The sequence below is a fragment of the Schistocerca nitens genome, chromosome 3, assembly GCF_023898315.1.
Source record: "Schistocerca nitens isolate TAMUIC-IGC-003100 chromosome 3, iqSchNite1.1, whole genome shotgun sequence".
Classification (NCBI taxonomy): Eukaryota; Metazoa; Arthropoda; class Insecta; order Orthoptera; family Acrididae; genus Schistocerca; species Schistocerca nitens.
The window spans coordinates 803,059,845-803,348,202 of record NC_064616.1 but is presented as its reverse complement, the minus strand read 5'-3'; the positions used below and the strand labels follow the sequence as shown (position 1 = coordinate 803,348,202).

Genomic DNA, 288,358 nt, shown 5'->3' with positions numbered 1-288,358 from the left:
ATGCAGTTGTCTCACAACAGAGACACAGAAACCGAGATGGTGGAACAGACAGAGAAAAAATGCTAAGGAAGACATTGGTTCCCATAAGGGAACCAACATTTCGTAAAAAACAAAAAAGTGGACCTACGAGCCGACATACGAAATTAAAAGAACACGGCTGAAGTTTCTCGAGCATCGTGGGTGATCAAAAACAAATTGACCAGAACGGTCACTGAGAAGTGTAATAATTCCACGATATGAATAACGGAAGGGGCAAGTCCTAAAAGACAAGTAGAGGGAGGCCATAAGTCAGAACATGCTGAGGAGGACAAAGAAGGGAGAAAACTGAGAAAAATTAGGATCAAACTCGTACAACGTCTAAGAACGAAAATCACAATTCTGTTTATTTTATTAATTTTCCATCTGCCATCTAGTGTCTGGTGATTGATTATTTTTGTTACTATTAGCTCCATAGAGACTTTAATAGAGAAAAATTTCTATGTTTTTAGATTGCCACAGAGTTTGTTAGCTCCTGCGCAATTCGTCCCTTATTCAGAACTGAATAACAGAACTAGATGGGGTGTAAAACCGCCCATATTTCTGCAGGAATCTGTATCACACCGAGCATTTTACCGGCAACGTCCTTATCAGATGGGTGTTTCTTCTTTCTACGTGTTGAGCGGACCTTAGGGAACGCTATAACAACGCTAACTGGACTGCTCACATGCTGTGTAATTTGTTTTCACTCTGAAAAAAAGATTACCTCTGCGCTAATAAACATATGTTTCATTTATTTTGCAACATCTTCAGTGTTTTAGATGCTATTAAGAAAAAATGAAACTCAAATCTTAGTTCGACCCCAAGGATTTCGATGTAATTTAATTTTCCAAGCCGCCGGAGTGGCCGAACGGTTCTAGGCGCTACAGTCCGGAACCACGTGATCCCTACGGTGGCAGATTCGAATCCTGCCTCTGTTATGAATGTGTGTGATGTCAATAGGTTAGTTAGGTTTAAGTAGTTCTAAGTTCTATGGGACTGATGACCTCAGAAGTTAAGTCCCATAGTGCTCAGAGCTATTTGAACCATTTTTTTAATTTTCCAAATTTAATGAAGCAGAAGCCTAGACCTCCGCCGATCTCTTTGTTCTGATTTATGTGTCTTAAATTATTCTCTGTTACTAATACTATCACTGTAGACAATGTAAAAAGTAAATCGCTATGACTTTGGTCTCATGTGTCTTTTAGGGTAATGTTTTGGAGAAGACCAGTGTGCAAAATATTCCAACTTTGCATACGTAAATGAAAAGAAATCATTCTTGGTTCATAGTAATTCGGTTAAGTTACATTTCCCGTATTTTAATTACTATTGTCTACTTGGGGAATAGTTTTTGGGAGAACGTTCATATTTTCATGTCTCATTGACTATATTTGTTAGTAGTAATCCACTGAAGGTCAACACATAATTACGCTTCTTTGGTTTTAACGTTACACAATAAAATCAGACCTTCCGGCAAACTGTTACGCGAATTAGACTCTTTAGCACCAAAGCCAGGATTTTGTCAAATACTGGCAAACTGGGCAAATAATGAAGTTTTTTTTTATAAATTCTATCGCTCACATTTCCGTTTAAATATTTCATCATAGACTTTTTTAACGCCGATGCTCATCCATACCTGCACCGTGTTGTTCATATGAATGTGATATTCTAAGAAAGACAGCATTCTTTTGTGATGTTATTTTTTCCATTCAATCCTTTGAAAATGAGAATTTCCAGTGATTGATGAAATCGTTCAGCTGTGAACAGATGAAAGTGATGGTCTCCGACAATACAGTTGTTACAGTCATATCACTTCGCCTCTATTAAGGCAAGCTGCCCGTCCCGTCGCTGCGTGTTATACTGAACCAATAACAATTGCCGTTCTTCTGCTAAAGATTGGCATATTGTTCCCAGAGTGAGATTCCGCAGAATATCTGCGGATTAGGGATGGACAGAGAAGAGAAAGCCCACCTTCGTCCCGCACAGTTCCCTGGGGGTAGCTCGCAGCTGACGGCCGAAGGAAGAGGCACATGTCGCGAGAAGACAAAAACCAAACCACCAACCCTCACCCGAACGAGATAAAATACCAGCAGCAATGGCTGGCAATGGATATGATGATAAATCAAACATAAACGGCGTCCAGCTCTTACAAAAAGCTTACAACTTCCTGCTGTCCTCTTAGGCAGTTAACTAACAGGAGTGAGAGTAACATACAGTGAGAGCTTCGAACACGAGAGCAAAATTACCATTGCTGTTCGCAAGGAATGACAAACTAATAGATACCAAATGGAGCGCTAAATACGTTTCCATTAGTCAAGTAAACATCGAGAACGACGCGCCTGTAAATCAAAATGATTGTATACATCACGATGATGAATTTGGGATCGAGTAACGCGCTTGATTACATTTGGAAATTTTACTTAAAATATCTTCAAACAGTTACCGTTATATCATTTATTTAAAACATAATTAGTGTTGAGAGTTCACCTCTCATCCTCAAATGCCATGAATATTACAGTAAGTTACCTTTTTGGCATTTGAGAATATGAGATGAACTCTCGAAACTAGGTACGACTTAAATAAATCGTATAATTGTGGCTGTCACTCTTTATGATCCCAGAAAATCGTCAACCCGAGTGAGACCACCGAAATATTGAGTAACATCTATTCGTCAGAATGACCATTGTATTAATTTGAATACTCACATGAAAGAAGCCATTAAATCACATCGGCAGGTTATCTTGCCATCCGATATCACTTCGAATCCTTCGGAAAAAAACGTGATTTATTTTTTGAAGTATACGGTATATTCACATCCACAATCACGTTAAGAGGTATTGCTCGATAGGAATCACCGTAGAAATTACAGAAGACCTATTCTTCCAAATTTCATGAGAACTATTTTACGTTTCCACAACTGAAGACCTTTCAGTTCACAAACAATGATAGCGCACCGAGAACTCTCCTTCCACTAACACTCTGTTTTATTACTCGGCTACCAGCTCGTGAAAACGTTAGAAAGTAAGATTTTCAGTATGTCCTATATTCACGGATATGAATACAAACGTACAGCATTGCGGTGTGAAATGTATGAACGGTACGATAGCGAAGAGAATTAATCCACACGGCCGGTCTACTGGGTGTTACACATCACGAACTTGCACATCACAAAGAGAGGACGCTGCCAAATGTTCAAGAGGCAACACGAGTCGTCCATCCTCTCGGAAAGCTTGAGCGACGTATCAGAAATACCACAGCCATAAAAAGCGACAGGACGGCTCCTTCAGAAAACAGGACTCAGCCGACCACTAGACACACAACAATACTGGCAAACGACGAAAAAGTGAGCACATAGGCAAAAACTAAAGAGCAAGTCAAACAAGAAAAGGGAAGCTCATAACACGCCACAAAACAACTTAACGACGACGACAACGAGAACAACTCGACCCCGATTGCATTATCGAACATAGAAATCAAGTCAGGGCAGGGCACAGTCGGAGCAACATGTATGCCGCCGCCGAAAACGTAAAACTATGTAACGCATTACTAAAACTGCTAGCCTCAGTCCGTATCTGATTAAAGGGAGTGCGAATTATTACGCAGCGACGGGACGGGTAACTTGGCTTAATAGAGGCGAAGCGATATGACTGTAACAATTGTATTGTCAGAGACTGTCACGTGAAACAGAATGATACTGGACTACGAACGGCACACCAAACAAAACACTTAAAACTATGTACTTTAGAAGTTAAAAAGAAGCCGATATAGTCTTTGTTACGAACACACACATCCCGAAGACGCCAGTATTAAAGAGGTATAAAGTAAAAGGGTGTCACTCATATAGTCGCGCACGGCGCAGACGCAGATAGCAATTTAATTTACGTGACACATTACGTACGATACTATCAGAGATCAGGTCCACAACTTTGGAAGTTACAATTAACATCTTTATGGGTAATATTACAGTCGCAGTAGTAATTTACAACTGTACAAAGAGATCCAAATACGAGCCAGTTGTTAGTAATAGCCGATGAAACGCAGATTATATTCTCAACCTGACATCTTCAGTCACCTGAGCAACACTCACATGCCTTTGTGGAGTATTCTTTCTATTTTTAGTTGCGACCATCGAAGATGATCTGCTCAGTCAGCCTAGAATACATGATATGTTACAAATTAAAAGGCATATCCAACAACACATATACACCCAAACTCGCATAGAATTGTTACGACTCGGAAGTGCTGAAACAAATATGTCTGAAAAGGCCGCGCGGTCTAGGGTGTGTTGGTGCTCGGTTAATATTTGAGCTCGGAACATGGGGTGAAAATCTTTTGGTTTACCCAATACCAGAGGCTATTTGTATAGCCATTCAAACATCTATCATACTTGAGCTATGTTACAGTACATTAAGCAAGTTTTCAGCGACGAACTGGAGCTGGTACCCAGGCAAATTGTGCCGCGCGATTAATTTCTTTTGCAAAAGATTTTAATTGGCTTGGAATTAATACTCAGCTAATGGCACCATTTGTATGGGAACCGTTCGGATTTTACGTGCAAAAACAGCCACCCTCGTTCGGATTTTAGGTGCAAAAGAGTCACCCTTAAATGGCTCCGGACTGGCGGCGGACTGATGATTCAAATTTGATCCACCGGTGATCGGACGTCGGTATAAGTTTTAACCGTATGAAATAAATCTCGTTTCTATAGGGTTTTACGCGAAAAAAAAAAACACTTTCTGTAAGGATTTCGAAGCGCGCCGCTTCTACACCTTAAACTTGTACGAATCGGTTCAACCTTTGCTCGAAAATAGATAAATGGCTAAAGTCAAAACAAACTTTGTTATCCAGTACTCTTTATCCGTTGTCGAGGCACGATGGTTTAAAGTTTTTCTGGAAGATTTATGAAACGCGCCAGTTCTATACTCTAAACTTGTACGAATCAGTTAAAACATTGTACGAAGGTAAATAAATGTATAAAGTGAAAAGTAACTTTTTTTATAGAATAATCATTATCCTTAATGGAGATACGATGGTTTAAAGTTGATCTAAATGCAGGGCGTAAATTTCGTTATTACGGGAACTGAATGCGCGGAAATGGTTTAAAGTGAATCAGATAATTAAAAAAAAGCATACTTACAATAAAACTGAAAACTCGCTTTCGAAAACTTAGATTTATTCGAGTTTTACGCACAAAAAACTCGTTTCTGTGAGGTTTTTTACGCACTCCACTTCTATGTTTGGCACCAGTGCCAATTGATTCAAATTTCGTAAATGTAATTAACAGTCATCCTTTTGTTTTGTGAAAGCCTTATCCGCTGCCACGATGTAAGCAACATGGCTCGAAAGAGAATAAAAAAACCTATACCGAATCAGTTTTAGTCCGAGTCAACAAAAAACTACATCGGTTGCCAGGCTATGGCGGTCTAATGTCAACATTTTGGTACAGTAGAAGTTTAGAACCAGAATGAAAAATGCTCCTTTCGAAGTACAAAAAAGACGGTTATGTCCTGGGCAGCGTGAGAGATCTAAAAGGACGGAACTAGCTTTACGACAAATCTGGCAGCTCAAAGAGATTTAAATTAAATCATCTTGACATATTCGCACTTTTATAGGAGTTAACCCTACTTCCCCAGCGCAGTGAGATCTCTTACACCCACCCCCTGTTACATGTATGGTGATGGGTGTAAGAACAAATAGAGACAAAATGTATGTACGCCTACAGACTGGTGTGCGTCTACAGTAGGAAGTATCCGCGAGTGGGGGTGCATCTATAATAGGAAGTATCGTCAAGTCGGATCGAATGCATCCTAAACCTAAATGACACGTTGTGTCATATTGCACGATATGACAAATGCCACGTTGGATGACATGATGGTATGTGTCATGTTACTTTACTTCACACGGTCCATTACATTATGTGACATGGGTACTATACCAACAAGTGAAAAAGCGCGCATATGTCAAGATCTTTTGATTTAAATGTCTTTGAAGATGTCAGATAAGTCGGTAATCTAGTTCCCTTCTTTTACATCGCTAACTCTGCCCAGAGCACATTCACCTTTTTCTGTGCTACGATATGAGCATTTTTCATTCTGGTATTACATTGACTGTATACATAGCACTTGAACTGTGATGCATTCAGTCGCCAAAAAGTTATATACATATGCCTGTACAGCGACGCATGCATCAATAACGTTGCTAACGATCTACATGTAAGAGTTATCTACTTCTGACGTTATGTTAACGAAAATGATAAGTGTGGCACATACAAAACCACGATTTGGGAATGAACGAAAAATCGAAATTAGTTTATCTAATACACAGAAAAGTAAAGCGAACACGATGGGAAACATTTAATATCCACAGAACATTGCCATTTCGTCTAGGGAATCGTACGTGAACTATAAAAGTCCTAAAATTAGCGTTTACAGCAATTAATTGGCACTTCAACTAATCAAGAATGAAAAGTACTCTCACATACACCTGAGAAAGTGAAAACAGGGTGGAACAAAACATGCTTGCTTCCCATAAGTTCAACTGACAGAAAGAAAGCTTCGCAGATTAAGTCGAGTGATACACATAAAATCCTGCGATTAGAAGACGAGAGACTAAGCTCACCACAAGAACATACTAAATTATCTAAGTTTTTCGCTCTTCGTGTACAGTCAAATTTTGGAACCCTGACTTCGTTTGTAGTTCTTTCCTGTTCCAAACACTCATGAAATTGTCAATTAAATACTTTATTTACTACTATTAAACTAGAATTGATTCTATATTTCTCTTCGTTTCGGTTGCAATCATAGTGTGAATCTTGTATGATATAAAAGACTTATTCATTTCTCCAGAAGTAATTGATACAGCTTTACTGTCATTGTTGAGGTTTATAATTATCTCTCGTTTCATCCTGCGAGCCAGTATGCTTATCTTAGTTCTCTTCAGATAGCAGTCCGATAATGTATCACTTCCCAAAACAGAGATGGATCCTTCTAGATCTACATCCGTATTCCGGAAGTCAACACACGGTGAATGAAGTATGGAACATTGTATCACAACTAGTCATTTCCTCTCCTATTCAACTCGCAAATGGAGCATGCGAAAAACTACTGCCTATAAGCTTCCGTACGAGACCTAATTTCTCTTATCTTGTCTACGCGGTCCTTACGCGAAATGTACTATCATGCTCAAAGTATGCGAACGATCCGAACTGCGTTCCACCTGATTTACATACACCACACGTAACGTAATTTTCTTGCAGGTCCTCTAATCTCTTTTTGGTACAGTCGTTAGGCTATACAAAATGGATAACACGAGAGACCACTAGAGAACACTGTTATTTATGGCAATCAGTCCAGATGTAAATTAACATCACAATATTTCAAATACTAGAAAACATGTTTTAGAAATAAGATGGAGCTTAACGATTATAAACTCAATTTTATTAGAATAAGTGACATTTCAAATTCATTAGCGCACTCATTATAATCTCAGAAAACTAACTCTGTCACATATACCATTCAGTAATCCTTAGGTAAAACTGAATACTTTTTATGAACAAAAGATTTTGAGGAAATATCTAGACTTCTAAATTTCTATGGACTTAGAAGTATTTGTTACCTCTAAACGGTTTTCCTATACTTGCAAACGCAACTGGTAGTTGAAGTAACCTGTAAAAACAACGCTGTTAACAGCCGGAAGCGCTCTATGGGAACCTCGACATTAACAGCGTATCAATAGGATTTCGCTGTGCTCATGATTCATGAACAGTTATTTGTGCACAAGTTTGAACTTTGAATGGCATGACGGACTTTTTTGTTCCGGATGTGAATTCAAACGCAGCACCTACAGCAGTTGCTAACCAAGCAAATTTTTCGTGTCTGACCACGGCAACGATCATCACTGCCGAATAAAAGTTTTCACCGGTATTAGTTAGCAAATCAGAACCTGAAAATTAAGCAACTTTTTCTACTAAACTGGGAATCCTATCAAGATAATTATTTCACTGTTGTCTACAATCAAAAGACCTTTATTATAGTTTCATTCACGAGTAACAAGGCGCGCAAGCATTTAAAATTGAAATGCTATGATCTAAAATTTTGTGACGGGGGTTCGAACCCAGCACGTAGGGCTGTTAACAGAGTAAAATCAGATGTTAGTTATCGAATTTTTCGCCAGTAGCGAGATGTTTTAATCTTTATGACGGTACACTTTTTCTTTTATTCCATACGTTTTTCACCTCCAGATTTACCATAGACAAATGCAGCCTAGTGTGATAATTACTTTCATAATTTTTTTGTGGGGCGATGATATCGTAAATGGCGAACAAAACATAAATGACTGTCATTAAAGATTCATTCTAGTCCTTCCAGTGCATGCCTTGTGAACTAACTCATTGTTTCCAAAACAGACACTTCTAGTCACTCCTGCAAAGTAAGATACAGAGCTCTCCTTAAGATTTTGTTACTGAATTTCGTTCAGATCGTATGCGGATCAAATGAAGAAAACGAGAAAAGCGCAGCGTTTTTCCAGTGAGATCCGAACCGACATCAAATGGCACCAGCGCACCAGAATTCGAGCGCGTTACAGTTACGCCAAGAAGCCACTGCTACGAAACCCTTCTCTATTCTTTTATATTGCCTATGGTATATTGCTCGGAACGTGATAAAAGAGAACAGTCGTAGTTTACGCGCCGAACGTTCATCTTGGATTAAAACAAAAATTATACTTAGTGTATAAATGGGAACAATTTAGAATATTTAATCGAAGTAACGACAAAGGATTAAGTGAATGTAGACGGATAGTTCACCGCACACCAGAAAGTAAGTGGAAAATCACGGCGTTGCCATACTTTTCCTGCGATATCGTCAATCCCCCCTCTACAGTAGATTCCGCATCGAAACTGCTCGAGTGGCTTCGATAGCCGCTGCGAAATGGAGAGTGAGCTCGGACCAGTCCCAAGTCAATTCGACGGATGTCCACACGTCGAGAGAGTGCAAAGAATCTGCGCAAGTTTCCCACTGAGGTTTATGCCCATTTCAATACCTAGGCTAAGAGGCTGACCTTTAGAGATGACTATCGTTCTCGATTGCTATAGCAACCTGCAACGCAAATCAGGAACAGAAGAGTATTTTAGGAAGGCCTCATTTACAGCAGTGTTTACTTCATACCAGCATACTCATTCACATCCGCCTTTATACTTTTTGACTAATTTCCTAGCCGGCCGACGTGGCCGTGCGGTTAAAGGCACTGCAGTCTGGAACCGCAAGACCGCTACGGTCGCAGGTTCGAATCCTGCCTCGGGCATGGATGTTTGTGATGTCCTTAGGTTAGTTAGGTTTAACTAGTTCTAAGTTCTAGGGGACTAATGACCTCAGAAGTTGAGTCCCATAGTGCTCAGAGCCATTTGAACCATTTGAACTAATTTCCTAAGTCATTATGTCTAAAAGTCGTCGTTAGCGTGGCACTGTCAGACTAGTCTTATCGAAATAATCGAGCTCTAATTACTACGCTGGTATATGAAGAATTGTTTAGTGGAAGACGCTAATGTTAGTTCATCTATGTGCGGACGAAACAGTGAATTGCAATCTATTCTGACTGCGGTCTGCAACATTTAAATTCGATAAACGTTGCGTCGGTCATCAGTTCTTTCAAAAAGATACGGCTATTTTCCTAATCATTCAAATGAAACTTGTGCGCCATCACTAATCACCTCATTGCTGACAAGATGGGTGACCGCAATCTTCTGTCATAAGTATCGTAAGCTGCAAATTCTGAAAAGTGTGCATTTTCTCACACGTCGTCATACAAGTTTTATTTCAAAGAGGTGGAAGCCAATTACCCTTTTGTCAAATAAACTTTTCTTCTTTAGAGACCTTCAAAGTTCGTAAGAGCATCTACTTTCCTTTTCCGTGTAATTCATTTTATTGACATCTCGCGTTATTCTCTAGGAAAATTCTTGTATCTGGTGGCGGAAATTTTAGTAGATTACCTGTGAGACCCGCTATACTCTGACGGAATCGTATATAATATGGGTTTCACTTGTTTCATTGGATTTGCAAGGACAGACAAGGTCTCTGGACAATCAAACAATTTTATGAGAGTAACTGTAAACACACAGAGTTCAGATTCAGCTATCTGTTATGCCTGTTGGTCATTATTATTGTCATTATATCGTAATGGCTGTTTGTGCGATCTTTGCTCAGTGAACATAAATACACCATGTGGTCTCTGCAAGGGCTCATATCGAGACCTGTCGATAATAAGTGTAAAGACAGAGCTGTTTTTATTTAATATATTACTCAGTATTATTTTAAAATACAAAGCGGTTATAATTATACTTCCGCTAATCGAGCCAATGTAGTTGGCAAACTATTTACCGTGTGGGTACTCAACTTTATAGGAATGATGTTTTGACAGTGCGTTGCAGGATTATTTTTAGTGCCATGCCTTGCCGTCAGGCTGTGGTGCTCGTACGGCGACGTCGGGTTGAAACACTAGCATCAGCGTGCATTACGGTTGCCGACTGTGAACATGGGATCGGGCAAGATGAGTGGGGCTTTACTCGTTATTGCCGCTGCTCTCAGTGAATATCGACTATTAAAGAAATATGGAGAGTTACTCCTGCCGCAACAGAATTGAGGAATATGATTCGGAAGTTTGAATTAACTAGCGATTTTGGGCTTGCTCCTGGGAGAGGCTGACGGCCGATTGCGCCACAAATTGTTGAAGATGTTGGACGCAGTGTGCGATCTTTAACCAGAGCACGAGCTGCATCACGACCAGCATAACATTCCGTGGTCCACCTTTCGAAAAGTGCTACTAACAGTTGCAAAATAGTATCCGTACTATAAACTTCCACGCTGTCCTGACTGCAGATGGTAGTGAAATTGAGCAACGTTTGTAACCTGGAACGTAAACATGGCAAGCAATAAACAAATGTTACTTGCTCATGTGTAAATTAAAAAGTGTTTCCTTCAACTGTTTGTTCGTTATTTCTTTTCTGCATATCCTTACAAATTATTCCACGAAGTTTCATTGTCCTACGATCACTCGTATTTCATGCAGGCTCGCACAGATAGCGAAATTTCAATTATAACCTGTCTGTACTTCACAGGACTCAAATTTAATTGAAAGACAATACATTCATATCTTCATATCCTCCTTACAGTCAGTAGGAATTAACAGAAAAAAAGATCTGTCTCTTACTCCCCTTATTCGAAAAAGGACAAATGAGCACACATGTAAAAGAAGGGTATTACTTCCATTATGAAAGTGATAGGTTCGGACAATGAGAAATAGGGGCTGAATTGCTGGAAAGCGCTTCCCCTGTATCAAAAGCATGTAGCCGTCAATTGCAGTTAGCACTGTAAAAGGTAGCAGCTAGCTACTCTACAATTAGCTGACCTACCACTTACACAATAGCAGTTCACGAATAAAAATTTCCATAGTTTTTTGGCAGCGTGAAAACACTCTGAAGAAGACCGAAAGTTCTTCAATATCAGAGACCTAACATAATGCATAACCGAAGCACTTAGCAGAAACTACACGCCATATACTCTTAAGTAAGTCATAAATTCTTTGAATAGAGCAGTTCTTACGTTGTTGCTAATAGTCAGTCCACCTACATTCATGCAATAAGATAGCTTGAATAAAGCTAAATACCTTGACACCAAAGACTTATCGTCCATATACCACCATGGCTTTTCAGTGGTCGTCTAGATATCCGCAGCGTTATTGGATCTAGACTGTGGAGGTGTCGTAATCTCTGGTCGAGTATTTTGTGTTGGGTTAACGTCTTGAGACCTTTTTATGAAACCACAAGTTTAATTCTTTGTTGGTATTCGAGCATTGCTGCACAACTTAGTGCAGTGTCCTTCGACAGTGTAATAGTACAGTAACCCAATGAATATGTGTAATGTAAATACACTGTCATAAAAATAATGTTGATTGTTTGTATCTTCTGCATATATTTGAAAGAAATTTAAATATACAACAAACAGCGATGGTAGTTGACTGAACAACTTACAGGTAACTATGCATCTAATACCATGCACCCAATATACTTCTCAATGTAGCAAAAATAAAAGAAGGAAACATATACCTGTGAATTCGTTGCAGATTGTATTGCTTTTAGGATAGTTACTGGACCAGGAGATGCAGTTATGACCGGAGGTGTGCCGCTGGAACGAATTACATATAACTAATTTGGTAAAGGGTTCCAGTAGTATGAACATAGCAACTACTTTGTACCATTACGAAGGAAATTGACAGGATTTCATGGGTAGATGGATAATTTATGAACTATACAAAAATCAGATAATGAAAAATATTACAATTATAACAGAAAATGAGTGTAAAATAGGTAAAGCATGGATGTTCTTTGTCCGCGTAATTGTTGAATATAAACATTGCAAAAACCATGCAAAACATGAGAGACACACACAAAAAGGAATTAAATTAGTTGGTGAAGACATAAATGCATGATATTTGCTGATGACAGTTCAACAGTCACAGTTTCAGGAAAAGGAAATAAATAAATTGCAGATAATTTTCTGATGTCTTAAAGGATGATTTTCGTATTATAAAAGAAGGAAATTAAGTATTTACAATCTATATACTGACAGTACTAAATTTAAAAAATAAGCAGACTGTCTCAGCACACGGTTACGGAAGGTAATAGCTGTTGGATAGAAATTTAGCGTTGAAATAGATATGAAAGCTCGACTGTAGGGAACCAAAAGAAGATCGTCAGAAATAAACGAAAATTTGGATGTCTGGTACTAACTAGTTGCAAAGAAAAATAAATCTCGAAATTCCGCGAGATGTGAAAGCGATCAGAAGAAATGAAAAGAAGGAAACTGAAATTTATCCGGCAAATCCTTGGACACGTCACTTTTCGCAGATATACATATTTGAAAGCCAGGTATTAGGCAAGACACTAAAGAGACGCCAGAGAAAATTGTTCCGTTAGAGCATTAAGGCATTGAGACGAAACTGTTCCACCTTGTATGCAAGAAATATTACACAGGCTAAATAAACTCAGACTCTAAGAAGAGTGTAATAATTCCTATTCTAACGAAGGAAGGCGCTGACGTGTGAATATCGCAAAACTGACACAGTTTCAAATATGCACATCTGCGAAAAGTGACGTGTCCAAGGACTTGCAGGGTAAATTTCAATTTCCTCCTTTTCATTTCTTCTTTATTTACAAAAGAATGGAAATGCATCAGGAAGTCGAGCTCTAGGAAGATCAGTTTGGGTTCTGCAGAAATGAAGCAACACACAAGGCTGTACATGTTGGTCAGAAAGAGTTTGAAAAGCTTGTAAGGGTGTTGCGCATTAGGTTTTGTACAGATATAACTGTTGAGAAAGAAATCCGTTATTTGGAGCCGTTTCCGAGTTAATTAATATTGAAGTTAACCAATCAGGCAGCTGCGCGTACAAATTCAAGTTGCTCGCCAGAGACGGTGTCGGCAAACGTGTTCTTCGTTTGGTTTCCTAAAACCAAACAAGAAAGTGATACAAAAACTGGTCGTGGGATGGACGTAGGATAGAACCCGAGCGAAAGGCTGAACAATTTTTTGCGCTATCCTCTACGTTATGAGAACAACGATACTAATTGTATTTGGCGCGTCACTTGAATTTGTGTGCACAACAGCCTGATTTGATAACTCAATTTGAATTAACTCGGAAACGGTGTAACGTATTGAATTTTTCTCTTGACAGTTATTTCTCAGCACACCCTACCCTAGAACACCCTTACAACTTTTCACACTGTTTCTGACCATCCCGTTTAACGCCTGATTTATCTTATAAAATAGACTAAAGACCCAAACCAACGTTTGTAGCTTAATTTTATCCATTGTTTGCAGTGTTTCTTCCGTGTCAGTATTACTTTCGTAATAATGAAGAACACCGCCTTCAGCCATAAATCGTGATTTTATTAAAATGCACGGTGCATTTCGAGCCCTGGGGGCTCATCTTCAGGTGCTTTGACAGTCTCCATCAATTTTACATCTCGTTTAATTCTGGGGCCGGCAAGATTGCATTGTTATGTCACAAAATATTATATTATGAAATACATAATAATTTTATAAAATCATGGTAAATCTGAAAGTAACTTACTGTTTCTTGTAGTGGGTGTATGGTTCTGTAGAATGTTTATGTACAAATGCACACTTTCTATTAAGCAGCACATTTGTAAAAACATTTTGACGCAGCACATTTTCGAATATAGTGAAAAACAAGTCAAAGAATCTACACCGTGAAGATGCTTCATTTTTACTAATGCACAGATATTATTTATAAGGTGTTCTTCATTATTACGAACGTTTATATCATGTTTAAACTTAGAGACAGCGTTTTACCTTTTTACAATTCCAATTTGAAGCCACTCTTTGAAATTCTGAAGTTACCGGGATAAACTACAGGGAACGTAAGGTTGTACACAGCATGGGCAGTAACCAGACTGTGCTCGTAAGAATCGAAGTGTATGAAATAGAAGCACTGACTGAAAAGGGAGTGAGATAGGGTTATAACCTTTCCCTGATGGTATTCAATCTGTGCAATGAACTAGCGATAAAGGAAACCAATAAGACATTTGGAATGGGAATTAAAGTTCACTGAGGAGAAATAGAAACTTTGCTGTTTGGCGTTGACTTTGTAATTCTAGCAGAGATGGCAAGGGAATTGGAACAACAGCTGAATGGATTGGATACTGTGTTGAAAAGAGGGTATAAGATGATTATCAACAAAAGGAAAATATTGGTAATGAAATGTTGTAGAATTAAATCAAGTGATACTGAAGGAATTAGAGTAGGAAGTGAGGCACTAAAACCAGTAGATGAATTTTGTTATTTGCTGGGCAAAGTAATTGACGATGGCAGAAGTAGACGGGATATAAAATGCAAACTGGTAATACTAAGAAAACGGTTTCTGAGAAATGAATAGTTAACAGTAAACATAAATTTAAGTGTTCGCAAGTCTTTTATAAATGTATTTTCCTGGATTGTAGCCTTGAATAAAAGTGAAACGCGGACGATAAGCAGATCAGATAAGAAGAGAATATGTGAAATTGGGTGGGTACATCAAATAACTAATGACGAGCTACTGATTCGATGTGGGGAAAAAATTGGGGTTCAGCTTGACTAAAACAAGGGGTCAGCTGATAGAAGATCCTGAGACATCAAGGAATCAACAGTTTGGTTGGAAGGAGAGGTCAAATTGTAAACACAGGCTAAGGTTTGATTACAGTAAGCGGGCTCAAGTGGATGTAGGTTGTCGTAGTTACGAAGAGATAAAGAGACTTGCAAAATGGACTAGCGTGGAGAGGTACATCAGCCCATTCTTCGGACTGCAGACCGTCACTCCGACAACAAGAACAGATCAAGATGAAGCAGTTACGTGGAGATCAATTTGGTGGGAGGGGGAAGAGGGGGCCCACGCAGGGATCACAGAGAAGAATAGTTTTTCGAGAGGGCGCAGCCTTTAGGACGTGAATGAATGAGTATTTGGAAACACTGCAACAAACAATTTAACGCCTTTTGCTGTTGATACCTATAGGAAAGGTATCGCCCTGCGGAGTAAAGCATCTCAACACTCGTTTTCATTATCGACTCCAAGTTATGATAAACGTCTCCACTGACTGTGCCATTCCTTCTGTCAGAGTTCCTGCACAGCAGCAGAGCGTCTTGCCCCAGATGACAGCAGAAAGGTGAATCAGGAATAGCTATGCACTATATGTATACATTTCTGCGAAGTACGTGCCGTCGATCTTCCGATAGACAGTTAAGCAAACGCTGCTTAAATCTGTTCTCCGAGAGAAAAATTAATACTCTTTCGGTACAGTTCCCACATTTCTTGTACAGCTCCTGCAGGATACGGTGGCCGACGCTCCGTGACCAGTTTTCGTCCAAAAACCTGGGCGAGTTCATTAGTTTGTTCGGAAGGGGAGGCCGATGAGTGTTTTTTCCACCTTTCGGCCCGTGAGCGATTACAGAATCGAGACGCGCACTCTCCATTCTTTCTCAAACGATTTTACGGAAACTATTAGGTAAAACATTTCATTTTTCTTTACTTATAGCTTTATATGTCTGGTTCATGATGACGTGCCCATCATTTCGTTAATGGTCATAGTTATTGTGATATTTACGCGAAGGAAAGGTACTACGCGAAATTCGCAAAAGTGTGCAATGTAGAATAGAGGTCGCTATGATTTTGCGTTTGGTGCATATTATATAATATGCTGTTTTTTATGAAATTTAAGTAACATATTGAATTTTTCTTTAGAGTTTGGTGAAGTTATTACGCTGTCACCAGTCTCGAGAAAATTGATCTAATGTAGCACACTCATTTGCGATCGCGTGGTGCCAGCGATAAAGCCAGAGTGAAATATCCACAACATTTCTCATATTTCACAAACGGTTTCAGATATCGAAACGGGATTTTGGCAAATGACAGTACACAAAGAGTAGAGTGTTGTACCATATCGTTAGTACGTAAAACTCCATTATCTATCTCGTTATTCCAATGACTACAGACTTTTTTGGTGAAAGAATGTAATTTTTAAGGGCCATCGATAGCTGGTGAAACAAAAAATGCTATGGGTTTTGGAACAATATATGTGAAGATATCAACGTTGTTTTTTTTTTTTTTTGTAATGAGGATGTGGTTTCTCATAAGCTACTGACTTTACTTTTCCTCATTTCCTCACTTAAAAATCTTGATAAACCACTGTTTCAGAATTCCCTCGCAGTTGTGCTGCACAAAATGTTAGTGGGGTGAGACAGTGCAAACTACGTCGTGTTTCAGCAAGAGAAGCAAATTTTGACATGGAAACCAGAGAAATGTGTAGGTTTAACTCAAAATTCGCCACTCATAACGCTTGTCTGAAAGTTACAAATGGTTAACAAGCCAAGCGAAAATAAATGGCTGCATTTTCGGCGGAATTCTGTTTGGATACTAACAAAAGCAGAGGTGACAGTAGATCTTTTTGAATCGTCACCTTGCAAGTGTGGACATGGAGGGTACCCACTAAAATTTACAAAATATGTGAGTGTAGGCTTCAATTAAAATGGCACTTGCCCTCCACCGCTCGGCCTTTCCCCTATAACGGTCTGAGGGATCCCCCACCACTGCCACTCTCCCCACACTTCCCTAGCCGACTGCGCATTTAGCGGTCATGGCATTTTGAGTGCACTAAACTAACAAGAAATTTTCCCTAACGCCACTAAAAGAAGAACAGAGGGCGGCACATATCTTGTCCAAGAGATGTCTGTCATGTCTTCACTGGAATCATGTAGTCAATCGCACACAGAATGAGCCATAATTTATTTAATTTTTTTGTGGTAAGGTCTTATGGGATCAAACTGCTAAGGTCATCGGTCCCTAAACTTACACACTACATAATATAACTTGAACTAACTTACGCCAAGCACGACACACACACCCATGCCCGAGGGAGGACACGAACCTCCGATGGGGGAAGCCGCTCGGACCGTGACAAGAGGCCTCAGACCGCTCGGCTACCCTGCGTGGCATAGTTTATCTAAATAATAATTACTATAGCAATTAGCAGACAACAGAAAAGAGTTAATCCGCATGGGTGAAGAGCCTTGCGCATGTCTGAATATAGTTCAACTCAAGAGAACTTTTCTGGTGCAGAAAGGAGTCACAGCAATTAGCAATTCATTCAATATGTCGTCAACAGAGAAGCAGATTAACCATAGCGTCTACAACTAAGCACTTCTTCATATACAACCTAGTATTTACACCTCCATTATTCCAATATTAATATACTGGTAGATTCACTATAACGAGTGAGGATAATTAGTGAAAAAATCGAAAGGTGATTACTGAATGAGCGCGTCAATTTGTAGTATGGTTAAGCCAGAAGAAAACCGTGGTAACTTCTGCTGTGTAGGATGCCTACATAAAATACTCTCCTGTTCCTAACTTGTGGTGTAGTTTGACATAGTGGTTGAGAACGATATTCGTGTCTATGCCTCTTGGCACAGTTACAGGAATAGGAAACTCGTGCAACTACTTACATCAAATTAATTTAGAGCTGGCCTGCACTTACTTTCCTGGATGTGGGGCTCTCGGAGTCACTCGAGTTCTTTAAATACGGAATCTACTGTAAAGGGAAGTTGACAACACAGGAAAAGTATAGCAACACTGTGATCTTCCACTTACTTCCGGGTGTGTGCTGAACTATCGGTCTACATCCACTTTATACACTCCTGGAAATGGAAAAAAGAACACATTGACACCGGTGTGTCAGACCCACCATACTTGCTCCGGACACTGCGAGAGGGCTGTACAAGCAATGATCACACGCACGGCACAGCGGACACACCAGGAAACGCGGTGTTGGCCGTCGAATGGCGCTAGCTGCGCAGCATTTGTGCACCGCCGCCGTCAGTGTCAGCCAGTTTGCCGTGGCATACGGAGCTCCATCGCAGTCTTTAACACTGGTAGCATGCCGCGACAGCGTGGACGTGAACCGTATGTGCAGTTGACGGACTTTGAGCGAGGGCGTATAGTGGGCATGCGGGAGGCCGGATGGACGTACCGCCGAATTGCTCAACACGTGGGGCGTGAGGTCTCCACAGTACATCGATGTAGTCGCCAGTGGTCGGCGGAAGGTGCACGTGCCCGTCGACCTGGGACCGGACCGCAGCGACGCACGGATGCACGCCAAGACCGTAGGATCCTACGCAGTGCCGTAGGGGACCGCACCGCCACTTCCCAGCAAATTAGGGACACTGTTGCTCCTGGGGTATCGGCGAGGACCATTCGCAACCGTCTCCATGAAGCTGGGCTACGGTCCCGCACACCGTTAGGCCGTCTTCCGCTCACGCCCCAACATCGTGCAGCCCGCCTCCAGTGGTGTCGCGACAGGCGTGAATGGAGGGACGAATGGAGACGTGTCGTCTTCAGCGATGAGAGTCGCTTCTGCCTTGGTGCCAATGATGGTCGTATGCGTGTTTGGCGCCGTGCAGGTGAGCGCCACAATCAGGACTGCATACGACCGAGGCACACAGGGCCAACACCCGGCATCATGGTGTGGGGAGCGATCTCCTACACTGGCCGTACACCACTGGTGATCGTCGAGGGGACACTGAATAGTGCACGGTACATCCAAACCGTCATCGAACCCATCGTTCTACCATTCCTAGACCAGCAAGGGAACTTGCTGTTCCAACAGGACAATGCACTTCCGCATGTATCCCGTGCCACCCAACGTGCTCTAGAAGGTGTAAGTCAACTACCCTGGCCAGCAAGATCTCCGGATCTGTCCCCCATTGAGCATGTTTGGGACTGGATGAAGCGTCGTCTCACGCGGTCTGCACGTCCAGCACGAACGCTGGTCCAACTGAGGCGCCAGGTGGAAATGGCTTGGCAAACCGTTCCACAGGACTACATCCAGCATCTCTACGATCGTCTCCATGGGAGAATAGCAGCCTGCATTGCTGCGAAAGGTGGATATACACTGTACTAGTGCCGACATTGTGCATGCTCTGTTGCCTGTGTCTATGTGCCTGTGGTTCTGTCAGTGTGATCATGTGATGTATCTGACCCCAGGAATGTGTCAATAAAGTTTCCCCTTCCTGGGACAATGAATTCACGGTGTTCTTATTTCAATTTCCAGGAGTGTACATTGTTGTCAATGCGATTAAGTGTTCTAGATGGTTCCCATCTAAGAAGTGACGCAAAGGAAGTAAAATATATTGTTTAAATCCAGGATCCCAACCATGTTATAGTTCTGGGTGGAGATTTTAATTTGCCGGATATAGACTGGGAGACTCAAACGTTCATAACGGGTGGCAGGGACAAAGAATCCAGTGAAATTTTTTTAAGTGCTTTATCTGAAAACTACCTTGAACAGTTAAATAGAGAACCGACTCTTGTCAATAACATATTAGACCTTCTGGTGACAAACAGACCCGAACTATTTGAAACAGTTAACGCAGAACAGGGAATTAGCGATCATAAAGCGGTTACTGCATCGATGATTTCAGCCGTAAATAGAAATATTAAAAAAGGTAGGAAGATTTTTCTGTTAAGCAAAAGTGACAAAAAGCAGATTTCAGAGTACCTGACGGCTCAACACAAAAGTCTTGTCTCAAGTACAGATAGTGCTGAGGATCAGTGGACAAAGTTCAAAACCATCGTACAATATGCGTTATATGTGTATGTGCCAAGAAAGATCGTAAGAGATGGAAAAGAGCCACCGTGGTACTACAACCGAGTTAGAAAACTGCTGCGGAAGCAAAGGGAACTTCACAGCAAACATAAACATAGCCAAAGCCTTGCAGACAAACAAAAATTACGCGAAGCGAAATGTAGTGTGAGGAGGGCTATGCGAGAGGCGTTCAATGAATTCAAAAGTAAAGTTCTATGTTCTGACTTGGCAGAAAATCCAAAGAAATTTTGGTCTTATGTCAAAGTGGTAGGTGGAGTAAAACAGAATGTCCAGACACTCTGTGACCAATATGGTACTGAAACAGAAGATGACAGACTAAAGGCCGAAATACTAAATGTCTTTTTCCAAAGCTGTTTCACAGAGGAAGACTGCACTGTAGTTCCTTCTATAGATTGTCGCACAGATGGCAAAATGGTAGATATCGAAATAGACGACAGAGGGATAGAGAAACAATTAAAATCGCTCAAAAGAGGAAAGGCCGCTGGACCTGATGGGATACCAGTTCGACTTTACACGGAGTACGCGATGGACCTTGCCCCCCTTCTTGCAGCGGTGTACCGTAGGTCTCTAGAAGAGCGTAGCGTTCCAAAGGTTTGGAAAAGGGCACAGGTCATCCCCGTTTTCAAGAAGGGGCGTCGAACAGATGTGCAGAACTATAGACCTATATCTCTAACGTCGATCAGTTGTAGAATTTTGGAACACGTATTATGTTCGAGTGTAATGACTTTTCTGGAGACTAGAAATCTACTCTGTAGGAATCAGCATGGGTTTCGAAAAAGACGATCGTGTGAAACCCAGCTCGCGCTATTCCTCCGCGAGACTCAGAGGGCCATAGACACGGGTTCCCAGGTAGATGCCGTGTTTCTTGACTTCCGCAAGGCGTTCGATACAGTTCCCCACAGTCGTTTAACGAACAATGTAAGATCATATGGACTATCAGACCAATTGTGTGATTGGATTGAGGAGTTCCTAGATAACAGAATGCAGCATGTCATTCTCAATGGAGAGAAGTCTTCCGAAGTAAGAGCGATTTCAGGTGTGCCGCAGGGGAGTGTCGTAGGACCGTTGCATTTCACAATATTCATAAATGACCTTGTGGATGACATCGGTAGTTCACTGAGGCTTTTTGCGGATGATGCTGTGGTATATCGAGAGGTTGTAACAATGGAAAATTGTACTGAAATGCAGGAGGGTCTGCAGCGATTTGACGCATGGTGCAGGGAATGGCAATTGAATCTCAGTGTAGACAAGTGTAGTGTGCTGCGAATACATAGAAAGAAAGATCCCTTATCATTTAGCTACAAAATAGCAGGTCAGCAACTGGAGGCAGTTATTTCCATAAATTATCTGGGAGTACGCATTAGGAGTGATCTAAAATGGAATGATCATATAAAGTTGATCGTCGGTAAAGCAGATGCCAGACTGAGATTCATTGGAAGTGTCCTAAGGAAATGCAATCCGAAAACAAAGGAAGTAGGTTACAGTACGCTTGTTCGCTCACTGCTCGAATACTGCTCAGCAGTGTGGGATCCGTACCAGATAGGGTTCATAGAAGAGATAGAGAAGATCCAACGGAGAGCAGCGCGCTTCGTTACAGGATCATTTAGTAATCGCGAAAGCGTTACGGAGATGATAGATAAACTCCAGTGGAAGACCCTGCAAGAGAGACGCTCAGTAGCTCGGTACGGGCTTTTGTTGAAGTTTCGAGAACATACCTTCACCGAGGAGGCAAGCAGTATATTGCTCCCTCCTATGCATACCTCGCGAAGAGACCATGAGGATAAAATCAGAGAGAGTAGAGCCCACACAGAGGCATACCGACAATCCTTCTTTCCACGAACAATACGAGACTGGAATAGAAGGGAGAACCGATAGAGGTACTCAAGGTACCCTCCGCCACACACCGTCAGGTGGCTTGCGGAGTATGGATGTAGATGTAGATGTAGATGTAGATGGATATCCGGTGCCTAAGCTACGAATGCTCTCTTCTTTCTTGTTCGGAGCAATATACCTTAGGCTATACGGAAATACTGAGAGTACTGATCGCTTAGCCGTGTTTGTTGACTTACCGGTAACGCGCATGGCTTCTGATGCGCTGACTCCTTTACATATGGGTTCGGATTTCGCTGAAGGAATGCTGCCATTCAAAGGTTTTCTTCTCGTTTTCTTCATACGATCTGCAAATGACCAGTACGACATTCAGTAACGAAATCTTAAGAGAAGCTCTGAATGTTACACAACCTCAGAGCCTCGATTCGATACTTTGTAAGAGTAACTTGCAGTGTCTGTCTTGTAAACACTGAGTTAGTTCACAAGGCCGGCTCCGAAAAGACTTTAAGGGATCATTATCGACGGTCGTTTGTGTTTAGTTTGTCACTTAGGGAATTAATAGCCCACACAAAATTTATGGATGCAATGAACACCCTGAAAGCATTTGTCTGTGGTAAATCTTGAGGTGGAAAACGTTTGGAATAACAGAATTGCACTGCTGTTGATGCCCTTATATTTCTATCTGCATCGGAAGAGACATCTTTTCCTTGTGAACAGATATTTTGATTTCCGTGTGAGATCGAATTATATGTCTATCGACTTTTCTTATACCTCTACTTCCAACATAATGTTTTCACTTGATGGCGGAGTCTTTAAGTGCTACCTGTATATGGCACCTGATCACACTTACGAAAAGTCTGCAGCATATTATTGCGCCCTGACATTTGGATAAGTTGTATTTGAAGATGCATTCTTCTTGAAAAGGCAGATGTATTGCAGATGAAAACGGTCGTGACTACTTGTTTCCTTTCGAAAATGTGCCTAAGACAAAGAGTTTACCTTTTTCTTTCGTTGCAACTAAATTTCGTCGTAAGATAGAGATGATAATCGTATAATTTAATCGCGTATTTCGAAAAATTTTAATAATGGTGGTAGAGCACATATTTCAAAGATACTCACGCCATCTGCTGCAGGAGTAATTGCCACTAGACTAATTTTACCATTCCTGTGTCAGTATTGTATCATACTTGCGTTAGGAGATATTACGTTTTCACACCCTCCCATTCCCGACATCTCCAAAACCGGCAGTTCTGATAAAATCTAGTGGAATACCTATTGTACCAACCTCAGTCGTCCTGCGATCTTCAGAATTTCGTTCATAGCATCCAAAATCAGGCAGCATGTCTGCGTTTTCACTGTGGTGCTATCACTCGCTGTATCAGTGTTTTTCCATGGAAACTCACACGGGAACTATGAATAGTATTATTGTAATGAAAACGAGAGCCGCTGGGCACATCTGGGCGTCGAGAGCGTGGGTGGCCGTTGACAGCGCTCGCTGTGTTCGGAGTGGACTTTGGAGCACGAAAGTGTTCACAAGTGAACGCCCAGCCTAGAATTCTGTCGCGAACATATTTCTACATTAGACTGCTATTCGTGACCTGCCAAAATGTGAAGGAATGATTCAGCTTCCGTTACACATGTAATTTTAGAATGCAGGCGAAATGCAGCGTAACGAGTACACTTCACCTCGCTTTTTAGCGCCGTTTACCACCGGACCACTGGCAGACGCGTCGTGGGATGACCCTAGAACTTGATAACATTTCCTCTACCAACTTCCGTATTGTGCGGTGTGGCACGTTTTATCAGAAAAAAATGTTCAAATGTGTGTGAAATCGTATGGGACTTAACTGCTAAGGTCATCAGTCCCTACGCTTACACACTACTTAACCTAAATTATCCTAAGGACAAACACACACACACTCATGCCCGAGGGAGGACTCGAACCTCCGCCAGGACCAGCAGCACAGTCCATGACTGCAGCGCCTGAGACCGCTCGGCTAATGTCGCGCCGCGTTTTATCAGACTGACAGACATTGCCGCGTAACGATTCGGTTCTGTCTTAGCCGCTGCAGAGGCTGGTGATGACCCGGTGGTTTTGTCAAAGAGTGTTCTTCATGGAATGCTTTCGAAGTGGCTTACTTGAGAAATTTAGATTCACGTAGTGACTGAGCCCATGTGTCATGCGCCATGTGAAAAAAAATTATTGTCATGTCGAGCTCGGTAGTCTTGATCCGTGTTAGTGAAATAAATTAAAATCCATATTACAGTGAACGACTGAAAAAAGCGAAACAGAAAGTATCTGATTTATACATACATTCTCCACGCCTTCTTTAAAACAAAAATCTTAGCCTTTGTTGCACAAATATTTGTGATTACGTTAAACTACACCTTTATCTGAAAAAAAAAGATGAAGACAAACAAATTTTCATATTTTTTGTGGCAACGTAAATGCTCGAGAAATGTCATTGAAGGGAAACTTAAACATCAATTTGTGTAAAACAGTTTTATCCCTAATAATACAACAGATTGAGCACCATGTCCACTCTCCATCGTCCTCTACAATTGTATTAAGCCACTGAGGAACAGATACAGCAACTTACGGTGCGAATCTGTCATTCCTCGACATCTCTTCCCACGCCTCACGAACCGTTTCGGACAACGCTGCCTTGATTATTGGGGAAGATCTTCTACTTCAAATAATTTTTCCACCTATGCCCATATGTGCTCTATGGGACTGAGGTCAGCACCTTTCGGACGCCAGTCAAACAGAGCAACGTCTCCGTTAATTTGAAACAAATGTTGTACACTAATCGGTGTGTGCACTGGGGAACGGTCATGCTGGAAAACTGACATACAGAAGGAAGCATTATCGTCTCCAGTATTTGGCAGTAGTAATCACTAGAAACTGGATGGTCCAGTTCCCACAAACGGCAGCAACCATTTACTGCGGAGGAGGTTCGAGTCCTCCCTCGGGCATGGGTGTGTTTGTTTGTCCTTAGGATAATTTAGGTTAAGTAGTGTGTAAGCTTAGGGACTGATGACCTTAGCAGTTAAGTCCCATAAGATTTCACACACACACACACACACACACACACACACACACACACACCATTTACTGCCGTGAGAGAAGTTCGGCCACACCTTTTCCTCTGCTGTACATATCTATTGTCGAATCCTTCAACTTGGACCATATATGTTGACCGAACTATTCGGTGCACTAGAAAATATCTTATCATCAGTAAATATAACTTGGTCCCAGTGTGAAACTGGCTTCCTTCTGTACGCCAGTGCGAAGTTCAATCTGACAGCCTTGTGTTGCTCTTTCAAGATTTCCTTAATCGCCGATTTTCGTCCGTACTTTCTTTCTCGTTGAGACGACGATGTGTGGTCGACCTGCTCACGCTTAGCTGCAGGATGTTCGTAATTTCTTTATTGGTGCTGAATGGTTCTTCACGACTTCAGTGCAGTATACTACTGGCTCGATTATTATTGGTAGTCCGTGGGCGTCCAGAGCGAAGACGACCGTTGACGTGGCCTTCATCCGCCATCCTCTTCAGCCAGAGATGAGTCGTACATTTGCTGTATCGCAGGGCAAGAGGAACCGCGCTACTAAAAAGTTCTTATCTCCGTAAAGTGCAAGAATGCGACCCTTATCTTATTTCTTTAGCTATGACATATCGCCTTGACACAAGTGAGAACCTACCGACAAAACGAAATGTTGAAACTGAACAAGAAGAAATGAAGTGGCATTCCAGGCGGACAGAATTTACTTCGCTGCAGATGTCAAATTCATTGCCAACTACATGCTTTGAAAAAAAATTCGTAAATAAGTTCCTCGTAAGTGTTGTACTGGATGTCGCGGAAACTTATTCTATCTCCAAAACTCACACCTTGTAATAATGACAACTTTTTCATAGATTAAAATTTAAATTTAAATTCAAGTAGTGATTCAGGTCATGCTTCTCCGGCTCTCCTAGGTTCTTAGTCAAATGTTTTTCATTACATATCACACAACACAAGTCGATAACAGAACCACACAAAAGTGGGAGGATAGCGTAGTAGTTAAAGCTGTAAACTATATTCGGATTAGGGTCCTGTCACTTCCACGAATTCTAATTCGTTGTAAACAAAGAATTGTTTGTTATGGAGAAGAATGTAACTGTTGCGTTCGATGCACTTTCACAGTATTGTATACATTTGTCTATATGGCTTCTTATGTTCGCTGTACGGAGGGAAGGACAAATAGTCCCCATTACTTTCCGTATTACAAATATGCCGCAGTCTGAGGATAAACATAATCTTCGGTTCATAAACGTTTTTTTTTGTTTTAGCAGTACTATACCCCTAGGTGGTACTCTCGCTTTCAGCTAATGATTTCCTTTTGCTACAGAAACACGTGATACCACTCAGGCAAAATACTTACGCAGTGATACCAGACGAAAGGATCAACCTGCTCAGGCTGTGTTGACTTCGTTTTTTTAAACCTCATCCTATCTGACAGTGAAAACTTGAAATGAAAGTCCTAAATGTGGGAAGAATTTAATACGAGTAACTACCGGTTTTTGAGCAACATCTTTTTAAAATAATCAAAAAACATTAAATGCTTCCTTCAGGCACACTTTCAGCAGCAGCTGAATGAAGAAAATGATAGCAATAATGAGAGTAATATTGGAGTTATCTGGTAACTTCATACTCTGCAGGGGTATGTAGAATCAGAGCTATGATGGCAAGATGCGTCTTTATAGGTCACTGGCATGAGATTAGCATAATTTCCATGTCCTAAAATTTACTGTAATTAACCTGTTAATGGAAAGCCAGTTTTTCTTCACCACGTCTTATTTGTAAACTCTTTTATTGTTAGTCTTAGAAAGTAATTGTAACCGATTAGCTGTCAAATCCGCATATAAACTAGTTTTGGTCATATTTCAGTCATTGAATTGTGGTATTTTTTTGAGATTTTGAGGATATTGAAAGAACGCACTGAGTAGCTGAGGCAGCTGGTGATGTCGATGCATCCCAACAAAATTACATCAGAGCCAGGAATTGATAGGTTTGAAAGGATTGAATCCATTTCCAGGGAGTCAAGATATCAGACCTCTAACTTTTTCGCACATAATTCGTTACCAAACAGTCATGAGCCTGCCAATGTGAGCTACTGTGGTCTCGCGGATTGATCCTAGTTTGATAACTGCAGGGAATGGGTTTGACTCCCTGTCAAACCGTCATTTTTAACAGGCACGAACTGATCTCCATTACCTGTGGGAACGCCAAGTGAAGAATACCAGGTGTGTCATAATTCAGAATCCGCAGTATACCTGATATCCCTTCGCTTAATCTGGGGCAAAGCCGGTTTAGGTAGTGCCAGGACAGAAAAATTCTGTGACCGGTAAGCTTTCTTACACGCGAAACTTTATTTAATTTCGTGAATCAGTGGTCATTGAAGGCCAGAGAGCTCTTTTTTTATTCCAGTTTGAGACGATGAAAATTGTGGTGTTGGTCTGGAATTAGAATTCAGACCATCTCTTTCGCAGGATTTGACCCTCTCGGAACGATACAGTTCGATCATTTCGTTGCTGTCTCCAAGACTGCAAACTCCTCCAGGTCTTCACAAAAGGCACGTGTCTGGATTCGAATCCCGGACCGCACTAGTGAACAGTAATTTTCATTTTTAATGTCGTCTTCGTGTGTTATCAACAATAACAATAGGTTATGTTATTTCTAGTTAAATATGCGTACATCGCACTACTGGTGAACAGACAGTTGGTCCCTAAAGTTTATTCCTAGATAGAAAACAAAGGCGGTGAGGGTTCGATCACGATTATTCAAAAAAATGAAGTACCGTCATTACAGATTCAAATATCTCGCTACTGGTGAAAAAATTCGATAGTTAACATCTGATTTTACTTTATTAACAGTTCGATTACGTACTGCGTTCGAATCCCCATCAGCAAACTTTATGTAATAGCATTTCAATTTTACCCACGTGCACACTTTTCTTACTTGTGAATGAAACTATATTAAACGTCTTTCGTAGGTAGTTAACAGGGGGCTAATGATCTTGATAGGATTCCCGGTTCAGTACAAAAATTGTCGTAATTTAATTTCATTTTCAGATTTTCTAACTTATACTGAGGAAAAATTAAGTATTTCACGCCTATTTATGCTCAGTCAGCAATGAAGATCGTTGCCATTATCAAGTCTCAGTCAGGCACGAAAGCTTTTCTTATCTAGCAACTGCTAAGGGTGCTGCACTTGAATCCAGATACAGAACAAAAAGTTCGTCATGCCATTCAGAGTTGAAACTTGACACAAAAAACTTTTCATGAATCGTAAATACAGTGAAATTTCTGGTGATACGCTGCTAATATTGAAGTTTTGGTAGAGCGCTTGCCGCTGATGATAGTGTTCTTTTTTTTTAGCTGGTTACTTCAAATACCAGTTTATGCAGTATACAATCCATAATAACGGCGTTTGCAAGAGCGGGAAAACTATTTATACAGCAAAAGTACTTCTAATTCCATAGAAATTTAGAAGTCCAGATGTTGTCTCAAAATATCTTGTTCATAAACAACATTCAGTTGTACCTAAGGATCAGTGAATAATTTTTGTGACAGTATTAGTTGTCTGAGATTCTAATGAGTGAAGTAGTGTTTTAGAGATGTCACTTCATCTACATCTACATCTACATGGATACTCTGCAAATCACATTTAAGTGCCTGGCAGAGGGTTCATCGAAGCACCTTCACAATTTTCTATTATTCCAATCTCGTATAGCGCTCGGAAAGAATGAACACCTATATCTTTTCGTACGAGCTATGATTTCCCTTATTTTATCGTGGTGATCGTTCCGCCCTATGTAGGTCGGTGGCAACAAAGTATTTTCGCATTCGGAGGCGAAAATTGGTGATTGGAATTTCGTGAGAAGATTCCGTCGCAACGAAAAACGCCTTTATTTTAATGATTTCCATCCCAAATCCTGTATCATTTCTCTGACACTCTCTCCCATATTTCGCGATAATACAAAACGTGCTGCCTTTCTTTGAACTTTTTCGATGTACTCCGTCTGTCCTACCCGGTAAGGATCCCACACGCGCAGCAGTATTCTAAAATAGGACGGACAAGCGTAGTGTAGGCAGTCTCCTTAGTAGGTCTGTTACATTTTCTAAGTGTCCTGTCAATAAAACGCAGCCTTTGGTTAGCCTTCCCCACAACATTTTCTATGTGTTCTTTCCAAAAAAATGGCTCTGAGCACTATGGGACTCAACTGCTGAGGTCATAAGTCCCCTAGAACTTAGAACTACTTAAACCTAACTAACCTAAGGACATCACACACATCCATGCCCGAGGCAGGATTCGAACCTGCGACCGTACCGGTCGCGCGGTTCCAGACTGTAGCGCCTAGAACCGCTCGGCCACTCCGGCCGGCTGTTCTTTCCAGTTTAAGTTGTTCGTAAGTGTAATACCTAGGTATTTAGTTGAATTTACGGCTTTTAGATTAGACTGATTTATCGTGTAACCGAAGTTTAACGACTTCCTTTTAGTACACAAGTGGATGACCTCACACTTTTCGTTATTCAGGGTCAACTGCCACTTTTCGCACCATTCAGATACTTTTTATAAATCGTTTTGCAGTTTTTTTATCTTCTGATGACTTTCTTAGTCGATAAACGACGGCGTCATCTGCAAACATCCGAAGACGGCTGCTCAGATTGTCTCCCAAATCGTTTATATAGATAAGGAACAGCAAATGGCCTATAACGCTACCTTGGGGAACGCCTGAAATCACTTCTGTTTTACTCGATGAATTTCCGCCAATTGCTATGAACTGTGACCTCTCTGACAGTAAATCGCTGTACTGTAATGAAGTTGAGTTTACAAGCGTTAAGTACTGTCTTATTTCTAACAATATGTTTCCTAGTATTTGAAATATCGCCGTGTTAATTTATATCTAGATTGATTTCAATAAAGAACAGTGTTCTTTAGTGTTCTCTTTTGGTATCCATTTCCTATAGCCAAACAACTGTACCACAAAGAGATTAGAGGACCTGCAAGATAGTGGTGCATGCAAATATGGTGGAACGCAATACAGGTCTTTCGGATACTTTTGAGGATTTACTATGTTGGCGACAGCAGAGTTCTGCAGTCAGCTGCAATTTTCGATTCAGTAAATTAGCCCAAGAGTGTTTCACAAAAAGAGATTGCCATCTGAGTTCACGAAGCATCTCCGTAACACTCGTATGGTGATGGAACCTTCAAGTAACAAATCTAGCAGGACACCTTTGAATTGCTTTGGTATCTTCCTTTAATCCAACCTGGTGAAGATCCCAAACAATGAAGCAGTATTCAAGAATGGGTCACACAAGTCGTCTATAAGCAGCTGTAGATGAGCTGCAGTTTCCTGAAACTCTACCAATACACCGACGTCGACCATTCACCTTCCTTACTACCGTCCTCACATGCTCGTTCCGTTTCATATCACTTTGCATCGTTACGTCTAGATATTTAATCACTGTGGCTGTTGCAAGGACGACACTACTAATACTGCATTCAAACATTACAGGATTGTTTTTCCTCAACATCTACATTAACTAACATTTTTCTACATTTAGAACACCTGTCATTCAGCACACCAAATACAAATTTTGTCTAAGTCGTCCTGTATCCTTCTGCAGTCACTCAGTGAAGATACTTTCTCGTAAGCTACAGCGTCATCAGAAAATAGTCGCAGATTGCTGCTCACCCTATCTTTCCTTGTGTATATGTTAACGTCTCTCTTATGAAAGAACGCACGAGATGATTTCGTTTGCTTGAAGCACAGAGTTCTCTTGTGTTTTCACCCATTTGAATTTACCTGAAATCCTTCAAACATAGTTTTTTATGTAATTGCTAATATTTACAATATGTGTTTGGGTATCTCTTGACATCAGAATATAATTTTTTAAATCTTCCAAGGGAATTGCAATGTATTCTGGAATATTTCACTAGAAACTGTCCTTAAATTGTTAGTAGCAAATTCAGAAATCATTGCAAGATATTGTGTACCCACATTAAACTTTACAGTTAAGATCGTTTCACCGACGTATGAAATGACATCATCCAGTCCCTCTATTTCCTATCGACCTACTTCGATATTCTGCCTGTTGCAACATTACTATTCCAGCATGATGCTCGTAGTGTGTTAGATCCTTTGTTACTTGAAACGTCTCATTTGTTTCGGTAATAATGACCGTATTCATCTACCTGTTCTTTAACTTAAGCACTAGTTCTTATTTATAACTATTTAGTCCACTGACTTTCCGAGTTCCGAAAGAAAGAGGGGGACTTTCTTGTCGCCTCAGAGTGGACAGTTGCTGAATGAATCAAAAAACCCTTAATCTGCAGCACGCAGCAAGCTGCGTACGAGGTCGATTCAAAAGGTATGGTAACCACAGCTCTCACTGCTCTTAAATTTCTGCGTTTTAACGAACTCCCAGCTAGAGGTCACATCTATTAGACCAAGCTTGTTCTGATTCACATCCCTAGACTAAATGTAAAATGGAAGGTCATATAATAACGTTGACTGCGAAACCACAATCGATGGATTCCAAACACGAATTTGATAATTTTTTCTCCTTGTAAATTGTCAACCTTCTTTGAAATGTGTAAGTACTGTCTTTTACGTGTAGCTGTTTGAGTGGAGATGGCTGTGGAAGGTATAGTGCTTTGCACATGTCAGTAATCATGAATAATGAAGGGGAAAGGTAAACTGTGGTAGCGGTAAACAGTCTACAGTTCTGAACAAACCCGAGGGGAGAGCTAGGTTTGAAGTCCTCATACGATGCGCCGATCAGAATCTACAGGTTTCGGTGTTCTTGCTCTATGAGATACCATGTACACATTTTGGTTTTAGTTCAGAAGATTGGAAGTATGATCTGGTGGTCAGGATCTGGCGCCAATACTCTTCGCCAAAATTCCGGTGATGCAAAGCAAAGTTTCTTCGACGACCTGTCTGTGAGTAGTATGTAGCCATACCACCATACGTTAGTGACGTAGATTTTGGAATCTGTTACCCTCGAAGCATCACCTGCGCAATGGTTGTATTCTTATAAATACAAACGATGACATAAGCATGTAGTGTCATCAGGTCTTGTGTATGAAGGGAATCTCACTTTCTTGCGATGTATAGTCAAGACACTTCATTTCACGGAAACAAGTGTAAGGCCAACATTCTGTATCGTGGTATCCCACTAAATATTGCACAGCTGCTTCTAACTGAAATGAGAAGTAAAAGTATGAAAACAATCCCACATACACTGACGCTGCATCTGCTAACGAAAGGTTACGATTAATGTGTATTACCAGTTTTGCCTCATGGTAGTAAAGCAATGACATTAGCGCAAAAATCATTCAGAAACATAGTTTGTCCATGAGCTATCACGAGGTGGAAGTTCGGATTTACTAGTACTGACATGAAAATAAACAAATGGATTACGCAAAAGATTGGAGTGGACGAAGTAATTATAGGAGTCATTAAAATGAAATAGAGCTGAACAGTCATGTAACCAGGCGAATGGATTTCAAGATATAATAAAAGACCAAGACGACGACCTAACAGAAGCTGGATAGATGACATCAGAAAATATGCAGAACCGACATCGGTGCAGATGGGTGAATATCAAAATTATTGGAAAGGTCGGAGGAAGCGTTCACTCAGCAATGGGTGACACACAGCTGATGGTGGTGTTGGTGCTGATGTGGTGATGCTGTTGGTGGTGACGGTGGTGGTGGTGTTGTTGGTGGTGGTGACGATGATAACGATGACGACGACATAAAAATAAATAACACATAGCAGTGAAAGTCTCTGAAGTATAGTACACGGAGGAACTTCTGAACAGACTAAAACGACTGTGCCACAGCGAAGCGTTTAAGCTTAACATTTAAAGATCTGAGGTTTCTCATACACATTTTAGTACCGTTTCGTGCTTACTAAAAATGAAACCTGCAGAATAATTCACATCTTCAGACATGTATTGAATAGAGCTAGGTAACGGCAAAACAGTCGTGCAAAGTTAACAACAAAGTGAATGACCTAGCATGTGCTCTAGCTATGTCGATGTTTACCCTCTCTAAGGTCCGATCCAGAATGACTCACATTCAATTTAGCTACATCATTATATGCACTCCATTACTGACGAAAATTTCCCATACTGTAAGACGGGCCAATTTTGGCTGCCATAGTAACTCGCTGAAGTTCATAAACAGCTAAAATGGGATAGCGTGACGTGTACACAATACACTTACATGAGGAATAATTACTGATTTCGCTTCGCATTGTTCATGTGGTTGAAACAGGAAGGGTCCTCGGGATGCTAGAGACAATGACGAACCGAAATAAGCTTTCAGCAGCCTGTTAACATGCCAACATCGCATCACTATGTACTTCATATATGACACATAATTCACATAAGGCAGCAAGAAGCGGAAGAGTACAATTTTACATAACTGTTACTTTTACTCCACAATACACAAAATAACTAGTTCAAATGCAGAAACCTACACCATGAGCTCGTCGCCAGTTCACAACTTCTTCTTAAGGTTATAATGTTACTCCGACCGGAAGTTCACTTTGATTAAACTGGATCACGTATGCCTGAATGTGTATTATTACTTCGATTAATGACACTGTTTGTGTATACATAGACACGGCTACATGTTTTGCTGCTGATTTTCGTTTGGCCGGGTCGGTATCAGCCTACATGCCCATCTTCAGCCGTTGTAAGTTACTAATGTGCCCTCACAGAACTCCTGTGGAGCTTTTGGAAATTTTACTTTCGGTTATAATTGGATTTTAGCATATCCTGATCGTAATAGAGATGAGGCAGCGTGCTTTATATCACCAGACGCTGTCTCATGTGCAACATGATGAGGACATGCTTAAAACCAATTAAGACTCAAACTAAAATTTCCAAAACAACCTACGGAATTTCTATGAGGGCACGATAGTAAATTTATGATCTTTGAAGATGACGCGTAGCCTGATTGCGGTCCGACCAAACTAAAATAAACAATGCAATAAGCATCCGTGTAGATGTATACTGTGTATATACAAGTTCATACAGGCTGCCGAACACAACGAATACAATACGTCTGTTACTAGGGATGAACACGAAGGCTGATGCAACAGGACGTACTCGAAACTAAAAACATCATAGAGCGTCATTTATCCTAATCTAGATAGGTTAGAAATGTTCCTTTGCGCCGGCCGCTGTGGTCGAGCGGTTCTAGGCGCTTCAGTCCGGCACCGCGATGCTACTACGGTCGCAGGTTCGAATCCTGCCTCGGGCAGGGATGTGTGTGATGTCCTTGGGTTAGTTAGGTTTAAGTAGTTCTAAGTCTAGGGGACTGATGACCTCAGATGTTAAGTCCCATAGTGCTTGGAGCCATTTGAACCATTTTTTTGTTCCTTTTCTAACTGCTGCTGTCTACCTACCTACAACGAACGCCAGTGAAACGTTCTCTCGATACCGATTTTCGCATTGTCGTTCTTTAAATATGAAACAAACTCCCAACAGTCTCTCAGAACTTCGTAAATATTGTACAACGAGAAAGGTTTTGGCAATGAACGCAGTACATTGTGTAGTGGCTCTTTCGAGCACATTCTAAGGATAATGGACAGGATAACAAACGTTAGCAAAATAGTTACTTTCACAGTTTGGATAGAAACAGCATAAAAGATTAGGAACTTTTGTTCCTAAAACAGCTAGGCTTGCAATCTACAGCAAGAGCATGACTTGGTATTCCTCTGGAATTGTCTCTTGGAGCAGACGGTTCAAATCCGAGTTTTCCCTAAAGCACAAGAATCAAATGATTTCTTGACAATGCCCCTACAGCCGAGGCCACTACTCCGCAACTGATGACCTCGCTGTCGGTAACAATTCAATGTCTGGGATTACAGCATGTACTGCATTGCATTAAAATACACCGTTATACAAGACGGCGGAAAAACTGTAGTTGATGGTGCTGTATAAATCACCATATTAGTATTTATACAGATTTTACTGTACATCGGCAGCAATTTTATAGCAGGCAGAGGAATTTTGATGATCTAACGCGTCAGTTGGATAGAATTTTGTGCGATATACCTCAAGAGGACATCCAACAGCTCTATCAATCAATGCAAAGACGAATAACTGCTTGTATCAGAGCCAAAGATAGACCAACACGTTGTTGACTTGTTCAAATTGTGAAGCTCTTTCTCTTGAATAAATCATTCAATTTTTCTGAAAGTATAATCATTCTTTGTCTTTATATGTACACCACATCTGCCGATTTACGTCCCATCCGTATAATTCCTTCAGTGTGCGTATTTTTTTTGTCTTAAAGTGTTTGTATTTTGAGAATTTCCTCAATAATATATTGCTGGTCCGAATGCTGGATCGCTTTGCGCTTATAAGTAGGTCACATGATCACGGCATCACTTTCTGTTATGACGCCTAAAATAAGAGCTCATATTGACACTAATGATAAAATCGCATTACATCGTTGGTTGGTTCAAGATTTTTCGATGTGTCTTAGGTGCTGATGCCTTCACCTGTATATCAGGGTCCTTAGCACTCTAACAGTACAAACATGTAACAGAATGTGTTGTAGTCCTCACTATGCTACTGGAGCTATGAGTCTACCACTACTTCCTAAGATACATGAGCATTAGGTTTTTTCATGGTTGTTAGCGGTTCTGTGGTGTCTTGAGGAAGTTAGAGGAACCTACCAATTTCGGAAAATAACTGTGGATTATTCCACTGATCGAAGTTTACCTATTTCTATGTGATGACTTTAATAATAACTCATTTCTGTAGATACTCACCGGCTTCAGAGAGACATATAACAATAAAATCAATCGTTTCTTAAGACTGACTGCATTCTGGAAGTTGCTGGCTGCTTCTGCTAGCATGCTTGTTGGCAAGCATCCTTTAGAAGTTAAGTGGCAGTGAAGCGTTGCGTAACTGTTACTGTTATCTAGAAGAGGTACATATACATTCTACGACCTATGGCCATCCTATCTCCAGTGTGTGGAATGCCTGGCCATTGATCATCTCAGCTGCTACAAAGAGAGCGACTATTGTTCATCTCTTTCCCCCTCTCATGTATCTGTTGTGTAGGCGCTCCTTCTGATGGTTTGCGAGCGGCCAAGGCATGCTGAATAGTGTCGCCTGCATGTACCGGCGAGAGCCGAGGTTGATCTCAGCTGCAGTACTTTCCCAGCCCCCAACCCATGGCAATGTGGTCGCATGTACCTGGCGGCGGCAACAGATGGCACTGAGCCAGTTATGTGGAGACTCATGCCGCACTACTACTCGCATATTCTTTTTCAGTTTGTTTTAAATACAATGTACATCTCTACACTTCCTACCCTATGTCTGTGTTGTGTTGGGGTACTTTCCGAAAGTGCAAATTTAGTGATGGATATATATACTTGGGTTATTTCTGTCGTTATTTACAAGTCTAGTATAATGCTATAGTAATAAACTCCTCTAAGGCCACCCTATAGCAATGTCATTGTTTTTTAACATAATGATAACACAGGGGACACTTCCTCATAGACTTTGCATGTGTTTGTGGCAGTGTGTTTTATATTTAACGTGGGATATGGCTGTATTTGTTAAAATGTCACACTGTACTAGTTTTTAACGTGGTGTATGGTGTATTTGTTTAAATATCAAACTGTGCTAACTGTTTAGCCTTGTTTTTCTGTGTGTGCCTTTGGAATAGTGAGAGAAATTCGACAAAATTGTAACTAATTGTAAATAGCAAAGGAATGGTGTGTTTACACGTTGGAGTGCATGCAGGAGGTACATAGATGGATTGTACTTGTTAAATAACGCTTTACATGAATTCTTTAGTGGGGATAGTGATGCAATTTGATTATGTAATTTTAGCTAGATGTTTAATGCAGGATATCGATGTATCTGATTAAATATCACACTGTACTAATTGTTAAAAATTTAAAATCACTAATTTACATATGTCTTACAATGCAGATGTGGGTAGTTTGAGGAAATCGGTCGAAAACTGTAAATAACGTTGGAGGTGCCCATTGAGACACTTGAGGAAATGCATATGACATACTCGTATAGTAGCAAACTTAAGCAGAACCTGATTAATAAATCAAGCAGGGAAAGGAAACCTGCTACAATTAAGAATGAAATAACCGCTAATAAAATCGCTTTTCAACTTTTTCTTAACGGGAAGACAAAAGAAAAGTTGTCGACGGATAAGATACCAAGAATACCTCAGACTGGAATAGATATCAACCATGCCCTACATTTTCTTAAAGAGCTTGAGGACCACCTAAGAAACATGAAAAATGGGAAAGCAACAGGGACAGATGACGTAAATACGAAACAAATTAATCAGTACTGTCCTACAATAAAACAATGGATATTCGATCGATGTAATAAATGTCTCCGTATGTGAATTGTCCCAAAAATGTTGAGGAAATCTAAAGTCGTTGCTCTTTTGAAACCAGGAAAAGATCTCGACGCGGTTAGTACCAACATTTTCATATGCCATCAGGTTTTCCACTTCCCACTAGGTGAATACCGGGCTTGTGCCCATGTCCCGCCTCAGTAACACGACTCGCAGGTATTTGAAAACGTTCGCACTATTTCATGGCTGACACTAGACGCAGACAGTTGCGATACACTGATTCCGTCCCGGGCGATACGGGACGGGGACAGGAAGGGCATCCGGCCACCCTCCGGTACTAAAATCGCCAAATCCATAGTAACATGGCCGACGTGGGATAAGGGCCGAAGGAAATGATGATTGTCGTATGTCATCTATTCAGATTATATGAGAGACCAGAATCATAACTTCTACGAGTAAGTTCCGCAGTGGGAAGAGGGACACAAGCCAAGTTCCAAACTTTACAGAAAATATTGCGGAGGAATACCAAAATAAATTAAACATAGTAGTTACTCTGGTAGTTCCGTCTGCAGCTTACTACACTTTAAATCACAGAATCTTACTGGAAAGCTGTAGACCACAGTCAGAATTACTGTTTGATTCTAATTATTCTGTCAGTTCTTAAGATGGAGAGATTCTGTGTATGTTTAGATAAAGAAAAAAGCAGGTGGAAAAGTCGACTTAACAGTCTGCCTCAGGGGTGTGTGTGTATTGGCGCTAACTTCATTTAATTTGTATACAAATGAGCAACTAATTCTCAGTAACGTGAAGCTCTTCCTCTACTCAGATGACCTTCGTCTTGTTGCAGAGGGCCGTGTCTACCATGGCAACGTATTACAAACAAAATAAGTTGAAACCAAACCCTTTTAATTTTAAAAACATAAGATCTCCGCTGGTAATAAAAAGATTCAAAAATATATTTGGAGGGCAAGCGGCTGCATACGCTGACACTTCCAAATATCTAACCACATTCCTTGATTGCTCTTTGGCCAATAAAAATTGCTGCTATGACATCACCAAGCGAGATGGCGCACTGGTTAGCACTATTGTCTCACATTCTGGAGGACGACGTTTCGAATTTCCGGCCGGCCATCCAGGTTTAGGTTTCACGTTATTTTCCTACATCGAGCCAAGCAAATGCCGAGATGGTTGCTTTCAAAAGGACAGGGCATAGTTCCTTCCCCATCCTTTCATAATCCGAGCTTGTGCTCCGTCTCTAATGACCTCGCTGTCGACGGTACGTTAAATACTAATCTTCTTTCCACCCTTGCTAAGAAAGTAGTAACGAGGAACATCATTTTTGAAAAACTTACTTTTAGTAAGTAGGAAGCAAATCCTACTGTCATCACAAGACCCAGTGCTTCTACACTGCTTTGTAGGTCTTCTCATCCTGGACTACATCTTCCTATACAAGAAAAGTAGATGTCATCCTAAATGAAACATGACGTTTAACAACTGGCCGTATGAAAGCTACTCCGCTGGTTAAACTGTATACAGCAGTTGGTTTCTCTGCGGAAGGTCTCGGACGTTCGGCCATAGGATACACGGAAAAGTTCAAACAAACCTTCGATGAGCAGAGAGTAAGATTCCAGAAAGATTAAAATCCACAAAAAACTTCATGAACACTGTGGACATAGGATGTACTAAATGATACCCATTGCAAGAAACTGAGCTAACAAGTAAACAACGGTAGTGAGAAACTTGGAAGACCTTCATCAGACTACTAAAGGTGTTGCATCAGAACAACAAATGTACCAAGGTGGGGGCTAAAAAGTGTCAAAATTTTCTGTGGTTGTGTCCTATCAGTTCTTAAAAGTGCACACTCTAAGATTAATGGCTGGGAAACAATGCAGCTACTGAAATTTCCAATTATTGGCCAAAAAGTCTTAGAAGAGAGGACAAGGATCGGAGACCATGGTTGAAAACGTGCGCGGACACGAAAAAGTAAAGTGAGAAATTATTGCCTCGCGTGTTTCTACAGACCCAAAATGATCGTCACCAAGGTCTGGTTCTACCAGTTTGTCCATTCTTCTATAAATAACTCCTGTCGGTATTTCGCAAGTACGATTTATTAAACTCATATTTTGGCAATATTCACATCCGTCAGCACTTACCTCCTTTAGAGCCGCTATTGCCACATTCTTCTAGAAGTCTGATAGTGTTTCGCTGTCTCATATATCTTGCATACCAGGTGTAACAGTCTGTCGTGCCTAGCTTTCCCAATAATCTCAATAATTCTAAAGAAATGTTGTATGCCCCAGGAGCCTTTCATTAATTAAGTCTTTCAGTACTCTGTCAAACTCATTTTCTCCTCTTTTCTATAATATAGCCTTGAAGTTCATTTCGCTTGTATAGCCCTTCTGTATATTCCTGCAATCTTTCACCTTTCACTTCTTCGCTCAGTACTGGTATGGCGTTTGATCCCTTGATATTAATACATGATGATGATGATGATGTTTGATTTGTGGGGCGCTCAACTGCGCGGGTATCAGCACCCGTACAAATTCCCAGCCTTTACTCAGTCCAGTCTCACCACTTTCATTAATGATGATGAAATGATGACGACAACACAAACACCCAGTCATCTCGAGGCGGGTGAAAATCTCTGACCCCGCCGGAATCGAATCCGGGACCCCGTGCTCGGGAAGCGAGAACGCGACCGCGAGACCGCGAGCTGCGGATGATATTAATACAGGTCTTTTCTCAAAGATCTCTTTAATTTTCCAATAGGCGTAATGTATCATCCCCTCGTCATGCAAGTTCCTATAGCTCAGCATTTGTACCCTAGACGTTCCTGCTGATCTGTTTTGTATTTTCTAAAATGGCTCTGAGCACTATGGGACTCAACTGCTGAGGTCATTAGTCCCCCAGAACTTAGAACTAGTTGTTGTTGTTGTTGTGGTCTTCAGTCCTGAGACTGGTTTGATGCAGCTCTCCATGCTACTCTATCCTGTGCAAGCTTCTTCATCTCCCAGTACCTACTGCAACCTACATCCTTCTGAATCTGCTTAGTGTATTCATCTCTTGGTCTCCCTCTACGATTTTTACCCTCCACGCTGCCCTCCAATGCTAAATTTGTGATCCCTTGATGCCTCAAAACATGTCCTACCAACCGATCCCTTCTTCTAGTCAAGTTGTGCCACAAACTTCTCTTCTCCCCAATCCTATTCAATACCTCCTCATTAGTTACGTGATCTATCCATCTTATCTTCAGCATTCTTCTGTAGCACCACATTTCGAAAGCTTCTATTCTCTTCTTGTCCAAACTAGTTATCGTCCATGTCTCACTTCCATACATGGCTACACTCCATACAAATACTTTCAGAAACGACTTCCTGACACCTAAATCTATACTCGATGTTAACAAATTTCTCTTCTTCAGAAACGATTTCCTTGCCATTGCCAGTCTACATTTTATATCCTCTCTACTTCGACCATCATCGGTTATTTTACTCCCTAGATAGCAAAACTCCTTTACTACTTTAAGTGTCTCATTTCCTAATCTAATTCCCTCAGCATCACCCGACTTAATTCGACCACATTCCATTATCCTTGTTTTGCTTTTGTTGATGTTCATCTTATATCCTCCTTTCAAGACACTGTCCATTCCATTCAACTGCTCTTCCAAGTCCTTTGCTGTCTCTGACAGAATTACAATGTCATCGGCGAACCTCAAAGTTTTTACTTCTTCTCCATGAATTTTAATACCTACTCCGAATTTTTCTTTTGTTTCCTTTACTGCTTGCTCAATATACAGATTGAATAACATCGGGGAGAGGCTACAACCCTGTCTCACTCCTTTCCCAACCACTGCTTCCCTTTCATGCCCCTCGACTCTTATAACTGCCATCTGGTTTCTGTACAAATTGTAAATAGCCTTTCGCTCCCTGTATTTTACCCCTGCCACCTTCAGAATTTGAAAGAGGGTATTCCAGTCAACATTGTCAAAAGCTTTCTCTAAGTCTACAAATGCTAGAAACGTAGGTTTGCCTTTTCTTAATCTTTCTTCCAAGATAAGTCGTAAGGTCAGTATTGCCTCACGTGTTCCAACATTTCTACGGAATCCAAACTGATCTTCCCCGAGGTCCGCTTCTACCAGTTCTTCCATTCGTCTGTAAAGAATTCGCGTTAGTATTTTGCAGCTGTGACTTATTAAACTGATAGTTCGGTAATTTTCACATCTGTCAACACCTGCTTTCTTTGGGATTGGAATTATTATATTCTTCTTGAAGTCTGAGGGTATTTCGCCTGTCTCATACATCTTGCTCACCAGATGGTAGAGTTTTGTCATGACTGGCTCTCCCGTGGCTATCAGTAGTTCTAATGGAATGTTGTCTACTCCCGGGGCCTTGTTTCGACTCAGGTCTTTCAGTGCTCTGTCAAACTCTTCACGCAGTATCTTATCTCCCATTTCGTCTTCATCTACATCCTCTTCCATTTCCATAATATTGTCCTCAAGTACATCGCCCTTGTATAAACCCTCTATATACTCCTTCCACATTTCTGCCTTCCCTTCGTTGCTTAGAACTGGGTTGCCATCTGAGCTCTTGATATTCATACAAGTGGTTCTCTTCTCTCCAAAGGTCTCTTTAATTTTCCTGTAGGCAGTATCTATCTTACCCCTAGTGAGACAAGCCTCTACATCCTTACATTTGTCCTCTAGCCATCCCTGCTTAGCCATTTTGCACTTCCTGTCGATTTCATTTTTGAGACGTTTGTATTCCTTTTTGCCTGCTTCATTTACTGCATTTTTATATTTTCTCCTTTCATCAATTAAATTCAATATTTCTTCTGTTACCCAAGGATTTCTATTAGCCCTCGTCTTTTTACCTACTTGATCATCTGCTGCCTTCACCACTTCATCCCTCAGAGCTACCCATTCTTCTTCTACTGTATTTCTTTCCCCCATTCCTATCAATTGTTCCCTTATGCTCTCCCTGAAACTCTCTACAACCTCTGGTTCTTTCAGTTTATCCAGGTCCCATCTCCTTAAATTCCCACCTTTTTGCAGTTTCTTCAGTTTCAATCTGCAGTTCATAACCAATAGATTGTGGTCAGAATCCACATCTGCCCCAGGAAATGTCTTACAATTTAAAACCTGGTTCCTAAATCTCTGTCTTACCATTATATAATCTATCTGAAACCTGTCAGTATCTCCAGGCTTCTTCCATGTATACAGCCTCCTTTCATGATTCCTAAGGACATCACACACATCCATGCCCGAGGCAGGATTCGAACCTGCGACCGTAGCGGTCTCGCGGTTCCAGACTGCAGCGCCAGAACCGCGCGGCCACTTCGGCCGGCTTGTATTTTCTGTCGATCTTACTTTTAGACGTATGTATTCCCTTTTGTAGCTTCATCTGATACATTATTATTTTTCTTGCTTTCGTAAGTTAAAATGCATTTACTTATATCACAATTTTTGCCAAAAGTCTAGTTCAGAAGTTGTCGAGACAGCATTAATGCCTCTGCTTGAGCCTTCGTTTGGGTAATAGACGTGCTGAAATAAGATTATTATCACTATGAGACGTGTAAACGCTGATGAAAGACATGCTGTGTGCAAGCCTCCACAATCAGTGGGCACTTCCACAGCAAAGTCGGGACAGATGTCACAATATGAGGAGACATTTTGCCTCGTGAATTAGAGTTTATCTTTAATATATATGAATTATTAATACGACGGAGTAAATGAAGAATATCGTGTCTTTTTGTTCGTCTTACAATTTTGAGAGCACAGAGCTGTAGCGGAGCCGACTGCATTAACAAAACGCTTCCGTGATCCACTAAAATATGGGCGTAGCCACAGCGCGTCCGATGCAAAATAACCATTTTCATATGTAAGAGACTGTTCAGAACGCATACCCAAAACCCATGAAAATTAGTGTTTCGGAATGAGGATATTGATTTCGGTATGCGGTTTCTTAAGCACATTTTGGTGTGCAAAATCTACAAACGTGGTTATGCTTAGCAATGAAATTAGTTACGTCAGCGAAGGTCAACTAATTAGTTGAATTGTTTAGTACTACTTCAGTAGCAAGCCAACATTTTGTGTCGAATTCCTTGACGGATAAGTTTACATGGGACGGTTTTGCCCGATGGACCTCTTTGGTCTGCACACTTAAGCAAGTAGATCAATGAAAACTAAACGTAGGTAATACTATTTGAACGACGCTATGCTGCTACCCTCGCACTATTACGTAAGATAACGAAAAGTGTACATCGTAGTGAATGCATCTTCAATAGCTTCACTGTTACTTATTAATTATTACTGATATTCCTTTCGAAACATGGGTTTACCATCAGCTTTATCTAATTTTATCATCCCGAAGGAGTGTATAAGAATTCTTTAAATGAGCAGCAACTAAAAAGCATTCTGTTCATCGACACGGACATTTTCATTGTCCTGTCTGACTGGTTGCTCGAGACAACATGCCTACACATTTTATGTTTCTGAAAAAAAAGCTCTCATGTTTTCACTTTTTGCGTTCAATAAAAGGCTACGAAGTTCTTCGAACGTAGACGTTAGAGAATGACGGTAGACGTCGAATTGAGCTTTTATGCATGTACGCAAAACTTGGTTAATAAGTACTGGCTACGACGTAGCTCTGCAGCTTCCACTCTTTGCAAACACTCAATTATAAGCCAACAGTGAAGCAAAGCTATACATAATGTATCTGCCGCATCAGAGAAGCTAGTAGCAAAAAAATTCCGCTGCATGGATGGAAGATATTACTGTCTGTTGGCTTCTCACGAAAGGGGCCTCCAGACGCCCACAAAAATAAGTATCGTAAATGATCTTATTTCTCTAAGAAAGTGACAATTATAGCATTTTCTCTTTTTTGGCAAAGCTTATTACCTTTTCTTTTAAACACACGTTTTACACCTTAGCTACTTGTTTTCGATAAACTTATACTCTAGTGGTCCGAAGAACTCTTCCCACGGCACATCTTGCCGCCTCTCTTGTACGACTTAAAAGTATTTATGTCAATGTTAAGATGTGATAAATTGCAGTGTGTGGTACAAATATCGAGGGGTGATGACGAAACATTGCAAAACGTGTAGGGTTCATACAGAGCATCGTAGACAGGATTAAGTACACTTAGAATCTCTGTCTATATTTTCGGGTTCGTTCTTGGCGCATTATACTCATGTCTTGCTTAAATATTTGCGTCCATATTTCCTTATGGTTTTGCTGAAGGCCGCACCACATGGCCATTTATTTCCAGGTTTTTCTGGACTGCCAATCGTCATTGTACGTAAGTTCTTCTACAAACTTTTGGAATTTACAGTGATGTACTGAAAAGTAATGCCTCCTAATTTTTATGTGAAAAATCTTACAGATTTTTGAATAAAATAAACTTTATTAAAATTTTAAATCCATATTCTTCTATCTACACATTAATTTCTCATCGTAGTTACCCTGGCGATGAACAAATGTCTCCCGGTTGTTGTTGATGGCGTCACTGTAATATGTTTGACTTTATTGACGAAGCACAACCTCACCTCCGCTTGCACCACCTCATCATTATCAAAGTGACGTGCTGCAAGGAGCTTTTTAAGTTTTGGGAACGGGAATCGGATGGGGCCAAGTTTGCACTGTATGGAGGATGATTGATGACAGTGGACCCAAGGCGTCGCAGTGTTGCAGATGTCGCAGTGCTCGTGTGAGGTCTGGTATTGACATGTTAAAGGAGGGGGTGCTCCATGTGAGAACGAATTCTTCTAACTTGTGCTTCCGGTTTTTTGTGGGATTACAGCACGCTGTATCTCACGCACCGACATAGTTACGTTACACACCACCATGTTACACGCTACAATTTGAAGCCATCTAGCGGCAGAAGCTTGCAACTTGTGTCAGCGAAGCAGGAAAGTCGACCGACTAATACGATGATGTCTGGTTTGTGGGTCGCTCAACTGCGAGGTCATTAGTGCCCGTACAAAGTCCCAATTTGTGACACAGTTCAATTTTACGCAATCCAATCTAGCCACTGTCTCGAATGATGATGATGATGATGATGATGAAATGATGAGGACAACACAAACATCCAGTCCCTGGGCATAGAAAATCTCCAACCCTGACGGAAATCGAATCCGGGACCCCGTGATCCAGAGGCAGCAACGCTAGCCACTGGACTACGAGCTGCGGTTTACTGTGTAATATGCGTGACATTAATACGGCTTGATAATTGCTAAGAAACAGGCACATTGTTGGACAGAAATTATCACAGGCAATGATGTACGATATGAAAGACAGTTCACAAGTAACAGTATATTTATAATGAAAAATAACAGATTTCAGCGCATGAGAAAGAAAGATAACAGACATAAGTAACATTCATGTTTGACGCAGGTCAGACTCCCAACATATAGACCGATATTGGACTGTAAGTAAGGATTATGCCCTCCTTGGCCACTAATGTACATTTTGCACCTGTTATTCATGCCGGCCACCAAACTGTTAAGGAGTCCCTGGGATGTACTGTTCCACTCCTCTCTCAGGGATCATTCCACACGTTCAATATCTTTACTTTCCAGTGTTTGCGACTACTCAGCGGTCCTGTATGCGCGGTCATTGTCGTCCATAAACAGAAAGGCTTGACACACCGTACCCCTAAACGGACGGACGTAATCCAGAATAACCTCCATGCAGAACCGCTGTGCTGTAACGGTACCTCCGCTAAAATATGCAGCGGTGTTCGGCCATTAGGCATAATGCCTTCCTACACCATAGCGCCTAGGCCATATCAATGAGTTCATGAACATTCTGTGCTGTGTAACGTGTTCCCCTCTCTCGCTCCTTTCTCTGCTGGCTTTAATTATTTGCCCCAATGAAGCGGGATTCCCCGGAGAACATCACTCTGGACCAGTAATGCTGATCCACAACCAACATGCTGCCTACACCAGCGAACTCCTTCTCGACGACGGTATGGTTGAGGTGGGATGCATATAATAGGCTTCCGAACATACAGAACAGCCTACTTAATGGCCGCGAAATGGTTGTGGCAGAGACACTAGTATCGGTAGCGGTTGCTAAGTCCGCAACGATCTGCCTAGGAGTGAGATGTATGCTCCTTTTCGCCACTGCGGCTACGTATTGACCATTTTGCAGTGTGTTGGTCCGTCTACGACCACTGCCATGCTTTAGCATAGCATTTCCACCTCGGGCGGTCTTTTTTGATGGCGAGATGATACCTCCACGATCATGACATTGTTGTTTCAAGGATCAGTGTTTGGACAAAATGGAGAAACGCAAAGTAATCTAAGGAGAAGAATGCAATATACAGAACTCATTTATGGCAAAAGGGCAGTGGCAGGAAACTTAATCAAAACATAGTGTCATAATACGAGGTATGTCCACAAAGTAAGTTCCGTTTGGTTATATAAAACAAACGTGTACAGACACAGAAAAAAGATTTATTCTACAAAAATCTACAACTGTTAAACTACTTTTGTACATAGCTTCCGAAATTTTGTAGGCATTTGTCATAGCGTGCCACAAGTTTTTGTATGCCTTCTTCATAGAAGGTTGCCGCCTGTGTATTAAACTATGTGGTAACACTTTCTTTCAGCTCGTCATCATCTTTGAAGTGTTGACCACCAAGGACAGATTGTAGGTGTAAGAAGAGAAGAAAGTCGCTAGGAGCGAGGTCCGGGCTGTACGGAGGATGATCAAACGCGTCCCAGTGAAATTCCCGAAAGAGTTGTTTGGTCACATTCGCCGTGTGAGGTCGGGCATTATCGCGCAAAAAAACAACACCTTTTGACAGTAATCCTTGGCGCTTGTTCTGTATTGCGCTGGCGCAATTTCTTAATGGTCTCGCAGTAACCATGTACATTGATTTTTTGGCCTCGTGGTAGGAAATCAATCAGCAAAATGCCTTTTCTGTCCCAAAAAAAAAAAAAAAAAAAAAAAAAAACCGGTGCATATGACTTTTCGAGGTGTCAAGATTTGCCTAGTTTTAACCTTCGTTGGGGATGAAGCGTGTCTCTAGCACATTGATTGTCGTTTTGTTTCAGGGGTGTCGTACGATACCCAAGTTTCATCCCCCGTGACTATCCGAGGAAGAAAACCATCGACTTCTTCATTGTAGCGTGTCAAAAACTGAAGTGCACTGCCCATCCTTTGTTTTTTGTGTTGTTCAGTAAGAAATTGGGGTACCCAACGTGAGCAAAGATTTCGAAATTTCAGTTTTTCAGTAACAATTTCATGCAATCTTGAGATTTGTCGAATTTCCATAGCAAGGGCACTAACAAGTGTAAACTTACGGTTGTGCTTAATCTTCTCTTTAATTGTGTGAGCCAGTTCATCAGTAACCACAGATAGGCGTCCACTTCGTTCTTCATAGTACACTTGATCACGTCCTTCATTGAACCGTCTGATCCATCTTGTAACCACTGAATCACTCGTAGCATTTTATCCGTAAACCTCGCAGGTTTGCCGATGAATTTCCTTTGGTTTAACTTCCTTTGCATTTAGAAAACGAATCACAGATCTGATTTCACACACATGGTGGCATGTTTAATTACGGCAGCAGCGATCTGAAAATGGCGTACATGTTTTCTCTTTGAGTCAGAGCAATTGCAGAACATGCTCGGATCTGCGATCGAAGCGCTGCCGCGGATGGAAATAGAAACGGAACTTTCTTTGTGGACGACCCTCATATGTATCACAAGTAAATGAAGTGGGGGACGCATGGAACATAATACGGAACTCCATCCACCAAGCACTAAGAGTAGCACTAGAGGTAACTATTAAAAATCCAAAAATGATTAGTTTACCAAGATGGATGGGACAAATGAAGCAAGAGGTAAAATAAAAGCTCCAACCTTATAACAAAAGTCTAGAAAATCCAAGTGATGCAAATACAGTATAAATATCTATGGAGAAACACGAAGAATAATCAAGGGAAATGACTAGAGAATTTCATTGAAATATGTGTTAAACGTTTATCAGCTATATAGACAATGATTTACACGGAAATTAGCAGTTTGCATAGAAAATGATTAAAAACCTAAACAAAACGGAAAGAGATATTGCAACACTGAATTTCACAAAAGAAGAAGATTGTGTTAAGAACTATAAAGAGTTATGTTATGATGAAACAGAACGAGACAGAGATTTTGTGCACGAAGATTTAAATGTCGACGTAACAACAAGGGAAGAATTAAAAGAAGCTCTGAAAACAAGCAGAAACAGGAGAGCTGCAGGGATAGATAGGATTAATGTTGAACTCCTGAAGTGTACTGGAGCGTCCCTTGAATTAAGGCTGCTTCACTTGTGCAATATGTGTTGGGTACTACAAGTACAATAACTGGACGGTAAGAAAGTGATATCCGTTTCCCAGAAGGCAGACAGAAACGTCTATAACAATTACAGGGGAATCAGTATTATGCACGTTGGTTGTAATAACTATGCAAAATTAGTAAATCAAAGAATGAAAGCAGTTACGTAGACCAGTCCTGCTTGAGAACCAATGTGGGTTTAGCCCAGGCTGCTTATTCATCGCTAATGCATTTATAGTGAACAAAATTACTGAGAAACATAGAAAAGCATCCAACGTTAATAGAGAATTAAAAGACTTCGACCGTGTGAGACGAATGTATTTGTGTGAGATTGTGGATAAGGAGGCAACCGTAGGCAATTAATGTTCTTAAAAGTCTGTATAATAGTACAAAGATAGTCAAATAAACCAATGAAGAACCGGGTACACTAAAAAATGTCCTCAGGAGCCTCGGTCAAGGCTGAAGTCTGTCATCTCCACCGTTTGACAGCATCCTACGAAAACGGATGGATGAGCACTATGGTTTTTAAATAGCAAGTGAGGAAAGTCTAAGCCGTCTTTTATTTGCGGATGACCAAATAACCTTCTGGGAACCATAAAATGAACTACAGATCCTGGTATACAAACTTGCCCAAATTGCCAATGAACATAATTTACAGATCCCCACAGGCAAGACCAAAGTAATGGCTTTCAAGGGAAAACATCCCATAAAAACTAAAATCGACAGGGATGGAAAAATGACCAAACAAGCGATTTTAACTATATAGTCTGTGATATATCATAGGATTATAGAAACGTTGAAGTTAAGGCAAAGCTGAGTAAGTATTGACAAATGAGTGAAAAATTAAAGAATAAAATTGGTAAAGAAACTTCAATGAACTTTCACAGAACAGTGACAGTCCTGAGTTTAATATATGGTAGCAAAGCGAGGGTAAAAGGAGAAAAAAGAACAACAACAAATACAAGCAGCGGAAATGAGATTTTTAAGATCAACAAAGGGATGTGCAAAACAGGACCGAATAAGAAATGAATGTATAGCTTCTACATCTACATCTACATCTATATAGATACTCCGCAAGCCACAGTACGGTGCGCGGTGGAGGGTACCTGTACCACTACTTGTCATTTCCTTTCCTGTTCCACCCCCAAACACAGCTATGAAAAAACGACTATCTATACGTCTCCTTACGAGCCCTAATTTCTCGAATCTTATCTTCGTTGTCCTCACGCGCAGTGTATGTTGGAGGCAGCTGAATCGTGCTTCATATGCCGGTTCTCTAAATTTTCTCAGTAGTGTTTCTCGAAAAGAATGTCGCCTTCCCTCCAAGGATTCCCATTTGAATTCCCGAAGCACCTCCGTAACACTTACGTGTTGTTCGAACCTACCAGCGATAGATGTAGTAGCCCGTCTCTGGATTGCTTTGGTGTCTTCTTTCAATGCGACCTGGTACGGATCCCAAACACTCGAGCAGTACTCAACAATAGGTCACACCTGCGTCCTTTATGCAATCTCCTTTACAGGTGAACCACTCTTTCCTAAAATTCTCCAATAGATCGAAGTCGACCATTCGCCTCGTTCCATTTCTTATCGCTTTCCAACTTTATGCCCAGATATTTAAACGACTTGACTGTGTCAAGCGGGACACTAGTAATACTGTAATCGAACATTACAGGTTTATTTTTCCTACTCATGCGCATTACCTTACATTGTTCCACGTTTTGAGTTAGCTGTCTTTCATCACGTCAACTAGAAAACTTTATTATATTCGGACTGAGAATATGTCTAAGAATTCTGCAGAAAACAGAAGTTAAGGATATTTGTCTCTAATTTTGCGAGTCCGTTCGTTTATCCTTCGTATATACTGGAGTCATCTGAACTTTCTTCCAATCGCTTGGGACTTTGTGCTGGGCCAGAGATTCACGATTAATGCAAGCTAGATAAGGGACCAATGCCGTAGAGTAATCTTTGTAAAATCGAATTGGGATTCCATAGGTCAGGAAATACACCTCTTCGCCCTGAATGACAAAATAACTTCCTACAGGAGAAAACGGGAAATCGTATGGACAGGATGGAGGAAAATCGACTGCCCAGACTGGCGACATCATACTTGCCATGGGGTAGAAGAGACGTCGGAAAGAAGGCAAACAGGCCGGACGTACAAAAGGCTCAATGCTGCGAGGAAAGAAAAAGAAAACCATTTAAAAGCTGGTGTAGACGTTAGCTGTCTATTAACATTTGTCGCTTCGGATACACGGTGAATAACCACAACTCTTACGAAAAATGTGCCAAAACATAGAGAGGAAAACAGGACAGGGATCTCTCCATGAATATCCGTGTCCTACTCAACATACCAACATACTGGAACTCAGACAGGAATCAATGATGCATCGTCGCCGAGAAAAAGAAATTTTTGGAAATTTGTGGTAAGACCTTATGGGACCAAACTGCTGAGGTCATCGGTCGCTAAGCTTACACACAACTTCATCTAACTTCAACTAAATTACGCTAAGGACAACACACACACACACCAATGCCGGAGGGAGGACTCGAACCTCCGACGGGGAGAGCCGCGCGAACCGTGACAGGACGCCAGAGACCACGCGGCTACCCCGCGCGGCCCAGAAAAAGAAAATGATTTCATTTCTCTCGGTTCATTACCGATACTGACAAAGACAAATTATGCAGTTCTTTTCAATAACATACTCTCTGAAGAAAGTTGCCCAAATACCGAGTCTAATTTATCAGATTTCAGTATGGTGTAAATATTGACAACAAGTATTAATTGTTTGGTAATGTATAATTGTTCACTTAAAAAAAAAAGAAAAAAGTTGTATCTTCTGATTTCTACGCCAATGGGTCCCAAATGGAACTAGTCACCTCATACAAATACTGTAACAATTTGAGTGAAATGAAATGGGAAGATCACATCGACCCTGTCATAGGTAAAGCACGTGGCAGACTTCGGTTTCTTGGTAAGATACAAGGAACATGCCGTCGATGTACAAAGAGAAGTGCTTACAAAACACTCTTTCGGCCCATTCTTATATATCGCCCAAGTGAGTGCGGAATACGTCAAATAGGAAAAACGTAGATAGTTGGAGTAACAGGCCGAATAAATCGTAACGAAATTATTATTGAGTAACAACCCACTGAAGACCACGAGTGCTTTGTACCAAAATACTAAGAAAATATGCCTGAACAATTTCCGAAATTTTGTCGACAGAGCTCTGGTTCATCCTATATAACTGTGACATGAAACTTTTAGAGAGCTGTTCAGTTAATGAAATGTGTCCAGCAGAGACGTTATGGGCAACAGAAATACTCGTGAGTACAAAAAGTAATAGGAAATTTCTTAAGAAACAACAGCTCTTCCACAATAGGCGCTGAGCAGATATTACAACTGCCGGTAGCCGATGTTGATCTAAATTCAGTTAACTACTAGATTCGAAAGGCATGAAATTCTATCGTAGGAATTCTCCCAAAACCCCAAGGACGTAAAGTCATATCTTATAGCCGTCAGTGGCAGCAGAGTTTTAGTCCAAACGTATGTTGATGACATGCTTTAGAAACTGACAGTAACTAGATAAACACATGTAATCCGTCCACCGCTTTCAAATATTCCTATGCAGTAGGTAGTCAAGAAATGCTGCTCTTATTCTGAGGTACCATGCAGAGATGGCGGTCTCACACCGAAGTCGACAACACGTATCCATTCCGCAGACGTTAGCTATGTCTCCTTGAAATCCGCAACGACGAATCGAAGGCGCTCCTGAAGACAACGCCTCCCGTCTCACCACTGCAGCGCCCTCGTACTGAGGCCAGTATAGAGCCGGGCTAGGGAGAGCCCAGCCCAGTTCGAGACCTCAGCTGCAGCAGTCAACATCATAGTGTAGGCCGATGAGTTGTTAAAGTTTCAGATGAACTTGCTCTGTTGTTAAAGTCGAATATTGTACCTCAAGAGAACAGTTTGTTAATTAGGGCATGCTAACCCATGGCAGCTGTAAAAGTTAAAAAAAATGTTTTATTCATTTATATAAAAAATGAATTCATTTCATTTATTGTAGTTAAAAATAAACCATCTCCCCGAACACTCAAAGAACCTACAATTGTGACGAGACGAATGCAGTTTCCTTTGGTCATTACATATTCAGTAATTCTTCCACTCAAAAGACGAATGAGATAGATATCGTAACGTATGGTATGGAAAAACATCTGAAATACCTAAAACTCGACGAGTCCCTAATGCCCAAAGAATACTGTTACCTTATGCACTGAATAATTACTGTAAATACCTTAAGGGGCTCCGGAAAGGCTCAAAATCATGAAAAGTTCAATTTTTACTTTTTTGCGTTTTCTGAATCTGCAGACTATTACCTTTTAATAGATATATAATTTATTCAATTCCGAAGACTACAACTATTTTTAAATTTTTTTTGAAATGTGTTCTACATGGGCGTGACGCACTGTGGCGCTGTTAAACTGCTGTCAAATGGTGTTATTATTAACGTCCGTGTTCATCAGGTACATTTTAGTGATGTGAGATAAAGTATGTGTTGTGGCTAACCTGTGATGGTTCAATATATATCGCTGGTGTGATTGTCGATTGTTTCATGTTTATTTACTCTGTCGTTATCTCGAAAATATTCGTAATTAATTCTGTTTCTTGAGTCTCTGTTTTGTTGAAGTATAATAATGAGTAGAAGTAAAGTTATTAGAAATCCTCTGAAGGCTTTTAAGAAAAGGAGAAATGTTGGAAAGCCAAAGGTATGTGTTATTACTGTAAACAATAAAGACGATAACCAAGTGAGTGAACCTAACCTCTCAGTCAAAGTGGGAAAGAAAATACTTCACAGAAGAAGCTTGGTTCAATGAGTGAAAACTATGAATGTTTTATGGGCGAATCGGATGTGAATGAAATATTTGATATGTCGGTTCTCAAAGAATTTTTTTCAAACTGTGTAAGATGTATTCATTGTAGTGAAGTTGGTCTGGAACTCTCCATAATAAAGCACGTAGGACTTGTTAATGAAATACAACTGAAATGTGATAAGTGTTCATACATGACCACCTTTTGGAACAGTGTTGCAGTAACTGCAACTGAAGAAAATAGTAGCAAAATCTACGAACACAACATTAGATTTGTTTATTCCTTGCGTTCAGTTGGTAAGCGTGCTACTGCAGGTGCAATTTTCTGTGGCATCATGAATCTTCCAAATCCCCCAACCAAGTTTACGACCTATAATAAATTAATAGGGTCTAAAGTAGAAGATGTCTGTATAGAATCTATGAAGAACGCTGTGGAAGAGGCAGTAATGGAAAATAATGGTAACAGAGATTTGACTGCAGCATTCGATGGTACCTGGCATAAACGGGGACACACATCTCCTCATGGTGTAGTATCTGCCACCAGTATGTATACAGGGAAAGTTTTAGATGTAGCAGTAATATCAAAGTATTGTAGATGTCCACAAAAATATAAAGGTACACATGAAAATAATTGCAAAGCTAACTATAGTGGCAGTAGTGGAGGAATGGAAGTGGCTGGTGTTGCCAGTATATTCCAGTGTTCTGAGGCGTGTGATAAAGTGCGATATGTTAATTACCTTGGTGACGGTGATTCTAAAAGTTTCAAACATGTTCAAGGACTGAAGCCCTATGGTGATGATGTTGTAGTGCAGAAATTTGAGTGTATTGGACACGTACAGAAGCGAATGGGACCAAGACTTCGGCGACTGAAAGCTTCGTACAAAAAACAAAAACTCAGTGATGGTAAAGGGTTGGATGGGAAGGGAAGGTTAACTGACAGTGTAATTGACAAAATACAGAACTATTATGGAATGGCTATTAGGCAAAATACACAAAGTGTCGACGAAATGAAGAAGGCTGTTTGGGCTCTTTTTTTTCATACTTCTTCAACCGATGAAAATCCCCAACATAGCTTGTGTCCCAAAGAAGAAGACAGTTGGTGTAAATATAACAAAGGATTGCTAACTGGTGAAGTGTACACTCATAAGCATAGTCTGCCTCATGCAGTAATGGAGGTGATAAAACCTATTTTCAGAGACTTAGCAGCACCTGAACTGTTGAAAAAGTGTATTCACGGAAAAACTCAAAACCCCAATGAAAGTGTAAATAGTGTTATATGGTCGAGAATCCCCAAGACTGTATTTGTTGGAATAGAAACACTTCACTTTGGTGTGTATTATGCTGTTGCGACTTTCAATGATGGCAACATTGTAAGGTGCAAGGTATTTAGAAATATGTGAATGAAGATAGGTTCTAACATGGTACGAGCGATGCTTGCTTTAGACAAGGAACGCCTTCGGGCTGCAGACAGGGCTGTAAAGAGTCTAGAAATACAAGCAAGAGTAAACAGGAGGACGAACAAGAGGAAGCTGGAGGAGGAGTTTGCAGAGGATGAAGATAATCCATCCTATGGACCTGGAATGCACTAAAAAGTTAATCCAATCTTTGTCGCTCGATTCCCAAAACTTTTATTTTCTCATACTAATTACATGTTTTCTAAGGATCTTCCAAACATATTTGTTTCAAACTTTCAGTAAATGTTACACAGTACCTTCTGCATAATTTAACACAGCCTTTTTCCAAAAAACTGTATATTTTTGAATATATAAATAAAAATTTGCAAAAAAATGTTGTGAATTTTCATTACAATTGAAAAAAAATCATCTTTAATAACTGAACTAAAATTTTGTAAAATCCCTGTATTAAGTTGTAGCCCATATTCCAATAAATAATCTGTAAATAGTTCAACTTCCTACCTCAAATACTTTGTGAGGAAAGATGTAATTTATAAGCGTTATTTTAACATTGCAAGTATAGGGCGTTCCGGAGCCCCTTAAGCACAGAAAAGCGCTCAATTAGATCACACACATTTATAAAAATGCTAGAACAGTTGAGCACAAAATCGAAAATCAATTTTACTTTGACTTGCTAAGAGGCATATGTGGACTGTGGCATTCACGCTGCAAACATTTATAAAGAATGTGTAGTCACTTTAATGTTTATTACTAATAACAGGCACGGTCAGCAGGCCAGGCTTGAAAATGAACCTGTAAGGTTCGAAACTAGTCGGCTAATAAAAGTACTGCAACTTTTGACAGAATCACTAATTAATGCTTTAAAAAATTCAGTGAAGTTGCTGATTCCCTGTCACCAAAATGTTAACTAAAGGAAAAATATGAGAATGTTCTCCACTAAAACAGAAGTCATTTCCAGTGTGTTGCAGCAAAGGGTGATAGGGTCTGCACTATTCTTATCACTTAATTACAGTTAATCGGATTTTATTGTTTTCTGTCTTAGAATTTGGGCAGATGAATATGTTACCTGTGATAGTTTTCTATTCGATAAAACTTTCAGTAAATACCCAGTCAGATACTGAAAGTCGTCAATGAGACGTGAGGACTGGCAATTACGTTCCGGCACAGAGAAATTTGAAGTTGCGTGCTTTACGACACGTAATTACATAGCACGCATTCAACAGATGTTTACTGAGCTTCAAGTGGTGTCTTTAATTTCGTACAAAAGTCTTGGACTAGCGATGTGTTGGGGTATTGAGTGGACTGGTCGCAAAGGTTCGATCCCGATGCCTTTCAATTTAATGACAGAACTCTCGAAAACTACAACCTGTTTATAGAAAAATTGCCAACAAAAGTGGAACGGGACACTGTGAAGGGTCTATAATCGACTGTCCTAATTGGAGGCAGAGATGTATACCCACACAAAAGAGAGTCAGTATGAACGGTCACAAAAGTTTATAATTTTAAAAAAACACTTAAAACTCTATCTGACAGACATTCAGTGACAGACTCCCAGTATTTCACAGAATTTACCTACAAAATACCGATCAGCTCAATTGACTGTTAAAAATACTTTGTAGCTCTTGACTGTTCAAAGATTCTTTTCTTAGTCTTCTTCTCAATCATACAGCTGTAGTCTCTCAATTCTGTCAACTTCTAACAGCGAGGGACTTCTTGTTATTCCAGTAATGTTAGAACGTCTTCGTCGTGTGTTATATCGTTCAAGAACAAAAACATGAGTTTCCAAAACTTTTTATTTCCTACTGGACTTTATTTCATTCCCCGTTAGAAAACACAAATCGAAAATATAGTCCTTAATCTGAATATGTAAGTTGTATAGGTTAGTTGCCGTCTTTAGCAACTGCAATAAAAATTTCGTGAACAACAAAGCGTTTCTCTTCAGTGGTCGTTGTAACAATGTCTTTTATTCTATTACAGTGTTGTTTGCTCTGATCGTTAACAATTTGCATGCTTTACTTATTAATAAAAACAGTTTCCTTTCCTTTTCGTTACTCATGTTTTTTTTTGTTTTTTCTTGCATTCTTCTTCGTCTTCCACGTGTATTTAGGTTTTGCACACAACCCTTTCACTGCACTTAACACGTTTTCACTTCTGTGTTGGGTAGTATCACTGTGCTCCCGCTATTCTGCGTGTTCTGTTTTGCTATTGCGAGATGCTTTCATCTAATGTTTGTTTTGATAATGGTGGAAGCGTCTGCTACACCTCTGTGATTGTTTATATTTTCCGACTAGGCAAAGAGAGAGAGAGAAACTATGTTATTTTTATTTTATTTGTTTTTTTTTAAATTTTAAAGTGAGAGTAATTATTTTTGTTTGCTTGTGTGTGTGCGTGTGTGTTTTTTCTTTTTTTTAAAGAGAACTAACATGTCCTATCGACTGCGTGTGTAAGTTATTGCTTCACTACAGTACAGTGGTGGATGTTCTAGGGTGGGGATATTGCCTAGTTCATGATATTATTTTGTGGTGTGCATGGGTGTTGCCTTTTTCAACAATATGTTTTATTATTTTAAATAGCGTCTGATTGCTGATGTTTCTCTCTCTCTCTCTCTCTCTCTCTCTCTCTCTCTCTCTCTCTCTCTCTTAGTGGGAGGAAAAAATGGTTCAAATGGCTCTGAGCACTATGGGACTTAACTTCTGAGGTCATCAGTCCCCTAGAACTTAAAACTACTTAAACCTAACCTAAGGACATCACACACATCCATGCCCGAGGCAGGATTCGAACCTGTGACCGTAGCGGTCTCGCGGTTCCAGACTGGAGCGCCTAGAACCGCTTGGCCACCCCAGCCGGCACCTTAGCGGGAAAATATAAAGAGTCACAGAGCCACAGAGCGATAGCAGACGCTTCCATCACATCAAAACAAATAAAAGACCGACGCATCTCGCAATAGCAAAACAAAACTCGCAAAATGGTGAGAGGACAGTGATACTTCCCAACACAGAAGTGTAAATGTGTTAAGTGTAGTGACAGTTATGTGTGCAAAAACTGTACACGGGCACGTGGAAGACGAAGAAGAATGCAAGAGACAACGAACAAAACGTAAGTAACGAAAAGAGTAAAAACTGTTTATACTATTTATGGAATATTCTGTCGGTTTTTGGAGGAACACAGAAATATTAATAACTAGAATACAACGTATTAATGTTCCACACAGCTTCATTGAGAAATCATAGCTGTACAAACAATGCTGCACAAAGATATGTGGCATTTTATGACTACATCGATACAAAATAGATGCATCTTGTTATACCTGAAATGTTTATGGATATTTTTAGATAAAGAGCCTCCAAGTTCTAAAATACAATATTGGATTAGTCATGTGGATGATGTATTGTGCTTGTCGACAGGTACCATCAGACAGTTAAATAAATTGTTCAACATTTGAATTCACATCTCAGTAAAATCAAGTAATTAAATAAACACCATTCGGTAATGGTTATAGTCCTTCACTGATTGACAGCATACTCAGCAAAAAGAAGCGACCACCTCAGACATCACAAAACCACACTGATAGCAAACGGGACGCGAACCTACCCTCGTGTGTGTGGGAAGGACTTGACAGGTTCTTGCAAGGAAACTGAAGTCCAGGAAATATAATCCAGCTTTTTACACTAGGAATACTGTTGCCCACCTTCTGTTCAATAGTAAAGTAATGATTCCACCTTTAGAAAAGAGTGGAATTTACAGAATTTCCTGCAATCTGTGTGGCAAATTATATGTATGTGAATCAGGTAGGGATATAACCACTAGACTGACTAAGCACGAAAGGAATTGGAGACTGAGAAAGAAAGATTCCACCTTTGCTGAACATGCTCTGAATGAATGTCATTCGTATGATGTGAAATGTGATGATCTCTATAAAGGAACTAAATAGAGAAAACTAACATTACTTGAAAGTCTGGCCATTAATAAACACCAGTCAAAGAATCCTGACCTGGTCTTTAATGAACAAACACAGTTCCACTATTCACCCTTATTAAAGTAGCAGGCAGTTATTATTCCTCTCACCATCAGGCATTAAACTTGTTATAATTGTTACACACCCAAATTCCATAGATATCTTTCTTCGCCTCCTTTTATTCAGTCTGTTCATCACATTCACCAATTTGTCCATATGACACTGTAGACTGTGCCATTACTCACTTTTAGAACATTTATGTTCTGTACACTCACGTAGTTTTAATATTTCAACATACTGTAATGCAAGATTTATTTGTTCAGTGTCTCTTTAGGTATTGCAACATGCTAGTGTTTTGTATCGATATAGTCATAAAATGTCACGTATCTTTGTACAGCTATGAATTCTCTCCGAAGTTGTGTGGACTATCTCTTCAACACTAAGTTATCTGACGATGGCCTAAGAAGCCCAAAGCCGGTTCATAACGAACTAATAAATATTATTGTGGAACACTAATATGTAGCCGGCAGCTGTGGCCGAGCGGCTCTAGGCGCTTCAGTCCGGAGCCGCGCTGCTGCTACGGTTGCAGGTTCTAATCCTGCCTCGGGCATGGATGTGTGTGATGTCCTTAGGTTCGTTAGGTTTAAGTAGTTCTAAGTCTTAGGGGACTGATGACCTCAGGTGTTAAGTCCAGTAGTGCTTAGAGCCATTTGAACCATTTGAACCATTAATATGTTGTATTCAAGCTATTAAAACTGCTTATAGTAATAAGTGAAGCATGCAAATTGTTAATGATCGCTACGGTCGCAGGTTCGAATCCTGCCTCGGGCATGGATGTTTGTGATGTCCTTAGGTTAGTTAGGTTTAACTAGTTCTAAGTTCTAGGGGACTAATGACCTCAGCAGTTGAGTCCCATAGTGCTCAGAGCCATTTGAACCATTTTTTTTTTTGTTAATGATCAGAACAAACAAAACTGTAATAGAAAATACCATATTGTTATCACTGAAGATGCTTTAAAATAAAGCAAAACGTGTATGTTCTTATAAGAATTTTATTACAGTTGCTAAAGACGGCAGTTAACTAATGCAACCTGTAGGTATATGTGCAACTTCGGGAGAAAAGATCCCGATGAACAAAGAAGACAACATGAAAATATATGAGATGACACTGTATGCGACTTATTTAAAACAACGCTGTATGTACGCATATATGTTCCTCATCTTTGTCTACATAATACTTAGTGCCCGGAAGGAAGCAGAATACGATTAAGAACCATCTACCTCTTACATGGATGAGGGATGAGTGAAAAGGGGTGACGTAGAAGCATAAATCACGAACATCTATCACAATTTTATCCTAACTTTGTGTATCCATTACTCATTATTTCTATCAATTGTATAATTTCTTGTATAAAAATATTGTCGTGTAGTACACCCACCTACCACCCCTAGGGGTAGGGGTGGCAGTGAGAAGCCGTCACATGTAAAAATATTCAATTATTTTAATAGTATTTTCATTGTCGCTAGGCTCAATGGTGAGAGTAGCGGTGACGTGCCACCCATAGCGTTGGGATAGGGGGAGTGGGATGGCACATCAGCATATCTCTGTAATGGCTGAAACACATCTACAAAACTTGGTACACTTGCTCTCTGGAAAAAAATTTGTGTGGTGGCAATACACCCCTAGCACACCTCCGGCTGAGAGTGGGCGTGCAACGGGGTGCCGTAAATGTGTAACTCAGGAAGACCTGCAGCAATTTCGGGCAGATTTGGTATATGTGTGACCCATCATTTGTATAACAATGCTATAGGAGGAAGGTATCCTCGAACCCGTAGTAATGACATGGAGGTGAGAAGAAGTGACATGTAAAAAGGAGGAAAGGGAGTGAATGTACAAAAAATGAGATAAAATACTCTTCCAGATGTAAAATCGTTTCTTTAATTTTCACACTTGTATGAAACACGTGTGACATATGTGTACGCAGGTGAAGACTCGGGCAAGAAACTAATTGATAAAGTACGAGGTCGTGTAGAAAAGTAACGTCTCCGAATTTTTATGTGAAACCTCTTAAAGCTTTTTAAATAAAACAAATGCCAATAACGTTATAGATCTTCATTATTCATGCCTACATATTTGCACTCCTCTGCCGATACAGGGCTCCGAGTTCTAGCGTGTAAAATGTCTGTGTGCAATGTATCTACAATGAGGTACCAAAAGTCATGGGATAGCAATATCCACATATACAGATGTCGGTAGTATCGCGTACACAAGATATAAAAGCTATCATTTGTACTCAGGTGATTCACGTGAAAAGGTTTCCAAAGTGATTGTGGCCGCACGGCGGTAATTAACAGCCTTCGAACGCGGAATGGTAGTTGCCGATAGACGCATGGGACACTTCATTTCGGAAATCGTTGGGGCTCTCAGTATTCCGGGATCCACAGTGTCAAAAGTGCGCTCAGAATCCAAAATTTCAGTTATTACCTCTCATCACGGACAACGCAGAGGCCGACGGACTTAAACGACCGAGAGCAGAGGCGCTAGCGTAGATTTGTCAGTACTAACAGATAGGCAACAATGAGTGAAATAACGGCAGGAATCAATGTGAGACGCACGACGAACGTATCCGTTAGGACAGTGCGGCGAAATTTGGCGTTAATGGACTGCGGCAGAAGACAACCGAAGCGATTGCCTCTGTTAACAGCACGACGTAGCCTACAGTGCCTCTTCACCAACAACACAAGAAACCAACAGACAAACTCAAGATTACCTATCCCTCCTAGAAAGCTGGCTCAGCCAATGGAAGATCAAGCCTAACGCTGCCAAGATACAACTTATTCTGTTCAAACACAAACGAGCCCGCACGCGCAAACAGAACCAAGAAGACTGCAGGTTACAACTGTGGGGACAAACCATAAAAGCGAAAGACACGGCAAGATATCTGGGCATTACACTCGACAAATATATGTCATGGGGGGCACACTCTAGGGACATCACGATAAAAGCCAAAACAAGACTAAACCTACTCCGCCTACTCAGAGGCAGGACAAACGGAGCCAAAAGGGATACAATGATATACACCTACGAAGCTTTTGTCCGCCCCATACTGGAATATGCCGCTTCGGTATGTATGGCGAACAAAACAGTGACTCGGAGGATAATGGCAACAGAAAGGAAAATACTAAGAATTAACAGGCCAGATGACCCCCAGGACACGAAATGAATTAGTATACAGGAACGCACAAGTGCACCCCCTAAGGAGAAGATGGCTAGAATTAACTGCTAAAATCGGCACCAACAGATTGCACAATATAACAGCCACAACAGACATTTTACTAAGAAATTACACCGTTCTGAGATACCCACAAACAAAATACCCCTATCCGCCTATAGTAATCAAAACAAGCATAAAGGCAATAGATGCGAACTCAACAACAAATTTCACTGACGATGACTTACAACAGGGCATGATAAAACACCTACTGGACGAAGAATCTGAAGAGGAAGACGACACATAAAACGAGAATGAAAATCACGACCACACACTAACAAGACACCAAAGAAGAGAAAACAACAAAACACAAGAAAGAGAAGCTTCAACAGATCCTTGCTGAGGTTTTAGGGAGGTTTCCCTCATCACTCAGGCAAATGCCAGGATCTCGATACCCCCCCCCCCCTCCCCCACGCGACAGAAAGCGATAACATATGAGATGAAGTCAGAATAAGATTAGGAAACCCAAACCCCACTTCTCGAAATAAAAAGTGCCACCACAGCATACCTTAAGTTAATATAAGGCACCAAAGAGCAATAGACTCTCCATGTGCCCGCCTCACTCCCTCAGGGTGAAAAAAAAAATCCTGGGCTTGCGACCAGATCAGTTGGATCCTAGACGACTGGAAAACCGTGGCCTGCTAAAACCTGATTGTAGGGTTTGGGTGTGGCGCAGACCCCACGAAGCCATGGACCCAAGTTGTCAGCAAGGCACTGTGCAAGCTGGTGGTGGCTCCATAATGGTGTAGCCTGTGTTTACATGGAATGGGCTGAATCTTCTGGTGAAACTGAGCTGGCTATTGACCGATAATGTTTATATTCGTCTACTTGGAGACCATTTGAAGCCATTCGTGGACTTATTGTTACCAAACAAAGATGCAGTTTTTATGGGTGGTAATGCGCCATGTCGCTAGGTCATAATTTTTCGCGATTGATTTGAACAGCATTCTGGACAGTTTGAGCAAATGATTTGGCCACTCATCGAACATTTACGGTACATAATCGAGAAGTCAGTTAGAACACAAAATCGTGGAGTGGCACTACTTTCGCAGTTATGGCCGGCAATAGAGGCAGCATGGCTCAATATTCCTGCAGGGTAATTCCAACGACTTTTTGAGTCCATGACACGTCTAGTTGCTACGCTACGCCGGGCAAAAGGAGGTCCGACTCGATATTAGGAGGTATCCTATGACTCTTCTCGGTGCGTGAGAAACAGAGTGCTGTAGTCGAGTTTTGTATCCGAAGAATTCGCCCACATGTGGCACACCCTTTCCTCCCGCATGACAGTGGGAGATCACGCACGACCGCTGCGACGGTAGCAATCCGACGCCTTTATATCATTGTTATCGACCATCCTCTATACATTCTCGACGTGGCCACATCCGATTTTCATCTGTTTCCAAAACTTAGAGAATACCTTTGAAGACTTCACTTTGATAACAATGAAGAGGTGCAGGCAGAGGTAAGATCTCGGTTCCGTCAGCAATGTCTACAAAGACGATATCAACAAACTGGCTTCTCGTTGGGAGAAATGCGTTCGTTGCCAGGGTGATTACGTTGAGAAATAAATACATGGATATGATGAGTAAAGATCCTAGAATGTTAATAACGTTTGTATTATTTCAAAAACCTTAACGATTTTCACATAAAAATTCGAAGGCATTACTTTCCATCTCGCAGTCGTAAAACCAGGTGTAATTAAATCATATACCTAGGGAATTGGAACGTACAGTTCCTAAATGACACAAGGGAATAGTTAGAAAACTCAGATAGCGTCCGAACGCAGCGTTATTATAATTCTTTAGAGGCACAAAGGAAATGTAGATAGGACAAAAATAAAAGACGTTTCATGTTTCAATAGTCTGAAGGTTGGTTGGTTGGTTGGTTGGGGAAAGAGACCAAACAGCGAGATTATCGGTCTCATAGGATTAGGGAAGGATGTCGGCCGTGCCCTTTCAAAGGAACCATCCCGGCATTTGCCTGGAGCGATTTAGGGAAATTACGGAAAACCTAAAGCAGGATGGCCGGACGCGGGATTGAACCGTCGTCCTTCCGAATGCGAGTCCAGTGTGCTAACAACTGCGCCACCTCGCTCGGTAATAGTCTGAAGGGATAACTACAGTTTTATGACTGTACACACACAAAAATTTCGGTCCCGAATATAAATTTCGAAAAACTGGCCAATCATTTTTGTTAGGAAACGAACTAGTTACTGTCTTGCAGTGGCTAACATTAAAATGACGAGTATGTCCTTAAAAAGGCGATTGGGGAACTTTTCCGTAAGCAGAACAGTATATTATAACTCTCTCCTAGGTTTTATGAAAAAAAAGGGTAACCAGGAGTCAGAGCTGAATCACACAATGTTGATAATGATGATAATGACAGGGTTTTTATCGGCTCCACATAGTCAAATTCAGTGCCCAGAACTTCAAAAATTCAGAATGATTGCTACAAAGCTGCCACAGCCTTGCACCGAGGTGGCTGAGGCACTGGATTCGTATTCGGGAGGACATAACAGCATTCAAATCCATGGACAAGCACCATAATTTATATTTTCCGTGTTTTCAGTAAATTTCTTAAGAGAAATGCCTTTGGAAAGGGCCCGGTCAGTTCCCTTCCTATATTATTCCTATTTGAGCTTGAGCTCTGCGTTTAATTACTGCGGCGTTGGGTAGACGTAAAACAGCAATCCTCCTTCCTTCCTATTATATGGATGTCCAACTGTGTTATGCTCCGTTTCCACTGGTGAATACTAAATTTCTTCCCAATCAACCTGCTGTAATGGCGATATATATCTTTTGATATCTGTCAGTCTGAGTCATATCAAGTGTGGAACCAGAGAAACTGATTTGTGGTAAAAGAATATCTGATGCTGAATCAGTTACTGCTAATCGAACTGAAGGACACACTGAAAACGTTTTTTAGGTATTTCCTTTTGGATGAGAACTTTTTTTTGGGGGGGGGGGGGGTAAGGGGTAGCGCGTTATCAAGGAGACGATTAAAGCGTTTCTGTAATATTCCTAAAATTCGGCCTCTATAATTTGCACATGTTCTTCACGCGTTACGCCTTGACCGTACCTATCTGCTCTAGCAAAATTACGTAGAAGCAACTGTTTTAGCAGACCAAAGACGCAGTTTGGCCCGTAGCGCTTAAAGTATTCTTATCGCCATAATTCCGTGTGTTTACTGGGCCTCAGGACTGTTCCAGCAAACACACGCGACATAAACTGATTGCTATGAATGAAATGTTTTCAGTGGTATGGGATAACGTTTCGCCGGATATCAGACATTCCACTTATTTTCGCGACTTGATATTGGTTAGTTTTATTTGCAACTTCCATAACCTAGAAATTCAGTTTTATAAAATTATCAAATTTATGTGTATCTGTCATATCCATATCAACTATGGTACAATTTGTGTAGTTTAGTGACACTGCAAATTTTCGATAATTTATAGAATTATTTCACTCTGTCAAACCAAATATTTAACTGGAACACTCGCAATAATTGTATTATAACTCATAAATATATTTTGTAACTAAACCATGCTAAACATAAATGTTAGAAATAATCCTGTTACATTTCTGCAAGCTATATCTATGGTTTTCAATCCATATTTGGCAGACACATGTCTTGTAGTACAGTTATTGTTGTTGTTGTCTTCAGTTCTGCATGCTCAAAATGGTTCAAATGGCTCTGAGCACTATGGGACTTAACATCTATGGTCATCAGTCCCCTAGAACTTAGAACTACTTAAGCCTAACTAACCTAAGGACATCACACAACACCCAGCCATCACGAGGCAGAGAAAATCCCTGACCCCGCCGGGAATCGAACCCGGGAAGTTCTGCATGCTGCTCTATCCTGTGCAAACCTCTTCATCTCCGAATAACTACTTCAGCTTACATCATTTTCATCCTGCGCACAGTATTCATCTATTGACTTCCCTCTACAGTTTCATCCCCCACACTTCCCTCCAGTACCCAATTGGTGATAGCTTAATGTCTCAGAATGTTTCCCATCAACCGGCCCCTTCTTTCAGTCAAGTTACGCCACAAATTTCATTTCTCCCCTATTATATTCAGTACCTCCTCAGAGGTTACATGATCTACCTACCTAAACTCCAGCATTCTTCAGTATCGCCACATTTCAGGAGCTTCTCTTCTCTCCTTGCCTGCAATGTTTGTCGTAGACGTTTCACTTCTGTACAAGGCTACATTCCAGAAAAAAAAAGTCTTCAGAAAAGACTTCCTAACGCTTAAATCTACATTCCTCAGAAACGCTTTTCTTACCATTACCGGCCTACGTTTTGTACCGTCTCTACTTCGGCCACCACAGTTTATTTTGCTGCATATATAGCAAAACTCGTCTCCTGCTTCTAGCATCTCGTTTCCTAATCTAATACCGTCAGCATCGCATGATTTAAATCTGCTACATTCCATTACACTTGTTTTGCTTTTGTTAATGTTCATCTTGTATTATCCTTTCAAGACGCTGTCCATTCCGTTCAGCTGCTCTTTCACGTCGTTAGCTGTCGCTGACAGAATTACATTGTCATTTGCTGCAGTACGAGTTGTATAGTAGATTGGGTAGGAGTAGACTGAAAGATGGAGTCGCACTGGAGGGAATGTGCTGTACAGAACGGAAAAAATGATGTATTTGATGAGATGTTAATCGTAAATGTGCTTTTTTTGTAAAAAAATCTGAAACATTTAAACAAGATGACGTAAGTGATCATAGCAAAGAATGCGGAAAGACGGAGGATGATCTTCAGCAAGCGACTAAATTGAAGAGTCACCTGGAGCAAGATGAAGCAGAAAAGTGATAATTTAGTTGTATTACTTGTTCTCAATCATTTTTAGCGTGTGCAAGGGACCTGTTTGTTGTTGTTGAGGTCTCCCGTCCGGTGACTAGTTTGATGCAGTCTCCACGTTATGCAAGTGTCTTCATCTTGGAATACCTACTGCATCCTACACCCATGTGAACCCGCTTACGGTGTTCAAGGACTGGTCTTTACACGCAATTTTTATCCCACTCACTTCCCCCATTACGAAACTGATATTTCCTTGATGCCTCAGAATGTGTTGTTTTAGCCTCATTCATTTTATTTTTCCGTAATTCGATTCAGCACCTCTTCAGTAGTTACTCGATTTACCTATATAATCTTCAGCATTCTTATATAGAACCACTTTTCAAAAGCTTCTGTTCTCTTCGTGACTGAATTGCTTATCGTCCTTGTTTCAAGTCAGTTCTAGGATACACTCCAGACAAATACCTTCTGAAGAGACTTCTTCACACTGAAATTTGTATCAGATGTTGATAAATCCTCTTTTCCAGAAATGCTTTTCTCATATAGTCAATCTTCATTCTCGCTGCTTCAGCCAGCATCAGTTACTGTATTTTACTATTTAAACAGCAAAACTGATCTACTACATTTCATAGACAAATTCCCTCAGAATCTCCTGAACTAATTTGGTTACAGTCCACTACACATTTCTTATTTTGTTGATTTTCATCTTAAAAGTTTTCAATACACTATCCATTCCAGTCACTTCCTCTTTCAAGTCCTTCTCCGTCTCTTCGAGAAACCTCAAAGTTTTTATTTATTATCTACATGTACATCTACATACACACTCTACAACCCACCCGATGGTATATGGCGAAGGGTACCTTGTATCACTAGTATTCAGCTCCTTTCCTCTTCGCCGGCCGTGGTGGCCAAGCGGTTAAAGGCGCTACAGTCTGGAACCGCGCGGCCGCTACGGTCGCAGGTTCGAATCCTGCCTCGGGCATGGATTTGTGTGATGTCCTTAGGTTAGTTAGGTTTAAGTAGTTCTAAGTTCTAGGGGACTGATGACCTTAGAAGTTAAGTGCTATAGTGCTCAGAGCAATTTGAACCATTTTTTCCTTTCCTGTTCCACCCTTCCTGATTTATCCTTTCATATTTCTCTTTGGTTTCCTTCACAACTTGTTCAGCTTACAAAATGAATAACACTGGGATAGGTTACAACTTTGTCGCACTTCATTCTCAACTACTGTTTCCCTATGATGTCCGCCGACTTTTGTAACGCCGGCCGTTGTGGCCGAGCGGTTCCAGGCACTTCAGTCTGGAACCACGCGACCGCTACGGTCGCAGGTTCGAATTCTGCCTCGGGTATGGATGTGTGTGATGTCCTTACGTTAGTTAGGTTTAAGTAGTTCTAAGTTCTAGGGGACTGATTGACCTCAGATGTTAAGTCCCATATAGATCCGAGCCATTTTTTTGACTCTGGTAACGTTATACTTGCAATGTATTCGTAGTTGCGAATACGAACAACCGTCAGCTGTATAAGGGAATGACGACACTGAAAATTTGTGCTGATGGTCGTTCGTTTCCGCAACGGCGTATGTATTCCATTACGGCTGTAGTCGCCACAGTGCCGAGTGAACATAGCATCGCTCTTCTTAAAAACATAGGCACTGCAGTACCGTACTTGTAACGTCAGTCAGGTATCCGCACAAGTTTTAAATAACCTTTCACTATCTGTATTTTATCACTGCTACGTTCAAAATTTGAAAGAATGTCAAAGAATTTCTCTAAATCTACATATGCTACAGACGTTGGTTTGCTTTCTTCAGCCCACCTTCTACATTTCTCCAGAACAGGAATAGATGTTCCCGTAGGTCGAATTCCTTCTTCTGTAAATAATTTGTGTCTGTATTTTGTAACCACGACTTATTAAAGTGATGGTTCGGGAATATTCACATCTGTCAGCACTTCTTTGGAACTGGTATTATTACATTCTTCTTAAGTTATGAAAGTATTACACTTGTCTCATATATTTCGCACAACAGGTGGAAGGTTTTGTCATGGCGGGCTCTCCCAAGGCTCTTAATAATTCTGAGGGAATGTTGTCCACTCCAAGGGTGTTGTTCCGACTTAGTGTTTTCAGTGGCCGGCCGCTATGGCCGAGCGGTTCTAGGCGCTTCAGTCTGGAACCGCGTGACCGCTACGGTCGCAGGTTCGAGTCTTGCCGCGGACATGGATGTGTGTGATGTCCTCAGGTTAGTTAGGTTTAAGTAGTTCTAAGTTCTAGGAGACTGATGATCTCAGATGTTAAGTCCCATAGTGCTCAGAGCCATTTGAACCATTTGTTTCCAGTCCTCTGTCAAATTATTTTACTATTTCATATTCATCTACATCCTATACCCTTACCATAATGTTGTCTTAAAGTTCATTTCTCTTTTAAAACATAATCCTTACGCCTCCTAGCTTTCCCTTCTTTGCTTTGACATCTGCTGTCCTCATAGCCATACAGATGTTTCTCTTTTCTCGAAACTTCTCATTAATATTCATACAAACCAGCGTCTATCTTCACCTAGCTGTGCGAGCTTTTACAGTCTTGGGTTTGCTCTCCAGTCATTCCTTCTTAGCCATTTTGCACTTTACGCCAATCTCACTTTTAGGCGTCTATCTTCCCTTTTGCCTGGTTCATTTGCTACATTTTAATACTTTCTCTGTTCGTCAACGGCATTCAATATGTCGTTCGTTATCCAAGGATTGCTACTGGCATTTCCCTTTTCGCCCATTTCATCTTCTGTTACCTCCATTATATCATGTCTCAAAGCTACCCAGTCATCTTCTGTTTCAGTCTGTCGTTGCCATTGCTCCATCTGAAACTCTCAACATCCTCTGTTTTTCTTTTTTTTTCATTTACCCAGGACTCATTTCCTTAATCGCCTACATTTCTGAAATTTCATCAGTCTCTGTTTTCCGGTCATATCAATACATTATTCTCAGAGTCCGCATCCTCCACAGGATATGTCGTATAATTTAAAATCTGTTATCCAAATCTCTGTCGAAGCAGACCTTCCAGTGTACCCAGATCTCTTCCACGTATACAGCCCTCTTATATGGTATTTAAACCAAGTTTCAGCTATGATTCAATTATTTTCTCTGCAAAATTCTACTAGGTGGCTTCCTCTTTTATTTCTTTACCACAGTCTATGTTCTCCTACCACTTTTACTACTCTTCCTTTTCTATTTTACTGAGAAAAATTGCACTTAACTGTTAATGTTTCATGTGAAAGGTATTAAGATGAGATGCGGCTGCTGAAATGGAGGGAATTTCCACACTGTTGCCGGTCACTGACTACAGGGTGAGACGGAAACGTAAGCACAAATCTTTATGGAAACGTTTTTTCCACAAAGAATAATATATGAATGTTTTCTCTCGTCATTTTTTATGTTTCAGATTTACTTCACAGAAGTTAAATCAGAAACGATGATTTTAGTGCTCCAATTTTCTCATTTCACGAACGAAAGCTGAAGTTGTTTTCATCCCTTTAGCAGGGCAAATTTAGTTAATGTCTGTCGAATACTTTGCGTCTTCACGGAATAAATGCGTGTAGAGAAATTGCGATGCAGATTAAAAATTATGTTGGCGTTACGTTAGAAACAACAGTGGAATGTTTAAAGAAACGTTGATTAGCAATTTGTGTTGTTTTCTGGGAGAGCAGAATAGAAACAAGGAACCGTAAATGGTTTCGCTAAAGAAGGAAGCGGCGTTGTGTCATTTATCTTTCGCCCCTAGGCGAGCCGAGGCAGCGCGGTCTCGTGGGCAGCTAGCGGCGCTCAGCCAGACAACTTTTCGGTTAGCTAAGCCCGCACTCTACCTGACGTATTAGAGAGAAAACCCTTCTGCTTTTCGTACAGGATTTCTTGTGTACGTCGTGGAGTTATTAAAACTACACGGAAATTACTTTCACGATTCGTGGCTTACAAAAACAGGACTATATTCTTAAATAATGCCTGTGGTATTTTCTCTTTGGATGTATTTTATGCTTCCATGATTCTTTCTGTCTATAGGTGGTGAGTTGCGCCTTCCCACAAATGTTTCATATTTATGTGCGTGTTCAATCAAATATTTTGTACACTCTACTTCGCGTTTTCTTACGGAAAGAACCAAATTGGTTCTCAGTCAGAGAGACGAACTTGTGAGGATAGCTTCTGTCAGCCATTATGAATTAGCGATTCCTACAACTTCCTCTTAGCATTATTCCACCGTCACGGGGTTCACTTCCTCTGATCATTTACTTTGCTACTTTCTACAGCCAGAGTCGCCAGTTAAGCCAAGTGAAGAACGGCGATCGAGCCCTCTGTCCGTCAATGGTTTAAACTTTGCAGCCGATTGTGCACTATTTTGAAACTGTGTCCAGGTATCGGAGACGAACCGTGGAAATGCTCCACTGGCGGAAGTATACTTGTGAGACCAGGTATCGATCGTTCCGTGAATGCTCAGTTGGTAAAAGGAATGAAAGTGAAAGACAAGGTTACACGTTAGAAATTTCGGAACATTAGCTCAACTCTTGAAGTACGTGTAACGTAATGATCTGAAGACTTGCTGAAGAAACCGTCATAACCTAACGTGATTTCAGAAGTTTCGTTCGGCAGTTTGTATTATTTGAACGGTCTGCGTATCGCTTTTTCAGTGACGTACATTGGGGATGGCCAGACATCTGCCTAAACGAGTGTGGCAAACGTCCTGAAAAACCCACATCAGCTAGACGGTGTGGCAGATCAGCTGCAGGTAATTCAGCGCCCGGATTCTATCTGTGCCTGCCTCGTTCCTTAGATAGCGCATAGGACCTTAACCTGTATAGGAAACTGTTAGTGGTTAGCGCATATTGCCCTCATATTTTGTACTCGAGTTTTTCGAACGTTATTGTTAAGCGAGGCTCGATGGCACGCAGAACAAATGCATAACTTGCATAAATTTTCCTTGAACTTGGCTCCACAAGTGCAACGAATTTCTTAAATGACTTCGTGCAGTCTGAAACTGTAAATTTTTAGTATATTTTTGCACTATTACACTATTTAAGTTACAGACCATTTTGAAGTACCGTGCGTTGGTTGTCTGCTCATAAAATTTCTACGAGGATGAATATTGCCATATTGGCCTGTTGTGCGCGTGGTACTTGAATAAGACCGAAACTGCGTACTAGTGGATACTCACGAATACGACCACAGGTTGCTGACAAAGAAGTTACACATTTTTGGTGATATCTCATACAGAGAGTCCCAGCAGGAATGGTCAGTATCCAGGAGCACGACAGGAACGATCGCGGGAAGCAAAAGAGCCTAGTAACCATGGTCCCTAAAATGTGTACCCTAACATTCTCAAAGAATGGGAAATCAAAGAGCTTGCAGTAGAAGAGATATGTTTCACAGTGACGAAGATGAAGATATGCTCATCGCTCTTAAGGTATGGATTTCGCTGCGAATGACCGTTCCTGTCGCATCCCTGAATATTGTCCGCTACTCCTGGAACACCCGGTATGGAAGAATTTGATTTATTTATGTATGTAGTTATTTTCCGTGTGCATCTAGGGGAAACTCATTATGATGCTGAAGTAATGACTGTTGTTACACGGAAATAAAGTGTATAAGTGCTAGGCTACAAATCCCAACGTCTGGGGGTCAACCCCAGTCGATACTAGGATTCTTTTCCGTCTCGTATCACCCCTTATTCCTCTAGAAATAGTTTGTTACTGTGACAAATACAGAATTCGACCGTGGCTCGAAGTCCACGGTAAACTGTAGCCTAGAACTCTCTAGATAAGTCAGTTCGGAGATCGGAGGATGGCAACGACGTACTACCTCCAACAGTTCCATGCACAGTAAAGCACTGCAGCGCTGAAACCAAAATTCTGGTAGAGGACAATTTACATTCATTCAGTACAGTTACATTGTGGCATTATAGGCTACCATCATTATATAATTTTAGTTTTATATGCCGCGTGTTCTAAGCTCACTATGTGTTGTAATTTGGCTTACAGCATTTCCAACCACAACAAAGATTTATTGACTTTGTTACGGGAAGAATGATGTGCCAACTACGAATAGTTAATTCTCCGTTTTTAGGGATTTCCTGATTTAGCTGACGGGGTATTGAGTACATGTGGCAGAGAGCGGAACTAATCCGCCTTTCTTATAAAATGACTCCAATAACCACTTAAAACCCAAAGCCAGGTTAACAGTTTTCAGTCCGGTTCTTATAGTCCATCAGCATCGGTCTCCTCCAGAAACTTAATACTATACGCGTTACACCTATAATGTTGATTATGTTTTACTGACGATATCACATATAAAACATGGGAAAGAAATCACACTGCATATCTGTTCCAAAGAAAATTGAAATGAATGTACAATGCAGTATCTGTGCTGATGATGTCACAAGTCACTGCTGGTCACTACTTACGCTTATCAAAGTCCACAATCTCTTTTGCCGAATGTTCCAACTAATGTACCGTCCAGTGTTTGTATGAAATATCCTCTCTACTATCTTGCGCTCTTATGTTACTACAACAGCACTCCAAACAGTTGCTCGTTAGGGATTTTCATAGGCCAGGAAAAATTCAGTTAACATAGGCACTGATCTCTTGCATGACAAATATACGTACTCCGGTACGACATTTACGATGGCATTAGTTTGTGTGTGTGACTGCAAACTGGAGTAAAATTTTACACCTCTACAAATGCTGAGAATTCGTTCAGCAGGCTGATCATCTGTTAACACATACCACAACGCATCACATGTCTGCAAGACTTCTAAAACTGACCTGGTGCATATATTATTCACTGATATTTTCACCGTCTTTATTTTATCAGCTGAGTGTTATATATATATATATATATATATATATATATATATATATATATATATATATATATATATATATATATATATTGTGACAAATGCATGTTCTATGTGTCGAAAAGTTCCTTTCAAATGTCTTTCTTTTAGTGTATTTTGTATTTTGTGAGTGCATATTTTTCTCCGGCTGAATTTTATCAGCACTCGGTAACATAAAGTGCCGGCAGTAGAACACTCAGGCATTATGACCTACCAACAACAAAATAATGTTCTCCATGGAAATGAGTATGGTAACGAAAATATCGATCGCGCGAAACTCAACGCTGGATAATCATATGCGACGTCCTCAGTGACATGAATAGAGGACAGAAAGCAGTTCCTGTTTTTCTAGGCTTTCAAAGCTTTTTATGTAGTACCACATGGACGCATTCTAAGAAAAGTATGTTCCTACTGAATGTCGAACGTAGTATGTAAGTGAATCGAAGATTTACTTGAAGGGTGGACGCGCCACGTTATCCTGGATGGAGAGTCATCTAACACTGAAGTAATAACTGTTACAGTCCACGAAAGCAGCAGGTTAAACATTTAAAACCTTACTGATAGTATTAGCTACAATCCAAAATGTTTTACAGATGCTGCAGTTATTTGTGAGGAATATCCGTACGGTGAAAATGGCTGTTACAAGCTCTAGGTATCGACAAAATATCTTCCTGGTTCAAAGATTGACAACTGGCTCTTAATCTAGAATAATGAGCAGTTCTGTAGTTCACGAAAGTGAAAGCGTACCACTGTTTTGATGTTTATTTGGGAAGAAGATGTGCAGAAGTAAGATGTGGAGTGATAAGTTACAGGTAACACAAATGGATACCGTACAACTACAGTTTGTCTACAAAAGAAAATCCTTTCAGAACATTTAAAAATTGCATAAGAACCATATTAGGTCGGATGAGCATGGTACACTGGGCGTGCACAAGAAAGGACGGTGCAAGCAGTAACTGTCTTATTGAAATCGAGAAGGGGTGTAATAGAAATACTGAAAACTCTTGGTTGCCTTACAAGCAGTCGTCCATTCGACGTTCCATCTGTGAATCGAACGGACAGAAAGATTAAAACAATACACTCTGTCACGTACTTCATAGAAGAAGGACGTAGATATTAACTCCAAATGATGCAGATTTTCAACAAAGATGAATGCATCATTTCATATGTAAGTTTGAACAACTGGCGACGCAGCGTTCGTGCATAATTTAGGCCTGACGGAAACTAGAGTACTGCATTAGAAAGAAGAGCCCCATATTGCAGGGAGACGGGAAACACGGGAGTTCGCACTGGACAACTCTGTCATCGCTGTCTGGTGTAGACTCTGTAGTTACTGAATTACTGATCGGCTTGATCGGGGTAAGATACAGTGAGCTCGGTACTGACAAATAGCTTACTCAATCAGAGTTGCATTAAGAACGAAGAGAGAGAAAAGTTTTAAGTCGACTACGAGAACTTTGGAGACGAAAGAACAGCTCACATTCGCGAAGGACTGGGAAGGATATCGGCCGTGTAAAGGCAACGGCCGCGCTATTTGTTTTAAGAGCTGTACGGAACCTCCGGAAAACTTAATTCTGGATGGATGGACTGGGTTCTGTACCTAGGTCTTCTCGAAAGCGTGTTCAGTCCTCTAATCAGTACGCCTAATCACTAAGCTCGTTGCATTGTTCGGTGTGTTTCAAAGAGTTTCGTACCGTCTAAATGATTGAAGATAAAAAATTTGTGTGAATTTTACCCCACTCATAGGAATACAAAGTTTTATTTTCAAAAGATCCATCCGATTATAATGGGTTATAACATTTACAGGTAAGCATATGCAACGCTGGAGAACTCCACGCCCAGAATGAATTCACAAACCTCTACACGATGATTCTAGAATGAATTCAAGTAGATTAAAACTTTAAAGGCGCTACAGTCTGGAACCGCGCGACCACTACGGTCGCAGGTTCGAATCCTGCCTCGGGCATGGATGTGTGTGATGTCCTTAGGTTAGTTAGGTTTAAGTAGTTCTAAGTTCTAGGGGACTGATGACCTTAGAAGTTAAGTCCCATAGTGCTCAGAGCCATTTTTTTAGATTAAAACTGTGTAAGGAAGTTTCAAATCAGCGCACACAGGGTGAAAAATGATGCTGAAAACAATTCCGAAGAGTGTGGCCAAGCCATTCCTCCGATATATCCTTACTTCTAGGAGGGATAGTCCCACAAAAAAAAAAAAAAAAAAGAAATAACTACAATAAAGTTTGGAAGGTAGAAGATGATGAACTGGCGGATATAATTCTATGGGCGAGTCGTGAGTCGTGCTTCAGTAACTTTGTAGGAAGACCATTTGCCCACCAAAGACAAAGGTACCAGGTTCGGGTCTCGGTCCGGCACACAGATTTAATCTGCCAGGAAGTTCCAACACCTAACATGTTCCAAAACGCCGTGCATGAAAATACGATTTTTCCATAGAACATACCTCGCATTCTGTTGGTGATATAATCGTAGGGTAAAGTGTTTTGGATAGCCCTTCTGCTAGGGACCATTTCTATGGTAAACAGTAGGCTTGTCTTACTGTAACTATCCTAACGTAGAGGGTCAATGTTAGAATATTACACATTTCCTCCTGCTTAGGCAAATGGAGCAAAGCGGTTGTTCTCTTTTGCATTAGACGTAGTTTACGCTGCACCTTAAGGAATTTATGGAGGCACCATATAGTTTATAAACGGGTCCTGCGAAAACCCGAAAAACATGGTTATTGAGTACCTGAACCGAGACGCGGATATCAAGACGGTTATTAATAGCAAATGGCTGATATTTTTACGATATATTCCCAAGAACCCGACCTCGAACACCCTTGGAAATTATCTTTATACATTTCTGAGACACAGAGGTTCGAAATTGCCTTACTTCTACACGTGAAATACACACGTAAAATCCGGTGTGAGGCGAAAATGTAGTTTATAATGTGAAGTAACAAGGACAAATTTGCTAGAAACTGAGTCCGTTATCATGAGAAGAGTTGTGGAAACCCGATGTTCGTGTTATACTAAAACACATGTAAATTTTTTGTACAAGTAAAATCTGGTGTAAGGTGTGAAACTATATAGTTCCGCGTCATTTCTGTTTCACATAAGTAAACTATCAAAATTTTACTGACGCATAAACTTCTTTTGATGAGTCACATGGAACCAGCGGAAAAGAAACCAGCGGAAAAATGCTTCTATCGGAGGACAAAAAAGAGGCGAATATGCTCCTATTAAGACTCTGTCTGAAAAGTGGCGTACCAACTGCCTCTTTCTACCTTCCTCACCACCTTTAAATATTTTCCCAAAAATTATGGCATGCGAACACATTCGCGTTTTTCTATGCTGAGAGAGAAGGGGACAGTAGTAGTGCTAAAGGGACGGGAACGTAATAAATACTGGAAGATAGTAGACGCGGTTGTGGTGTAGAAAGAGCGGAGGCGACAATGATTGTGTGAAGAAAAAGGAGGGGCACAGTGACAGTGGAACAAAGGAAAACAGTGAAGGAGAGAGTGCCAGTGGGAGAGGTATAAACAGAAGGAGACAGTGGAAGTGTGTGAGAGCCAGTGATAACGAAAGACAGAGTCTACGACAGTGATAACGAGCAAGAGAGAGACTGCCAATGTGAAGAGACAGCAGCAGTGGCAAGGAATGAATGAGATAGTAGCAGTAGGAGAGAGCAAGAGGGAGAAAGCGACAGTGAGAGGAGACAGTATTAGTGGGACAGAACGACGGAGATAGTGGCAGTGAGGTAGGGGACAGTGGCAGTTAGAAAGACACAAAGAGATAATGACAATGAACTGGGCTGAATGAGTGAGTGAGATTGGGCAAGTGGAATTGGTTGGGTGCGAGCGACTTATGGTGATGGACTAGTGCCTGTGTGCGGGTTAAAGTTAGGGGAGCTTGTGGGAGTAAGAGGCGATTTGTATGTTGAAAAGAGAGCGAAGACGTTCGGATGCCAAAATTTTTGGAAAACTTTTTAAAGATTCTGAGGAAGGTGGGGTCAGGCACTTGATACCCCACACTTCACTTAGTCGTCTAATAAACAAGAGCATATTCACTTTTCTTGTGCTCTGACAGAAGAATTTACTGGGTGGTTACCATTATGAAAGGCTATAGCAGTTTAATGGTGTATACTATGAAACGCAAACGTCGCGAAACGCGCCACAATGACTTGAACGAGCACACGGGAACGACCTGTGGATTCACCCTTACATACACAACCAGCAGCTTAAAGCAGCTTGTGTCTTTGTGCGGACAATGCTTTGAACTGTAGGATTTGCAGTGCTGTACTCGCGAGGAAAATCACGTCACCCATTTGCATTAAACGTGAGAACGCATTTCCTTGCTATGGTATTGCAATCTAGAACCGACGCACATTGGATTGTGAATGAGATAGGGAGCTAGTGCACCTACCAATAACTGTATGAAACTGCAACTTGCACTAGCGCCAAGGTAAACTTTTAGTTTGAATGCGGAAGTTTCTGTATTCATTCATTTAAAAGACTACCCTGTATTTTGCACCTCTAAGGCACGGTATGCCTGGGAGTGAACGGAGAAAGTAGATCTACTGTCGGTTAACTTGGAGCTACATGTACCGTGATATATGTCCTCCCCTGGCGGACAAATGTCAGCGACAAAACTTTCTCTGCTCTTCTCCCAACGAGGTTCCAAGCCGATGCCTGTCACCTCAGTTCAGAGATAGAGCGACCGCAAGCAAGCCGTCGCCTCCTCCTCAACTACACCAAGTTGCAAACTGTCAGCAAGTATCAGTCGCTCGCATTTGTCTTTTGTCTCAATGGACGCGGTTGTCACATCGTCGTCGACGGGGCGTTAAAGTTCGATGTTCCTACCCTCCATCAAACACAGACGATTGTTTGGCAGCAAATACTGTAAACCGTGCATAGATACTGTATAGAAGTGTGATTTGGAATGGATTAGTAAGTTTCTCATTTCGTTAATTCAGCAAAGCGCACTTTGATTGGGTCGTGTATAATTCTTGAGTCGTAGGCGATAATCTGGAACGAATTACGGAATATTAGAACGAAGGTTTGCTAACCAAATTTATCTGAGAAACTCCGCTCCTGTTATCGTCTTTGTGACAGAGTCGTCTTAAACCAACGTTTCAGCGAATTTCCTGTTCATCATATTCAACGGAAGAAGACGTGAAAATGACCAGTAAGAAACTAGTTGAAACATCACTTCAACACCGCTCTGCCATTAGGATGATAACTCGAGAGGATACTGCTGAGAATAGACTCTAGGTGCGGAGACTGGCAATTGCGTCTCCACATTATGAAATGTAACTTAATGCATATAAACTGCTGTACAACCACGGTGAACAGTCACATCCATTAAATGTCTGAGAGGATAGGTGCGGACCGACTTAAAGTGGAACGACAACGCAGCACTGATCGTAGTAAAAATAGATAAAGTGATTGAGGGGGAAATGTTTTGTTATAGATAGTAAAACAACTGTGTTTGTTTTCTTTATTTTATTTCCTTTAGAAATTTGCCATCGATTTCGAAATAGCTACTCCTTGATCTTCAGACACTTCAGCACTGTCCTCGATTTGATGTCCCACCGCATGTATGTACTGCTCATCATCCATTACTGTGTTACCTTTAAGTAAAGAAATAGCTCACAAGCGCCTCATTCCGCCTACGATTCAGTATAGCTGCTAATTCTTACCCTTACCGGAGAGGATCTTTAAAGGAAGTAGAGAAGCGCGCATCGTCAGCGATTAGTTTCGTGCGGACGAAGATGTCACGGAGTCGATCATCCGGCTCCAGTAACAGACGCTACGAGAGACACACTGCGCATCACCGTCTGTTTTTCCGTTAAGCACCGAGACTGTGCCTTCCTAGAACAGTCGTCAACACGCTGCTTCCTCCAACATATATCTCGCGAAAAGACCACGAAGAGGGATTCGAGCTCAGAGGAAGGCTTACCAACTGTCGTTGTTCCCACCCACTACTCTCTACAGGCACTGTAAAGGGGGAGATGCACCAGGCATATAACGTAAGGTGGACTGTGAACTACAAATGCAGATGTCCGTCAGGGACTCGAATGTACGCAGTGTCGAGTGAGAAGTGGAATAACTCAGAACGCCAAACGGGGAGGCACGGCGTCGAATTCGTGAGATCTTTCCGAGCCATCTCCGGCTAACATAATTTTTCTAAAGTTTCCAACTTAACGAATGTCCTAAAAGTTGAGAACGGCGTATTCATTCCTTTCCGTTCACGTCGCGATTACAATGCATAGCTCGTTACGACTGTCAGCCCGTTTGCGAGTGATTTATGAGTCGGGACGGCAAAGAAATTTGTTTACGTTGCGCATTTAGCGGCTTCTTTTTGGCAAGAACGAGTCCCGGCCGACGTAAAAAGAAGAGCGCGGTGTCTGCGGGCGCGGATAGTGGGAGAGCCGGGAGTCGAATCGGCAACCCGCGGTCCGCGCGCCAACAAAGAGCGGCGGCGGCGTCGGCGGCGGCAGCGGCGGCGGCTGCGCGGCGGGCGTGGCTCTCCCCACCACCGCCCGGGGGCGGCGGCGCGCAATGCGCAAGTGCGCTGGCCGCTCCTTGCCTTTCCTTTTCTGAAGTCGCGAGCCAACCACCGGCGCGCCGCCCGCCTCGCTATTGGATCCGGCCGGAACATTTTAAAGCGGCCGCGGCCGGCGCTCCGCAAAAAGGAGCCAAAAAGAAGCCCGCCGCCGCGAGTAAAAGACAAAAGGAAAGAAATTCGTCGAAATAATTCCGCGATAAATATAAAAGGGGGCGCGCGGCGCGGCGCGTCGCACGGGGGCGTGCGTGCGGTGGGGCGGAGGCGGCGGCGGCGGCGGCGGTGGCGGCGGCGGGGGCGGCGGCCGGCAGGCTCCACCCTGGCGTGCGCGCCCACCGCAAAAACTGTGCCACTGGGTACGCGGCAATCCGCGCTCCCCTCCCCTGCCCTGCCACGCCGCGCCGAGCCGGAAGCAAAAAAAAAGCATTCCATATCGACTCGGCGGCCTTTGATATCACCCAAATACGGCGCGCCCACTGCTGCGATGATACCAGTCTGCAGCCCTCGAATTCCTCGGCGCAGCCCCTTCGCAGCGCGACAATCTTACGTAAAGGCGCTACCCGCCCACTTCCCGGAATATTTCTTTTTTTTGACTCCGCAATAATTTCGAATGTGAAACACGTGCTGACGAGGTGACCCCTCTTCCATTTCGAATGAGTCTAGTTAGAATACCAGTCCAGTTATAGATTTTCACTGAAATGCCAAATCTCCTCGGGAACAGTTTGCTTGCCCATTTCACACAGTCTACAGTCTAACACCGAGCGCAGTGGTAAGACTCCGGAGAATGGCTATTCAAATCTCTTTTCAGTCAGACAGATTTAAGATTTTTGTGGCTTCCCTAAATCGCTGAAACCAAATTACTGTATAATTCCGTTGAACCGCGGCCGTTTGATTTTCCCATCCTTCTCTAGTAGGAGCTTGTGCTCTTTCCTTATGACCTGGTCGCCTACAGGGTGTGAAACGCTGATCTCCTTTCCTATCTGCATGACTGAAGCGACCAGTGTTTGCGCGACTGCTTCATCTAATGGAGTACCTTTCTTCCAATTATCTTCATGTCTGCGTACTAAAACATCCTCCGTACCTCCTGGGTGAACGATCTTACTACGTGAGGTCTCCAGTACTTGCTAGTGCAATGACGCCAGACGAACGGTAGCCCAGTTCGAATTGAAGGGCTGTAAGATATGTTCTGTACCACAATCTATATTGACGGGAGAGGCTATGCATCGCGGTGCAGCTGAACCTGTCTGCAGTGTCCCATGCAATGTGCGCCAGCAGCCCGTAGTACTCAATGTTAAGAACGTCACCGACCAAAGAGCTTTTCGTAAAAGAGTAGCCAGTATGTCGGTTTCTGATCTCATCTCCATATTCGTTTCATTTCATACACATCATTGTGAAGATACTCTTATATTCCGCAATTACTCAATAGCTCTACCCAAACACTACACACACACAGGAAATAGCTTCCGCTAGGTCTTGGCTCATACTGCCCCAACACTGACGAGTTATGGACTGACCTACTAAGTGGACATAACAGATACAAGTAGCTTGTTGGATTATTGGAACAATCTGTGGGATAACTGTACTGGTTATTTCCCTTTATTGTAAACTGAACCTCAACTTGGCCAGTTACACTTTCACATTCGGTACCACAAAACCTTGGGACCCTCTACCATCTGTACAGCTTTGACCCTAAACTGAACGCTCTGACATAAGCAAGTGACGCACGAAAGTGATTATTTAGTTATTATTTGTCCACTGGGTCACGTGCAATACAGCTTACTTTATTATATCTGGTATCTTACACGTAAAGTTGTATGGTGTTTATTTACATTTGCACATACTGTTTCAGAGGCTTATATACATTCATTGGTACAATTCTATAATACGCTAGATTTCCGCATTCAATTCACGAATTGTAAACTGAAACATATCATATCATTAAGAGAAATCAAAATATTTTTAGACAGAGTGCTACATTAGCTATGTCTTTATTTGTCTCTCAAACTTTGGTATACACTATGGAGTTAGGAAGTTCGTTTTATAGGTTTACTCCCAAGCAACAAATTTATCTCTGGAAGCTATTTTTTTTTTCTAGGTATAATGTGAGGATTATCTTTCTTGCTGATATGAGCTAATTACATCTTAGCTACTTAAACTCATAGCAGAAGTTGATAGTGATAGCCTTCACTCTCAATGCTAGCATTGTGATGCGTTCTCTCAAAAATACTGTAGCGAGATGGGAGCTACAACTCTCCCAAGCTGTTCCTCTTTAGTTTGTACAAGAGTTTTATTCATTCGCTTCATGTAACGTCGTGGGAAAAATATCGTAGGAGTGATTTCCAGCAATAGTGGTGGCTATGGGACAGCACTTCACCTGTCATTTCATCCCTTGAGTATGTCTGTTGCATAAGTGTTCATAGACATTAATATCAATCTAGCAAGGTGCAATGCCATAATGAAATTTTATTTTCTCTCTAACTATAAGAGGTGCTGTCTCCAACAATGTGGGAGCACAGGTAACGCGAACCGTTTAAACGGGGTGCCAAGAAATAGTTTACTATTAGTTTATCTGTACAGCTGCAGCTCGGCAGGTTATAGAAAATCTTTGCTTGAAATAGAGGTAAGCTTCCCTATATCGTGGACAGATCGAAAACAACTGTCCGTTCTTTTTGGTGGCAGCACCATCAGCGTCGTTGCGGCTGACAGTCCGTTTGATATGAAACATAAGCAGTGCACAAACACCCCTCGCATTCGGGAGGACGATGGTTCAATCCCGCGTCCGGCCATCCTGATTTGGGTTTTCCGTGATTTCCCTAAATTGGTTCAGGCAAATGCCGGGATGGTTCCTTTGAAAGGGCACGGCCGACTTCCTTTCCCATCCTTCCCTAATCCGATGAGACCGATGACCTCGCTGTTTGGTCTCCTCCACCAAATCAGCCAGCCACAAACACCCGTCAAACAAGCTATGTTCATACAAGACTTTGTACAGCCCGAAATACTAATTTCCGACCACTGGATCCTTATCTTAAAATTATCAGTTTAAGTTCTCTACCATCTGCATAATTCTAACTCCAAACAAGCCGGCCGGAGTGGCCGTGAGGTTCTAGGCGCTACAGTCTGGAGCCGAGCGACCGCTACGGTCACAGGTTCGAATCCTGCCTCGGCATGCATGTGTGTGATGTCCTTAGGTTAGTTACGTTTGATTAGTTCCAAGTTCTAGGCGACTGATGACCTAAGAAGTTAAGTCGCATAGTGCTCAGAGCCATTTGAACCATTTGACTCTAAACAGTTTGGACATACTGCAGTACGTGGCTCTCGTATTGCTGCCGACGCGCACTTAGTAGCATCACACTGAAACATACAAGTAAAACGTAATCTCCGTTCACAAGCCATGGAGGGCTCACAGGTACCTATCGACCGCCACGTTATCCCTCAACAGTGGTCACTGTATGTGGTATGGGGTGAGCACACTGCTCTTCGGACCGTTGCCAACTTTCGTGGCATTAAGCCCCATCGGAAGGATGAGGGCACCCCGTGCCAGTCACCCCACTAACGAAAAATCCCTGGCGGTACTGGGAATCGAACCCGGGCACTCCGCACGCCAGTCAGCCGCGATGGCCACTCAGCTACAGAGGTGGAGGACACACAAGAGGTTGTAGCAAGAAAGCTGTACTGCCTATCGGTTTTTGTTATGAACAGGACGACAGCTTCACGTTTGGTAGTTTAAATTTAAAAAAAAAGGGGCCGCAGGTACACATCTGAGGAAGCAGAGCAGAAATCTGGAAGCAAGGTATGTATTATCGTGTACGATGCACCTTCTGTGACAGCACGGAAGCGTGTGCCGAACTGGACCAGAGTGCCACGCAGGCAGTGCCAGCACAGCCGTTGACACAAAGACTCTTTACACGTTACCGAGTATACAAAAAAAACGTGTGGACGCTCTGGCGCTTAGCACAGTTTTTACGAGGTTCTCTGTAGGGAGCATTCCACTGGACGGCAGTAGGTAGACGAGAGGATGAATACCTGGCGAGATCGTTTTTCGTGCACGAAAAGAAGTCTGACATTCTTGTAGTGAACAATTATGGTGGTTTCCTCAGTAGAGGGCGTAACCAAATCAGACAGCCTATAGTCGTATCTAAGTGGTGTGGTTACGGCAGGAGCAGAAGTTGTCGAAATGAGCTTTCCCGGGTGATTCGCAGCTACGACGTCACCCAGCTAGTGGCACGCTGCCAGAAACGCGCTGCAACAAGAAAAGGAGCGCGAGCGTAACGTGGCTGCCAACTCTGCAGAAGAACATCTTCACTGTTCGTGAGGAGCCACCCGTATTGTACCGCTCGTATTTACCAACAGCGTAGGCAACACTGCTTGTCTATCAGTGTTATAGTTTCGCTCATCTCTTCTTCCTGGCAATTAAGGAAAGATGTTTAGATGTTAGAAATGCGTTTCGAAATCTTGGTGAAAACTCATCAGATTTGAAATTTTTGTACCAGAATACCAGACACCGTATTGCTTATTTTGAACGTCTCCATGCATTCCAGTTAACTGATAAACCAGTTGCGCCTCTTATCGATATTATTATTATCTTCTTTCTCCGGTGCCAGTCTCTTCTGCGACCATTGTACGCCACTGAATGCTAGTTGTTTTCCTTACTTTGCCCGGTTATTTTGATTAAACATACATGTATGAGAAAAATTTTTGTGGTACGTGTATTGTTTCTGCAAGCCAACGGCCTTGCCGCAGTGGTAACACCGGTTCCCCCTCAGATCACCGAAGTTAAGAGCTGTCGGGCTGGGCTAGCACTTGGATGTGTGACCATCCGGTCTGCCGAGCGCTGTTGGCAAGCGGAATGCACTCAGCCCTTGTGCGGCAAACTGAGGAGCTACTTGACTGAGAAGTAGCGGCTCTGGTCTCCGAAACTGACATACGGCCGGGAGAGCGGAGTGCTGACCAAATGCCCCTGAATATCTGCGTCCAGTGATGCCTATGGACTGAGGATGACACGGCGGCCGATTGGTACCGTTGGGCCTTCGTGGCCTGTTCGGGAGGAGTTAAGTTAGTTTTAATATTGTTTTTAGAAAGTACCTCGTTTCTGAAGAGAATTAATAGTGTTCTACAAATTAATATTCATTCTGTTCAACTAAACTTGGACTTACGTGTCATCGGGACTATCAGAAAACTTGAATTTCACACTTATATCTCGATTTCGATTCTTTTTATATATCATCTCTTATCCATCCGAATCTCGTTTACAGGAATGCTAAGTGCGCCTTCCTCCTACAGTATTTTTTTATTACTTAGTAAGTTATATGTGTACCGATAGTAGTCGAAATATCTCCAGACGTTCACGGTGGTTTTGCATCTGATTTATTTTTCCCGCTCAACTATCCCTAGATGCGATTTTTTTTTCCAAGAAGTTGGTCATACGTACACCAGCTTTGGGTGAAACTGCTCAAGGCATTCAAAAGTTCCTATCTTGATTCCTACTCCACGTAATATATATGCCAGACAATCATTTAAGCGGTTACTAAATTCAGATAAAATGTCTACAAGTTTTCTAGACAGATCCCTCCTCTGGGAAAACGTGCCATCGTATCCGATATCGGTAAAGCCTGGTAGTCGTTGCCGTTCGATCCAGAGCTACATCGTTTGAATCTTCTTGGTGGGAGACGTTTACTTCGTCATTATTTTTGTCGGTAATAGCAGAAGTGTTGGAGGGGTGGAATTTCTGATTACCAGGCCCGGGGCTAAATTTCAATCCGCTTAATGGTGACACTGTTGATGCTGATCCGTCCATCGAATAAGGAGCTTAAAGTTGATGGCTTCTTTGCTATTTGAGGGTTTTAGACTATGTACCGGCACCTGGTTTCACCTTCTCCCTACCCCTCTTTCCACGCACAGCGGTAAAGAGACAAAAGTACTCTGCATCACTCAGTAATACTATGCTTCATACTTCAGAACAGATCAGAAGAGAAGGGATGAAGGAAGATAGTTATTTAACGTCGCGTCGACAGCGTAGTCGTTACAGACGGAGCAGACGCTAGGATTACGAAGCGATGGGGACGGTTAGCGGCCGTGCTGTTTTCAAAGGAACCATCCGGGCATTTGCCTGGACTGATTTAGGGAAACTGTAGTTAACTGTAGTTAAATCTGGATAGCTGAACGGGTACTGGAACCGCCGTCCTCCCGAATACGAGTTCAGTGTTGTAACCACTGCGCCATTTCGCTCGGTATTAGAAAACAAACTCGCGTAACAGAATGATGAGTATTTCAGTGGAACCAGCTCGCATTTGCCTTTAGGAAAACCATGCGAAACTTAAGCCTGGATGGATTGGAACTGCTAGCCCTCGTAATGCGAGTCGAATGCCTTAACCACGGCATCAGCTCGTTCGCTGGGTCCTTGGCAACATCCTCCTCTGGGACGTTGCTCTGGAGTCTTGTCCGACTCGAGAATATGCGACTGACTCTAACTTGTCTTGGAGTGTGATCTGTTACCCGTTACTTCGTGTTAACAAGTGAAACGCACTCGGCTGAAGTATTATTACAGTCAAACTAATGGGAACAAGTCCGTCAGCAGAAAACAAATGTAACGTTATGCGTTCGCTCTTGGATTCCCTATCATTACTAATCTGTTCCTCCGCAGTTTAACTGCGCAGCCGCCGGTGTAGCTACGGTCTGTGCTCTTTTAAATTTTCCTCTTTCAGAGTGCAGTTCATGGCGCCATAGCACGCACTCCGAGCTGCTGGTCTAGCCACTTACGAAGCTGCGTGACTGCAGCATTTCCTGGACTGGTGCTGTTGTTAAGAAACAGGGTTCCCTCTGAAGACTCTTGTAACTGAACAAGTAGCCACTGGAACTGTTAAGAAATATTTTATTGGTTTTGGGTGGTTCCGTTCAGCCATATACATACATAGTATGTCTGAGGGAGCTATATTAAGGTAATATACAAGTATAATTACAGTACTGTAGCTTAATAATTAGAACGTAAACAAAGCAAATGAGATTACAGAGCTGATCCTTAAAATGTAGCTATTTTTGCTTTGAGAAGGTATATAATATTCGATATATCAAAATGTCTCATGTTGGTAGTAGTACAGCGACTGAGGTCGGTGAATGATGTTTCAGTCGGTTGCTGTTTCTTAGTAACCCTAATGAACGTCCTTTTTTTATATACAGCCAACGAAAGTGACATGTAGGTCATCTTGCAGTAGCACAACGGAGACGGTATTATACTGATGCGCTGGAGGTGTTGTTTCAATCCACCTTCATTAAGAAGCGTGCGAACTGCAGCGACTAAACATCCCTGTTCGCAGCTGAAGTTGTACTAACAAGATATGATTGGTGTATTTGGTTTTATCATGGCGTAGTGTCTTACTGTTATCGGCCGCGACGCTCTGTATTCCTTCTCTTACTTTTCTTAACGATATACTTTATTTTGCGGCTGAAGTATCCCCTCGAGGTTGTAACCGGCTTCTGAGAGATTGCCTGCGAGTGCATGTAATGGTCTTCCGTCAACTGTGAGACACTATTGAGAAAACAACAGACAAGTGCATCATTCTAATTAAATTAACTGAAATGTAATACATAGAGAGGGTGGGCATGTAATTAGTGAAATAATATCAATGAAATATGTTCTGAAAAGCTGAACCTGCAATGTAATGAATTTGTAATGACAAATCAAAACTCGTTCCAGACTGATGTCAGAAACCGGATGTTCTGCTCATCGTAAATAGGTACCATCTAAACACATTAAAATTTTCCGTGTCTCTGTTGTTTTCCTCCCGTTACTACCGGGCCCAACAACCAAAGGGTCTCCCACCGTTTATACGAAAACAGTACTATTAGAAAACCTCTAAGTAGATTCTGCAGCAATGCCAGTACAAAACGTGATGAGAATATTGGATGCATTTTCATTCCTTACGACATATATAAAGAAACTAGGGATCGGTTTGCCCGCGTATATGAATACGAAAACGCTGATAACTTCCTAACTTTTTAAACTCTGCAAATCTCCGTCGAAGCAGATATTAAAAAACTTTGAACTTCGTGGTTATGTCGGTTATGGAGACGTTTCAATTTAGATCCAGCTGAATTCACTGAACTCACTAAATCAGTAATTTCGATTACTTATTGGCATAATAGATGGCAAAACATGAAAGATGGGAGCTCTAAGAGTGCCTTGTGGTATTGTCAGTACTTAATGACGTTTACATGGCGAAACTTAAGACACAATAGATTTCATGCATTTAACATGACCCTGATGAAGTACAAGCGGATATAGTCTGACTTACAATTTTCGTGTTAAAGGATATCTCGTAGAAGACGATTTTGCAAACTTGTATCGAAACGTGTCCCTTGGTTTCCAAACACAGACCTCGCACTGGAGAGAAGCGGACTTCAAGTCATCCTGGTGTAGGTCACCAGTGATTTCCTTTAACCGATCGAGAGGAGTGCCTGGATAGTTCCCTGGCTATTTCTTTCCCCATCTCTGCCACCAAAGCTCTCGTCGCCAATGGAACGGTAAACCAAAATCTTCCTTTCTTCCATTCGGCAGTCAACTTTTCAGAAAAATTGTTAGACTTATTTCAGGAAGTGTAAACATAACAGGGCTGAGATCCAAGTTTGTTACCGTCCTGAAAGATGACAATTTTCTTCGCATCTCCAATTGATCGCATACCTCTAGCGAAACTTGCTGTGCCTGTGTGAGGTAAGATAAGATGCCAAAATTTAGGTGAAACTCCAGTACGAAGATTCATACCGATAAACACTAGCAAAGGGCAGGTATAGTTTTGTCATTTTGCAGCCACTGACACTACGTGCGATTTACTTTACGGATGGTATTATTACTTCAGTCTCGCAAATATCAAGAAGTAATTTCTCATCATTCACTTTCTTCTTATAACTATTAATCAAGTAATGTATTAAGCAAAAAATTTCATGAAATTTACTTTTGAAATACGATTCAGGTATTTTTTAGCTATTGTCTTACGTGATCCACAAATCATCAGTACTTTTCAATGCAAGTTGCCTAATGGATTTATTAAGTACTTTTGCTGTGTACCTTGCACGATTTCTTGTTCCCTCATGGACAAGAGGAATATACCGTGCATTTGATAACCATCTCAAACGTTCTTAGATATATCAATCCTTTGCTATCTATATGACCTCAATAAAATAATCGTTGCTTTATTCTTACGCGGCGGCTAATTTTTGGGAATCTACGACCTAAGATAGTAACACTGTCGCATACCCATGACTTTGGTGGTCGGATCTTTTTTCATGTCGGGACAGACCCAAAAGCTATCAATCGTTGGTCGTTATCGGACGCTTAACTTTCTGTTTGCATGATGAAATATTTCTGACGATCTAGCTTTGCTACAGACACTTTAAGTGTTATCCTGGTGTTACCTAACTCATCTTGTACGTCTCTAACAGTTTGTATTCACAATAGCATGAAAAGGGTTACGGAGTGCAAGTCCAATTAATGTATTGCTTGGTATGGAGACGGGCTTATTACAACAACATTTACAACACTCAGTGCAAAGATAGCTACAGCTACAGATCCGGTGAAATGTGTATTAGTTTGTGTATTTGGTACTATCAACCCTAGATGTCAGGCAGCTATCGGAAATCTTTTGAATTAATTACGACTCGGTCTAAGGCGCTGCAGTTATGGACTGTGCGACTGGTCCCGGCGGAGATTCGAGTCCTCCATCGGGCATGGGTGTGTGTGTTCGTCCTTAGGATAATTTAGGTTAAGTAGTGTATAAGCTTAGGGACTGTCGGCCTTAGCAGTTATGTCCCATAAGATTTCACACACATTTTTTAATTACGACTGGTTTTCGCATTTCTTACACTAACCTAAACCAGAAAATTTGGGAGAACGTTATTTCATTCGTTTCTCTATTAATCATTCCAAAATTCAGATTTGAAGATCATCATTTGAATCGTTTTAGATGTTCTGGTTCATTACAGAATGTTTGCCTAATCTATACTCTTCCTCTTGTTACTGGTTGAGCCCCACTGAAATCTATATTAAGCAGCTCAAATTATCTGTCTCTACAAGCGACTTAAGTGAAGCAGTTGCCTCACTTCGGCAACAACTTATGAACGATTCCCACCTGAACCTATACTTGTCTGGGTGCTTGATCTAGTGTGTTAGCTAGTTCCATCTAATACATACTGCTTTCACGGCGGATCTTGATATTGTTGTCATCATTTTAGTTTAAACTGTGGTTTCAACTCTTTGAATACAACGTCAGTAATCTATTATTATGTCTGTAGATATTACCGAAGAATATTATTTAATTTGTTACTCGTAGACTAACTGCAGTTCTACTTCTTTCTCACGATGCGGAGGAACAGCATATATTGTTCATCATCACTTTTGCGTTTAAGTTTTAATTATTGTGGTGGCTACTGTTGAGAGAGTACAAGATAATTTTCTGTTTCTCCCAGTACTTCACCTTATGGATCTTTGCATTGCTGCGGAGTAATCCAGAGTTTCTGAATGTTTTCTCGCCATGAGAGTCCCTATTTAGTAGCCAAAAGTGAAAACTGGTTATCACAATGATTGCAAACTTTACATTTCAGACACTGCGGGATTTTAATTTGAAAATATTATCTATTTTACCAAAACACGAGTCTACATTTAGTCTTTGATTTATTTCAATTAATTTCCACCAAGCCATTGTTTTCAGTTGACATAAACACAAATAAATGTTAACTGCTTTTAGAATTTGTCGTTAATTTGTACAATTTTCATTTTGATGCATTCGTTGTACAGCATTTATGTCTACTTATAACTGATTCTCCGGTCGATTTCCAAACTTATTCTATTTAAGAAGTTTGTTTATATGTCGATCTTCAGCAACAAGTACAAAAATATCCTTTTTTTTAACATGAAAACGCCTTTTTAAAATCCGTTGAAGATATCTCTAATAGAAACTGCGTCTAGGACGTAAATAAATGTTATAACGAAAAAAAATCGTAAGTAAAAATGTTACATTACAGTGTGAACAATAGATCTAACATGCTTGTGACTACAAAAAGCTGATGGTACGGTTGTATGACTTAAAGTGCCAAAACCTCGTTAAAAAAGACCTTAAAACTTGAACAGATCGAAATGTATACAACCAAGAAAGCAAATAAAGGATTAAATACAAGCTCAGTGTATGAATGAATTACGCACAGTGGTACAAAAATTGCACCGATTCGTCACTGTGAGGTACATGACGCCACACTACTTTTCCCAGCAGACCTGCCGAGACTCCTGACATACCCTTCAATGCATATCTTCAATCGCAGTATTACCTTACCTTATTTCTTCTGGCCTTATCCCGTATCATCATTGGGTCGGTATGTCAATACGGATGTGTTAGGGGGTGGCCGCATGCCATGCCGCCCCCCCCCCCCCCCAAATCATCCCACGATGTAATTTGTGTACATAATAGTCTAGTATTATTTAGCGTGAAAATGTGAGATTTTTTTCGAAGTTTTTACGAATCGTGTAACTGAGGCTGCATGCTGGCATGAACCTAGTATTCACATAGTCGGATGTTGCAAACCGCCTAAAAACCACAGCCAGCCTGGTCGCCACACCTCATCTAATCGCAAGTCCGCTGGCCAGATTCACTCTCAGGCTGGTACGTTTCCCAGAATCGCGGAAAAACCATGCTAACGCACACGGCTATCCGAGTGGATTATTCAAGGTATACGCTAGAGTATAATTTACTGTTTGATATAGAGAGAGCGTCATTCCTCACGTCTTCTACAATATTCAACAAAAAGGAAGGCTGGCAGTTTAGTATATAGAGTGCAATCAGTGTGAATGATAGGATCATTACAGAGGGAGCTGCAGCCGGAATGGACTTTGATAGGCAAGGAATCGTTCGTGTCCTCTACAAAGGAGCTATCCCGCCATTTCCTTAAGCAAATTAGAAAGCCACAAAAATCTTCTTAGCCGAACAGGAATTTGAACCTTGCTCCTCCCCAATACGATCCCTATTCTCCTACATCATCTTATCCATTAACATTACCAGCGGCTAGCTACCACTTTTGTAAGCAAATGGTTGAGTGTTGTGTCGGTGATGATGAATTGCGGCATTTAATAAGAGGCAGACTCATACCTCCCAGCGCACAACTCTTTTAAAGTCCACTTGGAATATGGTCTATCTCATTCCAATATTGTCATTAACGGGAAAATGTTATCAGGATGACAGTGAACAAACTTGTATGGAAGGACATTACTGCTCAAAAGGCTATAAAACTTTATTTTCGTATTGTTAACTTCAACGGATATTCTTAAACACTCGCAAAATATTACTTTGTGACATATTTAATTTTCCCGGCTAAATTTATTCGAAAATCGTCAACTGAAGAGCTACAAAAAATCCTTAGGACACAGAATGCAATGTTGTGCCAGCATGATGAAGTCTCACCAAATAGTTTCCTATGATACAGCATATTATACTCTTCCCCTAACCGTTGGTTGTTCGTGGTAGTGCCATTATCTGGTCACATAGGTCTCCAGTCAGAAAAAATCTTCTAAAGTGTTTGGATGAAGACCGAAATGTACAGGAAGGGAGGTGCATACGCGACAGTTTTTGCTAGGTCGCATGCTAGAAACTGCAACCCTCACAAATAAACACAGAGACACACGGAAAAAATAACACAACGTGTTGCTCAGAGTGTATAGTGCACTGAATCTGACAGTCGACTTTTTGAAAATTTATTGGGAATTGCTAGCAACTTTTTTCTGAACTTTTGTTAATGTCTGATGAACTAACGGAAATATGTAGCCTGACAAACAAATGACAATAACTCACACATTAAATAAATATTAAGCGGAAGTATTTCATTGTGAAAACAAACATTTAAAAACGGTTTTCTCAGTATCTATAAGAAAGTTAGCAAGTTATCGTTCACTTTACAGTTTCTGTCTTCTCTTAGAATATTTATTTTTCCTCCTGGCACAACCTGGATAGTCACGTAGCATCTAGTGCTCCCTTTACTGAATGTTGAAGATTCTTCTCGATATAGTGCAAATCAAAGTTTGGAAATTTTTAACACCTTATTATCAAAACACACTCTGCCCACCCTCATTCTAATACGCGATGTCGGCTTCGAAATGCTTAGAAGAAAGGAAGTGAGGATTTAGTTTAGCCAATGTCGAAGCATTAGCCCGCTGGATAGAAACGGCGTGCATCTCGACATACCTAAAAAATGAACGTTTAGACATTAATTCTCAAAATATCGTGTAATAGCTTTCAAATTGGTAGCCTTCTTAGCGTTAGGCTATAGCTAGTTAAGAGCTAAGCACTATTCTACAGTGAAAGTATTGTCTTTGTAGATTGTAATTATGCATTTCATAATAACTATTTACGTATATCAACAATCATATTCAGATTTGTATTATATTGGATACATACTTAACGCTCCAGTATCAGTATGGGACAATTGCATTTTTTAATCTCAAAACAAGTAAAAACGAGTACATACGTAAAAAGTATCACGTAAACCTGAAGATGGCAGTTCATAAAGAAAAATGGTGATAAAGAAATTTTAAACTGCTGTCTAGAAGGTCAATAAATTTGTGGTAAAACGTAATAAGTCATCTCTGTGTTTTTCGGTAACTACATCAACAATTATGACTTTCTCAAGTATCTTCCGTTTAAAACCTGGTGCTGTTGCTGATGATTCTGCATCCTAGACTTAACTGTAAATCTCGCGTTCGTGTTTGCGTATATGTGTGACCGAACAACAAAAGAACTTTGTGTGACAGCGTGTATTAATGTTTTACAACTTGTGTCAATATAATTGTTAGCTCTTGAAGACACATGCGGTATCGCGCTGTAAAGAATATTTTCTCAAGTAGCCGTTAAATCTTTCTCTCATTTCTACACCTGAAAAATTGCCTTCGTAGTTACTGTTAAGACGAATGCAGGCTGAGAACACAATTTCTGGTGAAGAATTCTGGTAACAAAACGATGTGGTGGTTGTCTTGGACAGAATTCCGTGATTATACTGTGAGTGTACGTCATTCGCATATAATTATCTGCTGTGTAAATGTTGTGAAAAGCGTTTATAGACGTAACATTGGATACTAATTCCGTACGGAAGTGCTGTCATAAAGACAAAGCGAATGTGCTGCACTGGACTTTCGGATCCAGATCAGTAAGGCCGATGAATTGAACTCGTAGAGACATCGTCTGTGAGGGGGATGTGCGAGTGCGTATTCAGACGTCCAAACCAAATTCCAGAAAACTTAGCAGAGCCACTAATTTTCTACAAAAATTACGACGCAGGGCAACTTTTTGCGACAGACAAGATCATGCACAAAGTGCTCGGGATGGACAAGCAGTGTAGCAGTTGCATTTTATGCCCCACGACGCAACCATAAACTTAAATATGTGTTGTGGTCCGATGCAAGAAATACTGCGTGCAGTCTATAATAAAAGTGGCAGTGGAGATGTTCTTCTGGTGCTGGCCGACCTCGCAGTGCGACCACAACAGAATAGTTAATTATGGCGTTTGCCTGGGAACGATAACCTACACGACCTTACTACCAAGATCGAGATGATAGACATTTCACCACCCGAAATCATTCCTTGCTGGCGGTGGTTCCACGACGATTTTAACGAAATTATCAAACTTCAAATCTGTTATTACTACTTACATATGAACGGAGGACAAATAAAAACTACAACATAAAAATTTACGTTTTCAAGGAAGAAAATAGCAACCAGTCCCTGTTAACAGTGGCTGGTTGCTTTTTCTTCGCAATTATTAGCTTGTATTTTGTTCACCGCCATGGTCTTAAAATGCCAGTTTTCAGCAGAATAACATAACTTTAAGGTTTGTCTATGGCACTGTCAAAGAGCACAAAGGGATAGGAGGATCAGCTGAAAGGAATAGATAGTCTCTTGAGAAGAATCTGTTAGGTTAACATCAACATAAGGAAAATGAGAGATACGGAATGTAGTCGAATTAAGACAGGTGATACTCGGGGAATTTACCTCTGTATCTGGACAGTGTTCAATTCGTAGTTCGGCCACAAGGTTATCTCAGGCAAGGGCCATTTTTTTTTCACTCTAGTTCACGTCTTTCAGTTCACAGCTTAGTATTTGCTCACGCTGGCGCAAAGACAGAACATATAAAACATTTATATCTGTCTGCATGTGTTAACAGCTTCAGGTTTAAAATTTTGCGTTTCAGGGAGTCTTTGAGAAAACATTTATTATAAAAATCTCTCATTGTAAGTATTGACTGCAGACGTTCTCTGACAACACAACTTCTGTGAAAGTTCTGGTGTAACATGTACACAGTACATAAGAATTAAAGTGTAATTTTTTCTAAGTTGGCTCGAACGTGCCTACAACCCTCCTCTGCAATGGTACAAAAGCGTTCCGGACTGTGACGTCACCCTCAGGCTCGGCAATGCTTCAAACAGCGAGGCGTCGATACACGCAAAAAAAAAAAAAAAAAAAAAAAGGAAACGCCAGGGTTCAGAAGTTCATGTGAGACATAAGGATGGTTAATGAGGTCAGATTGGCACCAATTCTACACAAAGCCACTGTGGATAATGAGGTCAAATTGGCACCAATTATGCCCAAAGCCACCACGCATAATGAGGTCACATTGGCACCAATTCTACAAAAAGCCACCGTGGATAATGAGGTCAAATTGGCACCAGTTCTGCCCAGAGCCACCGCGGATAATGAGGTCACATTGGCACCAATTCTACACAAAGCCAACACTGATAATGAGGTCAAATTGACACTAATTCTGCCCAAAGCCACTGTGGATAGAGAGGTCACATTGGCACCAGTTCTGACCAAAGCCATTGTGGACGTGTCACACGATGGGAAGGTCGTCACACACGGCCTTAAGAATATCTCACCCCCTTCTGTAGACGCCGCTGCGATGAAAGTCAGAACATGACACATAGTGTTCACATATAACGCGAGGAAAACATCTCTCACTCACCGCCGCTCAGAATAGATACGAAGAGACGTCAGGAGGGGCATAAAGGTGTCGATGAATCCACTCCTTCCGTTGGGGCGCTCATTTACATAGATTTCACGGTCTAAAACGACGGTTTGCGATGCGACGGTCAACAGAACAATGTTCTTGACAACTTTTGACACTGCCGATGCCCCCTGAACGATTAACCCCTACTCTAAGAACATCGTGTCGCCGCAACCACATCGAACTTGACCTGAGCATTTTGGGGTGTAGTGGTGTAGCGCGCCCGTAATTTTTGCTCTAGTATACAGGGTGGAATCAGTAGAAACCGTTCAAAATCACTCGACGAAATTTGAACGTGATAAGCAGCAGCAAAGGATGTTAATGCTTCTTTAGCTGTCCTGTTTCGCACCGTCCTGTGGCGTGGTCGTGGGGTTGCGGCATTGCCACGTGGCTGAATAAAACGGCAGAGGTTCCCTCTAAGATCTCCAGTTTGGTAGCGCCACCCGTCCAGCTTTGTTGAGCACTTAAAAAATGTACCTGTACAGAGACAACCCGCGACCGATACCTAGGTGCATGTGGGCAGGTAACCATACGGCGTCCCTCAGATTCTGCGTGCCTGCCGGCATAAGTGTGCCAAAGGTATTATCTGCCCATTCTCGCCCAGGAAGCGGTCAGCGATTGTTTCTGTACAGGTACATTCACAGTGTTTCAAAAAAGTGACCCTTTGATTCCTTATCGGGGAATAAATTCTGAGCGTCATCGTTATTTGATTCATTGTTGTAGATATAACATCTAATCTAGAACCATTCAATACCTTCACTCCGCATCTGAAAATTGTGACCGGCAGCGCACTGCAGTAAGATTAATTTCTCAATACTAGACTGATAATTTTAGTCACAACGTAAAATAATAGCGAAGAATTCGTGATATCACCTACTGTTTTCTTATAAAAGAAAACAGCTCCGATTGTAATGCTGATTGTAAAATATGTTGTAGATTTCTACGGAATATGTGCGTGTACACAGTCGAGGAGAAACAGTTTGGCAATTTTGTAACGTTTTGCGAGTTGTTGTTAGCTGCAAAATATCGGACTCGAATCACACCATCAGACTCGACAGAGTTGCGGACAAATCTAAAAGCAACTGGATATATGGAGGATACAAAGAGCAAATGATTGGTGAATGTACTTAGCTATGGTTGGGCACAGTTAATTCAACCGATTTCCTGTGCGGTATCTGATCGAGTTGGGTATAATTTTTGTTCAAAGACTGGGTTAGATACTACAACTTGTGGAACTGTCTTAGAAGATGCTGGCCGCATCTTTCTTCAAGTGAATCACAGGTGTTATTTTGGTTATCAAATCTAAGCTGGGTTTAATCCATCTCTCCATTCCTGCCGCTTCCCAACCATTTTCTTCGTAAGCATTACAGCTGTTCCCTCTACCATCTCTCCTACTATTCAGCGAAGAGTCATATCACAATACATGCCCAACCATTCTCTCTCTCTCTGTTTCATTATATTCGTTAGACGTCGAATCGTCACAGGGTGCCTTTCTTATTCGAGCAAGCCATCTGCGGTTCAACGGTACTTCCTTTCGTCGATGTTTTGTATCCGTACATTCCCGTGTACCAAACATAGCTTTTCATCAGTCTTTTTACTTGTCTCAATGTCTGTACTCTGCCTGACTATAAAGCGTGAAACACCCAGGAGGGGAGGAGGGAACGGAATGAAACTACGCGGGATGAGAGGGTGTGTGGTGTTAATTTAGTGATTAAAAAACTGAGTCAAATTTTCAAAGAACTCGACAACATGCACGCTCCTATCAGTGTGATGTTGCACCTCCTCTTCACTGTTTCTATTGCGAAGGGTGTCACGAAGTCGTTGTATCCTGTACTGATTTAAACTGGCACACAACTGCCTGAATACTGGCAGCAGAACTGAGTTGACGTCCGAATTCTTCCCGTACATGTTTTATCAAGAACAGATCCGTGGATCTTGCTGGACACGGGAGTACCTCAACATCACACAGACGGTTCATAGACGCGCGTGCTATGTGTAGACGAAGTTTAGCTCCATGGGGTGTGCGCCAAACTCTGTGTTTGGAGTGTGACAGTACCCTTCTGCCATTTATCAATACGACCATTTTCCCATATCGAAGATGGAAAAGGCTCATAGCTGTTAGGGTACACATTTTAGAAGTATGGGTTTGGTTGTGATTCGTGCACGGGTAGCCGAAGCAGTTAAGGCGACCGCTCGCGTAAAGCGGGAATTCCGGGTTCGAGTCCCAGTCCGTCACACATTTTCGTTGTCATCATTCCAATATACAGTCGACGGTGGTTTATATTCGCAATTACGGCTACATTTCCCGCTAATATAATTTTTAATTATCTTGAAAACAAATATTTCGAGTAACATCTACAAGAGACAAAGAAAATAATTTATTACAAAGTATATGTAGATGACATCATGTACTTGTATCATGGATCAAAGGATGACATCTGTATGGTAGCTATTAAGATGAACGAACTTCATCCAAATTTTTAACTTTGCTGTAGAACATCCGCAAAATGTATCAATTAATTATTTAGATCTTTATATTACAAAGTTCACTTAAACTCATGGTTTTGGTATTCATCGTAAACCTACCAGAAAAGACGTCGTAATTAGCCAGTCATCATGCCATCCAGCACAACTTCAAATGCAGAATACTCTAAATACTAATGATACTAACAAAGAGCTTAATCTCTTGCGCCGTAATGCATCCAAATATGGCCTTCGTTGCTCTGTAGTTGATAAGATATGCAGTTCTAAATCTCAAGGTCATCAAATTACAGCTACCAAATATAGTTATGATTCTAGCAAAGTTTAAAATTTGTCTCATTTGCTTTTGTGGTAATATTTCATTGAAGCACAGTGCACTGATCCACAAGTTTCCTCGAACAACACCTCTAACACACCAGATCAGTTACTTGTATATAATATCAAAACTAACAGTTTCAGGTCATACGGTACATAAAACTTGCTGTACAAACTGCGAAGTTCTTTTTTAAATCGACCAAGCAGACAGAAACTTCAAAATCAAATAACATATGGAGCATGAAGGAAAAATGCAGAAGATAAATCCATTTTTGTTTCCTACTTAATCACAGAAGGCCATACTGTTACCAATACTAATGATGGTCTTACGATTTTACATAAAATATAGAAGGACGCTCATATTATCATCCTGGAAGAGATGGATATTTATAAGAATATGCACCAAAGTAGAAACAAAATTCTTAACGAACAGAAGAACTTGAAAAACATAGGTTTTTATGCTTTTCAGAATGTCTTCGATGTGTTTCAGTTTACATGACTCTATCACTGTCACTCATCTTTACACAGTATATGTGCCTCTCTTACAGTAAACAATTGGCCACGATGAGAAACTCAGGCCTCATATTGTGTAATCATCTTCCTTTTGCTGATAGTACCTGTTTGTCACCGCTATCTCCCCTAGCTCGCCCCTTGTTCATGTTTTAGGGTCTCTCTTGTGTGTACTTTTCGTGTTACTGCTTTTCACGTGTCTGTCTTGTAAATGTCTGCGTCAATCTTTTGTATTTCATTCTACTTTTAAACTATTGTTCTTATGTATTTATTATTTGCTTCCCTCTGTCCACCTGCAACCTGCCTCTCTCCTAGTTAAACACTAGGCGCTTCAGTGTGGAACCGCGCGACCGCTACGGTCGCAGGTTGTAATCCTGCCTCGGGCAGGGATGTGTGTGATATCCTTAGGTTAGTTAGGTTTAAGTTCTAGAGGACCTCAGATGTTAAGTCCCATAGTGCTCAGAGCCATTTTCTAGTTAAACACTGCCCTTTCAAATGTCTTTCCAATCTGTCTTTGTACTCCCACGACGAGAGACGTGTAAGTTCATGTTACCATACGCTAATTTCTTAAATTATGGATGAGTTCTTCCGCAAAATTATTAATTTTAGTATGCTGTTTTGGTAATGTTTGTGGACGAGTATTATATAACTTTACTCATTTTACAGTGCTTGTTTTGAAGATAACTAATCTTACTTTCTTTTTCATACGATATATTCCATTGTGCCTTGCTTTTCAGTTTTGTTCAGATAATCACTGTAAAATGGCCTTGTGGCCGAAAATGTTCGTGGCAATCAGGATTAAAAATAAAAGTGTAACTGGTGACGTCATTTCATCCCAAGCCATGTCCCGTTAGAGGGATAAGAAAATGACTTGTACTGTATAAAACGTCCTTAACGATTGTACAGGAAGATTTACTCTGCTCTTCAAGTGCCACTGTCAATAGGCTTCCAGAAAACCTGAAAAAAAAGACAAATCCCAGACACTCAAACCTCAGCTTAATGGCCTTCTTATGGTACACTTCTGTGCAGGATTACTTCAAAGCGACGATGTAACATTGACATGCTAAGATCCTTATGTGTGAATAAACTTTTACCGTAAATATAGAAATCAATACTTCGGTTTTTCGTCTGTTGTCTTCAGCTACAGATCCACATAAAGCTCTATGCGATAATGATAAAGGAAACGATGGCTGCCAAACGGTTGTCTACATAACATTTTTTCTACGATGCTTCCTATTTCCCGCTAGTATTACTCCATAGTTTACTTGTTAACGATCCTATTTCAGCTGCCTCGCCAAGCGGAAGATTAGTGTCTGTGTGTCTACTACAGAGATAAAGGTAAGTTTTATTTAAGTCTAAGCGAGGTACCTAGAGTTGGTGACATTCCCCAAAATTAGTGTGATTCTTGGGAGGACAAACCATGATAAAATTATTCTAGCTGACATGGAATAAATATGAGACATGCGGAATTCCCTCAGATATAAAGAACGATGTAGCATTTGCAGTACCAAAAAAGGCAAGTGTTGAAAGGTATGACTATTTCAAATCATTACTTTAATATGTAGTAGTTACGAAACACTGGCACGAATTATTTACAGAAGAACGGAAAAAATGATAGCAGTCGACCTCGGGGAAGATCAGTTTGGGTTCCGGAGAAATGGAGGAACACGCGAAGCGAAACTAACCGTACGACTTATCTTAGAAGGTATGTTGAAGAAAGGCAAACATACGTTTATAGCATTTTCAGATTTAGAGAAGGTTTTTACAACGTTGACGGGAAGAGGTTCGATGAAATGCTAAAGGTAACGTGGATGAAGTACAGGGAACGACAGGTTTTCTACATACTGTACATAAATCAGACAGAAGTTATAAGAATCAAAGGCAGTGAATGAAAAGCATCGAGCGAGACGGGATTACAGCTTTCCTTGACGTTATTCAATGTATATACTCAGAAAGTAGTAAAGGAAACCGAGGAAAAGGAATTAATATTCAACAAAAGTAAGAGAAGGCTAATAGAGTCTAGTCGAAGTAGATAAGGCGGAGCGGGTGGAACTGGATTAGGAAATGTGATTCTAAAATGATGATATGCGTTTCGCTATTTGGGTAGCAAAATACATGTCGACTGCCGCAGAGGATAAGTCATAAAATGCAAAAAGAAAAAAGGTTCTGGAAAATATGAAATTTGCTGACACTAAACTTGATAGTAATTGTCAGGAAGTCTTTTCTGAAGGTATTCGACAAGAGCCTAGTCCCGAACAGAAGTTTTAAGTAAACTATAAATGGTTCAGACGAGAAGAGAAATCAGATTTATCAAATGTATTTCTACAGAAAAATGCTGAAGATTAAGTGGATACATCGTATAGCTAATGAAGCGGTTGGGAAAGAAATTAGAGAGAAGAGAAATTTTCGGGACTACTGGACTAACAGAAGGGAATAGTTAATAGGGCACATCCTGAGGAATCTAGGAGTTGTCAGATTGGATAATGGAGGTAAGTCCACCGGGTAAAAATTGTAGACGGAGAACAGTTGTTGAGTACAGTACGCTATGATGTAGCTAGCAGTAGTCGTGCAGAGATGAGGAGGCAGTGTAGAGTTTGGTGGAGAGGTGCCATAGGAACAACGTGAGTTAACGGGTATGGGTTCAATTTCAGAAGATGACGAGGAAAGGTTCTTCCAATCATTTGCACTAGAATATCGAAGTTTTAAAAATATCCTCGCAGTCGGAGCCATCAGTAAGAAAATCAAAGTGACAAAGATCGAACTGAGAACAAGAGTAGCTGTTTGGTTTGGCACTGCATTGTGTTGAGACGGGTACCCGAGAAGCTTAGCGTATGCTGCGGTATTGATTGCGGTGGTCGCCTTGCTGTTTCTCAGTAGGCCACAGGCTTCCCACCGCTGAACGCACCCTTGTTGTGGCTGTTCACACGTAGACCCACGTCGTTCGGCATTACACTCGCCGTCCACTAACTTACTCATCCAGCCTCCTATAACCCGCATCTTTCCTCCCCTTTGCCGAATTCAGATTACCTCGGTACGGAAGGAATACGATTGTGGGCAACCGATTCGTTTAGTACGTGGAGGATCGTTCCCTGAAGACTTTCAATTTCTGTGGCAGTCTTCAGGGAACGCTCCTCCGTGTCCTAAACGTAGAACAGTCATTAATGAGAACTTTATTATCGTCACTATAGTGCCGTATTAGTGGATGTATATTTTCTTGTCTTCCTTCTGTCTCTGAAACAACTCTCAAGCCAAGTTGTCGGGGGCCTAACAGTTTGGAATCGACAACACATCGCAGTTTTGTTTTTGTAGTTGATGATGGTCAGCCTTAAGAAGTTTAAGAAACTTCATCGCACAATTACACACCTTTAATTAGTTTAATAAAGGCAAAGTGTGAAAACAGAAGAGATGAATGCCGACGTTGAAAATGCTTTCGACTTTATTTAGGATTTTTGTCTTCATAATGCGAAAACATGGTTTCTAGCTTGCGCAGCCTTAATACGACGACTTTATGCGGACCTTGGACAAATATCTGCTGAAAAAATATCTGAATTGTATTATGCTGTCACAATACATACTTCACAGCAATCTATCGAAGTCAAATTCCAAATAATTAAGGGATAACTTATTGAACCAGTTTTAATTTAAGAGGAATTTGTTTGTTTTCAGTTTCTTTCACTATGTCGAAAAGTTATACTTGTTGTCGGCCTGTTCCAACTAAAATAATGGAAGGACGCATCGTGCTACTAGAGTGAGAGGCTGACTTTCCTATGCAACCACAGCTTTCAGCTAGCCTCTCAACGTACTGTCACATTCTCATACAGGGCAGAACATATATCTGCTTTGTAGTTAGTAAAATGGCTCTGAGCACTATGGGACTTAACATCTGTGGTCATCAGTCCCCTAGAACTTAGAGCTACTTAAACCTAACTAACCTAAGGACATCACACACATCCATGCCCGAGACAGGATTCGAACCTGCGACCGTAGCAGTCGCGCGGTTCCGGACTGAGCGCCTAGTACCGCGAGACCACCGCGGCCGGCTTGTAGTTAGTTGCATGTTGCACGTTTATGTAACATAATAATACCTTGGAAATGCTCATATAAACGTTAAAATATTAAGATTTTCCTCCTATGTTCACCAGAAGTATGGTTTCACCGTTTTTACTTTCGTTTTAGAAAAATTGCAGTATAATGTATGCAAATTTATCTGTAAATAAATTAAATGGTTGCCATAAAAGGCCATAAAACCAGACAGCGCTTTGGAAACAAATTCAGAACACATGTATTTAACAATATCAGTGAAGCCAAATACCATAAAGAAATCATGACAATTTTTAGCATATCAGAACGTGTTCACAATTCCATTTTTTAATTATACGTAGTAAAAACTTTATGAACTAAGGTTTACTGTCTCACCAATGTTCACTGCTGTCCTTTTTCGCCTAAAATGTGAAATACTACAAATATTAAAATCATTAACTCTACTTTGGGAAAAAGGGAATTAGTGAGATGTTGTACTACTTTGAAGTTTTTATTAACTGAATTTACAGGATGTTACAGAACAATAGGCACTGAAGCCACGATGACGCAGAGATTAAGACACTAGGCTCGCATTCGAGAGGACGATAATCAAAATCCCGTTCTGACCATTTGCAAGAATAATAACTAACACTTCGGTAGGAAATAAGCCTGTTTTCTTACATTTACGCAATGCATTTCTGTTGCTGTGATTTCATTATTAGCTCTAATTTGATTTCTGCTATTACTTGTTTTGCTGTTGAGTGACATGAAATTACAGGAAAGTACGTTCATATTACGAGAAGGTTAGGAGCTGAATTCAGGGAATCATGACTCAAATGGTTCAAATGACTCTGAGCACTATGTGACTTAACGTCTATGGTCATCAGTCCCCTAGAACTTAGAACTACTTAAACCTAACTAACCTAAGGACATCACACAACACCCAGTCATCACGAGGCAGAGAAAATCTCTGACCCCGCTGGGAATCGAACTCGGGAACCCGGGCGTGGGAAGCGAGAACGCTACCGCACGACCACGAGCTGCGGACGGGGAATCATGAATCAAAGACAAAGAACAGAATGCTAAAACGAAAACGCACGAGAAACTTATCCGATCAGGTTATCACGCTTCCTTAACGTACTCTACCCACTTTTTGTTATGAAATACATAGTGATTCAAATAGTTTCAGCTGATTTCACAAGACTGTATGTGCTACATAAAGATACTCGTGGTAATTTTGACTTACCCATAGCACTACAAAATAAAATAAAAATATAAGTATAGTCTTTTACAAAGGTTTATGTCTCATAAGCATTCTGTACAACCTTGATTAAAATCGAAGTTATCATATACCTTTCACAAATGTTCAGTTTGCGTCCCATCGGATGCACAACAACCATCCAGACCGCAGTTGAACTCTTTCCTTGCGAGCATGTCTGCGTTCACTGCCATCTCTATGCAGTGTCACAGCGCATGCAAAGTTGTTGGAAGAGGAGGACATAGACGGAGCCCCACAAAAACAAATTGCAACTTTACTGAAAAGAAGCGTTTCAGTCAGATAAAAGAACATCCTCAAGTTACACTTGAGGTTGGTATGTTATCTGAACGAGACTGCTTGCATTTAATACAGTGACACACAGGTATTGAGCAATTCACGTTTTCTGAAAACAAAAATTGATATACTGTGAAACGAGATGACCTTGGAAGCCAATGGTGCAGTGCGAGATCCGTACGCACCCTTGCGGCTGATACATCGACTAGGCAGCTCATTGTAGGAAATACTCTGACATGCAGTGCAGTGTTGCTCCGTCCTGTATAAAAATGAATTTCCCAGCATGTGTCGCATGGAGAGCAAGCTGCACCAGCACACACATGAACTGGCGACTTACAACTGACATTACATTTAGGTTCTATTCGTGAGTTAGAATACACCTCATGTTTCTCTCTTGATTAGCAGGAATCCAGTGGGGCTTCTGGTTCACGGTTTATTAGCTCGTAGCTGCAGCGTCCTTAGTAATGTCCCCGTGACGTCACCCGTCTCTTCGCGATCGTGCAACACTTCCGCACACAACAGTCAGAATAATCTCATTCCGAAATATGCGTGCGTAAGAGTAAAGTCGACGACAGCTTGTGCTAAGAGGGTAACAGAGGCTGCTCAGAAAAAGGGCGGTTGAAGAAGAAATGAAATGGTGAGGCATTCGTGATCACGATATTACAAATCTGCAACTAACGTACAACGAAATTTCAGCTACCTTATGCCCAGTGCAGATCGATATATTGGACAGTGAGGAGAGACGGGAACTCACTGACACCGTGCATACCACTTACAAAAAGCAGAAGTATACTGAAAAGTAGTAAAGAACTTTCAGAACCAAATCGAAATATGAAGTTTGCAGAACGTGTGACTATTCTTTCGGACTTAAGAACAATCAGTCAAGAAGTCAGTCTACTGCGAAAACGCTTCAGATACGTTCCACTATTAAAAATTTCTGAAAAACAAATGGAGGCAATAAAAATAGATGCAGAATGTGCATCTATATGATATCTCCACCAAACATCTCGTAGCCCACGAACTGGAAAAATCCAACATAGTTTCTAGCGCCCCATCACACAAATAAAGACAAGTTTTAAACAATCTGAAGAGGAAAATGAGTGATAACAGTGTTATAGCAATCAGATCGAGCAAAGGAAATACTATTGTCTTAATAAACAAAGGTGACTATGTAAACAAATTGTAAGATTTCGTACACTCCACCGACTTCCAATAGATTCATGGAGCTCCCACACAATCTTATAATGATGAAGTAAAAAACGTTATAAAACTGTATCAATGTATAATATTTGACTAATTATTACTTCCTCGCTAACATGAATTCAATAGCTGCCAGATTGTATGGCCTCCCTAAACTTCATAAACACAATATCCCAACCCATTCTGTTGTGTCTTCATTCTCAGTTCCACGTTACAAATTAGCAAGAGATTTAAATGACCAGATAAAAACCAAAATCAAATCTAAACCTAGTCCTGGTATTCTTAATCCAAATGACTTACTAAACAAGTTGAAAGATATCCGAAACCTGCCTAGTGCCGACCTAGTTTTCTTTGATGCCAGGAACTTGATTACTAATATAGTAGTGCCTAAACAATCTCACAGACATAGTTGATAAATCGGAAGTTAGCCACGTTATTACAGATGACAAAAGATCAGCAACACACACTCGCCTAGCACAAAATTATTTTCGTTTCAATGGCAATAATTGCAAAGAATTAGATGATCCACCAATAGGATCCCTACCCATTCCAAGCCTAGCAGAAATCTTTACGGACAATTTTGAAAAACATTTATTGCAGAACGACTCTCCCAGTTTTGCAAACTGGATTAGGTATGTTGATGAAGTGTTACTCTTATAGACGGGAAACACCCGACAACCTCAACTATTCGTCAAGCAACTAAATTATCAGCACAGCACTAACAAATTCGCAATGCAGTTTGGGGCAACTCCATAAATTATTTAGATCTAACCACATATATCAGAGATCACATTAATAGTTTAAAGATTTACAGGAAACTTATCACCACTGACACTGTAATACCGGCCGATTCTCAACACCCAGTGACCCACAAACATGCTGCCTTTCATTGAATGATACATCGCGTAACATCCATCCTCATGAGCGATGAAAACTTCCAAACTGAATGAAATACAATCAAACAAATAGTGTCGAGTAATGGTTACACTTATACCTCGGTGGACTCCATAATGCATAAAAGACCAAAACAACAGGTTTTTTTTCCCTTGTGCACAACACCTTAACAAATGGTGCTCGGTTCCAAATGTAGGAAAGTCTCTCTTAATGTGTCCAGAAAGGTTAAATCCAGGGGTACTGAATGATCAGACACGGTTCCCATACTCGCCACCTCTAACTGCAAAAACTCATAATAATCGCATCCAGACCACTTTTTAAACCATATACCCATGAAGTCTCGCTTCCCGTATTGTACCTGTTTCTAGTACTGGACCTTTTAAGGGCAAAATTATCTTGTTCAGTCATCCCCTTAGGGAACATGGCACCAAATATTGCTATATATTGTTCACATTAATTTTCCTCTATGAAAAACTGTTGTAATTTGCCATGTATTGCAGTATTTAATGTGTCACATTCATTGATTTGGGGGAGCGGGCGAAACAGCGAGGTCATCGGTCCTATTGGATTAGGTAAGGATGGGGAAGGAAGTCGGCCGTGTCCTCTCAAGGGAACCATCCCGGCATTTGCCTAAAGCGATTTAGGGAAATCATGGAAAACTTATATCGAGATGGCGGGACGCGGGTTTGAACTGTCGTTCTCCCGAATGCGAGTCTAGTGTGCTAACCACTGCGCCACATCGCTCGGTCTGCATTATTCTAATCAGCTGTTTTATAATGTGTGTATACTTGGACCCTCATTTGTAAGAAGGAAAATGCATATTGTTGAAGATCAGGTAAGCAATAACGCAGGAAAATAGAAATGTGGCCACTTGAAATACAGGATAACAGCGTTTTATCCACAGTATATGCCAAAATAAAAATGATTGCCCCTTGTCTACTTAAATTCATAGTGGGATATTTCGTTACAATTAACAAACAGAAGACAGCTTTTGAGAGAGGCTGTATTACAAACTGGGCTACTGAAATATCCAGAATTCAGCTCGTTAAATAAATTAATCCGAGAACGTATCTCCCCAAAGATTACAATTCTCAACTTACAGCAAGAGCTTTCTACGTAGCATAACTACAGAAAGCGAATATTCATCGCACTATCATGTTGAGAAAATTTAAACATAAGGAAGATGAGAATTACTTAGCAGAACCAATTGCGAGATAGCGAAATTACACTTGTATCTTGCTCTGTGTGTGTGTGTGTGTGTGTGTGTGTGTGTGTGTGTGTGCGTGCGTGCGTGCGTGCCAAAAGCCCCATTGACTTCCTACTTCATTCATGATATAATGTGGTGAAATTGGCTTTATCTCTTTGAAACACTGTATAATAATACACGAACATGTGTCACTGAAGGCGTTCATTTATATAGTGCTCTTGTATCCAGATTTATGTTTCCCATGTTTGATGCTGATGCCGATATGTTTCTTTCGGAAAGTTGAGAAATGATTTCCGTCTCTAGCCTTTCATAATCCCACTTTACATTCCGTCTCCAATGATCTCGTCGACGGGATGTTAAACGCTATTCTCTTGTCCTCCCTCTCATTAACATTATAGCTCGACTGCTGACAGAGAGTGAACTCATGAAGCCTCGGTCTCTGACCATTAAACCAGGTAACTTGGTTTACATTATGCTTGAGTACCATGCGTGTTCTCTAAGACGGCTTCGGAGAAAGACCTGTGATACTTACGGAGTCTTCATCGACAGTATTCCGCTGCTGGGGCGATCTCACCATACGCCGCCAAGCAGTGCAACACACGTCACTAGAGGACGCCGGATTCGCATCACCTCACTGCCTGCAATACACAATGGTCCGTGCGTCGTTCAAAACCATCGCGCACACCAGGGAAACTCCCCATCGCAACCCCGTCAGATTTAGTGATGAAATGGCCCGACGGATCGCCCGTCAAAAACTGAACACAGATCAAGCGTGAAAACAGCAAAGTGGTGTATTGAACTGTGGAAAAAGAATCGAAATAAAAACAGTCTACAATCCAAGTTCCATATGAGCAACAGCGAGCGAGATGCATGAATCATGACGTCGTGGTTGTGTGGTCACCGTATTAAACGGCCAAGTGGAAGATCCGTGTTCAAAGCATTCTCGTCTTCCCTCTTTTTCACAAAATCGTGAACTATCCGTCATGTCACTGACGTGTCTTTTCTACTTCTATAGTTTCGGCAGTTGCCATACTGCACATTGGTTATAGAACATGAATCATGTGGTAAGAATATATTACGTTCGCAAGTAAATGTATTGAATAGTGAGAGCAGGCGTAATGCCGTATAGACTTCGTACAGAAAAGAAAACAACAAATACACGGCTGTGAACTGTGTTGCAACAAAGAAGTTCAAGAGTCAAAACTTCCGAAACGGAACGCAAGAGTCATATATTATGTGGTGCTTGTATCGAACAAATAGGAGGTACGTACATCTGGAGGTCCCTTCGTTACAGTTCGCTGATGCAAACGGACGTTCCACCACCACACAGACACAAATTTTAATACAGCGAACAGACACGTCCGTGACCGGACGGACAGTTCTTAATGTTGATAAAAAATAAACATGGGGCAAGAAGAACATTTGAACATGGATATCTGCCTTCGCAATTCAACACCGTAACCACACAAGCAAGACGCCGTGGCTATTCTATCTCGATCGATGTTGCACATGTTAAGCTTGGGCGTTCACTGCTCCTGTTTTGCTTCTTTTGTTACAGTTCAGTACACCTTGTTTCTGTGTTCGTGCTTGATATGAGTTCAGTTTGTGACGGGCTATCCACTGGGCCATCTTGCCACTAAATCTGAGAGGGTTGTGGTGGGGAGACTCCCTTGTCGGAGGTCCACCTCAGGTTGTCCTCAGATTATCTTCAGATTGCCATAAGACTAACCTCTAATCAGACCGAGCGTACGGACGTGGCAAATAGCCAGCGAAACTTGACTCACCTAGATCGACGCTATTGCTTCTCAGACTGCTGGTGCATATTAATAACCAGGACTAGGACTTGTGGAACAGAGAATGAGAGAATCAGCAGGCTGACTCAATGCTGTAAAGTTAAGTATGCTTTATATCGAATTTATTGTCATTAAATATATATGTGTGTTTTAGATCCTACTATAGTTTGTGATGTGTTTCAGTTTCCATTCAACTCGTTACGCCGACGGAGACAACAAGATCGAACGTGTTGTCTCTGTGAATGGCTTTCGCTGTCCTGCGGGAAGTGTGTGTGCTGGGCAGTGGAATGATCCGTAGTAATTTAAGTAGTAATTATCACCTGTCTTTTCTGTTATATATTTCATAAAAAGGAAATTAAAATTTGTTTACCTGAGTCGTGTTGCCTCAGAAGTGAATGCTGCGTTATCACATGTACTTCAAATTGACACACTCAGTCTGCCGCTTCAAAAGATTGACGATGACGTTGCCAAAGCAACAGCAGGCTGGTAAGGTTGTAAGCTGAAAGTGGTGGTAGCTACACGGAAAAGATTGACAGAAATATCATTCTGCCCGTTGGCAGCTTCACTCATCACATTGGCTTTGAAGGAAACACTTAGGGCCAGAAAGAAGTAGGAGAATATAAAGCTCAGCGGAGGCTTGTCGTATGACGACGTAATTTTTACCAGACAAATGAGGCAGATACCTAAGTCATGAAAACTTGAAGGAACTGTGAAAGAAATCATTGGGACATGGCATTCTGTGGAATCCACTGTTAATGTCCTCAGTTATTACGTAACGCAGCTGCATGCTTCATCTAACTTTTTTTTGTTTGTAGATCAGGGGATAAACTAAACTCTCTGTGTGTGATTGTAGCATATGCATAACGCCAGGTGCTTTCTGTTTCTGCTTGTTCCCAGTTGATGAGAGTATACACTTGAGGTGACCGAAGTCATAGGGTAGCGATATTCACACATACAGATGGCGATAGTATAGCGTACACACTGTATAAAACGGCAGTGCATTGGCGGAGCTCTCATTTGTTCTCAGGTTATTCATGTGTAAAGGTTTGCGACGTCATTATGGCCGCATGACGGGAATTAACAGACTCTGAACGCAGAATGTTATTTGTAACTAGACACATGGGACATTCCATTTCGGAATACGTTACGGAACTGAATATTCCGAGATCCACAGTATCAAGAGTGTGCCGAGAGTATAAAATTTCAGGTATTACCTCTCACCGCGGATAAGGTAGTGGCCGACGGCCATCATTAAACGAATGAGAGCAGCGAAGTTTGTGTAAGGTTGACAGTGCTAGCACACAAGCAACACTACGTGAAATAAGCGCAGAAATCAATGTGGAACGTACGAAGAACATATCCATTAGGACAGTGCGGTGAAATCTGGCGTTAATGGGCTATGGCAGCAGACGACCGACGCGAGTGCACTTGCAGATATCAAATAGCACGAAATCGCCTGTAGTGCCTCTCTTGGGCTAGTGGCCTTATTGGTTGGACCCTAGACGACTGGAAAACCGTCGCCTGATCAGTTGATTCCCGATTGCCGGCCGAAGTGGCCGCGCGGTTCTGGCGCTGCAGTCCGGAACCGCGAGACCGCTACGGTCGCAGGTTCGAATCCTGCCTCGGGCATGGATGTGTGTGATGTCCTTAGGTTAGTTAGGTTTAACTAGTTCTAAGTTCTAGGGGACTAATGACCTCAGCAGTTGAGTGCCATAGTGCTCAGAGCCATTTTTTTTGATTCTCGATTTCAGCTGATTAGAGAAGATGGTAGCCTTAGAGTTTGGCGCACACACCATGGAGCCATGGCCCTAAGTTGTCAACAAGGTTCTTCGTAGGCTGGTGGTGGCTCCACAATGGTGTGGGCTGTGTTTACATGAAATAGAGTGGGTCCTCTGGTCCAGCTGAACCAATCATAGACTGGAAATGCTTATGTTCGGCTGCATGCAGACCATTTGCAGCTATTCGTGGAGTTCATGTTACCAAACAACGATGGAATTTTTATGGATGACAATGCGCCATGTCACTGGGCTGCAATTGTTCGCGGTTGGCTAGAAGAACATTCTGGACGATTCGAGCGCCCGACTGAATCCCATCGAACATTCATGGTACGTAACCGTGAACAAAATCGTGCACCGCCGACACTTTCACAATTATGGACAACTGGAGACGCAGCATGGCTCAATATTCTCCCTATGCCAGCAAAAAGAGGTGCGACACAATACTGGGAGGAATCCCATGACTTTTGTCACCTCAATGCAGTGCTTAAAGTTGAGTGGTCAACATAACGTAGTTGGTAGAGAATTAGTAGTTATAGTATCATACCATAAACTGAAACTGTAGGTCTCATAGCGATTTCAGTAAGTTAGTAGCAGTAGATTCTTACTACGGATTGAAATAGGTTCCCACGTAGCTGTAGTAGCGGTAGTAGTAGATTATTACCATAGATAAATAACTCTCTGTACTACAATGACCACACACTTTTCTTGACGCATGACAGTATTATCCCTTAATTAACACTGACTTACGCTGTAGGTACCCAATGGTGTGATGGAAATTTGATATCAATGTGGAGAAAACGTTTAACGCCCCAATAATCCTTCCTATAAACAGAAAGCGACCCAATGTTCAGGCAAGTATTGGATTTTTAACAGATTCCTCGCATAAACTGTAAGTGTTTTACATTATTCATAAGATATCTCCATTGTGTTTGTGAAACCTGAAGGTGTGTGTGATACACGAAATGTTTCGTTGATTATAATCAATTGCTGTGGTAGTGGAACTTCTATTAGTGAACTTGCATGTTTCCATAGCATTTCTGAACCATTTATGATATATGTCGATATGGTTCCTTCATCTAGGGCGCTAGTGTGGGAAGTAGTATGGCAGTCACCGCTGCGAGTGTCTGAGAGGTGAGCAGTGAAATCAACAGTTATGACTTGGTGAAATCAAGAGAGTTTTTGGAAGATTGAAATGTGTTCAACTGCAGTGAAACATTTCTGCCAATAGTCAAACGTAGAGTCGTGGAGAGTTTGATTTTATGAAGGATAATGTTTTAAATGAAGTTTGTACTTTGAATATCTTGTATGAAGCAGGATTATGGTGTGAAATGAACAATTTGTGTGTTGACTGGTGCAGATTACACAGCACTTTACCCCATACGTCTACATGTTACAGAGAAATTGTAACAAAAGCTCCCCATGTAATAATGAAATTATAACAAAGTGCCAAATGTTACAGAGAAATTTGTAACAAATTTCTCCATGATACAGCGAATATTGTATGAAATTATCTGATATATTAACTTGTTACAACTTGTTACAAGATTCACCAAATGCCAGCGAACAGTAGTGTCCCGTCAGAGCTTTAGGCTAGACCACCTGCCCTAAACAACAGATCAGTACAATTTCTGTGTCACTCACATATCAATTGTGCTGATATGGAGGCTATTGACAGATGTAACGGGCATCTTTCCTTGACATCACAATGGAATTAGAACGCTTGTGCTAATCGTAGAATCCATGATGTCTCATAAGTTTACAATACAAGACCGCAAAATCCAGGATGGCGATTCAGGATGACTGTCCAGGGACTACCAGCACGGTCTGCACCGTTACCAGTACAAAATAATTGTTCCAGTTTCATTAGAACTGCATTTACCCTCAGTAACCACGTTTACTAGTCATTAAAAAAATTAAAAATATTAAGAGTCATGTAATACTTTGTGTAATGTAATATCTTGCATAGACACCTTTGATTAACGTGACACGTTCCGCATCATTACAAAGTGTCGTATTCATGATCTATGGAACAAGTACTAATCTAATCTAAATTAAGTGGTCTTGCGACTTGTGCCCTGTGCACCTTACTGAAACGATGGTCATCAGGAATTGTTATCAGACATCTACCACTTGCAAAGAGGAAGAAACTCTCACAGTTTAATGTAAGTAGTAACCCATTCTTTTCTCTAATTGCTTGCTATTTTTTTTTACAATCCTATTGACCAACTAGGATCACATTAACAACTTCAGTTCCTCTTCTTCCATTGTAGTTGTTTCCTGTTTTTCCGGTATTCCCTCATTTTCTCCCCATGAAATCTCTTCCTTTCTTCTGTCTATGTTGTTCCCGACTTTTTATTTCTTCTGCTTTGAAAGCCTTCCAAATTTAGTATTTTATTTTTTAAATGGTTTCTTTCTCCTGTTTATGGTTCTTTGATGGTGTTTCTTTCTAGATCTCTCCTTACTTCTGTAATCCATGCTGTTGTCGATTTCTTATTCCAGAAATATAGGGGTATTTGTTTTGTTAGTCTATTTCCATCCATTCGGTAGAAGTGTCCGGAAAAGGTTAGTCTTCGTTTGGCCATTACTTCAGATATTTTCTCTATATTTTTGTAGATCTCCTCCTCACTTCTTATTTTCCAACCATCTGCCGTTTTTATTGCACCCGTTATTTTTCTAATAATCCTTCTTTCCGGTAGCTCTAGTTTGTCCATCTTGCAGTTAATCTTTAGGCATTCGGAACCATATAAACATTCTGGTCGTACCACCGTGGTGTAGTGTTTTAGTTTTGTTTTTATAGATTACATTTCTTGTTGTAAATATTTTTAGTCAAACCATATGCTATTTCCGTTTTGTTAATTCTTACATCTATTGCAGATTTTTCTAGTCCATTCTGTTGTATAGCTTCTCCAAATATTTAAATTTATTTACTCGCTTTATTTTACCTATTTGTGTTTCTATGAATTTTGGCGCATTTTTTATATTTGCCATGAATTTTGTTTTCTCAGCTGAAAATTTTGAGATCAGTTCTGTTTGCAATTTTTTTCACAAGATTTATTAGAATAACTGCTTCTGTCAGGTTTTCTGAAAGTATTGGAAAATCAACCACAAAAGCCAAGCAGTTTACCTTAATTCCATTTGTTTTCCTTCCCAGAGTTATTGGTTCAATTTTGTGATTTTTTTAGCTCCACATTCCAGATCCTTACAATTTTTTGTACAACGCAGTTAAACAGTAAAGGCGATAAACCAACACCTTGTCTAACACCAGTTTTTATTTCAAATGGCTGAGATACTTCTCCCATAAAATTGACTTTAGATACTGTACCTGTTAGTGTTTCACGAATTATACTTGCTAAATTTGATTTAACACCAAATTCTCTAATGAACTTATCTGTTGTTTGTCTGCCTATACAATCAAATGCGTTCTTGAAATCAATAAATGACGCTATCATTGGTTTGCTGGTTAACATTCTATGGCAAATTATTGACTTTAAGTTAAAAAAATTTTCTACATAGGATCTTCCCTTTCGAAAACTATTCTGATATTTTCCTAGTTGTATGTCTACATCTACATCTACGTGATTACTCTGCTATCCACAATAAAGTGCCTGGCAGAGGGTTAAATTAACCACCTTCATGCTGTCTCTCTACCGTTCCACTCTCGAACGGCACGCAGGAAAAACGAGCACTCACATTTTTCCGTGCCAGTCCTGATTTCTATTATTTTATCGTGATCATCATTTCTCCCTATGTAGGTGGGCGCCAACAGAATGTTTTCGCAATCGGAGGAGAAAACTGGTGATTGAAATTTCATGAGAAGATCCCGTCACAACGAAAAACGCCTTTGTTTTAATGATTGACACTCCAATTCACGTATCATGTCTGTGACACTATGTCCCCTATTTCGCGATAATACAAAACGAGCTGCCCTTCTTTGTACTTTTTCGATGTCATCCGTCAGTCCCATCTGATGCGGATCCCACACCGCACAGCAGCACTCCAGAATAGGGCGGACAAGCGTAGTGTAAGCAGTCTCTTTGGTAGACCTGTTGCACCTTCTAAGTGTTCTGCTAATGAATCGCAGTCTTTGGTTTGCTCTACCCACAATATTATCTATGTGATCGTTCCAATTTAGGTTATTTGTAATTGTAATCCCTAAGTATTTAGTTGAATATACAGCCCTCAGATTTGTGTGACTTATCACGAAATTGAAATTTAGCTGAAATTCATTTAGTACTCACGTGAATAACTTCGCACTTTCTGATTACTTTACAAGACGGTAAATGACAGCATCGTCTGCAAACAATCTAAGACGGCTACGCAGATTGTCTCCTATGTCGTTAATATAGATCAGGAACAATAAAGGGCCTATAACACTTCGTTGGGGAACGCCGGATATTACTTCTGATTTACTCGATGACTTTCCGTCTATTACTACGAACTGTGACCTTTCTGACAGGAAATCGCGAATCCAGTCGCACAACTGAGGCGATACTCCGTAGGCACGCAGTTTGATTAGAAGACGCTTGTGAGGAACGGTGTCGAAAGCCTTCTGGAAATCTAAAAATATGGAATCAATTTGACATCCCCTGTCGATAGCACTTATTTCTTCATGAGTATAAAGAGCTAGTTGTGTTTGACAAGAACAATATTTTCTGAATCCGTGCTGACCATATGTCAATAAAAAGTTTTCATCGAGGTACTTCATAATGTTCGAATACAGTATATGTTCTAAAATAGTATCTACCAGTCTGTTCAGGAGAATTTTTGATAATACCTTGTATGCCACTGGCAGAGGTGACGCTCCTCTGTAATTATTGACTTTTGTTTGACTCCCTTTTTATGTAGCTGGTGGATTAATGCTGTTTTCCATTCAATTGGAATCTTTTCATTTTTCCAAATGTAGCAGCTGTAGATCCTTTATGATTTTTGGTTCTGACCACTTCAATAATTCTGCTGCAATGGAGTCTTCACCACTTGCTTTGTTGTTTTCGAGTGTTTTGATGGCTTCATGAATTTCTAACTCTGTAGGTGGGAAATCTTCCTCTAGATTTTGAGGTGTCACTGGAAATTCCAATTTATCTATAGGAACCCGACACTTTTGCTAAAATTTTACAATTTTCTTTGTTATTCAATCCAATTTTGCAATTTTCTTCTGTGAAACAAATACTTGGTGCCTGATATCCTTTGAGTATGTGTTTAAAAGTTTGGTGAAAATTTCTAGTATTATTTTTGGTGAAATTTTCTTGTATTTCAGTAAGCTGAGGATTTTCAAAGTTTCTCTTGATTTTCCGGATTATTTTTGATGTTTCTTTTCTTTGTTGTCTGAATTGTTCAAGGTTTTCCTCCTTTTTCGAACATCTCCATTTTCTCTCTTTTTCTTCACACTCCTCATTCCATCATTTCTTCTTTTTACTCTTGGCCAATGCTAAAGTTTTCTCTGCTGCTCGAGTTATTTGCATCTGGAGTTCACGCCAATCACCTTCTTTACTTGTCTCAATTTCTTCTCAAAATTTTTCTGTGTTTTCTTTTGTAATATTAGCTGTAGTGCTGTTGTATCTGATCACTTTGTTGGTCTCCTATTTTGTTTTAGATGGGAGAAATTTTGTTTTAATCTTAGAGAGATAATGATCTGAATCGAATTCCTCTTTCCTGTCTATTTTAACATTCAAAATTTCCGTGATATATCTTTTAAATATAGCTACGTGATCCAGTTGAAATTGTCCTAGGTTTGGATTTGGATGTCTCCAAATTATTATTATTATTATCATACAATTTATTATCTGAAGGTTCCTTTAATTTCTCCCTCAACACAAAAGCTTCCTGATGTAGATGAAGAAGTACCTGATAGATTTGAGCAACAACAGAAATCAAATCAGGATGTAGATACACGCTATGATGCAGCTCTCGACACATTGGATTGGAAATCAAGTCTGAATGCTAAACTGTTTCAGACCTTGAGCTTCTGCTATACCCTTCAAGTACACCATTAAGTCAGCATGCAGAAAACTCCCTGAACCAGCATCTGATACATTTGAGCAGGACATAGAGTAGTTTCCACGCTTTATGATTCTGCTATATTCAAAGCATGCGCCACTCATCGAACCTCAGCTAATTCCTTTCTGAATGCTGCTGTTCAACACTACTCATCAGTTCACTGCCAACAAATCAAAGCATGTTAATATTGCGTTAAGACCTTACATGGTCTTTAAAGCTGTAGTATAAGTTGGGGATGTCCGGTGGGGTACGAAGGTATTATGAATTTATTCACTGAAAACAATATTTGGAACAAAACAATACCCATTTAATAATGTTTTGTAATGTTTTATAGGTATGCTGTTTCGGCATGTTTCAGAATCAATGCACCCATTGATGATGGCGACATTTATCGCTGAAACTAGTTTGTGAATAAATAAATAAATAACAAAAGTGTTTTTCATCAACGCGGACCAACAATGCCATGTTGTTGTTTTTTATGCGAACATGCACCAGCGGAAGACTTCCAAGATAAAGTTATTGTTGGGTACAGGGGTACAATTTTTTTGTTTGTTTTGTTTTTACTATGGGACTTAACATCTGTGGTCATCAGTCCCCTAGAACTTAGAACTACTTAAACCTAACTAACCTAAGGACATCACACACATCCATGCCCGAGGCAGGATTTGAACCTGCTACCGTAGCAGTCGCGCGGTTCCGAACTGAGCGCCTAGAACCGCGAGACCACCGCGGCCGGCAGGGTACAATTCAGTGATTGCATGTACAGGATAGTACAGTGCATTAACCAGACGATACAGTATACTGGTGTACCCAAATGCGATAATGGTATTATGTGGAATGAGGTAGGGTGGCACTAATGAGGGGCAAGCTGTCTCTCTCTACTGAAGAGAACTTGTTTGGACCACCTCTACACCTTCAATTCCAAGCTCTTCGATATAAATATTTCCAGTTATCCATTATTGTGATTCGTCTTATCGTATAATACAGGACACAAAAGAAATACGACGCACCATGGAGGAGCTATCGGTAGATGTGATGTATACGTACATACAAATAAATGATTACAATTACAGAGGAATTGGGGTTATTTATTTAATAGAAAGAGCTTCACGAGCTGAGAACTTCAGTAATGCATTGGTACACCTCCGGCGTTTATACAAGCAGTTATTCCGTTCGGAATTGATTGATGAGGTTATTGAATGTCTTGCTGGCGGATTTGGTGCCAAATTCTGTCGAACTGACGCGTTAGATCGTCAAAATCCCGAGATGGTTGGTGGGCTCTGTCCATAATGCTCTAAACGTTCTAAGTTGGGGGGGAGATCGGATGACGTTGCTGGCCAAGATAGGGTTTGGAAAGCATGAAGACAAGCAGTAAAATCTGTCGCCATGCGTGGATGGTCATTATCTTGCTGAAATGTAAGCCAGGGATTGATTGCCGTGAATGGCAACAAAGAGGGACATAGAATGTCGTTGACGTACCGAAGTACTGTAAGGCTGCTGCGGATGACACCGAAAAGGGTCATGTTATGAAAGGCAACGGCACCCCAGAATATCGCTGTTGGACGTCGCACCGTTTGGCGGGCCACAATCAGGTTGGTATTCCACCTCTGCCCATCACATCTCCAGATATGTCTTTACTAGACATCAGAGCGCATTTCATAGGGGCACATCACCGAAGATAATTCTACTCCATTCAATGAAATTCCAAGCCGAAGACGTGTCCGCCTCTTGAATAAATCATCCAGGTTTTCTGAAATTTTAATCGTTTCTTTGCCTATACAAGTACATCAAGTCTCCCAATTATTTTAGTGTGCACATACAGGGTGAACCAGATCTCCTCCAACATATGTTTAGAAGAGTGAGTATGGACTCACACAACAAAAAAATGTCTAGTAAACATGCCCTCTAAACTGTCAGCACTTTTTCATCTTTGATACTGTGAAACACCTTATTTCTACTGGAAGCTCTTGGCTTCCATACTTCAGGGGGTGGTAGTATCAATTAAAACAAGAAAAAAATTTCCAGTAAACTGGATTAGGTAGTATTGACCCGAGCAAGAAAAATATTTCCACTAAATATGGGCTCTAAAATGCATATCTTAAGAACTATGAGCATTCGTTCAATATGCTGGTGAGTGACTCCAGAGAATGGGATTCTAGTGGCAGCAGCAGCATGGTTGAGCACGATGAGAGATCCAGCTTTCGTGGGACCCACCCGCCGTGGAATTACTTTAAATAATAAGGACACAATTGTTCCTATCCTATATCACGAGTGGTGGGAATTGTATAAGCATTGCACAAGTGGTCTTAAGCTTAAAAAACATCAGATCCGAACTTAAGGTGGTAACTGTTTAGCATGTAAGCTGTGTGAGTTTCAAACTTAGGGGTAAGTTGACTCTTAGCACAAAAAAGGTTCAAATGGCTCTAAGCACTATGGAGCAACATCTGAGGTCGTCAGTCCCCTAGACTTCGAACTACTTAAACCTAACTAACCTAAGGATATCACACACACATCCATACCCGTGGTAGGATTCGAACCTGCGACCGTAGCAGCATTGCGGTTGCGGACTGAAGCGCTTAGAACAGCTCGTCCACAGTGGTCGGCTTCTTAGCACAATTGTAACTTCATAGGAATCGGGAGAAGACCAAGGATTTTGTAATTTCCCAATATTTTATTCTAAACTTAGAACGCTTATGTCGGGTATATTGGACTGTGGCATCATAGAGCTGGGGAAAATTGACAACAATGCTGGCTGTGCTAAGATTGGCCATCTTGGATTGTGACGTCATAGGGATGTGCTAATGCCATCCAACTTGCACAGTGATGTTCTAGTCAGGGAATTTGACAACCAAACCGTGTCATGATTGACTATATTGGATTATAGCATCAAAGGGCTGTGATAACATCAGCTGTCTCGGATTTTCAATCAATAGCATAATTGACCATCTCGGATTTTGTGCCTGTTTAATTTAAGACAATTGGGCTAGGTCCACCACTTTCGCTGCATTATTTTAGACATAGCACAGTTGGGCTATTTTTTAACTTCCTGCCAATTTTTGAATTTTCCACCATTTTATACATAGGGCAATTGGCCCATCTCAGGGGAGAAAGTGAAATCTTGAAACAGTGCATGGGGCAGAGGGAAATTTAGCAACAATGCAGCATGTACTGGCAATGATACAGTCCTACTGCTGAGGTCATTTTTGGTGAGACTTTTGACCTAAATAGTCCTCTTATATTTTTCGCCAGATGACGTTGGAGCTGTCTCAGAGAGCAGTACGCTGGCCACGTTCTAGAACTGGCGCTTGTAGAATTCGGAACATTGCAGTGCTGCAGGTTTTTCTTGGCGTCTCATGGTCAGCAAGGTCAATAAAGGACGGTGGAATATAATGAACATGCAGGACGTCAATAAGCGTGACGATGCCGTAGCCCAGATTTGTGGAAACTTTGGCCACGTGCTGGAACGGCGTTACAATTCCAACATTATACCGCTGCGTCGCTTCTGTGTACGATTTTGAAGAACAGCTGTAGCTATCAGTTTTGTCAGACGTGATAATAAGATTCTTTATAGCAAACTTGATTTCGAAAGTAATATTTGCCGCCGGAGTATCGCCATCACTGTTTTTAAACGCTCTCTATTTCCTTTCTTCCACAGCAGGGATAACTGCCCATTCTTACGTATGACTTTAAGATCCTCTACACTACAACCCGTCTAAAAATGAACTGCATATTCACTGTTCTAAAAATTTACTCACTCGTTTCTGGATTCGCAATGGACATGGAGAAGTGCAATGACGATACATATTAATAAATAGGATAAAATATCCGACTGCAAAACAAGGACACATACCGAAAATATCGTTTCAAAAAAATTAGAGTAAGCAACTTCATGCTTCACTGGAATCTGTGAACTGCAAAAGTTTTGAAAATCGATATCTTTCTTGTAGCTGATCGAATATCGAAAAGAAAGAATTGTTTCAACATAACAGTCCGTATCCTTAGTGACATATGTAATGTATCACTGATATTGGGACTTTTCCAGATGGATTAAAATGTGATATTTTTAAACCACATTATGGAAATGAAAATGAGCGTATGGCATCGTTGGCCGGGAGGCCCCTATTAGGGGAAGTTCGGCCAAAAAGTGCAAGTCTTATTTCAGTCGACGCCACATTGGGCGACTTGCACGCCGGTGATGAGGATGAAATGATGGTGAGGACGACACAACACCCAGTCCCCGAGCGGAGAAAATCTCCAACGCGGCCGGGAATAGAACCCGGGCCCGCTTGCATGGGAGGCGAGCACGTTTGCACTCAGCTAAGCAGGTGGACAAACCGTATTATAGGAACTATGACAGAGAAGATCGGAGTAATACCCGTCCCATTTTCTTACTGATACCATTTTACAAATCTCCAGGACAATAGTTATGTACTAAAAAAGTAGTGTCATATATTACGAAAAGTAATTTACTCAGTATATAATGCTCTGTATTCTCAAAAATTGCGCCCCCTTGCCAGCTATCTCCACATGGTATTTTTATTATCTATACAAACCATTTTATTATTTAGGTCACGTTTCCCTCTTAAATACAATAAAATTTAAAAGAAACAGTGCTGTTACAAACGAGTGGTTTGAATAGTATTTAACAAAAACAGTGAGAAGATTTATTGAATAACTTTAACAATACTGGAAGAGACAACCTCATAATGAATACTGTAAATCGCAAATGGAGTCCCGTAGGACTGACATTGAGACTGCCCCTATTCATTATATCCAAATGAATGTTCTGACTCTTAAAATACGTTAGCAGAGTTTAGAACGTCCGAAGATGACAAGTAATAGAGATATAGTAACATCAGAAATTGCTGCTGAAGTTCATCTAAGAACTATCTCCTAGTTAACTGGAAAATAACTCACCCTTATCTACACAGAACCACAGTATTTTCTCATTTAATATTAATTATTTATAATAATTATTAATTATTAATGTAGCCGTTGAACATTAGTCAGAAATAGTGCGAAAAGTTCCAATCTTTCAGGTGTACATATTAGTAAAAATAGAAACATTTACTGAATTTTTCAAAACTATAGGTTCAGTGACCTTTGCTCTTTTGCACAGTAATATGATCGAGGTATGCATGATTACTTCTTTCAAAAACAATTGAATCAGTCCCGCAACTTTTTTTCTTCTTTTTCCTGGCCTTGTCCAGTATCTTCAAGGGCTCGGCATGGTTATCTGAGTATGATAACGGTGGTGGTAGGGGGTGGCCAGATGCCTTCGTGTCGCCAGCTTCTCGTCCCCCTCCCCCCTCCGCATGACCCACGCCACCACTGGATGGAGTTTATGTACCCTAAATGTCTGCGTTTAGTGTTCTTCCACGGGAAAGTGTGAGAACGTTTCCGAAGTGATTCTGAATCGTGTATCGAAGAGCACCAGCCCAGCACCAGCCCAGTATTCATCTAGTGGGATGTGGGAAACCGCGTAGAAACTACATCTCGGTAGCACACCGACTCCCGTCGTTAATCCACCGAGCGGATTCGATTCGGGGCCGGGGCATGTCCCCGAATCCCATAGGCGGCGTGCTAACGCGCTCGGCAAACCCGATGGTTCAAATCAATAGCTGTACGGGATTGGAATAGTAGAGAATTGTGAAGGTGGTTCGATGAACCCTTTGCCAGACACTTAAATGTGATTTGCATAGTATCCATGTAGATGTAGATGTAGATATTTTTATTGTAGTTTCACGTCGTAAACAAAAGTGATACTTCAGCCTAAATCCTTGTATGGGGTGTATGTGGCGAAAAGGAGATTTTTCTATGATTTCGTTACAGGTAGAGCGACAGAAAACGAATATGAACATATGCGGACCTAGATTTGAATTTGGCTCCTCGTTTATATGAATCTAGAGTTTTATTAGTTAACAATCTCACATTATGTGCAAACAATAACGAACTGTCACTGCAGTTAGCACGGTAAATGCCATGCGACGTTTTCTTTAACGCCGCACTCAGAAGTAGGGAGACGCAGTTTCTGTTGTTGTCCATTAGAAGAAATAAAATTGTGTTTCAGATCCCTTCAGTTTCACTCAAGAAATGTAATACAATATTGGTCATAAAAATTGCTGGTGAAACCGAGTTTAAATTTTTCCTTTCCCTGTTCCTGTCGCAAATGGTTCGCAAGGAGAACTGTTGCTGCTAAACGTCTGTGCTTGCTCGAAATACTCTAATTTTACCCTCGTGGTCCTTGCGTGAGATATGCGTAGGAGGAAACAATATATCGGTTAACTGTTCTAGGAACATATGCTGTCGAAACCTTAACACTAAGCCATACCGTGATGCAGAACACCTCTCTTCCAGAACCTGCCACTGTGTATCTCCGTGACGCTTTCACAGTGACTAAATGAACCTTTGCTACTTTTCTTTGGATCTTCTCTATTCCTTCTACCAAACCTATCTGGCACGGATCCCAGACTGACGAGCAGTATTCAGGTAATGGTAACGAGTGTTTTGTAAGCTACCTCCTTACTGCGTGGACATCATTTCATGAGGATTATTCCAATGAATCTCAGTCTGGCATCTATTTTACCTGCAATTAGTTTTATGTGGTTGCTCCACTTTCAGTCGCTCCGTACGCATACACCTAGATATGTAATGGACGTGACCGCTTACAGTGATTGTTCTGCAATCGTGTAATCATACAGCAATGGATCTTTCTGCCTATTTACACGCAACACATTAAATATGTTTGTGTTGAGGTTCAATCCTTGCACCAAGCTTCGATCCTTGCAGGTCCTCCCTCGTGTCGCTGCAATTCTTTAACGTCGCGACTTCTCAGTATAGAACAGCAACATCCGCGAAAAGCATCGTGCGGCCTCCAACGTTATCCCCCACGTAGTTTCTGTATACTGTTTGAGTACAAGACACGTGTTATTTCGAGATATGCGTAAGGAAACAGGAATATTTTACATTCATCAAACCTCAGCACTAGATTTGCAGCAAAAAGGTTGTCGCTTAATTGCAACAAACACAATGTACTCATGAATCTTGTGAAACTTACATTTTACTAACACGGTGAGATAAAGCGATCAATGAAATATACAATTTCAAACTTATGAGACAGGGGAGAAAGCTGGAAATAATACAGTATCTTGTGTAGAAAGTAACTGTCTCCACTTACCGCAATAATTTTCATTTATTTATTGGTCTATTTATCCTGGCAAGATTAGAGCCATCATATGCTCTGTTAAACCTAACCAGACGTTCTACATAATTCAATAAATTTTTTTCGAATTTGTGACCACATTTTGAATATGTAAGACTACCGACGTTTCGGTCACTGTTGCAAGTGACCGAAACGTCGGTAGTTTTACATATTGTCAAAGTGGTCACAACGCAGAAAAGTTTTATTGTCTATGACAATGGGCACGGAAGCCTACGTTTATATTCTACATAGCTGTAATTACATTAATTACTACATACGTACTACAAGAGGTCATACGTCTAATATAGACTCCATTATTTAGAAACAATTATGATATAAATAAGTGAAGTTGTAATAGCAGTCGCGGTAAGGAAAACGCAGTTTATGCTAGTTTGAAAAACGCAGAATAAAAAAGACAATGTACAGGAGGTAGATATGAACTGTAGACACTTACAACAGTGGACATGAATAGTCTGTGTGCGGGGAGGGCTAAGGGCTAGGGGAAAGAAAGAGCAACGTCATTTAATGCAAGTAATTAACAGAGGGGAGGAGAAACTGACGCCGTGACTGTGAAACGAAAAGAGAAATAAATGTTACCGGGGAAGATGTGAGCATTTACTTTACTGTTTCACAAAGACAACTGATCACATATTATATGTAAATTTTTTCAAAGAAAAGATATGAGGTGGACAAAAAGGAAACGTCATGAAATTGATGCGTGATGATGTTTCGTTTGTTAGGCACTAAACTGCTCGGTCATCAGCGCCCGCACAAAGTCCCAATTTTTTCACAGTCCAGTTTTTACACAGTCCAATTTCGCCACTGTCACAAACGATGATGATGAGGATTAAATGATGAGGACAACACAAACACCCAGTCCCCGGGCAGAGAAAATCTCCAACCCGGCCGGGAATCGAACCCGGGACCCCGTGATCCAGCGGCAGTAACGCTAGCCACTACACCACAACCTGTTGACAAAAGACTGGTGCGTGGAAACCTACTTTGTTTTCTTATTTTCATTTTTTTAGTTACCACTAGATCATATTCGGAGGTGAATCTGAATAATTAAAATTATTAATTCCGTAGAAAGACATTAGAAAAATTTGTGGTTTCAGTTCGCAACTACGTGTGGGAACATTCAAAAGGAAATGCAGAATATAATAATATAAAAACTAGATAAAGATATGCACATTCCCTTAACCAATGTATAGACAGGTCTGCATTATTCTGAAGAAGACATTTTTAATGGGATTCATATACAAATTAAATATATGACAGATAAATACGATGTTTTTGAATCTAAACTAAAAATTCTCTTTGTGGCACACATCTTTTGTTTGACACTAGAACACCACGCTGTTTTTTTTAAAGAAAATCGATGAAATATTGTGGTCGTATGTCTGCACTGTCCAAGACGTCCTATTTATTTTATCAACGGCGTGTTAACTATGCTTAAATCGTTCCATGACTGTGCTGTTCCGAAGATCATCTGAATACGGTGAAATTAAAAACAGTGGTTGTGTATGAGCACTTTCACGATTAGGTATATTTTCGTCGACTAAAATAGTCATTATAATGTCGACAGGTTTTTAAATTTTTTAGCCTAAGTAATAACTGCCGCATTTGGCAGAAGAAGACATTACATGATCACACTGACGAAACAACAAGTTTCTTTCATTGCTTTTTTAGCGGCATCTGCGGTTGCATTTACGTTCGCTGCTCTTTTCTTCCTGGCGGAGAAATACCACGACTTATGAAGTGGGTTACCTATAAAAATTTTATGTCAAAATTAATGTCAGGGAAATCTTGCCCCTGCTACTAGTTTTGTGCAAGTGGATAAAAAACGGAAAAAAAGTCCGTTAGCACCTGCAAGTTCCAGGAAATCTTCCCTCGCGTATCATTATTTTATTTCTCGTTTTTCTGATACCCCTGACAGCTATTTCACTTCTTAGGCTCGTGCAGTTAACTTTATTGTCCCACTCCCCTTCAGATAGCGAATGACCGTTGCAAAGCTTCCCCGTCTCATTGCAACTGCTTTAGTAGAGATATAATATGTTGGAAAATGAACCTTAGTGTACGAGATGTTTGGAAGATAATAAAGTAACCGTTTTGCGGGATGTCGCCGTAACTTTTGCTTAACGCATCAGGTCTTACGGCATTTTACAAACCAGCTGTAGAAGTATCCTTCTTGGGGAGATGTAGAAGGGAATAGCACACGATTAGGGGAACCAAGAATTTGAAGGGAGCCACAAGCGCGCCAGAGGCTCACATTCTTAATCCGCGAGAAGCAGATTGCAAAAAACTTCTCGAGGAGCGGCCGCTTGTTTTGATGTTCCGCTGCAAACTAGTCACCGCCATTCTGTTCATCTCGCAGTTTTCGGCGACGTCCAGACGCAACTTTGAGCTTCTGGTATAAAACAGGCACATAAAATATGTGTGCAAGTGGCGCGGCAGGAATCTATCGGCTTTGTTTGTTGGTTTATGTTGTGGAACACCTGCCGTTTACACTCACAGTCCGCTGTTATTGTTCATACAGCATAATAAATTTTCCTACTAAAGCGGACGTTGCTGGAGAATACGAATTTTGTGCCATAAGAAGGTGGCTCACAGCGAAACATCAACCAGTTGTGTTTTACTGTCGTCAAATATTAATTCATGCAGGAGTTATATTTCAGGTCATTGCTAGATCACCATCATTTGGTCGAATTCTGCCTAAGAGTATTTCCAGAACCAAGTGCAGATCGGCTCCAAAATAGTGACATCGTAGAAAACAATTTAATTTAGAGAAATTGTACAATTTTTTTTAACCAGCAGGGTCGTTTTTATTTAAAATTACGTGCATGTCGTGCATCAACATCTTCATCGACATTCCGCAGTCCGTCTTGACGGCGCATGGCAGAGGGCACCCCATACTCCTGCTAGTCATTCTCTTTTTTATTCCACTCGCAAGCAGAACGAGGGAAAAGCGACTGTATATAGGCCTCCGTATGAGCCCTAGTTTCTCGTATATAATATTCGTAGTCCTTACGCGAGAATTATTCTGCAGTCAGCTTGAAATGCAGTTCTCTAAATTTTCCCAATAGTGTTTCTCGAAAAGAATTGCGCCTTCCCTCCAGGGATTCCCATTTGAGTTCCCGAAGCATCTCCGTAACACTTTCGTGTTGTTCGGACTTACCAGTAACAAGTCTTGTAGCCCACCTCTTAATTGCTTCCATGTCTTTCTTCAATCCGACCTGGTACGTATCCCAAACACTCGAGCAGTACTCAAGAATAAGTCGGACCAGCGTCCTATATACGGTCTCCTTTACAAATGAACGTCACTTTCCTAGAATTCCCCCAATAAACCATTCGCGTTTCTTGCTGCAATCCTCTGATGCTAGTTCCACTTCATATCCCTTTGCACCGTCACGCCCAGATACTTAAACTGGTAATGCTGTACCCGAACATTATAGGGTTGCTTTCCTACTCATACGGATTAACTTACATTTTTCTACATTCATAATAGCATCTAGGAATTTTGTGTAAGTCATCTTGTATCCTCCTACAGACACTCAACGTCAACACCTTACCGTACAGCACAGCATCATCAGCAAACAACCACAGATTGCTGTCCGCCTTGTCTGTCAAATCATTTATGCATATAGAGAACAACAGCAGTCCTATCAGTCTTCCACAGACAACTCGTGACGATAACCTTGTCTCTGATTAACATTCGTTGTCGAGGGCACCATACTGGGTTCTATAATTTAAGAAGCCTTCGAGCCACTCACATATCTGTGAACCTATTCCATATGCTTTTGCCGTCTTTAACAGCCTGCAATGGGGCACCACGTCAAACGCTATCAGGAAATTTAGAATATGGAATCTGCCTGTTGCTCTTCGTCCATAGTTTGCAGTATACCATGTGAGAAAAGACCAAGTTGTGTTTCGCACGGTACTGTAAATATTTCGAGGCAGTAAATTGCAGCTGGTTGCTGTTTCTTTCTGAATCATTCTCTCTGTAAAGCATACTAAATTCGCAATAGCCACTTTAATGTTCTAGCAAATGGCCATGTAAGAAAATGCAATACACAGGCCACTGACATAGCCTGAATATGAGAAAAACCACTTTTTATCGTTATCCACATCTGATATAGAAACTATTTTTGGATCTTAAGGACAGGTATAGTATTAATATAAGTTTTGTGTAGTCATATTGAATTTAGGAACTTCACTTCCAAAGCTGATGCCATTCTATCCATTGATCTAAATAGTAGCGAACCAGTCTGTGTAACGTCAGAGAATGCAATTGGAAGAAGTTCTCGGTAATTAATCATAGAAATTTCCGCGTGGTATTATCAAAATGAAGCCTGTTCATATATACAGGTATATGTAAAGTGATTACTGGGCGACGGAATGCGCTTACAAAAAGAGAATTCTGCTATGTAATTAGACTTTTAAAGTAAAACATAATTTAATAGCTCTTGCTGTAAAATGTATCAACTGACTTAGCAGGCCGGTACGTCATAAATTGTGACAGGATAAAATTCTGGGATGGTCAGTTCATTATTTTCTCGCGAGTGCTTGACTGTACTGAAACATATTGATCCTTTTTCTCAGATTTTCAGGTACGTCGTTTACTGGTATCATTTTCCCTTCTTGGCTTTTTGTTTAAAGTTGATAGACAGTCTTTCTGGATGTATACTTTGTATAGGTTCATGTAGACTCTTCCCGTTTCCTCTGACTCTTGTTATATAACACCAACTTTTTTTTTCTCTGATCTCACAATTTCTGTCTGCTCATATGTGAGGTGTGCTGAAAAAGTGAAGCGACTTCCGTAATTTCGAGTGTGATATTTATCCTGTTCGCTCGAGTGTTTCATTGTTGCGCTGGTAAACATGTCTGAAAAGTATATATACACACCTGATATTTAGTCTGTTGATAGCTGTTAAAAAGGTTACATGACTGTTGGTAGCATCGACGAGTACTTGTTTACTTATTTTGCACATAGGTTAATGTGAAATTTGTATTAAATTTTGCTATAAGAACGGAATAAAGTACAGCAAAGTTTTATAAATACTAAATAATGCTCATTTTAAGCCTACTATGAGCAAATTAAGGGTTTAAGTGTAGTATAAGCATTTCGAAGAAGACGGTGAAAAACTTGAAGATGAGATCCCATCACATCATCAACCGATGAAGCGATGGACAAAGTGAAAACAAAATGCAAGCGATCACCGAATCACAATCAGAGAAGTTTTTGATGATGTAGGCAAATCAGTTGGCTCACTACATGATGTTTTCAGATGTTTTGTGTATGACACGTTTGACCAACATTTGTTCTGAAACTTTTGACTTTCGAACAATAACAGTGCCAAATACAAGCTGCTTAGAAGTCGCTAGATAAAGTCAAGAGCAATACAAAAATAACGAAACGTGTCTTAACAGACTGTGAAACATAGGTTTACGGATATGACTTCTAAACTAAGGCTCGATATTCCAAGTACATCTACATCTTCATCTACTTCTACACTCCCGGAAATGGAAAAAAGAACACATTGACACCGGTGTGTCAGACCCACCATACTTGCTCCGGACACTGCGAGAGGGCTGTACAAGCAATGATCACACGCACGGCACAGCGGACACACCAGGAACCACGGTGTTGGCCGTCGAATGGCGCTAGCTGCGCAGCATTTGTGCACCGCCGCCGTCAGTGTCAGCCAGTTTGCCGTGGCATACGGAGCTCCATCGCAGTCTTTAACACTGGTAGCATGCCGCGACAGCGTGGACGTGAACCGTATGTGCAGTTGACGGACTTTGAGCGAGGGCGTATAGTGGGCATGCGGGAGGCCGGGTGGACGTACCGCCGAATTGCTCAACACGTGGGGCGTGAGGTCTCCACAGTACATCGATGTTGTCGCCAGTGGTCGGCGGAAGGTGCACGTGCCCGTCGACCTGGGACCGGACCGCAGCGACGCACGGATGCACGCCAAGACCGTAGGATCCTACGCAGTGCCGTAGGGGACCGCACCGCCACTTCCCAGCAAATTAGGGACACTGTTGCTCCTGGGGTACCGGCGAGGACCATTCGCAACCGTCTCCATGAAGCTGGGCTACGGTCCCGCTCACCGTTAGGCCGTCTTCCGCTCACGCCCCAACATCGTGCAGCCCGCCTCCAGTGGTGTCGCGACAGGCGTGAATGGAGGGACGAATGGAGACGTGTCGTCTTCAGCGATGAGAGTCGCTTCCGCCTTGGTGCCAATGATGGTCGTATGCGTGTTTGGCGCCGTGCAGGTGAGCGCCACAATCAGGACTGCATACGACCGAGGCACACAGGGCATCATGGTGTGGGGAGCGATCTCCTACACTGGCCGTACACCACTGGTGATCGTCGAGGGGACACTGAATAGTGCACGGTACATCCAAACCGTCATCGAACCCATCGTTCTACCATTCCTAGACCGGCAAGGGAACTTGCTGCTCCAACAGGACAATGCACGTCCGCATGTATCCCGTGCCACCCAACGTGCTCTAGAAGGTGTAAGTCAACTACCCTGGCCAGCAAGATCTCCGGATCTGTCCCCCATTGAGCATGTTTGGGACTGGATGAAGCGCCGTCTCACGCGGTCTGCACGTCCAGCACGAACGCTGGTCCAACTGAGGCGCCAGGTGGAAATGGCATGGCAAGCCGTTCCACAGGACTACATCCAGCATCTCTACGATCGTCTCCATGGGAGAATAGCAGCCTGCATTGCTGCGAAAGGTGGATATACACTGTACTAGTGCCGACATTGTGCATGCTCTGTTGCCTGTGTCTATGTGCCTGTGGTTCTGTCAGTGTGATCATGTGATGTATCTGACCCCAGGAATGTGTCAATAAAGTTTCCCCTTCCTGGGACAATGAATTCACGGTGTTCTTATTTCAATTTCCAGAAGTGTATATAGATACTCCGCAAACCACAGTACGATGGATGGCTGAGGGTACCATGTACCACTACTTGCTATTTCCCATCCTATTCCACTCGCAAATATAGCGAGGGAGAAACGACTGTCTCTAGGTCTCCGTATAAGCCCTAATTATTTGTATTTTATCTTTGTGGTCCTTACGCGCGATATATGTCGGCGGCACAGAATTTTTCGGCAGTCAGCTTCAAATGCCGGGTCTCTAAATTTTGACAATAGCGTTTCTCGAAAGGAACGTCGACTTCCCTCCAGGGATTTTCATTTGCGTTTCCGAAGCACCTCCATAACACTTACGTGTTGTTCTAACCTACCGGCTACAGATCAAGCCGCCCGCCTCTGAACTGCTTAGATGTCTTCCTTCAGTCAGACCTGGTGCGGATCCCCAAACTCTAGAGCAGTACTCAAGACCAGGACACACCAGAATCCTATATGCGGCCTCCTTCACTATTTTCTAAAATTCTCCGAATAAACCCAAGGTGACCAGTTGTCTTCCCTAGCACAGTTTTCACATACTCATTCCACGTCATTTCGTTTTGCAACGTTACGCCCAGATATTTAAAGGACCTGACTGTGTCATGCAGGACTGTATCCGAACACTACACGTTTGTTATTCCTACTCACCCGCATTAACTTACATTTTTTCACATTTAGGGATAGCGGCCAATCATCACACCAACTGAAAAGTAAAAGCCTTCTGGATCACTAAGATCGAGAAAAGCTCGAAAAATGCGGTGAAATATGGAGGTTGTGGTAACTGTATTTTTCAATTTTAAAGGCTTAGTGCACCAAACGTTTTTGCATCAAGGCATGGTGGTGAGTGGGGAGTACTACTTTCAAGTGCAATGCCGTTCGTGAAAAGCAGTTCGAAAAAGAACTCGCACATTTATGGCAAAAACTTCACGGTTTTTGCATCACAACGATGCACATGCTCATGCTAAGTTCCTTATTTGTAAATTTTTGACCAAAAATAGTCTTATTTTAATTGTTCACTGTTACAGGTATAGTCATTCAATTATTCACTTAGTGTCTCTCTCTTGTAATCAAAAGTCTTAACTACATTTAAACTGTTTGCTTTATTCAGTACTTTTGTATCGACAGACATTTCGCTAGACTCGGAATTTTGCCAAAGTATGCCACTGTGATGAACTGGTCCGTTGTGCTACGACACTAATTGAATAAAATCATTTCCGTATAACATTTACAGTTTCCAAAATAACATTCCCCCCTCCCCCCCCCCCTCCCCGCCGTCGTCCAATCCCTCCTCCCCCCAACCCCTCCCCCCGGGCCTGGTTTTTGTCATCAGATCCCTCCGTGGTCCTTCGATCAGTTCGCTTCTTGTATACCTGGTTGTATTCTTTTCCCGTTAATATATTGGTTTACAAGGCCACAGTTAATTTTCAGTATTTTGCTCTGGATATACCCTATATATATCATTTTGCTCTTAACGTTAATTTTAAAGCATATCTTCATATGTCTACTCTTAAGTTATTCTCTACTTTGTTCCAGATCTTCTTTAGTCGAAGCAAGCGAAAGCAGTGTAGCCTGGAAATCGAACTGAGTTCACTGAAGGCCCACTTATGGCCACTCTGCCTTGATCCCCACAAAATTATATGGCCGGCCGGCTTCATGACAGTATCATCTGAGACTGTTTCCATATGTCATAGTATGTTGATAATGCCAATAGTTGCTAATTCAAGCAATATTTGAAGGTGTAAATAATCTTGGCACACTTTAAAGTAATGTAATTTTATATTTTTTATATTTAAAAACGGAAACTTTGGTCATTTATTTGTGGTGATCGTTTAGCTGAATAACCTGGCCTTTGGATTATGAAAACGAGTCTGCTATTCGAAGAAGATTCTGGAATGCTTCTGACTTATGAGTTGTCATGCCTTGTCAGCATACGGAAGTGCTCCTTTCTCTTGCTTTCTTTGCGGCGGCGTGTCACGGATTGCTCCTCCCCTCCCGCCGGAGGTCCGATTCCTCCCTCGGGCATGGGTGTGTGTGTTGTTCTTAGCATAAGTTAATTTAAGTATTGTGTAAGTCTAGGGACCGATGGCCTCGGCAGTTTGGTCCCAGGAATCCACACACACACACACACACACACTTCTTCTTTCCCGTTGTACTTCTTTTCTTCTTGGATGGATCATCTCGCAGTGGTTCCTGACACGCCCTCCTAAACCTTTCAGAATAATTCCGAGGAGTTGAGTAAAGAATGTATGATGTCTTTTTTTAACTATTCTCTTCATCTACTGTTGTGCTTCCTTTCGAATTTCTTTACGTTTGGTCAATTACATAAGCACGACTTCGATGGTAGTCTGTATATGATTTGTGCTCTCATTTTTCATAGTGATATTGGATCTCCAGAGTGTTTAATCTGTCTCTTAGTTTCATCTGAAAGATTATCGTCTGTAATTTTTCAACACGTTCATTAATGAAATTAGTCATTTAGAACGTGATGTTTGATTTTATTCAACATTTTCTTTACTAGCCTACAGACACTAGAGGTTCGGAACTGTCTGAAGAGAGACACATGCTTCACAATTCTTTGTTATCTGAAGTAGTTCAGTAAATGTCAGTACGTCTTTCTTCATGAGGGAACGTCGTCAGAAACGAAAGTTGTGTCCGGTGTACCTCAAACTAGTGTCACGAACCACTACTGTTCGCAATTTATACAAGTCAACTGATAGATCATGCCAGTAACTCCCAGACATGTAGTGTTATACAGTGTACTACGGTGCAGAATCATAAATTTCAAAATTTATGGTATGGCAATGGGATATAGCACAGCAGTGCAGGAGCACCTGCGTTCTGGATTCCGCAAAAAGCATATCTACCTGCCAGCAGGTCAAAGGGTACTACATAGACCATTTTTTGTCTGTTTCCTTCTTATCTTTTATTAACATGTAATTACTCTTCTTTTCTGTTTCTCTCTCCTTAGATTTCTCCTCTTTCCTCTCCATTTTACTTTCTTTATGGATATGTTTATTGATGAAGTGTTGGACGATATTTGCCGCTTTTATTGATTCACCCAATGCAATGGAAGAGTGACACAACGGCTCCATAATGCATTGTTCACGCAATCACATCACACTACTTTTGTATCTCTTAGTTACTTTGTATTATGCGTCTTGTGTTTTGGTGAGTGCAAGCTACGGGCTTTCTCAGCATTGCGAAAAAAAAAAATCACAGAAATTGCGTTAACAAACCGAATAAATCACAATTAATTTATTACTCTGTAACGAGCAAGGAAGATCATGCGTCTCTTCCAGCAAAGTACTCAGTAAATACGCCTATACAACCTCAGAAATTTTGTAGTCGTAATCCGAGTTCACCCTCTTTTCTGATATAAAATAACAAATCTCCCTTAGAAGAACAAGTACTCCTACTTGTGCCTGATAGTCATCCAACATTCGTTTTGATTTGATTCATAATGCATGCGAGGTGGTGATTGTTAAACCCTGTGTTGAAATCTAGGCTCAACCATGTTTCAGAATGCAAAATCACTAGAATTAACGGTTTTCGATGGAGCAAGCACTCATCATCTGAATTAGTCTACAAGTATGTCGTAAAAGCGGTAAAATACAAATTTAAATATTCTAAATTTTTTTACCGTTTTTATAAGATTCTTGTAGAGTAATTGTGATGAAGAAGGCTTCCAAACGCGTCGATTCTAGTCCTCTAGCATTGTTTAAGATGCTAGACCTTGCATATCAACATTCTATTACGTTTTGTTCGACAGTTTTTGTGGCTCGTCATAACGATATTCAACTTCACCAGAACATGAAGACGTTACGTCACAAATTTTCCTAGAAGTGTGCCGTGTGGGCGGTCAAGGGTCCAATCTGGAGTCCAAAATCTTTTATAACTAAGACGAGTGCTTTCTGTTTATTTCTATGGTAGTTCTCCACAATTCCTACAAGAAAATGCAATAACGGTGTACGTGATATAATAGTTTGCAAGGACTGACATGCATAATATGTCCCAAAAGTACAACGTCAGTGAATGATTATTACTTGCAGTTCATCTAATGGAAATGAGCGTATGGCATCGTTGGCCGGGAGGCCCCTATTCGGGGAAGTCCGGCCACCAAGAGCAAGTCTTATTTCATTCGACGCCATATTGGGTGCCTTGCTCGCCGGTAGTTAACAGTAGCAGCTTAATAAAACCCAAAATCACTATTTGTTTCTACACAAGTAACCATATAAATATATACAAATGAGAAGTAACCCCACCGTAAAGTAACAGATAAAAGCGTTGGTTTGTGTTCCACTAGGAATCAAGTAGTCCCATAAACCCGAATGTAATAGCAGGAGGCAAGAAAAAGTATCTCAGTGGAATATTTGTTCTCACAACTAAAGAATTTCACAAGAACACATATATTCAGAGATAAATTGAAGTTTAATAACTGAAACGATATGATTTTAATGACATGAATGCCTAATGCTTAAAACTTCCAATGTTGAAACCCATCATTTTTGTGATCTGGGCAAAGGAATCTACAGTCAGCTAGAGATTGCATCAGAAGGCTCAGTAATTAAAGACATAGTGGATCTTTCTCAGTATTTTTGACATTCACAGGATCATCTTGATCGTGGACAATTTAGTAATTTTAATAGTATTTACAAAGCACTTTTGGACTCATCAAATGTAGGTGTCATAGCTAGACGTACGAACGCGCTAGTGGTGAAAGGGATAGAACAAATGCCTTAGGTTCGTGTGCTCTCAGGTACAGTGGTATTCTGTCCTTCTTGCACTGATACACGAGAAATAAGTATGGCCCATCAACTACTACCAAATCTGTGTGGGAAAAACACATAAGAGAAATGACTGGAACTTGTCATCTGGAATTAACATCTGCATTGTAGATACCCGTAAAGCTACACCACGCAACTGTGTAATAACAACTACTATTTAATTAACTTTTCATAACTGGGATTCACAGTCATGTGAAATTTCTTGAAAGATACCATGTTTAAGCCAGTGACTGTTACTCTTTCTATTTCTACTATTGCAATTTTGGCCTTAGGCCATTATCAAGTGCAGATGTTTTGGCTGTAAGCCATGTTTGCTTTATACAAGCTGACACATTTATACGTCGTTGTCATTTGCTGTTATATACATTCGTAACTCTGCTAAGTAGTGCGAGCACACATGTCCATGTATCCTAAAACAGCACAGTCTGTACATACATGAGTTCGTTCCACCATCACTAGTAACTTTTGAAAAGTACAAAAGTTACTAGTGATGGTGGAACGAACATTTGTATGTACAGACTGTGCTGTTTTACGATATTTGGAGATATGTGCTCGCACTATTTGGCTGCGTTACGAATGTATACAACAGGAAATGACAACGACATATAAATGTGTCAGCCTGTATAAAGTATCCATGGCTTAAAGCCAAAACATCTGCACTTGATAATGGCCTAAGGCCGAAATTGCAATAGTGGAAATAAAAAGTTTAACAGTCACTGGCGTAAACATGATGTCTTTCAAGAAACTACTGTTTTCTTCACTGATCGTTTTTGGTTTTTAAGGCTAACAAATGGTGGGAAATGAATATCGCAGCCATCAATAAAATGACGTGTGACGTACACAGGTAACAGTCGTAAAGAATTCTTACACATGAAAGGATTCAAATAAGAAAATTAATCTTTACATTATGAACACGAATTGTAAAGTTGGTTTTAGTATTTTATGGTAATTCTTTCAAATATGCAAAACTTAAAATCTGACATATGGAAAAAAGAAAATTTTGTCTGATCATTTATAACTAAGTTAGCGTTCTGTATGTTTAATATTTTGAAATATTTTGATTACCATCATCATTTTACTTTTCTTTACAGCTTGTTTTGATGGGGATGTAACATCCACGCTGCGGTAAACAGATGCAAAGTGTCCTTACTTGTTTCCAAATAGAGAATAACACATGAGAAAGTGTGAGTTCAGTTTCGTCTTATGGAAGAGGGAACCCTAACCATGAACTATGCTACTAAAATGTCACAAAAGAAATGAAACTGCACGCATTACTATTGAACTATTCGAAGTGACATATTAGCGCGCAACTGTTCTTCAACCTTGAGCTGTATCAGTACTTTGTGACAGTTTTAATCAAAATCGATCAACCAAGTGACGCTGGACGAGCAGTATACCACTGATGCGTTCTTGCATCCGTCTAAAGGCAAGAACATCGAAGCCCTTTCTAAGCGTTACGGGAAACTTCGTGCAGTAGAAGGAGCGAATGCAGACGTGTGTGAACACAAATCGATCCCACTTCCAAGCTGACCACCACTAACTCAAGACATTTCCTAAGCAAAGAAATTTGCGCAATACTTTTGAGTCGGATTTTTTTTTAGGGGAGTCCAGTAACACTTCTGCAATTAACTATTCGTTCACTGGCACTGAGTTAATCTACAGCTACATCTACATCTGTATGGACACTCTGCAAATGACACCTAAAGAACCTGGCAGAGGGTTCATCGAACCACCTTCACAATAATTCTCTATTACGCCAATCTCGAACAGCGCGGAAAAATAGGAACACCTATATATTTCTGTACGAGCTCTGATTTCTCTTATTCTATTACGATGATCGTTTTTAACTATGTAGGTCGGCGTCAACAAATAATTTTCACATTCGGAGGAGAAAGTTGGTGATTGAAATTTCGTGAGACGATTCCGCCGCAACGAAAAACGCCTTTGTTTTAATGATATCCACCCCAAATCCTGTCTCATGTCCGTGACTTTCTCACCTATTTTAGGGTAATACAAAACGTACTGCTCTTCTCTGAACTTTCTCGATGTACTCCGTTAATCCTATCTGGTAAGGATCCCAGACCGTGCAACAGTACTCCGAAATAGTACGGACAAGCGTAGTGTAGGCAGTCTCTTTAGTAGATCTGTTACATGCTCTAAGTGTTTCGCCAATAAAAGGCAGTTTTCTATGTGTTCATTCCAATTTAAATTGCACGTAATTGTAATTCCTAGGTATATAGTTGTATTTACGGCCTTTAGATTTGACTGATTTATCGTGTAACTTTCTTTTAGCACTTATGTGGATGGCGTCACATTTTCCACCATTTCAAGTCTATCGCCAGATTTCGCACCATGCAGGTATCTTTTATAAATCGATTTGCATTTGTTTTCATCTTCTGATCACTTAACTAGACGATGAACGACGGCATCATCTGGAAACAACCTAAGACGGATGCTCAGATTGTCACCTAAATCCTTTATGTAGATAGGAAACAGCAGAGGGCCTATAACACTACCTTGGGGGACGTCAGAAATCACTTTTGTTCTACTCGATGACTTTCCGTCAGTTACTACAAACTGTGACCTGTCTGATAGGAAATGACGAATCCAGTCACATAACTAAAACGAATTTCCATAAGCACACAATTTCACTACAAGCCGCTTGTATGGCACAGTGTCAAAAGCCTTCTGAAGATCTAAAAATACGGAAACGATTTTAAATCTCTCATCAGTACCACTCAACGCTTCGTGCGAGTAGAGAGCTAGTTGTGTTTCACAAGAACTATGTTTTCTAGGGCCGTGTTGACTGTGTGTCAAGAGGCCGTCCTCTTTGAGGTAATTAATAATGTTCAGAACAATATACGTTTCAAAATCCTGTGGCATATCGACGTTCATGAAATTGGCTTGTAATTTAGTGGATTGTTCCTACTACGTTTCTTGGATATTGGTGTGACCTGTGCACCTTTGCAGTCTTTGGGTACGGATCTGTCGTCCAGCGAGCGGTTGTGTATGATTGTTACTTACCGAGCTATTGCATCAGCATAATCTGAAAGAAACCTAATTGGTATACATTCTGGACCAGATGACTAGCTTTCATTAAGTGATGTTGCTTCAGTACTCCGAGGATATCTATTTATAAGTTACTCATGTTGGCAACTTTCTTGATTCGAATACTGGAATATTTTCTTCGTCTTCTTTGGTGAAAGAATTTCAGAAGGCTGTGTTTCGTAACTCTGCCTTCACAGCACTGTCGTCGATAGTATCTCCATTGCTATCGCGCAGAGAAGGCATTGATTGTGTCTTTCCGCTAGCATACTTCACATACGTCCAGAATCTCTTTGGGTTTTTTGCCGTGTTCCGAGACAAAGTTTCGTTGTGGAAACTGTTATAAACATCTCGCATTGAAGTCTGCGCTAAATATCAAGCTTCTGTAAATATCACCGATCTTGGAGATGTTGATTTCGTTTCAATTTAGCCTGCTTTTTTCTTTGTTTCTGCAACAGTCTTCTGACGCGTTTTGTGTACCAAAGGGGATCAACTTCGTCGTTTGTTAATTTATTTGGTATAAACCTGTCAATTGCTGTCGATACTATTTCTTTGAATTTAAGCCACATCTGGTGACGAAACGTACCATACCATGATTGCACAACCCAAGATTAAAAAAACAGCAGTTCAATAATACGCCGCAGCAAACAGTTCCGCAGCAACGGAGAAAGTCACACCTATTTTGAATCGAGATAAGGTGTTAAATTCTAAAATCTCCAGTCACATTAATGTGGAAATCTGTCAAAAGCCTGAAAACCACCTTCTGCAGCGCGAACGGCTGCGACACGTGCGGCAAGAGAGTTAATGATGTTCCGAAAGGTATCTACAGGAGTGCGGAACAATGGCAATTCCAGTGCCATCGCCAGCTGCGCAATGTTTCTCGGTTGAGGATCCACGGCGCATACAGCCCGATCGAGGTGGTCCCACAGATTCTCGATAGGGTTTACATTCAGGGAGTTTGGTGGCTTTAGGATTACAGTAAACTCATGCTGGTGCTCTTCGAACCACTCACGTACACTGCGAACTGTGTGACACGTTGTATTGTCCTGCTGGTAGATGCCATCGTGCCGATGAAAAACAAACTGTGGTAGTGGTGGATATTACCTCCAAGGATAGATGCATACTTCTGTTGATACACTGTGTCTTCGAGAATGATAAGATCACCCAGGGAATTCACAAAACCGTAACGCTTCCTCCTCCGGCCTGTAACCTTCCGACGATTGTTGTAGGGTGTTTTCAGATGTTTCCCGAAGTACACAGCAACGGACATCTGTCTGATGGAGCATAAAACGGGATTCGTCTGAAACAGTCAACCGTTGTCATTCAATGGCGGTACTGGCGTGCAAATTCCATACTTCGTCGCCGATGAGCAGCAGTCAGCATGGGTAGATGAACCAGGCGCCTTCTGCAGAGGCACATACGCAGCAACGTTCGCTGAACGGTTGTTGAGAAGACATTCTTGGCAGCCCCTTGGCTCATATAGGCGGTCAGTTTCTCAACAGTTGCACGTCTACTGGTCCTCACACGTCTCTGCAGACGTCGTTCATCAGGTTGTTGTTGTTGGTTGTTTTTTGGGTAAGGAGACCAGACAGCGAGGTCATCGGTCTCATCGGATTAGGGAAGGAAGTCGGCCGTGCCCTTTGAAAGGAACCATCCCGGCATTTGCCTGGAGCGATTTAGGGAAATCACGGAAAACCTAAATCAGGATGGCCGGACGCGGGATTGAACCGTCGTCCTTCCGAATGCGAGTCCAGTGTTCATCAGGCATTTATGGCCTGTGGTGCACCACAGTTTCCTCGGCCGCCGGTTTTGGACAGAGCCATCTTGCCAGGCGCGGTGTGCTTTAACCACAGTGGCACGAGAACGGTTTACAAAATCAGTCGTTTCTGAAGTGCTTCTACTCTTGGCCGGAAGCCAACGACCATGCCGTTTTGTACGTCAGATAAATCGCTCCGTTTCTTCCTTACGACAAGGGCTGCACTGTTTTCCGCTTTATATATCACCATCTGCTAGTGCTGCCACCTGCCGTGTATGTTATTGCACGCTGACGTCGAACTTAGGCAGTGGCCCCATTAATGTGAGTGGGCCGTGTAAAATAGCTTGCGTTAACGAGAAGGATGAGGTGGGATTTGTAGCTCAACGTAGCGTTCTATATCTACATTCATAATCTGCAAACATCTGTTACGTGATGGGGCGCGGTAAGAATTCTTAAATGCCTCTGTATGTGTTGTTATCAGTCTAATCTGGTCTTCGTGACCGATACGTAGAGGTCTGTAGTAAATTTCGCCGCGCGGGATTAGCTGAGCGGTCTAGGGCATTGCAGTCATGGACTATGCGGCTGGTCCCGACGGAGGTTCGAGTCCTCCCTCGGGCATGGGTGTGTGTGTTTGTTCTTAGGATAATTTAGATTAAGTCGTGTGTAAGCTTAGGGACTGATGACCTTAGCAGTTAAGTCCCATAAGATTTCACACACACTGTAATAAATTTCAGATTTCGTTAGTTAATACTGGCTCTTCGAATTGTGTAAGTAGACTTTCACGGAATAGTTGGCGTCTTTCTTGGAGCGTTTGCCATTACAGGTTTTCAATACTTACGTGAACCTCTTCAATGAGTCAAACAAACCCGTAACATTTGTTCTGGCTTCTTCGTACACGTTCAGTCTCATGTGTTAGACCTGTATGGTGTGGGTTCTGTACACTTGACCAATATTCGAGGATTTGTTGGACAAATGTTTTGTTCTCAATCTTCTTTGTACACTGTATGCATTTTCCGAATATCCTACCAGTGAGCTGTAGTCTACCACCAACGTACCTCCTATATCATAATTCAACATTATATCCCCACAAATTTTTACACTCAAGCATTTTTGTGAGTTGACTTATTCCACTTGTAGCTCATTGACGTTGTACATATAGAAAGCTCCATTTTTGAGTTTTATGAAGTGCACAATTTCAAATTTTTGAATATTCAAAGCAGATTGACAGTCTTTTTACCACTTAGAAATCATAGCAAGTTCTGACTGCTGCAGCTTCTTTCAGGCAGTACTACATTACAGATAACTGCAACATTCCCAGGTTACTGTTAATATTGACTGACTTGTCTCTGATATTCAACATCAGCACATCTCTGGACACGCTGGAAGCTAGATCTACATTTTTGTATAACCCTCTGTGCATCCTTTCTATCAGAAAGTCCTCATTCTTATCACAAACCTCATTTGATACGCTGTATGATGGTATCTTCGTTAACAAGCGTTGTTGTGGTACTAAGTTGCAAGCTATGTCTAGAAATACCGTGTCCACCAGTTTGCCTTTGTATATTACTTTCATGTGCCTCTGATCAAAGCTCTTCGTAAATCCTTGGCACCATTTCGTGGTGTATTTGTGGCACAGAATATAAAGTAGGAGATCGAGTCGAGACATGAAGTGCCAACTCACTCGACATAAACTATTAGAAACAAGAAGAAATAGGTTAGTTAGGTTTAAGTAGTTATAAGTTCTAGGGGACTGATGACCTCAGAAGCTAAGTCTCATAATGGTCAGAGCCATTTGAACGATTTGAATCTTACGGGACTTGGTAAGAATGTCTCCCTCGAGTAATGAGTGTATTGGGGTGGGACACTGCGAATGTAGTGTGTGGACATATAAGGTGAGAATGTGAGTCTCGCGGGAGGCATGCATGAGATAGTCCCTGCAGTCACGCTATCCTCTGTGCCCTCGGGGGCTCAGATGGATAGAGCGTCTGCCATGTAAGAAGGAGATCCAGGGTTCGAGTCGAGGTCGGGGTACACATTTTCACCTGTCCTCGTTGATATATATCAACGCTCGTGAGCAGCTGACGGTATTAATATAATTCTAAAATATCATTAGGTCTACATCTCTTTTCCAACATCACAAGTCAGCCGTCCAGTCGAAACCTGCCTTTGTTAAGCTAAACATTTAACCTGCTCCAGACGTGAAACATCACTTCTTTTTTCTGTCGCTTAGTTACTATTCTTGGTGTGAGTGTTCAAAATGGTTCAAATGGCTCTGAACACTATGGGACTTAACATCTATGGTCATCACTCCCCTAGAACTTAGAACTACTTAAACCTAACTAACCTAAGGACATCACACAACACCCAGCCATCACGAGGCAGAGAAAATCCCTGACCCCGCCGGGAATCGAACCCGGGAACCCGGGCGTGGGAAGCGAGAACGCTACCGCACGACCACGAGATGCGGGCGGTGTGAGTGTTGATGAGGCCATGGGTGCCTATCAATGTCGTCACTCATTACTCGTCTTTCTCTACATGTCGCTAGCTCTTCACTTACTGCCGGCCGCGGTGGTCTCGCGGTTCTTGGCGCTCAGTCCGGAACCGCGCGACTGCTACGGTCGCAGGTTCGAATCCTGCCTCGAGCATGGATGTGTGTGATGTCGTTAGGTTAGTTAGGTTTAAGTAGTTCTAAGTTCTAGGGGACTGATGACCACAGATGTTAAGTCCCATAGTGCTCAGAGCCATTTGAACCATCTTCACTTACTTACGCGCGCTACACCCTTTTTGCACCCGCGGCGGTACCTCTCCTTAGATACTACTGTTCGATTACACTATAAGCCACAAGCAATTGAAACAGTAACTACCGTAAAATACCTAACTAACCTAAGGACAGCACACAACACCCAGCCATCACGAGGCAGAGAAAATCCCTGACCCCGCCGGGAATCGAACCTGGGAACCCGGGCGTGGGAAGCGAGAACGCTACCGCACGACCACGAGATGCGGGCCGGGAAAGACATCAAGCATGAAGGGATCCAGGTGGATCGCAGCTGTCAGCATGTCTTCGGTTACTACCACAGGCCCACGTATAAGCAGGAGAATGTCTCCAATACCATAATACTGCTCCCACCAGCCTGCGTCCTCGGCGCGCTGCACATTTCGTGCCGCCGTTCACCTCGATGACAACGTTTGTGGAGACCACCATCGATCTACTGAACCAAAACTGCTATTCACCCGAAGAGCCGATGATCGAATCCCGATGGTCCTCTGCCCACTGCAGTCGTAATTGGCGACATCGTTGGGTCAGCATGGGCTCACGTAGGGGTGGTTTGCTGTGATGCATCATGTTCAACAATGTACGATGAACGGTGTGCTCCGAAATACTTGTGCATGCAACATCTGTCTTGTATTGTATTGTATTGAAATGGGGACCTAGAAACAATGGAGAGACTCTGTCCCCGCTGAAGCCTCAGTGATACACAACCCCACAACAGGCTACAGCAATCCACTCACTCCACCGCCGCCCCACAAACAACCCAGGAACCCAGGGTTATTGTTATTGGACCCCCGGGAACGTCTCACACCACACGAGTGTAACCCCAATGTTTCCGTGGTAGAGCAATTACGGTGTTCGCGTACGTGGAGACAGTGTTTGCGCAGCAAACGCCGAAATAGTGTAACTGAGGCGGAATAAGAGGAACAAGCCAGCATTCGCCGAGGCAGATGGAAGACCGCCTTAAAAACTATCAACACACTGGCCGGCACACTGGACCTCGACACTAATCCACCGGGGGCATCCGTGCCGGGGACCGGCACGCCTTTACTCCCGAAAAGCAGTGCGTTAGGCCGCACGGCTAATCGGGCGGATTACTATCTGTCTTACTCTACAGAGCAGACAAGCCTGCATTAGCACTGTATTAAGCTACCAGATCTGCCCCTATTGCCACGGCTGAGCCTCCGACCTCCTTGTTCTGTAACGAGCTGTGAACTTTATGATTTGTCGCCTACTGTTAGTTTAATCGTCCTTGGACTACTGTCCATGATGCTAACATTTCCGAGGTGCTCGTTCCGGGCGCCGGGCCATAACAGTCTGCCCTTCATCAGTGTCGCTTACACCATTGGATGTCCCAATATTCTGCCCATGTCGTCACTAGAATGATTCCCCATTTTTCTCTCTTCTCGTTCTCCTCCGTGAGGGGGAGTAGCGGGCTGTTTCAGCGTGTTTTGTGTGCTGTTGTCAGCAATGGGGTTAGCAACTGTGAAATGGTGCTTGGTTCCAATGGCTCTAAGCACTATGGGACTTAACTTCTGAGGCCATCAGTCCCCTAGAACTTAGAACTACTTAAACCTAACTAACCTAATGACATCACACACATCCATGTCCGAGGCAGGATTCGAACCTGCGACCTTAGCAGCCGCGCAGTTCCGGACTGAAGCGCCTAGAACCGCTCGGCCACAGCGGCCGGCGAAATGGTGCGTCATTGAGCTTCTTACTGTACTTATCATAGGTAGAAATGTAAAATTTTTATTTTAGACAATTGTGACTTTCGTTTCGGACTTTGAATCTGGAGGAGTTCTCCGACATTCGCCTTATTGTCAGCGAAAACCTCCGAAAATTGTGGCTGGAGCTACATTCCTGTCTCTGTTCCGCTTATACAGTAGTGCAAATTAGTATAAAGGTGGGTGGTCAGCGCGACGGAATGTCAATCCTCAGTGCCCGGGTTCGATTCCCGTCTGGGTCGGAGACTTTTCTCCGCTCAGGGACTGGGTGTTGAGTTGTCCTAATCATCATCATTTCATCCTCATCGACGCGCAAGTCGCCGAAGTGGCGCCATATCGAAAGACTTGCACCCGGCGAACGGTCTACGCGACGGGAGGCCCTAGTCACACGACTTTTGATTTACGGAAGTAACAGACAACCTCTGAAGCGTACATACGAGTATATCCAATATATTATGTACGTAGTACATACATGTAACACATTAACAGTCGTGACGGAATTACATAGTTTATTTCGTGACATGTGTAACAAAATAAGGCGTTTGCATTTCCTGGATGTAAATTGGTACAAAGGCACTCACTGTCCTGTTTTGTTATTTCATAGTTAGTAATTTGTCTAAACCTCCGTTCTTCCTAACTGCCTAAAAAATTGTCTTCAGCATTGATTTTGTTAGGATCCGTAGTTCTGCAGTGAAATTGTCGCCCACTCTTCTCCTATCGCTCTTTTCAGCTCAAGTGTGGCCTCGAATTACATTCAGTTGCGATATACACGCCTTGCAAATATTCCCCAGAAGTTTTCCACGAGCTTCAAATCCAGGAAATGTGCAAGCCAAGGCAATACATAGATAACTTTATCTTCAAACCACTTTTTTGTTGTGTAAAAACCCGCACAGATGCATTATTTTTTTGAAGCATTAGACTTTCGTCCCCTAGGTCCTCATGAATTCCGTGTCTGCATATACATCTACATTTAGATGGACACTGTGCAAATCACATTTAAGTGCCTGGCAGAGGGCTCATAGACTCACCTTCACAATAATTCTCTATTATTCCAATCTCGAAGAGTGCGCGGAAAAACGAACTCCTACCTCTTTCCGTTCGAGCTCTGATTACCCTTACTTACTAATGAACATCGTTTCTCCCTGAGTAAGCCGGCGTCAACAAGATATTTTCGGATTCGAAGGAGAAAGTTGGTGATTGAAATTTGGTGAGAAGATCCCGCTGCAACTAAAAACGCCTTTCTTTTAATGATGTCCACCCCAAATTCTGTGTCATGTCCTTGACACTCTCTCTCCAATGCGCAATAATACAAAACGTGAAGCCCTTCTTTGAACTTTTTCGGTGTACTTTGATAATATTACCTGGTAAGGATCCCACGCTGAGCAGACAAGCGTAGTGTAGGCAGTCTCTTTAGTAGATCTGTTACTTCTTCTAAGTGTCCTGCCAACAAAACACAGTGCCGGCCGAAGTGGCCGCGCGGTTCTGGCGCTGCAGTCTGGAACCGCGAGACCGCTACGGTCGCAGGTTCGAATCCTGCCTCGGGCATGGATGTGTGTGATGTCCTTAGGTTAGTTAGGTTTAACTAGTTCTAAGTTCTAGGGGACTAATGACCTCAGCAGTTGAGTCCCATAGTGCTCAGAGCCATTTGAACCATTTTGAACAAAACACAGTCTTTGGTTTGCCTTCTCTCAAACATTGTTATGTGTTCTTTCCAATTTACGTTTTTCGTAATTGCAGTTCCTAGGTGTTTAGTTGAATTTACGGCCTTTAGATTTCACTGATTTATCGTGTAACGGAAGTTTAGCGGATTCCTTTCAGCACTCATGTGGATGACCTCACACTTTTCGTTATTTAGGGTCAATTTCCAATTTTCGCACCATACGGATATTATTTCTATACCGTTTTGCAAGTTGTTTAGATCTTCTGATGACTTAACTAGACGGTAAACGACAGCATCATCTGCAAACAACGTAAGACGGCTGCTCAGATTGGGTCCTAAATCGTTTTTATAAATAAGGAACAGCAGCGGTCCTATAGCACCAACTGGGGATCAGCAGAAATCACTTCCGATCTACTCGATGACTTTCCGTCAATTACTATGAACTGTACCCTCTCTGATGGGAAATCACGAATCCACTCCCATAAATAAGACGATATTCCATAAGCACGCAATTTCACTATAAGCCGCTTTAGTGGTACAGTGTGAAAAGCCTTCTCGAAATTTAGAACTACGGATTCAATTTGAAATCCTTTTTCAATAGCACTCAACACTTGGTGTGTGTAAACAGCTTCTTGTATTTCACAAGAACGATGTTTTCTAAATCCGTGTTGACTGTGTGTCAATAGACCGTTCTGTTCGAGCTGATTCATAATGTTCGAACACAATATATGTTCCAAAATCCTGCTGCATATCGACTTTAATGATATGGACCTGTAGTTTAGTGGATTGTTCGTACTACCTTTCTTGAATATTGGTGTCTCCTGTGCATCTTTCCAGTCGTTGGATGCGGATCTTTCGTCTAGAGAGCGGCTGTATATGATTGTTAAATATGGAGCTATTGCATCAGCATACTCTGAAAGGAATCTTATTGGTATACAGTCTGGACCGGAAGGCTAACCTATTCTGTTTCTAGCATCCCAGTGTGCATGTTGGGATTCATTTTCGTGTTCATTCAAACAATGCGTGCTTTACCTTTGGTGCAATACTCTGCCTAAATCATAACACTTCCATCACCAAAATTTGTGCTAACTCTTAACTGCTCCTCTGTTCTCAGGTCATACCAATCATACTGAAATCCATCCGGACCATTTAAATCGAACTTCTTCTCATCACTGAAGATCACTTTTTCCCATTCTCAGGTCCACGTCATATGTTTTTCAGCAAACTCCAGCCTAGCCCGTTTATGTTTGGGTGTTAGAGCAGGCTTCTGCGGCAGTTTCCTGAATGCAAGATGTTGTTGTTTGACAAAATTTGACGTACATGTCTGGCAGTTACTGGCAACTCTAAATCAGCAACAAGCTGAGAGGAATAACAGTTTATGGTGACTTCCCTACGCAAAAGTAACCGTTTCGACGCCTCAGATAATTTTCTGCTTTGCCCATATTTTATGTTCAGTCCGTATCGTGCACCGAATCTAACGAAATTATATATCACTGAACTTGAACGGTTCAGCTTCTTGGCCGTTTGACGATTAGAGATTCCCATTTCCATCTACGCAGCGATTTTTTCTTTTTCATCACATGATACTTCTTTTCTGCGTGGCAGTGTCACAGTCGTAGTTTATGTACACAATACGCACTGTCAGTAATGGTGTCTGTTTCCTATCTGCGGGAAAGGCACATATGCACAGTCTAGTATCCCACAGAGCCGACTGCCTTTATACCGAGTTCCACCCTCTATTACCTGAATCGTTGATGTCTTGTTATATTGTGCACTACTGACATCAAATGCGATATCATTTGACTGCATTTGTCAGTATACTGAATCTCATACGATTGCATTACGCTGTACGGAACTGTTCCAACCGACAATGTTAATTTTTCTGCAAATACCAATGCCTTTATACTGATTTCCACTATTGTATACACTATCTGATCAAAACTACCCAGACACACATTAAAAGCAGCAGCACTCCGTCTTCAGGCCACAAATGGCCCATCGGGACCATCCGACCGCCGTGTCATCCTCAGGTGAGGATGCGGAATTTTGGGTGCGTCCGCCCTGACTTTTGTGACGCCTTGAACTGTGCTCGGGACAATTTCGATGAGGTATCTGCCTGTATATGGGTGAATGGCAGCCCAATCTTCCTCAAGAGGTGAAACCAGAGAAGGTAGTGTTTTCTATTATTTTATTTTATTTATTCATCGTAATTACAGCCTATTACCTGAGAAGCTAAAGTAGGCCGGACAATTCACGTTTCTGTGGACAATAATAAATGTATATATTAGTTATTTATTTCTGGCACGTAATAAAGATCCGGGGCAAGTGCGAGCAAGGCTTGCGCTCTGAGAGATGATAATGTACTGTATGTAGATAGGGCATCCATCGCGGTGATCGAGAAGTTCGACGATTTTTGCCTGTTATTGATACTGATACTTGTGGGTCCCATATCAATCATGAAAATAAAATTAAACTAATGACAGTACTCATGGACGTTTGTAGTCCGTCAATGAAATGGAATTTTTCCTTAATTTGTACTGTAAAACGTTGTTTCTTGCCCAATTTCATGACTCTAGGTCAACGGGAAGTTCCCTATAGTTTTTGATGAGTCAATTGGCGAGTATCAAAGTATGTGACGTGGATAGACGTATCTTTTGATTCTATTGACTTAGAAGCTTACATTTTTTACACCGCCAAGGCACGGTAGACCTCAATATGTGACATAAATACGTATATCCGTTCTTGAGAAAAAAAAGGGTTCTTAACAGCCGAACGGACAGGCAGACTGACAAGTAGACGGACAATAAAGCGATCCTGTAGGTTCGGTTTTTACCAATTGAGACGCGGAACTACTTTCTACCTTCAAGTTCCGAGGCAACTGCTATTACTATTTTCAGTACAACGGAATCTGTTTTTTTTATTGCGCATTATTTGATAGATTCCTTGGGCATAGTACAGCACGTCAGCAGCATTTCCACTAAAATAAGCGATACAATGATTTGCTGTAACAACCTCGAATCTACTCTTTCGTGGTCACTTGCGACAATGCTGTGCAAATTCTTGAGAAACTGTTTCATAGTGGTCGCAGACTTCAGTTGTCTTCTCTCCATCTGCAAAGTGTACTGTAAAGGCGGGCTGGTAGCACACTGCCGTGTGGTTGAATGCCTCATGAAGACTGCTTCCTAGATACTGCGGGTGCAGCACCGCACAAGATGCGCCAGGCGGACTCGTTCCGCAATGTTGCCTTGGGATCCAGCACTATTGATGCCCGATGGTGTCCGCCTGCTTAGCCGAGTGAAAACGTGCTAGCGTCCCATGTAGCGGGCCCGGGTTCGATTCCCGGCCGGGTTGGAGAATTTCTCCGCTCGTGAACTCAGTGTTGTGTCGTCCTCATCATCCTCACCATCGGCCGCAAGTCGCCCACTGTGGCGTCGCCTGAAATAAGACTTGCACTTGGCGGCTGAACCCGAATGGGACCTCCCAGCCAACAATGCCATACGATCATTTCAATGACTGCCGGTAATTACCTGCTGCGTCTTCGTACAGCGCATTCTCCCGCAATGTGTGTCCTGGTGCGCCCACACTGTCACAGGAGCAACCTGTATTTTCGATTTTCTGTTGTTACGTAGAACACGGGCCATGTAATGTATCAGTCCACTCTACGGGTTAAGAAATATCACTTTTAGTCCCTCCATGTTATTACAGAGCTATTCGTATGTTCTGTGAATGTGTTTGAAGTGTGCTATTCATTTTGCCACAGTTGTAATATGCGACCTTGTATTAGCTTTTTCATATTGGCTTCAATTTTTGTGTATATGTCGTACTTCCATTTGACTGCCTTTCTTTTTCTGATTTCCCAGTCCAATGGGCATATTCCTTGAATTACTAACAATGAATCGTTCGGGGTAATGCAGTAGGCGCCCGTTAGTCATAGTAGCAATTGGCGTTCAACTCTTCTGACTAATGAAGCTGGCTTCACAAGCTGCAGTCTATAAGACCAGATGCTGGCATCGTATCATACGACTCATGCTGATATAGAAGGGCGGTATACTGTGATTGTTTTCAAGGGAGGTCTAAAATGCCTATTTGCGATGTTTATAACATTCTTCATGGCATTTATACCCTTTCTCCCTACCACCTCTATATGATGTGCACAATTACAACTTTCGTCCAGGAATACTCTTGGAATATCATAATTGTGCTTCTTCTAATTAAGTGATGACTGACAACCTCAGCTGCAGACAGGTGTTGTTGTTATAAATCGATGCGGACAGCTGAAAATGTGTGCCCCGACCGGGACTCGAACCCGGGATCTCCTGCTTACATGGCAGACGCTCTATCCGTCTGAGCCACCGAGGACACAGATGAATAGCGCGATTGCAGGCACTTATCCCTTGCACGCTTCCCGTGAGACTCACATTCCCAACTGTCCACAATTCTACATATGTATTGTACCTTATAGACATTTGCCCAACCACTCATTTCTCGCGCACGCTTTGGCGATTCCCGTTAGAGTTTGGGTAACTTGAGCGCATTCGCACAGACGAAGGTCAATGGCTGGGTAGCCTTAAACTATGTATACGAAGACAGTAACTAGTTCTCGAAAGAACAGTTACTGTTGATGACTGTGCAGTTTTTCCCTGGAATAAATGATGACTGACAACCTCAGCTGCCGACAGGTGTTGTTGTTATACCTCGATGTGGACAGCTGAAAATGTGTGCCCCGACCGGGACTCGAACCCGGGATCTCCTGCTTACATGGCAGACGCTCTATCCGTCTGAGCCACCGAGGACACAGATGAATAGCGCGACTGCAGGCACTTATCCCTTGCACGCTTCCCGTGAGACTCACATTCCCAACTAACCACAATTCTACATCCAGGTATAACAACAACACTTGTAGGCAGCTGAGGTTGTCAGTCATCATTTATTCCAGGGAAAAGCTGCACGGTCATCAACAGTAACTGTTCTTTCGAGAACTAGTTACTGTCTTCGTATATATAGTTAAAGGCTACCCAGCCATTGACCTTCGTCTGTGCGAATGCGCACAGGTTGCCCTAACTCTTACGGGAATCGCCAAAGCGTGCGCTAGTAACGAGTGGGTGGGCAAATGTCTATAAGGTACAATACATACAGGCTGTTTCAGAAATGACCGGTATATTTGAAACGGCAATAAAACTAAACGAGCAGCGATAGAAATACACCGTTTGTTGCAATATGTTTGGAACAACAGTACATTTTCAGGCGGACAAACTTTCGAAATTACAGTAGTTACTGTGGTGTCACCGCCAGACACCACACTTGCTAGGTGGTAGCTTTAAATCGGCCGCGGTCCATTAGTACATGTCGGACCCGCGTGTCGCCACTGTGTGATCGCAGACCGAGCGCCACCACAAGGCAGGTCTCGACAGACGTACTAGCACTCGCCCCAGTTGTACGACGACTTTGCTAGCGACTACACTGACGAAGCCTTTCTCTCATTTGCCGAGAGACAGAATAGCCTTCAGCTGAGTTAATGGCTACGACCTAGCAAGGCGCCATTTGTACCATTGCATGTATCTCAAGATAGTCTCACTTGTATCATCAAGAATGCTGTATACCAAAGGACGATATAAAAGTTAAGTGTTCTAGTAGCTACGTTCTTTTCTTTATCACATTCATTACGAATACTGTTCCAGACTTCGCGCCAGTCGGCGTGTGTGTACGTGTGCCCTTTCGGCTACCCGTCTCTGTGGACTGGCTGCCTTGTCAGTCCACTACAGTTACAATTTTCAACAACAGATGGCGCTGCAAGTGATTCGAAAGATATAGAAGACAGCGCAGTCTGTGGGTGCGCCATTCTGTACGTCGTCTTTCTTCTGTAAGCGTGTGCTGTTCACAACGTGCAAGTGTGCTGTAGACAACATGGTTTATTCCTTAGAACAGAGGATTTTTCTGGTGTTGGAATTCCACCGCCTAGAACACAGTGTTGTTGCAACAAGACGAAGTTTTCAACGGAGGTTTAATGTAACCAAAGGACCGAAAAGCGATACAATAAAGGATCTGTTTGAAAAATTTCAACGGACTGGGAACGTGACGGATGAACGTGCTGGAAAGGTAGGGCGACCGAGTACGGCAACCACAGAGGGCAACGCGCAGCTAGTGCAGCAGGTGATCCAACAGCGGCCTCGGGTTTCCGTTCGCCGTGTTGCAGCTGCGGTCCAAATGACGCCAACGTCCACGTATCGTCTCATGCGCCAGAGTTTACACCTCTATCCATACAAAATTCAAATGCGGCAACCCCTGAGCGCCGCTACCATTGCTGCACGAGAGACATTCGCTAACGATATAGTGCACAGGATTGATGACGGCGATATGCATGTGGGCAGCATTTGGTTTACTGACGAGGCTTATTTTTACCTGGACGGCTTCGTCAATAAACAAAACTGACGCATATGGGGAACCGAAAAGCCCCATGTTGCAGTCCCATCGTCCCTGCATCCTCAAAAAGTACTGGTCTGGGCCGCCATTTCTTCCAAAGGAATCATTGGCCCATTTTTCAGATCCGAAACGATTACTGCATCACGCTATCTGGACATATTTCGTGAATTTGTGGCGGTACAAACTGCCGTAGACGACACTGCGAACACCTCGTGGTTTATGCAAGATGGTGCCCGGCCACATCGCACGGCCGACGTCTTTAATTTCCTGACTGAATATTTCGATGATCGTGTGATTGCTTTGGGCTATCCGTAACATACAGGAGGCGGCGTGGATTGGCCTCCCTATTCGCCAGACATGAACCCCTGTGACTTCTTTCTGTGGGGACACTTGAAAGACCAGGTGTACCGCCAGAATCCAGAAACAATTGAACAGCTGAAGCAGTACATCTCATCTGCATGTGAAGCCATTCCGCCAGACACGTTGTCAAAGGTTTCGGGTAATTTGATTCAGAGACTACGCCATATTATTGCTACGCATGGTGGATATGTGGAAAATATCGCACTATAGAGTTTCCCAGACCGCAGCGCCATCTGTTGTTGAAAATTGTAACTACTGTAATTTCGAAAGTTTGTCTGCCTGAAAATGTACTGTTGTCCCAAGCATATTGCAACAAACGGTGTATTTCTATCGCTGCTCGTTTAGTTTTTATTGCCGTTTCAAATATACCGGTCATTTTTGAAACACCCTGTATGTAGAATTGTGGACAGTTGGGAATGTGAGTCTCACGGGAAGCGTGCAAGGGATAAGTGCCTGCAGTCGCGCTATTCATCTGTGTCCTCGGTGGCTCAGATGGCTAGAGCGTCTGTCATGTTAGCAGGAGATCCCGGGTTCGAGTCCCGGTTGGGGCACACATTTTCAGCTGTCCACATCGAGGTATAACAACAACACCTGTCGGCAGCTGAGGTTGTCAGTCATCATTTATTCCAGGGAAAAGCTGCACGGTCATCAACAGTAACTGTTCTTTCGGGAACTATTTACTGTCTTCGTATATACACTTCTTCTAAGTATTACACCGTTTAATGTTACTTTAGGATTTCTTACTAGGTTCGATTTCAGCACGAGGTACGTAGTTCTGTGATGAGATACTGACAATTTGACACTTTGACACCCTACTTTAACTTCATGGTGCCCTACGTTACATTTGTCTTCCCTAATTCTTCTGGAGTCAACGCTTACAGCGAACAACACATCATCTGCAAATGCTACCAGTTTGCTTATGTTAAAGCTGTCATGTAACTTCTGCAGTATGGGTTGCACTACTACGTCCGAAAATTGTGGACCACAACCTAACACCTGCAGATAGCTCTTTCTTATTGTCTTCGTTACTTATTTTCCTGCGCATATTAAAGGTGCAGGTGTGGAAATCTCCCGCGGCGACAGTCACTCAGGCAGTCGTACAGCGCCTCTGGACACTCCAGCCGCCTAAGGCTGCCAAATAAAGACGGCCACCATGTGTTATCGAAAGTGCCAGTAATATCGATTATCATCACTAGATCGTACATAGGCTGAGTGACAGTCGCTAAAGAGATCGTCTCATTCACTGCGTCTTCAGTTGGCTTAACCTTATGTCGTCCATGTTGGACTGTTATCTAAGGAAACTGCCACTGTTTTGACAATAAAAGTTCAAATAAAATCATTTATCCGTGTCATTCAAGTTTTATTTCTCTGCCACGACGAGTTTCGAGAGTTCATACTCTCATCTTCAGGTGGAAAACCGCGATACCTTGTTATATGTGTACCAGCTGGAAGCAGCTTGTTGTTTGTTTCGGTTTCATTTTGGTACAAAAAGTATAAAGACTCTTGTTATCATTATGTGGCACTATGATTATACATTTGAAATGGTGATGGAGTTATTTACAATCTAATCTCACAGATATTGTACATTGTGGATCAGAGATACATACAGCAATTATAAAATTAATTCTTTCTTTACAACATCTTGTTAAAAGTATCACACTGCAAAATATATGACAATAACATAAAATAAAATAGATAAACTAAAACTTGCAAACTTAGAATGAACATTCCGTTTCTGCACAGTGCTTTGGGAGCTTTTATTTGTTTACTTATTTATAACTGACTCAGAAAATAGAAGGTAGAAACAGTAATAATGCATCATCTACTATACCTGCAAGGCTCTTGATGAAGCCCGTTGCCACTGTCTCAGCCTTTTCATTTAGTGTGTTCTGTCCATGTTTTCTGTTGTGAATGCAGATTTCCAGCTCTTCATAAAGGCTGAGTTTGTGGCCTTCTTTCATTTTGTGACGTATTATTACACTGTCCTCTATGTTACCAAAGGAATTTTCTGTGTCCTGAGCGTGTGTGTCTATGGCAGATTTATTCTGTGTGTAGTATTTAATGCAGTAATGTGTACTTTGAATCTAGTTCGAAAGCTTCATCTAGTTTTACCTACATATTGTACAGAGCACTGACTTTATTTTATCTTGTACACTCCTGAGTTGGAGGATTTATATTTACTGGTTTTTGTATTATGTGGCAGTCTGTTACCTAATTTATTGTTAGTGCAGAAAGCAACTCTTACATCGTATGGTCTCAATATGTAAGTAATTTTTTGTAAAATGGTACCAATGTAGGAAAGGCATACTATCCAGGTATCTGTCTGTTTGTTTGTCTTCTGTATGTTTCAATGTATTCCTTTCTTGGCTTTCATAGATATTTTCTCTATGAGTGTAGGTTCAGAACCAGTTGCAGCTGCTATTTGTTTGATGACATCAATTCCATTTTGTAGCGTTTCCTTAATTAATGGCATTTTGTGTCCTCAGTGCAACATGGATTTATAGGCTGCTAATTTGTGTGTATTGGCTTCATGAGGAACACTCAAAACCATAAACAAGAAACTAACTGAACATGAAGAAATAGCAACAAAAGAAGGCAAGGGCAATACATTGATGACTGTGTATGAACAAATTTATATTGAGAAAACACTAGAAATTTTTAACAAAAACAATACTTAAGAGATAAGGAAAGACCCAACAGAGAAATTTCGAGATGAGATCAAGGCACTCTTAAAGAAAACTGACTTATTACTTACTGAGAAGAGGAAATGCAGATGCATATCCATGAACCCAAAAGCACCACAACTCAGGTCTCAGATAAAGATTCACAAGGAGGATTGTGAGACCTATTGTTATCTCTAGAAACAGCCAGGGCTATAAGTTGACACATGAACTGAATGGAATCCTGAGGATCAACTACACATTTGAAACAAGCTACTCTGTCGAAAACAGTTATACCTTAGCACATGAGCTACTAAACATTCCTGGTCCCGACAAGGGCCAGGTGATATGTTCATTTATGTCGCACTGTAGGATTCTGTAAACTCGAACAGATTGTAAGTAACTCCATCACCATTTCACAAGAATAATCATAGTGTCATATGACGATAACAAGTGCCTTTATACTTTTTGCAGCAAAATGAAACAAAAACAAACAACTAGCTGCAGCCAGTTGCTTCACATATAACAAGATATGATTGGTTTCCACTTGAAGATGAGAGTATAAACTTTCGAAACGTGTCGTGGGAGAAAAATGAAAGGTGACTGACAAAGATACATTGTTTTGTTTGAACCTTTATATTCAGTTAACTTGACTCTTCGAAACCCGTGTTGGTGAAGGCTCTTCCCATGTGGCAATCTATTATCTCGTAATTTCTTGCGTAACAGTTTTGCAGATATCTTTCCGAGAATGTTGAAAAGACATGTGTCTGTAAGATGTAGGTATCACCGGATCCTTTTCTTGCCCTTTACTAATGACCATCACTTCCGCATTCTTCCACGGAGCAGGGACAACTCCTAGCAAGAGACTCGCTTTGTGCAGTTCACGCAAGTAAATATTTAGTTCGCCGCACAAGACTTGTATTACTTCGACAGGCATCCCATCCGGTCCTGAGGAGTTTTTATTTTTCAGTTTTAGAATGATCTGCCCAATTTCTTTTTGTGCAAAGGGATACAGAAGTTCACTGTTTGCACAGTTTCCCATTATATTTTCCGTAGCGTATTCTTCTGTGTCGCCTTCTTCCCATAGTCAGGAAGGCGTGTTCTATTAGCAGGGCATCCGACTGATCCCAACTTCCTGGAACCGAACCATCATTCCTTTCGAGCAAGGATAAAAGGGTAGGGGATCTTATTTTCTCGCAGATTATTTTATAAGTTATACCCCAGAAAACGGTTTCTGAGTTGGTCTTCACGACTTGCTTGTACCGTTCCATTTTGCCTTTTACATAATTCTTCCCTAAAACTTTGTCTAACATGCCTGTATCTACCTATGTAACATTCGGATTCTTTTCTCTTAGGCCATGCTGCTGTGGTATAGCTTCTTGCGCGTCCGTCTTTCACATCTTCATTTTTGCAGCGTCTCGGTCCACATGCAACGTACTCCTCTAAAAGGACCTCTCCTGATAGGTATCGACATCTCCACTGCTCTCTGTATAGCCATTCCCATTTCTTGCGCTTTATCAATTACATCGTCACGCAGTGATGGATTTGCTGGACGCTGAAACATCATGAACATTTGTTCCCAGTTAGCGTCCTTGATATATTTGGGTCTTATGCGCACGTTTTCTGTGGTGACTTGATTTTCACTCCCTGTGATGGTATGGCATATGATATTGTGATCACTTGATATCATTCAACTCTCAATCTTCCAGCCTTTCACACGGCGCGCCGTTGCCGTATTTGCTGGAGTGACGTCTGTATTTGACGTTGGTCCGACCCTTCCTTCTTAGGTTGGCGGACTGCGAAGTGTATGCAATACCTGTAGGCTCAGTTCCATAATAGCTTCTTCTAGTTGCCTTCCACGATCATCAGTCAGATAGCTATCCACAATACTGACTTCACCTTTGCACCAATAGAGTACACAAGAGGGCTAGATAACTAATATCCTTCAGCCTTAGCGGATATTCATCGATTTTATCATTGAATCGAAAATACGTGAAAATCGGGATGCAATTTTCCTTTCTGGTTAACAGTTTCGCACGGATTACGTATTCTGAAGAACACTGTAATATTTTTGTTACTCCAATGGCCTTGTTAAATGCTATTCGTTCTGCCTACATGACTATCTGGGCAGTTATTGACGTACTCGGAACTTTCTCTGCCTTACTATACGGTTCTTGGAAACACAACACATCTAACTCCAACTCTTCTGCCATTTTTATAACCTCACGCAGGACGATGGTGCATCTCATTACACTAAGCTCTTCTAGTTTTATCTCCATTACAGATGACAGGTATAAATTAGACAATGACCACTCTCGACTGTAATCTCATATTGCACGATATGCACCATCTAAAAGTGATTGTACAATGTACACACATCTAAAAAAGTTTTGCATCACCCCGGTTGCCAGCACTCTTGAAGATAGACGTTGACTGTGGATATTGTATCACAGACACAGTCCCTTTGACTGTGCAGAGGTGTTACTAAACCCGCCCAAAGATGTAAACAACCATGAACGAGCAGCGTCTATTAAACGCAGGGGGTCCGACAGCCGATCAGTTCCAGTCATTCCACCAGGGAGGAGGTACACGGTTCGTGTTGTCTGTAGTTCAACCATGCCTAGATGGTCAATACCGCGGTTCGATCGCGTCCGCATTGCTACTTTGTGCCAGGAAGGGCTCTCAACAAGGGAAGTGTCCAGGCGTCTCGGAGTGAACCAAAACGATGTTATTTGGACATGGAGGAGATACAGAAAAACAGGAACTGTCGATGATATGCCTCGCTCAGGCCGCTCTAGGGCTACTACTGCAGTGAATGACTGCTACCTACGGATTTTGGCTCGGAAGAACCCTGACAGTAACGCCACCATGTTGATTAATGCTTTTCGTGCAGCCACAGGACGTCGTGTTACGACTCAAACTATGCGCAATAGACTGCATGATGCGTAGCATCACTCCCGATGTCCGTGGCGAGGTCCATCTTTGCAACCACGACACCATGCAGCGCGGTACAGATGGGCCCAACAACATGCCGAATGGACCGCTCAGGATTGGCATCACGTTCTCTTCACCGATGAGTGTCGCATATGCCTTCAACCAGACAATCGTCGGGGGCGTGTTTGGAGGCAACCCGTCAAGCTGAACGCCTTAGACACAGTGTCCAGCGAGTGCAGCAAGGTGGAGGTTCCCTGATGTTTTTGGAAGGCGTAATGTAGGGCCGACGTACGCCGCTAGTGGTCATGGAAGGCGCCGTAACGGCTGTACGATACGTGAATGCCATCCTCCGACCGATGGTGAACCATATCGGCAGCTTACTGGCGAGGCATTCGTCTTCATGGACGACAATTCGCGCCCCCGTCGTGCACATCTTGTGAATAACTTCCTTCAGGATAATGACATCGCTCGACTAGAATGGCTAACATGTTCTCCAGACATGAACCCTATCGAACATGCCTGGGACAGATTGAAAAGGGCTGTTTATTGACGACGTGACCCACCAACCACTCTAAGGGGTCTACGCCGAATCGCCTTTGAGGAGTGGGACAATCTGGACCAACAGTGCCTTGATGAACTTGTGGATAGTGTGTCACGACGAATACAGGCATGCATCAATGCAAGAGTACGTGCTACTGGAGGTACCGGTGTGTACAACAGTCTGGACCACAACCTCTGAAGGTCTCGCTGTACGCTGGTACGCAATGCGTTGTTTTCATGAGCAATAAAATGGGCGGAAATGATGTTTATGTTGATCTCTATTCCAATTTTCTGTACAGGTTCCTGAACTCTCTGAACTGAGGTGATGCAAAACTTTTTTTGATGTGTGTATGTAAGAAAAACAATTCATTTCTTCTTGCAGAAACCTGTTTCATTAACTTCGCCAGTTTTTCCACTTCTGTTGGCAGATTGTGCACTTTGAGATGTACTTTATCTACGACATCAGGTACTGGGGGAGTAATATACTCTCCTTCTAGGCGTAAATTTACTACCAGATGTCTTAAAAGTTGTACCAAGCGACATCAGCTCTTCCAGCCTAATGAGTTTCAACACATTCGTTATGCTTTCGTTGATCTTTTGTTTGTGTAGGCAGAGTAGTATTTTCCTGAGTTTGTGTGCTGTCCATTCTACATACAACTGCCCAGCTTCTGTTCACCAAATACTGTTCGCCTGTATTATGTGTTACTTCTAATTGCGCCTGTGATCTTGCCTCTCTGTTATAAGACTTCTGAATATTCACAAGAAGTTTCTTTCCTTTTTTTTAGTAGGTGCATCAAGCCCTGCTTCGGTCTGCATTGCATGCTGTTTCCTATGATACTTACTACTCACCAGAAATCCAACGAACTTTTGGCGTCCCTACTCCTCTTCGATGGTGATTTTGGATGACTCTTTTTACGTGGATGACACTTAATAGTGTCATTATAGCCTCGTTATTTCCTAATGTTATGAGATGACCATCCACAGTCAATGTTTAACGTGCGCCTTGCTAAGAGGGGTTGATATCTGTGACATTCAACTCTATTTCCGGTAGACTTCCTACTCCTGTATTTACATGGTACATACACAGTACCGCTTCTTTGCTTTTGTTCCAATAATTTCTGATATGTCCTTGTTCCGCACAGTGTCCACAGATTAGTACTCATTTACCACAATGTTTTACCAGATGACCAAGGTCTTGGCGTTTTTGTCTCCGCCACACTACTAGCTAATCTTTCAGTGAAACCAAACGAAATCCAAGATAGGGTTATTGTCGCTTATTGAGAGGTCTTGTAACCTCTGGACTCACTTCAATAACTGATGGACCAATTTTTTCCCTTCCCACTGGTTTTGTCCTAAATCGTACTAAAAAGCCACTTTCGAAGCTTTCCTTGGTAAGTTCATTTTCAATGTTCTGCACGTGCGAGGACATGCTGAAAAGTAATGCCTCCGAATCTTTTATGTGAAAACTCTTACGGTTTTTCAAAATAAAATACACGTTATTACCATTCTACACATTTATTCGTCGTGTCTACATATTTATTTATCAACATAGTAACCCTATCGACGAACATATTTCTTCCAACGAGAGGCCGGTTTGTTGATACCTCACTGTAGAATGTCTGACTTTGTTGACGAAGCAGCAGCCTCATCTCTACTTCACTGCTTCATCACTATCCAAGTTACATACTCGAAGGTGAAGTTTTGGAAACATGAAAATCGGTTGGGATCCAGTCAGGACTGTGTGGAGGAGGATCAGTGAGAGTGAGTCCAACGCATCGGATTGTTGCAGATGCGCTCTTGTGTGGCCTGGCACTGCCATGCTGAAGGACGGAGTGCTCCACGTGTGGAAGAATTCTTCGAATTCGAAACTCGGTTACAGCGTGATGTTTCTCACGCATCAACATAGTTACGTTACATACCGCCATGTTACATGCTACAATTCGGAGCACTATAGAGGCAGAGGGCTGCAACTTACATCGGCGAAGCGGGGACGTCGATCATGTAATATGCATGACATCTACGATGCTTGGCAATATTTCTAAGGAACAAAGATGTTGTTTGACAGCAACGATTACATAACAAAGTCGGTGGCATTATTTTTTCAGTACGCTCTCGTATATTCTGTATTTTAGTGTCCTTTCATCTGTTTCCTCTGTTTCTTGTGAATTTCCTCTATAACTGTTAATTTCTTATTGTATTTATTGCAAAGTGTCATTTAATAACCCTTGCTCTAGCGCCCATAGTGATATTTTACCCTTTAATTCTGTTTTTAATTCACTTAATTTTGCCTGTCATTTTTTGTTGAGGAAATTCATTGTCAATAAATACCACAAGTTTTTGTACTTCTGTTGTATGTTCAGCGCTTCTCTGATTGTTGCAGCTTACTTAAGGCATTATCTTTTGAATTATCCTCATCAGTTTCCGCTGTTACTTTGCGGCTTGCCATCCTGACCACAACTACACTGAGGTGACAAAAGCTATGGGCTACCGATAGGCACAAACACAGATGGGGTTCGTACCGCGTACAGAAATTGTGAAACGGTTGTGCATTGGCGAAGCTCTCATCTGTACTCAGGTGATTCATGTGAAAAAGTTTCCAACGTGATTATGGCCGCACGACGGGAACTAACAGACTTTCAACGCAGAAGTGGTAGTTGGAGCTAGACGCATGAGACATTCCATCTCGGAAGTCGTCAGGGAGTTCAATATTCTGATATCCACAGTGTCAAGTGTGTGCCGAGAATACCAAATTTCAGTCATTGCCTTTCACCGCAGACAACGCAGAAGCTGACGGCCTTCACTTAACGACCGAGAGCAGCGGTGTTTGTGTAGAGTTGCCAGCACTAACAGACAAGCAACACTGACTGATATAGCCGCAGGAAACAATGTGGGACGTACGGCAGACGTATTCCGTTAGGTCAGTGCGGCAAAATTTAGTTAGTGGTTTATGGCAGCAGACCGAGGCGAGTACCATTACCAACAGCATGACATCGCCTTCAGCGCCTCTTCTGGACTCGTGACCATATTTGTTGGACCCTAGACGACGGAAAAACCGTGGCCTGGTCAGATGAATTCCGATTTTTGCTGGTAAGAGCTGCTGTTAGGTTTAGAGTGTGTAGCAGGCCTCACGAAACCATGGACCGAAGTTGAAGACAAGATACTGTGCAAGCTGGCGGTGCCTCCATAATCGTGTGGGCTGTGTCTACATGGAATGGACTGGGTTCTCTAGTCCAACTGAACCGACCATTGACGGGAAATGGTTATTTTTGGCTACGTGGAGACCATTTGCAGCCATTATTGGACTTCATCTTCGCAAACAATGATGATCCGTGTCACCGGCCACAATTGTCCGCGATTGGTCTGAAGAATTTTGTGGACAATTCGAGCGAATGATTTGGCTATCCGAATCGCCAGACATGGATCCCACAGAACACTTATGGGACATAATCAGAGATCAGTTTGGGCCCAAAATCCTGCACCAGCAACACTTCCGCAATTCCGGACGCCTATAGAGGCAGCGTCGCTCAATATTTCTGCAGGGGCTCCCGACGACTTGTCTAGTCCATAGCAAGTCGAACTGCTGCACCACAAAAGGAAAAGGGATGTCCGAAACGATAATAGGAGGTATCGAATGACTCTTGTCGTCTCAGCGTGTTTCCCAATTTGCTGTCGAACACACTGCAAGTTACGGCCTCTCCATGTTAAGCTGCGCAGCTGACTTGCATCGCTTTCCGTCGAGTCGTCAGAAGCAGCGCCGTACTTGTCGGTTGTGGCTCTCCTGACATCGGCCGCGGCCGGTCGAAAGGGACTAGCAGCGACGGCTAGCGCCTCAAAGCCGTCGCCCGCGTCTCAGAGCAAACATCGACTCGCACTCTGCACCAGTGGTAGTTCGAGCAAGATAGTGGTGCAGACGAAATTGACGTTGTAACTCATCCCAAGGTGTTCCATTGGGTTCAGGTCGGTACCCTGGTCAGGCCAGCCCAGTTGAAATTGAAATTTGTGGTAAGGTCTTATGGGACCAAACTGCTGAGGTCATCAGTCCGTAAGCTTACACACTACTTAATCTAACTTAAACTAACTTATGCTAAGAACTACACAGACACTCATACCCGAGGGAGGACTCGAACCTCCGAGCCGCGCGGACCGTGACAAGACGCCTTAAACCGCGCGGCTACCCCAGCCCAGTTCAGGAATGCTAATGTCCACAGATCACTGTCCCGTAAATTATGTTTTATGATAGGGTGTATTGTCATGCTGATACAATCGTCGTTTCAGAGCTGCTCCTCTTTTCCTACACAGTACTGTAAACCGCATTCGTATCCTTCTGCATTTAGCGCTTTATTAAGTGCAATAAGAACAGCACACTTTAAAGTCGAAAAACAGGTAAGTGCCGGAACACTGCCTTCCACATACTTCACTGTTGTCACAACACATGATGCCACGTAACGTTCTCTAGTTCTGGAAACTAAAACCGTTCCATCGGATTGCCACAGGATATTCACTGAAGATCCGAAGAAACTGGTACATCTGCCTAATATCGTGTAGCGCTCACTCGAGCATGCAGAAGTGCCGCAACACGACATGGCATGCACTCGAATAACGTCCGAAGTAGTGCTGGAGGGAATGACACCATGAATCCCCCAGCGTTGTCTATAAATCCGTAAGAGTACGAGCTGGTGGAGATCTCTTCTCAACAGCACTTTGCAAGGCATCCCAGAACTCAGAAGTGTGTTCCTGGAGCCACTGTGCAGCAATTCTGGACGTGTAGGGTGTCGAATTGTACTCCTGCTATTGTCCAAGTCCGTCGGAGTCCACAACGGACATGAATGGACGCAGGTGATCAGACAGGACGCTTATGTATGTGACAGAGTCGTATCTAGACGTATCAGGGGTCCCATATCACTTCAACTGCACACGACCCACACCAATACAGAACCTCCACCATCTTGAACAGTCCCCTGTTGACATGCTCGGTCCATGGTTTCCTGAGGTTGTCTCCATACCTGTACAAGTCCATCCGCTCGATACAATGTGAAACGAGACTCGTCCGGCGAGGCAACCTGCTTCCAGTCATCAACAGTCCAATGTCGGTGTTGACGAGCCCAGGCGAGGCATACAACTGAGTGTGTTCAAATGGTTCAAATGGCTCTGAGCACTATGGGACTTAACTTCTAAGGACATCAGTCCCCTAGAACTTAGAACTACTTAAACCTAACTAAGCTAAGGACATCACACACATCCGTGCCCAAGGCAGGAACCTGGGACCGTAGCGGTCGCGTGGTTCCAGACTGTAGCGCCTAGAACCCTTCGGCCACTCCGGCCGGCAACTGAGTGTGTACCGACGGAACTGTATTTATGACCAATTTACTTTACGGTATTAATTCTTATTTTCGACCACTCACTCGCGAATGTATGTGCCCTGTTATTTTGTGGAGTCAAAAAAAAAAAAAAAAATGGCTCTGAGCACTATGGGACTCAACTGCTGAGGTCATTAGTCCCCTAGAACTTAGAACTAGTTAAACCTAACTAACCTAAGGACATCACAAACATCCATGCCCGAGGCAGGATTCGAACCTGCGACCGTAGCGGTCTCGCGGTTCCAGACTGCAGCGCCTTTAACCGCACGGCCACTTCGGCCGGCTTTTGTGGAGTCAGTCGGGCGTATTCTATAATAACGTTACTTGTAATACCCAGTGGCTTAGTTTCCACAATTGACCTTTGCCTGTGTCGCTACGGCGCTTCACGCGCAATACTTATTACGCGACCACCATAACAACTCTCATTTCAAAATTCGTGCAGTTATCAAGCGTACACGAGTGGGCCTTCGGCTCCTAAAGCCCATATCGATGATGTTTCGTTGAATGGTTAGCACGCTGACATTCGTTGATGGCCCAGCATTGAAATCTGCGGCAATTTGCGGAATGTCTACATCTACATTTATACTCCGCAAGTCACCCTACTGTGTGTGGCGGAGGGCACTTTACGTGTCACTGTCATTACCTCCCTTTCCTGTTCCAGTCGCGTATGGTTCTCGGGAAGAACGACTGCAGGAAAGCCTCCATGAGCGCTCGAATCTCTCTAATTTTACATTCGTGATCTCCTCGGGAGGTATAAGTAGTGGGAAGCAATATATTCGATACCTCATCCAGAAACGCACCCTCTCGAAACCTGGACAGCAAGCTACACCGCGATGCATAGCGCCTCTCTTCAGGGTCTGTCACTTGAGTTTGCTAAACATCTCCATAACGCTATCACGGTTACCAAATAACCCTGTGACGAAACGCGCCGCTCTTCTTTGGATCTTCTCTATCTCCTCTGTCAACCCGTCCTGGTGCGGATCCCACACTGATGAGCAATACTCAAGTATATGTCGAACGAGTGTTTTGTAAGCCGCCTCCTTTGTTGATGGACTACATTTTCTAAGGACTCTCCCAATGTATCTCAACCTGGCACCCGCCTTGCCAACAATTAATTTTATATGATCATTCCACTTCAAATCGTTCCGTACGCATACCCCCAGATATATTACAGAAGTAACTGCTACCAGTGTTTGTTCCACTATCATACAATCATACAATAAAGGATCCTTCTTTCTATGTATTCGCAATACATTACATTTGTCTATGTTAAGGGTCAGTTGCCACTCCCTGCACCAAGTGCCTATCCGCTGCAGATCTTCCTGCATTTCGCTGCAATTTTCTAACGCTGCAACTTCTCTGTGGACTACAGCATCATCCGCGAAAAGCCGCGTGGAACTTCCGACACTATCTGCTAGGTCATTTATATATATTGTGAAAAGCAATGGTCCCATACCACTCCCCTGTGGCACGCCAGAGGTTACTTTTGTCACGTTGAACGAGTGTCTTCAGTCGTCTTTGATACCTTTCTTGCATGATCTTTTTCCGGCCACAGCGATGTCGGAGATTTGATGTTTTACCGGATTCCTGATATTCATGGTACACTCGTGAACTAGTCGTACTGGAAAATCCCCACTTCATCGCTACCTCGAAGATGTTGTGTCCCATCGCTCGTGCGCCGCCTATAACACCACGTTCAAACTCACATAAATGTCGATAACCTGCCAATGTAGCGGCAGTAACCGATCTAACAACTTAGCCGGGATACGTATGTCTATAGCAGTTTCGTTGGCGCTTCAGTGTAGCACGATTCGTCCTATTAGTTCACTGTTCAGTGGTATTCCTTTTTATACCACCTGAGAGGTCGATTGGCGTTCACTACACAAATTTGTGGTTTCGGAGGAACTGCTCTACTATTATGCACCATTGTTTTTAATTGTCTGCTCTCAGTTATTGCGCCAGCTGGACTGCTGGTAGTGCTTTGGAGCTAAAGAGTGATTCCTTCCGCTGATTTAATGCTATTTTTATAACCACCCTCGGCAGTGCTCGGCGGTCTCTGTTGGTCTGCATGTTCTTGGCTTCGCTGCGGATGTTCATTCGCCTTTCCACTTCACACTCACATTACCGCCAGACGACTTGCACAGCTGCAGAAGGGTTGAATGTCCCTGATGGATTTGTTCTATGTCACTGGCCTCTCCTTCCCGACCCATTCTGCTCTTACTGCTTCTCTACTGACGACGCAGTACTAACTGACGTCTTTTATACAGTTAAGTCCGCCTCTAACGATTTTTTGTGGTCACTTCTTGATTACATTTACACAAGGGCATCTGAATTCTTTTGCCGATGATACAAACATTGCAATAAATAGCAAATCAAGTATAGTCTTAGAAATATCGGCTAGTAAAATATTTGTGGACATTAATCACTGGTTCCTAGCCAATTCTCTGTCACTAAACTTTGAAAAAACACACTACATGCAGTTCAGAACTTGTAAGGGGTGTCCCACGAGTATATGCCTGACATACGAAGACAAGCATATAGAAGAAGTGGAGAGTGTTACATTCTTGGGATTACAGCTTGATAATAAATTCAGTTGGGAGGAGCACGCCACAGAACTGCTGAAGCGTCTTAACAAATCTCTATTTTCAATGCGAATTGTGTCAGACATAGGGGATATAAAAATGAGAAAGCTGTCATTAAAAATATATCACTTTTTCAAACCAACAGCTCGATTCATTGAATCAATACTAAAATAAGACAAATCTTCACAATGATTTAAAATCACTTACTCTTGCACAAAAAGGTGTGTATTATTCAGGAACACACATTTTCAATATCTTGCCAGCAGCCATAAAAAGCTTAACAACTAATGAAATTCAGTTTAAGAGAACCCTAAAGGATTTATTGGTGCCAACTCCTTCTACTCCATTGATGAATATCTCAGCAGAACCAACTGATTTGTGTGTGTGTGTGTTTGTGTACAATCTAACTTCTGCACCATTTCAGTGTAGTAATGTGTTCATTGCAAATAGGTATTATAGTAGTTATATTACATGTTTATTAGCTTATAAATAAAAAAACTTTTTATCTTAAATTCAGTGCATTAGTGTTTGTAAAATGATTGTTTCATATAGCGTTCATTAAAAAAAATGACAATCATTCCTCTTGGGACCTGTGGAATGGTACATTAGCTTATTTGTTTGAGTTGTAAATATTTGTCTTGTATTACTGTTTTTTCTGACATGTTCTACATCCTGGAGGACCTCCTCACTACGGATCAGTTGGAATGAAAGTAAAACTAATCTAATCTAATGAGACAACGCAGTTCCGATGTAAAGACGCGTTGGAGGCAGGCGACCGTGTCGAAAATGAATAACAGTACTGCATAAGAGCAGGATTGGTCGCTAGTTAAAAAGTTATGCTTAAGAAATAGATTGACTTTATTGTTCGTAATATGAAGATTCTTACAGCGTCCCACTGAAGATGAGGGTGTGGTCAGCTACCAGCCCAGCATAATAAAATAAAAAATAAATCCTATGCAGCCAGTGTCTGGTTTTGGCCACAAAAAATGAAGTTCCAGAGCTCGCGAATTAGCCTAGCATAATAAAATAAGAAATAATCCTATGCAGCCAGTGTCTGCTTTTTGACACAAAAAATATATTTCCAGATTTCGCGAATAAAATTTTTAAGTTATTTACCTTTTTTGACTAAGAACTGTGCTTTGGTTGCTGGACTCACTCTTTATCTTTGCAGTTTTGGACTGTAAATATATCTGGACTCTTATTTCTCATCGATAGATAGGTAGATAGGGAAAGAAAGAAACAGAAGAATAAAAATGGCATGCAGACTTACTACGTGTTTTCTAAACTAAGCTTCCTACGTACCTATAGAGCAAAGTTTGTATTACCAATTTTGACTTATGCCAATGAGATATGGATTTTTAATGTAAAAAAATTTTGAAGCTTGAGCTTGTTCAGTGAGAGATTGAGAGATGGATTTTGAAGTATTTACAAGAATGACAGGAAAATAAATGAATCATATTGCAGAATGGAGATGATGACGGTATAATAAACGTAACGAAAATGAAATGGAAATTGGCTGGGTATGAGAACATGACACAACGATAATGCTTCTTCAGAAAAAATTAAAGGGCGCTTACGATTAACGTAAAAGACACGTAGATTATTATTTCTTCCATGTTTGGAAAGGGCTTTGCCCCGCTTCCGTGTACTGAATTGCTGCACAAGCGCTCCAGTTTCTTAAAACTTCTTTATTTTACACTACGACAGGTTTCGGCATTTATACTGAACCCTGTTTCTAGCGATATATGAAAGTTGTGTTGTGGTGAAGCGAAGTCCAATGATTTTCGGTTGACAGGAAAATAAGCAAACACGAGAATAAAACTCGTCTGGCTTCAAATGTCTTTGCATCATCACAGCATTATTTTCAGACTTCAACATAAAAATCTCGTCATGAGTAAAACAAAGAACTTTTTAGCAACTGAAGTGGTTACTCATCAAGTAAGGTGAATGGCCAGGTTGTTGTCATATCTTTCACTGAAAGTTTTCTAATAGTAAACTGACACGTTCCACATGATAACGACATATAGACATTATGATCCATGGAATATGCAAATAACTAATACGAATAGGATATTTTTGTTTTTGTCATTGGCATTATAGTGCAGCGTATTTTCAGTCTTTGCAAGTGTTTAATGCTGCCCTTACCGTCTCACAAGACGGCGACACTGCTAAAATCGGCGGGCGTTCTATCTCCGTGATAGCGAATGCTTCTTGTAAGCAGAGATCTCAAAATTTCCCTTAAATGTGCCCCGAAACATTGTAAATGCTCAGCTACTTAAGTAACGACATTAGTGGCCAAATAGCTGGTAAGCTGATGACCACAAAGATATTAAAATAACATCTATTCAATTTACTGTCCTCGACATTCTATCTGTTAACTATATTGTCTTAACTTCGCCATAAGGTTGTGGACGTGTTTTATGGGTGGGGTAATTCTTTCTATTTTCTTGTGTAATGTGTAGATTTCTTATCAATTATCGTCTTTTGTAGCTCATAAAGATTCCGTCTAAGATTCAATGAAAACAGTTGCTTGGAAATGTTTTTATTACACTTTCCCGCTATTTCACATGCTGAGCTTGGAACACTGACAACAAAAAATGAATTTCCACGAGATACACAATTTTCCTTTACTTTAATGTGGAAAATGATCCTCCACTGCCACATAGTTGTGTGTGAACGTCCTGTGTTATAGAAGAAATGGACTACAATACCAGCGCCAGCTCACGCTTTCTTATATTTCATCCTCACCTTAGGGCTAAGTATAAGCTTCCGGTAATAAAGCAACAGGGTAGTGAACCAGTTAAACTATTAGCTGCGTCATTATACAGTGTTTTGTAAAACTTGAGAGGAGATTGATAAAGTAACATAACATGTTAACTACTCGGCGGAAATGAAGTGTGAGAGCATGTTTCCAGGGATCTCCCAGTCGTACACAGTAAGTTGGGGGTCACGTGGCGTGAGGCAGAGCCCACGAAGGACACGGGACCTGCAACGATCTTGTGACGTCACACTAGTTGCCTTGCCCGACGTACATAACAAATGCTCAGCTCATTCTAGGGCCAATGGGAAATCAGTATGTCAATGAAAAGGTACCACGAAAGATATTAACATTGTCATGTTTTATCGAGAGCTTGTTTGTATTTAAATGCACAGTTAAGAATTATTAAACTATTCTGAAAGAGTTACTCACTCCCCGCTACATATGGTCACTGGAGCTCGTAAGTCCTGATCTCCCCTCTGCTTCCTTATTCCAGCTATTGTCCGCATTAAACAATGCCAAGTAATTAATAAACAAATTCTTTATGAAGATTTTTAGTGGAGTGAAGATTACAATAAACTTTCAAGTTTACTTAGCTTCTCATGTTGAGATGGTTCCAGTTCTTCTCGTCTAGGGGTCTGAAAATCTCACATCAGGTCCTCACGATTGGTTTGAACTAAATAAATTTGAAGATTGTGGTTGCAGAAGTCGGCTGATGGGGCCGAGCGGTTCTAGACGCTTCAGTCTGGAACCACGTGACCGCTCCCGTCGCAGGTTCGAATCCTGCCTCAGGTATGGATGTGTGTGATGTCCTTAGGTTAGTTAGGTTTAAGTAGTTCTAAGTTCTAGGGGACTGATGACCTCAGATGTTAAGTCCCATAGTGCTCAGAGCCATTTTTTGGTTGCAGAATGTTTTTTTTTACGTAAATATATTCTTTCACATTTTAGTATATCATACAGTTTTTTTTTATTTTTCACATTAACAAAGCCGAAATTACATTGTTCGCACCTTCTTCTTCTTCTTCTTCGCGGATGGATCACTTAGGACCACGCGTAATCAACATTTGTTGGCCTTCCTTTTCGCCCAGTATTCCTTCATAAACAACGAATGGGCTAGCTTTCGTTGCGTAGACCATGTATGTCGGTTAGTTTTTCTCTCTTCTTCCTCAAAACCCCGTGTGTTTATGATTTTTCTGATTTCATTTCTATCATGTAGATTTGGAGACCCTAATTCTCTCAGGTCTTTTTCCGTCTGTTTGTACCAGTTCGGTCTTGGAGTTTTGTTCTTTAAAAATGTATGGATTTTGTGCGTTAACCTGTTTGAGTCCATTCTTTCTAAGTGCCCCATGAATTGGATTCTTCTCATGCGCATTGTGTCTGTTATTTGGGAGATATTTTTATATATTTCTGCATTGGGTTTTGGATAATGTACCCCATCTTTAGTTCTTGGTCCTAGGATTTTCCTCATTATCTTACGTTCTTTCACTTCTAATTCCTCTTTTAGTGTTCTTTGTTGAAGGTTTAGTGTCTCAGATGCGTAGAGAGCTTCGGGTCTAATTACTGTTGTGTAGTGTCGTATTTTGCAGTTCCACGACAGACTCTTTTTGTTGTAAATGTTTTTTGTTAACTGAAACGCCGTCTCCATTTTCTGGACTCTTGATCTGACAGATTTCTTTTCATTACAATTTTCTGCAATCCATTCACCTAAATATTTAAATTCTTTTACTCGAGAGATGTAGTTATTACCAATTTTGAGATCAGAAGGTGCATCTTTGACGTCAGTCATAAATTTTGTTTTTTCAAATGAAATTTGTAATCCTATTTTAGCTGCCTGTTCTTGTAATAATTCTAGCTGTTTCTGTGCATCAGTAATGTCTTGTGCGATCAGTGCCATGTCATCAGCAAATGCTAAACAGTGTAATTCTATGCCCTTATGTCTTGGTCCCAGTCTATGTGCTGGTGCACCTGCTTTTTTCCATTCTCTAACAACTTTTTCAAGAGCACAATTGAAGAGCACTGGGAAAAGTACATCCCCTTGTCGTACTCCTGTGTTCGCACCTATTATAGAAGAATACGTCCGATCACATTAGAGGCAAGGTTACGACTCTCTTGCTCTGCGGAAAAACACAATATTCCAAAGGGTTTACAAATTTTCTTAACAATTGAATTCCTGATAGCTTTCGTTACTTTTGCCAACGGCCTTGCCGCAGCGGTAACACCGGTTCCCGTCAGATCACCGTAGTTAAGCGCTGTCGGGCTGGGCTAGCACTTGGATGGGTGACCATCCGGTCTGCAGAGCGCTGTTGGCAAGCGGGGTGCACTCAGCCCTTGTGAGGCAAACTGAGGAGCTACTTGATTGAGAAGTAGCGGCTCCGCTCTCGGAAACGTGACATACGGCCGGGAGAGAGGTGTGCTGACCACATCCGCATCCAGTGGCACCTGTGGGCTCAGGATGACACGGCGGCCGGTCAGTACCGTTGGGCCTTCATGGGCTGTTCGGGAGGAGTTAAGTTTCATTACCTTGTTAATTTAGATTTTTATTTCATAAATAAATCCAGAAATAAACACAGTGAACTGTATAGGACTGCGTAATTAATAATAGAAATTTTAAGTGTGCAACTATTTCGTAATTTCAAATGGTTTTAGAAAAAATAATTATATCTGTACATCCAGAGCTAGTATTTATCGATTATAGCATCCAAACTAAAATATTTTATAAAGTAATTCCTTTTCATATATTTTATCTTGAAACATAACATACTGTGTATAAAATTATATGGAAGTTTTCAGATAAGCAACTGAGATAATACTGACATGTCCAAAATTCTAAAAATAATACTGGTACCGACAACTACTGTTGAGGAAAAGTAATGTTAGAGGAGGATGTCCCGTTACAATCTGTAGTGTCACGTGGGGTGATGCACGCCGCAGGGCCTATATATCTCGATGCCCCAGCGCGAGGTCAGCACAGCTGTAGCCCCAAATGGAGGTGGCCCCGCAACATGAGGCGGGAAGACATTGTGTGTCAATCAGCGAGTAGTTATGATGCGCTACGATGGTGTTCTTCGTTACAACATGGCCTGCAGACAATACCTGGATGGCTTCATACTGGTTATTTCGCTTCTTTTGTTTTAATTTCGTGCAGACACGCAGTCTGTTAGCGTCTTTATGTTTATTTTCCACCTTTATGTGTCTGCAAATATACTAGCCCATTCGGAACTCTGAAAGTAATCTAAGAAAGCACTACACTTGCGTCATAGGTACAGGTCTGCGACGGTAAGGAAAGTGAGATCCGAATCCGCGTCTTATCCACAAGTTCCTTATCCGCATCCACAGGTCTTTTATTCACTTTCGTGGTTATTAAAATTTAAAAACCCATTTTAAACCTTTCGTTTTTCGGAGCTCTAACGATACGTTTGCATCTTGCCTAACTTTCCGTCTGCGGAACTCAGATCACGAGCACATTTCAGTACTACACTACCTGTTACATTCTTGACATGTTCTGTAAGATAAAAATTTCTGTCATAAATAATGGAACGGATTTTATGAAAATTTCTGTGAAACTGTTCTGTAGCACTAGTTAGTCAAATGAAGTTTTCACATACTGTATACATTTTAAAGTTCGTGTCAAACGTAGGTAGCTCACCATTTTGTAGGTAGCAGCTACCCATTAGAAAGTGATAGCGTTAGTATGCTTGTAGATTAATGACGATATTTTTCTAATAGATGAGACCTTTATTTCCTAAGGTGTAGTGCTTTCTACCTTCCACCACCCCTCCGCATGCCACGATAGTAATGTGAGTTCACTCACATCCACGGTTACCCGAACTCACTTTTCCCACTACTATGACAGTTGTTCCGCTGATTCGCTTCTTGTATGATGAAAGTATCAGCCATGGACGTGCGAATAGACGTTCAACTGTCTGCACACTGGCTATGGGTGTGCACGGTGGACTGCCGGTGAAGTAGGAGCGATAGGGGCATTCTGTAAGACAAGCAGAGTCTGAAAAGTTAACACTGATGCAGTGGCGACCTTCTTGGTCAAGCGGTTAGTGAAGCTCTAGCGCTGAGGCCTAAGTTTCGTTTCCCGATGAGCTCCTTAGCCTATTCTGGGGTAGAACCTTTGAGAGCGATCTTTGCTCATTGGGTCAAGTGAGAAGCTCCTTGTTACAATAAGCAACGAAGTTCGTCGCTTAAAATCGAATATGTAGCTCAGGCTGGAAAACACACTATACTGTTTTCATTATTATGAAAAGCAGCTTATTAAATGACAGAGACGGTATACTGCTACTGTGAATCAAGATACAATTTTATATTTTTTAATCGTACAAGACTAGAAAATGTGTAAGTACATTATGTGCATAATTGGTCAGTTTCAAGTTTCACAATTATACGCATTAAATTTCACATCATGAACGATGCAAACAGTACAAGAACCGTCCACAATGCATCATGATACTGGCATTAATTGTTAATTAGTCATTGAATTTTATTATTAAAACAATTCAGTGACTCGATCATTCTAGAGGAGTTGAGAATAGCTCATAATCGTAATGACACATTTGTGTGAACACATGATTTTTGCGGGGATTCGGCTACAGCCGCAACCTGCATCTCGGTCTCCATAATATGTCTTTGATGGTCAGCTTTCTGTCCTTTGACTCCTTCCAATACACTGAAATCGCAGTCTTCTTCTGAGCCTTCTGTTTGTCTGTCTGTATACCAATATATTTTGCGGTAACCTTTCTTGCTGCTTTCTCATTAAGTGTCCAAACAACGGAAGTTGTCTGTTTTCTATTTAATCCATTATGGCATCTTTCTTGTGTGTTATTTTCAGTACATCCTCATTTGTTCAATGATGTAAACGGGAGATCCTTGATACTCGGCTTAGAAAATCAATTGTTTATCATTTGTAAATATGAAAACTCTGTTGGTTTCCTTGATAAACGGAAAGGTTTATGCCTTTTGCTGGTTTCCTCATCAATACAGCGAATAGTTCACTTTTTCATTCTTATCCATCTGAGTTAGTTCTCCCTTTCTAATGACACAACTGTTGTCAGTACGATATATCTTACTTTTCTTCACTGCTGACATCCTATGATACACATTTAACTTCGGAGAATCATTTCCATCGTAATGTAATATATAAGCGTCTTCTCTAGACCAAGTACAGACATTTTTCATATTGCTCGTAGAATTACAGATTTATTGCTTTGCCATGTTTTGGATTATGTAGTGTTCTTGAAGAAAGAATCTCTTAACGTTATCAACTGATGTGCAAAAATGTACGAACAGATGGGGTACAACAATCTTCCATGTCCTTCGTATACTTTCTGACGTGAGTGGTGAGACAATGGGGTATCAACAAAGTCTACGTCGTTCCCAGATCACCCAAAGGCAAAGGGTCAAGTTTACACAGTTCCCAAATCTCCCGAAGTGGCTAATTTTCTCCTTAGTCAGTATCCTCAGGCAGCCATCCTCTGCATCTACAAGGTCACTGATCATAGTCTTTCTTAGTCAAAGTCTTCTCCAGGAGAAGGGATGCATTTATCTCTACAAGCCAGCCACTTGGCCTAGCCCCCTTATCTGTACTACTGTATGCAGACAAGTTGTTGTTTAACTTTGTTACCAGAAATCACTAAAAGTTCTCGACCAATATACTTGAGATTTTTACACGATACTCTAATGAACATTCGGACAGAAACAGGCTGCATATTTTTTTCAATATACAGTATATGGTGTATAAATACGTTGATAGTACCAAAATTGGGAACACTGTTACCAAAAATTCCTTTAAGTTCTAGACCGATCTACTTCAAATTTTAACATGATACTCCAATAAACGTTCGGACAGACGTAGTCCTTATGTTTTTCAATATATATGACACGTAAATACAATGTAATATATGAAGTGGAAATGTTACTAAAGTTCTTGACTGATACCCGATCGGCCGGCCGCGGTGGTCTCGCGGTTCTAGGCGCGCAGTCCGGAACCGTGCGACTGCTACGGTCGCAGGTTCGAATCCTGCCTCGGGCATGGATGTGTGTGATGTCCTTAGGTTAGTTATGTTTAAGTAGTTCTAAGTTCTAGGGGACTGATGACCACAGCAGTGGAGTCCCATAGTGCTCAGAGCCATTTTGATACCCGATCTTTACACGTCACTCTACTAAACGTTTGGACAGGCATAGGCTGAATATATTTCAAAGCATATGGTGTATAAATACGTATGTAATATATAAAGTAGAAACGTTGTTACAAAAAATCTCAGAATGTTATTGACCCATTTCAAATTTTTATGTGATATCTAACAAACATGTGGACAGACATAGGCTACATATTTCTTTAATATAGTAGATAAATGCATATATACAACACAGAGAGGAAAGGTTGTTATCTAAAATCTCAAAAAGTTTTCGAGCAGTTTAATTCAATTTTTACATGAGCTTCTAATAAACGTTGAACCGACGTAGGCTACGGATTTTTTCAATATACATGGTACAAAAATACAAATTCTGTGTATAGGGAAATGTTGTTAGCAAATATCTCAATTAGTTCTTGACTAATGTGCTTCACCGTTATATACGACATCCAAATAAATGTCCAGATGGACATAGGTTACATAATATCGCAATATATATGTACAGTGTGTTTCGGGTATAAGCGCAGATATTTCTGTTGATGCCTGGGGACAGTGTACTCAACAACATGACATCTGTATTTGCTTCAGTTAGAGACTAACAATTACAGCTATTATGAGTAGTAAATTTTTAGGTTGGTGATTACCTCCAAGTATATAAGGCAAGAGGAAGCCATTAATGCCTCTTTTCCCCTGGGTAGCAGGTCAGTTTTTGGACTGTAGAAACATGGACACAAAACGAGTAGTCTATACTGACAGACTTAGCCTACTGGTCAGCACAGCTATGACTGCGCAGCAAACTTCAGGTAGTAAATTACGTGATATGTTTTTGGCAAGACTCCTTCATAGAGAGAAAACAACAACCAACACAATGATGTGGGTACATATTAAGATACCAATGATCACTATATTTGTACCTATACTCGGAACACTCTGTGTATACTACGGAAGGGGGAAAGTTGTTAGCAAAAATCACGAAAAGTTCTTCACCAATTTGCTATATACTAATAAGCAGTCAGATACATAGAGGCTATATAGTTTTTAATCAGCAATGTACAGGTTTTCTGTTGAAACCGGATGGAGGAAAGAAAATGCTATGCTAAGATGTGCTGTTGAATTTCTCGGTTTCGTTTTCTTCCATGAAGTCAGTTTTAACTATTATAGCAAAGCATTTAAACTGTTAGACAGATTGTTTCTCCATTATATATTCTTTCTCCTTATATATAATTAAAAATTGTATACAAAACTATGCGCTTTTTTGTTTTCTTCCTCACTGTCAGATTTAATGGAAAACAGGATACTTGTATTTGTGGCTCATGGGCTTATGATTAGCATTCTACTATGGAATCTGACGCAGATTAAAGCTATTCGTAATACTATCACTGAATCTACTGTCCTCACAAATCGAGCAGCAGGAGACGTCCCTCACACCCCATATACAAATGAAGCCAACTGATTTACCCATTCATTTTAAGCGGCTTCAGTACTGAATCATGATTTCTTTGCAAATAATAAGAAACAGTGTTCACAGTCAGAGAGATGGAATGAGCAGATGGACAGAGCGAGGGGCAGGAGGAGGTGGAGAGAGGTAGAGTGTAGGAGGACATGGAGATAGATAGTGGGGAGGGGTGATGGACAGAGAGAGGGGAGGGTGATATTAGGATGTATATCTGATTTTCACACAAATTTCGCAGTTGCAAAGCATTGCAGGGTTTGTTAGCCTAAAACTATTTCAGGTCTAATCATTTATTACTTGTCACTTTTATCACTATTATTTATTACAGTAATTAGCAACACATCACTTTTATCACCATTATAATGAGTTATTACTCAAAACTAATGATTTCCCACCAATCCCACCATACTGGCAGCATCAGAGCATTAGTTAAACAATTTGCACATTTAAACATTTCACAGGCCATTACGGTCCTGGAAATTAATACTTACATCTATTATACGTATTCTAGCGTGGTGCGTAGTAGTGTTAAAACAATGACGTCAAACAGGTAAGAAAATTATGCTTACAGTACTTACAACTACCTAGTTTCGGTCACTATTCAAGGACATCAAAATACCTACATTTAGGAGAGGACCTGAAACTTTTGTAAATAGCCAAGAACCTTCAGCTCGCATCAGGAAACATTATTACACTGAAAAGCCAAAGAAACTGGTACACGTGCCTAATATTGTGTAGGGCCCCCGCGAGCACGCAGAAGTGCCGCAACACGACCTGGCATGGACTCGGCTAATGTCTGAAGTAGTGCTGGAGGGCTGTCCATAAATCCGTAAGAGTACGAGGGGGTGGAGATCTCTTCTGAACGGCACGTTGCAGTGCATCCCAGATATGCTCAATAATGTTCATGGGTGGGGAGTTGGGCGGATGGTGGCCATCGGAAGTGTTTAAACTCAGAAGAGTCTTCCTGGAACCACTCTGTAGCAATTCTGGACGTGTGTGGTGTCGCATTGTCCTGCTGGAATTGCCCAAGTCCGTCGGAATGCAAAGTGGACATGAATGGATGCAAGTGATCAGCCAGGATGCTTACATGCGTGTCACCTATCAGAGTCGTATCTAGACGTACCAGGGATCCCATATCACGCGAACTGCACACTCCACACACCATCACAGAGCCTCCAACAGCTTGAACAGTCCCCTGTCTACATGCAGGGTCCATGGATCCATGAGGGTATCTCCAGACCCGTACACGTCCATCCGCTCGATACAATTTGAAAATAGACTCGTCAACCAGTCATAAGTCTCCAGTCATCAACAGTCCAGTGTCGATGTTGACGGGCCCAGGTGAGGCGTAAAGCTTTTTGCTGTGCAGTCATCAAGTGTACACGAGTTGGCCTTCGGCTCAGATATCCCAAATCGATTATGTTCGCACGCTGACACTTTTTGATGACCCAGCACTGAAATCTGTCGCAATTTACGGAAGGGTTGAACTTGTTTGAACGATTCTCTGCAGTCGTCGTTCGCCCCGTTCCTGCAGGATCTTTTTCCGGCCACAGCGGTGTCGGAGATTTGATGTTTTAGCCGATTCCCCATATTCACGGTACACTCGTGAAATGGTCGTACGGGAAAAGACCCTCTTCATCGCCGCCTCGGAGATGCTGTGTCCCGTTGCTCGTGCGTCGACAACAGCACGTTCAAACTCACTTAAATCTTGATAACCTGCCACTGTAGCAGCAGTAACCGATCTAACAACTATGCCAGACACTTTTTGGCTTAAATAGGCGTTGCCGACCGCAGCGCCGTTTTCTCCTGTTTACATATCTCTGTTTTGAATACGCATGCCTATACCAGTTTCTTTGGCGCTTGAGTGCAGTACATTTCATGTTTAAACAACGACCACAGTTGTTGGGATATGATACGAGTAATTGCAGCATCTTTTCTTATACCAAAACCACAGCACGGAGTGGCGCACCGCCTGTCAGTGCAGCTCAGCGCGCCTGTGCTACGGGGATTTTGGTACCAGAAGCGAGGGAGACTCGCCCCCTCGCCAGCCTCTACTGCGGGACAGCACAGCTTCTGTTGCTACTAACTGACATCTTGTTATCGTGAGATTACGTGGGCTTGGGTCACGCCTTTCACCTCTTATAACAGCGGGAGCATCACTGTCGTTCCTCGTACCGCTAGCTGCCAGTTTAACTACAAAACTTACTCGAGAGAAGATCATGCTCTAAGAGACGTGTAGTCAGTATTTCCCATATGCTCCCTGATCAAAGTATTCGGACTCTGCCTTAGCGATCGGAGGTATATATCCCTCGTAATAATCGTCTTGTGCATTTTAGCAGGTGTTTCGGCAGACAGTTGCAACTTGTAGTTGCAGTCAGCACAGCCAAATACTGCTCATCACGACTTTAATGTGATGGAAAGTGTCTGATTGTTTCCTGCTAGGAATAAAATGATTTTGCGTGGTTAATCGGCACGTATTAACAGGAAGAATACCCAGTACTCCAACACATCAAAGCGATCATCATTATATATCGACTCTTTACAATCCTTAAGTGTGCGACACAGGGGAAGCGGCTATACGGGTAGCGGGGGCTGTGTAGAGGCAGTAGATGGTTTTTTAGTTTGGAGGGGGCCGGGAAACAATAGAATGGACGTCAGTCTGAAAGGGTGCAGAGCAAGCACAGGAAAATAGACCTAGAAACAGTAGTTATGGTAGTTGTAAATTGTCGCAGCTGTGTTGAGAAAGAACGAGAACTCCAAGCGCTAAGCAGAAGCTCAAATCGTTATAGGTACGGTAAGCTGATTAAAGCCGGAAATACGTTCAGCCGAAATTTTTACGAAAAACCTAACCGTGTTCAGAAAGGACACATTAAATACAGTTGGTGATGGAGTGTTTATTCCAGTCACAAGTTTTTACATTATAGAGAAATTGAAGTAGATAGTTCCTCAGAGATAGTATTGATAGAGGTCATAACTGACAACCAGAATAAATTACTAATTGGTTCGTTATACCCACCCCTGAATCAGATGATACAGTTGCTCAATAGCTCAAAGAAAACTTGAGTCTGATTTCAAATAGGAAACGCCCTCATACAACTAAAGTTCGTCGTGATTTCTATCTATCCTCGATGTGATTTAAGGATACACCAGATGTCGTTTGAATTCAGCGAAGTAGTATCGAAGGCAGTTGAGAGATATATACCAAATAAATTAATAAGCGACGGTACTGATCCCATATGGTACACAAAACGGGTCAGAACACTATTGCAGAAGCAACGAAAAAAGCATGCCAGAATTCAAAGAACGCTAAATTCCCGAGATTGGCGAAAGCTCGAAGTTTAGCACAAACTTCAATGCTCGATCCTTTTAAAAGTTTCCACAACTAAAGTCTGTCTTGAAATCTTGCCGGAAACCAAAAGAGATGCTTGTCGAATGTAAAGTATACCAACGGCAAGAGGCAGTCAATAACTTCAGTATTTGATAACGATGGTGATGTCTCTGAAGGCAGTGACAGTAAAGTACGAGTAGTGTTACTAACACCGTTTTCCGAAATTACTTCGTCAAAGAAGACGAAGTAAATATTCCAGAAGTCGAATCAAGAACAACTACCAGCACGTGTAACTTAGAGAAGATACCTTTCGTGAGGAACGGGTTCGACTCCGAGTCGAGCAGAGGGTGTATTGTACGGAGGGGCACTATAGCCCTCTCCCTAATTCAAAGAATGTGAGGACCCTACGAGAGGCGCTGGTCGAGCTTGACGCCGAGGTAAACTGCAGTCTGCGTCCACGGCATGGGGCCTCCCGCGATGGTGAGAGGCGCAAGGTCCGGCGGTATCCTCCTTTTAGTGAAGGTGATCGCCTGGCTCTTGGCGGGGTTGAACTTGAGGCGCCATTTAGTGGAGCAGCCCCCAGTGACTCGTAGTCGAGTTGCAGATGGCGTCCCATGGTGTGATAGTTCATGCTATGAGTGAACAGGGCAGTGTCGTCAGCATAGAGAGCTAACACCACCCTGTCCACCCACGGCGCGTGAGCTGTATAAAGGGAGTAAAGTAGAGTGCCCAAAATGGACCCCTGAGACACCCCAGCTCGGACAGGCCGGTCAGTGGACGTCCATTGGTCGGCGAGCACGTGGAACGAAACCCCAGAGAGGTATGACTTCAGGAAGGACATGTACGACATTGAGACTCCATGTACAAACAGTTTAAACAAAAGGCCGTCGTGCTACACGCGGTCAGAGGCCTGGGAGACATCCAGAAATACCGCCCCAAGGTATTCCGTCGTCTCCTGGGCCCTCATAGCGGGTTCCACCAGTCGTTACAGCTGGTGAGTGCTAACATGGCCAACCTGAAATCCAAACTGTTCATCTGGGCGGAAATGTACCTAGTCAACATGCTGAAGAAGGCACTTCACGTACATCCTCTCGAACACTCAAGAGGACCAGTAACAGACTAAAGGGCCAGTAACTTGAGGGCAGTTGTGGGTTCTTGTTTAGTTTTGGGAAGTCCACCACTTTTGCATGCTTCCACACGGCATGGAAGACCCCTGAAACTAGGATCTCCTTGAAGATGCCCGCCAGAGGTTGATGTACGACTGGTGGTATTTGCAGCCGGAGATGCCATCACTGCCACAGGATTTTCGAGCATTCAGTGTCTGAAGTTGTGAAGAGACCTCCTCAGCAGAGATCGAGACGATGACCTCATCCTCCTCCCTGGCAGTCAGGAAGGTGCGGAGTCGTTCCTCAACGAGGCATATGTGGGCCTCACAACGACATCCTCTACTGGCATTAAGTTGGCTTGAGAGGTGTCAGCCAATACACTGGCTTTGGCGTTGGGGTCGCTGATGGGTTTCTGGTCGATGAGTAGAGTTGGCGTTCAAATGGCTCTGAGCACTATGGGACTTAACATCTGAGGTCATCAGTCCCCTAAAACTTAGAACTACTTAAACCTAACTAACCTAAGGACATCACACACATCCATGCCCAAGGCAGCCTTCGAACCTGCGACCATATCAGTCGCGCGGTGCCGGACTGAAGCGCCTAGAACCGCTCGGTCACCGCGACTGGCAGTAGAGTTGGGGTACGTTGTCTGTGCCGCAAGAAGCTGTGTACGGCATGACACGCACTGCCATCATCAGGATTGAGGGTCGCGACCAAGTCAGTCCATACCCTGTTCGGTGGGCCTCCACAGCTGCCTTAATCTCGCGTTGCAGTTTCTTCAGTCGGCGTTTCGTGGCCGGCTGACGCGTGAGTTGCCACTCACGGAACAGCAGATTGTTTGCAGCAATATCTCCCAAGATGGGAGGCGGCAGGTGACAGGAGAAGTCCCATGATCATTGTGGTTGGCCAGGTGTGGCGGTGTCAGCAGCTGGGAACAGTGCATCAGTGAGGAATGCGAGGGCCGCCTCGGCCCTTTCCTCCTTTGGGTCAGGTGCGTGCTGGAGGTGGGTTATCACCTCAGCCTGGTACCATTCGACGTCAACGTTCCTGTAGGAGGGACGGGCAGCTTGAACCGCCACACCGATCACATCCATGTCAAAGATCACGGGGATATCAAAGCTGATCTCATCGTGGCAGATACAAATTGGTCGACCCCCTTGAGGACGGCGATGTCGAGGACATCAGGCTGCCCACGACCTGGGAAGATTGTTGGGTCGAAAAGCCCAATGATTATGGCTCCATTCCGCTATGCAGAACGCAAGAGGCGACGACCACTGCCATTGGTGAGACGAGAGTTTCACTGTGTGGAATTTGCACTGAAGTCCCCAACAATGAAAAGCCTCCCCTCCACGGCCAGCGGGGCATCTATGTCAGCACTCTGAACAAGCTCCCGCGGCGGCCAGTAGGCCACAACGAAGGTGGTCTTGTCAGCAGTAGTGTGGACAAGCACACCGGTGGCTTCGATCGTGGCCAGCAGGGGTAGGTGCACCTGGTGCACCTGGTAGTGCTGGATAGAAGTCTTGATGTAGACAGTCAGTCTATCCATCCGGTGTAGCTGAAGCTCGCCGCTCTGACGGCGATTCCAGGCTTGAGGTGGGTCTCACAGAAGAGGCATATATATATTGTCTTGTCATAGAGAAATTGCCGTAAATATGGCCGTTACTCCATCTATGGGGTGGGGATAATGGCGACCTGGAGGGCCGTCGAGACAGCGGAGAGCTGTGCTGGGAGTTGGACATGACTGTAATAGGGGATTGCAGGAGAGCGCGAAGCTCGTCGAAGCTCGTTTTCAGGAACCCCACTGGTCAGGAGTGGAGTCCTGAGCAGCAGATGCGGCCTGGGTGGTCGATGCAGAGGGGTAGGCTGTGCCAGCACGGCTGCTGTGGGGCGGGAGGCGTCTGTTGCGTTGGCGACAGACGCGTAGCTGACTCCAGGCCACGTTTGTGCGTTTTGAACGCACTGCAGCCCTGTAGCTAGCCACATCTGTCACTGCCTCTCAGGCTGTATTTATATATGGGCATAGCGGACGACCGAAGGGAACGCCTACCGTCATCTGCTCTGTACCCAAGTAACAGCATCTCAATTGCCGCTTCCTCGGACACACATCATTTTATAACACTGCTGTGTAAGTTAAGTTAGCTTTAATTACAGAAAAAGTTTTAGCTGACCTGCGTTTAAAGTTTGCTGGCTAGAATGTTTAGAACGGAACCGACAGTAGAACATGATCTCTGAACTACATCTTTAAGAGACATTGTATTGATTGTTTTTACATCAGAGTCTCGAAACTTGTTGATCTTCATTATTTAATATATGCAATAAAGTGCTGTAGTCAGAACTGTCTATCATTCATATAACTGATACTTAATCTACTACAAATAGGGGCGTTTTTGTTCCAAACTTACTTTTCAGTAAATTACTTGAAAACTATTGGAGATAGCATAATGGGGTCACATAGTTAAGGTTTTCATATCAAACTGAGCTTCATACTAATTTTCATCTTCCTAAGTCTAAAATTTAGCGCCTTCGATTTTTCTTAAAAACGTGGATTCTGACAAAAATTTTGTTCCGATCAAGCTGAAACTCTTAACAGTTAATGTTGACGTACGTTTTAAAATTCTGGCCGATTTGTGGCTTTGTACCTTTATTCTTTAGCGCCAGTTTCTTTTTATTTAAAACCATGTACTTAGGGAAAATATTCAGCTGATCACAATTTGACAATTTAAATATTAATATACTGAACCATATGCTGACAAAGTTTCTAAAAGCTACTTTAATTTTTAATTTCATTCTTAGATTATGGCGCAATACTTTCTATGCTACGCAAAGGCGCGTTATGATGACGTGGTCCTAGCAGCAGTGAACTGCGTTAAGTTCAAATGGCTCTGAGCACTATGGGACTTAACATCTACGGTCATCAGTCCCCTAGAACTTAGAACTACTTAAACCTAACTAACCTAAGGACATCACACAACACCCAGCCATCACGAGGCAGAGAAAATCCCTGACCCCGCCGGGAATCGAACCCGGGAACCCGGGCGTGGGAAGCGAGAACGCTACCGCACGACCACGAGATGCGGGCGAAGTGCGTTAAGTCCCGACACACTCGCTCGCCTCTAAACAAGAGATGTTACTATTTCTGACCTACATTTACATCTACATGGATACTCTGCAAATCACATTTAAGTGGCTGGCAGAGGGTTCATCGGACCAACTTCACAATTCTCTATTATTCCAATCGCGTATAGCGCGCGGAAAGAACGAACACCTGTATCTTTCCGTACGAGAGCTAATTTCCATTATTTTATCGTGGTGATGGTTTCTCCCTTTGTAGGTCGGTGTCAACAAAACATTTTTGCATTCGGAGGAGAAAGTTGGTCATTGGAATTTCGTGAGAAGATTTCATCGCAACGAAAAACGCCTTTATTTTAATGATATCCAGCCCAAATCCTGTATCATTTCTGTGACATTCTCTCCCATATTTCGCGATAATACAAAACGTGCTGCCCTTCTTTGAACTTTATCGATGTACTCCGTCAGTCCTATCTGGTAAGGATCCCACACCGCGCAGCAGTATTCTAAAAGAGGACGGACAAGCGTAGTGTAGGCAGTCTCTTTAGTAGATCTGTTACATTTTCTAAGTGTCCTGCTAATAAAACATTTTCTATGTGTTCTCTCCAATTTAAGTTGTTCGTAATTGTAATTCCTAGGTATTTAGTTCAATTTACGGCTTTTAGATTAGATTGAATTATTGTGTAACCGAAGTTTAACGAGTTCCTTTTAGCACTCATGTGGATGACCTCACACTCTTCGTTATTTAGGGTCGACTTCCACTTTTCCCACCATTCGAATATCTTTTCTAAATAGTTTTGCTATTTGTTATGATCTTCTGATGACTTTATTAGTCGAAAAACGACAGTGTCATCAGCAAACAGCCTAGGACGTCTGCTCAGATCGTCTCCCAAATCGTTTATGTAGATAAGGAACAGCAAAGGTCCTATAACACTACCTTCAGCAACGCCAGAAATCACTTCTGTTTTACTCGTTGACTTTCCGTCAATTACTACGAACTGTGACCTGTCTGACAGGATATCACACAACCAGTCACATAACTGGGACCATATTCCATAAGCACGCTATTTCGCTACAAGCCGCTTGTGTGGTGCTGTGTCAAAAGCCTTCCGTAAATCCAGAAATACGGAAACGATCTGAAATCCCTTGTCAATAGCACTCATCACTTCATGTGAATAAAAAGCTTGTTGTGTTTCACAGGATCGATCTTTTCTAAACCCATGTTAACTGTGTGTCAATAAACAGTTTTCTTCGAAGTAATTCATAATGTTTGAATACAAAATATGTTCCAAAATCCTGCTGCATATCGATGTTAACGATATGGGCATGTAATTTAGTGGATTACTCCTACTACCTTTCTTGAGTATTGGTGTGACCTATGAAACTTTCCAGTCTTTGGGTACTGATCTTTCGTCGAGCGAACCGTTGTATATGATTGTTACGTACTGAGCTAATACATCGGCATACTCCGAAAGGAGTCTAACTGGTATACAGTCTGGACCAGAAGACTTGCTTTCATTAAGGGACTTAAGATGCTTCACTATTCTGAGGAAGTTTACTTCTACGTTACTCGTGTTGGCATCTGTTCTCGATTCGAATTCTGGAATATTTAATTCGTCTTATTTTGTGAAGGCATTTCGGGAGGCTGTGTTTAGTAACTCTGCTTTGGCAGCACTGTCTTCGATCGTCTGACAACTGCTATCGCGCAGAGAAGTGATTGATTGTTTCTTGCCGCTAACATACTTCACATACGACCGGGATCTCTTTGGATTTTATGACAGGTTTCGAGACAAAGTTTCGTTGCGGATACTGTTAGAAGCATCTCGCATTGAAGTCCGCGCTAAATTTCGTGCTTCTGTAACAGATCGCCCATCTTGGGGATTTTTCGTGTGTTTAAATTTGGCATGTTTGTTTCGTTGTTTCTGCAACAGTGTTCTAACCTGTTTTGTGTACCAAAGAGGATCAGCTTCGTCGTTTGTTAATTTATGTGGAATAAATCTCTCAATTGCTGCCGATACTATTTCTTTGAATTCAAATCGTATCTGGTCTACACTTATATTATTAATTTGGAAAGAGTAGAGATTGTCTCTCAAAAAGGCGTCAAGTCAATTTTTATCTGCTTTTTTTATCTTTGCAGTGAAATTGATTTTAGCAAAATTCCTTAATACAGGGTGAAAAGTATTTAAACCGACAAACTCTGGGAGGTTGTAGGGGACATCAAAACAAATATTTTTGCCTAATGTAATTTTTTCCTATGATGAGTATTTAAACCGGTAGATGAAGATTTCTCTGGCAGCAAATTAATTAAAGCAACAAACACTTTTCAATTTTTTATGACTAAGAGACAACACATTAACACAACCCAATTTCAATTACAGTAGATTATCAAAAATGTCTGCATTGACACGTAAACAAAGGTTACACCGTTGGATCATGTTCTGTCTGACACGGGCCAAAACCCCAGGAGTATCCTGAATTGTTCCTGCTGCTGCTACTATCCGGGCAACCAGATCCTCTTCTGATGCAACAGGAGATGCGTAAACAAGGTTGCCCATCTCTCTCCACACAAAAAATTCCAGAGGGGACATATCTGGGGATCGAGCAGGACATGGTATAGGACCACCTCTGCTAATCCACGTTTCTGGGAACCGTCGGTCCGGGAATCGACGCACACGACGACTGAAATGTGCCGGCGCCCCGTCATGTTGGAACCACATGCGTTGTCTTGGAGGGAGCGGGACATCTTCTGGCAATGCTCTGGCGAGAAAATTCTAATAGTGCCTGCCATTTAATGACCTAGGTAGCAGATACGGGCCAATTAAACAGTCCCCAACAACACCGACCCACACATTAACGAAGAACCGCACTTGATGAGCGCTAGTAACTGTGGCATGTGGGCTATCCTCACTTCAAACATGCGAATTGTGCATCTTGAAGGCTCCATCACGCCCGAACTTTGCTTCATCGGTAAACAACACAGAGGATGGAAACGTAGGATGCATTTCACACTGTTCCAGGTACCACTGTGAAAGCTGTGCTCTGGGTGGATAATCAACTGGTTCCAGGTTGTGGACATGTTGTAAAAGAAATGGAAGTAACAATTGCTCTCGAAGGACTGTCCTTACATTTGTCTGATTCGTCCCCATGTTACGTGCAATTGCATGACTGCTGATTGAAGGATCCCGCTACACATGCTGCAAGACTGCTTCCTCAAATTGCAGCGTTCTTACCGTGCGACGGCATCCCTGTCCAGGTAATCTGCTAAATGACACGGTCTCACCCAGACATTGGTACACAGCAGCAAAGATCGTATAATGCGGGATACGGCGATTAGGAAATTGTTGTTGATAAACCCACTGTGCAGCTCATCCGTTGTGGTGCGCTACGTAGTACGCACCAACCATATCAGTGTACTCACGCTAGGTGTATCGATCCATTAGTAAACAGAGACAATGCACTACTACACTGGTGGACAGCAGTTGCCTACAACTGAAGAGCGTAATACGCCCTCTAACAACTGAAGATCGTAATATGGCCTCTAACAACTGAAGAGCGTAATACGGCCTCCACCGATTTAAATAATACTCATAGGAAAAAATGACATTAGGGAAAATATCTGTTTTGATGTCCCCTACAACCTCCCAGAGTTTGTCGGTTTAAATACTTTTCACCCTGTATATATGGACCTTTGCAAATCATGTACAGACATTACATAGAAGCATGAGATAAAGTTTTATTATTGCTAATTTACTGCTTTGTATAAATTTTTTAATCTTTACCTAAAAGAGTAGCACACAGAAATTTTCACGTTTCAGTACTCCCTGATTTAATCAATATCGTAGGCACCACTGTGAGCATCCATACGAAACTTTTGCTAAATCATTAGAGGTAGGGGAAGGAAAGTCAGTTCTCCATTATATTTCATTACAGAAAAAGGGGAGGATTCAGAGTCGATCGTGTCGTCCTCGCTTCCTTCTCCACTACAGCTTGTAGGCTGCCTTTCATGAAGTCTTCATGTCCTTGAGAAACAGATAACGTAGACTAAGCTTCTGTTCCCAACTTACATCTAAGTGAGGATGAAACACATTATATATTCTACGAGGACTGTTCGGAAAGTAAAGTCCGATCGCTCGCAAAATGAAAACCACAATGAAAATTAAAAAAAAAAATATTCGCAACAGTTAGCCACACTTTCCAGCTAGTCGCCACTCAGACGTAGACATTTGTCGTGGCGTTGTACAAACTTTCCACTGCCCTCGTCACAGGAAGTAGCCGCCTGTGCTTTCCACCAATTCTCTACGCTGGTCTGCCTTTCATTGTTTGTACCAAAGTGTTGTCTTCGTAGCCAGCGGTTCATGTGAGCAGAGGTGAACAATGGAGGGAGCCAATTAAGGGCTGTATCATGGGTGACCAAATACTTCCCATCGACAACGCTGTGGGAGTGTCTTCATTGCCCATGCAGAATGCGACTGAAAATTGTCTTGAAGAAAGAAATGCATGACATTTATGTTATGTCGGCTGCATAGCTTCAGGCGAAATCTCTCACCAAATCCATATACTTGAGAGGAGACATTGTTGTTTTAGGAATTTTTACGTGGTCACTTTGCGCTCAGAACAAAGAAGAGCGACGTGAAGCAATCGACAAGCACACTGAAGGCACTGCCGAATACATATGCGCAAAGTTCCATCGAATTTCCACAGTGGTTTCCATTTCGTGCCTAATCAGATCTTACTTTCCGAATGTGCATCGTATTTTCCTTCAATAGTTCCTATAATTGAGAAGTTATCACAAAGAATTTCTTTTCTCTTCTTTTTCGTTAGAAAATTATTATTAACTTTTTTTAAAAAGGACTATTCTCGAAACGTTACATCATAAAATAGGAACATTTCACTTGATTATTAAGCGTGTATCACAAACGTTGCAGTTCTCTTTTCTTTCATACATCAACCATAGCAACTATGCACTGAAGGTCAATTTATGTTTTTAAATAGTCACATTTCGGGCTAGTTTGTAATTTAGTATATTAGTTTACATATTGCTTTATTTAGAAAATTAAGTAACCTTTGTATATGGCTCAATTATCGTATGGATTAGTATGCTATGGAAATCATTTGTTCGACAACAGTTACTGTGCTTTGTTACACAATTAATAAAATTCAGAAACTCCTAAATTTTACGTGAAGTTGCAAAACTTTGTCCAAAAACTGATGATGGTTTCTTTGTCTCAATTTCCCAACAGCTATTAGCTTTCTTACCTCAAAACGATAACGTTCTCTTCTTAGAGATGTGATACATTCTATTTGATGGGTACTTATAACGAAATCAGAGTTTATTTACGGAATCATAGTAGAGATCTGAAATTGAAACCGTCTTGCTGTTGCCAATAATTCGCCAGTCATACGTTTGTTTATGGTGTTCATCGATTTGGTGACATGACGCTACTGAATTATGTGTTTTGCTTTCAAAGGGTAGCAGCAAGTGTTCCAGGCTTTGTATTCAAATCTTTTCGACAGAAATGGACCTGCTACAGCCATTTCCCACTGCCGAAACGCTCCTGAGGTGACCAAATGTCCACTGTTTCTTAGGCCTCTGTAAAATGATCGATGACCCACGAGTCGATCATTTTATATTTATTTCGAGTCGATCCTCCTCCCTTGGGTCATTCATAGCAATGGTTGTTTTTTTATCTGTGTGGTTGTGCACTCGTACACTGGCCACTAGGGATGAACACTTTCTGTAAAACTGTTACCAACAGTATTTGTTTGTCTCCGAGAAGTCAGTGGCAAATTTGGTTCTCGAATCCGACAAGACGTAAACCAAATAATGTAACAGCATCACACAAGACGTAAACTAAATAATGCAACGGCGTCAACAGCCACAAAATCTTAAAAGCTACAAAAATTTCTATCATTAATTTTGGGACAAAGTTGTGCGAACGTACGTAAAAACTGAGCAATTTCTCAACATTATTAGTAGATGATCAAGGAGAGAGTGGGAACAGCAAAATTATCATTCTTGGAATTGCTGACATAAGCATCAGCTTTTCTTCTGGAATCGCTGACGCCAGCATCCGGTCTCCCGGCAATGACATTAATCCTGGAATTCCCCCCTTCCCCTTCCCCAGTGGCCAATGGCCTTATGCATTTTGCGAAAATATGGAATAGCCAATGGCGTGCAAGCTTTGCCTTGCCATCCTTCCAGCAATTTTAAAGTTTATAGTTCGATTGTGCGAGCTCTTTCATTTACCGTCTGTACATCCATCCAATATGAAGTGCCGACAGCAGCATCAGCGATCAGCTGGGAAGAAGAAGACTTTAGGTAAGAATTTCGGGATTCTTTTTGTTTTAACAATATGGTTATTCTTAGCAAAATCACACCAGGTTTGTGTGCTTGTGTCACAGCCCTCCAGGCTGGCGCTAACGTTGAACTGCTCCCTTCCCTTTGTATTTTACAGACGCTCTGACCTATTGCGGTGAGTTAACAACGTTTATAATTAGGTTTTTTGGTTGTTGTTATGACTTATAGGGACACATAGAAGTTGCTACCTGAACCACAGCAGCAGCAGTCCCTGTTCACAGGATATCTTCCCGCCCTTTCAGACCTGCTATCGTTCGACTATGTCATAGCTCAGCAACAGCAGCAGCAGTCACTGCTCACAGAATGTCTTCGTTAAGACCTTTCCAAGCCAGTCCCTTTCAACTAATCAACGCCACGGCCTCAACCGGAACTCGAGCCGGTAGGAAACGGAGGTAGCTGTGTTTTCAACTACGTAGTTTCAGCTACTTTTTAAGATCACCCAACTACCCATTGTCCCCATCCAAAAGACACACATGGATCAATGTCAATAGGATGCTTTTAGCGTTTTTGGCAGTGCAGCGATTAAGAAAGCAAATATCCTAGTACAGAAACTATTTTTTGTGGAATGTTCCGTCGGTTCTTGGAGAAACATAGCCATATTAATAACTTGAATAGAAAGTATTAATGTTCCACAAAAATATTTATTAATTCGTTATGAACCGACTTCCGGCTTCTTAGGCTACCGTCAGATAACTTAATGCTGACCAGATAGTCTACACAACTTCAGCGACATTTCATAGTTGCACAAAGGATGCTGTACAGAGATGTGACATTTTATGACTATACACTAGCATGATGTAATGTCTAAAGAGACACTGAACAAATAAATCTTATATTACAGTATATTCAAATATTGAAACTATGTGAGTGTATAAAACAGAAATGTTCTGCAGGTGAGTAATGGCACAGGCTACTATGTCATATGGACTAACCGGTGAATGTGATGAACTGACCGAATAAAGGGAGGGGAAGAATGTCGTCTACGGAATGCTGGTGTGGAACAGTTATAATAAGCTTATTAGCTAATGGTGAGGCAAATAATAACTGACTGCCACTTTAATAAGGGTGAATAATGGAACTGTGTTTGGTCATTGGGGACCAGGTCAGGATTCTTTGACTGGTGTTTATGGAGGAGCTTGGACAACAATATCATCCACATAATTAATGAAACCCTTGAGAGGCATTATCAATTGCTCTAAAAATCGTTGGAAAGTAGCTAGCCACACCGAAGAAAGCCCCAATTCAGGTTGCCCTCCATGGGGTGGGTGCACGCAACGACTGTGGTTATATTGGGTTAGATAGAGCAGCAATCAGTCGTAGAATTAAGTTGCTGTAATATGACATTTATAGTCACAACGCAGATCAGATTTAGACCTGTGTCAGGTCATTATCAATGCAGTGCGGAATTGTAGCAGTTGTTCGTGCTCAAGTGAATGCTTACGCAGTTGAACCATTACTAATGAGTCTTCGTTCGAAAACTTCCCACTCCGCGGCTGAAGCAGCGTGCGAAGGTGAAGTGGGTGGAACGGTACTCTGTCTGTTAATGCAAGACTGCCGGCGTAAATTGTTCATTCAGGGCCGGCAGCACGGCGTCCATAATTATTAAACCTGATGAAACCGTAATTAGGGACTGCACACGCCGAAACGTTCCAAAGTCGTCGCCAATAGAGTAGTAACCAAGCAATACACGAAACCGATCCGAGTAACACAAATATGACTTTATTCGTATACCTCTGAGCAATAACGGAAACAAGCCTCACGTGACTCCACACGTAAAAAGACAGAAGATGCAAGCACACACAGAGCAAATGATGTGAGTGCTACAAACTACAGTGGAGCAACAGCCCATGATTGATACATAATTCAGATGCGTTTCAGTACAGGCTGTGTTGTGACACTGCAATTCGCTCTTGCTCGAGTCCTGTTTAGGTGAAGATCTACATTCAACATCAGGCAGCTAATTATATACACTGGATGCGTCTTTTTTTCTGCATTTACATAGTAAGCAGATACACACACATCCGCAAAAGGTGCTCAGTTTTTGTTATTGTCTGGTTCAAAATGGCTCTGAGCACTGTGGGACTTAACATCTGAGGTCATCAGTCCCCTAGAACTTAGAACTACTTAAACCTAACCAACCTAAGGACATCACACACATCCGTGCCTGAGGCAGGATTCGAACCTGCGACCGTAGCGGTCGCGCGGTTCCAGATTGAAGCGCCTAGAACCGCTCGGCCACACCGGCCGGCTATTGTCTGGTAAATCTGCATTTTGGCGTATCTTACTATTTTAACAATCACCATTCGATTATCATTTTGCAGACTACATTATGATGCCATTATTTGATTCTGTTAAAGTATTGTACCTCGGTGTGCGTGTGTGTATGTGTGTGTGTGGAAAAGATATAGTACATACTTATTCACATATACATATTCACATATTACAAATTTACAGCCAACAGTTACAGTAATAGTCATTCGTTGCCATGCTACATTCCTCCTGACTGACAGAACGTATAAGGACCTCCGTGTCCTGGTCCAGCACTGGATTAGAGACTCAACGGGATGCCGACAGCTGCTACTTTGGCTATGCTACGACAGAATGACAACGTGACGCCAGTGTGATGCCAGTGTGTCGCCGTTGCGACGCCAACGTGACTCCGTAAGATCGTTCGAATATTTTTGGGTAAAAATAATTAATTTGTTATAAGAAATGCCCGAGGACTGAATCACAATGGTAGGCGTATTTTTCGAAAGAAGTGGGAGCCCCTTCATTCTCGAAGTACAGGTCGTGAACGCTCATGCAATCGAACTATAAAAATTAAAATTGCTTGAGAGGTGGAGGGCCAAGCTCGCACGCCATTAGTGCACTGACGTCTCTCGGTTTTTACCTAAAAACGCTTAACGCCGTTGGCTATATGGGGAAGAGGCAGGAATTGGTAAGTAGTTTAGGGAATAATGTCATTGCCCAAGGGACGGATGCTGAATCCAGCAAAATCTTATGCCGGTGTGAGCAATTTCGAGAATGCTGAGTTTGCTGTTCCCATTCTCTCCTTGACAGTCTACTGTTACTGACTCATGGGATCAGCAAAGCTATCCGCCTTATGCCGTAGCCTGGTTGTCAATGAAATCGTAACATCGACGTGTTCATTTAAAGCAATTCCACCAAAGTGTATCCCATTCTGTCAACATTACAACTTATATTTTCACTAACAACTGAAAAATCACGCTCGCCTGTTGTATAAATCTTATCGCACAGCAAAATGGTTCTAATGGCTCTGAGCACTATGGGACTTAGCATCTGAGGTCATCAGTCCCCTAGAACTTAGAACTACTTAAACGTAACTAACCCAAGGACATCACACACATCCATGCCCGAGGCAGGATTCGAACCTGCGACCGTAGCAGTCGCGCGGTTCCGGACTGCAGCGCCTAGAACCGCGTGGCCACCGCGGTCGGCTTATCGCACAGCAAACGTAACACACAAGTAGAAGTAATGCAATTAATAAAATATACTAATGGATCCGTAATCACATGCAGAGTCCAGCTTCAAAACAATAATTGGATATGCTTCATTTTCCGTGAAATTATCGCCAGAGAGCGAGGTATTTAGCAACGTTAACCAGGTTGGTTCTTCTAATGATACACTAAACAATGTGACTGTGGCGTATGTACCTTCGCACGTTACTTATGGTAGTCTGAATTTTTATACTTATAATGTTTTTGTGATATTTATCTGGCCGAGCGGTTCTAGGCGCTACAGTCTGGAGCCGCGCGACCGCTACGGTCGCAGGTTCGAATCCTGCCTCGGGCATAGATGTGTGTGATGTCCTTAGGTTAGTTAGGTTTAAGTAGTTCTAAGTTCTAGGGGACTGATACCCTCAGCAGTTAAGTCCCATAGTGCTCAGAGCCATTATATATATATATATATATATATATATATATATATATATATATATATATATATATATATATATACACTCCTGGAAATTGAAATAAGAACACCGTGAATTCATTGTCCCAGGAAGGGGAAACTTTATTGACACATTCCTGGGGTCAGATACATCACATGATCACACTGACAGAACCACAGGCACATAGACACAGGCAACAGAGCATGCACAATGTCGGCACTAGTACAGTGTATATCCACCTTTCGCAGCAATGCAGGCTGCTATTCTCCCATGGAGACGCTCGTAGAGATGCTGGATGTAGTCCTGTGGAACGGCTTGCCATGCCATTTCCACCTGGCGCCTCAGTTGGACCAGCGTTCGTGCTGGACGTGCAGACCGCGTGAGACGACGCTTCATCCAGTCCCAAACATGCTCAATGGGGGACAGATCCGGAGATCTTGCTGGCCAGGGTAGTTGACTTACACCTTCTAGAGCACGTTGGGTGGCACGGGATACATGCGGACGTGCATTGTCCTGTTGGAACAGCAAGTTCCCTTGCCGGTCTAGGAATGGTAGAACGATGGGTTCGATGACGGTTTGGATGTACCGTGCACTATTCAGTGTCCCTCGACGATCACCAGTGGTGTACGGCCAGTGTAGGAGATCGCTCCCCACACCATGATGCCGGGTGTTGGCCCTGTGTGCCTCGGTCGTATGCAGTCCTGATTGTGGCGCTCACCTGCACGGCGCCAAACACGCATACGACCATCATTGGCACCAAGGCAGAAGCGACTCTCATCGCTGAAGACGACACGTCTCCATTCGTCCCTCCATTCACGCCTGGCGCGACACCACTGGAGGCGGGCTGCACGATGTTGGGGCGTGAGCGGAAGACGGCCTAACGGTGTGCGGGACCGTAGCCCAGCTTCATGGAGACGGTTGCGAATGGTCCTCGCCGATACCCCAGGAGCAACAGTGTCCCTAATTTGCTGGGAAGTGGCGGTGCGGTCCCCTACGGCACTGCGTAGGATCCTACGGTCTTGGCGTGCATCCGTGCGTCGCTGCGGTCCGGTCCCAGGTCGACGGGCACGTGCACCTTCCGCCGACCACTGGCGACAACATCGATGTACTGTGGAGACCTCACGCCCCACGTGTTGAGCAATTCGGCGGTACGTCCACCCGGCCTCCCGCATGCCCACTATACGCCCTCGCTCAAAGTCCGTCAACTGCACATATGGTTCACGTCCACGCTGTCGCGGCATGCTACCAGTGTTAAAGACTGCGGTGGAGCTCCGTATGCCACGGCAAACTGGCTGACACTGACGGCGGCGGTGCACAAAAAATGGTTCAAATGGCTCTGAGCACTATGCGACTTAACTTCTGCGGTCATGAGTCGCCTAGAACTTAGAACTAATTAAACCTAACTAACCTAAGGACATCACACACATCCATGCCCGAGGCAGGATTCGAACCTGCGACCGTAGCGGCCGCGCGGTTCCAGGCTGTAGCGCCTTTAACCGCTTGGCCACCACGGCCGGCTGGCGGTGCACAAATGCTGCGCAGCTAGCGCCATTCGACGGCCAACACCGCGGTTCCTGGTGTGTCCGCTGTGCCGTGCGTGTGATCATTGCTTGTACAGCCCTCTCGCAGTGTCCGGAGCAAGTATGGTGGGTCTGACACACCGGTGTCAATGTGTTCTTTTTTCCATTTCCAGGAGTGTATATATATATATCCCTGGGGACTGCATTGGTTCTCTTGAAGTATGTGGTGTCATCGCCAGACACCACACTTGCTAAGTGGTAGCTTTAAATCGGCCGCGGTCCATTAGTACATGTCGGACCCGCGTGTCGCCACTGTCAGTGATCGCAGACCGAGCGCCACCACACGGCAGGTCTCGAGAGACGGACTAGCACTCGCCCCAGTTGTACGGACGACTTAGCTAGCGATGCACACTGACGAAGCCTCGCTCAATTGCAGAGCCGATAGTTAGAATAGCCTTCAGCTAAGTCAATGGCTACGACCTAGCAAGGCGCCATTAGCATTACATAGCTTGTATCTAAAGAGTCTCACTTGTATCGTCAAGAGCGATGTACCACAAGGATGGATTAAAGTTAAGTATTCCAGGAGCTACGTACTTTTCTTTATAGCATTCATTACGTATCCTGTTTCAGACCTATCTACTAGCCTGCGTGAGTTAACGCGTGCATATCGGTCTCCTCAAACCACACTGTGTCGGCACTTCTGTCGACACATCAAAGTATACAAGTCAAAAATAACAGCAAACGATGAAATACTGGAATTATATGTCTCTTATTTTCATTTACTGTTAATTAAATAATGTTAGTGACGATAAAATAGTTTTTTAATAAGTTATGAAATGCTTACTTATTTTATCAATAATGCCACTGTATTTCTCGGCGTCAAAATAAATATTCGTGACATTCATGTTTCATACCTCTACGACATCACATACGATCGGATCTGAGCCCCGAAATGCAAAAATTCAAACCTGTGATCCTCGCTACTGCGCTACTGAGTCCTCTAGTTGAACGCCGTGTGTGCAGTCTGATGAAGTCTTTTCTCGAAAACTGTTGAGTGTTGGCACATAATACAGAGTAGGTGTCCCTTTATTTTCACCCTTCTTTCACAAAGAGAAGTTTCGACTATGTCAGAGAGCGAGCTATGGCGTGTTCCCCTTGCCGCCATGCTTTCCGACGAAACTGCAAGGCGCTGGTTGGGCGTTATGTGGAGACTGGAAGTGGTGCATGATTCCGGTTCAGTAGTACGAACTCCGAACTTATTTGAAGCCAGTCCTACTGCAACAGATATGACAATGGCAGGGAACTGTTTGTCCTTACCAAGTAGGTCAGCGCGAAACAGGTGAGCTTTATGTATACTATTTGTTTAGTACCAAGGCGAAGAGTGATGATCCGGATCTGATTATATATTTTTCCAGTATTTGTATAACTGCGTCATTTAGCCTGCGGCGTCGCACTGGAACTACGATAACGATAGTATCAGGTAGCAGATACTCCCCTCCAGGACCTCGAGTTATCAAGTGCGCAAGACGACTCGAAGAGATCTTCAGTGACACGTATTTGGCGTCTGTTAGCTGTATAGAGGAGATTTCTGAACAGGGACATTTATGGTAGCAATGATTTAGGTTTTATCTCGAAATGGTTAAATTATTTCACCATCTTCAGTTCATCTAAATTTGTTGCCTTACCAAAGTTCAACTTTTTCAAGCTACCTCACGGTGATGTAAAGTGTGAGATGCCTTGTTTCCATGTCTATTTTTCCGTCTGCCTTTGTCCTGTTCTTAGGAATTTCAAATTTTAGTCAATCAAAATCGGATGAGCAGTTGTATCAAGACACAGGGTGACGTGATGTACACAGGCTCCATCTTAAAAGCGTTATTAAGCTTATTTCCAATAGTCTCCAAGGCGAAATGAAACTACAATTAGCGTTATCCACTTAGTTAGATTCGGCCACAAGTACAGTAATATTTAATATAGCAGTCTGTTTTAACATCTGCACTTCGATAATTCTGATATGAATTCTATGACAGCCTAGAGACGTCGTTAGTATGAAACAACCGTGAAATAAACTACGAACATAATGTGCCATCTGTGAGGTATGTGCAGAAATTCCATCCCACGGTCACTTAGAGTAATGTCTTCTTGTTACTTTGATTCCTCTCTGTTGGGCTGGGTTGTTTTGGGGAAGAAACCAAACAGCGAGGTCATCGGTCTCGTCGGATTAGGGAAGGACGGGGAAGGAAGTCGGCCGTGCCCTTTCAAAGGAACCATCCTGGCATTTGCCTGGAGCGATTTAGGGAAATCACGGAAAACCTAAATCAGAATGGCCGGACGCGGGATTCCCCTCTGTCTTAAGTAGTCTAAAAATTGGAATCATAAGGCGCTCTTTTATTGACAGATCCGCACCAGTAGTCGCTACGAGTAGTAAATACTTTTCGTGGCATTGGTTTTTATAGAATAAATGACAGATTTGCTTAAGAAAGACGTATTCGAGACATTACTGTCGGCACTTGTTTCTTGTTCACATTCTCATCACAACTGCTTCTCCTTTCATGCTGTCGGAAGTTCGAATAGAACTTCTGCTGCAACCATTCACTTGTTTCATTTTCTTCACGGTTTTTCAGTCCTACTGTTCGGTCACTGCGAAAGATTTGCTTGCACGGTTTGCTTTTCTGTATTGAAACTATATATTATTCTCAGCTTTCAAGGGGAAAGCAGCATTAGTTTTCGGTTCCAGTCTCGCTGTAGCAAAGATTTTTACATGTTCTGTGAGAGAGCCACTAGCAGGTAGATTGACAGTCAGTAAAGAAACCTTAAAACAACTTATCCCCCATAAGTTTTGTCACTACCCTTATTCTGTACCTTGTAAATCTAAAGGTGAGAAACTTGTTGAATTCCGCACTTGTTAATGCGTGCATTTTCTGCTTCTGTCTACTTAACTAACTTAACTGTGACACTGAATGATTGCCGGCCGCGGTGGTCTCGCGGTTCTAGGCGCGCAGTCCGGAACCGTGCGACTGCTACGGTCGCAGGTTCGAATCCTGCCTCGGGCATGGATGTGTGTGATGTCCTTAGGTTAGTTAGGTTTAAGTAGTTCTAAGTTCTAGGGGACTAATGACCACAGCAGTTGAGTCCCATAGTGCTCAGAGCCATTTGAACCATTTGAACTGAATGATTTATTAACTGGATTTCGTTATGTATCCGCCCCTGCTGTTGTATAGTTTCTTGGTAGTCATTCTTGTAACGCAGTCTCACTGTGGACTGAACGTAGACATAGTCCATTTCGAAGATCAAGTACTTGTCATACTGTTAATTCGTGACAATTTGGGGCACTTAGTTTTGTTAAAAATATATTTTCGTAACGTATTGTGATATGGCGTAATCCATTTGTATTAGTACAGGACATGAGTAATAGCGATTTTCCGTTTTTTTATAAGCACAACAAATAAACACAAGAGATAAATTAATCAGCAGCAATATAGTCTCCCGCAATATGTAAAACAGTCCAATAATGCTCAGATAACTTTTCGACTTGCAGGCCTGTAGACAATACGTTAGTTGTACGGCGTCTCCTTGTGTGTTATACTGCAGAGGCAGTAAATCTGTGGAGTTCAGAGTAACGATAAGGCGAGGGATCTCCGAATTTTATCACCGACTGTGCCAATTTCACCACTGTTCCTGCGGCATATTCTACTCCATCGTACATGAAACTGCGTTACTCATGGCAACGCTGGATCTTCCGCAGAGGATCGACATGTGGTACAAGGTCTGGTAGTCGTCAATCATTATAAACACACATTAAACGTAAAATGGCAGGAAATAAAAATGATTGTTAAATTACACAACTGGTGATCCATCCCCAAAAAAGTCTTAATCGTTACATACGTAGGAAGATGCATGCAGAGCTGTTTAAAGTGAATCGATCGTATAAAATCAGTTTTACGAAAAATATATTACAAACTGAGGCTAATAAGAAGAATTCTAAGGGAAATGTAGCTCCTCCAAGAAAGATCTAGCTGACAATACCGTCGTTTGAACCGCTCTTGACTATAGTATGCGTATGTCGGATTGGAATCCATACCATATATGCTGCAGTTTATTTCGTCATGCGTCGGTATAGCACGTCCCACCCATTACGGGGCTGTTTTTCACAGGAATTCAGTTCATTATATCTTGCACGATTGACCAATTTCGGTCTTATAGCCCATTTTCACGCTCATTCTATAAATAAACGGATCACACATACAACAAGTATAGCTTTGGCTTACTAACTTAACACGATGGGCAGCCTAGAAATCGTACTTACAGGTGATATTGTGTTGTACGATTATCCTGTTACTGAACGGCGGATATAGACCGATATGAAAGCGACCATATAACGTGCAAGAGTCGGAATTAAATCCAGAAAGCGTACTGTACCAGTACCAGTCATTATTGTAATTCCTGACGATTTATAGGGCACTATTTATGCTCACTTGCGTTGTCGAACACCAACTGTCAGTTTTGCCCACGCGTGAAACAATTACAGCTAAGATACAGCAGTGGAACCAATGTGTCCATAAATCTATACGTGAATCACAGCGTACTGTATGCCATTATAAGCATATGTTAAAAGGTTGGAACTGTAAAAAATCAAATCTAGAACGAACAGTGTGCCAAGGTATCAATTGCCTCTCGAGAGGGCGGGGAAACCCAAGAAAAGGGGGATGAAGTCTGTCACATTTTATGGACGCAAAATAAATGGAAAAACACTCTGTCAGACGTACGTCATTAAAAATATGATCTGTGACTACAAAACTATACTTATATGACAAATAATGTTCAAATTCAAATGGTTCAAATGGCTCTGAGCTTTATGGGACTTAACATCTGAGGTCATCAGTCCCCTAGGCTTAGAACTACTTAAACCTAACTAACCAAAGGACATCACACACATCCTTGCCCGAGGCAGGATTCGAACCTGCGACCGTAGCAGCAGCTCGGTTCCGGACTGAAGCGCCTAGAACCGCTCGGTCACAAAGGCCGGCAAATAATGTTCACTTTAGTTAGAAAACTACATTCATGACTGACGATAGCTGACATTCAGAGTGAGAATAGTGGTAATACGTGGTCCACCAGATGACACATAAACGAATTTTCTTACTAACAAAATGCAAACGTACTGATAAATATTGGGAAAAGTGACAAGAGTTGTTTGCTGTAGTGTAAGAACGATATGTTGAAGAGAAAAAATAAGCAGTTTATAATTTACAATGTTGGACCCTTACGTCATCTTACGTAAAAGGGGGCCTGCTATCACCTAATATGGGAAATGGTGCATCAAGTAAAGAATGCAGAATATCCTCAAATGTATGGTTGTCAGTATTCAAAATGTGAATAGAAATAGTTTGTTACAGGAAAAATAAGTGACAAGATATAGCAACAGACAGTAAAATTGTATAATACATGAAAAGGATAAAAAGTTTATTCTCGTATCACTGTCTCGGAACATCTTATGTAATGTGCTACTGGCGGCTAATATGGGGTGGCAGTGATACATCGATTAAAAATCACAGAAAGCTAAAAACATAAGGTTGTCAATAAAATTTAAAAATTTAAAAAATTTTAAAAAGAAGGAACAAAAATTCTTTGATGCAGCTATCTTGAGTGACAGTGTGTAATTCCAGCATAGCGATAGAATACACAATAAAACGACCTTTTAATAGATGCTTATAATGCACACAGTACTTTGCGTCTTTGACTCATTCATCGATCTATGAACACACTGATTCGATTGCTGTGTCTTTGCTGCAAATGTTTCTCGCGTACACAGGTGTGACAGTTAGTGTTCAACAACGAAAGCATGCACATGTAGTGTCCTATAACGTGGCGTTAGCTATAAAATGAATATTATGCTCGCAGTAAACTTTCTGGCTTTTATTCCGACACTTGCACGTTACATGCTCGCTTTCAGTTAGGCTATATCCGCCGTTTAATAACAGGATAATTGTATAACACATAGATACCCGAAAGTGCAATACTAGATCGTCCATTGTAAAATATTATATTTTTGTGTCAATAAACCAAAGTTATATTTCTTGTATTTTTGGTCTTTGTAGACTGGGCTTGAAAGTGACCTGTAAGGACGAAATTGACCAATCGTGCAAGATATAATAAAATGAATACGTGTGAAAAACAGCTGAGGTGGAAAACGTAAAAATGTCCTTCAACAAATACCCGATTGTGGTACCCCAAATGAAGAAAATTATGTAAATATAGGAATTCAAAGTTTCTGTAGGATTAAAGTAGCCATTTGGTGTGGTACACGTGGTAATGTAGGGTACCGCAGCAAGTATGAAGAAATTTATTGTGCGTCTGGTAGCTCGGATTTCATGAAAAAGTTCCTGCTTTATTAGAATTTTAATCTGTGGCGGAAAATATTTTCCTGCGACTGTTCTCGTAGCTATTATCCAGCGTTGTCCCAGGCCGCGTAATTCAAAATTATATCGAGCGAAGCTTCACTCTTACACCATCTGTGTACACTTTAGCAGGCGCTGCTGTCTTGACGGAAATCCTAGACGCCACGAGCGTTTCAGCAACAAACTGTAAGACAGTCGCAAAGGCAGGAATGTTGGCTCAGCTGGAATAATCGGGTTTCCTGTTCACAGGTGGATATTTTTTCGCGGCTGGAGAAGGTGTGGGTGTGGCACGGCGGTATGACTGGACAGGCGTTATCTTCAGGGACAAGACAAGGACTGATGCGGCCCCGGGGGCGGCCGGCGGCCGGCGGCTGCGGGGCGGACAGATTAATGGAGGATTACAGCAGCGCAGACGAATTACGCGCCTCCCCTTAACGCCAGTCTCCGGCCGGCATTACTCGCTTTGTACATTTTCCTCAGTGTATGTTTCCCGCAGCTGTGTTATGCAATGTGCTATTGCGAGCTCTTATGCACAGGTACTTTTGTAACTCCCGAGCAGGCACAGGTTATCTGCAGCCAACCTATTTATACGGTGAAATGCTGCAATCACGTCTTACAAATATATGCTGTCGTGTAAAATGCGTACGCGTCAAAGATAAGACAATCGACGCAACAGCGCCAGTTAACTTATGCATCTAAGATAAAAATGTAGCAAGCATTTAATCGGCAAACTCAGAGTGTTTAATATGTATGATTATAAAATAGAAGACAGGTGTTGGAATGCCAGACAGAGAATACTGAGAACCATTAATCCTCTGACAGCTCTAACGTGAAATGTGTGGTTGCTATGAAAAGTCCGGACGGATGCTCTCTTCTTTGTTGAAGAGTTTGTCTGTCAGTAATGTATTTCTGTGGCTTTTTTGATCAATTAAGGACAAGGCTGTGGCCAATATCTTGACCTTTCTGTAATACGTGGAATAGCTAGTGGAAATACAATGTTCACCCACTGCAGATTTGTTGGCTTGTATCGCTGGTGTTCGATGCACCGAATTTGTATAATGCGTGTTAACATGTTCTGTTTAATTTTTACAACACTGACAATGAATTTCATAAACACCCTTCTTTTGTAGAAGCAGCTCATCTTTCACAGATCCCACAAGATTAGTGCTTAACCTCCCGTCGACGTTGAGATCGTTAGTGTTAGAGCACTATCTCGGAATGATCGAGGATATCTGAACCATTGCGGCATCCGCCTAAATTGATTTAGGGAGCCCATGGGAAACCTAAGTCTGGATGGCCGGACAGGGAATTAAACGAGTCCACAGCGATAACCACTGTGTCACCTCGTAGACAACGTGTGCCACAATACTCAGTAACATGCACCATGCGGCTACGCGTTAGTTTATACGAACAAACAGCACCGACGCCACAATTAGATACAAAACAAACCATAAGTGATTGCGCGGCCCCTCCCGCCGGAGGTTCGAGCCCTCCTCGGGCATGGGTGTGCTTGTCGTTTTTAGCATAAGTTAGTTTGAGCAGTTGTGTTAAGTCTAGGGACCGATCATCTCAGCAGTTTGGTCCCTTAGGAGTTCACACACATTTGAACAATTGAAAACAGTAGTTCACTCATTAGCGTATGTCATGTAGAATACACCTGTCAGCCAGAAGGGTTCAGAAAATATAGTAGCAAAATATTATCACCAGACCTGCCACGAAATTCTAAGAGACTTTCATAATATGTTATGGCTGTCAGTGGCACAAAAATCAGTGACCAGACTCTTGCGAACGAAAGAGGAACGAAAATAGAAAATAGTATTTTATCGTTCCTTCGTAAAGGAAACTCAAGACGCGTTGGCATAATTCAGTAACATGAGTAACCAGCACTGGTTGCATGGAAAATTAGCTTAATCTTTCAGACTGAGCTTTTTCTGGAGGTCAGAAATTTTTGTTTATGTGGTAACGCTTTTGGTTGAACTTTTAACGATTTTAAGTGCAAGGTATACACAAAATATGTACCCGATTTCGATACATATTTTGTACACTTAACTTCATTTTATGGACTAAAATAAATAGTTACGAAATATTCTCTATTTTAATAAATAGTAAAATGATCATTTAATAATTACCATGCAAAATAACAATAATAATATTCAATTACACAGTGGAATATAGCGAACTACATGCATCCGCGTTTTCTGGTGGGCACGAGCTGCTGTGTAGTGCTCCATTGACCTGCTCATATTTTCATAGTGATGCTCAACAGTTGGCAGCACTTGCGCACGATGAAGAGGCTGAACATTCACAAATGTGTACCCTAACTTTCCACTGGGAAAAATATTTTTATTGCAATTAAGACACAATAAAAGTTAATGTGCACAATCGCAAGAGGGTCTGAAAGGGTTAAACTGAGTCAACTCAAGAAGCGCTGATGGTCCGATGGAGTCCGTATGAAGTTTCAAATAGAATTTTCGACTGATTTATACGCTTGACCATAGTATAAAAAAAAAATGTTAAAATAAGTGTGAATTTCTAAGGGACCAAACTGCCGAGGTCATCGGTCCCTATACTTACACACTACTTAAACTAACTTATGCTAAGAGCAACACACACCCATGCCCAAGGGAAGACTCGAACCTCCAGCGGGAGGGGCCGCGCAATTCGTGACATGGTGCCTCAAGCCGCGTGACCACTCCGCGCGGCGACTATAGTACGCCGCAGATACCTCGGGCAGAGATATGTTCGTCGTGGTTGTAAAAGATGGCAAGTCACGATCATAAAAGATGCAGAATTAATTCTTAGAACTACCGATATCTGCGACACATCTATTTGCAGCAAATATCGTAGAACATATTTTGAGTTCAAACTTTATGAAATACGTAGAACATAGTACCTTCTATGGATCCAGTATGGGCTCCAAAAACGTCGATCATTTGAAACTCAGTGTCCCGTGTTCACAATTAATATCCTAAGTGCCACGGATAGAGGTAAGGTGGTTGACTCGGTCTCGCTATACTTTCTAACAGCTTCTGATTCAGTACGACATTAACGTCTTTAAGAGAAAATACGTTTTTATGTGACGGGAGCGAGTATTTCCTAACACAAAGGCTGAAGAGTCATCTACAGGCACTGAAATAATACCTAGTGCGTCACAGTGGAGTGGGACAGAGACCTTACCTGTTTGTGTTATACGTCATGGGTTAGCGGATAATGTTAGTTAAAACCTCAGTCTGTTCGCAGACGATGTATTTATCTTGCGAAAACTGTGGCAATTGGCGCTTAACGCATAAGAGCTGCACACTTCACGAAATGTAAAAGCGTGGAAGCTTTTGTTTACAATCACATTTACAGTCACGTTATTCAAGCATTTGGATGCAATGGAATGTAGAGATACGAAATGGATCGATGAGATAAGCTCATTTGTAGGTAAAGCAAATGGCAGGCTTCTCTTCGTTTATGGGTTTTTGGGAAGTTTCAATTTGTCTACATAAGAGATTGCATACAAAACATCCATACGTGAATACTGATTTAGTGTATGGGACCATTATGAGATCGAAGTAAGAGGGGGCACCGAACGTACACAAAAGAAGGGTGACATGAATGGTGATAGCCTTGATCGACGGCGAAGAGCGAAACGGAAACGTTGAAAAATCTTAACTGGTTTGTACTCAAGGAAATAACGCGAGAAGCTGCTTAGAAAACTGTCTTTCAGGGCTAAAACTGCGTATATTTTTCACCCCTCTGTCTATCTCTTCTGCCTCTACTTCACTATAAATCACTGAGTAGCGATACAGATCTAGAGTGCACCAACATGTTGCTGTTTTAAAGTCTATAAGTCGGAAATAAGACAGCTTGATGTAATAATCTATTAATGAACCATCTGTTTCGTTCTACTTAGTTATTTCGGTATGCTTTTTACGAAGACATAGTACCTAAGAACAGGTATACGGCTACTCCAGCCGCTTCAGCAATCGGTGTGTATTTTAATTGGTTTTCGATAACACGAAAATGTTTTTGTGTTTTAAAGTTAGAACTGTGGCAGCTTACACCAGATCGTAAATGCTTATATAGAGTAAAAAGTACATATAATACTTGTGGCGCAGTTTTGACACATCATTCTTCAATTCTCGGTAGAAGTATTTTCTTTGAACTTGTAATTTACCGGAATTTGACCTATCTAGTAAATGAGATAATTTACGTGGGTTTACCACGTAAACCCACGTAAATTATCTCATTTACTAGATAGTTCAAATTACGGTAAATTACAATTATAATAATTACAATAATAATAATAATAATAATAATAATAATAATATAATTATAATAATTACAATTATAATTACATTATATCTTGTTACATTTGCTACATGAAATGTTTGCCTGGCCAAATGTGCTAAGTTCTCAGAAAGTCTAATCTGCTGAGTTCGACGACAGAGATATCTGAGCACTCTTTGGAAAAATAAAAAAATATTCAGTTGCACTGAGCGCCGAAAAAAAAAGAGAAAGTTGTGGCTGCAAGGAAGAACTGACTTCATGTCTCGGAATTTGAATATGTGGAAGAAGGGACATATAGCAGCTATTGGTTGCTTATAGACGTTAAAAGTTCAGCAGGTGATAAATGCAAGTAAAGCTATCGCGTTGTTATTGCTGAGCAAGCTGTCCGAATGGACAGGACCGACCTTGGGCTTGCAATCTCGAGCATTCCCCGTCCGATAATCTAAAGGTAGGCTTTCCGTGGTTTCTCTAAATGTCTTAAGGTAAATGCTGATTCCGTTCAAAGACGACCCCATTCGTATCTACTAATCTCGTCGTCGACGGAACTTTAGACCCTGATATGCTTCCATGGTGTTTCATAAAAGAAAAACGAAAAGCATACCCCTCAACGTTAGAAGACTAGCACAATTTTAGGTGCACTTACTCTGCGGTACACTTTTGATTCAACGGTGTTTCAAATAAGTGATAAGGTCGCAACATCTCAATATGGCAGTGAAGTAAACTCAGGTCACTTGATTTCGTGTGCTGCTATATTACAGGCGGCCATCACCACAGGATACATAGATGCTTAGTTCCAAGTTGCACGTTTAATTGTAACCAAGTATGGAAACAAATTCTGATGTTTTATCTCAGTTCCTACTGTATCTTCATCGGCACTAATTTTTCGAAATATTGTGCTGGAAATGAGGATCAGATTTCTTGAGGTAATCCGTATTTTGATTTCTGATTTAGGCTACATTATTGTCGTTAAGTGTAAAATGTGCAAGTTACGGGCAGCGTGATGTTACCGTTGGTGGTCTTATTACAAAATGGGGCTGCAGTTATTCAAAATAATAATAATGAGAAGCTCGTTTAGGAATTTAATAATACAGTGTTTTATTATTCTGCTTTGATCGCTTATAAAATTACTGTTTATGTTGTAACGTAGTTTATGGTCTTAATGTAAAATGGGACTATAGTTATTACAATTATTATTATTATTATATCGCTTAAAATTTTAGTTTACCGTATTGTATTATTCTGCTTTATTTGGTTCACTAATTTCGGTCTACGTTGTAATGTATTTTATGACTCATGTTGTTCACCTGGGTATCAATTTGGAGGAAAATAAAATGAATGAACTAACCGTCAAGTCAGTGAATTTCTAATTATATAAGAAAATTCTAGATTCTTATTCTATCATCCGTAACCTAAAAACTTCAGAATGTTATATAACAGGGCCCATTATGATATGTGAGTTCTACAGCAAGCCTTTAGCCCTTCTCTGTCTGCTGTACAAGGCAAGGAGTTTTCTTTTTATTTATTGTAGTATATTTCCGCAACTACTTGGACCTGCACACAGCGCGCTGGCTTTCGAAACAGGAAGGTGAGCCACATCCGGATGGAAACCGCGTGGCGGATTAACGACCGTGGGCTGGTACGCCGGTCAGCTGATTCTAGTTTTTAGACGGTTTCCCATGCTCATTTAGGCAAATGCTGGGTTGTTCCCGTCATTCAGCTTCACACAATACGTTACAGAAGCACTTAAAATGAGGAAGACGCATAATAGAGTTTACGCGGTTCACAGGCAGATGGCTTTCCTCCCTTAGCTTACCTTGACGACTGTGGCGCCACGCAGAGCATCTAGCCATAAAGTTAAATAATAAAATAAAGATTTCACAGACTCTGAATAAGCGGACCCGGTACTATACGAGGTAAGTATTAGGGGAAAGAAAGAAAGATTCATACAGATAGTGGTGAGGTCATGAAGTAAATGAACGCTTCCGTCGAAATGCAACATCTGTTTAGTACGTGTGTTCAGGAAATGAGCTGCCTGAAAGAAGGAATATTTCGATTTAATATCCCGACGAAGAGTTCATTAAAGGCGGAGCTCAAGCTCGGAGTGGAGAAGGATGAGGGAAGAAATCGGCCGTGTCTTTCAGAAAGAAATTATACCGGCATTTTCCGTTGGCTATTTACGGGGAACAAGAAAAATCTAATTCAGGATGCCTAGGCGGAGGTATGAACCACGGCTAATGTCGACTGTGAGTCCACTGCCTCATTAATGTGACCTTTTCCTCATTTTTAGCACAGTTTCCTTATTTCTCTTTCCGCTCACTATTGTCCCCTACTGCAGCGTTCTGTTCGACTCGAAAACAAATTTTTTCTCCAAACATTTTTTCCTCGTAAATTGAAACTAAGGCTTCCTTCTTTGGCACAAATAATGTACGGTACATAAACACGTACTGTCCGGTTTTTCTGTCGGTCCCCTTTTTTGACTCTGAAGGGGAGAATATCTAGATAATTAACGACTAGGATACCAAAACGTAGGTAAATACAGGACGTAAACGGCATATAAGATGAACGATTTATAACAGAAAATATGGATTTACTGATTTTCCTCTCGTTGCAGGTCAAGTAAACTGATTAAAGTGAGAATGAGATTAATATTTGTACTCCACCAGTGCTATTCGCAGATAGTTTCATGCGGGAGATTATATGTTTTTATGGAATTAAAATTGCAGGGTCCAGTGTTCCTGAAGGCAATAGTCTTGATGATCTCGTATCATAGGATGCACATCGCAGTTCCTAATCAACCAAATATAAATATGATGTTTTGCAGTCGCAATCTGATCGTAGAGGTTCATCACGTCAATCTGTTGAGAGCCTTCTCGGACGTAAGCCACTTGGCTTCTGACAACAGCACAAGAAAATGAAATAATAAAACCTAAAATAACATGATTTCTCCTGTTATTGACAGTGTGAGATTATCTCGTGTAAAAAGACACTTCGCGTGCCTCTCTATGTGCCCTTCGTCACTGTGTGCACACAAAAGTAATGAAAGCGAAGTTTGTGACCGTCGAGAGAGTTTGCAGCGGTGCCTTGGCGCGCAGTCACAGCCCAGTTGGCTGGTGGGTCGCTAGGGCGCTATGCACCTCGCGGGACTCCGCTTTTTGGTCGCAGCGTCGTGCCTCATTAGCGACTTGGAATCCTCGACGCTTCACAAAGCAAGATGCAGCCGGAGGCCATCACCTCCATAAACTACCATCCCATCGCATCTCATCTCACTGAACCCACGGGGTCAGCGCCGTCTTTCATGTAACGTGGCGTGTCATGCAATGTCTTGAAACAGTAAACTCGTGTAAACGGATATGCGGCAATTGATGTTAGAATTATGGATGCACACATTTCTGTAGTGATGCACTGCAATCATACTGTCAGCTTAAAAGTTATCTACATCTACATGTATCCACTGTAAACGAGTGGCGGAGTGTACTTCGTAGCAATATCAGGGCATTTATATCTTATTCCTTTCGTATACTGCGTACCTGCACGCCCTTATCTCTTTTATGTTATTCGAATAACTGGTAAGCAAGATAGAGCTATGCTTTGGTGGCAGCAGAAGTCTGCTTTCCAAATTTACCCAGCAGAGTTTAGCTAGAGCAACGTAGCTTTTTTTCCACAGATTTCCACTGAAGTTGCTTGAGCACCTACGTTACACTTTGGAACAGGTTATACCATCGTGCTAGGACTGTGAATCTTTTCCATCTCTGCTGTCACGCGTTCTTGGTAAGTACTCTGGAATCGCCCTAGAATTAGATTTCTTTGCCGATGCATCACACATTACCAGAAGCCTTTCAACAAATGTAAGTTTCCCTTAGTACCACGGATTCCATTTTTAGCCGCATTTCATATCGCCTACGTGCTCTGCTGCTGCCTAAATTCTGCTTACAGTTAAATGCCATACTGCTTTGAATTGCTTTTAATAAGCTGTAACACATCCTCCTGTTATCCTCGTAACTTCTTCCCAAACATTTACGTATATGGCCAGTTTTCCCTCTGTCAAACTGTACTGCAGATGTTCTTATCTTCTCGCATTCGTGATTCTTTCTCTTTTCCTTCCTCATTCAGTCACGTCACTTCCTTTTCTTCTGACTTCATTAACTGTATTTTGTCACGTTTCGCTTTTGCGTGGTCTTAAACATTCCCAGAGAATCAACTGTTTGCATTGCTCTGTATTGTAGATTCTACAGGTAACACCTGAAGATGTGTTTCGTAAACGACTGTGTCCGGTTGGACACTCGAGCCAAATATTAACACGTGCCTCTCTCACTCCCTCTTGCATTCCGGCTCTCATGAGCTCTGCTCCTACCCTTATTAGTTTGTATCCACCTACCCGTAATTTGTCTCTATTTTTGTCCTCATGAAAGAATGTTTTTTCCCTTTTTCTGATCTACAGTAATTACTAAATGCTTTGAAATATTGTATAACTGATGTAACCTTCAACATGCTTATCGCAATGAATGTAATGAAAACCTGACGGGTCTCTCGTTAGATGAGGGGGATGGTTTAATGGCCTTAATCTTCCCACTATAAATAAATGAAATATTATATCTAAATATTTAGACGATGGTAACCACTACTCCAGGTAGTGACCACTACTCCTTTAATCTGCTACAATATATTCCTTTGTCTTTTTGGTGGGCATTACCTTGCATTTACCGACTTTCAGTGAGAGCTGCCAGTCATTACACAAACTGGAAAGTAATTCCAGATCTTTCTACATTTTCCTACAATCGCCCTTGAAAACGACAGCATACTCCGTGAACAACCTAGTAGTTGCGCTAGTCCTCTAATTAATAGTTCATGCATATTGCGCAATTTCGTAGAATTCTGTATTGAACCGTAGGAAAACTATTAGTAAAGTTGTTTTAACACATCGTGATTCGGCCGGCCGGAGTGTCCGTGCTGTTCTAGGCGCTACAGTCTGGAACCGAGCGACCGCTACGGTCGCAGGTTCGAATCATGCCTCGGGCATGGATGTGTGTGATATCCTTAGGTTAGTTAGGTTTAATTAGTTCTACGTTCTAGGCGACTGATGACCTCAGAAGTTAAGTCGCATAGTGCTCAGAGCCATTTGAACCATTTGAATATCGTGATTCGTTTCTAGACAATGATCACCGATTTGGAGCTTACTGATCAGTGCGGCGCTTCTGCAGCAGCAGACACTGCATGTAAAATTGATAACTATGCAAAAACAATTTTATGGTCATCTACACTGATCGTACTGCGTTATGTACGGACCCCGAGGCAGGCCTTTATAGACCACCACACTGGATTGAAAACTGTTGGTTTCGTACATCGGCCAAGCTACTTGTAGTTTTAGGCCACTTTCGCGTTTATTTGACTGAATTTGAACGTCCCGTCGACAACGACGTTATTATTGGTAGAGCACAAGATCGTATTGGATAAAGATTGTGAAGGAAATCGGCCAGGTCCTCTCCGATGGAACCATCTTCATACTGGTATTAAACCATTCACAAACCTACGGAAAGTCTTCATCTGGATGTTCAGACGGGGGTTTGAACCGCTTTTCTCCAGAATGAGAGTCCAGTGTCTTACTACTGAATTACCTCTCTCGGCGTCCGCACCTGGTTACCGAATGGGCAGCGCGACGGAATATTATACCTAACTGCCCGGGTTCGATTCCCGGCTGGGTCGGAGATTTTCTCCGCTCAGTGGGTGTTGTATTGTCTCTATCACTATCATTTCATCCCCATCGACGCGCAAGTCGCCGAAGTGGCGTCAACTCGAAAGACTTGCATCAGACGAACGGTCTACCCGACGGGAGGCCCTAACCACACGGCATTTCCATTTTACCTCTCTCGGCAACACCTAAAATGAGAACATGCATTTATATGCATGAAAATTACACGATTAGAAAATATATTGCGAATGCAGCTTAAAACTCTTCTTAGATCAAAAAGACTACCTGCTCACAAAAATTACATTAAGCCAGAAAAGTACGATAATATTTTAGCGATGGCAGAACAAGTGAGCGTCACGTCTCATTTCCGAAAACGAAAATAAATCCTGCGAAGAAATAGTGTTTCTAGCAAAGATCGATCAAAATCGTTTTATAGCAAAAGGTGCTTTTTGGGAGTAATGTTTTGTGTTTCCTGAAACAGCAGTAACCTAGCATAACCTCGCTGGGATTAATAAACTCCACAACAAACTGTAAACAAATAGAAATATAGAACACGCCCGATGTGTTGTTCCAGAATGCCATATCCAACGTTCTAATGCTATATTATTTCCTACTGCCGAACTTCTAGATCCAACTTTTTTGAATTTTGAGGTCAAGATGGAGGTCAGAAACAGACAGTCGAAAAAATTGTTCTAATTTGGGCAAGCTGCAGCGGCATTGTGACCACTGCGTACAAAAGACGCGCCTTAATAGTGTGTGTTACCTTACACTTAACTAGTGATGTGGGAGAAGGAACGTTATTATTCTACGTGTGTTCATAACTGAAACGGTGGAATTTGAAAGCCAAATATTTTTATACTAAAGTTTATTTTTACCAACGTCGAAGAAATCCAATTTTATGAAGGAAACTTTGTTCTAATGTTCCCAGAATAAGTTATACTGCAGAACTGACGTCTCTCAAGATATAATACATTCGTGAGAGATAATAAACAGGCTGCAGTCAAATTTAGAAGACGGCTGTGCCCTCCACCCTTAATTTTCTGTTAATCGCTTTAGACAAATCTCATAATGGTTTTTCTACATTAATTACTTCCGTCCCCCCACTTAATTCACAATAGCTAGAGCTAGTTACCGTCCCTAAAACCCCTGAGTTCTAATTTACTTTTTCTTTATTTATCATCAGTTTACAATTCCCCTACTGGGACGGATTGACACTCATTGTAAAAGACAGTTAAAACGCACACACACGAACAAACAAACATGCACACATACAGTAGAGCTGAATTTATTAACCTTACGATAACATGCATGGTTCGCCAAAGTGCTCAGAAAAACATCGTCACAGGAGATACTACTGGTCAAAACTATAAAAAAGTCCCATAAACATACGTCCGAACACTATAACTTGTTGAGCTACGTGACATTTATTTGACTTTTGACGGGATCGGTGACTATTCAGTGACGTACATTTCCATCCTTTAGTGATATAGGCCGCCTGCCGTTCGTATCGTTTTGAGTCTTTGCTAGTATCAGAAAGAGATTAGTGATTCCGTGTACACCATTAACCGTGAAATGAAATTCTACTGTAGAAGGTTATTCCTGCAGAAAGAGAACGAATGTTCTTTCTGCACTACAATGTTCCTCCCCATATTCTACCTTCGTACGACAGTAGTGTTAACGGACAGATGGATACTACAGCGTCATAATGGCCCACATATCAAAAAGTATTAAAAGCACGCGTTCATAGAACTTTTATTCAGGTTTGTTGGTATATGTGCTGTAAGAATAGGGGGCACTTTTTTGTAATGTCCTGTACAATTGTTGGGGATTCCCATCATGAGGGCACCTGGTAACTGTATATTAACAATTTGGAAAGACAGTGTGCTGAATCAATACTATTTGAAAAATGAGTAGCATATGTATGAGGGGAAAAACTGAATCAATGAGGAATGTGAGTAGGAATGTGAGTAGGACTATTACCAAGTAGGAGAAAGCGGAACTGGAGCCTTTGTCTGGCAAGAGATGAACGGGAAAGGCTGCAGTTGACAGGTTGGTTGCTTTCAAGGATTATTTCGCCGTCGCGGGGGGGAAGGCGATGAATATTAGTTGAGGAAGTACGTGAAATGTTTGGAGCAGGAGAGTAGATGGGATGTTGCTGTGTGAGTGCAGCGGCAGGTCAGAGTTTTGAAAGATGAGGGTACAATGGGGCGTTTAGATACATGTTTGTGATATAACTTACTTGCTATATAGAAATTGTATAGAGGCTGATTCTAAGGTACACTGGCTGTGGTCTACCAAAAGTTCTTCTTTCCAACATTGCATCAGCACTCGTGGCTCGCATTTTCAAGGATTTGCCAACAATGGATGCTCTGCTGATGTAAAACTGAAGTTCATATCTGCAGTTTCGTGCCAAAACAAGTTCGGCAGGTTTTGCAATTCCTGGTTGGCTGGCTTTCACCCTTTGTGATCGCGTGACTTCAGCATTGACCGTTGCCGCTATGCATTCAGTTTAGTCACCGTTGTGTGATTGTTACATATACCGTTATTTGTTGTGGTGCTCTTTACTGTTGAGGTAGTTCTTAATTTCATATACCTCAATTGCTTCCCCGGTTTGATGTGAATAATGTTTCTTTTTGTTAACTAGAACTTCAGTTTCATTAAACTTTATTGGCCGGCCGGAGTAGCCGTGCGGTTCTAGGCGCTACAGTCTGGAGCCGAGCGACCGCTCCGGTCGCAGGTTCGAATCCTGCCTCGGGCATGGATGTGTGTGATGTCCTTAGGTTAGTTAGGTTTAATTAGTTCTAAGTTCTAGGCGACTGATGACCTCAGAAGTTAAGTCGCATAGTGCTCAGAGCCATTTGAACCATTTTGAAACTTTATTGTATGGTCAATACACTGTTCACATTTCTTTAGTACTATTTGATTTTCATACTACGTCTGTGAACAGCTGAGTATCGTGTCAGTGTGGTGCTCTTCCATTCCATTTAGTGAACGTACAACAAACACTGTCGGAAATAAAACCCGAGACAGAAACGAGCTGTGCTCTTGGAAGCTTAGGGACAAACAGTGACATGGGCACTAATTCTGTCAGTAGCACGTCCCATGAGTGAACGTAGCAAATTTAATTCCAAGCAAGACACCGTCGATATTTGCACTGTTTTGCATATATTTTAATGCGATAGTGACGCAGTCATAAACAGCGGTAAGACTTCAAACGAAATGCAGTTACCTGCAATGTGCCACCAAAGATCATGGATCCTTTGTACCAAAATATTCATAAAATATCCCTACGCAGACTACGAAATTTTACCGGTGAAGTTCGACTGTCCCGTATCTGTAAATGTAGAGGAGAGACTCTGCCAGATAGTGGTAGCGCAGTAGTACTCTATTACGAGAAAACGTGAACCAGATAGCAACATCCCTTCTGTAACCAAGTATGTGGGTCTATATCAAGTTTAGTCGGTATTCTCGCTAGTATTGGAACGATCCATAGAGCACCCTGTCTTCTGCGGAATAATTGACCGTTAGCAGTGAACTGGTCACATCGCCACCTCGACTGCCTCGCGCCCTGACTGATAAAACTTACATGCAAATGGTAAAGACGTTAGAAACACTGGAAATGAGACACTCGTCCCTATGGAAACTGAATTGTGAAGTGTGTTCCCTTGTTAGGGTGAACAAGTCTTGTTGTCTATATTGCTATTGTAGTTGGTTTGTGGGTAAGTAATGAATTCAGTTTTAAAATGTAATCTGTGTCGGAGAACATTGTGATGGGGGTAGATCCTTCGTCAGGTACATACATATAAAAGGCACTGCTTGCAATCTGTCGATTGTCATGGGATTGGGATTTTAGCCCGTCACACAGAGACTAGGTAGTCATAGCTTCAGGTGCACATATGTTCTGGTTTGCATACGATAGATAACACAATTGCACTTGTGACCCAGTTATCTGTGTTATTGTTGCGTTTTGTTTTATAGTGGAGCGGCCTTGCTTCCTATTATTGTCAGAACACAAAGTGGTACATTGTAACGCTAAGTGGACAGAATAAAAAAATCCGCTTGATGTTCCAAAATCCGCTGGAGTCGTAACAACGAGATATTTGATTCATTGTTTTCTGCGAAGCTTTTTTTTTTTTTTTTTTTGAGGAATGAGCAATAAAAGATGAGTTACAAAGTCTCGTTTCTTCACTAGCACTGTTCCACTATAATATTGGTCACAGATAGTGGCCTATTTTGCTTTACAAAGCTAAGAAACCGTCACCGCGAAACATTCTCAGATGAAATACAGGCGTCCAATACCTCAACCATTTTACTTACAAATTATTAACTACAGCTCTGGACTACTGAACTAGCAAGCTGTTTCTCTCTGTCTCCACCTGTCGAACTATCGCTCCGCGTCCTTAGCAAAAGTCGCTTAATTTAGTAGATTCCCACTTGCTTCTGTACACGGAATCGACAGACTCATTGCTGTGAAGCCCAGCCTTCGACCAATCCTTTTGTATTGCGGTACATGCCTTCTTTATGACAATGACGTGTTCGTTCCCACGGTAAAGAGCTGATCGTAATGTTTTGCTTGCTCAAAGTATGAACATGTCCACTTCTAACGGCTAGTATTTATCTTGAGCTGTTAATGTTTCTCAGCTGTGTGGGAAGGCGATACGTTCCTGCGCTAACACTAAGCCATCCGAACTATCTCACGTCTCGTCTGCGGCGACGAGAACTGGTACACGATGAGAAAGGCGCCAACATATCGTGTTTGTGCAGTCCTGTTTTCCTCAGACGGTCTTCCAAATGAAGTTCGTTTCGGCGTATCTGCTGTTAGAACCAACTTCTTAAACTGTTTTCAGTAGTATACAAGGCCTTAGTAACGCAATACCGAAAGCTCAATATAACATAACCGGTAACTGAATCGGTCATCCCTAAGACACCCTATATACACACACAAGCTAGTTTGAAAAATCTTTGTTTTAAAATCAAACTGTTGGCCCCAGAATAACTGTTTCTTACATCAGTAGTGAACATTACAGAATATGTTCCACAACAAGATTCGGCTTTTACATCAAGTACGAATTCCATGAAATAAGAACCATTTTACAAGGACTTCAGAAATTTGCTTTCTTATACAAAAACTATTTCAGGGTTCACTGAAAAACGGATACAGATACTATAGCGTTAGAACAACATTTATTATGCAGAACAACATTTATCGCGCAGAACAACATTTGTTGTGTGTTTACTATACAGTGGATATATAACCATCAGATTTGACTGCAGTTATAATGCGTAGTGTATCTAGTAAAATAATGGGATGTTTTCATAGCCTTATTGATGTCTCCAGTTTTATTATGTTTAATACTAAATCTTCTGTTATGCTTTGGCTAGAACCACTAACACGTTTTGCATTGACAGAAGTGAGCTTTACACGTTCACCAATGAAATCAATTCTTGCTTCTGAATTTTAAATAACTAAAATAACCGAATGATACCTTTACTGACGTTTCACTTCTCTTCCTCAGCATTCTATGCTGAGCCCAACTCTCTTGTAGATTTTCGGCCATTATCTAATATAATATAAAATTTTCTCCATATCCACCGTTTGGAAAGAAAATTTGATGTTCTTAGCACATTTTACAATGGCAGTTACTTGCTTAACAACCGCTATCCACAGGTAGGGCCTTTCAGAAATGAATGAAGATACTTTCGGTTTCATCTTTTGACTCGAACTGCCGGACAGAAGCATAATGTGATGGAACTACCACTGGAGATACAAAAAATGTGAGAAACTGTCTTTCAGAAAAGATCGAGTCAGTACTAGCAAGAAGTACCAAATTAGCACTGAAAAATGTAATTACCATTGTCGGATGATGCTCCTTACTCAGAGAATATCTGTACATTGACGTTGAATTCGTTTTATTGGTGGTAGCTACACTAGTTTACCCAAAGGTTCAAATGGTTCAAATGGCTCTGAGCACTATGGGACTTAACATCTTAGGTCATCAGTCCCCTAGAACTTAGAACTACTTAAACCTTACTAACCTAAGGACATCACACACATCCATGCCCGAGGCAGGATTCGAACCTGCGACCGTAGCAGTCCCGCCGTTCCGGACTGTAGCGCCTAGAACCGCACGGCCACCTAGGCCGGCTACCCAAAAGTTGCTCATGTCTGTATAGAGAATGTCTTCGTAAATTTTACACTTTTGAAGTGTGCCGAAAATAGTGCGTCTGATTCGAATCTTTATAGCCATGCTGTCCAGGTTATGCGTCCTCCCAAATGCGAGTTGCCGCAAGCCGTGATACCGCATCATTCCGCGCTCCTTTGTATCAGTGTGTTGTTGTGTTGTATAAAGGAAGTAATGTTTCAAACAACTTCTAGTAAAACAAGGGGACGATGAGCAAATAGTGCACTGGAAAGCAGACTACAATGCTATATACTTTAATATTATATGAATGTACAACCACAAATAAAAACTTCTGCTCCACCTAGATTCGACCCTGGATCTTCTTAATCATCTACGCCACCCAGGCATTCCTTCTGGACCATCGCAATCATTCAGTATATCTTATGTCATTTTCTTATTTTTTTCCAAACTAACGTCCACAGATTCCCCCTCCAGGGATGATAGTCATCAGGGGAATCAAAGTAGCAGAACAGAATGAATGGAATGGATGGCGATGATATCGGCCATAGGAAATATAAGTGAAGTCCATGCTAATAGCGGAACCTGCAATATAATGATCATGTCGTAGCAAATAAATATTTGTATCTGTCCTGAATATCCTTGTCATCTCATAGTTCCTGTTTCATTCATTATTTCATATTTTTTGTTTGACCTTCATCTTACCATTCAGACTAGCCTTTGCTCCAGAAAATAAAATAACATATCAGCAGCAAAATGCATAAATGCTATATGAGATGTTGCGGGCGTCTTTAATGCACTCAGAAACTGGTAGTAGTCACCACCACTGCCTTTACTGATTCTATATTGCCTTACACATTTCGGTCTTGCGCCACTCTCAAAGGTTCAAATTGTGTACAACAAACTCTTAACTGAGACAAATCTGAATTTGTCAAACGGTACGTACTTTGTATCCATGTGTGTCAAATTCAGATTAGTTTTAGCTAAGAATATATTATAGATATTCTGAGCGTTTGAGAATGGCCTAAGACCGAAATGCGTAAGGCAGTACAAAATCAAAAAATACAGTGCTCAAGGCTAATATCAGTTTTTTGGAAAATAACTTATACTTGGTTTTTATTTCCGATTTTCAGATCGAGTTAAATAAATATTTTTCTTGAGTTAAAACCGATTCCTACGGAGTTTCAATAAAAATCGACGATCTTCCTTTAACGAGTATGCATTGTCGTAAATCGAAATATCTTCCGTTAATCCAAAGCAATGTAAAGGTATTACTGAAACTGAGTATTATATTTTCTGAACTTTTTTATTTTTATATTCTATCATCATATAATATTTCTATTCTGGAATTTCATGAATTTTATTTCGTACTATATAACATAAGCCAAGTACAACTATTGTTTTTCGCAGCTTAGTTTTTTTTATTGTGACTCCTATTGCTCTATTAACCATATCGAATTTGTTTTGTGTTCGCTGTCATAACAAATCTGGTCTCTTCGTATCTGAGCTAGGCACCCTGTCTCACTGTTGGACACTTAACTTCTCCACAGTCCGACCTGCTTCGTTTATGACGTCATATGAAGTCGCACTGATGCTAGAAGAAAGAAATGTGTTATTTATATTTTTACTTATGTTATCCCAAATCGTTGCGCGGTGTTTGCTCTCAATAGCGTTTCTTGATTGTCTCTCCACACGCGCCTTGTGTGGTATTTTTCGATTTAGACATGACTCTGCAAAACTATTTTTGCATGTCATCTAAATCTGATTTGATATGACCAGTTAACAGAGATACTATCTCCCTCTCTTTGCTAATGATATTGTGTCGGTTTGTATTGCTTTAGTGGTATATGGGAGACAAATAGCCATACGTTTTGACAGTACCTCTTTAGTGCTTAAGCCGTCCCAATCCTACAAAACCCTATAGTTGGCTTGAAAGATATATTCTCTCCAGACAAACCACTAAATCGGAGTAAAATATCTTTCTATATACTTTGGAATAGGTAAAACGCGGCAACGTGATACATGTGAGTACATAACCCACGGAGCATTCAGAAATCACAGAGTTCATTAAACCCCATACAGGGAAGGAAAACATTATCATTAGTAAGAGTAAATCGAGAGGAAGAAGGACATATGCGAAACCAAATATTCATAATTCCTGGTCGGACTATTGATCAGATTCAAATGGTTCAAATGGCTCTAAGCACTATGGGACTTAACATCTGAGGTCATCAGTCCCCTAGATTTAGAACTACTTAAACCTAACTAACCTAAGGACATTACACACGTCCATGCCCGAGGCAGGATTCGAACCTGCGACCGCAGCAGCAGCGCGGTTCCGGACTGAAGCTCCTAGAACCGCTCGGCCGCAACGGCCGACTGTAGATCAGAATTTGAGTAGAAAATTACAAAGATTTTTTCAAATGCTTATGTTCAACAACATTTCCTCTAGGTATGAGTGTAGATTTTGGTGTTGAAAGCATCAGATTGTTGGCTTTCTGGAACAGCTCCACACAAAGTATTTATTGCTTGGAAAAATCGTGTAAGGGTTGTGCGTGGTGCTCGTCCTCGAACCTAAAATAGTCAACTATTTAAAAACTGTGCTTACTAAAAAGAGCCTCACAATACGGTTACCCTTCTACAAAGTTTGTTCGCAGAAAAGGTCACAGTTTGAAAATATTAGTAGCATCAAAAAATGTTGCACTATGAACGAAAATGGCTCTGCTGCCTACGATTTAAAGTGACCTTCAGACAGAGAGAAGCAAAATAAGAAGTCATTAAAATACTTCTCAACGTCCTCTGTGAACTCAGGGTGGTGGCAGGAAATAACGATAGTTATAGAATCAAACTGAAACGATTTATATTTGATAATTCCTCCTACTCCACAGATTAGACTGTGAGCGATTAAGATCTGTGTGTTACTGCATACACACAATAAATTTTACTATGGATTTAGCTAACAGTAAGAATTAAATTATCGAAATACTGAGCACTAAACCGGACCTTCACTTGGAAAATACATGATATTTGTAAGCCTGCTGATATTATGTACATCACAGCGAGGGATCGCAAACATGACCGAGGGAACACATGAACAACAGTTGTTGTTATTGTTGTCGTTGTTAAATCGGAGGATTGGTTTGATGCAGCTCTTCTAGCTAGTCTGTCCTGAACAAGACACTTCATCTCTGCATAACTACTGCAACTTACATTAATCTCAACCTGCTTACAGTAACAAGTTGGTGGTCTGCCACTACAATTTGTACCCCTCGTACTTCCATTCGCTGTCACATTGTCGATTTCTCGACGGTGCCTCAGAATGTCTCCTGTCAAGAGAGCCTTTTCTTTAGCCAAGTTGTGCGATAAGTATCTTTGCTCTCCATTTCGATTTAGTACCTCTTTATTTGTCATACGAGCTACCATATTTGAAAAAGTTCTGTTCTTATCTCGTCTGAATGTATCACCTTCGTACATGGGCACACTCCAGATAAAAACTAACACAGTTTACAGTCGAGGTTGAAAAATTTCTGTTTTCAGAAATGCTTAGCTTGCTACTGCCAGTCTCCTTTTTATATCCTCTCTATTTTGGCCATTCTCACTTATTTTGCTGCCTAATAGCAAAACTCATCTACTATTTAGTGTCTCATTTCCTAATCTAATTCCCTCAGCATCGCCTGATATTTCTTTTATAGCCTCTTTTTAAGACACGATACATTTCGTTCAACTGGCCTTACAAGTCCTTTTCCGTAACTTAAGGAATTACATCACGGACAAACCTCAAATTTTCTACTTATTCTCCACGAACTTTAATTTCTTTTCCACCACTATACTATGTTGCACTAAGCCTGATAAACTGTCTGGAGTGAACTCGAAGCCTGCTTTCAATCGATTAACCACTTTCCCATTATAATGAATGCAATCGTAAACTGTCTTTACAGTCTCGGCGAAGACTCGTTGACAATATGCAGGTCTTAACGTGACAATATAATCTGAAATGAACCCGATCAGTAAAAAGATGTACCTAACCATTACAGATCTCCGAGTACACCGAGACGTCGATAGCCCTGAATGCAGAGGCACATATCAGAGGAGGTTAATGAGGAAGCGCGGGTTTCTCCGGAATATTGTCGGGTAGCTGCACTTCTTGTGGCGGCGGCGTTCCGTCTGATTGGCTCGGGGCTCGGGGCGCAGGCCATTCGCCCCCGCGTTCCGTTCCACGTCACACGCGTCCCAACATGGCCGCCGTGGCCCCGGCCCGGCCGCACAAAAATCTGTCCCAGGTGCAGCCGCCCAAGGTAGCGGATCGCCCAAGAATGCGACCAAGTTCAGCCTCTGCCCGCGTGCTAGCCGATAGACTAGCACCGTAGCTCCACTGCCCATCACTCAGCAGACGTGCTTTGTTACCTCGACTTACAGCATCAGTAAAAAATGTATACTGCAGTGCACGCGACATTCGTCACGTTGAATGACGAAAACGACGTGAACAGCTGATAAATGGTGCCTCCTGAGGCGGCCTTCGTTATTATACAAACAGTAAAACGCTGGTCACTACATGTGACAGCTGCTGTTGCTTTTGTAATCGGTCTCAGTACTTCAGCTCACTACGCTGGCTTAAACTGTGCCAGTACTATCGTGGGTGCACCCTAGATCGATATTAATCTTCTTACTGTATTGGTGCCTTGATCTCACTGTACAATTTCGTTGCACACAATCAGCAAAGGGGCTACTTGTTGGTCCCTCACGATGCATCCTGTCAAGCTATGTTATCCTTTTGCGAAGTTGTGCCATAAAGACCTTTTCTTTCCAGTTCGACTCAGTACCATCTCATTAGTTGTGCGATCACCCCATCAAATATTCGCATTGTTCTCCGGCACCAGAACTCAAAAGCTTATATCTCGTCTTTTCTGCACTGCTTGTCATTCACGTTTCACTTCCATATAAGGCTGCACTCCATACAAATACATTCATAAACGACTTTCTAACAACCAAATTTGTATTCGATGTTAATTTATGTACCTTTTTTAGGATCGATTTTCTTGCTATTCTACGGTATAGTTTTGATGCACTCTACTTATGCCATCGTCAGTTGTTTTACTACCCAACAGCGTCTCTTTTCTTAATCTAATCGCCTCAGTATCATCTGATTTATTTACATTACATTACATTAACCTCGTTTCACTTACACATTGTCCAGTCACATTAATGTGACCATCTGTCAAAAAATTGAATATGGCCGAAAGGATAGATACGTACCTGTGTGATCCACTGTGCCTTCCAGAATGACGAAATCACCAAGTTAATCACCGAGCGAGGTGGCGCAGTGGTTAGCACACTGGACTCGCATTCGGGAGGACGACGGTTCAATCCCACGTCCGCCCATCCTGATTTAGGTTTTCCTTGATTTCCCTAAATCGTTACAGGCAGATGCGGGGATGGTTCCTTTGAAAGGGCTCGGCCAACTTCCTATCCGTCCTTCGCTAATCCGATGAGACCGATGACTTCGCTGTTTGGTCTCCTCCCCCAAAAACAACCCAACCCAACCCAGCCAATATAATTCACCAGACCATAACTCTCCCTGTACCGGCCTGCACCCTTCCGACGCTTGTTGCAGGGTGTTTTCTTTCAGATGTTTCACGCTGTACACACCAACGACCATCTGTCCCATGGAGTACACAATGCGACTCATCTGAAAAGGCCACCAGTCGCCACTCACTGAAAGTCCAGTTGCGGTGTGGCGCGCTAATTCCAGCCTTCGTCGCCGATTAACAGCTTGGGTTCGTGAACCAGGCGCGTGCTGCACAGGCCCATATGCAGTAAAGTTCGCTGAACCTTCGTTTAAGAGACACTCTTGGTAGCCCATCGGTTCGTCTGGGAGATCAGTTGCTCAACAAATGCAGGTCTATCCGCCCGTACGTATCACGACAGGCGTCGTTCACCCCTGTCCTCTACGGCCCGTGGTGCACCACCGTTCCCTCGGCGCCGGTGCTGGATAACACCATTTTGCCATGCATTTTAACAATGGCGGCAGGCGAAGAGTTTTCAAACTTAGCTATTTCAGAGATGCTTCCACCCTCGGTCAGAAAGTCGATGATCGTGCCCTTTTGGACGTCAGATAAATGGCTCCCTTAACGCATTACGTCAATCACTGCACTGTTTACCGCGTCGTCCCGACACGTTTTATACGCCCTCCACTGCTAGTGCTGTCGCCTGTGAGTGGTTACTGCACGTTGACATTGAACATAGGCGATGGTCACAATAATGTGTCTGAACTGTGTATTTATCTTCTTATTATAATCGTTATTGAAGTTACTATTGGTACACCTCGACTGATTTTCTATACCCTTTGCCAGCATAGACAAACATGCTGTTTTCTTCTCCTTTTTAATGGCCCTTAATCCGTATCATTGCCGGACGGTGTGACCGTGCGGTTCTAGGCGCTTCAGTCTGGAACCGCGTGGCCGGTACGGTCGCAGGTTCGAATCCTGCCTCGGGCATGGACGTGTGTGATGTCCTTAGATTAGTTAGGTTTAAGTAGTTCTAAGTTCTAGGGGTTTGATGAACACAGATGTTAAGTCCCATGGTACTCAGAGCCATTTGAACCAATCCGTATCATTGGGTCGGCTTGCCCTTTCTGTCACTCTGTCGCCCCCCACCCCGCCACCTTCTCCCTCGATCCCCACCACACCTTCACCTCCCACCCTCCACGGAATTTGTGTACCTCATGTTTGTGCATTTAGTGTTAGCCATATGAAAGTGGGAGAACATTTTCTAATTGTTTATGACTCGAGTAACTGAGGTGGGACGTGGCTACCATTCCAATGTTTACCTAGTCGAATGTGGGAAACCGCCGAAAGCCAGGGCCAGGCTGGTGGCATTTCAGCCCTCGTTGTTAATCCGCCGGACGGCTCCGATTAGCCTGAAACCCGTAAGTGGCGTACTAACGTGCGCGGCTATCTAAACGAATCGTCATAACAAAAGAGAGCTTTAATTTCTTTTGACTGAAATTTTATTCTCTCCCACTTCTTTTCCATTACTACTTGCTCGACAATAGAGTGAATAAAGTGCGCGATGGGCTACAAAATTGTCTCACTCGCACCTAAATTTAGGAGCATCCTTTCATGTCTTTTTAGTCTTCTAACTGCAGTCTGATTTCTGTACAAGTTGCAAATAAGCCTCGGCTTCCAGTATTTTAGCACTTATAAATATCTGGGGTCCATCTGTTTGTACATGGACCCCAGTCGGAACAAAACCTAGCTTCTCAGATGCTGCCTCTGCTGACTGCTATTCTGCTGACCATTGTCACTTTCTCTACTATTATTTGTTCTTCCGTTAGTCAATTCGTTTCCACGATTATTGGAATTCTGCTGATATCGGTCAACATCTCGCTAGAAATACTCTGGATCAGAGTAGTGTTCATCCTGCCGTTTCTTTGGGGGTTGGGTTGTTTGGGGAAGGAGCCCAGACAGCGAGGTCATCGGTCTCATCGGATTAGGAAAGGCTGGGGAAGGAAGTCGGCCGTGCCCTTTCAAAGGAACCATCCTGGCATTTGCCTGGAGCTATATAGGGAAATCACGCAAAACCTAAATCAGGATGGCCGGACGCGGGATTGAACCGTCGTCCTTCCGAATGCGAGTTCAGTGTCTAACCACTGCGCCACCGTGTGGTAGCGTTCTCGCTTCCCGCGCCCGGGTTCCCGGGTTCGATTCCCGGCGGGGTCAGGGATTTTCTCTGCCTCGTGATGACTGGGTGTTGTGTGATGTCCTTAGGTTAGTTAGGTTTAAGTAGTTCTAAGTTCTAGGGGACTGGTGACCATAGATGTTAAGTCCCATAGTGCTCAGAGCCATTTGAACCATTTTTGAACTGCGCCACCTCGCTCGGTGCCAGTTTCTTTCTCCGATGTTGTAGCCATTACTTTTCTGAGACCCGTTTCTCCTAATCTGATAGCACATGGCTTTGTCCATCCACTCCACAAAATCGAGGAATTCGTCTATCGTTTCTGATGGACTGTAGACCAGATCCCACTGCAAGTAATCCGGTAAACGTCTCTTTAAAAGTAAAAATCACTGTTTCACAGTTCAGTCTGGCACATGTTCCCACGATTGCTACTTTTACCTGACCAACTCACAAAAGCATTCTAAAACTGGAGCTGCTACCCAATCTTCAGTATCTTTTAATAAAAAGTGCCTCAAACGCGGCATAATTACAGAACAGCCACGCCTGTGCACCTCCATCGAGATGAAACCTAAAAGACTTAAGTTTTGGATCATCTAACGTACCTTCAATGAAAAAAGCCTTTTCACGACGCTACAAAATCCACTACATGGTACTTACTTTCGCCACTGAACTATTCAAACTTAGGAGATATTGTAAAGGGCGTAGCCACTGTTCTCCTTGATTCATTACAGTATTACTTTATGCGACCTTAAACAAACGTGTCCCTTAACAAAGGTCTGGAGACTAGTGATGTCCGATTTCACAGAGTCCACTTCTGCACTGCCTTGCATCTGACGTTATACTACATTCCCTATGCTTGCAGACGTTTATTTTAGTGCAGACTACGGTTCTTTTGCCCTGCTCTCACACCCCATTCACAGTATTCACCCTTCCACCCAAAATCCTTCTCCACGGTAGTAATCCAGTCTGTCTATCATTTCTCTACTTCCCTAACTTGCGAGTTAAGCCCCTCTAAAATAGTCTACGCTTCATCATTTTGCCTCCTTATTTTATCTAATGCTCCTAGATTCTGCACAACAAATAGCATGTGTACCTGGAAACTTTTCTGCTCCCAGATATAAGAGAGTCCTTCAATAAGTGATACAACACATTTTTGCTGAAATCAGGGTGATTTTATTCGGGATGCCAATACACCGTATTATTCCTCACTGTTTCGGCTACAGAACCCAATTTTTCAATATAATGTACGTTCAGCACGACGTCGTTCCAGTTGAGCAGCGAGTTAATAGATTGTAATCCGTCGATCACCTCGAATGAGAGTGTCCGCACGATCCGACATTGCAGGAGTCACAGCAGTGTACGGCCGGCTGGCACGCAGAAGATCGGACAGGTTGGCGCGACCTAGTTGCGATGCTGAGAGATGCCTCGCCCAACGACTCACTGTGCTTTTGTTCACTGCTAGGTCTCCGTAGACATTCAGCAATCGCCTATGAATACCTACTATGCTCTGGTTTTCCACCAAAAGAAATTCAATGACAGCTCCCTGCATGGAACGCACCTCCATTACAGGCGGCTGCGTGTAGTGCCGCCACATATCGGAACTTCATCAAACTATAGAGTCTCAAGCAGGAATATTCCACATTTTTTCCACCGAAATTAGCCGAAGAAAATATTGTGTTACATTACTTGTTAAACGCCCCTCCTACATTTATTTCCTCCTCAGACATACCCAATTTCCCTGTGTTACTTCCTATTCGATCGGATCAGCATTCGCTGGGCAATTACTGGATTTTCTCAGCCACGGCTAACAATCTACAACGACACAGCTTCGACAGTCTGCTGCCCGCACTTAACTTTTGTCTGCGATTGCGTCTGCTAATGGTGCTTCGGTGACGGCTGCGTGCGGATCCTCAGAGCGTGAACTGCTGCTGTGGTGGCGACAACGTGGCGTTGCGCGCCGCCCTGGAGCCTGCTGTGGGTGCCTGGACAGCGCTGCTCTGTCGTGTGGGTGGCTGCGCTGGTGACGGACCCCCTGAGCTCCCTAAGGCCGTGCTGCTGCTGCGCTTGCGACCGACACACGTGCGCGGCGGCAACGAAGGAAGCCGTGGCCCTATCTTCTCACTCGTGATCCGCACCTACTCGACCTAACCCTCCAGTCTAAATGATGAGCAGATTAAATCCCGGACTTGAGCTCACAGTTGCGACGAACAACCTTTTCATTGTGATGGCGATGTTGATCTCGTTGCCGGTGGGCGATGATAACTAAATTTAGATTTATGTCGCTTTAGTTAACAAAATAATGACATTGTTCCTGACGTATAAATCAGATTTAAATGATGCTACTCTGAATGTAGATTCTGCGATCTAAATAAAGTTTATTAACTACAAGTTGTTAAAGCTCAATATAATGTTTGTTGTTCTTTATCACATGTACTTAATGAAGACGAGTGATTAAACTCCACTATTTAGTTAACGGGGGTAGGACGTCAAACGTGCCGACTTGGAGCAGGAGAGGCACCACAGGACATTTTAATTTCCGCTGTCTATACTTTTGTAAATAAATTCGTAAAATTTTGTCAGCATGACCTGGAAGGATTGAGGATTCACACTCATAGCTGTAGAAGTTGAAAAAAAAAATATTTTTTTACATCTGAAATTTCATAATTTTTCAATTACTATTGGCTACATTTGTTGCTATAGAAACAATTTTCTTCATAAGTAAGAGAGATTCTTCGATAAATTTTGCACAGCATACAAACTATACTTACAGGTGTATGAAACACTAGAATTTTCCAAATTTATTAAAAACTCTGATAAGAGTTGAGGTAATTAAGTATCAAATTTGAGTTTTTCTAAACATGAAGTTTAAAATGTGACAGCTCATTCATTTTTTTCATACATTAAATAAATTGTCCTGTATCCACGTCGGGAACAAGCCGAGATGGTGTTAGTGTACGGCCAAGGAGATGGCAACGGTCGAGAGGCGGCACGGCTGTACCAGATCTGGCGGATCGGGTTCTACAGGATATTGAGACGAACCCTAGCACAAGCTCCGAATCCGCAGCCTCCCTGCACGTTCGTCTGTCTGAAAGGACCCATGGTCACACAGACGCCCAAAAAGTGCTTGAAACGTTGTGTGATGTGGTTGGTGTCTGTGAGGGTACTTGTTTTGGTACAGCCGTGCCACCTCTCGACCGTTTCCATCTGTTTGACCGTCCACAAAAACCATCTCGGCTTGTTCTTGACATGGATATCGGACCATTCTGCTGCTTACTGTACGCTTCGTCAATCGCACAGCCTGCAACTCACAACGAAGCCACGACACGTGGTCAGAGGAACCGTCATTCGTCAGTGCCATCTACCGTGGCAACGATGCATTTCCAGAAAAATGTTTATAGAACCTTTTTTTCCTCCATTTACAATCAGGAATCCGTCCCCGCAGTTTGTCTGTGTTATCAATGTTCACCCTGTATAAAAAATTTCTGCTGGTTCTCACTCAGGAATGGTTCGTAAACCATGTTATATTTTCAAACCTCAGTAAAAATAGATTGCGCTGATAATGCCGCAAATATGCGAAATACGTCTCGGCAAGAAAAATCAGTAAATTCTGTGGTTCTATGGATTGTATGGAACACTCAGCAACAAATTGTTCTTAGGAATACCTCTGTTGAAAGTCTGTGCTAATCACCTACACACATGACATACATCATGATGTTCCTCAGCCACATAATCAGAATAATATCCGGTCAATAACTAAAAGCAGCCAATGCGTCAGCTAAAATTTATTTTCACATATTTTGTCACGTGTCTCGTACCATTCGAAAAGTAATGCGAAACAGCTTTCCAAAATAAGTGTGCATGAAGCTAGTTTATGGTATGTGTTGTACACACTATTTTGATTACTATCTATGGTGTGCCCTTGTAAAATAAATATGTATTTCGATAAAAGTTGCAGTCTAACAAAAGAGAAAAGGTAGTAGCTATTGTAAAGAAATAAATTTATACATATCCTATTAAACTGTTGCTCCTTACAGTTCAGAACTATGTCGATGCGCCTTTTCGCCTTTTATGCCGATATTTCTTAAAGAATGATACGTGGATTGCTATGAAGAGTTGCTAGCAAACAAAACACCGCATGCCATTCTTAACGGAGATAACTTCATAAAGGTAGTGTTATAGAACCATCGGTGGTAACATCATATATTCTGAGGTGACAAAAGTCATGGGATAGCGATATGACATATACAGATGACGGTAGTACCACGTACACAAGCTATAAAAAATCAATCCATTGGCGGAGCTGTAATTTGTACTCAGGTGATTCATGCGAAAAGGTTTACGACATGATTATGGCTGCACGAAAGGAATAAACTGACTTTCAACGCGGATTGGTATTCGGAGCTAGACGCACGGCACATTCCATTTCGGAAATCATTTGGGAATTCAGTATTATGTGATCCACAATGCTAAGAGTGTGCCGAGAAGGCCACATTTCAGGCATTACCTCCCACCACGAACAACGCAGTGCCCGACTGCCTTCACTTAACCACCGATTAGATTAGATTAGTACTTGTTCCATAGATCATGCATACGACACTTCATAATGATGTGGAAAGTGTCAGGTTAATAAAAGGTGTCTACACAAGATATTACATTACACAAAATATTACATGACCACATTACGCACTAACTATATCCAAAAATTCATCTAATGAGTAGGAGTTGGCATTAAGAAATTCTTTTAATTTTCTTTTAAATGCTATATGGCTATCTGTCAGACTTTTGATGCTATTAGGTAAGTGACCAAAACCTTTTGTGGCAGCATAATTTACCCCTTGTGAGCCAAAGTTAGATTTAACCTTGAATAGTGAAGATCATCCTTTCTCCTAGTGTTGTAGCCATGTACACTTCGTAAGGATGTGGAACGTGTCAGGTTAATAACGGTGTCTATATAAGATATTCATTACACAAGATATTACATGACACTTAATATTTTAAATTTTTTTGTGTGGGTTGGGGAAATTAACCACTAACTATATCCAAAAATTCATCTAATGAGTAGAAGGAGTTGCCATAAAGAAATTGAATTCGTTCGGATTGTTAATATCAAATTTCGTAAGTGAATATATATATATTGTGAGGCTACAGTGAAGATCTGTAGCTCTTTAAATAAGTGTCTGCAGGATGATCTTGGATGAGCTCCAGCAATTATTATGATTACACGCTTTTGTGCAATGAACACTCTTTTACTCAATGATGAGTTGCCCCAGAATATGATGCCATACCAAAGCAGAGAATAAAAATAGGCGTGGTAAGCTAATTTACTGAGACGTATATCGCCAAAATTTGCAATGACCCTAATAGCATAAGTAGCTGAACTCAAACGTTTCAGCAGATCTTGAGTGTGTTTTTTCCAGTTCAACCCCTCATCAATGCAGACACCTAGAAATTTTGAATATTCTACCGTAGTTACCGATTTCTGATCGAAGTCTATATTTGTTTATGGTTTCATTCCATTTACCATGTGGAACTGTATGTACTGTGTTTTGTCAAAGTTTAATGAGAGCCCATTTGCAGAGAACCACTTAATGATTTTCTGAAAAACATCGTTTACAATTTCACCAGTTAATTCTTGTTTGTTGGGTGTGATAGTTATACGTGTATCATCGGCAAAAAGTACCAGCTTTGCATCTTCGTGAATATAGAATGGCAAGTCATTAATATATATTAACAGCAGAGGACCCAAGACCGAACCTTGCGGAACCCCATTCTTGATTTTTCCCCAGTATGAGAAATCACCAGTTTTTTTTGCATATTATGTGAACTACTTTTTCAGCTTTCTGCACTCTTCCAGTTAGGTATGATTTAAACCATTTGAGCGCTGTTCCATTCATACCACAGTACTTGAGCTTATCTAGAAGTATTCCATGATTTACAAAATCAAAATCCTTTGAGAGATCACAGAAAATCCCAACAGGTGACTTCCGGTTACTCAGAGCATTTAATATTTCATTAGTGAATGTATATATAGCATTTTCCATTGAAAAACCTTTCTGGAAACCAAACTCACATTTTGTTAAAACTTTGATTTTACAAAGTTGTGAAGCTACTCTACAATACGTTACTTTTTCAAGAATTTTGGATAAGACAGTCAGAAGAGAGACTGGGCGGTAGTTGTTGACATCAGACGTATCCCCTTTGTTATGCAGTGGTTTAACAATGGAATACTTCAGTCTATCTGGGAAAATACCCTGCTTCAGAGAGCTATTACATATGTGGCTAAGATTCCCACTTATCTCTTGGGAACAAGCTTTTATTATCCTGCTGGAAATGTCATCAATTCCATGTGAGCTTTTATTCTTGAGTTTATCATCTTCCTAATTTCAGAAGGAGAGGTGGGTGGAATTTCAATTGTATCAAATGATGTGAGTAAGGCCTCTTCCATTAACTGCCTTGCTTCTTCTTATGAACATTTAGATCCTATTTTCTCTACAACATTTAAAAAATGATTATTCAAGATGTTTTCGGCTTCCGGCTTGTTGTTTGTCAAGTTTCCATTCGCTTTGATGCATAGAGTTTTGCATAGAGTTGTCAGTGCTAACAGATAGTCAACGCTGCGTTAAATAACGGCAGAAATCATTGTGAGACGTACGATGAACGTATCCGTTAGGGCACCGCGACGAAATTTGGCGTTAATGGGCTATGGCAGCAGACGACCGACGTGAGTGCCTTTTGCTAACAGCGCGACATCGCCTCTTCTGGACTCGTGACCATATCGGTTGGACCCCACACGACTGGAAAACCATGGCCTGCCCATATGAGCTCTAATTTCAGTTGGTAAGAGCTGATGGTAGGGTTCGAGGGTGGCACACACCCAATGAGGCCACGGACCCAAGTTGTCAACAAGGCAGTGTGCAAGCTGGTGATGCTTCCATAATGGTGTGGAGTGTGTTTACATGGAATGGACTAAGTCCTCTGGATGTTCAGCTACTTAGAGACCATTTGCAGCCATTCATTGACGCCATGTTCCCAAACAAAGATGGAATTTTTGTGGATGACAATGCACAATGTCACTGGGCTACAATTATTCGCGATTAGTTTGAAAAACATTCTGGACAATAATTTAGCCACCCATCGAACATTTATGGGACGTAATCGAGAGGTCAGTTCGTGAACAAAATCCTGCATCTGAAACACTTTCGCAACTTTGGACGGCTATAGAGGCACCATGGCTCACTATTTCTGCAGGGGACTTCCAACGACTGAGTCCATACAACGTGGAGCTGTTGCACTACGCTGGGCAAAAGGAGGTCCGACACGATATTAGGAGATATCCCATGACTTTTGTCGCCTCAGTGTAATAAACGACTTAGTCGACAGCGTCGGAAACTTTATGAAACTGTTGGTGGATGATTTTGTTGTATATAGAGAACTTTCTGCGCTAGAAAATTATAGCGCATTGCAGGAAACTTTGCAGATGATCGACGCAACACGAAGATTGACAGTTGAGACTCAGCGTAAAAATCGTGATGTACTGTCCAGAAATAAACAGGAAGGTATGTTATTGTTTGATTACTCTATTTCCTACCAATCAGGGGCAACATTCATCCACTGACTATCTAGGAGTGTGCGGAAGGAGCGATTTATAGATGAACGTTCGCGTAGAACTAATCGTGGGATTGGCAGATCACAGACTGAGAGACGTTGGAATAATCCTTAGATTGTGTTGTCCATGCAAGCAGGGTGTAGTATAGAAAGTTCTCGGACTGATACTTTAGTATTGCTCCTCAGTCTAGGACCCTTAATAGCCACACTTGACAGAGGAAGTGCAGGAAATCTAAAGAAGCACAACGAATTTCATCACGTTTTCGTTTTGTAAGCTCGAAAGCGTCATGGAGCTCTAGTGGGAAACGCTTTGCGAGAGACATTGCGCATGATGGTGTCGTTTACTTTTAAGATTCCAATGGCGTACGTTGCTAACACTTTCAACACATAAGCTTCTTCCTGCTACAAACAAGCATGTCTGACGAACATACCGTGAAAGTAACCTTAGAGAGATTCTAGCTCATACGGAGGTGTACTAACGGTCGTTCTTCAAGAGCACGATTCACAACATGTATCGGGAATTTGAGAATGGTTTCTGAGCCAGCTCTGTGCCACGGTGCCTCAGTTTAGCTTCTCAGGAGTAGGCACGATGTTGGTAAGCGATTAATAACACTTTCCCTGTATGAAGGTGGGTCTCATTCGACAGAAGGCATAAAAAAGTCTGAAACAAGTGGTTGCTTTGTGGATCAGAGCCGGCCGCGGTGGTCTAGCGGTTCTAGGCGCTCAGTCAGGAACCGCGCGACTGCTACGGTCGCAGGTTCGAATCCTGCCTCGGGCATGGATGTGTGTGATGTCCTTACGTTAGTTAGGTTTAAGTAGTTCTAAGTTCTAGGGGACTGATGACCACAGATGTTCAGTCCCATAGTGCTCAGAGCCATGTGAACCATTTTTTGTGGATCAGAAACTAGAAGCATGAGATTGTGAACTGTTATTGCAGAATGTTTCTCTTGTAATTCTAAAAGTCTACGGATCCCCCTAGTAAACTTTCAGCTATTTATGAGAAATCTTGATGCATTGTTGAGTGACCTGTTAGACAAGAAGAAACAGTTAGTACGTTGTGGAAATTTCAATGTAGATTTCTTAAAATATTCTGACAGGAAAAATGATCTGGAATCATTATCTGGCTGCTTCAATCTGGTTACGGAGGTAAATTTTGTTCAAATGGTTCAAATGCCTCTGAGCACTATGGGACTTAACATCTATGGTCATCAGTCCCCTAGAACTTAGAACTACTTAAACCTAACTAACCTAAGGACATCACACACATCCATGCCCGAGGCAGGATTCGAACCTGCGACAGTAGCAGACGCGCGGTTCTGGATTGAAGCGCCTAGAACCGCTCGGCCACTGCGGCCGTCAGGTAAACTTTGTAACTCGTGTTGAAGAAGATTGCAGGATCCTGACTGACATTGTTATAGATTGTTCTAAGCTGAAAGAATTAATGTGCACCAAGTTGGAATCATGATGCACAATTAATGGAAATAAACAACTTAGCACCTTACATCTCTAAGACAATTTCATACAAAGCAAGAAGACTTATTAATGAGGACGCCATGCATTGTTTTAAGACGTACTTAAAAGAGATGGTACAAGATGAAGTACGTAGAGTGAGACATGCAGATGTAAAATTCGATACATTACACAGTAAATCTGTGAAGCCCGGCCGGCTGGCCGAGCGGTCTAACGCGCTGCTTCTCGAGCGGGAAGGCGTGCCGGTCCCCAGCACGAATCCGCACGGCGGATTGGGATCGAGGTCTGGTGTTCTGGCCAGCCTGTGGATAAAGCGGTTTTCCATCTGCCTCAGCGAATGCGCTCTGGTTCCCCTAATACTGCCTCAGTTACTCTATGTCGGCGATTGCTGTGCAAACACTGTCTCCACGTGCACCATAACTAAATTACTCTACCACACAAACATTTGGGGTTACACGCGTCTGGTATGACACGTTCCTGGAGGGGGGGGGGGGGGGGGCGAACCTCTAAATAATCCTGGGTTCGGTGTGGGGCGGCGATGGGGTGAGTGGACTGCTGTAGCCTGTTGTGGGGTTGTGAAACCATCTTCCATAAAAAGTTGTCCAGATAGTCCATTAAAGTAAAAAAGGAAACTAAGAATAACTAAAAGAATTCAAATTACATGTAAGAAGAGATGGGAAGTTTATAGAGAGGCTAGAATAGGTCAAGATCCGACGTCACTTGCATTCTAAAAAAAAAAAAAAAAAAAAAAAAAAAACTGTATTATTTCAATGAAAATCATTAAAGTGTCCAGAAATATGCACAGCCTGAAAGAAATTAATAACGCAGATAATTTTTAACAATCACTTTTTAAATGGAGCAGCAAAAGTAGGAGGAAGAGGTTCAGTTGAAGAAGCAAGAGAATTTAGTAAAAATGGCATTTGAGAAAGATTTAAGAAACTAGAAGTGGCATTATTTCCTTCAATGAACTTTAAAGAACTGTATAAATTCTAAAAACAAAAGCGTATACGGTTCTGATGTAATTTCAAACAGAATGCTAATTTAATAAGTAATGTCCTCAGCGATGTAATTCGCACAGGAATTTTTCTGGACAGATTAAAATATAACCTCTTTATATGAAACATGACAAGAAAGTCTTAAATAATTATCACCCAATTTCCTTACTGACGCCTTTTTCCAAACTATTCGAAAAAGTAATGAACTGATGACCAGTGTCACATTAAAGCAGAAACAACTTAGCACATCACAGTTTAATTTCCAGAAGGGTTGCTCAACTGAGAATATTATTTATGCATTCGCTCACCAAATATTACAAGCCCTAAACAATAAAATATCGCCATTTGGCATTTTTGTGATCTTTCACAAAGAGTTTTACTGTGTGGATCATGTTACTCTGCTATAAAAACATAAACTGCCTTACAAAGTTGATGGCTTTACATGCAGCTGATGTGAATCACACTTAATAAATAGAACGTGAAAAGTTATGCTGAAAGTTCGAAGAATGCTGAGAGGAACGAAAACTGTAGTGACTGAGGAGACATCACGAACGGAATCACAGAAGGTTAAAATTTTGGTCCAGTTCTATTCCTTATATAAGTGAATAAACTACCACTTAACTTTCATCGCCCAGAATTGTTGTCTTCCGCAGAGAAATGAACATAAGAGAGAGTTAATGACGAATAACGAAGAATTATTAAATATATGCGTGGACTGAACTGACGAATGAAAATTTGTACAAAGGCCTATATTTGAACTCAGGTCTCCGGCTTACTAGGCTGATGTGCTATGCCACCCTGACACAGTGGATTTGCACAACTGAAGCAGCTACCCCTGCACGCGTCCCACCTAGATCCAAATTCCCATTCACGCCTCAGCCCATTTGGTATTCCCCTAAACTCGAGCAGCATTGCAGAGGCTCACCAGTTGTATTAAAATCGAACAAAATGGAGGTTCCTGCCTGAAACCGAGCCATAGGTGCTTTAATTCAATAAAACTGCATGGTTCCAGAGACCTCTTCAAGTCTTAAACAACTACGATGTATACATAAAGACTGAAGCGACGGATGAAAAATGACGACCGTGGATCAGAACCGTATTTTCTTCTCACTGGCCACTTTTGTACAACCAACACTTTCTTTCTAAGAGATAAGCTACCCTATAAAAGTATTTCATAATACATTACTGAATGATGCAAAACACGTAAGGTTGCTAATTCGTTTGTTTCCAAGAGTAACAATTATACGAACGTCAGAATTTGTTGACCTCAATTGTTTGAGCAGTTCAGAAAGCTGCTTCTTCCAGTTCAGATTTTCATCAATTGTACACCCAAAAATTTGAAACATTCTATTCTGTTTAATGACTGCTGGTCATGTGCTACATCAAGTGCTGGTATGACTCTGTCTATTAGACAGAACAGAATTGTATGTTTTTTCTCGAAGATCAGGGAAAGTCCTTTTTTAGAGAACCATTTAACAATTAAATGAAACTATACGGTTCCAGAGACTTTTTCAGATCTTAAACACCTATGATGTACGTATGCAGCCTGAGGCAACGAATGAAAATTTGTACCAAGGCCAGCACTTGAAGCCACGTCTCCTGCAGATGCGCAAACCACTACACCAACCTGATACAGCGGCTTTGCCTGACTGCACCGAGTACACTAGCATGGCCCCATACTCGATCCAAATTCCCTCCCTGTTGTACATAGTGATGAAAACTGGAACTGCAAGAAGCATCTTACTGCGCCGCTCAAACAACCAAGTTCAGCAATTTTTGAAGTTCGTATAACTTCTACTCTTGGAAACAAAGAATCAACCTCCAGACGTATTTTGCACAATTCTACTCAATAATGTATTATGAAATAATTTTATGGCGTAACTCATCACTTAGAAAGAAAGTGTTGGTTGCACAAAAGCTAGAAGTAAGAATAATACGTGGCAATCATCCGCGGTCGTCACATAGACACCTCTTCAAGGAGTTAGGCATTTAACTGAGTCATCACAATTCATACATCTGCTGATGTAATTCGTCATAAATAAGTTATCAGGAATTGAAAAGAACAGTGATGTGCATATTTACAACCCTAGGCAAAAAATGACCTTTATTACCCATTATTAAAGCTGACAGTAGCACAAAAGATGTCCAATATGCAACAAAAATTTTTTTTGATCGTTTGCGAAATAACCTAAGGTGTCTGGCTGATACTAAAGCAAGTTTTAAATCAAACCTAAAACCATTTCTTCCGGACAATTGTTTCTATTCCGTGGACGAAATTTCATTTAAGAACTTGTAGCCTGTAAAAAAACTTGTTTTTAAGTGTACATGAATGAGTGGGACTAAAAAATAATAAGTTCGTTGATGTTAACACTAATCACTTACACACTTCTTGTAAACTGATTCATCCCACATCATTTCGATAAAATAACTGTTCATATAATCTATGGAACATGTAACTAACTAACTAACCAACTAAGGTTGCCGCATATCCTGGGCAAAATGAGTTGTGGGAGCTTCGTTGCTAGAGGGTGCGGCGAAAAAGGGCTAAGCGAAGAATTGCAAAAGCAAGACGTGGACCATTCCCTCGCTTAGGAGGTTCAGAGCTAGGTAGTAAATGGCAACGTATTCTGGTACAGCATGGGCGGTGACGTCTGGAAGCAGCGATGGCTCGATTTCCTGGTGGAAGGATGCATACAAGTATTTAGTTATGCCATCGTTATTATTACTGTTGACTTTCTACGCACTTATGAGAAGAACTGCCGTGCCGTTCATTCTCCAAACTAGCTAATTGTAGCTTTGACTTCGAACTGTACTTTGAATATACACTCCTGGAAATGGAAAAAAGAACACATTGACACCGGTGTGTCAGACCCACCATACTTGCTCCGGACACTGTGAGGGGGCTGTACAAGCAATGATCACACGCACGGCACAGCGGACACACCAGGAACCGCGGTGTTGGCCGTCGAATGGCGCTAGCTGCGCAGCATTTGTGCACCGCCGCCGTCAGTGTCAGCCAGTTTTCCGTGGCATACGGAGCTCCATCGCAGTCTTTAACACTGGTAGCATGCCGCGACAGCGTGGACGTGAACCGTATGTGCAGTTGACGGACTTTGAGCGAGGGCGTATAGTGGGCATGCGGGAGGCCGGGTGGACGTACCGCCGAATTGCTCCACACGTGGGGCGTGAGGTCTCCACAGTACATCGATGTTGTCGCCAGTGGTCGGCGGAAGGTGCACGTGCCCGTCGACCTGGGACCGGACCGCAGCGACGCACGGATGCACGCCAAGACCGTAGGATCCTACGCAGTGCCGTAGGGGACCGCACCGCCACTTCCCAGCAAATTAGGGACACTGTTGCTCCTGGGGTATCGGCGAGGACCATTCGCAACAGTCTCCATGAAGCTGGGCTACGGTCCCGCACACCGTTAGGCCGTCTTCCGCTCACGCCCCAACATCGTGCAGCCCGCCTCCAGTGGTGTCGCGACAGGCGTGAATGGAGGGACGAATGGAGACGTGTCGTCTTCAGCGATGAGAGTCGCTTCTGCCTTGGTGTCAATGATGGTCGTATGCGTGTTTGGCGCCGTGCAGGTGAGCGCCACAATCAGGACTGCATACGACCGAGGCACACAGGGCCAACACCCGGCATCATGGTGTGGGGAGCGATCTCCTACACTGGCCGTACACCACTGGTGATCGTCGAGGGGACACTGAATAGTGCACGGTACATCCAAACCGTCATCGAACCCATCGTTCTACCATTCCTAGACCGGCAAGGGAACTTGCTGTTCCAACAGGACAATGCACGTCCGCATGTATCCCGTGCCACCCAACGTGCTCTAGAAGGTGTAAGTCAACTACCCTGGCCAGCAAGATCTCCGGATCTGTCCCCCATTGAGCATGTTTGGGACTGGATGAAGCGTCGTCTCACGCGGTCTGCACGTCCAGCACGAACGCTGGTCCAACTGAGGCGCCAGGTGGAAATGGCATGGCAAGCCGTTCCACAGGACTACATCCAGCATCTCTACGATCGTCTCCATGGGAGAATAGCAGCCTGCATTGCTGCGAAAGGTGGATATACACTGTACTAGTGCCGACATTGTGCATGCTCTGTTGCCTGTGTCTATGTGCCTGTGGTTCTGTCAGTGTGATCATGTGATGTATCTGACCCCAGGAATGTGTCAATAAAGTTTCCCCTTCCTGGGACAATGAATTCACGGTGTTCTTATTTCAATTTCCAGGAGTGTATTATATGGGTAGACGTAACAAGATATAGAGGTCAGGACTTCTTGTGTGATCACGGTAGGCATGAGCAACCTAGTACTGGTTGGAGAAGAGAGCTTTCTGGAGGCGGTCGAGGTACCGAGGTACCTCATGGTTTGCCTTCGTAAGGTGGCTTTTATATTACGCCCTCAGTCTGAAAGTTGATCATTGCCATATTTTTTGACTAGGCTGTGAAGAATTTCCCTACATGATTCTGGATGTCTGTTCTTGTCAATCAAGGGTGTTGCAGTTCGTGCGGATACCGACTTGTGGGTAAGATTGCAGATTAGTGTATGTTCAAGAGTACACCTCTGTGCTGCTGGCAGTCGTCTACAATCTGTGTGTCTCTGTCATCTTTAAGTATCAAGGTGACATCATCTGCGTGGACGAATGTTTTAGACCATGTGTATCGATGTCAAATAGAGTATGCTGGAATGATCATAGTAAAGGTTCCAAGAAACTAGCGGGTAAAGGACGATCCTATCTCAGTCCTCTCTGAAAAGAGATTCATCTCGCGAGCATTTTTTATTTTTAAACTCTAAGACGTGCCACTGATACGTGAGGATAGGAAGTAAGAAAAGACGGAGTGAAAGACGAGAGCAGACACTTGTGCAATAGCGAACCTTAATCTATTCCGTCATACCCTCTTCCTAAGACTTAAGTTGCAGTGAAGGGTGATTCGTTCACCTGTCAGGTTACGTATTTAAGGTCTCCGTAATGGGCTATAATGATAATCACTGATCGCCCGTCAATGGTGCTGTGTTGGTGCAGTCGGAGGACACACGATAAAAGAGATTTCATCCTATTGTTAGGAAAGCTTGCCAGCAAGCTGAAGTTAGACTTTAACAACATAATCGGCCACCGACCATTTATGGTCACGGCTTTTGTCGTTTTGCGAATGAGTACTGTGGTTCCCTTAGTGGAATCTGCTGGTATGATCCTACCCTGAAGCAGTTCGTTAATCATTTATGTGGAGAAGTCGCCGAACAGATGTCAGAAGTGTACATGAATCTCTACCGGTAGTCTGCGCGCGCCAAGAGGTTTGCACCGTGGTTCCGTTTTCAATGTAAAATGAAGTTCTTTTGTTGTGAATTCTACGCTGAAAGTTCAATTTTGTTCGTCAGTGATTTAAGTGAGTCGGTAAGGTGCTCCTCGCTATGCCTTGATGTATGTGAGGTCTAAGATTGCTTGGAAAAGAAAGCAATGTAATGCTTTGTAATGAAAGCTTTCTTATCAGTCTGTCTACTGTGATGGGTGCCAATGTCATCACGTATAGTTGTAAGTAACTTAGAGCAGGAAAGCGCAATCACGTGCTTAATGGTTGAAAGCGTGTACGTACGTATAGTCAGCGTAGTCCCGGGTACGAACTTTGAAACCGGTGGAGGTTTGGCATACTATACTAGTGATCGTTGATGTAATCCCTTTGGCTGCAGCTATATTTTGGATTGAACGTTCGGGTTCGGAATATTATAGACGCTTGGCTAGAAAATAATACTTGTTACTCATCCTATTCCACGTGGATTGATCGACTGTGTAGGTTTTTAAGCTGTTCATCAATTTCACATTAAAGTATCTGGTCCACCAAAACATCCCTAACTGGGATATGTTCGCGCGGCCGATGCCGATCGCCAAGTTTGTTCGAAATTAGCTTCAAAGTAAGTGTGCGATATGTAATCTCCCCTTTACTTCGTTCTTCCATCTATTATCCACAATTAATTAACAAGCAAAGTCTTTTATGAGGATTTAAGAGAAGCGAAGATCACAATAAACTTTCAAGTTTACTTAGCTTGTTATGTTGAGATGGCTCCAGTTCTTCTTGTATAGGGATCTGATTCTTGAAGCTGAAAAGCTAACATCACGTTCTCACAGTTGGTTTGAACTCAATCAATTCGAAGATTGTTGTTATAATATTTTTACGTAAATATTTTTTCCACTGATTTTTCACATTTTAGTATATCATGCAGTAGTTTGATTTTACACATTAACAAAGTCGAAATTACACTGTTCGCACCTGTTATACAAAAATATGCCCGATCGCATTACAGCAAGCTTACGACTCTCTCACTCTGCGGCAATAACAATATTCCAAAAGGTTTACAATTTTTTTTAAGAAATGAAGCCCTACTAGCTTTCGTTACACTATTAATTTCGATTAATATTTCATAAATGGTTCCAGAAATAAACCTAGTAAACAGTACAGGATTGCGTAGTTAATAATAGAAATTTTAAGTGTGCAAAAAATTCGTAATTTCAAATGTTTCTAAAAAAAAAATCAACTATACATTCAGAACTAGTACTTATCGATTACAGCATCGAAACTAAAATATTTTATAAAGTAATTCCTTGTCATAAGTTTTAGCTTGAAATATAACATGCTGTGTACAAAATTATATGACAGTTTTCAGGAAAACAACTCAGATAATACTGACCTGTCCAAAATTCGAAAAATAATACTGGTATTGACAACTACTGTTGAGGAAAAGTAATGCTAGTGGAGGATGTCCCGTTACAGCTAGGAGGCTGCAATTGGTGTGTCAGAGCCGTCGGCTACTATACACTTCCTGAAGCAGGTGCAAAACACTATGATGTGGAAAACTGACAGGCCGCATCTCATAGTCAACGATGTCTGGCAGTAGTTCTCTTTGAGCCTAGAATCTTTCATGAGGGCTGACAGAAGTCGCTGTGACATCTGTGTAGACGACGGTATTCAATATGAATTGCTACCAGACATGTTCGGATGCCGTTTCCGTTACTAATGTACGAAAGTGCTCGGAAGAATTGCGGACTGGGATTTGATCGCGTTTGGAGACCCCCAACTGAAATCTGCGCCCAGAGTTATCGGTGCACGTAAAGATGTGCAAAGCAGTGCTATGTCCGTGTTAGAAGTCACGTCTTTCCGCGCTCCTCGACCCGTTCCCGAGGGAGAATAAACATTTCGCAACTGCAGGACGTGGAACCGAGTGGCTGTTCCTCTCACGGGGGGGGGGGGGGGGGAGTAGAGTCTGCGAGGTACACGGAATTCCTCGCCTCAACATCATCGCAGTGCCTGTGTAGGGTCCAATACCGATAACTGCGTCGTAGTTTGTCGCTGCTGCTAGTTTGCTATTGGAGGTTGCATGGGGGCTTAATTATAATTGAATGCAAATAATTTTAATTTTTTGTTTTTAGTAGCTGTTTGTCCGATTACGAAGTCTCGTAACGGTTGGCCCTGACTAGTATTATTACGCTATCTGACTGCATAGAACAATAACAAAGAATGAAATGGAAATTTTCATGAACACAATTAATTAATTAAGTCCCCAGCAACTATAAAACCTACGAAACCAAAGCACAAGTGTAACTGTTCTGCGTGTGGAAGTATAACTCAACGTACGCATCTGGCACGGTTCTTCTTCAACAACACAAGAAATTTTAAATATCATTTATACTGAATTAATTAAAGAAAATAAAAATACCATAATTACTCAAAAGAACCAGAATTACACTCTAATCCAAGAACACAAGCCAGATGCTTTGTTGACTGAACCTGTAATGACGCATTATTTAAAACATGGAAATAATGAAAAATAAATCAAGTTTCGTTACCTTCATATATTGACCAAATCACTCTAATCATTACAATATATCTCCACACCGACTCGCTATTACCACATCTCAACAAGAACTTTTCAGTATCACATCTCAGCAAGCACTCCCTACTAGCACATCTGAACACGAACTGACTACTACGAGTCCTCGACAAGCACTGCCCACTACGAGTTCTCAATAATCACTGCCAGTGGAGGCGGCGGAACAATGCTCTCTAGCGATCTCTGGCGCTGTGGCTCAGTGTAGCCACCTTTCATATGCCCTTCCTCCACGGCTAGAATTTGATGGTATTTTTGCCAGCATTGGTGGTGAAAATACCACCAAATTCGTCAAAAAAATACAGACAAAAATAAAAGATAATATTAATACGTAAATATCATATAACTAGATAAAATTTGGCTTTGCACTGACCTTTCAATAACCTATTATATAGAATACAGTAAGCAATACAAATTCTTTCATACATGTGACTTCACATAACAGTTTACACAAGTATTATGTGGTTAAACAGTTCAATCAATAGCGTCAGCAATGACGAATATGTGCAGGTAAGAGTCTCATAACTTTTCACAAACAGTAATACACAAAAAAAATTAGTTTATATAAATATTCACATAAACGCTTTCCATATCTCAAGAATAAGCAGTTGACAGTTCCAGCAGTAGCACCCAGCAATGGTCAACAGGTGCAAAAACCAACAAGTAACATTTTTTCAATAGAAACAGTCCATCAGTGGCACCCAGTAATGTTGAATAGGTGCAGACACCAACAAGTAACACCATTTCAGTATAAGCAGTTCCATTAGTGGCACCAGCAATGTTGAGCAGATGCACACAGCAACAGGTGACATCTTTTCAGTAGAAGCAGTCCATCAGTGGCACCCAGCAATGTTGAGCAGGTGCAGACACCAACAAGTAGCACCATTTCAGTAGAAGCAGTCCATCAGTGGCACCCAGCAATGTTGAGCAGGTGCAGACACCAACAAGTAACACCATTTCCGTAGAAGCAGTCCATCAGTGGCACCCAGTAATGTTGACCAGGTGCAGACAGCAAGAAGCAACATCATTTCAGTAGAAGCAGTCCATCAGTGGTACCCAGCAATGTTGAGCAGGTACACACAGCAACAAGTCACATTTCTCAGCAGAAGCAGTTCCATAAAATTCAGTATCACTGATCACACTGTTCATCAGAGTTTATAAGCAGAAATTAAACATGTCCTAGTGGCACCAATCATGTAGAAAAGGTACAAGTAACAGTCCATAATTTTTACAATCACTGATCACACAGTTCATCAGCAGAAATTAAACATGACTAAATGTCACACATCATGTTGAAAAGTGCAGCACCATCACTAATCAGACAGTTCAGGCATGAACAATAGTTTGAATACACATACAATGCTTTTACACTAAACATACAAATCATAACAAACACACAAATGATATCAGATAATTGTCCTATTAACTATTACAATACACAAATACCAGTAAACCTATAACATTTATGGGTGTCAGTGCAAGCCACTACCAACAAATAAAATAATATTTAGGAGATAGGTGGGTAGGATTAGGAAAGGAAAACACACAAAACACACTCACTCATCTTTCATCCACATTAAGTACTACTGTGTAATTGAATAGTGTTAACTGTGTAAATGTAACTCTGTCCTTGCCAAGCCAGATCAAAATGTACGGTTGCTGAACAACTGTCAGTGTACCAAGATATGCAAATGCTTCCTCTCTCAAAAAAAAGTATATACTGCTTTGTGATTTGACAAAGTGTGTGTGTAGACAATCTTCCTTCTACTTGAGTGTTCTAGTCTGCCATCTTCATCCTCCTTGTTCCATATGGACCAACAAAAAAAATATGTTCCTCACTTACTTTACCTCTTATCCACCAAAACTCCAATAATCGTCAGCATAATCTCAATAATTCACTAATACCTCTTCAATACGTCGATACATATAAACCTTATCATCAATATCATTTACCTTACCTCTTGTCCACGAAAACTCCAATAATCATCACTTAATCTTAATACTTCAATAATACCTCTTCACTACGTCGATATATATAAACCTCAGCACCAATATCATTTCACTTCCATAACAACTCTTTCCTCTAGTCAGTCTCCTCGAACAAGTACAGACAAAATCCTAGTGCAACTTCTATTCATCATCCCATACAATCCGAAGACACAGTGTCTACACACAACCTCTGTGTAATCCATCTGACCCAAATTTTCTACTCATTATAAATTATAAGATACATTTTGGTTCCTTGTCCATCATTAAATAAAAGAAATGCATACATGACCTCTAACAGACTTAGTTCGAATAACTCTCAGTAATTAAGTACGATTACGGAGTGTGAATGATCATAATATTTCACAGTGTGTACACCACTTCAAGAATCATAGCAGAAGCAAACATGTGGAGTATTTTTTGTGTCAAGTGTCACTTCCTATTTCAATTGCTCACGCAAAATGCAGTGTAATACTGTCAATGGTCTAAACCTAGTTTTGGTATGTCATGTCGTTAGCTTCCTTCCTATTAGCATAAATTTATACAGCTTCCATAAAACCTCAGCTCATGTGACTTCTATGAAGTTTCTTGTACTAATGTCGTTCGTCGAATTATAGCAGTTCATTTTCTTATCTTAAAATATAAGGCACTGAGCATAAGCAAAACATGCAATAGCGAGTAAATATACCAGTAGAGAACAGAATGTCAACAAGTGGATGCAGCACAATTCCTACAACGAGGCTCTGCTAAGCGAACAATCTATAATTAATACCACAGTGTAACCTAAACTCTATGTTCGTACACTGTACATCAGCATTGCTATATTCTAAATTGGAGAGTAGTTATGACAACAAAACAGAAATGTGTAAATATGCAATCCATACAAAAAGCAGCAAACATATATCTTACGTAATAAACAAGTCATTAGCATCATTTCAGCATAAGCAAATAAATGTTCGTATGTAATCTTAATAAGTAAACATGAAGGCGCAAGCAGATAAATCACAAAGTGTAACCTACATACATAACAGCACAACTAATAGGGTGACAATTATAATTTAAATAAATAAGCACAGCAGACACATAATAAAAAATATGACATCAGTGAAAAAGCATAGCAGCCAAGCGATGCATAATATATACAAATAACAAGCCTGTTCATTAATCAATCATCGTCAAAATCAGTTAATGTGCGTAAGCACGTCGCTTCACAAGTAAATTCATAGAACATGAAATTTAGCACAAAGTATGAATCACGTAATCGCGAGCAGCAAATTACGTCTAAAGTACGTACCTAAGTGGAAATATCTTACCTGAAAAATAAACTCAATTAATCGTTACCTTTTTGGTTTTTTACTTCCTTTTTTTTTTTTTTTTTTTTTTTTTTTGAAATTACATTCTTCCTGAAATTTTCTCCATAGCAAGTCCTCTTAACGTCGGACACGCACAGAATTTACCTGAAGGTCTTAAATATTTTACACAACCGTATCCTGAAAAATACTGAACGTTAATAACATAATTTATAAAGTCACCATAGCTTTATACTGAATTTAATCCGAGAAATTAGACTGTGTATTTGTTTACGGCTGTCAGTGCATTCGCACTGAGCGCTCGATCAGCTGTAGGCGCGTGACGTAGGAGGTGATTGTTTGCGGTCAACGACTGCCTTGTGCGGCGCGCAGACTGACTGTTGCTTTGAGTATGTGCCGCCGCCAAAACACAGCGCGGTATCCTTGTACTCTCCGTGTGTTTACGTAGCTGTTAGTTTCTCACAAGTATGTCATTCCACAAAAATTTTTACGTTCGATATATGATGTATTCCCTTAGAGCGCCGAGATTTAAGAGTTTCTACTTCAACAGTGTTATCATGAATAATTTTGCGAACTCTATATGGACCGTTATAAAGCAGAAAAAATTTGCGACACAAGCCTTTTCCTCTGTGAGACAAACGGTGAGACTTAATTAATACCTTGTGACCAACTGACAAGATTTTTAAACTACCAGGACGTTTCGCTGATTTCTCTCTTCTAGCAGCCGCAGATGCAATATTTCGTAGAGCCAGGTTGACAACTTCAGAATGCCGCAGTTTCCGTGTGGGCGGAAAAGGAACGATTTCAGAAATGCGATTTGTTGGTACTTTATTTTTTAATATCAATAGAGGCGGTAAAGAAGTTGAGTCATTAGGAAGTTCATTCAGAATGTTTTGAAAAATATGAAGATACTGATCCCAAGTTCTGTGATTCTGATGACAATAAAGACGGCACAATTTATTGATTTCCTTCATCCATCTCTCTGAAGCGATAGATTGAGGGTGAAAAAGTGAAATAAAAATTGGTTTGATCTTACGACGCCGTAGAGTACGAAGCCAAATTTTAGAGCGAAACTGTGATCCATTATCTGATATAACCTTATCAACATGACCAACTTCTTTAAGAAAATGTTTGACGAAAGCGTTAGATACTGAACGAGCTGTTGCTTTGCGTAAAGGTGTAAAACACACATATTTTGATGTCAATTCCACTGCTACAAAAATGTACGCAAAACCATTAGTAGATCGAACCACTGGACCGAACAAATCAACTGCAGCGATCTCCTTTAATTTCGCTGGAATGATAGGAAACAACGGTGCTCTGTGAGAAATTGTTGGCGGCTTAGCCTTTTGACATAATTTGCATTTGGCAAGAACAGATCGAATACGTTTTTCCATATTACTGAAGTAGCAATTTTCTCGTAATTTATGAAAGCATTTTCTGGGACCAAAGTGCGCATAACTGAAATGTGTAAACGAGGTGTGGCCAAATCATCCAATCTAACAAAGCGTCTAAGAAAATTACAGACACCAAGGAAACTACGAACATCACGTTTTGTGGTAGGAACAGCATAATTACGAATAGCGTCTAGTTTCTCTGGATCAGGAAGAATACCTTCTGTAGAAATAATATGACCGAGAAATTTCACCTGAGAACGACCAAATTCAGATTTTTTTTAATTTCACTGTAATGGCAACTCTTGCAAAGATACGTAATAAGTAATCCAAAATTTTTTTTGTGCTCACTCCAAGAACGTTTAGCAATACGAATATCGTCAACATATGAAGTGATATTGTCACGAAGATAATCAGGTAAAATTTCGTTTAAATTACGAATGAACGCTGCTGAAAATATAGTAAGTCCAAACGGTAATTTCCGAAGTCACTTTTGGGTAAAACAGTCAAATCTGGTTATTCTTTACCTACTGTCTAGATAGATGGATAGTAGAAGAGTTGTTTTTATAGATGCAAAGAATAGTGAAAGAGTAGGCAGCGGTGCTGAAAACTAAAAGGGAAATAGCACCACTACAGCTCGGGGCCCTGTGAGGGCTACGGCACATATTCACTTAGTGTAGTGAATCCCCTGAGGACTTTAATAGCTGCACATAAATTTCAGTTTGTGACTTAGTGGCACATCTGGCGGAAGTGCGTACGTAAACTGATCTAACCATGAACATGGATGTATGTCATTCCTAGAATTGCAAAAGATCTTAAATTTCCGAACAGTCAAAAAGTGATTATAGTCAAAGTTTTCGCCTCGTGGCGACAAAGACCTACCGCGTCTGTCCCAGTCCCAATGTCGATTATTGTCAAGTTCGCGCGCTTGGCGCTCTCTTGTTGCATCCCGTAAATAAAACAAATTACTTTCTTCAAACCCCTCTGCTATTTGTGATTCTAAATTTCTTTTGCTGTCTTTTCCTACAATTTCGCCTTCAATTTGTTTCACTTGCTTTCCTAATGCTTCAAATTCCCATTTAACGCGTTCATTAAATTTTCCGTGATTTTCAACATGCTTATTTATGCTCTGGTACTCTTCAGTTTCTGAAAATGGCAATGGAGCTATATCATCTGAATCTCTGTCCCCATTTAAACTAAGATTTGTCAATTGATCTGAAATCTCCTCAACTCTTTCCGATAAGTTTATGTCTTCCGTAAGTGTCGCAATTCGGGTTTCGGTATTGTCACATTTAGTAGTTGACTGTTCACAATGTTGCGTTAAGTCATTTGGTACTGATTCCTCAATTCTTTCAAATACTTCTTCATTATCGTGTGCACGTTGTAAATTTAACTCTGAAAATTTTTGAACTATCACGCGATCTTTTTCTTCCTGTTCCCTGTCCTGTTCCTCTTGTCTAATTCCTGTTGAAATTAAACTATTATTGTGAGCCTTCAAAATCGGTTGTACTTCTTCTCTAATTTCTTTCTTTGATTCATCTTTCATGTTTTTGAAACATGTCCCTGTTCATGAGCCTAACTGTGTTTCCATTGTTTCCATCTCGGTTTTATTTGTTCCTATTTGTGATTCCCGTGAGTCTAACCGTGTTTCCATTGTTCCCATATCAGTTTTAATTTCAGATCGTAACTGTGATCCCACTGTTTTTAATTCAGATCTTAACTGTGATCCCACTGTTTTGAATTCGGTTTTAATTGTTCTTCGTAGTGATTCTAACTGAGATCCCAAATTTAATATTGCACCCAACAACTGCTGCATATCTTCTGTCGTTAATCTCGTATTCTGAAAATTTTTTGATTGTGAAAAATTTTGAACTAGTTCTGGACTATTTTCCCTGCTTATTAAATTGTTTTCAACTCCATTATTCATCATCCTGTTCTCCTGTGTTGGCGAGTTCGCCATGTTAACAATTTCGTTATTCTCGCTATTCATCATTTTTGCCTGTTTCGTCGATCGCGTAATCATTTACAAAACATACAAAACTCGTCACTATATGAAAATTACACACAATGACACTTTATCTCCAACAATACCATTCACACGAAATGTTTCCCTCAAACACGATTAACGAACAATTGAAATAATTGCACTAAATTGTCAAACCCGTCTACAAGATAACAAAATTAAATTCTGCAAAAAAAAAAAAATACCATTAGAAGAATGACAATTACCAAATCTACACATGCAATATAGACTACAATTACTAAATTACAAATTACTACAACAATACTACTGTCTACTATTTTTACAATCAGAAGAATTCCAAGGGACGATCCGAAGCAGCGGTCGCCACGTGCATGGGGGCTTAATTAAAATAGAATGCAAATAATTTTAATTTTTTGTTTTTAGTAGCTGTTTGTCCGATTACGAAGTCTCGTAACGGTTGGCCCTGACTAGTATTATTACGCTATCTGACTGCATAGAACAATAACAAAGAATGAAATGGAAATTTTCATGAACACAATTAATTAATTAAGTCCCCAGCAACTATAAAACCTACGAAACCAAAGCACAAGTGTAACTGTTCTGCGTGTGGAAGTATAACTCAACGTACGCATCTGGCACGGTTCTTCTTCAACAACACAAGAAATTTTAAATATCATTTATACTGAATTAATTAAAGAAAATAAAAATACCATAATTACTCAAAAGAACCAGAATTACACTCTAATCCAAGAACACAAGCCAGATGCTTTGTTGACTGAACCTGTAATGACGCATTATTTAAAACATGGAAATAATGAAAAATAAATCAAGTTTCGTTACCTTCATATATTGACCAAATCACTCTAATCATTACAATATATCTCCACACCGACTCGCTATTACCACATCTCAACAAGAACTTTTCAGTATCACATCTCAGCAAGCACTCCCTACTAGCACATCTGAACACGAACTGACTACTACGAGTCCTCGACAAGCACTGCCCACTACGAGTTCTCAATAATCACTGCCAGTGGAGGCGGCGGAACAATGCTCTCTAGCGATCTCTGGCGCTGTGGCTCAGTGTAGCCACCTTTCAAGGTTGCTTGAAGAAACATGGTATCTACATCAGTGGCATATGGAGCGCAAAATAAACTGGTATTTGCATGCGTATCCAAATACAGAATATGGCGCTGCGGACGGAACGCCTGTACAGGACAAGTGTCTAGTGCAGGTGTTAGACCGGTTACTGCTGCTGCAATTGTTGATTATCAAGATTTAAGTGAGTCTGAATGTGGTGTTATAGTCGGCCAACGAGCGATGGGACACAGTATCTCCGAGGTAGCAATGAATTGGGGATTTTCCCATACGACCATTTCACGAGTGAACCGTGAATATCAGGAATGCGGTAAAACATCAAATCTCCGACGTGGGCTTTCGGAGCCGAAGGCTCACTCTTGTAGCCTTGATGACTGCATGATACAAAGCTTTACACCTCACCTGGGTCCGTCAACACCGACATTGGACTGTTGATGACTGTAAACATGATGCCTGATCGGACGAGTCTCGTTTCAAATTGTTTCCAGAGGATGGACGTGTAAGCGTATGGAGACAACCTCATGAATCTATGGACCCTCATGTCAGCAGGGGATTATTAAAGCTGATGGAGGCTCTGTAATTGTATGGGGCGTGTGCAGTTGGAGTGATATGGGACCTCTTACACGTCTAGGTATGACTGTGACAGGTGACCCATACATAACCATCCTGTCTGATCACCTGCATCCATTCATGGTCCAAATGGCTCTGAGCACTATGGGACTTAACATCTAAGGGCATCAGTCTCCTGGAACTTAGAACTACTTAAACCTAACTTACCTAAGGACATCACACACATCCATGCCCGAGCCAGAATTCGAGCCTGCGACTGCAGCGGTCGCGCGGTTCCAGACTGAAGCGCCTAGAACCGCTCGCCCAGTCCAGCTTGCGCATCCATTCATGTCCATTGTGCTTTCCGATGGACTTCGGAAATTTCAGGAGGACAACACGACACCCCACACGTCCAGAATTGCTACATAGTGGCTCCAGGAACACTGCTCTGAGCTTAAACACTTCCGCTGGCACCAAACTCTGCAGATATGAAAATTATAGAGCATATCCGGGATGCCTTGCAACATGCTGTTCAGAAGGGATCTCCACCCCGTCGTAATCTTACGGATTTATGGACTGCTCTGCAGGATACATGGTGTCAGTTGCCTCCAGCACTACTTCAGAAGCCGGCCACTGTGGCCGAGTTGTTCTAGGCCCTTCAGTCCGGAGCCGAGCTGCTACTATGGTCACAGGTTCGAATCCTGCCTGGGGTATGGATGTGTTGATGCCCTTAGGTTAGTTAGGTTTAATTAGTTCTAAGTCCAGGGGACTTATGACCTCAAATGTTAAGTCCCATAGTGCTTAGAGCCATTTGAACCATTTGAACTACTTCAGACATTAGTCGAGTCCATGCCACGTCGTGTTGAGGCACTACTGCGTGCTCCCGGGGGCCGTACAGGATATTAAGCAGGTGTACCGGTTTATTCAGCTAAGCTTAATATGTCGTCATCAGATACTATCCGTCTGACATGTAAGGTGATAAAATTTGTAGCTTTGTATGTGGAGTTTCAGTTAGTCTTTGGTATCTAGTGGCTTACGGTTCGAGACTGACTGACCTCCATCAGTTCTGCGTTCTGATGAAGAAGGGCGTTATCGTGTGTCAGCTGCACCGAAGTGGGGATCACTGTGACGTGCTCCTCCTCATCAGTGTACATTTTCTTAGAATTTCTCTTATTTCTGCGTTTACACCTTTTACGCTGCCCGTCTGTGGAATCCACGTCCTGCTCGTGCAGTAAGGCCGATTTTTGAGGATATTTCGGGATCCGCTGCTTCGTTCGTGAGTACGAGCGCTTTGTGCTGTAGAGTGTCGCGTTTGTGAGGGTGACTCATTAGGCCCGTCCGCTGCCGCTGAATCACGTGCCGCAAGGTCAAGCTCTGAAGAGGTCGACGTTTCCGATCAATGTAAATCTAGGCGCTCTCTCCTCTCCTTCGAGGTGCACGGATCTGGAGAAGTGGCGATGGCCGTCGAGCTAATAAAGGGTGAACCGGCTGTTGCGGCAAGAGGAGGCTTGGTAAGTGCGTCTGTTCAGTTGGAGATGGGTTCCAGTCCCTACGTGGGTGCGTCCCGCTGCCGAGCCCCAATCGCCGCCGCTGAAACACGGTGGCTGTTAATTGAGCGGCCGCGTAGGAGTCTGCCTGCCAAGATCGATTATGTGCAGGGCTGTCCTCTTTTCGAGTATAATGAGAGCCTCGCAACCATTTACAATCGAGAAAGAGGGTATATGTTTCGTTACACCTATTCGCACAGCTCCCAAGCCATTATATTCACTGAAATGTTTTTTTCGTGGGCCTTTTCTGCTGCTGTATTTGGAGAACGGTTTCTAAAGGAGCCAGAGCATGTTTTATAGACTCGTTGGATGTCTCAAGGCAAGATGTTTATCCTTACGGTGCGCAGGCTCGTACCGACGTAAGCCACAGATATCTGGTACGCCTGTGCCGTGGAAGTCACAAATCAGTCGCACCATGGAACCGGCATACCACTCGTGCACGTATGCCATCGTTAATTGCTTTCACATAAATTGCGTTTGCGAGAAAATCATACTGAAATTCGTACTATTCGTATTCATAAAGAGCGAGTGTTTCGTCTAACCAACCATCAGTGACATCCATACCGCGAAGTTCTTTCCCATTTTAAAACCCGAATGTAACCATCGATTTCCCAGCGTCTGTCTGCACGTTTCTGTTGACGGGCCGCGAGCCGCGCTGCTCGAGGCCTGGACGTCTTTTACTCCGTCCGTCTCCGGTGGTGACCGGCAGTACACGGCGACGGAGGCGGCTAAGTAAGATGAACATACAGGGTGTTTCAAAAATGACCGGTATATTTGAAACGGCAATACAAACTAAACGAGCAGCGATAGAAATACACCGTTTGTTGCAATATGCTTGGGACAACACTACATTTTCATTACCCGAAACCTTTGACAACGTGTCTGGCGGAATGGCTTCACATGCAGATGAGATGTACTGCTTCAGCTGTTCAATTGTTTCTGGTTTCTGGCGGTACACCTGGTCTTTCAAGTGTCCACACAGAAAGAAGTCACAGGGGTTCATGTCTGGCGAATAGGGAGGCCAATCCACGCCGCCTCCTGTATGTTTCGGATAGCCCAAAGCAATCACACGATCATCGAAATATTCATTCAGGAAATTAAAGACGTCGGCCGTGCGATGTGGCCGGGCACCATCTTGCATAAACCACGAGGTGTTCGCAGTGTCGTCTAAGGCAGTTTGTACCGCCACAAATTCACGAAGAATGTCCAGATAGCGTGAAGCAGTAATCGTTTCGGATCTGAAAAATGGGCCAATGATTCCTTTGGAAGAAATGGCGGCCCAGACCAGTACTTTTTGAGGATGCAGGGACGATGGGACTGCAACATGGGGCTTTTCGGTTCCCCATATGTGCCAGTTCTGCTTATTGACGAAGCCGTCCAGGTAAAAATAAGCTTCGTCAGTAAACCAAATGCTGCCCACATGCATATCGTCGTCATCAATCCTGTGCACTATATCGTTAGCGAATGTCTCTCGTGCAGCAATGGTAGCGGCGCTGAGGGGTTGCCGCATTTGAATTTTGTATGGATAGAGGTGTAAACTCTGGCGCATGAGACGATACGTGGACGTTGGCGTCATTTGGACCGCAGCTGCAACACGGCGAACGGAAACCCGAGGCCGCTGTTGGATCACCTGCTGCACTAGCTGCGCGTTGCCCTCTGTGGTTGCCGTACGCGGTCGCCCTACCTTTCCAGCACGTTCATCCGTCACGTTCCCAGTCCGTTGAAATTTTTCAAACAGATCCTTTATTGTATCGCTTTTCGGTCCTTTGGTTACATTAAACCTCCGTTGAAAACTTCGTCTTGTTGCAACAACACTGTGTTCCAGGCGGTGGAATTCCAACACCAGAAAAATCCTGTTCTAAGGAATAAACCATGTTGTCCACAGCACACTTGCACGTTGTGAACAGCACACGCTTACAGCAGAAAGACGACGTACAGAATGGCGCACCCACAGACTGCGTTGTCTTCTATATCTTTCACATCACTTGCAGCGCCATCTGTTGTTGAAAATTGTAACTACTGTAATTTCGAAAGTTTGTCCGCCTGAAAATGTACTGTTGTCCCAAGCATATTGCAACAAACGGTGTATTTCTATCGCTGCTCGTTTAGTTTTTATTGCCGTTTCAAATATACCGGTCATTTTTGAAACACCCTGTATACCTAATACAGATTTCAACCCTGGATAGCTGATGCCAGTAGGAACCAAAATTGTTTACGTTGCATAGGTCGACAACGCACCGTTTTTGAACTACGGAAACGTGGCTCCACGAGTTCCGATTGGCCGTGGGATTGCCCTGTTGCTGTTCGTCGGTTGATGAGCAGCGCTATGGTTGTCGGAGCGCGTGGCGCCAAGTTTCCGTAGTGTAAAAATCAGTAATTTTGGTTCCTACGGTCATCAGGTATCCAGGGTTGAAATTTCCGGACACAATTTTTCTCCACCCTGAATCTAACCAAAATCTTAGAATATTATCCATCAGGAAGTGCTGAATGTAGCCCATGGATGAATTTAGAACATCTGCGTCGCATGTTAATTGTTTACTCACGGTTCAGTATTTCCTCTACCTCTACGTCTACGTCACACCCCACAAGCCACCTCACGGAGTGCGGCGGAGGGTACTTTTGGGACGACTAAATCATCCCCCCCCCCCTATCCTGTTCCACTCGCGATTAGCATATAGGAAGAATGATTATAGGTAGGCCTCTGTATTGGCTCTAATTTCTCGAATTTTCTCATCTTGGTCATTACGCGAGATGTATATGGCAGGAAGAACTAGAGGTGTTCAATAAGTCATGCAATACATTCTTTTCTCGACCAGTTTAGGTTGAAAAATTGCGGAATTTGTGTGGAACATCGTGGAATATTCAAGCTTCAGGCCCTGTAGTTTCATGATATCCAAGTAGGCGGTGGCGCAATACGTAGCCTTCAAAACGTCGTTTCTAACGGAGGTGCGTTCGAGCCACAGAGCTATCACCGTGTTGGCGGAAAACCAGAGCATTGCAGATATTCGTAGGCGCTTGCAGAATATCTGCTGATACCTGGCAGTGAACAAAAACACGTTGAGTCGTTGGGAGGGCGTTTATCGTCACTGCAACAAGGTAGCGCAAACCTGTCAGATATACCTTGTGCTTGCCAGCTGCATACGGCTGTCACTCCTGCAGTGTTGGAACGTGCGGTCACTCTCATTGTAGGTTATCCACGGGTCACTAACAAACACTTCGCTGCTCAACTGGAAGCCGTACGTGAACGATGGGGAGGTTAATGAGGTAGCAAGACGTGGGCTCCGACGCGACCGTAGAGCGATATCGTGCGGGTATGCAGGCCCTTCGAGTAAGACAGCGTAAGGCCGTCGCATCGAACTGATATTATGTTGAAAAATAGGATTTTGTAGCCAAAAGTTTGGGGAATAATATGGTGTGTTGTAATCCTGAATGAAACCAATCTGCTTTCAGAAACAAAATGTGGTACATTGCTTATTGAACGCCTCTTGTAATATGATGTCTAATTCTTCTCGGATAATGCTCTCTCGAAATTTCAATAGTAAACCTCTCCGTGATACACAACGTCTCTCTTGTAACGTCTGCCAATGGAGTTTGTTGAGCACCTCGGTAACGCTCTCGCGCCGAGTAAGCGATCCCGTGACAAAAGGCGCCAATCTTTGTAGGATGTTCTCTAACATTAACACTAACAAGTGTTGTTTCTGGCTACTTCTCACAACACTGAGAGGTGTGGGCTAGGTTAAAGCGACCTGTCAGCTTCCACACACACTGTTAACCCTTTTGTTTTAACCTCATTTTGTTCGAAGAGGTTGAAAGCAATCGGGGCAGACGTCTCATGACACCCTTCAAATTCATCGTTGATTCATTCACTCAGTTTTTTTTTTTATTACATAGGGTAGCTAAACCTCAGACCAAAAACGCTGAGCTACCGTGGCGGCTGGCGCTAGACCACCAGGACCTACACATTTACGGAGAGTTCGTCTACAAGTTTAGTTGAGTTAATCTGCGAGTATCAATCTGTGACACATATGGCCACATTTTTTGCGTGCATTTATTCAGTAGAGTACATTAAATTCAACGCCAGGGGATCGTATAACCTAGTATTTGGCATGAATTTCAAATTCCCGAGAGAAAGGGATTTTAACAGACAGACGCAGAGATAGACGGGCAGCAAATGACAAAAAGTATGTGATGTAATAACAAATTAACAATTTTCGAATCTTTCTATTTTTGTATTGTACGTCCTTGCTTTTTGTCAAAGAAATTTCGTGATTCTAAGTCAACGGAAAGTACTCTATACATTTTGATGAGTGAGTTTGGAGTGTTGAAATACGTGACATAAATGGTCGTAGCTTATGACTGCATTGTTTGGAAGCTTAAATTTTTTACGTCGCCGAGGGACCGTGGACGTCACTATGTGACATAATTTTTAACACTGTACCTGTACCGTACTTGGAAAAGTGTATCTTAACAGACTGACACGCCGACAGACAGAGAGACGGACAGCGAAGTGATTCTGTAAAGGTTCCGTTTTTAGCGACTGAGACATGGAACCTTAGAGATGAAAAAACATGAAATGCAGCCAATCTGTGGTGGTTACATGGGAACGGAAGGCCTGGATCAGGCAAACTGAACACCATACACTGTGACAAAAGATTTTATTGTTCTGTGGTGTGGCATTAACAGATAAATAACCTCCGAAATACGTATTTGAATAGACAAAAATAAAAAAATTCGTTTTTAAGGGAGCAAACCACATTAGGAGGCTGTTTGACACTTATTTTTTGGGATTTTTTTGGGTGGGAAGAATTAATTACAATTTAATCAGATTTTGACATCATTTCATTCATATTTTGAACCGTTTTTGTGAATTTTTTGAATAATTTCAGCCAAAAATATAGAAGTTATGCTGTGATGTCTGTTGAAGATTGTCAGTATACTACTCTTATTGCGTGCAGAGTAGCCATTCCGATTTTCATCTGTAATCAGAAACATGCTGATTTTACATTAATATCTTATTTTCTAAGAATATGAACCTCAAAGCAGGTGAAAATACTGAAAATTAGAAATTTTGCAGGCGTTGGAACAATTTACTTCTATTCGCACGATTTTTTTCTCTAATTATACAAAACAAAATCCTTAAGATTATGACATCATCTCACAAGTTGGATGATATAATTCGTAATTTTATAAAGGATCATGCTATCAAGTTTCACAATGATCGGTTCTAAACTTTTTGAGTTAGACTGTACGCAAATGTGAAAAAAGTCATTTCTATATAAACTCGTTTGAAAAATAAAGTCTCAGAAACTAGAAATTCAAGGAAGTTAACAATAATGTAAAATGGTTACCGATTAATCTTTGATTCCAGCACCATATAGTAATCCTTCTTCTTCCTCATAGGCTTCGTTTTGAGCTTGCAGCAGTGCTTTCCGAACTTTCCGACCTTCCTTCGATTCCAAGGAACTACGTCGATTCTGCCGGCTCACGCGCTGGTTATACATTTGTTCGGCATAATTGAAGCTTTGCGTGTCTGCTACAACTCCTGACTCGTTTAAGACCATCAAAACGGATGAATTTCCTTCATTCAATAAGCCCGCTGCTAAATACGGCGCCAATTCAACGACTTTTAGTCCGGAGTGCAAGTCTTTAGGAGCTAATAGCCAAATCGTGGAATTAAAACTTTCATTTGCATCTAGTGTGTGGCCACACTACTCCTACTTGGTAAGGATCCCATACTGATGAACTGTACTCAAGAATCGGTCGAACAAGCGTCTTAGATGCCACTTCCTTTTTGGGTGAGATACAGTTCCTTAATATTATTCCTATGAATCTCACCCTGCCATCTTCTTTTCCTACTATTTGTTTTATGTGGCCATTCCACTCAAGGTCGCTCTGGACAGTTACTCCTGTATATTTTGCGGTAGCTACTGTTTCCAGCAGTTTCTCATCAACAGAGTTGCTATAGAGCAATGGCTTTCTTTTCCTATGTACGTGACATTTATTTATGTTTATAGTCAATTGCCAGAGCCTGCACCAGTCATCAACCCTCTGCATGTCATACTGCAAATCGATACTGCCTTATGGCGCTGCAGACAACCACATCATTCACGAACAGTCTTGAAGAGCATCTGACGGTTTCTACTATATCATTTATATACACTGTAAACAGTAACGGTCGTATTACGCTTCCTTGGAGTACTTCCGAAATTACGTGTACATCTGTCGATTTTGTTCCGTTAAGAGCGACGTGTTGATTTCTGTTTGCAAGGAAGTCTTGAATCCAGTCACAGATCTGGTCTGACATTCGATAAGCTCATTTTTTTCGCTAAACGGCAGTGTCGGACCGTGTCAAATGCCATCCTGAAGTCATGGAACACGGAATCAATCTATGGATCTCATGGAGGAATAGAACGAGCTGAGTTTCTCAAGATCTTTGTTTGTGGAATCCGTGTTGATTTTCATAGACTACATTTCAGTTCCCCAATAACGTCATAATTCTTGATCATAAAATATGTTCCATAATTCTACACCAGACTGACATCAGTGATATAAGTCAATAATTGTGTGAAACTGTCCTATGCCCCTCTCGAAAACAGAAATGATCTGTGCTTTTTTTCCGGTAGCTAGGTAACCTTTATTGCTCACGCGACCTACGATATTGCTGCTAGAAGGGGATCAAGTTCTTTCTTATAATCTTTGTAGAATCTAATAGGTATCTCATCTGGTCCTCATGTGTTTCCACTACTAAGTGACTGTAGTTACTTTTCTGTTTCACGATCGATTATCTCAGCATCTGTCATTTCGACGTACGTACGACGATTTAAACGAGGGACTGTGTTACAGTCTCCCGCGGTAAAAGAAGAGTTACTAGACCGAATTCAGTGTTTCGGTCTTCTCTCTTTTATGGTCTGTGAGTGAATGAATAGATTATTTCGAGCCACTTACTGATTTTATGTAATACTAAAACTTCTTAACCCTTTTACTCACATCGGTTGACACAATTTTACTTTCAAAATCATTGAACGCTTCTCTCAAGGCTCTCTTTACACTGATTTTCACCACGTTCGGCTTTTGTTTGTCAGCTATGTTTTGACTTGTCTCGAACTCCCTTTCGTTAGAGAATATTTTGCTAACACGGCACTTAAACCGCTGTGGATCTTTCGCATACCTTAAGATCTCGCTCGGAACATACTTGTCTAAAGCATACTGAACGATGGTTCTGATTTTGTCCAATCGTCTCTACATCTTCGTCCACATCACTGAATACGCGATGGTGACTACTCAGATACTCTGCAATTTGTATCCTTTCTCTCTGATAAGCGCTTACTACCTTTCTTATCATTAATTGTAAAACATGTCGTCATAGTTGCTATCAACCCCTAATGGACGGCCGGAGTGGCCGTGCGGTTCTGGCCGCTACAGTCTGGAACCGAGCGACCGCTACGGTCGCAGGTTGGAATCCTGCCTCGGACATGGATGTATGTGACGTCCTTAGGATAGTTAGGTTTAATTAGTTCTAAGTTCTAGGCGACTGATGACCTCAGAAGTTAAGTTGCATAGTGCTCAGAGCCTTTTGAACCATTTTTTGAACCCCTTATGATCACTGATACCTTCCTCTAAGTCAGCTCGATTCTAATACTCTAAGTGATACTTAAAAAAGGCAGATATGATCCGCATTAAATTTTAAGGCTGAGTTTATTGTTCTGAATGAAAGATTTGAGACTATTGAAGACGAGAAAACGTTTGGAATATCTTTGGACACTACATTAAAAAAAAATTGAAGAAGTCACAAATTGTATAACTGCAGTAGAAATACAGGGGTTCCACTAAAAATTAGTACTGTTATGGGAAATAATTTTTCCAAGTTTATGAGTATGACATTAAGCAGACGGCTTTCCAAATAGTTTTAAGGAACAATCTTCCCCATCTGTTTCCCGAACTAATTTACACACCTGGTCAAAAGTGACTGACTTTTGTTTTTGAATGAATTCCGATTATATTAATCAGAAATCCTCAGAATCTTTCAAGAGCTAGGAGCCAAAGTTTCACTGAACAAAAGATGAATTTTTTTCTCTTACTCATGAAAACTGAACTTGAAAAAAAAAAGTGCAGTCAGACTAGGTAAGTTTTTCAATTTTTCAATTAAACTATTAAGATACATCTAAGATATTAAATCCAATTCACGTCGTAAAACATAAGAAAATCTCGATCTTTCAAATGGAATGTATGCTGAACTGAAAACTCCATTGACAAATGCTCCCCAGATTTGCCTGGTATTAAGAAGGCCGGATTAGGAACACTTTTTTCAAATTCGCTTGAATAATTTCATCTAGTGAAAGAATTAGGATGGAACTGATTCCAGTAAACTAAATTCCAATAGGCGCTTTTACTATTTATTGAATTTTCGGTTCATGTGTAGTCGCATGAAGGAGAAGCAATAAAATATTTAGGTTTTGGGATATTTCGTACACTAATATTATTGAGGACCGAGGCTATACAAAAGCGCATCAATAAGACTGCTCATTGAATGGTGATGAGAAACTGAGAGCCGCTAGCCGGAATGAAGTTTCCATTGTTATGCACGATACTTGGACGAGCGACATAATATTTTGGTTATGTGCTGCGAAAGACGAGTTGATTGGGAGTCAAGCAAGCGAACACACAAAGAATTTGAGACCACTCACAGTATCTGACAAGCACCACAGGGTCACTCGTCGGAACATTGCGCTTAAGATTGTACGCATCAGTCACGCTGCGGACCCGAAACCTGAGGTATAAAAGTACGTCAAAACCTTAAATATCACATGGGGAGTATAGACTGTCCATGGAGATCTTGAATTTTATCTGAATCATTGTTTTCTGATTCTCTCCTATCTACTGGTAAGGTCTCTTACACATTTTAAAAAACACCTGTCATGGTAGTCAACGAATTACGTCCAGCTGAACGAAATGAAATCCAAACGTACATCAATACTCTACAGGCTACACTGAAATGTGTGACAGAGGGTACCTACAATAGCACTATGTTATCTTCCTTCCTAGATCCATTTGTCAATGGCAAGAACCGCTGTCGATACGCCTCCGTATTAGCTGTTATTTCTCTTATTTCCTTATTGTTATCATTTAACGAGACGTATCTGGGAAGAAGTAATACGTTGCCCGATTCTTCCCGGAACGTAATCTCTCGTAATATCAGTCGTAAACCTCTCCGTGATGCACAACGCCTCTCTTGTAGCGTATGCCACTGGAGTTTGTTGAGCATCTCCGTAACGTTCTCGCACCGACTAAACGATCCCGTGACGTTACGTGCCGTTCTTCGTTGTATCTTCTTGTATTAATCCAACTTGTAAATGTTCACAGACTGATGAGAGAGGGTCAAGAAATGGCCGAACAAGTGTCTGGGAAGCCACTTCTTTCGTAGATATCTACATCTACATCAATACTCCGCAATCCATTCTACGGCGGAGGGTACCCGTTGCAACTACCAGTCATTTCCTTTCCTATTACATTCGCAAATAGAAATAGGGAAAAGCGATGTCTATGTGCCTCCGTATGAAACCCAATTTCTCGTATCGGTTCTTACGTGCAATGTATGTTGGACACAACAGAATCGTTCTACAGTTAGCTTCAAATGTCGGTTCTCTAAATTTTTTCAATAGTGTTCCTCGAAAAGAACGTCGCCTTCCCTCCAGGTATTCCCATTCGAGTTCCCGAAACATCTCCGTAATATCTGCGTGTTGTTCGAACCTACCAGTAACGTATCTAGCAGCTGGCCTCTGAGTTGAATCGATGTCTTCTTGTAATTCGATTTGGTGCGGATCTTAAACACTCGAGCAGTACTCAAGAATAGGTCGTACTAGCGTCTTATATGCGGTCTCCTTTGCAGATGAACCACACTTTCCTAGAATTATTCCAATAAACTGAAGTCGACCATTCGCCTTGCCTACCACGGTGTTCACGTGCTCGATCCATTTCATATCGCTTTACAGTGTTACGCCCAGGTATTCAAACGACGCAACTGTGTCAAGCAGGACACTAATAATGCTGCATACGAACATTACAGGTTTTGTTTTTCCCAATTATCCGCAAATGGAGCCTGTACTATCGATGGCCGCAGGCAAGGCAGACTCCACATCTTGGATAAGGCCCACTGGCAGACATACCGAGTGCACATTGGCTTTCTTTCCAGCCCTGAACGCTATCTGCCTAAGGGTCTCCATAACTCCCTAACGATGGAGCTCCCGATAACTAATAAACCCCTCACCCATTGTGCCTTTTCGGACCCTGCTGAAGGAGGTACCACCCATACACTCACAGGATGAAGGCGCAGACAGATGACAAGTCTCCAGTTTGGGCCTCCACCTCGAGCGACGCAAACGCGTTACCACCCGCAACTCACTCTGCTGTGAGGGCGAATCCATCGCGTCGGGTACACTAGGAGGTGCCTGGGAATCAGAGCCTGGGGCGAAACAAGGAACACCTGAGGTATCCCAAATGACACTCCAGATTCTCCACCACCGTTAGATCCCGAGGCAGCAGCCTGAAAGTCACTGATCGTAGCGTTCCTTAAGATTCTTTCACTGAATCTCAGTCTGCCAACTGCCTTCCCTACAATTTCTTTCATGTTGTCATTCCACTTTAGGTCGCTCTGTATAGTTACTGCTAAGTATCTAACTATTTTCTCAGTGATTTTCTGCCAATAGGGTAATCGGAGAGTAGTCATTTTTTTTTTTATTTTATGCATAGCTGGCAGAATTTATTTACAATCACGGTCAACTGCTAGTGCCTACACAAGTCACCGATTCTCTGCAAGTCTTCCCGTAACTCACTACAGTCTTTGCCTTCTTATAGACAACTGTATCATCTGCGAACACTCTCAAGGAGCTGCTGCCGTTACTCACTGGGTCAGTTGTATACTACTATGCACGGTCCTACCAGTACATAGTTGAAGTTGAGGCGGGAGATATGATACTGAGTGAAGAATCTCACAGAGCACTGAAAGACCTAAGTGGAAACAAGGCCCACGAAGTAGGCATTCCTTTAGAACTACTGGCTGCATAGGGAGAGCCAGCCAAGATAAAACTCTTCTATCTGGTGAGCAAGAAGTATGACACAGGCGAAATACCTTCAGACTTCAAGAAGAATATAGTAATTCCAATTTCAAAGAAAGCAGGTGCTGACAGGTGTGAAAATTACCGAACTTTCAGTTTCATAAATCACAGCTGCAAAATACTTACATGAATTCTTTGCAAACGAATGGAAAAGCTGGAAGAAGCAGACCTTTGGGAAAATCACTTTGGATTCTGTAGAAAAGTTTGAACACGCAAAGCAATACTGACCCTACTACTTATCTTAGAAGACAGATTAAGGAAATTTCTAGATTTTGTAGACTTACAGAAAGCTTTTGACAATGTTGACTGGAATCATCATCATCATCATTTTCTTTGGGCCTTTGTCCCACTTCAACGTGAGGTCGGCATTGTTACTGTGGATTTGGCAGTGTTAGTTGAAGAGGGTGGCCGGATGCCCTTCCTGTTGCCACCCTGAACACCCCAGGCCAGAATTAGTGTACCCCAGCTGTCTGCGTTTAGTGTAAGACAAAAAAAAGTGTGAAAGTTTTCAGATGTCTACGAGACGTGTAACTGAGGCGGAACGTGGGGACCAGCCCAGTATTCACCTAGCGGGATGTGGAAAACCGCCTAAAACCACATCCAGGCTGGCCGACATACCGGCCCTCGTCGGTAATCCGCCAGGCGGATTCGATCCGGGGCCGGCGCGCCTACTCGAGTCCAGGAAGCAGCACACTAGCGCCCTAGGCTACCCTGGCGGGTCGATGTTGACTGGAACACTCTATTTCAAACTCTGAAGGTGGCAGGAGTAAAATACAGGGAGCGAAAGGATATTTATAATTTGTACAGAAACTAGATGGCAGTTATAAGAGTCTTCACGAAAGTGAAGCAGTGGTTGAGGAGGGAATGAGACAGGGTTGTTGCATGTCCTCGATGTGTTGTTCAATCTGTATATTGAGCAAGCAGTAAAGGAAATAAAAGAATAATTTGAGTAGGAATTAAACTCCACGGAGAAGAAATAAAAACTATGAGGTTCGCCGATGACATTGTACTGTCAGAGACAAATGGTTCAAATGGCTCTGAGCACTATGGGACTTACCATCTGTGGTTATCAGTCCCCTAGAACTTAGAACTACTTAAACCTAACTAACCTAAGGACATCACACACATCCATGCCCGAGGCAGGATTCGAACCTGCGACCGTAGCAGTCGCGCGGTTCCGGACTGACCGCCTAGAACCGCGAGACCATCGCGGCCGGCACTGTCATAGACAGCAAAGTACTTGGGACAGCAGCTGAACGGAATGGACAATGTCTTGAAACGTGGATAGAAAATGAACGACACCAAAAGCAAAACGAGGATAACGGAATGTAGTCGAATTAAATCAGGTGATGCTGAGGGAATTAGATTAGGAAGTGAGACACTTAAAGTAGTAATGTGTTTTGCTGTTTGGGCAGTAAAATAACTGATGATGGTTGAAGTACGGAGAATATAAAATGTCGACTGGCGATGGAAAGGAAAGTGTTTCTGAAGAAGAGAAATTTGTTAATATCGAGTATCGATTTAAGTGTCGAAGTCTTTTCTGAAAGTATTTGTATAGAGTGTAGCCATCTATGGACGTGAAACATGGACGATAAACAGTTGAGACAAGACGAGAATAGAAGCTTTTGGAATGTTCTGGTACAGAAGAATACAGAAGATTAGATTGGTAGATGACGTATTTAATGAGGAGGTACTGAAGAGAAACGTGGAAAAGAGGAAACTTGACACAACTTGATTAGAAGAAGGGATCGGTTGATAGGACACGTTCTGAAGCATCAAGGAATTACCGATTTAGTATGAGAGGGAAGCTTGGAAGGTAAAAATCGTAGAGGGAGACCAGGAGATGAATATACTTAGCAGGTTCAGAAGGATGTAGCTTGCAGTAGTTACTCAGAGATGAGGAGGCCTGCATAGGATAGAGTAGCTGGAGAGCTGCATCGAACCAGTCTTTGGACTGAAGACCACAACAACAACAACAACCGGTCTTCCTTGGTATACTCTTGAAATTACCTTCACATTTCTCCGTTAAGATCGACGTGTTGAGTTCCATCCTTTAGGGTGTCCTAAATTCAGCCATAAATCTGTTGCGATGGTCGGTTATCTCGTATTCGGTTCACTAAACGACAGTGATGATCTGTATGAAATGCTCTCCTGAAGTCAGTGAATAAGTTATCAACTTGGGCACCGAAGTTACGGCCCTCTAGATCTCAAGGATGAACAGAGAGAGCTAAGTTTTTAGGATCTATGTTTGCGGAATCAACGCTGATTTTTGAAGAATTATTTGACGTTCTTCAGACACGTCATAATACGGGAGTTCAAAGCATGCTCCACAATTCTATAAGATATTGACTTAGGCGACATCGGCAGATAATTATGTGAATCTGTCCGACGAACCTACTGCATGACCTGTGCTTTTTTCAGTCGATGGGTACCCTTCGTTGCTCCACGGACTTACAGTAAACCCTTTCCTGCAGGGTATGGTTCAAATGGCTCTGAGCACTATGGGACTTAACATCTGAGGTCATCAGTCCCCTAGAACTTAGAACTACTTAAACCTAACTAACCTAAGGACATCACACACATCCATGCCCGAGGCAGGATTCGAAGCTGCAGGGGAGCTAGGTCTTTCACATAATCTCTGTAGAATCTTACAGGTATCTCATGCGACCCAGATAGCTCCCCGTTCTATTCCGCGATCACTTATCCCAGTGCTACATTTGTGGAAAGCTTGTATTTCTTATAATAATTTCAAGCGCAAATCGATTAACATGGACCCATGTGGCACAATGGTTAAGTCACTGAGCTCCGTTCATGAAGATGGTGGTTAAAATCCTCGTCCACCTATCCACATAGCTGTAGTTTTTCCGTGATTTCCCTAAATCGCTTTAGGAAAATGTCCAAATGGACCTTGTTAAATTCTTTACCCTTTCTATTGTCTGTCATTTTGTTCCTAATGACACCCTCGTCGGCGGAGCACAGTAGCTTGATATTCTTTTGCTTTCGTGCAGTTGGTGTCTGTAGACTCTTGGTGCTTGTTTTTGTACTATACTTTCTCTTCTAGATATGTTCGACTGTGCTTATGGAGAGCAGTGAACAAGCATTGACAAAATTTTTGCAACGCAGAGGAACCCTTATAAAAGCGTCATGAATACATAGTTGTTAAACTGACTCGTTGCTCACCATTTCGATTGACATCTAGCAGACAATATGTGAAAATTAAAACTTTCTAATTAAATAAGTAACTCGACATCGTCAAGCATTACGCAACAAAGGATTATAGGAGCGAAGCCTAGAGGGACGAAGTTTACACACTATATAGCGTCTTGTCCTAATCGCTGCAGGGCCACGACAAATGAATTATGCGAGTTTCGCGATGCTAGGCACCCCTGACGTCTATGCGACAGAAAGCTCTGGAACTGCAGCGTTTCATACTGTGGAATATGCTTATTTGTTGCCTTGTCAGCTGGCGTGTTCTGTACAACCCTAAACCGTCGAAACACCTAATGTCTTATCTACTTACAACGCTGGAGCTGGAAACTTTGCAATGAATTTGACACAAAAAATTAGAACCAGCGTTAGTTTTTACTTAGATAAGTATGGACAACCACCATCGCTTCTGACAATAACGGGCTTTTCTGTTCTTATAGGATCCCAATCAGCCAATTGAATGACTGTTTTGAATGTACTCTCAGCTCCATCCACGCTCTTAATACAATAAGTAGCTTGATCAAAGTGTGATTAAACTTTTGTGTTGAGTAGGAAAGTATTCGCAAGCAGTGTTCGAATCCATTAGGTATGATTAGGTTTATCTCTACCTCGCGTCCGTGCTGTCAACGTGTTAAGCCTTCAAATGAACTATCATACCATTTGCTAGATTACATTTCTCCTAGACACGGAAAGCCATGTCAAAATGGCCACGCCCTTCCACGTGCAGGGTCAAGGCGATGCGACAGTGACACTATGACCAGCAGATTCTTGACCGGCTTATGAGGTTTGACTGTGTTTCTGAACATTACTTGGCGAAGCGAGGTGGGGGGGGGGGGAGGGGGAGGGGCGGCATTAGGAGGGAGAGGGAAGTCACAGACACAAAGCCACTGGTGTCCCACAGCAAAGGAAAATGGGAATTAAAATTTAACGCCTACTTTAAATTACATGGCTACTACGAACTAATATGTTGATGTACAAACAATGTAATACATTAAACCCTTGTGTCTGGGAATAAGAAACACTTGAGACAAGGAGAAAGGAGTGGATAATTTACTTCCCTCGGAATACCAAAGATGAAGCTGATGAACAGTAGTATAAAGAAAAATAACGACTAATAATTGGAAACGACACGTAAATTGAAGAAGTGAAAGCACGACTACGTAGTATGGCCGAAGAAAGGAAGTTATTGGAAGGAGACTGGCACAGTCGAAGAAAGCTTTCTTCAGTAAAATAGGTCTACTGGTGTTAGATATTATATGGAATATCAGATATATGGAAATGAGGAAGATGTTCAAAACTTGTATGTATGCCTCGAGTCCAGTCTTGTATGGAAGTAAAAAATGGACTTTCGGAAATCACGAGAAGAAAAGTATGAAACCATCTGAAATGTGAGACTATCGAATAATTAAGTGGAAAAATAGAGTACGAAAAAGGGTAGGTGAAGAGAGAGGTCTATGTAAGATCCTTATCGCAGCAGGGACAGATTAACAGGACATTTACGCCATGCAGGAATAGTTCATTTAGATCTGTAAAGAGCAACAGACCGCAAAACCGTAAAAACCTATCAAAACTGGACTACGCAAAATCGGAGTATATAGAATGTGGAGTAATAGTTATGCAGAGGTAAAAATATTACCACAAGATTGGCAACAGCAGATCAATCGAAGGACTGATGAACAAGCTGGTCCGAAATATGCTGACGCAGCTGGCGGTGCAGAGAATGATTAAAACTTAAGATACAAATCATCCTTGGAAGAAGTTCCACAAAGAAAAATATTAACTGTAAAACAACGAAAAGAAAAGTCATTCAGAACTGTTAACTGAGTGAGAAAATTCGTGCCCAGCGAAAGTTCACTGCTGACAAAACGAAAAAGACAAATGATTGTCGGTAACATGAAAACAAACTATAACAAATGAAAGATCATCGTAGTCGTCGTCGTCAAAGCTATCATCAAATCATCATCAGTGAGGTCATTGTGTCGTCATCACCAGCCCACCAGCCGCCACTAGCCCGTTCCAATACGTTGTTTTTAGTTGAATTTATTCCATTCTAAGTTTTAATCCAACAATAGTATACTTTTTATACCTACTGTTACGGAGCTCTTTTATTCTTTGTTCTTTCCTTACTTTACTTTTGTTTTTCTTGCTAAATGTTCGTCCTCAGCACCACACTTCAGTCGTTCTTAAAAATGTTCTTATTTCACTATTTTGTGCCACGTGTTTATGCTGAAACATGTTATGCAACTGTAGGACCATGCTGTTCAGTTTCCTTATGAAAATAGTGTCCCACTCCATGTTTTAGGATTAAATATTCTAAGACTGTGTTGCTAAATCCGGTGTTACAACGAACAGCGAACTGATACCATACTTAGTCTTATGTAGAAACGTAAGGCTTTCGAGGAAGGAACTGGAAGATTTTATTGAGACCATAGCACTCAAAAGATCGCTACAAGTGGCCAGCAGTTGGTCTTATTAATGTACTGCAGCCATGTGAATATGATTGCTTGTTCGAAACCGGTCATTGTAATGGGCAATAATTGATTTAAACCTCATATCGTGAGCGGGGTAGCTAGCTCTCAACTCATTTTATCATACAGCCCTTAATATTTCATCTACTGACAAAATATCTTTTGTTTCATGTTCTGAGTAACTTATCTCATTTCAAACTCCTTCAGTTTACTTTACCCTGCTCTCTAAGAAACAAAGGCTTACTGCTTCATTCAATGATTGTTTCGTTTTCTTTGTTACGTTACCATGTGTACCCCTGACATGGTCATTGTTACTTCACTGTTTCAACTACTATTATTACTTACAATGTCCAATTTTTACTTCAGCAAGCAATAGCAATGCAAAGTTGAGAATTGCAGAACGAAATTTTCACTCTGCAGCAGAGTGTGTGCTGTTATGAAACTTCCTGTCAGATTAAAACGGACCGAGACTCGAACTCGGAACCTCTGCCTTTCGCTGTGAGGATCGGTCGTGAGTCACGTTTGGATAGCTCAGTCGGTAGAGCACTTGCCCACGAAAGGTAGAGGTTCCGAGTTCGAGTATCGGTCCGGCACGCAGTTTTAATCTGACAGGAAGTTTGAATTATGGTAACTCCACTGCTAACAAACACACGTACAGGCATACATTTGGCCCTAATTGTAGGCGTTCGTGGCGAACAACAAACTGTGTTCTTGGTAGCTTAGTACTGACAGGTCTGTTTGTCCCTGTGGTTGCTCTGTACTCAGCTACCATTTACGTTAAGAATTTAACTAAACGTTTGTCTGGAAAAACGGGAAAATCAATGCTCCGTACGACACAATACACGCAATATCACATGATCGAAACTCGTGTTAGATGATAAATGTGTAAAGGATATACAGGTATATCACACCAAAATATTTTTAATCGCTACATAAATGCTTATCGACAGTGTTTATATGGCCGATGAATCAGTTCCAGTGCAAGCGTTGCAATATTGCTAATAAAAGGTATTTGAGTAGAATGTGTTACACCGAATGAGGATCAAGCAATCGTAATACGAAAGCTGTGAGTGTCAGCGCCCTTAGGGTGACTAAAACTATTGCTTACTGATTTTAATTTTATCTGGATCGTGACACAGGGCTGTATTTTGCTCTCAAAATTCGCAGCAAATAAAAGTAACTGCGCTTCAGTAACCAGTCTTCTGCGGGAACTATTTAAATTACGAACAGTAAATAAGTGAACAACTCTACACAGGAAACGGTGTAAAGACCGTTACCAGGTGTTACGTTGTGTCTTTAATAGTAATGTTCTCTGTGAAGGTGGGAGAAATTGACATGATGAAATCTATAGTTTTCTTGTGACCTAAAAATAAAGACGCTGCTGTTTAACAGTCTCATGTAGCGGACATACTGCAGTAACTTTGTCATATACTGGGTAAATATCAGCACAAATGCATGTCTGAATATCCATTATTCGCAACGGGCTTTCGATAGATAGAGTTTTTCGCCGAGCTCTGTTTTGGGAGGTTTCTTGAATGTTAATGACATGACTTGCAAAAATATTTAGCACTGTTACTTATAGAAAGATATGTTTTTAAAATAAAATAGGTTCTCAGGACATAAATGGCCATGTCCACGCATCTATTGGAGTAACAAGGATCAATATACAATGGATGATGATAGCTGAATCCACACGAACTTTACACCTCTATTTTCTCTAAAAAGATACATGAAAAACTGGGGTCTATTAAATCATAAGTAATGAACGTAGACATGCACTCACAAGCTACAAAATATTAGGTTGCTAAATAAAGTCGCATCAGTGCACACCGACACAGTTATTGCGACAGAAGTTACTTAAATTTTAATTTTGAAATTCTGTCCTGAGGTTAACATGCAGGGCTATAAGTTACACGTGTTTGTTGCGGGGGTACTTCTGGTACAACCGTAGTGCCCCCACTTTCCTCTCCCATTAGCGAATGGTGAGTGGCAAGCGGGTCATTTCATGTTAGATCACCTAATTACACAACATTTTTCTGCTCGACCATCATGGATTTGGAGGAAATTTCATGCGAACATTCGCACATGTCCCTGATGAATTGAAAGTTTAATATTCGTCGAAGCGATATTGACCGAGATATAGTCACAGGAAGCATTAATTTCTGGATATTTTTGAGCTGTTATATCTGGGGAAATATTTTTTGAATGAAATGACATTGGTCCATCTTGTACGACTGTACACGTTGTCTTAAGAATAAAAATGAAAAGAATTTTACGAAAAATTCGGCGCCCTAAAAAATTTCAAAGTTAGACTTTTATGTCATAGGTACTAAAGATATGACGAAGGTGATGGTTCAAATGGCTGTAGGCACTATGGGACTTAACATCTGAGGTCATCAGTCCCCTAGACTTAGAAATACTTAAACCTAACTAATCTAAGGACATCACACACATCCATGCCCGAGGCAGGATTCGAACCTGCGACCGTAGCAGCAGCGCGGTTCCGGACTGAAGCGCCTAGAACCGCTCGGCCACAGCGGCCGGCAACGAAGGTGAAACATTGAATTTAGTAACCTAACAACACCAGGGCCACTCTCCAATACAGAATAAATTAAGAGCAAAATTGAAAGTTTGGAGAAAGTTCAGAAATGCGGTATCTTCGACCTGATTTTTCAATTTGATTTGCCCAATAATTTCCAATAATCTACAAATTCGTTGAAAAAAATGTAGATTTTTGTGAAAAGGTGAAAATAGTGTATATTCGCCTCTCCTTTTTCGAATACCGTTTTCTGTTAAAACTTCGAAATCAGCGGCACCCGAACAATGTGGTTTATGCCTGCGCAAAGCTGTGGATAATATTTCCAACATGGGCTAACAATGGTACGTGAACTGAGGCAAACAAGTCGGAATAACTGCACCGGGAATAAAGTTCTAACTTTGGCTTCTTATATCTCTTTATTTAAAGGCATGATGAACATGAGTCTTCGGACACGACACTGAGTAACATAAGGTTTTCGCGTATAAAATTTGTCATTAACGTACACCAAGTTTCTAAACATCAGTTCGAACTTGATTTTTGTAAAAATTACAAAAAAGATCACATTCAATTTGTTGTTAGAAAATCTGTTTTACATAACTGATTTCAAACTAATCACCTTTAGAAAGAGCATGTTTTCCAAATTCAGGAAATCACTTTCGATTTTCCAGTGTGCGTTAACAATACCTGAAAACGATGATAAATTAGAGGGAATGTAGCACGGCAGGAGGCTACAGTACACCAACGTGTTGTCCGTGTTTAGTTGCATGTGGTTTTTATTTTTTAAGTTGAGAAGAAATATCTCGCAATATTACGTTGATTTATGGTGAGCCGCGCGTAGTGGCCGCGTGCTTAGAGGCGCCATGCACGAACTGGGCAGCCCCTCCCGCCGGAGGTTCGAGTCCTCCCTCGGGCATTGGTGTGTGTGTTAGTCTTAGCATAAGTTAGTTTAAGTTGCTTTAAGTAGTGCGTAAGTCTATGGATCGATGACCTCAGCAGTTTGGTCCCTTAAGAATTCACACACATTTAAACTTTTTTTTATGGTGACATTTTTACTATCGGTTCAAGAACATGAACCAGCAACTCCATCACCGTAGGTGTCACGCCTGACAGCCGAACAATAGCAGTCTTATTTGGTTTCTTAATTTAGGTTCTAAAGCCTTGTTGTGATACCTGTGTACTTACAAAGCCATTTGCTAAGTACCTTCTCGCGAAATCTGAAATCTGTAGGAATATCCCTCATCGGTAGCAAGCACAAAGTAATACCAAATTTGATTTTAAGCTTCTAAGAATTGCAAATTATTGACCTATCAATTGAACAAAATGATACACCGATAAAATTTCTGCATCCGCAATGCCCAGATCATTCATTTTACTGTCTCGAAATACAGGATGCTTGTTGGGTACCATCACAACACCTATTTTCCAGTCCGCAGCTCGTGGTCTCGCGGTCGCGTTCTCGCTTCCCGAGCACTGGGTCCCGGGTTCGATCTCGGCGGGATCAGGGATTTTCACCTGCCTCGAGATGACTGGGTGTTTGTGTTGCCCTCATCATTTCATCATCATTCCTGAAAGTGGCGAGTCTGGACTGAGCAAAGGTAGGGAATTTGTACGGTCTCTGATGACCGCGCAGTTGAGCGCCCCACAAACCAAACATCATCATCACCACACCTCTTTTCCGAGCCCTCTGTTCCTTTAGTATCATTGTCTGGCAGACAGTATCAACTTCCAGAAAATGAACAGCAGGAAGTAGCTAAAAAATTCAATAAAATGTAAACTGCAATGTTGAGAAGTTTAAAATCCCAATTGATATTACATTTTGCTTGCCGTCTATGTGCAATATTCTTATAGATTTGAGGAAAGTAGATAAGATATTTATCAAATCGTTTTGTAAGCAGACTGGTACCACTACAAGGGTTTGGAACTTGGAAACCAAATTACAGGCTTGGGGAACTGAATGAAGAAACCACCAGTAGCTGGTATTGCACAGCTATCGGGCTTGACCCCTATGGCGATCGAGCTCCTGTTTCATGTGCTTGAACTGGTAGTGACAATGGCATCATGCACCAGCATAATATAACGGGACATTATTCGTCACTTTAAAAATAATAAACACGTACAACGAACAGAGACAACCGTTTGCTGCAACGTAGCCTGTTGCTGGGGTACGTTCCCTGAAATTTTCTGACATTTTCAGGTATTATTAACGCACATTGAAAAATCGTACGTGTTTTTCTGAATGCTTGTAAACATGCTCTGTCTAACTGTGACTGTCCTGAAATCAGTTACGTAAAACAGATTTTCTAACAGCAAACTGAATGTGATCGATTTTTGTAATTTTTGCAAAAATCAAGTTTGAACTGATTCTGTAGAAATTTACGTGAATGACATTATATATAGGAAAATCTTATGTTAGTGAGTTGTTGTGTCTAAAGTTTCATGTTTATCATGCCTTTAATCAAAGAGATATAAGAAGTTAAAGTTAAAACTTTATTTTCTGTGTGATTTTTCCGACTAACTTGCCTCAATTTATGTAGCATTGTGGGCCAATTTTGGAAATATGACCCACTGCTTTGAACTGACTTAAACCACTTTGTTTTGCATACCACTGATTTTGAAGTTTTAATAAAAAACTATATTTGAAAAAGAATTGGAGAATATACACTATTTTCACCTGCTAAGAGAAATCGCCATTTTTTCGACGAATTTGTAGGTTACTGGATCATAATGGATGAATGAAATTTTGAATTCGACATTCATGTGCTACCGAGCTATTGTGTATTAAGTTTCATGTTGCTCTCTGAGATATAAGAACCCAAAATTCACATTTTGTTCACGCCGCTATTTTCGCGCCCAGTTTTGATTCAAATTATGTACCGTTCTTAGTGCGCATTGGATAATCAAATACCATTTTTATGCGGTTAAGACCATGGTCTTTGTAATGAAGCCAGTTTGAAAAGTTTTATAGAACATAATTTTTTGCTGAATCAGGTCGGAGATATCGCATTTTTGACCTTTCTACAAACCTTCAATTTTGCAGTTAATATATTCAGTATTGGAAGCTGGTACATAAATGAAACTTTATATTTGAGGCCCTTGTGTTGTTATGTTACTAAGTTCAATGTTTCACATTTGTCATATCTTTAGTAGCTGGAACATAAGAAGCCATACTTCGAAATTTTTTCGGGCCCTGATTTTTTCGGACGAATTTGTATAAATTTCTCTGGCTGAATGTGTCTCTTAAAAGTCTTTCATTATTATTCTTAATAGTGCCGTTTTACAAGCTGGACAAATTTCATTTCTTTCGAAAAATATTGCCCGAGATATAACAGCTCAAAAATCGCCAGAAAATAACGCTCCCTCTGTGCAAAGTCGCGTGTGAATCCAAACTGTGACTATATTTCGACCAATATCGCTTTGACGAACATTAAACTTTATTAATGTTCATCTGGGACATGTACGAATGTCCACATAAAATTTCGCCCAAATCGTGATGGTCGAGCAGGGTGGCGTAGATGAGCCGACATGGAATGACCCAAGAATGATTGTCGTTAATCCTTCTTGTTAACTTCAGTTTCTCAGATTTCTCTTTGCGGTCACTTCGCGAGACGTCTGTGGGAGGAAGTTATACGTTAACCGAAACTTCCCGTAGCAAATTCTCTCGAAATTCTAATAGTAAGCCTTTTCCTGATGCACGACTCTTCTCTTGTATTGTATGACCTAGGAGTTCATTGAGCATATACACGTATTTCTGCATGTTGCGCAAGCTATTGTATAATACTGGGTGGAGGGTACGTAGTGTCACTGCTGGACACTTGATTTCCTGTTCCACACGTAAACCGAGTGAGAGAAAACGATAGTCTATACGCTTCCGTACGAGCTCTAATTTATCTTCTCTTGTCTTCGCGCTCCTTGCGCGAAATGTACGGCAGTAGAATCGTTCTGCAGCTAGCTGTTAATGCCTATTTCCTAAATTTTCTCAGTAATGTTTTCATAAAAAAAAGTCGTCCTCCGCCCAGGGATTCCCATTTGAGTTCAAGGAGCATTTTCGTAATGATTCTGTTTTGATCAGAGCTACTGGTAACAAATCTAGCAGCACTCCTTCCAATTGCTTCGATGTATTTCGTTAATCCAACCTGGTGTGGATCACAAACATTCACTCTGTACTCAAGAATGGGAGCACCTCTGTTCTATACGTGGGCTCATTTACAGATGAGCTACACTTTCCTAAAATTCTCACAACAAACGGAAGCCAACAATCTGCTTTCGCTACTACTGGCCTTAGGTGCTCGTTCCGTTTCATTACACTTTGCACTGTTACGCATAGATATTTAATCAACATGACTGAGTCACGTACGACATCACTGATATTGTATAGTATCAACAGAGGACTGTTTCTCGTGTTAATTACATTAACTTACATTTTTCTACACTTAGAGGAAGGAGCCATTCGTTACACCAAATAGTAATTTTGTCTAAGTCATTCTGTATCCTCCTACAGTCACTCAACGACGATACTTCATCCTGTTCTGCAGCTTCATCAGCAAAAAGTCACAGATCGGAGCTCATCCTACATGTCAGTTAATTTATATATACAAAGAACGAGAGCGCTCCTATCACATTTCCCTGCTGCACTCCTAACGATTCCCCTTATCTCTGACGAACACTCGTCCTCGGGGACAACGTATTGGATTCTATTGCTTACGAATTCTTGGAGCCAGTCACATATCTGAGAACCTATTCTCTATGATCAGACCTTCGTTAACAGTCTGCAATAGGACACTGTATCAAACCCTTTCCGGAAAACTGTGAATAAGCTATCTGTCTTTTGCCATCCATTGATGTTTCGCAGGATACTTTACGACAAAATCTGAGTTTCACCAGAGAGAGCTTTATAAATACGTGTTTATTGGCGGGCAGAAGGTGTTCCGTCTCAAAGAAATTGATTACTTCCAACTTAGAATAAATTACATAATTTTGAAGATCTGTTTACTCGGTCTCCATACTCCAGATGGCATATTTTCGGTGTTTTTCCACCCACATCGATTACAACACATCATTTGCGTTTATCGCTGTTGCTAATCAGTGTGGGCGGAAAAACGCCCAAAATCGGCCACCTGCAGTATGAAGACCGAGTAACACATCTCCAGGACGACGTACATGGTCTAGTAACATTGGAAATCGCCACTGAAGATGCTAGATAAATAAAAGAAGCGAAACGAATATGACAAATAAAAAAAACTGTTTTTCACTTAACTGAAAAGATGGAACATACCTCCATGCATTCTGAAGTACATAATGAACGACGAAAAACGGAAAAAAATGATAAGAAGAATAATCATCAATTGTAGGGCTACTGGAACACTAAACAGACTAAGCATTACACCCTCGACAATTCCGGTGTACACTAAGAAACATTGTGTTATTTCTCCGGCATATTTCCATAAACGATATACTGGGTGTCTCAAACTTTTAGGATCAAACTGAAACACGTGATAGTTCGTCCACAACCAATTACACTCAGATAGGGAACCGATGGTCGGAAACTCATATTCATTGTGTTATGGACATACACAGTGTACACCGCATAACAACAACGTAGCTCACAGTAACTATTCAACTTGAGGACCGCTAGTCCCGGTGCATGCATAACAACGGCGTGCAAGGTTCAGCCACCGTCCGTGAAAGATCTCTGATGTCTGTTATACCCGGAGAGAGGCAGCTGGGATCCAATAAGCAGGTCTTCATCCTTTTGGACAGGGATTTCATATAACAACTTCGTGACGTAGCGCCTGAGGGAAAGGTCTGGAGGTGTGAGATCCAGCGATTACGCTGGCCTTCGGACAGAACTTTCTCTTCTAATCCAACAATGAGGGTGTTCGCGGACATTAACACCGAAATGGGTTGGTGAATCGTTGCGTTACAACTACATCCTTTCGCGGACAACAAGCGGTATAGTCTCCAAGAATTGTGGCAGCACATTTTTCAGGAACACAAGGTAACGTGGACCTGTCAAACGAGGAGGCAGCAAATAAATTTCTGTTAGGTGATATGGGACAATGTCCGCCAATACGTTGGCAGAGAATCGGTACTGTTAGAGATGGATGTGAATGGCTAGGGATTGCCCTCACTTCACACGTGGCTTTTGCGGCTGTTGAAAACACCCTCACGGGTGAATGAGGCGTCATCCGTGAACAACAAAAACTGTACTAATTTCGACACTCTTAGCACTGCGGTGGATAATCCACCGACAGAAGTGAACGCGTGGCTGAAAATCTAATGGTCCCAGTAGTTGCGCACGTTCTTTATGATAGGGGTGTAATACCTATTTCACCAGTATTCTCCACACTGTATCCTTAGAAGTGGGCTTTTCATGGGCAAATCAACGAGTGCTTATTGCTGGATCATAGGCCATAAGATCCAACAGCACCTCCTCAAAGGCTGGTGGTCGGACTTGTCTTTGGCGGAAACCTTGACCGGTTCTCTGTTTCGTGGAGGACTGCGACTTTAATGGTATCCACGGAGATAAGCTTCTTCCAGTTAGGATGACGCCAGCTGGGAAAACGTTGTGTGTACATTTGAGCTGCTTTACGTGCACTACATCCTGCCGTATCGTACATTCCATAACACAAAAAATACGCATTTCCAATCATTGTTTCCATATCTCAATATAATCGGTTTTGGACCCCCTATTCGCTGTTTCAATACGCCCCAGAAGGTTTGAGACAGACTGTAGTAATGTCGATAAAGGTGCTACGAACTTTTGAAGACTTGAATTCAATAAAAATGAAAGTTTTAAGCCACGGTAATTTTAAAATCATTAGAAACTACAAATGAGTAGAAAATCATAATTTTATAGACCTAAATTGAAACGGCGATACGAAGTATACGAAAAATTTGAAATACAGTTCGCCTAAATATATATGCCTTGTTGTGAAATTTAACATGAAGTAACAGTCGCATCTGAGAGAAAGATCGCTGTGCAGCTACTGACATATTGTCTTTCTCGCAGAAAATCCACAGCCAGTTGTTGCACTACAGAAATTTACTGTCCATCTGTATTGTACGCACTTTTAAAATTGTGACCCATTTCAGTACCACATAAGCGATCTTCATGTCTGGGTATATCAGTTACAATAGAAACACGCCCAATTCATTAGCAAATTTTCATTCTACGTCATATAAGATTATAATCCAGTGGCCACTCTCCTGAACCAGCTATCAATATTCTTCTCATTTTTCCTCTATTGATATTGTATCAATTCGATCTCAGGGATATTGTTGCTTACCTATGCTGTAAATAGGATAACGTGTACACGCTGAACCAGAGGGGCAATCAGAAGCATAATGTGTTTTTTTAATTGAGAAGAATGCGAAGGAATCTGATTCACGCAAATTATTAAATGAAATAGTTGACTATATCATACACCATATGTTTCCGCCTAGTGTCGGCATTGGAGATCCAGATCGAAAACTAAACTCACACATGAACTCGAAATAAATACTCTCGAATATCTATCACAAAACGAATTTCATTCTTCCTGACGCTAGTGTGTAAAGGTTGCCGACCTCAGTAAATTACGTTTTTCCAAATATTTGCTTAAAGAAGCAGTAAAAGTCGTTGAAGGGAACGAACATAGAGTTTAACATCGCGTCGACGGCCATTTCATTAGGGACGAAACGTTAGATTAGGTAGGACTAGGTTGATGAAGGAAATCTGTCCTGTTTGTTCAATTGTAGTTGATAGAAACCACAAAAATTCTAAATTTCGATGGCTGGTTTGAAATATCAACCACCGTCCTACCGAACACGAGTTCAGTGCGTTAACAACTGGGCATTAAATATAGGAATTTTCCACAGTTTTTCACTTCCAGTTTCAGAGAGAAAACGATGCACGAGAAAACGGCCTGACGTACCTGAAAGTATCACAAACTTCCAATTTTGAGGTGGCAAAAATTGTGCTTCCCTTAGCAAAATGTTCTGAACAATGCTTCTACCATATGCAGGAAGTGGACAACTAATGCCTAAATACCGTCTGAGAAATTTAGCCCTTATCAATCCACCAAGAAGACGTCTAATTTCAAAAACCATAGGCAATCAATTCGATATCGGTAAGGCTGTAATCATTACGTTTGTAACGTCCCCTTAGAAAAAATTATGAATTACTGTGCTGGTAAACTTCTATGTTATTTGATTTTGTAACAGCTGAGCAAAACTGAACGTACTCAGACATTTCTCTCTTTACTTATTCTGATCATCACTAAACTGGCACAAAATATTTTTAGCGCTACTCAGTCTGACTTTCAACAATCCATACAAAAGAAGGGCCCTGACTAACAATAACCTATTCCTTTCATGAATCACTTACCTCACAAAAATCTTCGTTACTCGAACTACTGCAATACAGCGAGCGCCAATACTGCCAGCTAAATAGAAGATTCCAAGTACTTAAGGCACTAACTACTGATAGGCATAGTTAGCAAATGAAAGATTTTGATAGAGAACAAACAATGTATTTACCTTAATAGCGTTCAAAAGTCATTATATATTGTGCCATCCAATTAAACAAATTTTCTTTTTCTGACGGACACCGGACACACGTCCAGATCGTCCACTCAAAACTCTGGCATCTCTCTTTCCACATCAACCACTGTAGGCGGCTCACCTCCAACTGCGCAACGCTACGCGCTGTTCCCATCCAACTGCCCAACACTACAATAGCGAATATTCCAACAATGCCAACCAGCCACAGACTGCACACAGCACAGTCGCTGATTTTCATACAGAGCGCTACTTGGCGTTACCAACATATAAACCTAAACAGCCTATTTACACGTTCATCGAACGAAAAGAAATCCGTCCGTGGAGAAAAACACGAAGTTGAACGTGTGCTTGAAGTCAGTTGCAGGGAAGGAAAATGGCTGAATTCCGTTTATTAGGAGAGTTTCAGCAAAGTGTAACGCGCCTAGAATCGACACGCTTTCTTGAGTGCTGCTCTCGTTAGAGGATGACGTTGGAACAAGTCTGCTAGGTTCGTTACTGATCAGGTCAATCAGTAAGAGAATGTTACGGTAACGTTATGTGGGATTACAGGGTAACTTTCATGGAACAAGACGATCTCTCCCCAAAGCGCTGTTGAGAAAATTTAAAGAACCAGCATTTGCGACAGGCTGCAGGGCGATTTTTCTGCCTCCAACGTTCATCTCCCCTGAGGACCGTAATCACCAAATAAAGGAGTTTAGGCCACGTACAGAGCCATACAGGAAATCAGGTAGTGTCCAACAACGGTAAAAATGAACCTTCGCCACGCACTGTTGGGTTTCTTGTTAAGGACGTACGAGGGACTTCAAAATACAAGTTACGCATTATTACGGTATCCAAGTAATGTTTATTGGATGCTGAACTACGCTTAAAAGTGACCCACTTACTTGACACTGTTTTTCAACATAGCCAGCAAGTCTCTGTAAACAAGGGTCGAATTGTTGTGCCAATAGTTCGATTCCACAACGATATAAATCCACCCCTTGGACACGGAGTCATTCGAGAAACCGTGTGTGAACGTCCTCATCGTCGGAAAATTCGCGATTGCTGCGAATGAGTTCCTGGAACGCCTGGACACAGTCATCAGAGGTCGCTGTCGATGGTCTTCCCTCTCCATCAGCATCACCCACGTCTGTCCAGCCTCAGTGAGATTGTTGGCACCATTTCACTACTGCTGCACTTGATATTGTATTCAGTTCAAATACCATCAGAATTTCAATTTGAATCTGTGTTCAATTTAGACGTTTTTCTTACAAGAATCGTACTGTCCCGCATAGTTCAACTACGGAGTAAGTTTGGAGCAGTCGCGCAATTTCACCACCGCCCTATGATGCACCTGTTATCCTTACCGCAAAGGAATTTTGTCTGGAGGAAACTTAGAACACTTACTCTTTCCTGGCAATGTTCAACCCCTCTTGAGCAATGGTCTTATCGTGGAACGACTTGTATAACTTAGTAGCCACTAGTAGCAGTTTTGAACCCAATCATTAGTAAGAAACTTTCTTGGTTTCTGTTCACATTGTTCAGAGGAACAGGAACCAAATTATGTACAGACTTGGATTACTTTAAAAATGTTCACATATGTGTAAATTCCTGAGGGGCCAAACTGCTCAGGTCATGGGTCCCTAGACTTACTCACTACTTGAACTAACTTATGCTAAGAACAACACACACCCATGTCCAAGGCAGGACTCGAAACTCCGGCGGGAGCGGCCACTCAATCCGTGACCTGGAACCTCTAACCGTACGGCCACTCCGCGCGGCGATTACTTAAATTGTCATATTTTAGGCGTCAGTATATTTCTTGTAATGAAATTCAGCTTTAATTAACTCTTTGTTTTTGTTGACGTTTTCCGACCGCTGTGGACGAGTGGTTCTAGGCGCTTCAGTTCGGAAAAGCGCTGCTGCTACGGTCACAGGTTCGAATCCTGCCTCGGGCATGGATGTGTGTGAAGTACTTAGGTTTGTTAGGTTTAAGTAGTTCTAAGTTCTAGGGGACTGATGACCTCATATGTTAAGTCCCATAGTGCCTAGAGCCATGTGAACAATTTTTCGTTGACGTTTCCTCATTGCATAAATTTTCGACGATTTAGCACGATGTACTTCAGCAGTGTCGATCTTACGACTTTTGTTTATTTACATCACAATACATAGATGAACGCGGTTTCATGAAGCAACACCTCATCTCGGTCGTAAGGATAGCAGGAAAGGGTAGTTTAAAGACATTTTTGGAATGTTTGCGAGACTCAGTCTCCCCGAAAGCCTATCTCCGTCCTTATCTTCTGGTTAATGCCGCTTTACCTGCACCTGGCGACCGTGTGTTGCCACGACGTTGTCTTTCGCGCTGTCTGTGAAACGCCTTACAACTGTTGATGTCCATAGCCACTGGCTACATTCGATGTAAGAGCTGTCAGTTCTGCTACGCTGTGTTGTGTTTGAGTTTAAATGGTTCAAATGGCTCTAAGCACAATGGGACTTAACATCTGAGGTCATCAGTGCCCTAGACTTAGAACTACGCAACCTTACTAACCTAAGGACATCACACACATCCATGTCCGAGGCAGGATTCGAACCTGTGACTGTAGCAGCAGCGCGGTTCCGGACTGGAGCGCCTAGAACCGCTCGGTCACAACGGCCGGCTTGTGCTTGAGTGACTAGCTGAATTGTGCATCAAAGTTAAGACTACTGAGAGTCCGTTATTAATATCAACGACATGGGCATAATTTCGTTTAAGCTGAAGGGAAATGACTATGCACTAATGGGAAAAACAGAATTGAAATTGACGATTCGACAGAAATCTGGCAACTCTTTTGATGTCAAGGAGAGAATCAAAGTCACAGTAGTTCGTTTTACATGCAAAAACAGAAGTGTCGCGATAATAAAGTCACTGTGCCCAAAACGATACACACGAATGTTGTCAGTGAAGGCATTTGTTTCGTTTCCACGTTGCAGGTGGAGATGATTTTTGTCGAAACAGCACAGTTCTTTATCGATATGGGAGCCAAGTTAGTGCTAATTTTAAGGAATTGTTACTCCTTTCAACAATCACTCGGAGATTTTTAAAGGAATCCGACCTCTCCTTCGAGAGCTGTAGCTTACGGTACTTGTGACGAATACGACTGGCTACGCAGTACTACAGTGTGGCGACGATCGACCTCTATGTTCCTATTTACACAATATCAATTATGAGACTCGACTTGAACAGACGAAATTTCAGACCAGATGTATGCCCACCGCCGGTGTATCAGCTTAAAGAGGTTCATCTACATCTATATGGATACTCTGCAAGTCACATTTAAGTGCCTGGCAGATGGTTCACCGAACCACCTTCACAGTCCTCTATTACTCCAATCTGGTATAGCGTACGGAAAGGACGAACACCTGTATATTTCCGTACGAGCTTTGATTTCCCTTAATTTATCATGGTGATCGTTTCTACCTATGTAGGTCGGCGTCAATAAAATATTTTCGTATTCGAAGAAGAAAGTTGGACATTGAAATTTAGAGGGAAGATTCCTAGGCAACGAAAAACACCTTTCCTTAATGATGTCCATCCCAAATCCTGTATCATTTCAGTGACACTCTCTCCCGCATTTCGCAATAATACAAACCGTGCTTCCCTTCTTTGAATTTTTTTGACGTACTCCGTCAGTCCTATCTGATAATTAACCCACCCCTCTGGCGGACAAGTGTAGTGTAGGCAGTCTCCTTAGTAGGTCTGTTACATTTCCTAAGTGTTCAAAATGGCTCTGAGCACTATGCGACTTAACGTCTGAGGTCATCAGTCGGCTAGAACTTAGAACTAATTAAACCTAACTAACCTAAGGACATTACACACATCCATGCCC

General features: G+C 41.8%; 1 protein-coding gene and 1 pseudogene across 1 annotated transcript; both read left to right on the top strand.

Moving 5' to 3' along the window:
• The first annotated feature begins 62,124 nt into the window (after positions 1-62,124).
• On the top strand, positions 62,125-205,481 carry LOC126249432 (translation initiation factor IF-2-like). The gene is made up of 4 exons (XM_049951085.1): positions 62,125-62,135; positions 80,324-80,519; positions 80,732-80,875; positions 205,296-205,481. The coding sequence occupies exons 1-4, from the start codon at positions 62,125-62,127 to the stop codon at positions 205,479-205,481; spliced, it is 537 nt and encodes a 178-aa protein (XP_049807042.1).
• Positions 173,956-174,073, top strand: LOC126250074 (5S ribosomal RNA; annotated as a pseudogene).
• Positions 205,482-288,358: the final 82,877 nt, after the last annotated feature.

Bases quoted from the DNA above. Each gene is read 5' to 3' on its own strand.
- LOC126249432 (XM_049951085.1), top strand. The intron at 80,520-80,731 runs GCAAGTGCGCTG...TAAATATAAAAG, and splicing joins GGGGCGGCGGCGCGCAATGC to GGGGCGCGCGGCGCGGCGCG. The intron at 80,876-205,295 runs GTACGCGGCAAT...TCCTGTTCACAG, and splicing joins CGCAAAAACTGTGCCACTGG to GTGGATATTTTTTCGCGGCT.